Genomic DNA, 288,358 nt, shown 5'->3' with positions numbered 1-288,358 from the left:
TCCTGGTGGAAATTAGTTGCCTAGATTAGAAAAATCTTTGCCATTCTCCTTCTTTTCTGGATCATGACATTTCAGCCTACCCAGTACCTCCTACTCAGTGATCTCTGGACATAGCTGCTAGATCCCCTTTGCTTCTAGTTCAACCACACCATACTGAGGGCAGCCGCTTCGCATGCAGCATGGAATGCCATCTCATGCATGTGAATGGCTGCATGTAAGATAAGACAAACTCTTCATCTCACCATGAAGTAATCCCTTTTTACACTGATACTCTTCTGCAGTCTTTGCACAAGATGAACTTTACCAACATGACCGGCTCAGAGAAGAATGGCCTTTGGCAGACAAGAAGGTGAGAAAAACCAGGCTAACCTGATGAACACAAGTTTGCTGATGTGAATTTCACACCTAAACGTTACTAAATGAAGGCACAGTGGGACTATCCAGTCTTAGCCCCCACTTTCTCTGTGTCTGTATATGGTGAGGAGGACCTTTTCTCCACCCTCTCTATTTATTCTTTTGCTCCATTTTTGTTTTTCAATTATCTGGCATAGTCTATGCTAATTATGCTCAGTTGCCTTTCCTTTCTTTGAGGACTGTTCCAGATAGAAGGGAGAAAAATGATGCTGTCGTTAGTGAAATGTTTTTGGCATGATCCTCTTTCTTTTCAAAGAATGGGTTTGAATGTCCCATTTCTCTGAGCAGAGCTATAAATACAAATAGAGAAATAATAAAAAACAAAACAAAACAAAAAAAACCCCACAACTTTCTTTGCTCAGAAGGACTCCATGAAATTGCTTCTGTTTCTCCTCAGCATAACTTTACAGCCAGTTCTCCTTTTGTCCTTACACAAGACAGATTTTGCAGAGCAGAGCCTTTAGCTCCAGTGGGGCATACCAGGAAAGGTCTTGAAGCAGGGGCATCTCTCTGACATTGCCATGGGGCCCAGTGACTTGGGCAGCAGATTGCACTGTTCTGGATTACTCCAGACAACAGCTTAGTTGATACTTCTGTGAACTGGAGAAGAGTGACCGGAAAGTAAATTTTTGTGAGCTCTTGGTCTGGCTCCCAAAAATCAAGGACAAGAACCATAGGAATAGGTTGCAGGATGCTTTTAAGTGAAGAATCTTGCTGTCAGGCAGAAACCTTCACAGTATAAATGTGAAAAGTCAAGTACACAAAGCAGCATATGAAAGGGGACAGGGAGGTCATTTTCTACAGAAAAATAGCCTTGAGCTTTGCAATCTCATGCACAGCTTAAGGAGTCCCACATATAACATCCCCTTCCAGACCTAGAAACTCACATCACCTTCTTCTCAACATGAAGTGTAAGTTTGCCAGAGACAGAGGAAAGTCTGTGAATGCATTACTGTTAAGATTCACAATCTTTAATGCCAGCAACTCAGCAGCTATAATCCCATTTACCAACTGGAAAATCCCAGGGTGTTTCCAGGATTAATAACTGCAGAGGAAAGCATGGAAATGTGTCCCCTGGGAACTTGAAAATAACAAAATAATAGTTTCAAAACTCATGTAAAACCAGTGATTGCCTGGTGTTTTGGTTCTCCCCATGAGCAGAGTTCTAAACCCAGTTTTTAAGGCTATCCGTGAAGTTTTGCAATTTTTATTTGTGTATAATCTCCACCCATACATATGCCAGAGGGAATGAGGCTCCTGTTCCCTCTTGTTCTTCCCATGGAACAATTCTCAGTTTCACAGCCAAGGATGAAAAGTGAGTTAACAGGATATTCAATGATTTGCTGTGAAAAAGGCAGTGTGGTGATATCTGAAGCTCAGCAGGCCCTCCTTGTTCTTCACAGAGATGCTAGTTGGGGCATCTCAGAAAGCACAGGGTGGTAATTGTGGAGAAAAGTTAACTTGCTAATAGCAGTCACTTTATCTTGTTTGTCAGTGATTAGTTATGTAAATTTGTTCTCCCTTTCAATTCCATACCAGTGCATCAAGGTGACATGCCACATGTGCATAATTACTGCCAGTGTTATTTCCAGACCTTGATCTAGAAAATGCAAAATGCCACTTATTAGAAAGTCCACACAATCAAAGAGGCTTCTTTCATTTCTCTGCATATGTTTGCTGTTCTCTTTTGATAGGCACAGCATGTAAGAAGCCAGTGGGAAGCAAACACTGCGTGCACAACGTGGCTTCTCCTTTGTTAATTAGCTAAATCAGGTGCATAATGTTGTCTGTGTAACTCCTAGAGCGTCTGTGATATTACTGCTCTTACAACAGAGGGAAATGCTGCTTTATCCAAGTCTGCAAGACAATAAATAAAAATTAAGAAGGAAGATGAAAAATTACATTTATTTATTGTTTATACAGCATGATGGCACTTCACAGGCAAATGATATAATACTCTCAACCCCAGAGGAATTCATAATTTACAGACTAGATTTCCAGCTGTGCCACTATTTATTCCCTGTGTTACCCCTCTAACTCTAGGTCAATTCAACAGAAGTAACAGCATCAGGATCTGGCTTTCATTAAGCAAAACTTCAGGGACTCATAACTAGGATTAAATGAAACTGATGTTGCCTTAGCCCTAACTCATTTAAACTGGAATGGAAAAAAAAAAAAAGCCCACAAAAATCCCTTGTAGCTGCAGCCATGTTTCACTCCTTGGTATCCAGACTAGCAATGTCTGGAACCATCTTGCAGAATGAGCCTATCAGTTTGGTGCCCACTATGTCTAGCTATAATAAAACTGAGCTATTAATAACTTAAAATCTCCAGTTAGCATAGACTTCTCAAGAAACACATGCTGTTGATGATAATCAGTAACAGGAATGAGAGTCTCAGCCATTTCACAAAAAGAGATAGCCCTCACCCTAACCCATTCCTGTGCTCGCTCTCCAGCCCTTTGTCTCATCATCTCACCAGGTTCTTCTGGTAGGAACACAGTTGCTCTGACACACAGTGCGATGAGGTTCCATGCATCTGCTTGTACAAGTCAAGCAAGAATAGGGAGTTGAACCAGTAGATCTGAGGATATTTCCTTTGGACTGAGACCAAATACTCATACAAGCTAGAATGAACCTCTTTGGAAAAGTTATCAAATAGTAGGATGATACAATTGAAGCCACAGGTCACAATAGTATTATTTGTGGCAGAGAGGAACAGCTTCTTGGAAAGTCCATTCTAACTTAAGAAATGGTGAATGCACAGAGAATGAGATCAGCACTGCATCATATTACAACACTAGAAGGCAAGAGGCAGGAAACATTGTGGTAGCATTTAATAATGTTGAATTAATCTCAAAAATAAAGTGACCTTGAAAGAAAAAAGAAAAAAAAAAAAAAAAAAAAAGGCTAAATGAGATGGGGCAGAGCCAAGGAAGGGGTTATAGGCTGCTTTATGAAGGCACATAGTGTGCTCAGACCCAACCAGCCATTCTGATGATTCCCTTAGTGCTGTTATTTGCCAGAAAACTCCAAAGAGCCTTTTGCTTTTGTGATCCCTACTATCTAGTCCATAAATAGAGTGCCAAGCTCCCCATATTCCCCCTTTCCCTTGGGGTACAGTTGGGTGATGGCAGCAGGGAGTGCTTTTTTCCTGCCATTCCCCAGCAGCTCTGCAGCAGCCCCAGTGCATCGCCAGCTCTATTCTGGGCTCCAGCAACCGGCTGCTCGGGGCCCAGCCCAGGCAGCGCCTGGACACGTGCCCTCCCCACAGAATCTATTTCTGGGGACTGCCATAATAGTTGGCTTTACCTACTTCTTGCTGTCTGTGGTGAGCCTCATGCTGAGGGGTTTTGTCAGCCCTAAAGGATCAAGCTGTTCCCTGTTTCCTCTGGAGTCAAAAGGATGGATAATCTGGCCCAGCCTTTGTGCTGCAGCTCTTAAATGTGCACTAACCTCACCCGTCCTCAAAATCACATGGGCCCCAGGGTCTTGATTCTGCTTTCAGGCAAAGCTGCCTTCTCAATGCCACTCCTTTGTAGTCAATGCACAGGCTCTACATTTGCATTGTGTACAAGGCATCTGGGTACAAACAAAGGGAAGGTGCTGCAAGATGCTCTTATATAACATGCTTTTCATGAGAGTCCCAGTGATAAGAAATCCCATGCTGGACGAGATCCAGCAACGCCAAGGGAAAACACACAGCTCCCCATTAGCTCTGCCCTGCTGAGCTGGCAGTTCCCAAAAGTAGCAACTTGCTCCGTAATCTAACACTGATGGAGAAAAAAGTGCCACTCTCCCTCTTCCTCCTTAGCTGCTCTGCCAGGAGGAACTCCTCTGCAGATCAGGGAGCTGGGGGACCAAACTGTCCTGTCTGTCCTGTGCTCCCCCCTACCTGATGTGCATGGCAGCAGAGCAGGGCACTGCAGAGGCACCTATTGACCCCACTGTGCTGCCTCTCTCCCTGAGCAGAGGGAGCAGGGGCAATTGAGGGCATGCAGAAAATGAGGCTGAGGCCAATGGCTTCAGTGAAGGAGTTGTCTTCCTCTTACAGAGCACTTCAATTAGGAACATCATAATGGAGCCCCAGTCAGCAACTCCCACTCCGCCAGGCAAAACTAAAGGGACATATGCAACTTGCTGCCCTATTACATGTTAGGAGGCTTCACCCTGGCTCCCAGCAGGTCTACAGTCAAAAGCAAAAGCAAATCAAAAAATGAATAAATGAACTGCTGCTAAAGGGCTGGTTTAATAGCTGATCCGGTGAGACTGCAAACCTTTGCTCCGACCTGGTACACCTTCTAACCCCAACTCCACTCTTTCTACTTACAGAGCTAATTGAAACACCAGGAGACGATTGGAGCTCTGAAGGGTAACAGCAAAAACACCTCTGCTTTTAGATGTTACTTTCCCCTGTCCTTCTCCTCTGTGCATCACAGGGGAAATACATAAATGTTTGTTAGCTTTAGTGAGTAGATGCATTTCCCTGCTTAAAGCTCTACAAAAATCCTCCAGCCAAGATAAAAAATTGTCTCAGAGAAACAAGATTTTTTGCCTATTGATTATGTTTTTCCCAAAGACTTGTATTAGGTCATAAAATATAAAAGAAAATAAACCAGCACTAAGCCTCTTAAATGGTTTGCTAGCAAGCAAAGTCATATCAGAGCTGAGCAAACTATCTTGTCCAAACTTTATTCACACTTCTCCAGTTGAATGGTTTTCTTGTTCTCTGCAATGTGCTTGCAGACAAAGTTACAGTGAAGCTGGGAAGTATTATTAGCAAGTTTTATTATAGCATCTCGCATTGAATGGCTGCAGTGAAGGAATCCCCACTGGGTGACCCAGGGTGCAGATGAGTATAGAAGCTGTGTGATTCATTGTGCACAGCACAGCATGAAGTACTTGGAGCAAACCATTTGTCTGAGGGAGAAATGGGACTCATTCTGTCTTCAGGGACCTGTGATACAGCTGACATTTCCTTGAGTTTGTTACTTGAATTATGTTTCGTGACCCTGTTTCCTAAGCATGTTCTTATCTTATAAAAGTGTGTGCATGGTGATGCTACCTAACATCCCAGGTTCATGCCTTTAAGCAGAACTGCTTGATTGCAATAGGGAAGGTAGGTCAGGTAGTGCTATTTCTGATCTTCAAATAGGCAAACAAGTAATTCTAGGGCATGCAGTACATATAGACCATTCATTCATTCATAAAAATGAGTTTTCAAATAGTTTTCTGAGAATGTTTAAATTTTTCCCTTTATTGTGTCTTCAGGAGTAAATTCAAATTGGGTTGACAGTGTCCCTTATTTTAAGGCCTCGCAGAGAAAATGCTTATTCCAAACCTGCTGTATTCACTCAGAGATAAACCCAATAACTTAAAATGTCAGGCCCATTGTGGTATAGCACAAGGAAGAGGTTTTGGCACCTTTGGTTTTGCCAAACCAGCAGTGCCTTTGGAAAACAGGTATCTTCAGAGATAAGCGGCAAGGAAGAAGGATTTTCAAGACTGTTTTGAACTTAGAGACATCAGTTTCAGTGCTAGCATCTCAGCATGCCTCTGAACATGGCCACAAAGGCCCTTCAAGTGAATTTTGTGTGCTTTAGAGCTACCCTAAAATACATCTGAAGCAATAAGAGTGAGTAGGAATTGCCAGAGATTAGAGAAAAAGGAAGTGAGTTTAACAAAAAGATGTGCAAAGGATAAAATTATCCTGGAAAGGAAGGTCTTTCCAACATCCTGCCTCTTTCAAAGCTTATCTAGGTAAGGTTACCAGAGGTTGGAGGAAAGCAGGTGACTGAGAGGTATGTACACATGTGCTTCAGTAGGTCTGTTCTCATGCTGGGAATGGTCCCTAAGGAGCTGTCAAGTTCTGAGGAGGAAAAAAAATGTCCCCAGTGCTTCTTTTTTTTATTGCAGTTATGGAGTCTGTCCATGAGCTCACAATCTGGCTGGAAAAAGAAGGGAAGAAAGAATACCTCCTTTATGTAAATGGAACAAGGTGTTGGTAGTATGAGGTAGTATCTGTCCATTGAGCATTCCGTGTGGCAATAATTATTTCACTTTTTGGAGTGAAAAAGTGAAGACAATTTTTACTTAGCACAGGACTTCTGTCTTAGCAAGGGCTGTTGCTTAAGTGACACAGAGCTAGATCAGGTGCCTGCCACTCACAACAGGAAGGGACAAATTAAGGTCTGAAAAGTAATGCTCTCCCACTCTACGACACACTAAAGGCAACTCCAGGTGCATCGATGGCTGAGAAATATACCCCTCAAATCCCAGAATATACAATCTGCTGTCAGTACCTTCAGCAACATCCTGAAAACAACAGCACAGTCAAAGGCACCCTGGAAACACTGAGTCAATGGAAGGATCCTTCTCCTAAGATGATCCTAGCAAACTACCAACTTGTATGACCCAAGAAGTGCTCTTGAGCAGGTCCTGCATTTCTTTCTGACCATAATGCATTCAAAATGCATGGACCAGATTCATCTTTCTCCAAAGGAATAAAGAGCAGGATTAGTGCCACTCCCATCAAGTTTCTTTTGTGGAGGAACAGAAGCCAAAAGTTTTTCATAATTTCCATATCATTGCAGTGGTTGTATTCCTCCACTATCAGGTAAAAAGCACATAAAATTGGTTACAAATGACTCTGTCTTTCCCAGTACTATTAGAGAAAAGGACCAAGGCAAGAGTGACATGGTGAACAAATGGCAGAACAGAATGCCCAGCTAGTATGTTTCTCTTCTCTGTGACCTCCCTGTCTGCTCCTAAGCTTTAATGCAAATATTGCTCTCAGGTTGAAGTGCTCCATTTCCTACCGAAAACCTCTCTCCTGTGCTAGTAATCAGGGCAATATAAAATGTTCCTTTTAGACCATCTGGAAGCCACAGGAAACATCAATTAACTGCATATATTTGAATCATAAGTACGTTAGGCTAGAACTTTCTACATATTCTAAAAATTAAATCCTATAAAGATTTTAAGCTGTGCAATATGTAATTAAATGGTGGCTAGCACACGGGGATCAGAATCACATCCCCAGACCATGTTGTAGGATTTGCCACACACCTACACAAGCCGTTCCCCACCAGAAGGGCTGCTATAAAGTTTTTTCACTGAGCTCCCTGACTATCTGGCACAACCACATCATGAGCATTTCATTTATAGCCTCCTTTGAAATGCAGAGGATTTTTTTGGTTATGTCCAGCACAGCTGCTGAAAAATAAAGGAAGTATGCTCCCTACTGTCTGGAAAACCCCAAAGCAGAACCTGCTAGTTTGATTCAAGCACACTGGTCTAGAATACCAGCAACACTTTAAAATCCAAATCTATTCTTTTCTTTCCATGCGTGCAACACACTAGGCTGTGTGTGCAGTCTTATCAGAGCTCAGCTCTCAGGTGGAGTACCTCAGCAGCACTTAATCCCCATGCTTCTCATTGAGGCCCTTGGTTGTCTGCACTGGAAAGGTGAAGGAGAAGGAAATGTGCTGTTCCCACCCTTTCTGTTGGGAGCATTGGTGCTAGTGGTGTTGATTCTTGCTTCTGCATGATGACCTCGAATAAATCACTGGGCCTCATTTTCCCAAGGTGATCAAAGCAGGACTTGAATGTTGTTACTTGTACATGATACTGCAGCAAGTCCTGGAGCTCTATGAGCTGACTGTGCAGCAGCAAGGAGATTTCCCTTCCACTGAAGGCAGTGCGTGGCACAGCACGTTCGTTTGTGTCAGCTGCATTGTCCTGTTGGTTGGCTGCAGTGTCCTGCTTTCCATAGGGCACCAAATTCCCTGGAGGAATGGAGCTGGATGGGAAGGGCTGATTTCTAACCACTGCTTCATAGGCAAAGCTTTAATCTGTGCCACTTGGAGGGTAACCGTACCAAAAGGAAAAAAATGCAAAGAAAGCAAAATGGTTTCCTGGAGTAGGAATGCCTTAAGCTGTCATCAGACCACCACTCCGTGGGGCTTCTAGCAGGTATTACTACCTCCCCACAGCCAAAGCTGCCAGTGTACCAAGCTGTGACATAGAAGCAGTCCTGCAGCAGCACAGAAGCTACCAGTGCACCTCAGCACAGCTGCTCATTTTCCATCTACCCTATTAGGGAGCTCCAAATAAATGAGAAAAAATCTAACAGTGTGGTTGAGGGCCAGCTTTGGGTCCAGAGCATTCTCTTCTCTGAGTGATAGCAGGGAGCACCCATTTTTTACCATCAACCCCAAAACAGCACGGGGGCAACTTCACTCACTGGTTTCTTTCTTCTGTGGCAACTCCCTTGGGAAATGTTAGCCAAGACCTCCCAGTGTATGATTCTTCTTCTGTTTTGAATAAATGGATACCTAAGGGCAGTGGATACAGAGCTGGCTAAGGAGATGTGGTAATGACTGATGTTAAGGTGAGAAATTTCATCTTAGAGGACAATTATTAATGGCGATCATCAGAGGTGGTCTTACCAATTAAATGATTAATCATGGCATTAATGATCTGAAGTAATTATTAAGAGCAGTCTTAATGTCAATGTCAATGACACCTAGTTAGGAGACATCAGCCATACAGAAAAGAATTAGGGATGCAGTTTGAGAACTGAGTGAACTTGAGGACTGAATATAAATAAAAATACGATGAAATTCAGTGGTATGACATTCAGGCTGTTGTGAGAAGTAACTGACTACAAAACCTTTTTTGTAAGCTGGGAACTCATCTGCTAGAATTGAGTGAAGCAGAGAAAGACCTGCGCCTATGAGGTGATTATGAGATGATTACATGCTGCCAGTGTGATGCAGCTGTATAAAAAGAAAATGTGGTCTTAGATGGTGTCAGGAGAGATATTAACTATTGTACCAAATGACGGTAAAACATCACTCATGCGGTGTACCACAGTCCCTGCTGATGACAAATAAACAGGGAAAGATGGAGCAATCAAGAAGGAAAATCTGCCTTCTGTGATGGAAAGCTCTGAGCATTCTGGCACAGTCAATAGAACTTGGTACAAAATACTGTAGCCCCATACCAAAGAGGGAGAAGAGCTATTCAGGCCTATGCACAATATTGTTCCAAGAGAGATGGATGGAAAACGGTGATTCACAAAGTGAAACGGCAAGTCAGTAGATCAGAGGCCGGAGAACAAGCTGAACCTGCAACCCTGAGCCTAAAGCAGCATGAGGAAGGGCGATGTTGGAGCGCCATCGTCTGTCCCTGCACAGCACTGCACGACGAAGGAGGAGTGCTTATGTAAGCGGATAAAAAAGAAAATTCACATGTGCTCTGTGTTTTGCAACAAACGAGTGTAACAAGTCCTGACTCTTCCCTGGCTGCCCAGCTGGGAGTGCAGACCGCCCAGGCAGACACGCTAATACATGCTAAAGTCACGCAGGCACAGTGTACACAGCCACTTGGAGAAGTCCATACAACAGCCTGAAGACAGCAGAGAGAAATTATAGCAAAATATCTACCACGTCCCCATGTAGAAATCTAGGAAAAGGGGCTAAATAAACAAACTCATTTCCTAAGTCTAATATCACCTTAAAAGTATGTGGTGTCTGAGTTGGTTAGATTGCAGTAGATCATCACCACATTTTATTGTATTACCTTTTGTTGTGATAGTGGGGACAGCACAGGACCTGCTTCCTGAATCTTGAATGAAAGTTTTCTTCCATTCATCCTTTTCTTGGCCAACTTACATGAGACTCTGTGACACATTAAAGAAAAACTGCAAACATTTTCACTTGAACTACAGGCTTTGGCTCATCAGTCCTTGGTATTGATTTTCTGTCTTGTTCTCTCTGTTAATTGTTCCAAAAGGAGAGGGGCTGCCAAGGCTGTAGTGCTGATGCAATATCCCTCTATTTCCACACCTCACTTGAGGATGGAAGATTTCAAGCTACAAAGCACAGCTGTGGCACAAGTGAAAAACAGAACTTTCTGGTTTGCATTTGCAAACATTTTGCAATACAGGTTGGTGTTGGGGCCTGCCAGCATCTGTAGTGATTCTTTCAGCTGGGTTATTAACTGACCAATTGTCTATTCAGTGGTGGTGTCATATCCTATATTAACACTAGAGCATAGATGGCTCTGCCATCCATTTTCAACACCCTTTGCATATATTTATATTTTCTTGTCATAAAGTGCCCTGGTACCCTTCTGTTATATGTGTTATATGTTGCATCAGCATCATCAGTTTGCTGGAAGAAAGCACTGAGAATAACAAAACTGCCAGTCAGTATCACATTTCTGAAAGTAAATCTGTATGTGATTGATTTTTACTGAGCTCTATGGGATGTGCCAGCTTCCGTAGAACAAATCACCCCCAGGCCCCAGGTACTGGAAATGAATGCTCTTGTATGGCATACAGAGCGGACAGCCCTGCAGAAGAGAAAGTGGAGGGATAAGGGAATACATCCACTTCATGCATGGGAGCTCTGAGATGTTAAAGAGCTCACAGGAGCATGCAGGCCTATGCCAGGAGAAGGCAGTTGTGTGAGATTCTCCTCCAGCAGGAGGCCAGCTGGCAGGAGCACTGCATGCAATGGCAGCAATCAGAGACATCAGCATGCTTCTGGCAGCTCTCACCAAACGGTACCTCAGAGTGCCTGGGCCTCACTGCAGCTGGCAAATGCACACTGTTTTTCAGAGCAGCAGTGCTGTTGAGCGGATCTGAAGGAGAAAGGCTTGAGCATTTGTTAAATTTCCTCTGAATTCATGGGCAGGGTTTGGTTTGCAGTGCAGAGCATGTCTGAGCATGGGCAGGGCTCTGCTCCTGCCTTTCAACCACCCCTGCAGGCTTCTCCTCACCTCCACAGCCTCTCCTGCCCTGATCACCTGGAGAAGTGCCGCTGCACACACAGCTGGGCAGGTGACCCTGTCAGAAAGTGCAGTCTAACATAAACACACCCCATGAAGTGTCTGCCTTACCTCAGAAGCACATAAACTCTGAGCACCTCTCATTTTGACTCTAAATATAAATCTCTGTAAGCACATAGCCCAGAATGGTCCTAGCTGAGAACCACAGAATCACAGAACTTAAGCTGAGGAGTGCTCCTATCACAGCCCCTCCGCTCCCAGGTCCTTCTCTCCCACAAGGAAAGTCTGTCTCCAGAAGCACATGTCTCTCTTAGAAACTAATTGACTCCTGCACCACACACCATGGATAATTGCCCTTAATCGTATGTGTTTATGCAAAAGGGAAGTAATAACGCTGAATTTTTTTTTTTTTTTTTTGTTACCTGCCAAGAGTCTCATTACTGCAAAGGGCGGTGGTTCCATGTGCTTGCTGGTGGGCCGGTGGTGAGGCGTGAGAGGAGGCATGGTGGTACGCCCCCAAGGCTTTCCTGAGCAGACAAGATGGTGGCCACCCCCTGCACACTCCCTTCTCCTCACCCCTGGGGCCTTGGGCACTGAATTGCTCTCTCACAGCCCTAAGGTTTCCCCCAGTGGTTGCACTGGCAAGGAGGCCCACCATCCTCTGCCAGCAGCCAGCAGTGGCCATGCTTTCAGTAAGCAAGAGGAAGACTTTGTCTCCAGAGTGCCAAAACTGAAGTTTTTGCAGAAATGTTCACACATCATTTCTGAGTCACACAGCTCAGGTTTGGCTCTGCAGGTCAGGGTGCCTGAGGAGACGTTCGGGGGCTGTGGCTTCACACTGGCAAAGAAGGGCAGTGTGGTTGGAGGCCTCATACACTCACAGGCAATTTCAGGACATGTCAGACCACGAGCAAAATGTGTGAACTTGAATTATGCTCTGGCCATGAGAATGGACCAACAAACAGAAAGCCAGAGCTGTTTCACAGGTACTTTTCTCTAGCTTAGTTTCTCTGACAGGGCCAGAACACCAGACATTACTGTTTTCCTGGCTGACCTGAGTGGTACTTAAAATATGCAAAGTCAACACAGACTCACATGTTGCTTTCCTGTGACCTCACCCTACCCAAAGCTTCCCCAGCCCACAAGAAAACAATTTGTGGTGGATAAAATATACTGAACAACACAGAATATGTTTTCTGATGGTCACCACCAACAGCCCATCGTGTTACAGAGTATGTTGAGTTTACCCACATTTTAGTGACTAATTTTGCTGTGATCACTGAAGAAGTGGGTGGAAAACAGTAATTTTCCAGCTTAAATTTCTGTACTTCATACTTGATGAATTCATGGAAATAAATATTTACAGGACTTTACAGTTCTTTTTTCTTGCTTCTTGGCTCTTACAAGACATCTGTCTCTAGACTAATTGAAATAACTATACCAGAAAAAAACATAAATACAGTCTTTCTGTGCCCAGGCAAATCTCTCTTGCTTGGCGTCCTCCTCCTATAGCAGTCAACAGACCATGGCTAGGGAAGGATGTAGAACAGAGCAATCAGGATCCTTCTCTGCAGAATGTCCCAGTCCCCTCTTGTCTGTGGTGAGCAACTCTGTGAACCAGAAGCGGATTCGTGGGGCTCAGCTATCAAGAAGGTAGTTGTACTTAGGTGCATTTCTCATAATAATTACTCTGTACTTCGAGAACAACAGGCACTTCATCTCAATTTTATTTTTTTAACCATTTTCTGAGAAAATGTTCATTTCAATAAGTAAATGTTTTCTGTGATTTTTCCTCTGTACTTGATCTCATTTCCAGTTGTAGGTATACTTCTTTTTTTGAGAAATGTAACTTTAGATCCCCTGGAGCAGTTAGCAAATTTGCATCGAATGAATTTAGTCATTTTATTAAAAAAATAAAATCTGATGCATATAGGCAGTCTCTAGGTGAGGCTGATAGAGGTTGGTCTGCATGGAACAAATATAGCTTCATACAGCTGAGAACTATAAACTACACTCGATCAGGACTAACAGGTAATGAGCATCACAAATGTGATGGTATATCTAGGTCTACCAAGTCTGTCCTGTAGTACTATCTACAGAAACCACAGTATGATACCATGCACGGGCATGTAACTATCCATGTCATGTGTGAGCGCTGCCTTATGTTTGAGGCTTGATAACCCCACACAATAATTTCAAACAACTAAGATTAATTCTCATTGCTAATGCTTCCTAACAGTATAACTGATTAAAAAGAAAGCCTGGCAACAGGTGGATCAGCCTAAGTAATGTGGTGTCGTGCATGAGACTATGTTTTTACTCTATTGGATGACTTGTTTTTTCTCCTTGTTCGTGGTTGTTAGTGATGTTACTCTCTGGACTTAATTTTTGCAATCCATATAGTGAGATATCTATTTAAGGAGGGGTATCTGTGGTTCTTTATCTAAATGCTCCAGTGTTAAAATAGTTTTTTCACAAGTTGAAAGGTGATATTTTCTACAAGCTGGCTGAAAAAGAATGCTTGCTGAAAGGACATTTCAAAGTTTCCAGGTAATCTTCCAAAATTATTTGTGTACTGTGGTGTATGGTCTGCACTTAGAGGACTTAACAGTCCTTTTCAGGGTCTTTTCATTCCCAATGTTGGTTCTGGATGAGACCACATTTAAACTGAGGAGAATGGTTCTCTCTTGTCTTTGACAACCTTAATACTATTTCTGGTAATATGTGAAAAATGTATGCTGTTTTTTTCGTTTTTTTGTTTTGTTTTTTTGTAAGCTCAATATCTTGTCACATATTAAAAATAGGCTGTGAGAGAGTAGCCAAAGAAGAATAGAAAGTACTCTTTAATATGATTTTTTAATTATCTTTTGTCTGTGTAATGTGTATTAGGAGATAATCAGGTCTTACATGCCATAAATAACAGCATAAAACTCAAACACAATGTGAAACAATACAAATTAGTGAAATTGGCAACCAGACATGCACACTGTACATGGAACCCAGTGTTGCAATATTTTGATGAAGAGTAGGAATCAGCGTAGTCCATGTTTATGGCTCAGACCATTAAAGTTGCTGAGATCTGTGGCTCTGGTCCAGGAAAGCACATTTAACTCTGAGCATGAAGTGAATAATCCCATTCACTTCATTTGTACTACTTACACACTTCAAGATAAACAAATACTTGTGTGACTTGCTGGGTGAGGCTCATATTGAACCAGGAGGAAAAAAAAGAAACATAGGTGATTATGCAGTTCCATGGGGAAGAATGTTTTAAGATCTTTTTTCTCATGTTTCTTCCAAAGGGTGCTGTATGAAAGGCAATCCCAGCGAATGCTCACTTCACTCAGTGCTTGTGGTTACTGTCACTGATTCTCTTCTGATAGTGACAGGAAGTTCTTGAGATGGTCACATTTTTGTTCATGTTAGCAGGGTTGTGTTTCCTTTAGTGTAACAGGTATTGAAATTGGAAGAATTTTTCACATGAACATTTTATGTTGCCCAGTCAGCCTTGTGATTAAATAATCCCCTTGTGCCTTGTTAGAATATGTTAAGCTGGTCTTCATAAAATACAAGGGCTGGTTTGAAAGTAATGCCTCCTATTTTATTATGTTGGCCTATGACACCAGGGGCAGATGGTGGTGTGACAGTAGAGGTTGAACCTTCCCACCAGTATTCCATTAATTTTTTTTGCCGTGCGACAGATGGCAGCAGAGGGGCAGTCTGACAAAATGGCATCTGACATGGAAGTGCATATGAAGCAAAGGTGTGTCACTGAATTCCTCCATGTGGAAAAAATTGCACCCACTTGCTGAATGCTTATGGAGACCAAACAGTGCATGTCAGCATAGTGAGGTGGTGGATGATGTGTTTCAGCAACAACACTATCGTAACAGCTGTGAAACAGTGGGACACCTCCACTGGTGCAGATATTTACAAGCATGGTATGCAGGCTCTTATTCATCACTGGTAAAAATGCACAGCTAATGGTGGTGACTACGTTGAAAAATAGAGTTTCGTAGCTGAGAATTTGCTCTATCAAATAGTGTTATTGTGCTCTTTGTGTCTGTTGTAGTTTCCATGGAAATAAATAAGAGGCATTACTTTCAGAGCAATCTATGTATTTTCCTATTAATAGAGATGCCTGTTCCTCTATGCAAAACAGCTGTATCTAGCATGTATGAATGTCTTAATGCACATAAGTATTCTGAAGCAGAATGCACACTTGATCTGCCAGCTGAAATGAATGACGAGAGTTACTGTAAACCACATCACTGCCATTCTTGCAGCAGGCTGAGCTTGCCAGCATTCACATTAAAGGGATACCACTTGACCCATCTCCACTTACAACGTTCATACAAAATCTATTTCATGACTTTACTACAGAGTGTATGATTTCCTCCATGGGTCAACCTATCATCTTTGATGAACTCCAGAAAGAACACCATCTTCTGGGCAGTAGCAAAAGTAATCTGACATTTGTTTCATGTTTATATCAGGAGGAGTCTAGCACTGACAGACGTACTATCCTTTCACTGAAGATTCTTACTCTGGGGTATATATGATCAGTGTATATATATATGTGATATATATACTCCAAGCAAAGCAGTGCAAACTCGTAGAAGAAAATGAAATTACAACATCCTGAAATACAAAGCATTATTAGAAATCTTCTGCAATTGAACTCTCTGCTTAAAACTGAAGATTTATGTGTTTTTTTCATATGAAAAAGAAACAAAAACATATAGAAACATATTTAAAAATAACTTGTATCCACTGCTATGGGGCAGTGCATCAGACAGGCTTGTTGAGTTCTTATGACTTCTCTGTTTCTTGTGGCAAGGGTCTTTACAATTTGCTTTAGTATTTACATTAAGGAAGAGTGTAAGTCAGCTATGTACTGCTAATAACTTTACTGTCTGTTACAGTTGCTGCTGACGTCCTAAGAAGGGATGTCTGTTGTGATAGATAACTTTTCTCCAAGAGTACAGTGATGTACAATTAAACTCTGGTTTAATGAGACAGAGAAAGTGTTAAGAAAATTCAGATCATACCCATGGATTAGAAAGGTGTAAGGCCAATTGGCCAATAGGCCAAGTGAAACTTACTGAATTTTAAATTATCTGCCATTTTACTGCTAAATTTATCATGGATTGTTCTTCGAAGACCTGTTATAACTTATTTTTAAAAGATAAAATCAATGTTACATGCTTAGTTTTAAGACACAAGAAGGCCTCCTATGATGTGTGTAATTAGGCATATAAGCCACCATTCGGACAAGTGAAATGCAAAAAATTTCAACTGGAAACTTGACTTCTGTACTTGTAAGAAAACTCCCATTTTAATAATAAATTTTCTTCATTTCATCATGGTCCAGTCTAACTCCTTCATATAACCTTGACTGTTCTCTTATTCAAACATGCTAATTTCCTTAATCATGCCAAGTTCTTGACTCAGGAATGTCTGGGACAGTACCACAGGCCAATCATACAACACATGAAAAATGTTTTTACCAACATGAAAGATTTGATCAAATGAAATTTTGCTTATAAAATCTTTTCTATGTTCATTTTAAAATGTTGGACTCTCTTTACAAAACACATAATTGACATGTTAACTGCCAAAGTGGGTAAGAAGAATGGTCATAACGGGGTTTTTTGTTATTTCATAGAAATTTGTTTGCATTACTCATACTTCAATTTCCTTTTCATTTCTTCTAACAACTCTATTAATCTATTGTTAGTCTTCAGATCTCCTAAACACTCTTTGTAAATGCTTTTGTTCAAAGGGAGCCCTGCATTAGTCAGTGTAATTCAGCTCACCCTAACCATTACCAACTACTCTGTGGACAATAGTAACTTCTACCTCTTTTCATAGCTGCACAGATATTATCATCATCTCACAGATGGGAGAACTAAGTATTTGATATTTCTCTTTGTCTGTTTTCCTTTGCTTTAATCTACTCTATTTTCATGTGTACAATCTGGACTTTAGATGCCAAAACCCTTACAATTTCAGGAAAAGTGAGGGCTAAATAGTGAGCATTATAAGGGCAAATTTAACATAGGGCTCCATTGCCTGACTTCCCATCGGTCTCTGAGTCTCACGTGTACTGCTGCTTCTCTCCTGCAATCCCAGGATTGCAGACATTGCTCATGTCTGACCTGTTCCCCACCCCAGACTCCTTCTGTAGGTAGTTTCCACCACGATCTGAGGAGTTTGTGGGCTATGAAACCATCCCATGAAGGAGATTGTGAGTCAGTCAAGAACCATCTGAGGGAAAATTCATTTTCAAGATATGGTACTTTTAAAAGGATAGATATGGGTTATCTACATCGTAGGTTATACATATAAAATATGTCATCAAAGACGCTCCCTTAACAAACATGCTTTCCACCTCTGCTTGCATCTTTTATCTAAGAAGTAAATTAAGCTGTAACAGCAGGAACAAGCAAGAGATCTGTTAATACAACACTGAGCACCTCTGAATCCTGATGAGCTGAAACCTCCAAGAATCCCCACAGTGTGAATGCTTGACAACAACAGCAAGAATCCCAGATCAAATATGCTGTGCTTTTCTTTCTACAAAGTCTACAGAGAAGAACCTCAGCAGTCTCTAAAGATCTTTGCACTAACAAATTCCCTGGACCAGATCTGTAGTTGGTGTAATATAGATCAGCTTTCCTGACATTAATAGAGATTAGGCACATAGGAATAATGAGGGCCTCCTGGTTTGCTTATTCAATTTCCCCACCACTGCTGGTGACCTTACATCCAATCACCTGCATAAGCTTATCACAATCCATTTTAAAAGCACTTAGTTCATTTGGGAGCATATTCCAGTACTTTAAAGGACTTTGGAGTTCTTTTTTTTCTTTCATAAATACTCACTTTCTCGATTATTCTTTTCCAAGAGATCTCATACATTCAGATTACAGTTTCTTAAACTGTTTCCCAACTACTTTTATTTATTTATTTATTTAAGAAATATTATCCCTAGCTCCTTAATTAACCACACTGCCCATCTGCTCTGAGCTCTCATCAAATAACACCGTTCTCACGGCTGTGTTCTTCAGCTAGTGTTCAGAGCTATCACACTATCTGGCCTCCACGATAGCCAACCTTCTGTTCCAGGCCAAGGAATCATCTCTGCTTCCATTCCCATGACTACATAGCTCACAGGCATTTTGCAATTAAGAGCATGCTTTCTATATCGAATCATTATTTTGATCATGAATACAGTCAGGATGCTGCCTGGCTCTGAGGACTGAAGAAACAGAGGCAACTGATATCAGTGTAATAATATCTGAGAGTCGGTAGATGGCTCTGTTACAAGCCATAAGGAAAGTTTTCAGGATCTGTCTTGTGGGTGAGACCTTGCTGCCACGCATTTTCCTTTTTAAAAATTGGGTTCATACTCAAATCGGTTTCTGCTTTGCATGTGTTGGCTGGAGATTAATTTTCCAAAGAACAGAGCCCATCAAATTCATAACAAACATGTCAAAATATGACAGCCTCCATATACTTTTAAGCCAAAAACTAGAAGAAAGGTCTATGGTACTTTTGATTAGAGGTAACGTACACCATCAACCATCTTGGAATGACAACATTAAAAATGACTTATCTCCATTTTTCCTCAGTTTGTGTTTGCTGATGTTGCCGAGAGTTGTTGCCAGCTTTCTGGCTTGAACCTGGAGCCACTGATCTTTCTTTGATGCATAATAATGTTTAATTGCATTAGAATGGCCATACTGGATCAGGTCCATTGTTGTCACTTGTGATAATGGATAGAATCATAGAATCATCATTTATAATTCTGTAATGATTCCACTGTGCATATAGTCTAGTACACTCTTCTCAAAAATAACCAACAAGCCTAAGGAGGACTTCAGGGACATGTCAAGTAAATATGAGAACCCTTGGGTATCCCAGCTCTCAGTCACTCATAGTTCATGGATATCATAAATTGGGAAGGGATAATCTTTGCATATTCAATAATCTCAACATATTTCGCCTGCATAACCTCATGCAGCTTTATCTTGCATCCATTTAAGGCTTTTACCAGCGACATCATCAACAAGCTCTACAGCTTGTCTGCACACTTTGAGATTTACCTACTTTCAGGTTTTATGAATCCTACCATTTGGGTTACATCCCCAGGACTCGGATTAGAAGAGCGAGTGAACAGGCAGCTCTGCTCCCCTTCTTTGTGTAACTCATCATTTAAGAGATGGATTTTCTTCACTGCATGTACTCATGTCTTCCTTCAGGTGCAGTATTAAGGCTACAAATACACTGTAGCCAAGCAGTTCACATCCCATGTGCCTAGCTCACCTCACAGCACAATGACTGGGACGTGGTACGGCTTTGCCTAGAGGCTAAAAGGAGGCATGGTACAGCTCATGAACCCATTTCTGCCAGCATGACTGCACTGTGTAGCACTGCTGAGGGGTTATTTGCACATTCTGTCTTCAGCACCTATTTCATTTAATTTTGATCCATCAGCAAGAGTATCTGGAATCACAGTTTAGACTATTTTCTTCTTAGGCCTAAATTCAGTGCCATTGAAAGGCAGTGGGAATTCAGGTAGCATGTACTGAGTAATCATGAAGATCAGGTACTTAGCTGTCACTTTTACCTTTGGAAAAGGCTCTTCAATCATAACAGAGAGAGGGAAGTAAGAGTGTTCCCTGTTGACTCTGAAGCTTCACTAATTCAACTATGATTACCTCTGTCTGTCTGTCCAAGCCCTGCTTCCTGCACCATGACCTCCTCGCTGTCTGCTTCCATTCTTCAGGTTTGTGTCTGACTCTGCTCCTGTCTGTTGTTCTGTCCTTTGAGGCATACACACATCTTCCCTACTGCAAGCCCTCTGGATTTCTCTTCCTGGTGTGTAGATAAATCGTCCACCCACTACCCTAGATCTGCCTTCAGCAAGAGAAATAGTGAGGTCCCCAGAGAACAATAAAAATGATTCCCAGAGAGATAAAATGACTTCAAAATGACTCCCTGAAGTGGTCAGACTTACACTGAAATATCTGGGAGGAGGGGACACGGGCAATGGGCACATTGTAGGTGTTTCAGTTCTTGTCACCGCTGTTGGAAACATGCAGAAGCTGGCAAGACACCTTCACTAAAAACTGTTTCGTCTCCTCGGGCTGTTTTGTGATGTGGACTGGAGACCTGCAATGCTTTGTGCCGAACTGTAATAAACAGGAAGCGTTAACAATAGCTCTGAGACAAGGAGACTCCCCTGAAAGTCTGCAGCCTACATCTCAGGCTGGCACTAATCAGAGTCATTCAGTGGGCTGTCAGGGAACTGTGCTCATGACATCAAAACCAGGCCCAGCTCACACATCTCTAGTGGAAAGAACGATTGACAGCAATAGAAGATGGCTGTGGAAAGATGTTTTTTTGGTGTGTCTGGATGAATGTTCCTCACGGGTCAGGTATTACCTGGCTTTCTAAACCTTTCCAGTTCATCTAGTAAATATTCGCCGCTTTGCTGGCATTTTTGGATCACTCAGTGAAGGATTTCGCCTGGTGCATCCTCTAAAAGGCTGGCTCACCTAATTAATCATTTCCCCATAGGGAAGTGATTCTCTTCCGTGTAGTTCCCTAGCAAACAAATAAAAGAAGCCTGGCACCAGTGAACAGCTGATGGGCAGGAACACAAGTGCAGAAGGTGTAAGGCAGAAAAAAACCATATTATTATTAAAGTAAGAGCAGTAAGCATACATTTTCAGTTCCTGTGTGGCACCTGACTCATCACTTCACCCCCAATCTTTGTTTTATCCTCCATTTACTTGTTTTAGAGGGAAGGTTTGTTTTTTTTTTTCCTTCGGTAAATGCTAGTACCTAGCACACACTGACTCAGGCTCTTGGCTGCCCTTAGGTGCCGCTATAGCACAGAAATATCTGTCTGGTTTTAAGTTGTTCTTCTGTGTGTGTGAGAGCTGGCCATTTCGTGTGCTGTCTCGTGTGTTAGAGTTATGGACAGAAAGGACTGAGTTCATCACACATACACCACACAACAGTTATAAAACTCTCACAGTTCCCCATGCAATAAGCTGCTGTTTTGGGGTTCCAAATTGTTAAATTCAAGTGACTGTTCCTGAATCTGGTGGTTCCCAAGCTGTTCCTTCACTACATGTTTCTTCCATATTTAATGTACTTGGATCAGTTCTTCTTCCTAGAAATGGGACCACATAGTTCATCATTTTTGTTCCTTGTGCAGAAAACTTCCTAGACATCCAGGTGCTCACTCAAACACTTCTCTACCTCCAGCCTTGCAGGCACTGTTGGTTTCATCTTACTCCTTACTGCCAAAGTGCAGAATACTCCAGACTTTACAGATTGTGCTAGAAGTAGTTGTTCTTTCATTCTCAGCAGCACAAGAAGCTCACAGATATAGGCAAAACAGTAAAAGAGCAGTGTGGTGCTCCATGCCAAGGTTTATCACTTTTCAGCATTCTGTAGGTTTTGGTCAGCAGTCCTGAGATTGCGATGAAGACCTGAGACCCTCATTGCAGCTCATGACATATTGCACCATAGAGATTTCACTTTCTCCATTCTGTGCCGCCCCCTTCTCTTTTCCTCAGGTGTGAAAATAGCTGTAACAGCATGCTCTCCTGTTTCTCTCTTCTGCCAAAGTTTCCTCTTCCTCCTTGTATCTTTGAGGGTGAAAATATCCAGATTTCTTTGTTTTCCTATCTGAGGATTCTCCCTTTTTCATCAGACTGCATACTTTCAGATCCCAGGCCAGATTCATCCTCAGAAACCAGAGTTCAAGCAGAACATAAAATAGCAACTTATTTTCTTTACTGTGTAGCACTTTGCAGAGATATTGGCAGGAAGAGCAAAAGTGTTTCAAAGATTCTTTCAGACTACAACAGGCACAACTACAATGTGTAGTGATGCAGTGAAAATAACCCAAAATCATCAGCTACGCAGAGCATCTCCACAGCACTCCAGTGACTAAATTAACAAGGTTAAACCAGAACAGAACTCAGTCCCTGGGATAGGCAGTGACTTGCCCACAGCACCGGAAAGAACAGAGGTGCATTTGTTTCATGCCCAAGGATATGTAATTTCTGCCCTTGAAATCATTTCCTAGAAGGAAAGAGATAAATGAGAGGCCCTGCTTCCCTCTCACTATGGGAAAAATTCTGGTTGTGGTTTGCTAAGGTACACAGCGTGTTCAGTCCTCTGGATTTATCCTATGCAAGCAATGTCAGAGCTAAGGCAGTGGGGCCTAGAAGTGTGGAGGTGCCTCTCTAGGCATGAAGTCTCGGTGCATAATGTTGTACACCCAATTCTGTAAACTGTGGCCAAAGTATTTTAACTAGGCTGGGTAAGGTCTTGCTTCTCATATTGCTTCCTGTGCTTTTGTGCATTGTTACTTCTAAAGTTATTCAAAACATCTAAAGGAGGCTGAAGCAATTACATTGCAACTAAAATAAAGTCCTAATTTTATAATCCACTTCCCCCCTCACCCACACAGAAAAAAAAAAATCCACAATGAAATACAGTGCTTGAGAAAATACAGAATATTCTACCCACCCTTCAACAGTGCATGTATGAGCACAGCCCTGTCGTAGCCAGCACCAGGCTGGAGAGCTTTCCATTAACTCAGAATATATATAGGCAGAAGCTTGATAAGCAAATAGCAGTGTTCCCAGCACACCAGCCAAGCCCTATGAAAACCAAAAACAATAAATTTATTGAAAGCTTTTTTAAAATAGGAGGAAATTATTACTCATTTGAATTCTGTTCATGTTAAGGTCAATGGTCTTTTTTTTCAGATTCTGATTGTTAATATTAGATGAAAGGACATTTCCTTTACATTGTATTTATGAACTCTAATGGCACAAGGATAACAGCCACATACGTTGCACACCAGAAGCATTTCTGAATTTTGTATTGTTTGTGAATTAGTTCATTACTCATTTTCCTTTGACCTTTAAGTTAAAGCCACGGTTATTTAAATACACTGGGCCTGGTTCTGGTTTGGGATGCACGGAGAAATGATACTTTACCTTTCAGAAGCACACAGTATGAGGGAATGCATGGTTTGCATTCATGCATCTTTAGACTATTCACATGAACAGGTCTATGGTTTGAAAAACATTGATCTGAAGGGATTCAGTTCCCTCATAGTCTGTATTAGGGAGATAAAAATTTCCAAGAGGCAGTAGGATTAAGCCAGAGCCTTGTATTGTGTCAGAGCAATCCTTCTTTATGCCACTGAGGTTGAGCATTGAGCACCACAGCATGCAGCTAAATGTGCCTACCCCTGCATGCTGAAAAATACCTGCATTACAGAACTTTCTGGGTATTCAGAAATGATCTTGTGATTGCTCAGGTGAGACCACTAAGTTGCATGAGCAAAAAATGATGGTCTTCGACGTGCTGTGGCTTTTTCATAACAGCAAATATAATTTGTGTACTGAAGATACCCAAGAGCTTTTTGTGTGGTCTGTATTATGGAAAAATATCCACAAAACCCCCTTCTCCTGGAGACTTTTCCACTGTCCAAAAAATGACCACCTTTCACTCTGATAGTGTTACTGTCTTGTCATACCCTCATTAATGACAGCCAAAAGCTTTCTGTTCACATGGAGAATAAAACAAAACCCTCAGATTTCCCAGTGTCTAGGTACTGGAAAATGCTCAAAATACATAATTGCTAAGAGAGACCAAAAGGTTTTCAACCATGTCAAACCTTCACCCAGCTGTGGAGTCATTTCAGATCTACCTATTCGTGTTTGAGAGACTAGGGCTTGTCTCTGAGTATTCCCAAATGCTGCCTCCTTTTGCACCAGCTGCCAAGGCTTTATCTTTGTCAGTGAGATAATCCAGTCGTGTGCTTCGCTCCAACACTGCCGTCAGCTCTGTGACTTCCACAAAACACCTGTGAGCTGGTAGCTTCCTACGCAAGGTTGTGCCCATCTCTGCTCGGGAGTGCAGCTCTCCGTCAGTGCCTTTGCTGCTTTGATGAAAATGGAGACAGTATTTTGACTTTTGTGCGTGGTTTGGAAAGACTTAGAAGTTTCAGAGTCATACTATAGGGTAGCTGATGTCAACACAGAAGCAGTTTGGTCTGTGTCCTCCTACAGTGCTTGTAAAAGGCTTCTAGAAAGCACATCAAATTTGTAAAGGCATTTTCTGGCCTGATTCAGAAACTTCTTCAGTTCTGAGATTCAGAGTTCAGCAGTAAATTCTATGTTTGCATACCACCAAGAACTTTCAAGACACATGAATTTATCAACACTTTCACAGTATGGAACTAAGTGCCTTCTCCTTTCTTTTTCTAATCCCTTCTGCTCATACATGATATACAGCAGTAAAGCCACAGAGCAGTTTTTCAAACAACTACAGTTCTTCAAGATCTCCCATTAGAGTTTTATTCTCAAGAAAAGATTTAAGACCTCATTGGGATTTCAGTGCATTTTGGCCTATAGAAGCATGGTCTGATGCAGTGTTAGCAGTGCCCTGGGCACACACAGCTCATTTAAAATCAGCAGCAGTATATGCTTTGTGGCAGACAATCACAGATTTTGTTTATGTTCAAATTTGGAGAAAAGGCATTTGAGGAATATTTTGCAGGATTCTGAAGCAGGGCAAATAACATTATTTTTCCTCTTAGCCTTCAAAATTACACATCTGTGGGCAGCTTGATGTGAAAGACATAGTGAGGATGTCATAGGCCTGACCCCACTCTAAAATAACAGTAATACACAAATAGCTCTGCTATTGAATAGTATTGGGTAATCCTTTGTACTTTTAGTATTTCACCATCTGCCATGTCTAAAAAGAAGTACACGTAGCCAGAAGCAATGTGAAGAATAGGCAGGCGAGGGATCATAACCTCTGCTTTTGACCTTGATACTGAGAACTCACATCTCAACAAAGGGATCTAGGACTGCAAACCTGTCACTGGTCCTGCCCTTCAGATGCAGAAAATTGGCATGGCACAGATTCATCTCTGTAAAAATGAGAAACTGCCATGAGGGTACAAGGGGGTGCGCCGCAGAACAACAACTGCATTTCAAAGCACCCAACTTATTCCTCTCAACCCTCCTATCAACGTTTCCCTTCTCTCATTTCCATACTGAAGGCAGATGTAAAGCTGTGAAAGATGTTCAAGATGTGGCATCCATTTGGAAACTTCCCAGGCTGTTGTACTAACATGTTTTTAAAGACTGCCTGTAGGTCTTTCATCTGGATTAGTTGCACATTCTTTTCTTGACTCTTTTTTTTTTTTTTTTGTACTGAAGAGCTCACTTGCTTTTATCCACTGCAGGACAAAGTTCCCCCTAAATCCCCACCTTAGAACTAACTAATTTGCACAATAGAAGAGTCTTGCTTACCATGGCCTTTGTATCTGTATTTACACACTCAGGGCACTTGGATCCAAGTGGAGCTTCTTCTGGGGACTGACTTCTCTTTAGCCAATTGGGAGTACATTCCAGAGCTTCACTCACATCAAGTTCACAGCAAATATGCAAGTTGAGCTGTCTTATTCATGTCTTGTTCATGGGAATGAGGCAAGAAAGAGCTGGCCTCCTACTTGATTTCATATATGAAATTGTATTTTCTTTTCAAGTGCTAGAGCATTTAAGCAGAGGTTTCTGCTTTCAAAGGAAGGACTGGTAGATGCATCACACCAATCGTGTTGTCCCTTCTACTGCTCTTTTTTTGGGTTGTTTTATGGCTGAAGAGGAAAATAATATAGATGGAAAAAATTCAGAAAGATCTATGCCAGACACATAAAACTGAGGTGTTCATGTTTTGCAAATTGTTTCTTCTCCTGTCTGCTTGTTGATAATGGAGTTTTTGACTCTGAGCCACAGGAGAAAAAGAAATGTTGCCTGCCTTGGCCAGCCTATTGAAACACATCACCTCCTCTTTCCAATCTGTTTCTAGTCCCCTCATTAATCCTTCTTTCCTGCCCAGCTTAACTCTCCCATCCTGTTATCTTTCCTCCACGATGAGAAGTGTAATGCTTACCATACTAGATTCCTCCAAGAAACCTGGCAGAAGGAGAACATGACAAGAATCTGCAGGTAGACAGAAACCTGAATGACTAGCCTTAAGCTATATTGATATTTCTGTAGTTACATATAAAGGAACTGCAATAAAAGAACAGACCTGTGGCTCACTAAGGCCAGTAACTTGCTTTTAGATGTGGCTGCTAATTAATCTTTCAAAGGAAGATGAAAACTCCCTGTATTACATCTGAGCTACAGTGTAATGCTACACAAAGGAAATTTTTCCTTGACCTTACAAAATCAGCAAGATATGTCATGATTATCATGGTATTGTCTTCAACCAAATAGCTACAAATGTTATCAATCAATATCAAATATCTGAGTCCTACTCAAAATCCAGGTCATCAAATTTGTGTATCAGACTATGTAATTGTGTCATTGGTCACGATATGCTGCCCCTTAAAAATTTTAATTTCCATTCTTTTTGGAAAGGTTGAAAAAAATGACCTGAGTCTTTGACCCAGCAAAGGGAAATGAAATAAGAACAGCTGGGTAGGTCAAGGAGATGAGTCATACTACAGTCTACTCATCAAGAAGGGCCAGAGAGCTAGACTACAGGAATTAGGACAGCTGAGTGGGAGTAAAGCAATTTCAAGTGCATTAGACTCTTATCCAAATCCCTTAAAATGGGCTTTGGTTCTTGCAAAGGCAGGGCCAAATAGAAGTCAACAGAAAACTGGTGTTATTTTCTTGGAAATATTTTATTAAAGTGGAAAATAAATTGCTTTTAGCAAAATATTCAGTGGAAAATGTTGGTCCTTCATTTGAAGATATGGGCTGCTGTCTGAAAGCCTGAAATGTTTCAGCAGAAAAATTGCAGCAAAATTCAAACTAATTTTGGTGAAACCAACAGCTTATCAGAAATGGTTTCAAAAGATTTCTTAGCCTGCCTGCTTCGGTGCAAACTTTTTAGGTTGTTTTTCCTGAAATATATTATACAGACCTGAAATACTGGCAAGCATTACAAATAATACATATGTTTTCATTTAACTATTAATGGCATTAATGCTAGAAAGAGCAAAATGTGCTCTTTAACATATATCTGATTACTTCCACTTATAAATCTGGATTTGCTTTAATACTTATCTTCTAGAACAGGACACACCCTTGAATACTTCACACTTTTTCCTCTATAAATCATACATAAACTCCTTCCCTTGGCCTAAAACATCTGTCTGCAACAGTGTTCCTGCTCTCTTCCACCATTTTTGCTGCTTGCTACATACTATGGTGTCCACAGTAGTGTCAGAGTGATATCTAAAACCCAAACAACGTAATTGTGGATGAGAGGAAAGAGCTCTTGAGTCCACAGGACCTAAGGTAATGCCAGAAACACAGCAGTGCAGCATGCCAGCGGGATAGCTGGAAACTCTCTTCAGGTCAATGGAGATCAGGTAAAATTGGAGGCAAGCAAAGGCAGGCAAACAGTCTTTGGATTAAACACACGTTTTTTTGCTCCATGATTTTGCCTCAGGTTCATTTTCTAGTTTATAAGGTTTTTTAATTATAGCTTCAGTGTTTGAGGTTTTATTGGGGCTTTTTGTGTTTCTTTTTTGGGGGGGGATGGAAGGTTGGTAAAAAAAATATCAAAATATGATAAATGCTCAGACAATTTGGCAGGAAATATTTCTCTAAAATCAAGAGAAACAAAGATGAAGAAGAAAGAAGCAGCAACTTATACTGTCTTTATTAGCCATTCCAGTGTCTATGATAATTGTGTTTTCATGAGGAACAAGAGGTAACGCATGCATAGCAAAAACATACCCAAAGAACCAAGAAATATCTTTGCATCAACCAGTACATGAACTCCCATTAGCCCACCAAACAGCTGCACGATAGGCTGTATTTAAGTATTACACAACTTCAAGAGAGCAGTAAGAGATTCAGATCATTGACTGTTGTGGAGTCTCCATCCTTGGAGCTCAAGACTCGTCTGAATGTGACCCTGAGCAACCCAATCTAACTTTGAAGATGCATCTGACTTTGAAGTTGGCTCTGCTTTGAGCTGATATCAGACCAGGTGGCACTGAGAGGTCCCATACAACATTATTTTTTCTATCATTGTCTTCAAAGCTGCTGAAATTAGTCACTTGTATAACTAGAATAACTAAAAAGCGTAGTGATAACACGTCAGTACAGCAGCTATAGGTAGCAACATGTGTACTCTCTGTTACCAAGGATGAGGACAAGATAAGAGACCTGCTAAAGTCATGATGATCTAAGGATATAAACAAGGCAGTTGATTGGAAGGTGAGACAGTATCTTTTTATTAAGCCAACTGATAAGGGTGGAAAAACAAAGATAAGATTTGGGGCATGTTAGCCTTTTTCAGGTCTGCTTTTTTCATGTCAGGTCATCTTCAGTTGATCTTGTAAATAATCATAATTACTGCAGTGCTAAATTATGGAGAGACAGTGACTCTATGCATATAATTACTCAAGAAAATGAAGAATGTGAGTTTAAGCTTCAAAATATGCATTAAGAAGATGTACAGCCTGGAGCAAAAGGAGCACTGAGTTCATTCTAAAAGAAAATACAGCGTAAAGGTAAATTCTACTCGTTGGATTTTGAGTCATTTTAATTTACAGCTTCAAGTTTAATTTCCTCGGGATACTGCATTTTGCACAGACTGCAAAAGTGCTTCTCAGTTCATCAGAAACAGTGTTGTCTGTTAAGAGAGGCTCTGGTCTGGGACAGCAGAAGACATATCAGGTCAAAAACAACAACAAAAAAATATTCACTAGCAGTGACGAGGTGCATTCACAGAGTCTTTCAGAGAGGCACCTACCTTGTGCCAGCCCTGTGAGTAGCTTGATTACACAAGCAATAGATTTATCCAGGCTGTATACTTAAAGAAAGAAACCAGGCTTTATAATTTGGTTTCGTTTCTTCTCTTTTTTAAAATTATGTCCTATTTCTGTAACTGTTCAACAGCAGGACATCACCAAAGATACCCCTGTGTATATGCTGCATTCAGAGAGCTGTCTGACAGCATCAGGGCTACTTGTAATCTGAAAAATACAATCCTCCCATACTTCTGCCATCATGACCACCCTTAAATTATTCATTGAAACATCTCTGAATTGCAGCAGCAGGGTGAGTTACTTGCTTAGACTCTGAGGAGACCTGCACAGCCTCTTCTCCTGGTACTTGAATGTCTCCAACTCATCAGAACCCCTCTCTACTGCTCCAACTCTGTGGGTTAGCCAGAGGTGAAGTTATCTTGGTCTATCTTAGACATGTTTTTAGCTATGGCATTTTTAAGAACCAAAGGTTTTATAAGCAGTGTCCAAAATAAGTCAGCAATTCTGAAAAATGTCACAATGTGGAAGCTAGAAAAGGCACAGAGGACCCAAAACCCATTGGATCAATGGAAGGATGTGCAAGAACCTGATCTGATGAAGCACGGAGCAATGAGACTCTCAGAAGCTGAAGCCTTTGATGCATGAGCCCTGTAGCAAAGATTCCCTGGATGCCATCAAGGTGAACTGAGGTTAGCAAGGGAGCAGGTAAACACAGGAGGGTGCAGACTTCCATCCACCTGACAAAGGAACACGGTTTGCTTTCATCTAAGCGGGGCCCTGTGTTTTCACAACATTTCAGATGCTGCATTCTTGTTTTGATTTGGTTTTCATTATTTAAAAATGCAGCAAATGAAACCCCAAGAAAAGAAGCAGGACGGAGAGCTGCTCCCACATTTTCACCTCTAGATGGATTGCTTGACCCTGCCCACAGCCCCACCTCGAGTGACTAACAACAACATATCCCTGTGGGACATGGGAAGATGCTGTTTTTATGTACCAACAGAGCATGCCTCAGGAAAATGGGTGAAATCATTGCCAAGGAACCTCAGTATCTGTATATACAGCTCTGAAATAATCTCAGTTTTCTTTTTGTTGCCCAGGTAAACTCCTTTATTTCTTGGGTGCTGCATAGTTGAGTTCCTACTGAGTGCAGACACAACAGACGTTCTGTTCTTGCAGCTGCATCCTGTGCACTCAGAGGTTCCCCATGCTGTCTAAGATTTTCCTCTCTATTCTCTTTATTGGCATCATTTTCTTCACTGAAGGACTATAGCAACATTTTGTTTGCACAGGAAACAATGACATGTACCAGAGCCACCGTGAATATCCTGTTATCTGTAAGCAGTGCTCCCTATGCATATTTTTCACAATGAATAGTTTAAAATTTCCAGACAAAAGTGGATTGAATACTCATTAGTTAACACAAATATATTCCATCTTTATCAAATCTTCTATTTCTTTGAGACCAATAAGCCCCCAAAATCCATTGTCAGCGAATCAATATGGGGCATCAGGGACTCCACTGCAGGGAGGAAAGTTCTCCATGCTGTGCAGCTTATGATTTAGGCATGGACATTTGTACCAGGTGCACAGAGAGCAGAGACAAGTCAAGTAGCGTAAAGCACTCAATTCCCTGTGTCTATCTATTACATATGCAGTCTTTTTCAGTGATGCATCAGGTCAGCACATTTTCTGCAAGGCAACAGCTGGTGGAGAACATCCTTGTGGCACTCACACAGTCTCCAAATATTCAATGCTCTTCTCAGTGCGAGGTGATAAACAGTGTTTCAGATGGCATTTGACTTGTGGGTAGCTCTTGTGACTCCCAGTGCTTACGTACCAAGGCAAGAAGCATGCAGGTTAGGAAGCTGTGGCCATCACACTGCAGACACTCTCAGTCCAGGCAATGGCAGATTAAATGAGCTGAAGACATTAAAGGGAGAGTATTTGTTCCGGGGAGCTACCCAGGGTAGTCCTGAGCAGCAGTTAGCATAAAGCACAATCAGCCTGGGGGATTTATTCTCACCACAGGCAGGTTTTGTCCCAGACAGTACTTTAAACATCTTGGTTCCATCTTTGCAGCTATTGTATCCCAAGCAGCTTAGCTATGGTCCACACATAGGCACACCACTGTCATGACTTAAGCTGTCCCAGAAGCCTGTTGATGAATTGCTGCATGCCAGGTAATAGCAAGCCACCAGCTGGGTGCAGGTAATGGGTGCTCTTGCTCAAGTGAGAGCATTCACTCACCTTTAGTACTGTGTTCAGTGTTGGGTCCCTCACTACAAGAAAGATGTTGAGGCCCTGGAGTATATTCAAAGAAGGGCAACAAAGCCATGGAGGGTCTGGAGCACAACTCTTATGGGGACCAGCTGAGGGAGCTGGGGTGGTTCAGTCTTGAGAAGACGAGGCTCAGGGAAGATCTTATTGCTCTCTACGACTCCCTGACAGGAGAGGTGGGGGTTGACCTCTGCTCCCAGGTAGCAGTGATGCATGAGAGGGAATGGCCTTAAGTTGCACCAGGGGAGACTCAGGTTGGATTTTAGGAAAAACTTCTTCTCCAAAAATGTTATCAGACACTAAACCAGGCTGCCCAGGGAGGTGATGGAGTCACCGTCCCTGGAGGTGTTCAAGAAACATGTAGATGTCGTACTAAGGAACAGTTGTACAGTTGGACTAAATGATCTTGAGGTCTTTTCCAATTCTATGATTCCATGATTCACAGCATGACTCACATCACCATTTTAGCAATGCAATGGGAATATGGTAAAAACATTTTGGCTACTATGAGTGCACACAGTGGGAATGTTGTGGCCCCCACATGTGCTGTGGATCTCTGTGACTAGCCAGAGTTCTAAGACTTCAGTAAGATTGTAGCATGTCCCTAGGAAATGTGAGAAAATCAACCCTGATCTCAGGGTGAACTGAGATCTGCATCAGTATTAACCCTAAGTAATTATTCTATAAGATTTTTCTATGGGACATACAGAGGTGTGGTACTTGAGTTCCCTTAGGGCTAAGGAGCTAGATTTTGTGTCCAGTCTTCCACAGAATCTGTCCCACGGGTCATGAAGACAAGCTGAGGACTGCTGCATGGTAGACACCATCTCTCCTGTGGTTATATCCCAGGAGAATGTCAGGAATAACACAGCATCCCCTGCCTGCCTGGCCCCTCCATCCTCCAGTGCAGCCCACTGCTTGCTTCCAGCAGCCAACAGCCCCAGGAACCATGACAAAGCCTTCATGCTTCATGGCTGTGCTTCTAGAAATGCTCCTTTCTTTAGGTGACATGGCTGCAAAATGCTGCTCTACCAAATGCCCATCACTTCAGTCTCTCTCTTTGCCTTTTCCAAAGCAAAGGAATTAAAAAAAATCACACCTTTTGCCTTGTGCTGGGAAATCTGTGGGTGTTGGATATATATCTGTATATCTATACACACATGTGCGTGTGTATGTATGTATATATGTTCTGAATATCTATGCATATATACATATCTATATCTACTTACATATGTGTGCATATTCATAGCCTAAGTCTGTTGTGTAGAAGCAGCCTAATATCCCCCCCCCTTTTTTTTTTGAAAAACAAACATTTATTGCTGACTTGTCAGGCATATTCCTTTTTGTTGTTTTTTTAACTTGGCCAGTTCTTTGAGTACAATAGTACATTGGCCATCTGTGCAGAGGAGAAGAGGGTTTTAATGAATAGACAAAGCAGGGAATGATTGACTGATTGGGACTGCTTCCCAGTCTCATTCATACCAGCCATACAATGGAATCACTCCCCATTTACACCGCCAGAAGTGAAAGGAGAATCATGTCTGTTTTGAGTTCATTCCTCAGAAGCTCAGATCATCCTCCTGGGCAAAAGACTTTAAAGCACGTGCTGCTGAAGCCAGCCTATCTAGTTTATTCAGTACATACCCAAGCCTTTTATACTTGCTAGTAAAATTAGCTTCTCCTCGGCCCCTCTGATGGTGTCACGCAGCAGACGTGGCCTTTGTATAGGGCTAGGACAGTTTGTGTCCGGACAAACTTGTTTATGCAACCCAGTATGCCCCTTCCTTTTTTTGTCCCCATGTATAATGACAAAGTTCTAGGCACGTGGGCAGATCACTTTCTTTCCCCTTTTGTCAGAGTACAAATTTACAACAGCCTGTTTGCATACCGTGCGCTGGATTTTAATCAAGTTCACTGTAAGGAGAGATAATAAAAATGAGAACCATGATTACTTCACAGTTGATTTCATTTGAATAAAGAGCTGCTCAATGACAGATGGTTTCTAGAGCTGCTCTATATGTGAGCTGCCATGATGTTGAATAGTAAGAAGCACAAGAAAGTGTGCTGCTGTGGTCTTTGGATCCTTACTTTGTCTTATCTATATTCATGTTTTATTCAGGGAGGAAATTAGATTCCACACCATTTTTTATTCAGAAGAGAAGGTTGGAAAGGGATAATACACAGTATGCAAACCTGCCAGCCACTCTGGGATCAGGCCCACAACCCTCTACTCTGCCAATGCGGCTTTAATAGTATTCTCCAGCAGCAAAGCACCTTGTTGTAAATATAGCCCATATCAGAACTGTGCTTTTACCATCATGATTTGTTTCACCTCCACCCTCAGCCCAGAAGCAAACGTCTTATCCCCAAAAGCAAAGTACATGTTTGCATCTATAAGATCTGTGTGAGGACCTGACATCTCTATATGCTTACTGATGTGCAAATCTTTGCAGCTCAGACATGAGCTGTGTGTCCGTATCCACTGCCTTTGCATTTGGTTACTTCTTTTGGTTTCTTTGGCTGTATCTATATGCTCCAGTAATACACAAAATTCCTGAGGACTTTGTATTTGGAGTTTCATTCTGTGGCAAAAATGCCTCTGTGGCATATGTTCATAGCTTTTATTAGGCTACCTCTTGTACTTGGAAAGGTTAGAGAGAAGATTTCTGAGTGCACCACCGATCTTCTATTCAGAAAGCATCAATCTCCAAAAATAAATTCAGACTGAAAGCCATTGCTCTGAGTTCAGTTAATAGAACAGGAAGACCACTTGAGATAAATGTAGTTTGTGTCAGAAGGGCTTGCTAGTAAATACCGAATCCAGAAAGGCATTAGCTAATGGGGTTCAGAGAGAGCAAGGTGATTTAGCACTGAGGAACATAGGGGGGTTGCTGAGAACAGTTAGTACAGTCTTAACTATATCCACACATTTTGCATCCAATACTGATTAAATTCAAGAGGTAAATAGTTCAGCTCCTGAAGCCTCATCAATGTGCATTTCTAGTGTTTTTAAAATGCTTTGAATTGTGCCCATGTAAAGCACATTTATCTTGTAGGCTTTTGGACTAAACTTTTTTGGCTGTTGAGTCATGGGTTCAGCCAGTGACCACCTGTGACCCTTGAGATCACTATGATTATTAGCTTAGGCAAATGCACTTGTCTTCCACTCCTCCTTCCTGTCTCCATTTATCCTACCGGGGCATTCACCTGTTGTATATTGTCTAAATCCTTGATTAGGAGGTCTCCGGGTCAGAGCCTGTCTTTGTGTCCTTTGTTAGATCTCTTCAATATTAATCCCTTTCACACTGGCACTATATGAAAGGTAGATTCCTCACAAATTCTTATTAAGCACCCAATTAATAAGCGCAAGAGTGTGTTAAGAGCACAGCACAGAGACAATGCTTCATTCAGGTGCTGCTTGAAATCTTGCTGCTGATACTGTCATTTGAGTAAATCTGTCTTGATCTGGGGGTGAATCCCATGGTGAGCTTTAGGGGAGGATTATTAACAAAACTGGAATTCTATTTTTTTTTTAATTTGGAATTTGAGGTTTGTGTGTGTGTGCAACGAAATAAAAATAACAAAGGATTCCTTTATTTTTCTCTGATTAACATTCATATCAATTTTAGAAATTTTGATAGAATTTTATCTTGGAGGAAAAAAAATTAAAATGACCTAAACATTAGCACCTAAACCTGAACATAACCTGAACAAATCTGCTTTGCACCCTCTTCAGAAATGAATAACAACTCAGAGCCTTTCCTGGTCACTCATGACTATTTGGGGGAACAAGCCCATCTAGCATCCTGTCCTGAGACATCTCTGTTTTTCAAGCAAGTTCATAATTTCCCTTGTGCCAAAGGATTAATGTAGCTCAGTGTCAGACTCAAAATTTGGGTAGAGAAGGATCTTTAGGGTCATCAGTGAGGAACTGTGTGGCAGATAGGTGCTGGTAAGCAGGAAGTTTCATCTCACACAAGGGCATTTAGGGTCTGTGGCAGTTGGGGACTGATGAAGACCAGATGATCATGAGGGCCAGCAAGATGAAGGAAAATATTCTTATAGGCTTGGCTGGGACTTCACATTGAGTGAAAACCCTAGGTTTTACCTGAAACAACAAACTAATATGGCAAGTGAATTTTGGATTGTCCTGTGTGGAGCCAGGAGTTGGACTTGATGATCCTTGAGGGTCCCTTCCAACTCAGGATATTCTCTGATTCTGTGACTTGTTTCATTATAGATAGCTCCACATTTCTGGAAGGAACCTCATATCTTGGGGTCTGTACAGAGAGATGCCAATCTGTGAAACCTGGGACTGCTTGCAGGCTCCCTCCCTTTGCAAGGTTTCACCCTTCTTCTTCCCTCACTCCAACTCCCCACCAACACAAACGTCAGAAGGCACGGGCATGCACGGAGTGCCTGGAGTTTCTGACCCTACCACAGCAGTGCATGGAAAATGTATTCCCACGATGCGCCTCCGGCCATGGATGCAAGAAGATAAAGGCAGGTTTCTGTGCGCTCCTAAAGATGCGGGGTGCTCATTTTGCCATTCATTCCCCTATAGAGCAGCATTTAGGCTGCTCTGAATGGTAACAGGTGCTTCTGGCCCCATTGTGCTGTCCCAGCTGTCAGGGATTTCTGGGGACCAGAGAGTGAGATTGTGTAGGAGTTGCTTTAGTGGCTCTTTGCCATTCAGGAATTCTTTTGCGCCAAGGGAATCCTTCAACAGCTGTTTGGGCTGGCTTGGTGACAGCTTTGTGCTGCCGGAGCTGGGCAAAGTGGCCCCAGCTGGGCCAAGGATCTGGCTCCTTGCATGCAACTTGCTTATTTAGGCCTGTCGCCCTGTTTTGGAGGTAATCTCTGCTACTGTTATTGAATGCAGTGAGCTGCTGAAATTGGTGGCCTTTGCCAAACAGCAAAATACCAACTGATGTAATTGGAATGTGAGATCTGCAACGCTTGAAAATTCTGCCAGAAAGTTGTTAAATGGAGATGACATCTCGTTAAAGGGAAGAATGGGGTCTCTGTGCATGTTTTCCGTCCTTAGTCCGGACATTGGATCTCCAGCAAGTTTCCTCTGCAAAAGATAAGCATTTGAAAAAGGAGAAGAGATGGATCTATGGGTGAAATGTGTAGGAGCAATCCTACTTTACTCAAAGATGTGACATCCCAGTGCAGCAAATGAAGACATGGCTGAAAGGTACGTGTTCCCTGCAAACAAAGCCATGCTTTGCCATGCCATACTTTATACTTGTTCACGTGCCCTGAATGTCTTTCCTCATCCCTTTGTGCTGCTGCCTATTCAGGAGCCACCAGGAACTTATCATAAGGCCAGCTAGCAACAGTGTCTCCATATCTACTGAGTCAGGATTGGCCATGCAGTCTTCAAGGATCAGCTGTTTGATTATGCAGAGAGCATGTGGCTTTACTCAGCTGCTCCAGGCAAAAAAAGCCAAGAAAGACAACTGATTGATTGTCGAGAAGTGTGGACAATGAGGCAGGAGGGGGAATCCATGTGACTGGTTTGTGAGTGTGGTCCTTCAGTACCCAATCAAAATAGAATTTGCTGGAGCTGTGTGATGTCTTGCTTATGTAAAAATATTTGTCCTTATTTGAAAGGAAGTAAGACACCATAAATTGTGAATGGAACAATGCATGCAAGTGCATGGAAATCCAAGAAGTGCCTTGTAGCTAATTCATACAAAATGGTGTATCTCCCCCAGTGCACTGTTGATGGGCAAAACCCGTGATACTGAGCAAGTCCATTATTTTCCTGATGTTAAATATGTAAACTGAAACAGGTTAAGAAACTGAAGCTTAAAATAAGGTATTTTTTATTGTTCTTGCCTGTACTTTGTAGCCTAATGGATTTAAGTGCAGAACTGATAGGCTGTTTTAATGAGATGTTCCCTGTGAGACATTAAGAAGTCTTTATGTATTTCACCAGACAAAACAGCCGACTCCCTGTCTTTGCTCTGGGCAAAAATGGGGCTGCTTTTTATATTCAGTGCTACTAAAGGATGTGCTTTATTTTGGTAACCGGATGGAGGAAGGATACGCAGTAGATAGGCATCATCTAGAAATTACAGTATTTGCTGTTATTTGAAGTACATCTCCCTCAGGAGGATGGTAAGCACTCACTTCCCTCACCTCTGTTATAAATGGGTACAGAATTATGTGGCCTGGACTTATCCCCAAAATTAATGCCTTGAGGGTATCTTCCCAAGGGAAGAGAGGTAAACATGATCCTGTGGTTTCCATCCGTTTCCTCTTGGGCCTTTGAGAAGACACTGCCTGCAGATGGTGCCCCTATGGGATGCCAGGCTGGATGGGCCAGGGCTGTCCCCCTGAAAACCACTTCGATGTCAGCTGCTCTGCCTTTTCTGCAGCCTCAACACATGAAATTTCACCACTGGACTGGGACTACTCCCATCACCCGCAGTTTTGGCATCCCCATTTGCTCTGTAGAGGAAGTGAGTGCCCACACCTGGGCAGCTGAGCTGCTGAGCAGTTTCCCACCAGAGACTGGATGGGCTTGGAGCCAGAGCTCACAGCTATTTGAATGCAGAGGCAAACTTCATTATCTCCCACAGCCAGAGCGTGGGGAGCTGAAGGGAGAGATGGCCTCTCCCTGGGGGTATATCCTCCCTGCGAGGGACTCTCCAGGGTTTTTTGAGCGTAGGCTGCAGAAATCTCTTTGATTCATAGGTACATGTTGCTCTTCTTTAAAAGAAAACAATTATTTTTTTCCCCCCTCCTCAGTCTAATTTAAAATCTTCTTCTCCCATGAGGACTTTATCCAAAGTCGTTTCCTTATTGCACTAAAGAGAAGCCTGTTGAGTGTGAGTTGTTGCATCAAACTCAAAATAAAGCTGGAAAATATTGCCAAAAATTATAATATTCTTTAAAAAACTGTCTACACGCTATGAGAAAATATGTTGGAAGCAAATTAAAATAAGAAAGCAAGGGAAAGCTTTCCTGAAGTAGAGCTCAGAGGATCTTTCAGGGCAAGGCCTGAGAAATGCTGACCCAGTGCAAATTAGGGAAGAAAATCTCCAAGCTCCCCACAAGCCTCAGTTAATGCAGGAAGAGGACCAGCTGAGACTTCATGCAGCACTACTTTGTCTGCTTGAGCATGAATCATAGAATCAGAGAACTATTAAGGTTGGAAAATACCACTAAGACCATCTAGTCCAACCATCAACCCTTCACCACCATCAGCTCACTGATATTTTTCATGCTTCATTAAAATGCAACAAACATTTTTAGGGCAGTGTGCCTCAGTCTTAACTGCCTTAAAAATCAGCAGTACAAAATGTGATGCAGTCACTAGGACTGACTTAGAATCACTGGTGATGGTGGACCAGATAACAAATTCTTTTCTCAATGCTTTTATCTCATACTTTAAACCCCCGTCAAATAATTTCTTACATATTTCCCAACATAATGCAACTTGTTGTAGGGGCTGGCTTTGGATACTCTTTTTAGTTAATTGCTACTTCTCTTTCTTTTTTACATACTAGTTCTAAGAAGCTCTGCTAGGAGAACACTGTCTTATGCTTGTACAAAAGTCAGTTATGTTTTCATTTGCTCCTTTATTTCCTTTTTTTGTTGGGCTTTTCCTCCAGGCCATTCCCCTTTCTAATTCAGTCCTCAGCCTCTAGTTTCCAGCTGAGCATCCTACTCTTGTTAGTGATGTCATTCCAGAATGCACACATCTCTTAGGGCTGAGATAAGAATCTTTGGGGTTTTCTTTGGGCAGCATCTCTTCCTTTGGCCTCATGTAAAAATGTTGTTATTGACTGTTGCAGCAAATCTGCACCACTTCGATTCACAAATTCATCCCTTGTGTCCCTGTGGAGATAATCCTGTAATTGGATCCAGGCACAGAAGCCACATGCACACTGGTAAATTAAACATGCCAGCAGTGCTGCTGGACACTGCGGCCAGTTGGCATGGAACAGAGAGCATCTGTGCTAGTGATCTGCCAAATTTAAGGTGTTTACATGGTGATCACTTACTGGAAAAGGTCCCTGGACTGGTTGAAGTGCCGTTCCTAGGATCATTTTAAGATGGGATAAACTCATGCCAGGGATGTTTGACCTTGCTGAGCTTCTTTTGGTTCATGTGGGGCCGTTTCTCAAGCTTGCCCAGATCAACTCTACCACTCATCTTGGTGTCATCAGTAAACTTGCTGAGAGTACACTTGATTCCACTGTCTATGTTCAAATAGATAAGAATGTGGTTCGGGACCACATCAAAGACCTTGCACAAGTCCAGGTAGATGATATCAATTGCCCTTTCTTTGTCTGTGGATGCTGTTCATCACAAAAGTCCACCAGACTGGTCAGGCACAATCTACCCTTGGTGAAGCCATGCTCTCTTTCTCAGATCAACCTCTCATCTGGCATGTGCTCTAACATCTCTTTCAGGAGGATCCGCCCCATGATCTTTCCACAGAGGTGAGGCTCACTGGCCTGTAATTCCCCAGGTCTTTCTTTCTCCCTTTCCCAAAAATGGGAGTGATAAGCCCCTTTTTCCAGTCACTGGAGACTTTGCCTGACAGTCACAACTTTATGACAGGGAGTGGCATAGCAACCATGCAGCCAGTTCCTTTAGGACCCTGGGATGCATGTTGTCCGGCCCTGTAGATCTGTACACATTCAGCCTCATGAGATAGCCTTGGTCTTCCTCTGCTCTTAGTGTGAGGGATTTTGTTCCCCTGATCCCCATTCAGGGACACAAGAAGTACAGGAAGCCTGACTGGCAGTGAAGACTATAACAAAGAACTTGTTGAGCACCACAACCTTTTCAATGTTTGTTGAAGCCAGTTCTCCCTTCTCATTTATCAAAGGAGTATGCTCTCTTTTGCCTGTATTCTATGATCAATGTACCAATAGAATCCTTTTATTTTTTATTTTTTTATTTTTCACATCCCTCTCCAAGTTTAGTTCTATGTATGTCTTAGCTTTCCTGATCCCATCCCTGCACATCCAGACAGCATCCCTGTATTCTTCCCATGCCACTCATCTCTGCTTCCACTGCCTGCATTTTTCTTTCTTTTCCCTCATTTTGAACAGAAGGTCCTTCCTCAGCCTCGCTGGTTTCCTGCTGAATGACAGACATTGTTGGATAGATAAGTAGGTAGTGGGGAAGTAGGTGATAGATACATAGATAGGCAGATAAACATACAGACATAGCTCAGGATTTTTCATCCTTTGGCTCATTTCAAATGCCTAATTGGAGAAGATGAGATGGAAGGGACCTCAAAGAGATCTCACTGCAGAACACTGACATAAAAATGTGTATATGAGGGCAGCCCATGAATGCTGCTGCCCCAGAACCTATCTCTGACAGTGACCTATACCAGGTTTGCAGAGAGTCCAAAGCTGGGCATTACAGTCACTCTCCTGTGAGCATTGCCTCCTCCCAGCTTTTAGCAGTCTATGACTTCCTAAGCCTCTGCATTCAATAGACACTAAAGGCATTTTTCCTCTATGTGTCTGTTCCTTTTCTGAAAACAATTATAGTGTTGGCCTCCGTAACACCCTGGGCAAGGAGTTCCACAACTCCATTAGATGTGGTATGAAATCATATTTCTTTTTGTCTGAAAGAGCTTACTGCTTGATCATTTCTCTGCATGTCTCCCAGTTCCATTGTAAGAGCAGCTGTCTTTATTTACCTTTTCCATGCTGTTTAGGATGTAAAAGGTTTATCTCAGATGTTGCCTTTCATCTTTTTTTTTTTTTCCCCCATAAGGAAGATTCTAGTTTGCTGTTCAGTCTTCACAAAGAATTTTTTCCTCCATAGCTATCATACCATATTCTATCACAGTACCTGATCACTGATCTAGTCTAGTGCTGTTCTGTGCTTTAAGAAGGGGGGCAGGGAGGGAGGGGACAGGTTTGTTTGAATGTATTTGGATTTAAGGAATGGCTTAATAATCTTGTCTACTTTTTCCTGTTTTCCTGTTGGTTCCTGCCCCCCTCACCGCCTAATAATTATTAACATTCAATTTCCTTTTTGACCTCTATAGAGCATTGATGTGATATTTCCATATTTCCATAGGGCTGTCCCTAGTGTCTTCAGCTTCCTTTTCCTGAGTGGTAATAATTAGATGAGAAGCCCTCATTACATACATAATATTCAAATCTTTTCTCTCTGAAGTGCATTACTTTCCATTCCCCAACACTGAATCCCTTTGCTGCTTTATTGTCCTGTAACTTGGTAAAGCCAACCTCTCTTACAACTCTTTTTCTATCAGCTGTAGTTTTGGCAGCCAGGTCCTAGCAGATTTAGTGGAATCCCTTGTGTTCACCCTTTATTTCATTTTGATTCCTCTCTGTTAACAGAAATCAGCTTACAAAAGAGCCCATCCACCCCTTTGCAGATTCTCTGCAAACCTACACACTATTGCTTGTCATCCAAACAGAAGTCTTATCAAGGACTTGCCATTCTTCTCCAGTTGATGTTGAACTAATGAGTTAAATCTCCTATGCATGTTGTGGGAATGAGATTGGACTTCTACTCTATACGCAATATACTGTGCTCCCTTGGCCCCTTGTAGCAGTTTTCATTTCCACATATCAAAGTACTTGCAAAGATGGGGGAGTATCAATGTCTCCAGGTGACAGCCAGGGAAACTGATACCCCTTTTAGCAGTAACAGTATGCAATGTTCTAGAGTGGCTTGAATGCTATTTGTTGAATAAATTAGTTAATGAGTAACAGCAATAGTTGCTAATTAACATACTCAATGAATATTTATACTGGAATCTAGCCAGTTGTACATCTTATACAATGTGTCTTTCACTCTCACTTTCCCCTTATTTATTTCATACCATGGGCTCCCATCGGAAGCGACCTATCCTGGCTCTCCCTCCACAGCATCTGTCAGAAGGAAAACTGACTTCTTCTTCCCACCCTGCAGTGGCCACTCACAATCCAGTATAAACTTAAAAAGTAATTCCTGGCCTCATTGTGTCCCTGCTTCCTAATGTAGCAGTCAATCATTGGGCCCCACAAAGCACCCCTCGCATTTACAGAGTCAAACCACACATGGAAAAGGACATCCCAGCCTATTAGGACGAGACTGAACAAAAAGACTGACATTGGAAGAAGTCTGTCTTCGAAACGTGAATGTAGTGGAACATTTAAAGCTTCACAGAGAAAATCAATAGCTTAATTTCAACCTGGAATCCAATCTGCAGCCAATGTAGCTCCAAGCTCATCACTGTACCCCTCCATCTGGACTAGCTCCAGTGCCTGGAATAGCCCCAGGCGTGTGCATTACACTCATCTCACTAATCAGGCATCTCAACTCAGTGCTCTCTGTAGAATGGTGAGGTAGCAATTGGTGTTTGTAATTCAAGAGAAGAAGGAATCTGTCAGTATCATCTCTTGTTTTGAGATGTCCAACACAGCTTTGGTTCAGGGAAGAGCATCGTACCAGCATAAAACTCAAAGCCTTATGGCTTGTGTCCAATGGTAACCTTAATGACAGGACTCTAAGCATTCAGCTCTACTAATCATGCACAGGTTTGTCAAAAGCTAATGATGAATGTGAAGAATAAAAATCGTAATACTGATGTGAAGAATTCCAGAAATCCCACACTGCCAGTGACATTCACATTAATGAATGATAAATTAACAAATAAAAGTTTCATGTCAACAAATGCAAAGTCATGCTTATAGGGCAAAAAAAGGAAAAAGAAAAAAAACAATCATCCACACCCCGACAATGTCTGTACAGTAATGGATATTACATTAGTTGCTACTGCTCAGGAAAGACACTGCAATCACTGTGGATAGTGCTAAAAGTACTTAACTCAGGAACCAGCAGCTCTTAGAAATAAAAGCTGGACATACGGAACTATTAGAAAAGAAATTGAGAAAAAAAAATAACCTTCTTCTCTCCATCCTTTTTGTCATAGACATGATGTTCGCAAGGTGATGTTGAACTAGTGAACTAAATGTCTTATGTATGTTGATGGGATGCAACTGGACTTCCTTTACTCTATAAGCAATATACTGTGCCCTTTGCACCACCGCAGGCAGGGCTGCTAGCTGTGCCCTGAGAAAACAGAGTAGAACTAGGAAGGTTCACAGGAGATCAGCAGGGTTGATCAAAGCTTCAGAAAGCCTTCAAAATAAAGAAGTATATCATATGGGCTGGGACTGTTCAGCTGGAAAAGAGACCACTGGGACAGTAGATGAGAGAGGTATGTGAAGCCAGGAATGGCCTGGAGCACATGATAAAAATGTCTCTCTCTCAGAGCAAGAACTGGGGAGCCTTTACATAAGATTAAGTGTCAGATTCAAAGCAAAACACACCCAACACAAAACCACATTGTGACTCTTATTGCCACAGGATGTGGTGGAGGCCAGAAGTAGAAATGGGTTCAAAAATCAATTAGAAAATTCTTGAAAGGAAAGTCCATCAAAGGCTTGTAGACCGCAGAGATGAAGATACAGCCCTGGCTCAGGAAGTCCCTAAACTTCAGATTGCCAGAAACTGGGAGGATGAAGTGGAGGAAATACCACTGTACTTGTCCCGCTCTTGTACTCCTTTGCTGAGCATCCGCTGGTGGCTGGCCAGAGGCAGGATATGGTCTGGGTGAGCCTCGGTCTGACTCAGCACCGCTGCTCCTGTAGCCTGGCTCTCTTCCAACTGGGCTAATTCACATGATGGCTGCTTGGAGGATGTATTTCTCCACGGCCGGCTGTTCAGATTGTCCAGGAAGAAAGATTGTCTCTAGCCGTGAGGGAAGAGCCAGTGAAGCCAGAGGAGGGTCACAAAAATGATCCAAGGGATGGAACACCTCCCCTGCGAGGACAGGCTGAAAGCGCTGAGGCTGTTAAGCCTGCAGAAGGGAAGGCTCTCAGGTGACCTGATAGGAACCTTTCAGTATCTAAAAGGGAGCTACAGGAAAGATGGGGATGACTCCTTAGCAGGGTCTATGGTGAAAGAACAAGGGGAAATGGTTTCAGGCTTAAAGAGAGTAGATTTAGGTTGGATATAAGGAAAGTCTTTTACAGTGAAGGTGGGGAGGCACTGGCACAGGTTGCACAGGGAGGTGGTGGGTGCCCTGTCACTGGAGACAACCAAGGTCAGGCTGGATGGGGCTGCGAGCACCATGGAGTTGAGGGTGTCCCTGTTCACTGCAGGGGGATTGGACTGGATAGCCTTTAAGACTCCCATCCAGCTCAAACAATTCTATGATTCTGTAATTCTAAGTCAAAGGTGCATAAGCCTTTGGACACAATGACCAGAGCTGCAGAACTTGGTACAGTGAGATCCTGATATGTAACTACAAAGGAAAAGTGATGACAAGGGCAAGAAAGAAATTGGGCCTTGGATCTGCCACTGCCAAACCAGCACCAGCAACCACATCTCTCTAGCAGGATACCACTAGGGTACAGAAAATGGCATACCATGTATTCTACAACAGTCCCTATTTCCAAGCCGTGCAGCACAGCATGGGAACACAGCTTATAAGGGGTTTTGGATCTGCACCGTACCCAGCACTTAAAGGCTTTCTTCCAACTTTGACTTCCATTGGGGTGTAGCAGCTCTGTGCTTTGCACTGCAGCCCTCCACCAACGAGGGGGGGAGGGTTGCTCCAGGCTCCTGCCAGCCCCTGCTCCCAGACATCCCATGGCAGATGCACAGAGCTGCAGGAGGTTCAGATAAGGCCTCACTCCAAAAACACCATCAACAAAACAACAAACCACGGGAGCACCCAGGTAATGAGTAGCACCTGTGCACCTCTAGGCGCACGCTGCTTCCCAGAGGAGCCCATAGAGCTGCTCCACGTGCTGAAAATTATGGCTGCACTTCAGGATTGTGCTTTATAGGGGCATAAAACTGGGCAGAAAAGCCCTCCTTTGCCTCACTTCGAAAAGCTGGAGTATTTGTGAACGTCTTGCTGCAGATAAGCACTATAAGTACATTGTAGCACCGTGGCTGTTTTTGAATTACTGAAATCCCAACACTACATGCTTTGTCTGTGATAAGCCTAATCTCCTCTTCTCAGCATTATCATGCTAGAAATCATGCTGGAGGCCTTTGTAATCTGACTTCATCTTGCATTAACCATAATTGTGAGAACTTGCTTTCTGCATGCGTGTTTGGGCAGAGATTGTTTGCCAAGGACTTATACAATTATTTTACTCTCAGAAGTATGCCAGAATCAACTTTTTTTGGCTTGATTTATAAAATTAAAAAATATATATTATCCCAAGGGGAAAAAAAAAAAAAAAAAGGAAAAGCAGCAGAAGAGAAATTCTGTGCTATATACAGCATTTATGAAGTCAGAGGTACGGAGAAGCCAGGCTTGGGTGTGCTTTACTTCTGTGAATGCTGCTGTGAAGGATGAAGTCCTGAAACAACAGCCCTTGATGAGGGCAATGTGTTATGGCAAGGACTGCAGATGTACCATTGTTGTTGCTACTCTCTAATTAATACAGATGCAGCACTGGGTTTGTACCTCCTATTTTCCCCCTTCCATTCTTATGAAAATTCACATTTTCCGTTCACTCATTTCTTTTTCCCTTTCTTTACAGACTCTCAGGAGTTTTCCTTTCCTACAGGAGCCGATCCTATTCCTGCTAACCAACAGGAGACCTGCTAAGCAACAGGTCATGGATGGACAGGAGTGGGGATGGAGGAAGCTTTGGCTGCGGTGTGAGGACGGAACAGAGGCCAGCAGCTCTCCGGAGTCAATCGGGAGCTACAGAGTTCAAAGAGCAGAGCCAATGTTTGCAGATGCAAAGCAGACCTGATGTTGATCCCAACCCTTATAGATCCTGGTCTGATATGAGAAAGAAAATGATTTTGTAGTCTTCCAATTAAACATCTTATCAGCAATTTCAAAGCATCTGCAGCAACTGAGTGCTAAGGAGGAGAAATTCACTCTGCATGAGCGGTTTGTAAAGAGGAACACCTAAAAACATGAAACCAAACGTTTTATTATGGCTAATGAAACAAAGGTATTTGATTAATTACTGACACTGCAGCTGAAGGAATACATTTTTAAAAGTGATTACTATAACTAGAGATGTCGAGGGCGATAACATGCACTAAACAACACACGGTAGGGCTGTAGAAGATTTATGAGGTTCCCCTGCACCTTGGCTGTAACAGGGTAAGCTGAGTCTCAGGAGTTCACAGGAAGAGACCTGCAGAGCTCTGAGTCTCTGAGAAAGGAGTCTTCCATGCTCCAATTTCCCGTCCAGGACATCTTGCAAAGGTGGTCAGCTTACATTATAAATATGAGTGTTGGTAAATGTGTAACTTTCCATTGATATCTTACACATTACCAGGTGCTACACCTGGATCAGATAGTCACCTATGGCCAGCACAGCAGTCTGAGAATTACCACTGCTGCTCTGCTCTTATCTTTCTCCTCAGCCACCAACATACAGCCCAAACTCAGCTTACAAGTGACATATGTAATCTGCAAACTAATTTTCTCTCATCACTCTGTTTGTGCTCTGGCTTTGAGCTCCTGTTCACAGCCAGAACTAGCCATGCATATTTAGACGATGACAGTGAGATGGAGAGCCAAGGGTTTAACATTGCCACCTGCATCTGAATTGAGGATGGCCCCTAGAAACACTGCTGCTCTCTGCACTCTGTATGGAAGTACAGCCTTATTGATTACAGGTAGAGCTACAAACAGAGCAATTCTGACACGACAAATGATGATTGTGGAAAGAAAATCAAATTATGTATATAAATATGTATGTATATACATATATGAAGAGATATAAAAAGGCAAGTTGCAACAGTGAGCACTGGGGGTTTGTCTAAGGGCTAAGAAATAGCCCGCTGTTCGTAGGTGCTCTTGGACAACTGCAATACAAAGACTTGGAACCAGGTTCATTGGCAGAATAAGCAAGAAATGAAGTAAATTGCACTGATCTGATTTATAGCAGCAGAGACTCTCTGCCATTAAAAGCTTAGATCCCTCCAGAAGAGCAATGGGTATCTTTTATGAGTTGCTGCATGACAGCAATTCCTTGCATGCTGAAGAAACAGCTCAATGACTTCACTGGCAAACATGCCTGTAAGGATGTTTCAAAAGGTGAAAAAATAACAATATCCTTAAGCTACCTGCAGCAATTGCTAATTTCCAGCTACCTTCTTTTTAATCAGTGAGACTGGCGTATGTTGACATTCCTTTATCACTGTTGTTAATCAGATCTGACTATCTGTGTTTAACTACCACCTTCATATGCCTCGTGGCATTTCTTTTTTTGTGCATTTGTATGACAGCTCCATAACCTTACCTGCGTGGCCCTACACTAATGACACAATGTAATGTGATAGGTTCAGATAAAGACGCTAATAAATATGCTTGCAGATGCCCTTAACATAAGGGCGTGTGTAGAACATTATGGGTCCTGCCCTTGCCAGTAGAGGTCACTGCAGAATGGATGTGAGAACATTAACCCAGAAACCATCTTAAGTCCAGTCCACAAAGGGATTTTCTTCTCTTTCTCAGACACACACATGCAAACTCAAGCATAGAAGTTCCTTTGCTTTTTTTAAAAATTATTTTTATTTTTTAATTTAAACTTATAGAGACCTGTGTACAAAGACTGCCAGAGCCTACATGTAGTGCAGCAGATGCCCACGGTGCTCAGGTGACCAGACACAACAACTCACCTCTACGCCTCTTCTGCACAGCAGGCTGTATGGTATTGGATCATATTGGTTCTAGGTGACTGGACCCATTGAGACAATACATTTTCTCACAATAGAAGTATAATTTAATACAATTTCTAACAGATCAGAGATCAATTACTTGTGATAGCAGACCTATTGTGTAGTTAAAAAAAAATAGTCTATTTTAGTTATTATTGCTCTTCATCTCAGCTTTTGAAGCCCTATGTTGAATGCTGTAATCTCAGTGAGATTCAATTCTGATTACCCAGCATGGAAACGTTTTTCTCACTGCTTTCTCTGCTGTATATAAATACAGTGTAAATATGGACCATATGGATTTCCTGTGAACCCAGGATCATGAGAGGGTTGTCAGAGCAGGCCAGGGGATCAGCATGGGAGATCTCCTCTGCTAGAAATATAGCTGTGGATCATGATGATGATTTATCTGACCTGCTGTATAATCACAATATAAAACTCTCTTCAATGAGCTCTTCTTCATCTTCAGATCTTGCGGAGGAGCTTTTGGGAAGTCATCTGCCCTTGGCTCAAAGAGAAACAGAGAATCCAACTTTACTCCAGTAAGTAATGGTTAATTGCCTATAATTTTTACCTTACTTCTGAGCTGGATGCGTCTAGCATCAACAACCAACCACTGGATTTTATTACAGGTTTATTTTCTGCTTGAAACATCTGTTGCATTTTCCCCATGCTCATACTTGTAGACCACAATCAAGTCACCCCTTCGCCTCGTTTCAAACCGACAAATTCCACCAACTTTTTAGCCTCCTACCATAAACTTTTTCAGATCTCGGATTGCTCATGTACCTTTCCAACCTGCCAGCACCTTTCTGAAGTGCGGATATGAAATCAGAACAGAGAGTTCCTGTGGAAGCCCCACACTTTTGCACACAAAAATCGATCCAGGTCATGGCTCCTCCTGTGCATGCTTGGGACGTTCTGCACAGCAGCATCGTGTGAGGGGCTGACCTTTTCTGGTTATTTCCCATTGCCCCTGCATCTTTCCAGCTGCCCTGTGGAGCAGAGAATGGAGTCTTCCTCTTCTCAGAGGGATTTTTGACCAACCATCTCTGTACACTGGAATGAAAGGAAGAAAATGGCTGCCCTGCTCCTTGGACCACTTGGCTGGGGACCAGCCCCAGGTTTAAGTTAGAGCCTCCAGGGAGGCTCCCCAGCTGCAACAGCAAAAAAAGGATGGAGCTGGGAGCAAGGGTGGAGCCTGCATTCCTCAGTCTAAAAGGAGACTTTTAGTCTCTTCCTCACCTTTTTTTCTTTGAAATGTCTCTCAAGAGATGGTTAGAGAACAAAGGAAAGGAACGAATAAAACACATTATCAGCAGCTTGCATAAGTCTTGCAGGGAAAGGTGGAAGTTCTCTCATTATTCTCTTTCTCCCTTTCTTGTTCCTCCCTTCCCGCAGTGACTCCCAGGGTTCTGGCTGGCTCAGTTCTCTCCCCTTGCAATCCTTTGCAGATCTGCCCTCATTGCTGCACGAGATGCTGACTCCCTTCTCTGTGGGCCTTGCTGCTCAATGGCTGACATTTATTAGCATAATCCCCTTACAAATGCCTTGATGGCAGTGACACAAATGGTAGCAGTGGAGGGAAACGCACAAGAATGGGAACAAAATGCAGCACAATGATAAAGGTTAAATAAAAAGCCTTAAATACTGTGAGGTTGTGCATGCCACTAACTCACAGTCAGGAAATACTGGACAGACTAATGTTACAGCCTAGAACTACGACACTGCTAAAATAAATAGAATCCTCCTTTTCTGACTCTCAAAGCATACCTTTAAGAACAAAATCGTCCTGTGCTGCACCATACTTCTTTTTATTTCCACGCAGGATTTTAACTCAAATGATTCCTTTCCAATCCACAGAGATTTACACACAGTTTCTCCAAGTGTAAGTCCATTAGTGTCATGCAATGGAAAACCAAACCCTACATCTTGTCCTAATTGCTCATAGTTATTTGTATAGGCCAGAAAATCTTTTGCATGCATTCTTTTATTGGTTAATAAAGGTTTTGTTCATTTTCCAAGCAAGTCCTGCAGAAGACAAGCATTTGCTAGCCTGGAATATGTCAGCATAGCTCCATGAACAATGTAAAGCCAAATCTAATAACCATTTGTATTAATTTGCATGATCACTTAATGTAATCACAGGAAAGATGGATAGGGATGGATTGTCCAGGTTTTCTGTTTTATTTTTTGTTATACTGTCGGTTTAAAACAAACAAGAGGTGGTAGTTTTGCATGGAATAGATAGTAGATCTATGAAATTGCTTGCCAAAGGATTTTGTGGGTGATAAAAGTTTATGAGGGTTCAAGCAACGACTGGACAAGTTTACTGTACAGAAATGCACTGAAGTTACTAAACGTATAGAAACCACACCTAGCTCAGGGAGTCCCTGAACTGAGAATAGCTGAATGCTGGAAGAGTGTCAGGGAAAATATCTTACAGGTTTGCCCATTCCTTACTCTTCACAATGCATCTGCTAATGATTAAAGTCCAGAACTAGATGCTGAGCTGGATGGACCTTGCTCTGACCTGGTATGGTTACTTGTCTGTTCTTAAGTGTGGTACAGATAGCTGTGAGCAGGTGGATAAAGTTGTGCTTGTATTTCGTGAAGAGTTTAGTTCTTATAAGGAAAATAACCTAGATATTTGTATTTATTTCTGCCATTGCTGTGAGTTTGGGCTTATGCATGCCTTCAAGAAGCACTGCTGCTTAGTGGCAATGTTACTTAAATTTTCTGAGGTTGAGCTGTGTCTTCTTTCTTCTCGGTCTCAGAGGAAAATCAGGACAGCAAAATAAATAAATAAATAAAAAGAAAAAAGAAAGAAGTGTAGTACACGTGTTATTCTGACCCCAAACAAGTCCATGACAGCTTAACACACACAGACATTTCAACAGGCATGTTGGCTTTATAATCCATTTTTGGCGTCAGCCTAAGTGATGAAAGGTAGCCATGTGTCCAGATAACTCCATATGAATGATTTGAAAACCTGGTCATTTTTCCAGTGCCACAGGCCCCTACCTGCCTTTTTAAAGATAGGCTTAAACCAAATGCTTGATGAATGCCAGCTCGTTGCAGTATTATCAGAAATGTCATATAGATACCTGTGAACATGTAGCCCAGCCCTGCAAGAAGCTTGTGCCAGGGAAGAAGATGAAAAACAGCCCCTGAAAGCTTGAATGCTCCAGATGGGCAGACTGTCCCCGGGGAAGAGCTCTCCTCTTGTTTCTATCAGCAAGCAGAGGGAAACAGTTAAAAGAGACAGGCCTTGTTTGCATTAATATTTGGAGTGTTTTGGCCAAAATGTAGCTAAATAATTAATCTGAAGGTACTAAACACTGTTGTGTGAAGCTGGAGCTCAGACCAGACAGAGAAAGAAGGGTGGAGGAAGGCATCTTGGGGAAGCAGAGACACTGCTTAGTCCCAGGTGCCATCACGGTCTCTCTGGACAATCCCAGCTCTGAGATCACAACAAACCGAGCAGATCCCAAGGGGAAACATTGGTGCTGGTAAAGAACTTTTGCTGAGGAAGCTAAGGACTGCAGCTGAGCTGAGAAGATCTGATGAGGGCTCACCTAAACAGAAACTTTGTCTGGATTAACCAACAAAGCTTTGAAAGCAGCCCTGAAGGGTTGGGGATTGCCTGAATTTCCCTAATGCCAGTCAAAAGAAGTGATGAAGGAGGGACAGGCACTGAATCAACATTGGTATATGAGATTTACAAACTACAGGTGGAGAATCAAGCTCAAAAACTACTGCCAAGATGCTGCCGGGAGTGGGAAATGGTGAACCTTACTTGGCAGATGCAGATTAGATCTAGATGCAGACACAGATATTGTTGGTTTATTAATGTACCTATTCTCAAACTGGGTGGCCTGTCCCCTGGGGGGGGGCTGGAATGCAGAAGGTTGAATAGTTTATATTTGTGAGGTAGAGAGTGTGTCTGAAACTGATCCCCCACCCCGCTTCCCTCCACTGGAAGGAGGATCCCCAGGCTCATCCTCCAGGCCTCCCCGTCCAGCTGTGCTGAGCCAGGCCTCAGGCCTACCCTCATTTGTGTCTATATGCTATAGTGAAAATTTGGAGGAAAGGAACAAAATCCCAGAGAGGTCTGCATCTGACTGATGCCCAAAGTGAGTAGCTTTTTTTCTGGAGGGAAATCAATGCATACACGTGGGCAAAAGATGACTTTGTAGCTAAAATCCTCACCAAGGACCTGGAAGAACGGGATTTAGTTCTCTTCTACGTCGTGACACTTCTGTGCCTCTGAACATTATTTCCCCACCTTTCAGTTCCTTTCCCGAGTAATGGGGAGTTTCATCTTTGTTCTCCCATCCTTTGCTGCTCCTGTGCTTAAACTGCAAGTTGGTTAAGCAAGAGCTGTTTGCCCATACCGTGTGCATACAGCATGTATGCCTTGGAAGTCACAATGGGAATTTAGGACTCCATTAAAATGACAAATCCCAACAGGAAACTTGCTCATCCTGCAGGCTGCATCTATCAGGCATCCGCATATGTGGTCAGTGCTTTGAGAGGCATTACTCTGATATTTCCTTGCACCCTCTGCCGTTGACCCACGTGCTGTCAGACATACATGGCTACGGTGTGTGTCCCTCATTGCTGGCTGCTGGCAAATAGTCAGCCACCAGCCACTTCTGACGTGTGCCAGACACGTAACTGGGACATGTGCTCCCCTCAACCCATCTGCACAACAGTCTACAGATGCCAGCTGCCTTGCTTGGAATAATGTGGAAGACAGATTAAAAAGGGAAAAGGAGAAAATAGTAACTGAAAACCATATTCTCCACACTTTTTTTAACTAATTTGCCTCTTGCCTGCATGCTATTGTCTTGCTGTTGGCCACTTCTTATCTCCTTTTCATATTTCCATTGATTAATTAGGCTACTGAGTTAATAAGTTTATTGAGTTTTTATTCCACAACAATAAAATATGACCTGTTCCTCAAATGTCTCCATACCTATCTTTCAACACACAGGATTTTTATTCAACATGTCCACTATTTCCATGATTAGTTAATTTGAATACACCAGTGAGAGTCCACAGTTCTGGTACTGCTGTTTTCCTTGGGAATATTCCTGATTCATGAAAGGGTAAGATGCAAAAGAGCATTGGAGATAATAAGCCTAACCTTGTTCTCCTTTATACTCTGACTCTGACTCCACTGACTGTGACAAAGATTGATTCTGGCCAGCAGCAGCTGCAATGGAAGATGGGCAGACTGAAATGAAATGCAGCTGGCCTATAGTTGGTGCATAAGAAAATGCCAACGTGCAGGTTCTAAGGCATGCTGGTACAGCAAATCTGTGCACAGGTCTGCTCAGTAAGTAACTGCTCAACAGGACGAAATCTACCAAAGGGGAAATGGTGTCACCATGATTTTCATGCAAAATCATAAATATTTTCTGCCAGCATTTAAGAAAGAAAACTAACTTATTACATTTTTTATCTGCCTGGTACAAGCCTCCACACAAATCCTCTTAGTTTATAATAAATGGAACTGGATACGGTTTCACGCACAAAAGCACACGAACACAGCTATATCGCTTGAATAAATTCCACTTCAATGCAACTGAACTGGTAATGCAAAACAAAGTGCAGTGGACCAGTCAGGTGTAGGAAAAAAGAGCAAAGAGATCCTCACTGTGTGCAATTTTTCCTTTTGAAAACAAAATGAATGAAAGCAAGCAGAGGTTAATCATTCCACACACCCTCAGACGAAAGGTGATATAGGTGAAGGCGAGAAGTCCTTCTGGGAGCTTTCGGGTTTTTTTAGCACACAAGTTTTTGTGGAATTCTGAATTCAGTCAGCATCTCCAACATCCCAGATTATCGGGGAACCCTACAGACCCTCCCTGCATGTGTAATGAATAAATAAATATTGTGAACAGCAGAAGCCACATTTTTTCTGAGTGAAGTCTGTCTGCACAGACACACCATATGAATGAAACCATTTTCAATTCACAGCTCTTATTAATTTGGTGACAGAGGGGGAGAACACAAGCCTGATGGGTACAATGAGCTAATTGGATAAAAGGCATGTGAAAACACTATACCTATAATGTACCTTGTTAGCATATGCAAATGAGATAATTATCCAGGCTGATAACAGTCAGGCACAGTAATACGCAGTCCCTGTGAACTGTCCACAAATGCTTCTGAGATCAAGAAATGAAAGTAAATTCTTTAAACATCCTAATTGGTTGCCAAAAGGAAATTCATTCCAGCTAGAACTTAATTCAGGGTAAAGCAATGTATCTCATTTGATCTCAATGAAGATCAAAAAAAGACAGCCATATCCAGACAATCTTGGATTAAGGCGCTTTGTTTGTATATATTTACCACATAAAGTTGTTATGCAAAAACAACCTAAATGAGATGAAGGCTCTCTGAAATCATCCATTCCCATTTCTCATGAGTTATTAGTGAGCTCCAAGCTGTTCTGTTTGTGCAAGGAGGCTCCTAAAACCTTCCTAAAATCTGGGTTCACACACAAGTCAAACGGATAGTCAGATATTTCTCATTCCCTCAATTGCACTCGGTGATTTTACACTTCAGATGCTTTTTGTTTATACACATTTGAGCCAGCCTCTCACCTCTCAAACTACTAATGTACCTCAGAGACATTTTCTAGGGAATTATTCAGGTAGACAACATTTTTTCTACTTGATTTGCTATGAAATGACAGGCACTGTTAAACCAAAGGTTAATCATTGATTAAGTTTAATGACACTAAAAGAAAAAGGTCATGTGAGAAAGCAATTGCACTTTCATTTTTGCTGTCCCAGGTCATTTATAGCTTTTGATTCAAATTCCACCCCACACAAAGAGTTGCTAACAACATCCTACTTCAAATTCTAATGTACTACAACTGCAGAACAAGCATGTGAGCAGGCAGTAATCAGGCCATTTGTAAAGCAGACACAGATTCTTTCATTCATCCTGGCCATTAAACTGTTTGAAAAGATTATTTTATTGTTCTGCATTAAGAGGCAGTGCTTTTGACAAGTTGTTTAACAGAGAAGTGTCCCATTCTATTTGTACACAACGCTGTTCTGCCATTTTGTTGCATTTGCGAACCTCAAAATCATCACCTCTTGCAATTCTTCCTACTTTGGCAGGTATTTATTTATGTTCTCTGTGACCAATAACTCTTATGCTCCAAAATCAATGAGGAGATTAAAAGTCAACTGTAATTCTCTATGATTCTTTCAAGGATGGCTACATCAGCTGGAGCTGCTTTTCCCAGTAAGAGAGCTCGCATCTGGTCTCATCCTCCTTAGTATCATGGTTTCCATTTGGTTCCAGGACATGGCTCTTTCTTTACACTAGCACCAAGCTATTCGGAATCAAACCTTCCACCTGCTGGGGGACAGTTAATGGGCACTGCTAATCCAATATGCATCTATGCTTTGGCCTACTAGTCAAAATAATTAGTCTGCTAACAAAGAGAGGAGCCTTTGAAAACTTAGATGAAGGCAGGAAATAAGCAATAGAAGTAGATAGTAAAGCTTACAAGGCAATATAAAGCCTCTGTAAGCTTTCTTTCCTTCCTTTTCATCCACATAATATGAAAAAGAAGGGTCTGTGCTCTAAGCTTCTGGGCACACATCACATATCTTATGCACAAATGTCAAAAAAATTTCAAAAGTGACTTTGTTTAGAAGAACAGATGTAAAACCAGAAATATCAGCTTGTTTTAGTGAAAACACTTCACAAAAGTTAGAGTTTCTATTGCAAAGAGCACCTATATGCAACTAGACCATTGAGCAGATGCAAAGTTCCTGTGACAGACTTGTCTCTGAAGCATAGCAATGAATCTGATGAAAATAGGTTTTTGGGATAGATCTATTTCAGCATATCACCAAAGCTGGCATCAAAAAATCTACTTTTAGAATGGTAGTACAACAGATTCAACAAAAGGAAGGCCCCAAAATAATGAGATATTTCTTTCTCCAAGAGTGCAGCAAGAATTATTCAAATGCATAAAACAAAAAAAGCTCTAATTTGAGAATATTGGCATGATTTTTTCCCTTTAAATCTAATTCAGTGTCATTAATAAAATCTGCATTAAAAAATCTTGTTTTCAGTGCTTTAGTGTTAGAGTATTGCCATAGTCTTTTTGAAGAGCCACTCTGTATATTTCCACCCTTACAAACCAATTCTTTATTGTTACTGCTGAGAAGTGGATCTGTCTTTGAAAACATGCTAAGTAGGTGATTTTTCAATTGTGTGAAGCCATGTTTGGCTTTAGGTATTTGAATTCATGGGAATAGCCTTTCCAAGAGTCTGGTCCAAAGCACAGTGAAGTCAATGGAAAATCTCCAGGTGACTTCACTGGGCCTTGGATTCAGTCCAGACTCTGGAGCCTCAAAGTCTAGAAGTTTAAACTGGGCACAAATTAGTCTTAATTGTTCAAAAACAGAACAAGAATTTTGCAAGGTCAACCTCCTCCTCACACGCTGTGCCTGATTTTGCAATTAGTGGAGTATCTTCTAGAAGGCTGCAGGCATTCAACACCTTGCTAAGTGGAGTCTCATCTCAAGATATAAATTCTTAGGAAAGTCACAGCAGTAGATGTGCTGTAAACACATCACACTGTCTCATCCCTTCTCTGCCAAAATGCATTCAGTCATCTTAGACACAGGTTATGGTTGTTGCTCATCTGCTGAATCTAGAAAGCTGCATGGAAATTTACTCCTAGGAGACCATTCCCACAAGGAGCCAGCCACGAGAGGCACATAAAAACAAAAAATGCAAAAATTAAAATTAAAAATGTGATCCGATCTCCCAAACAATTCTTTACCCATAAAGTTCCCACCCAAGGAACCAGTTACATTCGTATTTCAAGGAACTATATTGTTTAAAGAAACGGTAAATGTCACACAGTTAAAAGAGAAGCAGCTAGATTTAGTTGAACAATCGACTAATAACTCAGTCAACAATATTCTTATCCTAGGTAGTAGTTATCAGCTTAGACAGCTGTTACAATCTTTCACTGTAATACTTAAAAGGCAAACCACCAAATTCAATACCATATTGTTTGTGTAGTAGTGTTTGTTTAAAGGTAAATCACTCATAAAAGTGTAATTTCCTGCTGATACATAATGGCGGACAGTGACAGGAAGTCGGTCTGAGCCAACTGAAACCCTGAGATATGCAGCTCAGATCGCCGGCAGTACTTTGCCCTAGCTTTAAAATGATTGTGTTTTTATACCCAGTCACACCTAAATTAGCCCCAGCCTATTAGGCCTTCTTGCAGATGCCTCTTTTCATTTGTGCAATAGCACAAGATAAGAAAAAGTGCTACAATTGGCACAATGAAATCATATTTCTCCAAATAAAGATTCCCTTCCTGCCAGGAGCCCCTGCTGGGCAAAATTCCCTGCTCAGTCTGCTTTTCTTATTGATTTTTTATAGAATCATCCTCGTATTTTGGTTTTTCTACTATATGCATTCACTACCTCTTAGGACTTCACCAGTTTAGGAACTGCTCATTGAAGCTCCCATACTCACAGTGTTTCTGTTTCCTTCACTAAATGTCATGTCACTAAGTTTCATTTCTAAGTGTCAACAACAAAAGAGAAGTTCTTGTTGGCACTGGAAGAGTTACTCTATAGTGATGTCAGTGTAAATGAGAACCGAGATAACTTGTAGGCATGTTCTAATTCTTTACCCAATGGCCCCTCAACTTGTATGGGACTTGACAGTACAAAGGTGATCAAGATGCTTCCAGGAATTAGCCCTGGGATACTGACTTTACACCAGGAATATGATGAAACATGCCCCAAGAGGAGTCATCTATTGTTCTCATCTTGGTCTTCTGAGTGCAACTCCTTTTGCCCATTTTTTTCTGCCTAGATCTCAGGTTGCTGAGTCCAAGCCAGATCTCTAAGTAGTCAATGGAAGCAAAAGGCAATTCACTCTATGAACTCTATACTTTTTTTGGGGTTGGAATGAATCCATCTCTCACTTGTTCCCCAGTGCCTATGTGGGTGGTGGAGATGTATTTTACTTTCCTGTTTTCTTTAAGGAGATATCCTGGGATGCCATCAATATGTATTTTACTTTCCTGTATTTCTTTAAGTAGATATCCAGGGATGCCATCAATATGCCTTGATGGCCTGGTGCCAGAGCACTCCCCATAAGAATGCCATAAGAATGTGCTGGGTAATATCTTATAACCTACATCTCAACTATACGCAGAATGGGGAAGAAAGAGCTCACGCTTACTTTCTTCTCTGCCAAGAGCCTACTCGTTCAGTCAGGAGATGGTTAACATCAGGAAAGAGGTTAAGAAAGGAAGAACTACTTGCATCCTCTGCTCTCGCTCACCCATGAGTGCTTGAAGAGCCAGACTCAGCCAGACCTGAATCTAAGCCACAGTGCTCAGAGGATGTTTTGACAGAGCGAGGATGTTCAGGCTTGTTTGGTAGGAAGGGCAGCTGCCATGAAATTTGCACCAGACTCTCTTGTTCTTTTGGACAAAAGACAATTCTGATAACCTGTATATGTAGCTATATGATACGTAGTTTTTTTTTACAGAATCCCTTTTATTAGTCCTCAGAAAGGAAAGTCTTGCAAAGACCACAGAAAAGTGACCTACTCTGCTAAATTTAAGAACCATAAAACATTAAATGACTAAATTGGAAATCAGTTCTATCTTTCTCCATCTGCTAAGCTCTGCTTTCTCAGCAGCAAAGCACGTAGCTCAGGGAAATTCTCCCATCTCTCTACATTAGGCTTTGATGCTAACAGCTTTTTCCTGTCACAAATAAAAATTACCTGTAATTAGCTCAGTTTACAGTTCTACTACACTACTTTGGAAACTTCCTTTGGGATCTGAGAATCCAGTTGTCTTCAAATGTGTCTTATGACTCATCAGCAGCCATAAATAAACACATCAAGGTCCTTCAGCTCAGGAGGGCTCTCTCGCCATAACTGGGTCTAGCTCCATTGAACATGCCATTTCTCATGCACAGTACTGTATCCAGTCCAGTTCAGTTATCGTAGGCCCTAGGCTATCTCAGCACTAAGTTTACTTTGGTTTTAATACAAATGCATTTAGGAACAAAATACTGAGCACTGTGTGAGCTGCTTCCATTCGCTGAAGTTCATGTTGCTAGAAGTGAAGGGGGATTCATTTCCTGATCAGTTGGATGAAATCCTTTTGCAGGTTGTGTAGTTCACAACTAAATATAGCACTTGTCAATGCTTTCCTTGCCTGAAGGAAGAGAAGATCGTCTAATGGTTTCCTCTTCATTACACAGTTCCTAAAATAAAATGCCTTTGTTGAATTGAATGCCTCTGCAGTCCCAGTCAGGTGCAACTCCTCTATCTTCAAACAAAAGGATAACAAAGGAAACATGCAACTGCCATGTGACCTTGTCACTCGCTTTGAGGAGAGGAAGAGCCACAAGCCAGTCATATGTTTCCCTTCGTGCTTCAAGGACAGGAGGAGCAGCTGTCAGTCCGGGGGCAGAAGGATGGAGAGGATCACACACTGTATAAAAGTGGAATAGGAACCGGAGTTAAGCTGCAATCAACAGGGGAACAGCATCGAAAATGGTGCAAGGGACTTTCCCGTTAGTGCCCGGTTCTGTCACGGCAATTTTCACTTTGCTGGACTGTGGGGTTTCTGCTGTGGTTGGTGGCTTTTCATCGAAGTCTCATGAAACTGAGTGAGATTTTAACATGACCACGATGTCAGTGAAGATGTATTCCTTGCAGAAATTGACTTCTTTGGTATGAGGACTGAGTTATCAGTCTGAGTAAAGGTCTCAATAATTGTAATTCCTTTTATGAATGTTATTTTGCATTATTGTTTTCACTGTAAACTTGACTGAGAACAAGATCTCATTGTATCAGACATGGAGCATGCCCACGGAGGCAGGCTCTGCTCCTCTGGACTTGCATTTGAAATTGGTGATAAATATGTGGTGTGGCAAGGGAATGGAATGGAAAAAGAATGGAAGGGAAAGGAATGAATTAGGTGCTCAAAATTTGCACATTGTTAGCGGCAGTGTCTGAATGCCAGATTTAGGATGCTAATAATAAACAATAGGAAGATGGGGAAGAGCTCCTCATTCTGAACTGTGGCTGCTCGTGCACTCACTGCTTCCTAAACCTGAATGCCCTCTCCTGTGGTAGAAAAGTGAGTCTAGGCAATGACTGCATCTCCCACGTTTGTTATCCTACAGGTGGGAAGGCCAGAGAAGCCGTCATGATCTTGTGATCTGATAATCTGACCTCTGGTGTAACCCAGGGCAGAAGAAATTCATGCAGGAGCTCCTGCACACCACTGTGGTCTCAATTTGTGGTTGATGGCGGGTTGGAAACTATGGCTTGGTGCAATCTCCTGAAGATGGATCACCACATCCTGGGTCAGGCATTGCAGCAGTTTGCATTCAGTGAGTCACTGCAGCACGCACGCCATTGAGCCTCGCCATCCTCCTGTGGTTCCCTCCTGGGAACGAATACATTTTGCAGACTCTTTCAGTACAAAACAAATAAAAGTCTCATGTTGGGTCTATTGCTCAGCCTCAAGTATCTGACAGAAAACAGAGCTAGGGCTCTGAATGTGCGCAGACTGTCAATAAAGTGTCGCTGATGAGAGGAAAAGCTACTTTCTACCTACGTCACAAATTTACAAGCTGGGGTATTATCTAACCCAGACATTGTTATTTAAGCCAGTAGTCTTGGCCTTAGGGAGATGGTCTGGCTTTGCCAAGAGGCTCCTAAGGACATTGAAACTAAGTTTCTCTTCCTATTTGAAAACATCTCTCACTGAAACACTCTTCAAGGGAAATCACAAACGCAGGAAACAGCAGTTACAGTGAAGTGTGTTTGTCCATATAGAGGAATGCGATGATATCATTTTGGAATGTGCTTTCTTTCTCGGGTTTTTGTTTTGGTGGTAAGAATGTCACTTTCTTAAAAAGTAAAGCACATTCTTAGCCATTGTCTCCCTCCTTCCCCTCCAAATGTTGCCTACAAATCAACATTCCCACCTCCTGCCATGTGTTTTTCCAAACTGTCAGATAGTGTTCTAATACTACCAGTACAACCATCTGATGTCAGGTACCCCTATAGGCAATTATAAATAGTCATTTGCTGTGAGCTAGATAACTAATTTCTAACATATAAGTTTCAAGATGTTCTTCATATTTTATCTTGAAGATGCCATTTTGTTTGCATTTGGGATAGAAAATTTGACCATTCAAAAGCATGTCAGTTTCCATCGTGGCCTTGTAAAACCCCAGACTTTGGTCCTCTGAAATGCACTATAAATACTTCAGACTGAGAATTTCTGGAGGAACACAAAGGCATTTGATGTCCCATTCTCCATAAATCTGTGTGGACATACTCCCAGCCAAGTAATATTTTTCAGTGCAGATGAAGTTTGCCACAACATGCAGATATTCTCTGCTATGATTTTCTGTGGAACTGTGCCTTTTTTTCCCCATTTTACTCTAATCCATGTTTTATGCACCTCTACCACATCCCCTGTGACATAATGCTTTCAGGTTACCACTGTCAGTTGTTGTTAAACCTAACTTAGGGCTAAGTGATAACCAAAACCAGTTCAAGACCTCAAAGACCAGTGTTCCAAAGGGACCAAGATCTGAGGTATACATCTGCCTTTCCAAGAGGCAAACCCTGTCTTCCCATGCTAGGTTGTTCTCTGTGGGAGCATTTTCCATCTCATGGAGGAGTGAAAATCCAAATTTGCCCAGAAGATAAGCCTGCAACTGATTGGGATAGAAACAAATTCCCTATCAGGGAAGAGCAAGAGGGAAGTTCTGCGTGGTAGGAAGGTTCTGTTGTGTGCATGGGGAAGATGAGTGTCACTTCCACAAGGACAACACTTCTCTTTCAGGAGCTTGTCCTGCAGTCTGCAACCTTTTCAAACGGAAAAGTGGATCTCAGCTGGCTGAGAAAAAATGAGCTTCTTGCCCACCCTATCTGCCAGATTCAACATTGAAATTTCGATATTGAGAAAGGCTGAATTGTTGTTGTTGTTCTAAAAGTATTTGCTTTCACTGAGCAATGTTTAAAATGCTACAGATCTGTGACTGGATAGAGAATCAAAATGATTGAGGACACTTCAAGATCAAACATTAACTTTGCTCTATCAGAGCCATTGCTAGAAAAGTATGATTCATACTGGGCTGGGTGGACATAATACTACTAGCATAAATGAGTATATTCTCTTATGTCTTTTATTCTGGCTACAGAATGATTATACAAAAGCAAAGGGTTTCTACTGACTTAAGTCAGGATCGTGTGGGGGTGTAAGGGTGTGCCTTCACTGGCACAGTTTACAGGACAGTGGACAGAAAACCAACTCAACACTTCTCTGTATTCTTTAACAATTAGATAAACCAGTAATAAGTTTCATAATTGCAATTCCACATGGTAATTTCACGTGCCTAGGAGATGACAATATGTGTGCAATTAAAAGAAGAAAGTTTTTCATCCCTGCAAACTTTATCACCAAATGCTCTGTCATCTATTTGCAGCACGCAAGCAGAAGGGAGGGCAGGGGTCACCCTGAGCTCTGTGGAGGTACCAAGAGGGGAAGCAGAAATCCTGCTGTAAATTCACCGAGTTCAGCTCAACAGAAAATACGGAAACGCAGCTCCCTGACCTGTCAAGCAATTATCAGCTTTTCGGTAATATGCAAGTGGAAATATCTTGGGATAAGGTTCTTAGGCCTTGTATAACAAATAGGGTATAAAAATCCCTTTATCCTGACCATCTTTGAAATTAAAAAAGCAGCTCAATTTCTGAATTATTACACTTAAGCTGTCTTTCAACTTTCTTTTTTCCCCCGACAGTTTTAAATCTCTTTGTGGGTGGAGGTCTAATGTCGGCACATGCAATCCTATACTTTAATCATTTTTTAACTACAAGATCAAAGTAAGTAGGTTTTTATTACTCCAGTGTCCAATGTTTCATAACTTAACTATTGAATGCCAGGCAGTAAGTCTCAATGCACTGCTTTAAATCATTCCAGATGCACACAATTTCCACCAAGAGATGTATTAAAGGAAAAAAAAAATAGTATCCTAATAATCATTAGATATGAAAATTATTAGCAATATGAACAAAATATCACAACCTTGTTCCTACACCGACTCTGGGGCTGTGAGAGCAGTGTACTATCCAAGAAGAAACCTAGTGGCAGACTGTGTTAGCATCTTCATCTCATTTTCTTTTCCAACTCTCCTTCTCTTTCTCTACTCCCACACAGGAACTCAGAGAAATTAATACCTGGCTCTCAGCCAGATTGTGAGCAATCCCCTATGGTGTGACCTCTCTGGCCGTAGCACAAGAAGAACGAAGGCATCTTTCACCCCTGTTGTCTATCCATCCCTAAATGTGCTGAATCCTGTCTATGCTACCGGTCTCACCCCATTGCTCTGTCTGTGGGAATTCCTCCCATGCTTGAGATGCTGCCTCACTCTCATGGATGGGTATCATGGGAATAAGGTTTTCCAGGATAACTGCACACTGCTTTCATTAACACCACTGCCTTCAAATTTGGAATAGTAAGTGCAAGCCAGAGCAACATTGTGATTGCTCCTTTATACTTTTGGAGAAAAGATTTCACTTAAAATACATTCTGATATATTAACATGGTCAGTGCTCACAGAAATGTGACACAACATTGCCTAGCAGCCCAGAAAAATTGCAGTGGCACTTTCTAGTGACCATATCTTAAGAAATATTATTTGAAATTTGGGGAATCATATGTGAGGAATTGGATTTGATGACTCTTGTGGGTTCCTTTTAGTTTGGCATATTCTGTGACTCTCTGATGCTAAGCCCAGAGCTACAAATTTCTGTACACAAACCACTCTGGATGGATGTGCCATCCTGCTGATGCTCGCCATTCGGCTGCTCCGTGCGCACATGGGTTCATTGGGCTGTGCTTCCACATGAGCAGAACACGCTTGAAATCCTCCCAAATACTTCTCTGTCACAAGCTGTTCCAATTAAGAAAGTATGCAATAATACCCCTAATTACATTTTACTTTGATGAGAGATCTAGGCTTTTTTTTTTTTTTTTTTTTTTCTTTTCTTTTCTTTTCTTTTCTTAAATGTATGTTGTATAGGGTTAGGAGAACCTTCATTTCCATTCTTTGCATACTTTGGCATCAGCCATGTCTCAGCCCGACGGCAGGCTCAGGGCCCTGCAGGGACACGTGCACCTCTCAGCTCTGGGTTTGGGGTGCCAGGCACTGGCAGAGCAATGCAGGCTGCGCTCTGCTGACTCAGCCCTGCTTCAGCATTTCCAGCATAAGAAGAACCCTGTGCTCTCAAGGGGTTGGGGTCTTGCTGCAAAATTCCTCCCTTGGCACCATCAGGATCCAGTGAGTGCTGAGTGGGAGATTTATATTTTGTTGATTACAATGGTAATCAGCCACAAACACAAATTCAAAGAGCAAGATTCAACCAAACACATGTTCTCTTTGAGAGAGATAAAATCTCTGCCTTTTACACGCCTATCTATTGATGTGTTCCTGGATAAAATGTGTAATTTTAATTAACTGAAAGTACAGGCTTTTTCATATTGAACTCAATATGATTTTGCTCAAACCAAAATCATACAGCAAAAACCCCATCCTAGCTGAGTGCATGAGAGATCTTACTTTGTGCTGAGGAATTGGTATGTGTGCCATTCTCCTCTCAATCAATATGCATTAGTGTGCAACTGGTGACTACGGAAACATCCACACCACTTGGCTCATTCTCTTGCCAAGCATTGATGTGTTCAGCTTCTTAGATGCAAGTTACACAGAGAAATTTCAGCTATGGGGAATGCAATTATTGCTAAGAAAGAGAAAAGCTGAAAATAAATTCGTCAGTACAATACTGAAGTTAAGCACAAGGAATTAGATTCTTCATTGTAACTGTTCAATATTATTCTAGTGCAAAACATTTTTCTGTTATATAAATTACCACATCAAAACTATCTCCCTCCTTTTAACCCTTGTGTAGGTAAGTATGGATGAAGGTGCAGTTATTGTATTTATCATGTATGTCTCAAGAATGCTGTGCTTTTGTTGGCTCTCAGGATTATTTAGTCAGTAGAGATCACTTGATCGTATCAAAGAAGAATTTTAGGTGAGGAATTTACAGTTACACAGAACCTAAACCCTGAGCCAATGGCATTATATTAGTGCTAACTTCTCATCTCCATCCAGCCCCAGGTCTCGGGCGGCCCTTCCTGGATATCCTCTGTTGTCCCTGCCCAAGGCTTTTGCCATCTCACTCTCTCTTTTGACACCACCCTGTTGTTTGGCTACTGAGCCCTGTTGTTTCTCTAATGAGATCAAGGATTTTGCCAAGTCCTGTTTCTTCCACTTCTGTAGCATATTTCAAATTCCTCCAGCCCTCTCTATCTCAAAATTCTTGGCTCTGTACAACTGTTTTATTTTGGCTGCTGGAATCCCATACTAACCTAACCAGATTTATGCTGGCAACACACATCTTTGTTACCACTTCTGTTTTTCCCTGGGCACATCTTTGTTTACCAAGTCTGGTGGTGATGGAACCAGTACAGTAAAACTCAGTGTATAGACACTTAAGAAAATCCATGACTGAGTCTTTAAAATATACAGAAGTGCCACAAATCAGAGCTGAGGACATAGCTTAACCCAGAACTCTGGTTTTCTTTGTGTTTTGTTTCTTTCTTTCATGCCCACTTTGCACACAGGTGAATGCCCACGAGCAACTGTCTCTTGATAATGGCAAACATGATGCAGAGACTCTCAGATTCTTCCATTAAAGCTGATTGAATTAGGCTATTGCAGCTAATAATGCCTGTTAATTACATCACTGGATCGCTAGTTTAATGTACACTGGTAGATAAATGTAGATGCTGATATTGGTGATGGCAGTGATAAAAATACAACAACAACACAAATGCATTCTCTTCTGCTGCAAATCACTTCTTCCTCTATAACTTTCCCAGTGTTTTGAGTAAAATTCACCTTCAAATTTAGTTAGCAAACCTTTAAGTAAAGCTCAGATAACATTCATCCCATGACCATTTCTATCAGTATCATCTTCCTGCACTGGCAGATCACCCAGAACACTGTCTACAACAGCTTTCCCATACACAAAATGCACTAGATTGCTTTCATTTCAGAGTTTCTTCAGTGTCTTACTAAAAGACAAAGTTCATCTTATTTTTAAAGCTTTTTATAAGACCCATTTTGGCTGAACTTGGAAAATGTGACTAAACAATGGGAAAGGGCAGACCCTCTTTCTTTTTTTTTTGTATGAACACAATGGCAGGATAAGGGAGGCACCGCGCATTGCAAGGAATACACTTTAATCAAGTTGCCCAGCACCAAATATTCATCTCCTACCACTCTAGATGCCAATGTTTGTTTTCTGTCTGGGAGAAGAAACAGACAGCACTTTTCACTTTAATAAAAATCTTTCACAATGAAGCAAACAGATGACCTAATTTGGAGGATCTGCTCCTTTCCTTGGTTTGCACGTGACTTAGGAGGTAAGGATGACTGCAGTGTCTCTTCTTGCAGCCTTGCTAGAGGAGATTTAACACTTTCCTGCTCTGTTAGCTGCTGAGACACGGGAGAACAAACTTGACAGCATTGGGTTCGACACTCCCTTCAGCAAGGGACCTACTCCCTTCTACAACTCCTACCAACAACATCCCTGTTACTAACCCATACCGACTGCATGGAGTGGGAGCTGCAAAACATGCTGCTATGACTAAAACTGCAGGAAGGAAGGTGGAAATCTAGCTTTATTAAACACACGCAGGTATTGGTGGCTGACAGTGGATGTGAACAACACTACAGAGCTGCAAGCATCTTGTCTTGTATGCACATAGCATCTGGAACAGCAGAGATGACTTTGTGATCTGCGACCAGGTAGAAACAAGAGCCTGAAGAGTTCTGCTCTTTTCGCGGATTCATCTCCTTTAAAGCCAGATCTCCTATCCTTTTCTTCCAACAGAACTTAATACCCCAAAACCAAGGGAAGGAGGGGTAAGAAGAATAGTGAAGAGGAAGAAACATGAAACCTAAGTCCTCCATCTCCTACATCATACCCTGTTGCATGCTGGAAGAACATTCCTGTTGTCACTGAGCTGCAGGTAGAACAGACACCAGTGCTGCGTGCTGTCCTGAGATCCTGTGCTAGGAGTAGAGGAAGGGGAGAAGGAAGGCAGTGGTATTCTGGAACCAATGTGTTTTCTCCCCATGTAAATCCTTATCCGTTGTGCCTTACGCAGCCCCACACAGCCACGACTTGGTGGAATTTGCAGTTGTCCACAAACTTCCAAAAAATATCTCATCAACTATCAGCCAAAAGGAGATGGTTTCTCTTGGTGCTTGTGCTCTATTGTGAATCATACCCATTGGTGGAAATACATGTTTTATTTCTCATATAAGCTTGGACACTATGCCACTGTTTTTTGCTACTGCGATGTAGTATAGCGTCTCCCTGTAAAAATGCATTAGGCAAAAAACATGCATACACAGGTAATACTGCAATAATTTTGTAAGCAGAAGCTGATACCTGCTCTTACACCTGCACAGGAGACTACAGCAGGTACTGCTGCCAGCATGGATCTGTTACTGAAGTCCAGGTACAAGGTAGCTGATATGAAAATAGGTGGCTTGTTTTAAGTATCTTGAAGTAATATATGGCAGTACATATGGGTTTCCATCTTTGTTCCAGAGCCACGTATGAATGGATCAGAATTCATTTTCATAAAATCCTGGCTTATTCTGCTGGCTTACTGGTTATTAATATTAAAGCAAATGGTACCACTTGTGGTCCTGCACATGTATGATTAAAAGCACCAGCAGCCTAGGACTACCAAGAACCCAGGTATGGTTTACTTCTGCTGTGTCTTATGACAATTCCTCTGCATGGGCTTTATCCATTCTGGTACCAGCTGCCTACCTGTCGTAGCCATTAGTTGTCACCAGTTCTCATATTCAACTGGGAGAGGTTTCTCTATGAGCAAGTTATTACAATTATGAAATTTTCCTGTGTTAGAAAGGAGAGGAGTGAAGATGCTTTCACATACTCTAAGCCCACATCATCTCTGTTGCCCACGTAATATACCATCCCCTGAAGCCTCATCCCCTACTCACTGCTCAATACATTGAGTATTCATCCAGATTTGAAGCTGCAAGACATAATTTAGCACGTAGTTTTGCATCCAGGCATTGTAAACTGACTTTTCTCTCATCACTACGCCTAAAGCAGCCACTTGCTTACCAACTCCAACACAAGTTTTTCACTCAAATTGAAACAGTTGAAATCAAACATATATTCACTTAATACTCATGATCTGTTGTTGGGAGAAAATGCTTTTCTTCTGCCCAGAACTTCTAATGCCTGTTGTTCCTGCTTGGGAATTGCAGAAAACAAGCAGAGAAATACAAAGTTATTTTCTATAGATGCAAACCTTTTTTTCCAGTCAGTTCCATTATTGAGTCAGCTATCTGTATGCACTGCCAAAGGAAGTAACGGGAACTGTCTATGTAGAACAAAGAGAGCACAGGAGAGAAAATTGAGTCTCTTTTGAGCCACAGTCAAAATCAAAGCCATCAATGATGTATAATGTGACAGGGCTCACTGCAGATTTGCCTATTCCCCATACCGTATAGACGGTGTCTACGTTGCATGACTGCTTTGCAGCTCTTTTTCCTTTGATAGTGTCAGCCTTCAGCCTGCTTATCAGGGTATCTGTCCGCCTGCAGAAACTACTGCATTGACTCCCATCTGGTGCATGTTTTAAAAGTTTTCTACACAACCTTAAGGATTAACTGCCTTCCCCCCTCACCCCCCCCTCCCCACAGAACTTTAGATTCTGAAGCCCACTGAAGAAAACAATCACTGCAAAGAAATACCAAATCTCTTGCAAACTCTCCCCTGATCACTGCATTCAAAGATCTACCAGCAGCTGTTGATGTAACGTTATGGATGTTTAGCAGGACTTCCTGTATCTAATGAACATAGCTCTTTCAGCGAGGAGACAAAGTGCAATGCTGTCCCAGGAAAATAAAAACGATGTAACATTCAGTCAGGAATGCACTTACTACACGGCCTGGAATCAGGAATTGATCTCATGCCTCTATAACAAAGATCCCATCTGTAGTCCCATGCGGGGAGGGCACTGACACTGCTTCAGAAGGGACGTGGTTATCCTGCTCCCAAAAGGAACTGATTAGGGGAGATGTTCCAGAAGCTATTCGATACAGACTGCACAATTCAGGATGCCATTTATACAGCGAGTCAAAAAACTACACAGTATTCTCAAATATTTTTTATATCTAAGAGTGCCAACAGCTTTGTCAACTGACAGTGAAAATTAAACTTTAAGAGAAACGAGGCATGTAAGTGCTTTTAAAACCTTGCTCCTTATTTATGCCTTTTTGCATGAAGGATGTGCCCAGGGATATGGGAAGCAAAATACAAAGTTGTGAGGTGGTGTTGGAAACAAGGATGAGGCAACACAGGCAGCTTGTAAGAAAGGCTTTCAGTATCTTTTGTCAAATATCCAACTTGTGAAAACTGTGCAAGCAAGGGAGTTTTGCTTCATCAATACTATAAAATAAACTGAAGTTAAAATGGGTGCTGCCCAATCCAATTGTCAAACATTGCTGCTGCAATACAAAGACAAATGTTTATTGGCTTAACTTTGAAACTGCAGTAAATGCTCTTCTATTCAATTAGATAAACAAATAAAGTACTGAGTATATAATGGGGTTCTTTCAAGTAAATTATGCTTCCTAACTCATGTGTAAAAGAAAAATGACTTTTAATGTTTATATTCCTGTAAAATAAGAAACCATCAAGGCTCTCCTTCTGTTACATTCCAAATGTATATTAAAAAAAAAAAAAAGGAGGTTTAAATGATGTCCATTTTATGACGTGAGCAAAGGAATAAAATAAAGCCAGGCTGACATTGCAGCTTTACTTCTCACTGTTACCAGAGAGAGAGGAAAAAAAAAAAAAATCTCCGTTCTGTTCTCATTTCCAGTAGCACAAATCTCCAGGAACAGCACTGACTTCAGTTGGTTATTTTGGATTTATGGCATACTGAGAGAGATTAGAATTTGGTCACACATGAACGAAGAACAGAACATCCACATTTGCTGTGAATGTATTTTCCTTTCTTAGGTACACAAAAGAGCAACGCTGTCCTGAGCTCATGTGCTCTTGGTTTACCTGACAACTGAGAGATATTTATCCTGATACTGAGTGGGATGCTGCAGGGAACTACATACTTTGTCACCTTCGCCAGCAAATACTTCTATTTTATGGCCATAAAGAACCACATTCTCTGCAGGATAAGGGCGTTAGGCAAAAGGCTAAATGCATACATACAGCATTATGCGTCCAGTGATGAGAACCACCTGTTTGTGAATCTGTTCTATTGTTTCTGCCAAAGATTGGCTCTAAGTCACAGCAATCTCTCATACAGATATATTTGCATACATGGACTGCGTGTCTTTAAAATACCAAGCAAAAATCTGTAGTAGTTATTGTCGAGCACTCTAGTTAAAATCATATATAATCCCTGATTTTGATGAAGGAGGGCATTTTATTCATTCAGTTTATCCAGTTATGAGAGTCTAACATCTAAACTCAGCAACTAAAAAATATAGCAAACAGCTCTCTATAGATTTAGAACCAATGATATCCCCTGCATAGCTCCAGATCTCAGTGCCCCCAGTGACTTATTCAGCAGGTAGCCAAACAGTGACTTTTCATTGTCTTGACACCTCTCAGTTTGCAATACTCATGCCTCCTTCCATTCTGCAGACCTTCTAATGAATAGTCTACAGGCAAGGAAGAGGCATTAAGAGAGGGAGCATGGCAAAAGGAAGGTGAAAATAGACTGCGTCAGGAGATCAGCAGAGATTAGGGATGGATATCTGTGGGCTTGCTTTTGCTGTGAGCATGCTAATGCCCAAATCTCCAATTGAAATGCACTGGTTATGTTTTCTGTGGCCTCTAAGGCCATACTACAAAATAACAAATCCAAATGATCCACAAATTAAAAATGTGGAGCTCTTCTTCAATTTTTGTGCATTTGCTTTTGGTTGTTTTTGTGCTGAATTAGAACTAAAGAATTGCTATTGTCTAGATGCACAACACTTATTACAAAAAAACTCTGCCAGGATTTCAAAGTCAAGCACTCAAAAGCTAGGAAATGTCAATGCCAACAGTTTTGAGGGACCAATTTAAAATGTCTCGGACTTAATTTTTCAGAACCTTGTTTCTTACACAGCCCTTCATATGACCAGTGGACCGGTATCCAACTTCTCAGTGAGCTCTCAACAACAGCTGAGAGTTCAGCTCAGCTAACAGTTTATTGCTAAGCCACCCGAACTCAATCAACTTGACCCCTGTTTGTTTCCTGACTTTACGTTGTGCACCTAAATCCTGCTTCCCACCTCCTCCACTACTGCGGTGCTCTCCTTTCTGTGCCATCCTTGATGCACTCACTCTCCTTGATGAAAGCTACTCTCCCTTGAATTGGGTTGTGCAGAGCTTAGCCCATCCTTCCTCAGAGCCCTCCTCCAACTTGCTTCTAACCACAAGAATCTCTTAAAAGCATTCAGGCTGTTTTGTTCTGTTTTGATACTGATGAGTACAATAAACTTGTGGATTCCTAAGCACTACTGCAATACAAATAAATATGAAAATAATATTGCATGCTTAATGAAGAAGAGGCAGGAAAATGGCCAGTTGTGGCTTCTTACCATTCTATCTCATAAATCAGATATATACTTATATTGAAATACGTCAAAATAAAAGCCAGGTACTTGCTTCTTACATCTGGTAGAAAACAATTCTCCAACTATATTTTTCTCCTTTGGAACATCTGAATTTACTGGACAGAAATGTTTCATAGAGACAAGTATTCAATTAAATTCCTCTGGAAAACATGCAAGCTTCCCTTGGAGCTGCGCCAGCCCCCGGCTTCTGAGCAGCCCAGCTGGTAGTCTCCTGAGGAGCAGGGCTTCCAGCTCCCACAGCTTCAGCAAATCTTGCTAGGCAAACTGCCTGAAGATAAAGACCCACAGGCTTTTACTGCCTGCAGTCCAAAGCAGGCTACCAGGCTCAGTGTCACGGGGATTGGAGAGCTCTGAGATACCCGGGTCATGGCTGGAGCCATGGCCAACACTCAAGCATTCAGCCAGTCGGGCTCCAGTCCTTTTTACAGACAATTTCAAACAACTGGAACATCAAGATTCCCTGAGAAATCAAAATACTTTTCTCCTTTCAGCTCTATTGCATACGTATTGGCCAAAGAAAAGCAGATTTCTTATTCTTTTGCCCTTCTTCAGCTGTTCCTTATTACTCTGGGTTAGTCTTGTTTGTTTCTTTGTATAAACCAGTTTGTAGCTCTTTAGGGAAATTCACTGTTTTTCTACCTTTATTTCTAGCATAATGAGACCCAGATTGTAGCTGTGCATGGTACTGCAACACAAACAACAAGGTGTTATCATTTTCTTTTTTTCCCTCATTAGAGAGGAGCTTATTGAAAAATCAAAGTCTTCCCTGTAATCATTTTCACTCTGCTAGCTGTAGGCAACATTTGTTGGATAGTAATTAAAATAATTAAAAAGCATCTGAATTTTGCATACATATTGTTTCTTATTTTTTCCACAGGCGATGTGTTTGTTCTTCCCCTATCTGCAAAGCTAGAAATCAGAATTTACTTCCAATGTTCTCACCTCCTTCTATTTTGTACCATATTGCAACCTGTCATGTTTTGTTATGAATACCTTTTGAACTGCCTCATTGACATACTAGCTACATATTTATGTGAAGAGTTTTTTTTTTCTCCACTATTTTTAGAGATCAATACAACATGTCATGATACCTGTATCTGTAATCATATTGATATTTCAATTATATATTGTTTACAGTATTTAGTACAACCCAAGGCATTGTTTGAGCCCTTCATTCCCCTGGGTAGATGGCTAAATTCCAGCTCTTCTGAAAAATGACACTATTCTAGTTGAAACAGGTGAGCTTCTCACTATACCCACAAGACAGTACTTGGCTTTGCAAAGTAAAGATGGTCATTTCTCACTCAAAGAGACTCAGTTTGATTTTCTCAAAACAAGCAGGAGCCAATGAAAAGATCTAAGGGAAACAAACCAAAATATTCCCATAACCCAGAGTGGTGCACACCAGCAATACCACACACCGTTCCTGTCTTGCTCATGCTGTCAGTCCTTATGAACCAAATTCTGCAAACCCATACATGAGTAATTACTCTGAGTCCTTCTGACTGAGGCTATTCATGTGATTAAAGCAACTCTGAACCAACTGATGGTAAATAAAATCGTTGGAACACACTGTTACATACCATAGTGTGGACCTCTGATTTTATATTTAGTAATGTAAATGTAAATCATTTAAAACAACACCACCAAAAATAAGTCCCTCAGATAAGTTACTACTAAAATAAAATAAAAATTTCTCTAGGGCTCCATTTAAAATGCCAGAAGAATTGCATAAGCACGATCCTGACTTTCATGAATGTAACCAGGGTGGTTATGCCCCAGAACTGAGTAATAATTAAAAGCGAGATATTGGCAGCTTCAGGCTTGCTTTTCTGCAGGAGCCCAGGGGGTAAACTTTAAAGGCAAACATCAGAACAGCCACTTCATTATAGAAAGAACCTGCACCTTATCCCCAGAGAGGCACTCACAACATCTCTGTGGCAATGCAAGGATGGCCCATGTGCAGAGGACGTGCTTTCATGCTGCCACCCACATGGATTTCTAACATGAAATTACAAATTATACTGGATTTTGGATCTTTTACCCATCTTTTGGCAGCTCTGCTGGCTTCCTTCTTTCTGCCCATTGCTGGGGACTTAGGTTATGTGTTCCGCTGACATCAAAGCCTTGCTACTAAATTGGTGGCATCTCCTCGGCACAGGACCTGTGCTTAGCAGCTCACAAATGATAGCTTTGGTGTAGTTTACATTTCCTCACTTTTTTCCTGTAATTGTGATGGTTAGAAATAACTTTTAAAAATGAAAGCTGAGAATGGCAAGTCAGTGAGCCTTTAATTGCTGAGGCTTTCATACTTGCAGTATCTTAATAACTAGAGTACTCACACACATCAAAAGAAACACGAGCGAATAATGATATCCTGCAATAGCTGGAGATAAGGAAAGCTCTGGACTCAGTGATTTTGTCATGAGCAATGGTATGCCAAGGAGCAAGGTAAGCCTGGTGAAGACAGATTGAATTTAAAAGCATACACACATGTACAGAAATCACTGCAGGAAATGCGCTGCTAACTGTGCATGAACGCACACAGCAGCTCAGGCACTTTGCTAAGCTTCAGCAGGGACATTCCCCTCTGCACATGGTAAACAGTGGGGCTGCAGCAGCAAACTTGTTGAGGAAACATTCCCAGTTGTGTCCTAAAGTAAACAGCATAAAACAAGCTAATAGGGATACAACTCAACCCTCTGCAAAGTACATACCCACGGAGCATGCGTCTATGTGTGTTTCAGGGGAAGAAAAGGTCTGTGTCTGCAAAGCAAATTGAAGCTCAAGGAAATTTTTTTAAAACAACATCAAAAAATTGTTTGGAAATTTTGCTGGTAATAAGAGTTACACAAAACATCTATATTTTAGTAACTTATAACAGGATACAAGCAGGTCCAGGTCACCACTCATGGTAACATCACATATGGTATTTAGAATCATAGAACCCTTAGAGTTGAAGGGACCTTTAATAGTCATCTAGTCCAACTCCCCTGCAATGAACAGGGACATGCACAGCTAGATCAGGTTGCCCAGGGCCTGATCCAGCCTTGCCTTGAAAGTCTCCAAAAAGACATAACACAGAAATCCTTTTTGAGGAAGAAAAAGCAATACATGTGCTGCCATGAAAGGCAACCTGTCATTCTGACAGATTTTCTGGGAGTCCAATTAATAGTAACACTTAGGAAGGAAGATGTGATGGAACAAGGCAATTGGTTTTGGAAGCATATTATCTGTATCTATTTCAATTAGGAGGGTAGTGGTAAAAATGGATAGTGATCTGCAAAGAAACTGTGATAGCAAAGAGTCATCCAGGATGTAAGAAGTGTGGGAACTGATAATCTAGTGACAATATCATATAAATGTAAATGATATTTACGGAGAATTGCTAATTGAAACCAAAGGACTTTGCAAGCAGTTAAACATCTGCTTAAGTATCAGAACCATCTCTGTAAGTAATAGACACGAACACAGCACTTGATTACCTTGGAATTATGAATGCCCATTTTCATGTTTCTGGAGGAATGAAACCACCTTAAAATAGGAACTGCTTTGAAACAGGAACAGACATGTGGACATGTCTAGTAACACACAACAAGGTACAGAGATCTGCAAGCTGATAGCAATCTGCAGCAATAAATCCATATGGGGCAGCACTGAGCAAATGCCTCCCAATGTTCTTTGGAATCAAGTTACTCCAGCAAAAGTGGTGAGGACATGGTGGGCACGTCTGCTCTGGCGGAACTTTGTGTGCACTGTGTGAACAGGGCTCTCCTAACCCCAGAGCCAAGCTGCCATGTAGCATCTCTGCATTTGCTGGGTGTTGTGAAGTCAGTGCAGTTACATCCAAGTCACAGTCACTGTGCTGCAGGCAAGCTACAAAAGTAGTGCAAAGAAACAAGAAAGCAGAAGTACACCTCGCCCATTCAATGATAAGCTATTCCCCTTTGTCCATGGGAGCAGGTGGGAGCAGAGGGGCATTTCCTTCCTAGGATTGTTCTTGGACTTGCTGCAAGCGGTATCTAGACATTAATTGTAACAAAATTCCTATCCAGTTGCTCAATACTAGTTTCACCACATATTTTCCTGTTTATTTTCTCACTCAGATTCCACCTGTAAAACAGTAGCACTAAGCTAGCTCCTCAAACTTACTGTTACGTCCTTAGTTCAGCTGCCTGCTCACAACACCATCTGATACAGAAGTCTACTTCCAATTACAACTGCAGGTACATTAGCAAGACCAGGTCTGTGACACGCACAACCCCAAAAGCTTCCCACCTAAGAATAAGAATGGAATATGCAATTCATCACATGCTATGACATGTTCCCAAAAACATACGCACACTCAAAACCTCAAAGTGGTGTCAGAATGTTTATTGAAGAGGGCAATCTAACTGGCTGAGCCGACCTGGGTACCCGGTAACTTTTAACATAAGCAAACAGAGATACTGTAAACTTGCTGTGCACGGAAACTGTGTTTATACTTAAATTGGTCTTGGAAGACTTAAAATAATTTAATAGCAAAATATAGCTTAAGTTCCCAGGAGCTCTGAATGACCTCAAGATCACTGTGAGAAAAACAGAAATACAGGGATACATCCAGCGATGCAAACAGTCACACCAATACTTTCAAATAGTCAGCTAATAAAATACGTTCAGCTGCCTACTTGTCATGAAAGTTTTACAAATATTTCTCTTAAAAGACACTACTTTTTGGTTCCACAAAACACACTATTTTGTCACTTGCATTATCAGAGCTGACAACAGGCAATCTGCAGTGTAACGCTGCCTCACTTATTTCTCACTGAGCTTTGTAATTGCTAGCTATCTTCTTTTTAGCCATATTGTTAAGACTCTCACCACCACATTAAGGGATAATAAACTTATTAATGATGCAGTGGGAAGAGATTAGAAAAGAAAAAATAAAGGGATGGGAAGAATTGCAGGTTATTCTCAGCGTAGCTAATGTATTCATAAAATAATTTGATTTATATGGGAGCTAAAGCAGCTGTACACTGGAAGGGAGGTGATGGGGTCACCACCCCTGGAGGTATTCAAGAACTGTGGAGGTGTAGCACTGAGTGACATGGCAGTGGGCATGGCGGGGGTGGGATGGGGCTGGACTGGATGATCTTAGTGGTCTTTTCCAACCTTAATGATTCTGTGAGTCACCCCTGGTGCAACTCGATGTCATTACCTCTCATCCGATCAGTTACCTGGGAAGAGGGGCTGACTCCCACCTCACTACACTCCTTTCACAGAGCTGTTCAGAGCCATCAGGTCTCTCCCAAGGCACGCAGGCAGATGGGACTGTCCTTTAACACCCAGCTCCTCATCTGGCAGAGCCGAACACGCAGCCAGGATCAGGATGAAACTGAGACAAAACTCAGCACTGACGTCACACCTCTGGTTTCTGTTTAGAACTGGAGCACAGCACTGACGTTAGCATAACATGCAGAAATAGCTAACAGGCAGCAAACGTTCGCCTTTGAGAAAGCGGCCTCACACATAGGTACTTCTGCACAGGGTAAGCCTAAAAAGGCCCCTCCGTGCCGCCGCCTCGCCCCCTTTTTGGGGAGAAAGCCGGCATTTCAGCTCCTGTCAGAGAAGGCAGGCGCCGTGTCCCCGCGTCACGGCTGCCCAACGGACGGAGCTGCGGCCCCGCGCTGTGCCCGCACCCAGGCCCTGCCTCGCCCGGCCTGCAGCGGCTGCGCGCGCCTCTGCCCTTCCTCCTCTTCCTCTTCCTCCCGGCGGCTGCCGCCCTCAGCGGGATGGACGCCATTGAGGAGCTGGCGCTCCAACCCTGCACGTCCTCTCTCTACCTGCGGCCTTTCCGCCTCACCTACCGGCAGGTGAGCGAGCGAGGGAGCAAATACCGGCGGCTAGCGGCTCGCCCGCCCAGCGTCTTCCCCCACGTCCCTCCGCCCCTTCCCTCCGCCGAGGCCGGCGGCTGACGAAAGGGGCGGGAGGGCGGCGGGGAAGGGCAGGCGGGCGGCGGGTCCGTGCGCTGCCCCGCACCCCTCGCAGCGCCGCCCCCGCCATCTTGGTGGCGTCGCCGTGCGAGGGAGGCTGCGCTGCGGGTAGGAGAGCCGGCAGCCGGCCTGATTTCAGGGTTGTTTTTTTATATGTGGTTTTGCTAAAGAATCACAGAATCAGAGGTGTTGGAAGAGACCTCTGTGGGTCATCTAACGCAGGTTCCCCGCAGCAGGTTGCTCTGCTCGTTGGTTGGGAAAATTAAATTGATTTGCAAACAGCTGTGAGTTCGACACTGAATTAGTTATTTCTTTTTAGGTTATCAGAAGGAAACTTGAAGAACGTTCTTTCATACTCTGAATTTTTGCTGGGTTGGTGTGTAAATGGCACTTATTAGTTCTATTTTCATTTCTGAGTCATGCTGTATTTACTTAGAAAATGGGATTCAATTAAAATGTATGAAACTATTACAAAATTACATTTAATTGAGTACAAGTGCCTCCGACGGGTTGAGCACGTTGAGAAACAACGATGTGTTTGTTCACATGCTGTGGTTTGACAAGGGATGGCACTGCTGCCAAAAGAAGTACACTTGCATTTTCTGCTGTCTTGCTGCTTCACTTCCTTTCTCCTCCTTGTACGAGGGTCTGTGCAGCTGGGTCAGGGGTCTGCTCCAAGTCAGGCCTAATTGGTCAAAAAAGAAATAATTTTTGACCTAAACCAGATCTCCAGTTCAAGTGTTTACGCTAGCAAAGGAGAGGTGATAATCTGGTGGTTAGGGATGGATGTTTGGGGGCTGATTGAGGGTAGAGATTGTTTCTGTTGGCCTCAGCGCTATCCTAAAATGAAGGTGGATGATGGAGGTTTATATGGCGTTTGTACAAGATCTTGCTTGGGCCCAGCATAAGAGTATATGCACACAGAACAGCACACAACTGCCCGCACCTGACCTGGGAGACAGGCCCTAAGTTTATGAAAAGCACTTTTTTTCATGTAAAAACTGACTTACTAACCAAAGAAAAATGCTGGATATTTTTAGTCATTTGACTAATTGTTTAAAAGGTGTTTAGGCCTGCTGAAAACCTCAGGAAATGCGTAAACACTTAAGTGTCTAAAATCTGAGAAGTCTTTTTGAACAAGTGGAATCATCTAAATGAGGAAAGTTTAAATAATAACATTTGTTACGCTGGGAAAACTGAAACCAGTTTGCATACTTAGTTAATGAAATGCATGGGATCTTGATGTAATTTGAAGGCTTGAAGTGGTCTTTCAGATATTGTTTCACAAAATGTGATGTGTCCCCTAAAATTCATTGTAGTCTGAAGAAGATTTACTGATGCATAATTTTGTGTTTGTTTAATTCTGATGAAGGATACTTTTGTCCTTATAGATTGTCATTTTGTGGATGCCCCAGCCCTGGAGGCATTTCAGAGCCAGGCTGGATGTGGCTCTGGGCAGCCTGGTCTAGTGGTTGCTGACCCTGCCCATAGCAGGGGGGTTGAAACCAGATGGTCTTTGAGGTCCTTTTCAACCCAGGCCTTTCTATGATTCTGTGATTTTAAAATCTATTAAGAATTGTTGCAAACAATATGTCACTTCAAGATTATTTCCAAACATTCAAGAACAATTAAGTCATAGCATGGATTCTTACATATTTCATCTACAAATTGCACTACTTACGTGGAGATAATTTTGATCCCATCACTATGGCTAAAACAATGAGCTCTTCAGCGGTTAAATATAAATTTAGATACGGATGATTTATATCACAGTTTATCCTCCAAGTCTGTTTATATCCATTAAACCTGCATCCTGCTGAGCTGTAAACTACCATTGCTCCAGCGAGTTTGTGGACTGCCAGAAATGTGCAGAGTACCAGAAGGTGATCCATAGGGGGGTTAAATAAGAAATGCTGAGGGGGTAAGGCTGTTAGCTTCTATAGGTTACCAAGGCTGAAGGTGATTGTGTCAAACCTCATCAAGTGGAACCAAAGACTTGGAGGCTTCTGTATGTGCAAAGCGCTCCTGACCAGCAGGCAGAACTGTAGGCCAGAAGATTGGGTATTTCATCCAGCTCAATGTTTTGCTGAGTATCGGGGTGTTCAGACAAGGATCTGTGGACGCATGCAGGAATGGAGTTGTGTGTACTTTGAATCAAGTCTGGTGGGTTCCTTTCATGTTAAACACAGCTTGTTAGGTTTGTGCTCAGGTCTTAAGTTTGCCTGCGTTGTGAAAGCTTGGATTTGATCCATGTTTATATAATGCAAAAGTAGAAACAGAAGAGCAGCAAAGGAGTCATAGAAATCAGCAAACTGTAGGCAGATCTGGATAGGCCCAATGCAGAGGGCTGTGTTTAAAACCGTGTTTCAAAATAAAAATCTACCAGCGCCTTGGAATGGACTTCACTTTCTAGTTGGGATTTTCAGCCATAAACTCTGTCCTCACTCACATATAGGATAGCATCTGGCTGTTATTAGTGTGTACTTGCCCCCACAATGCAAACTGATGTGTTGTCTAAAATGGCTCCTTTTTAAAGCATATATCACCTACAGAATTTGCTTCTCTACCAGGAACTCCATGGTAAATCTCTTTTCACTTTTTCCTATTGAAGTCTTTTTTTGCTTTTCATAAATAATTTATTCAAGAGACCAGAGGGATGGCTAATGAGAGATTAACTCTATGCCCAAGGGCTAGGGCATTTCCCTGGGATGTGGTAGAGTCAGGCTGCAAGATCTTGCTTCAATTAATATTGCTTCCCACATCACAGGAGAGTGCTCTCACTGCTGGGAAACACATTTGAGTGTAAATCTTCAGCTCTCTTTTGTGTATGTTAGCCAGGCACTGGCCTGTCTGCTAGACAGACAAAAAATAAAAAATAATAATAGAAAATGAAGGTTACAAAGCCTGCTGAGGCTGGGCAGAGTTGTGAAGATTTGGGACAGCTTTAGGAACCTAAATGGGAATCTACATTCTCTGTGTTCTTCTTAATAACAGTTGTATGGGATTTCAGTGGTTCTTAATTTTGGGTTTGGACCGTAACATAGGGTTTTGACAGGCAGAGCTCTAGTGAATCTTCCTGTAGTAATATGTTAGTGCATGCATTTGTTTGTCTGCAGTACTGGTAATTACCCTGTGAGAATTAGCAGAAGCAAAAGTATTTTTGCTCCAGCTCTCACTCTGCTGTTCCAGTTCAAACCTACCTTTGTTAGCCCTTCAACTAAATTAGCTCCACACGGGAGTAAGTGACTTTGCATGTTCTTTTTGGTGACCTCTGAGCTGGGCAGTGTCCTTCCATGGGAGGCAGAGCATGAGAAGCGTTTAGATGGAGGAGTAATACCTTGGGTACCTATGGGAACTTTTGCCCAGAGCTCACATAAAAAGGTTTTGTGGATCTAGCCCAGACTTCTATGGCTTTGTTTTTGAAGGTTGTTCTGGCAAGGGAGTTCTTGCCACGGTTTCCTTCCATTGTATAAACATATGCATTCATTCTGCCCAGGAACTTTAAGAAGTTTGTTACTAGACTAATATCAACTGTCATTAATTTTCCCAGGATGCATGTGAGTGAGGCTGTATTCCAAAACTGTGGAATGGTGAATGGGCATCTATTTCCATTATGTAGATGGGCATCTATTTCCATTATGTGGAATAAACCTGAAAAACTGTGCATCTCAACTTAAGAATGTGATCAGTAATGGTAAACTGGAACTCTTTGCTCTTCTGTGAGCTTCACAACCCTTTCACAGTTCAGAGTACTAGTGCTCATGTTTTCTTCTGATTTAATGTTTAAAATAGTTTATTTTGAAGTTAGATCAGTGAAAAATGCTCCCTTTAATAGAATTTTTAGGTGTGATGCTTTCATTCAGTGTTAAGGGATTATAATCTCTTAAAGTTTTACAGTCATTCTAAAGTAATTTCCAATACTACTGTGGATTTTAACACACAATGAACTTTATAATGGATGGAAAACATACCTGAGGGGTAGCATACAATTCACTAATGAATAAGGCATTTCTTATTTCTAATCCTAGGTTTGATATTGCTTTCTTTTGGGGCTATGAGCTACCACTCTGCTTCTGTGTCTTTACAATTTAACTGCTTCAGAGATGTCAAGAAGATTAAGACCCTGATTCTATGATAAGCTGTGTGCATGCAGAGCAGAAGCTAGGCCTGTATCATTTATGTCATGAAAACTTTGAAGATGAAAAGAGCAAAGCTGTGCAGTGTTAAAATAATAATAAGAGTCTGGTTTTACATTTAAAAAAAAAAAAAAGGTTTATATGGTAATAGCAACATAAATGTGCCCAGCTGCCTGAAATGTTCTCTGGAACTTCCGTCTGCTTTTTTATAAACAGAAAACATTCTTTTTGTATTTTGACAGTTAAAAATGATGCTGTTGAGGGAGTAAACAGATTTTTAAGTTACCTGTTCAAACAAGTAAGTCTTCTCTTGAATCTTCAAAAGGCTCCAAGCAGTAGGAGATGTGCTAGTCAGTAATACATTTATTTTGCACTTCATTTTTTTCATAAAAATGGTGCAATAAAAGGAGATGCTGTTTTCACTGCAAAATTTGTTTTGTTTTCTTCAATTTGACGAGTCTGTTATTTCAGTCCATAACATCAATCTTAAAAGCAAGTGTGTTGCTTCTAGCTGAGGAAGTCTCTGAGCTGCAAATTGCAGAAAGCTGGGAGTGTGTTAACAATATATTCTTCTTCAGGCATCTAGGATCCTGGATGAGATTTTTGATCTGACTGATATGGCTGCTGCTGTGTTGACTGGGGAATTATGGTTGAAGTGCAACATGATTCTTTTGTAAGGGTGGAAGAATGGAAGCATGAAAGTTTCACAAGAACAATGTTAGGGAGTTAAGCATGGAGGGAACACAGTTTCCTTTGAAAGGAACAGTATTCTTTGTAACTAGAGCACAGGTTTAAGAAAAGAAATCACGGAATCTAAGTGTATCTGCTTCTGAGTCAGCTATACAGACTTGAATTCAGTTCTGGAAGTCTATGCAAGATATATTTGTATGAGATATTTATGAATTACCACAGCAGGAAATGAGAAGCGTTACTAAATAAGAGCAGGAGTTGAAAAGAAAGCAAATTCTCATTTTTGTTTCAGTGAACGTTAAGCTGTGTAAGTGTGAATCCAGCGTATTTTCAGAAGAGAATATGGAGTTGTTTGAAGTAAACACATGAAAATTAATTGGCAGCAACAAAACTTCACATTTTTAGGTCAGTCATTTGGTGAGTCAGTAAAGTTACGACAACAAATGTCACTCACTGGAAAGAATAAGATTCTGTTGTGCATCATCTGTAGCATCCTTGCAATGGGCTGAGATGTGCCTACCCTTAGGTAAGTGAGCATTAAAATAGACTAGACTAGTTCATTTGGAAGGGATTTAGGAAGATCATGACATCCAACTGCTATGAGTTTAATATATCATTAATGTCATCACTAGCTACACAGCTTGGTTGACTTCGGAATATCTGTGAAGTTGAGACCAAGCACTAGGAGGAAATATGTGTGTTGTCTTTACCTTAAGCCAGTACTTTGCAGGTTCTCGTGCACTGTTCTGTGAGGGCTGTTGGACTACGTGCAGACGGTCCATCAGCTGGCTAGGATAACCAGGCTATTTAGCAGGTTTTAATGTGTTACCAAAGGTCTGCAGCTTCCGTGGAAGATGTTTCCAGGTCTGGAGGTAAAGAGGCTGCAAACCATTGCCTTTGACAGCACTACTCCAGTAGCCCGATATGTGAGGGCTTGTCTACACAGGACTTTCCTGATTGACTCCAAGTCTCATTCAACAACAAAGAGTCTGGTGCTGTTTACGTTAAACCACTTTCAAAGTACCATTGCACTTTGAATTCATACCCTACCTTAATCCACACTAACTTTCCTGTTCATGCCCTAGGGGAGCAGTAAACTCAACAGAATGACTTTGTCCACACAGGGGTTTAATGGAGTTTAACTAGCAGAATTCAGGTTCATCAAGGTACTTACTGCAGATGCGTTTTCTTGATGTCCTGGTATAGACAGCCATTAGAATGAAAGTGGTTTAGTTCCATGTGATTGAACCATGTTATAAAAGCCATCATCAAGATTTTTATTATGGGTTTTTTTGTTTTTTTGTTTTTTTTTTTTGTACTGGAGTGTAAAGTGGCTTTTTTGACTCGTTTGGTATTGTCTCCTTAGTAGTAATTGCAGTTAGATCTGAGAAATAAAATAGTGTTCGTGTACTTCAACAACGAAATGCTGTATTTATTTTTCAGTTTGGATCAAAATACATATGTTTGCTTAAATAGCAGATACTTCTTTTTCCCAGCACAAAAAATCTGTCATCTGAGTCTACTTCAGCTATGACATTATGTGTATTCTGTATGTTTTAAGCAGATGAACGCTGTAACATTTTGAGTGTTTACAGCAAATCTGAGTATTATGGAAATGAGACCTTCTCTGTCAGTGGGAATATTCTTTAAAATGTCAAGTTTTGATGGTCTGTATGGGATGAAAATATGCCTTCTGATATTCCTGAAAATACAAGTGCATTTTCAATAAGTATTTTACCTCAACTCCTGCTGTATTTAAAACACATTTGTATCTTCGTCTTTAGCTTACAGAAGGTCAGCTCCTGTGCTTTGAAAACTCTGACTGCGAGCTCAGGCTGCACAAATATGCTTTACGCAGCAGGCATATGAAGTTTGTTGCCTCTCTGCCTTGCACTGGGATTCCTTCTCCATAACTTCGTAACAAGTTTTTGCATCTCAGAACTCAGCCTCTCGGCGCTGGCCCCCAGACATCGATCAAAGGCTTGTTAGCACAGTAATGCTAAAGTTTACTGAAGTTTAAACAAAGTAAAGCTCGGTTTTTCTTAGTGGTCAGCTCATGTCATACTAAAGCCGCGATCGCTGTTCAAAACAGCATTAATTATTTGTTTCACGTCGTGGTTGCTGTGTCAAAATCCTTTAAATACCACATGGAGCTGAGAGGGAATCTTAGGGCCTGTGACAGAGCAGCTGGTCTGGACATGGGCTGATGCCCCGGTTGACAGGTTGTTGGATTAGAAAGAATATCAAAGGCAGTGAGCAAGATTAGGGATAAGTGAACATCTGACAGCAGTTTGCAGCAGGGGAGAACAGATGATAAACAATGGGAGCGGGGCGTGTGGGGGGGGAGAGGTGAGAAGGCCATGGGAAAAGTGTGGCGGCAATCACTGAAGCTCCAGGTTGCTGAGCCTCATGAATGGGACAGGAAATGGGATTTGCTGGGACAGATGTGCTGAGTGGTGATGAATACATTATAGGGAAATGAGGCTAAACTCCTGAAGGTGAGAGATGTGCTTTCTCTGAAAATACAAAATATGGGAAAAGAAGAATTTATCCTCCTGGAGAAGTAATCATGGATACTTGAGAACGAATGTGGAAAGAGTAATGCTAGTGGTAATTTTAATTAAATGGTGATTCTGTAGTGTGACAAACTCTAGGTTGTGTATTGCTGGCATAACAATGCTACAGCAATACTACATGTATAGTATTGCAAGTGTTTATTTTAAACCTAAAATTGCCAGAATGATTGAGTAGCTTGAGCAATAGAACAGCCTGAACAGAAGCTTTGAGTGCATAACGCTCAGATGCTTATTCTGTATCTGGCATGCATTATACAGCACTCACATAACATATGTTTGATCCTGCCACCATTGAAAGAGATGTGCTGGGGATCTTGTGAGGTCCTTCCAGCCTTACATTTTTCTAATTTGGTAAATTATTGCATGCTTGTAGGAAATTATACATAACTGTTACTGCTGCTCAGAATATTGCTTCTGTACTTAGTGAACTTCTTTGTTTTCAGGTCTTGCTGGATCTTTTTCCTATATTTATGATACAATTATCTCAGAAAGCCAACAGAGACTTTCTGTGTGTTTACTGATAGGGCTCTGTGCCAGTTCACAGACTTAGAATTTCTCCAGTGATTTTTTTGTTTTGTTTTGTTTTTGATTTCAATTTTCAAGCAAAGCTCACTAAAAAAGCATTTCACTTCAGTGGTTGCACAGTGTGTTACTTTAGCAGGAGGAGAGGCAAAAGGTATGCTTGTTGATGTTCATCTCAGACATGAAAGAGGTTATTTCATAATGTATTCTTATACAGAAAAGGGAGTATGAGCTTGCCAAAATAAAGTAGAAACACAAATTGTGAGAGCCAGCAACTGTAAAACATAAAGCTCAGTGTTACAAGGAGAAGAGGTGACTTAGCTATAATGGCAGTGCCCACCATCTGCCTTCTTGACCTCAGATCTCTCCCACATGCTGCCTCTGTCCTAAAGATGAGGATATATGTCTGGCCTCCTTCAGTCCCTGTTTGCTCATAAGCCATGTGTACTGTGAAGTAGCTTAATTTTTAAAAGAACAGGGACCTGTAACTAGAGTCTGGGATGAGTGATTGTGTCCCAAAGCCTGAATTAATTAAAGTAGAAATGCATTTTGACCACAGTGGTGTCACTCGAGTGCAGCAGTTGTGGTATAAGTAGAGTGCTGAAGGTCCAGAAGTTCCCCCAAATCAGTGATCAACAAAGATTGTACTTCAAGTGGCCATAATAATTGAGAAATAAAATGTTGGTCTGCATGGCAAAGCATGGATCAAAACAGTATGCTCTACTGATTCTGGCTGACGTAAATACTATCCTAATAGTTCTGTTTTCCATTAAACTCTGATTTCTATATTTGCATGGAGCCATCAGCAGACAACTTGGCCATTTGTTACAAGCAGTTCCCATTTTTAAAGAGTGATTAAAGGTAATTTTCCGTTGGCTTGCACAGTTCTTTAGGTTAAACCTCTTTAAACTGTTCCAGCACCTCTGTCATTATGAAGCCTTCAGAAATACTGAGCTAAAATGCAGAACAGCATATAAATCACTAATCAATTCAGTTAATCACTAATTAATTTGGTTAATTGAATGTCAGTTGTATTTTCTGTTAAGCAACAGGTCCGTTTCTCTGTACCAGCTCTCCCTTCAGAATAGGTGAGAGTTTAGGAGATGTTTTGGAGTTGCTTCTTGAATCCTTCCATGCGTTACTTCTTTCCCAGTGGAAAGATGAGAAGGAGGTGGCTGCTGCTTTTGGAATCACATTTCAGTGGAGTCTTTCACAATTGGAAGGTAAAAGCAAAATGAAGAAAACAGCAGAACCTGGAGCTGGTTGCATCTGTCACTTTGAACTGCGTTGGGGGGGGGGGTTGGGGAGAAAGGAGAGGATGAAAAGCCCTGAGGATCTTTGTGAGGAGGGTCTGTGAGAAAGTCTTAGGAGAAAAATCTAAAGATTGTTACTAAGCCTTGGCTTCTATTAGCCCCCTGCTGCTGTTCTTCATCAAGTTATTTTAATGGCTTTCAAAGCAAGTGAGTGGAAAATGGTTTCTCTGGAACTTTAAGGAGCCTCAACTGAAAACTGCCATTGCTTTATAAGTAAAACACATCAAAGATTGATGGAAGAATTGCTTGTTAAACACACTGAAGATTTGAATTAAAAAAAAATGGGAGATATCATAAAAGACACATCAAATAATCATAACTGCCTAAAGGTGAAAGTTTAATGGCTTGTCATCTGCTCAGGAACCTCCGTTAAGTATCTCTTTCATAGCTTTTGTGACCCTCTGTGTGTGTGCATGTGTGCAAAATTGCCATGGCAGTTGTTTTTTTTTAAGGGTTTTTTTTTTTTCTTGTGTAGATGAGAAGCACACACGTATAAAGTTGCATGTTGCTGTGCTTTCTAGTTTTCATTTCCCCGTGTATAGGGATGTCTTCTAGTATTTTCAATATCAAGTGCTTCAAATCCTTATTATCTTTCTAAGAGTTATTTTTCTTTGTGCTGTAGTATCTAAAATATGTTGTATGCGCTCACTGTGTGAAAAGTACATTTGTGCATCACATGGGAATGGCACGAGTGTCTCTTCTGGAGCCTCTCACCTGCCTCTCCTTTCCCACGTTCCTTTCCCTCCACACAGTGCAGTCCTTCCAGTCAGTAAGTGCTGTGTGCTTTTTAGAGCTGTACAGACCAGACCTTCTGCTGTACGAGAGGAAAAGAAGTGAGTACACACAGAAAGCATTGAGACACAGCAGTCCCACTGCAACTTGAACATTACATTTTTTAGCCAAAACCTTCTTCTGGTGTGTCATGCTGCATATGATCGAGGTGTGCATTTAGTAAGCAAAACAAACAATAACTTTAAAAGACTAAAGAAGCAGCTCAGCAAGCTGATAGGGCACATGAAGTGCTATTTACAGGTCCATCTGAAAATTTCAGTTTAATTCATTAGTTCTTTCTGGAGTTAAAACAGCTGCATCTATACATAATTTGGACGCTAGATCAGATTCTTAATGAAGAAAATTGTTTTTTCCAAGAGTTTGACACGTGACTACTGCAGTCACTTGATGTTCTGTATGAAATAGTTGGAAATGGAGCGCACAAGATTTTTTAAATTAGGATTATTGACTGTGCAATCAACTGCATAGAATTTGATAATGTTGTTATTTTAGTGATTCGTTTGAACGATTTTAGCTGGTTTTTTAGTTAGCCATAGTAGTTACTGTTATTTGTAAAATTGAAATGTACATAACACCATGTTTTGCCGTTTAATGCTCTCAACTTTAAAACATTCCAGGCTCTGAAAGACCAGGTGCTGAGAACCTTAGTATATGCTTCTATAAACTTGTGAAAATCTGACCTCGTTGAACACAACGGTGTATTTTTGCTCCTTATCAATATATTGATGAGATCAGGGTTCTGTTTGCATAGTTTCTACTTGATCCTTATTTAGGGCAAATATAAAGCAGTTTGTTTATCATCATCTTTACTTGGAAAATAAGAAGATTGCAGCTGTAGTGATGTGGCCACCAGCTCATTTCTCCTGCAAAACTTGGGCTGCTCTTTCAAATGGCATTTCATAGCAGTGCAGTGTGTGTACAGCATAAAACTCAATCAGTAACTCGTCTGCTTTGTACTACTCCGTTCAAGAATAATGTGAGAGCATTTGCCTTCCATTCACTGTAACCAGTCAGTAATCATTGGTACAGAACTGACTGCTACAGTACAGTTCAGGATAGTTCCTCCAGAAACCTGACTGTTTCCATAAGTAGATCCTTGCTGAGGATGGCTGGCTGACCTGTCAACCTGCAGAACTTTATTTCTTTTCATCCAGTTTGTCTCCTTGCTTTCTCTTTGATCTATGTGAAGCTTCACTGCTCTCACATGAACCAGCAGAACATATGAGCCTCCCTGGAGCACCATGATACCCTCCATAGAGAAGAATTAATTTGTAAAAGTAACAATATAAATGATGAGATTTAAATGTAAGGATTACATTTGGAAGTAGGGAGAAGAAGTTTAACCACCTCCTGAAAACAAGCAATGAAGGAAACTTTCTCACTGAATGGAAAAAATGTTGGAATTCTTTGTTGTTGTTGTTTTTTAATAGAAATAAATCAAAAGAACAGGTGAATGGCAGTTGGTGTTGTGTCTTTCCTCCACTCTGCCTGTAGGTTCTCCTCTAGCCCTTGTGATAGAACAGCTGGTTGTGCCTTGGCAGGGGATTGCTGCAGTGGTACGTTTTGTATGTTCTTTTAGTCCTAAGAATGCACCTTGCTCTTGCAGTGGCAGATTTGCAATTGTCTGCAGTATTTGTGGAACTTAATTCTTTGTTCTCAGTCCAGCCCTCCTAAATCTGTGGAGCAAATCTTTGAATTTCATTCTTTGTTTGAGAGTTGAGTCACTCTTACAGTTTTGGGTAAGGACTTACAGCTTGCAATGTCTTAATATTCTGTTGAAGGAATCAGCAAAAATTATATTTATAAAGCTGACTGTATTCAAAGTACTGAGCAGACATGGTAAAACTGCCCAGACCTTGTCTATAAAAACACCTGCAGTAAGTGGTAACCTTGAGTTCCAATGGGAATAGAGTGTGTCAGAGGCGTCCCTTCCTACCTCTGCCTTTCCATGGAGACACCACGGTGCTGCACCTGGCTTTGTTCCCAACCTCGTTGGAACTTAAGCTCTCCCGAATGCTAACCTTGGTTAATCTTGTTAATGCTGGTTCTTTGTTGGCACGTACCAGATTGGTGTGTGATGCAAGGTGTACTGCTCACTGAGCTATATTGTTCCTGCACTGATTTGACTCCTGCATCAGAAATATTTTGTCCTTCGTAAGTTATAAATCAATGGATTTCTAAATTACTTTTAAAAATCATACTTACGTGATATACATTATTGCTTTACAGATGCATTTGTAAAACTTTGAAGTTATGTACAATTAATTTTGTGCCTTTTAAAAGAAGTCTAATTTTTATGATATGACAGTTTAATATATACACAGCCTTTTTCTTATCTTCAGCTGACAGTGTCAGTAGTTTTAATTTGGTTTTGAAATTGCAATGACAGTTATCTAGTGTATGGGTTTTAATGTAGCTTTATTAGCAGTCTGGAAATGCAGTAGTCCAGGGCTGCAGTAGCAGAGGGCTAGGTTCTTTTTCTGCTGGCTCTTTGTCAGCCAGAGATTTTAATCAGATCATGTATAAGTTGCAGTAGAATTTGTTAGAATGACTAAAGAGGTAATGAGAAGTATTAGACAATTGATGGTGGTGGTTAATGTTTGGCTGAACTACCAGTGGTAACGTACACTGTGGTTTTATAGGGTTGTCAGTGTTGTTTTCCTTGAGTGGCATAGCAAAATTAATGATGAAAGGACACTTTCCTTCCTCTTCTGGGTGAGGGTCATGACCTAGGGTAGCAAAGGAGAAATTACACTTGTAGGCGTAGTGGTTGCCTTGAGACTGATGATTTTAAGATTCATTTTCTCCCTCCACTGACTGCACTTGTGTTTGCTTCTCTCTGCACTGTGCCTGCAGAGATGGGCTGAGAAGCTTGAATCCTGGCAGTCAGTGGTGTGAATGTCTTCTTCGGGATTGGATATTCTAAACTGGTTGTCCTGAGCAGTCCGGAATTCTTTGGGATTGCTGTATCTGTAAGCTGTCAGGGGAATAGGAGTTACAGGAACATGATGAGTGCACTGTATGAGTACAGGAAGGGTTCGAGAATATCAAGTGAGATGTCATATTATGTAGACATGCAATGAATATCGTGTGCTGAATGTTACTGTGTTCTGAAATAGCAAGCACAGACATAACCAACCCAGGTAGGTTATGTCAAGCGCGGACTGTTTTCCTCTGACTGTCATTGATTAGCACTACTCTGATAGAAGTTAGGCCTCTTATCTTGGTAACTGCGGCCAAAATGTCAGCTGCCAATGGACCAGAAAAGATGAAAACAGAGGCTTCCTGGAGATGTTTTCCATTTAAAACAAGGGTATTTTTATTTTATTTTATTTTATTTCTTTATAGTTAGTTACGTGTCAGTAAAGTTGAGTAGTTCAAAAAATGTACTAATTTATACAAATGAGGAAAAGTCTGGAAAAAGAAATGAAATACAGAGCATGTAGGAGTTCTCAGCAGCCCTGCATTTGGGTGTTTCCCTGCCTGTTGGGCTCTGGGCTGGAGCCAGCAGCCGTGTCTCCTGTAGCACCAGAGTCTGTAAGCACCTGACTGCTCACAGTGATGAGCTGGGGGTTGCATGGCTTTTAATAGCAGTGCTACTCTGATTCCAGAAAGAAGACTTTTGATGAAACTTAACATTCTCCTTTTGTGAAATAAGAACAAAAGGGGCGGTGGGCTGGGGTGTAATTTTGATTATTTTCCTTTTTTAAACTGTCTAGTTAAAAATCTGAAGTATGCTAGTTACCTTAACACCAAATTAATTTTGAAAAATTGAATCTGTGTTTCTTACCTCCGAGATTGTTTGGGGAATTTTATTTTTAATTTCCCTTAATGTTCACTGGATGTGGGAGGCATACAATAATCTAATCAAAGACCCATATTCCTTCTCCTTAGGGATGTGCTCTTAATGTTATAAGCACATTCGCTTGTTCTGACACAGGATTGAGGCGATGAAGCATTACGAATTTCTGATCATGGTATACCCAGGACAGTTGTGTCAGTTGCTTCTAGCATCAGCTCCTCTTCTAAGATATGTGTATTAATCCCACTGAACTTCATAAAGTCTTGCACATCCATCATTATTTGGAGATCAAGACTGAAGAACTTGAGAGATACAATCATGGTTATGCTGGTCCCACGTGGCACATACATTGGTGCAATGGCAGCAGGCTTGGCAGTGGAGAAGCTTTTTTTGTCTAGGTCCTTTATCCATCTTCCATCTGTAGTGTGATTCAGTGTGTGGCTGGAGAAGTATTTGTGCTGTTTGCAGGGCAGGAGACCATGCAGGAAGCGGGGAAAGGGAGGTGGTCCTATTTTGATGGAAGTGCTGACCTGGGTCAGACTGGGCAAAAGAAATGGTTGTGGCTGACATTTCCTGAGCTTTTCCTTTTGTCTCTTCGATAGCAAATTTGCAAAAATAAATAAACAAAATCAGAAATCTGCTGCTTTAAAAACAACAACACAACAACAACGTAGAACAAAGGAAAAAGATGGTAAAGATGCTAGGTGAATTTGTTTGCTGTGGATACAATGGGCTGTAGGAATTTAGGTAAAAGAGCACTGGAATATTCATTTACAGCTTGTTTCTGAAACCTGCTTATTAGCAATTGGTTCTTTACAACAGAATTCATTGGAATCAACTTGGTATCAGAAAAACCCCATCTGCATCTCAAGTTATAACATTACCAGCTCAGTATATAATTTAAAATGATGTTAGTGATCATTATGCATATCATGTTTCTTCATGCAAGCACGACATCCTTACACTTTGTAGTATAGATTTCAGTATGGTACTACATATTTGTCTTTGAATAAAGCACATGTAATGTATGTATGTGACCTCTCTTAATACTAAAGTATTTTAAAAGCATAAGAAAACAAGGACAGAAAGGAGGTTTGACTTAATGTATTCATATATGCTTAATTGTCATGTTTTATAAATTTCATTCAAAGGTAAGTGATCTTACTGATAGCTGAATGCCAAACTAAACTGCAACAATTCCATTGTTGAAAAATACACACAAAAAAACAAACTGTGACCTGAAAAGTAAACTTCCAGAGGATTATATGAGAAAGTTTACTTACACATCAGGTATCTTAGTTGTAATTGTTCTGGCATTTGATGTACATAAAACGAACAAAGTGGCTTGGCCCAGTATTGCGTTAACAGTTGAATAAATTAGTGTGTTCTCCATTGTTTATTTTACCTCCTAAAGTGTGAAAAAATTGCACCTTTGAACAGCAAACTCCATTGCCATAACCATCTGTTTGCAGTTTCATTACAAACTCCTACCAGAATAACCCTCACTTTGAAGAGAAAATTGATATGGGTTGTAAAAATTATAGTCTATGACCTTAGGTTTCACGTCCTTTTAGGTAACCCTGGTGTGGTCTCTACTGGTGTCTATTAATGTTTCTTCAAGGAACTTTGTCTTCCTGCTAATTTCAGATAAGAAGTCAAGTCCATGCCTCAGAGAATTTGCTTTTGCACAGAGCTGAGCACCTTTATCACTCAAGATCCTCATAGAAGAAATGAGCACAGTGGTGACCACAGCAGTCTTGCCCTGCTCTGCACTGCCCAGAAGTGCTGTGTCAGCTGGTGGTGGCACAGAGTTCTGTAGTGAGTAGGGTCATTTGTCCCTATGAATTTTGCTGGTCTTAGTCTTACTTACAGAATTGTTAATTTAGTCAGTTAGAGACAACAAGCAGCAGTATTTTTGTATTTTAGATACAGCATTTATTTTTAAAGTGTTTGAAAAGTCATCCATTTGTATATTTTAGCATGCACATTCCACAAAGGCACAATTGACTGAACCAGTCTTTTCTAACTGAAGCATTGGAATGCTGGTAAGTTAAAAACTGCAAAATACCATTATTAGCAATCATGATGCTTTTAAAATAAACATTCAGAATAGTTTAGGAATGAAATCTTAAAGCCTTTGTTTAAAAAACAAACACTCCCCCCTTCACCCCCCTTCCCTCTTGAGCTTAAACAGTGGCTTGTTTAAAAAACAGTAAAATTCCATAACACTTAAACTCTTTTGAAGTAGTTCTTCAACATCAGCAAGTAATTCTGCAAATTGCTTTTGAAGATGAGGCTTCATTTACTCCAGCATGTGCAGTCTGATGGAGTGGATTAGTGGGTGTGAACTGAAATAGTAATTTAGGCTTTTTTTGTGTGCATGTGTCTTTCTCTCCAACAGTTCTTATCAGATACATCTCAATATTCTTGCAATGATTTTGAAGAGGCCAAGACTATTCTGTTTAATAGTCATTGGTGAAAACGTGGTATGTATATAATGGCATTTACATTCATGTCAGTTACTAAAATGCATTTTTTTCTTTTTCTTTTTTTTTTTTTTTGTGGAGCCCATTTTTTTAGATCATGATCCAGAACCAGCTTGCAGCATAGTTGCACAATTGCAAGAGTAGGGGTAAGGAAGAGATGTGCAGCTGGGGTAGAAAAATAGGCAGTCTGAGTTAGATTGACTTTACAGTGTTAAGAAACTGTACCCTCAGATTGACTTTAATAGAAACAATTCACATTTAAATGAATAGTTCTGTCATATGCTAGCCAGGCATAAGACAGTTTACTAATATTGATACATACCTTCAGTAGGAAAAGAAAGAGGGCCAGACACTCAATTAATGAAGATTAGAATGATTTTATTGATAACTTTCTTTTTTTTAAGTTGCATGTTTTTATGCCAGCTAAAAGTGCTCCTTTTCTTCTTGGAAAATATGTAATATTTTCATAAAATCTGCCAGTATTTCCCCAGTGAGGCTGTGAATGTCCCCTCCATGGAGGCATTCAAGGCCAGGCTGGATGGGGCTGTGAGCAACCTGCTCTGCAGGGAGGTGTCCCTGTCTATAGCAGGGGGTTGGAACTGGATGGTCTTAATGGTCCCTTCCAACCCAAACCATTCCATGATTCTGTTAAAAGGTGACAGCCATCTCCCTGCTTCTCACAGATCAAACCTTTGAAGTAGACCAGGAAAAAACTCTACAACTGCAATAAGCCATTACTTCAAACAGATTTTATATGCAAAATAGTTTGATCAAGATGTTCTATTAACATGAAAACATTGAATATGAATTATCTGTTAATTTTTGACTGTTTACACCATTATTTTTTTTTGTTAATGAAAACAATATTTCAGGACAGCACAACAGCTCCCTACCTCCTATAAACAAAAAAAAGACAGATGTTAAGCACCCCGTAATTTACTGATCTAACAGAAACACTCAGCAGGAAGCAACAAAAGTTCTAAAGCATGTGAAGCAGCTATTTTATTTTATTCTTATTTGGAAAACTGCACCAGCCCAAACCTGTTTCAGCTGTTTTTTCCCATATAATTTCTGTTATTCAAATGGGTTTCTCAGTATCATGTTGATGATTAATGCTGTATTTCTTTAAAACAATCCCAAACTCTGGGGAACGGGGATTTTCTGGCATCAAAGCTAACATGTTTGTTTGTTTGTTTGTTTGTTTAGATAGCTTTTCTGTGTTTGGCATAGTGTTGAAAGTGCTGTGAAATATTCAGATAGTGCAAGGTAATTTGATCACTAATTGATTGGAAAGTGAAAATGTGAAGTATTAGCATTAATAATTCAGCTAACAAGAAATGGTCTATACTAGTTTATAAATCCTGATAGATTTCCACTGAATATTACTGAATATTACAGGTGTGACATCAGATTCCATTAAGCTGAACAAAGAAATGTAACAAGGAAATTTCAACTGATAGGAGCACTTCTGTACTGAGGGAAGAAAGGAAGGGAAGGGTTCATGTACAGAAGGCCAAGGCCTTCAGTTGTAGCATCCAGTGTCTCCTGTCTTGTTGGGTTTATAGCAGGGGAAGTCCACTTTGTAATCCAAGAGCTGTGACTGCTTGATAAAGAAGCAACAGTTGATGCACATCTTCAGGGCATAATTTCCTATTATAGGAACATATATTTTATAAACCAGGGACTACTGAATTACTGAGTTAGTGTTACTGTAGATGTACCTTTTGGCAGATTGTATTGATCGTAAAAAGGTGAATTTGAGTGAAAAGCATTAAGCTAAGACCACTTAAGAAAATAAAGCAGCAAGAGGCTGCAGGAATTGCCTGAATTGGTACAGATTGTTGTCTGTCTCCCGGAATCAGTTACTTGATTCCCAAGGCATGCATTTCATGTGGATTAACCTGAAAAGACCCAGCTAATAATGTGATGAGTTTGGCATTCTCTTGCCAGGTGGTTCTGGGCAACAAGTAGGTTCTTCAACAAGGAAATGTAAATTTCCACATGGATAGAGGCAGCATCATGGACACTGGTACCAAATTGTATAAATACATTTATAGAAGATTACTTGGATTCCACGGCTTGGATTTGATGATCCTCATGGGTCCCGTCCAACTCAGTATATTCTATGACTCTAGTTGAATATGGAAAGTGTGCAACAGAAAATAATTTTGCATTTAATGAGAAAAATACACAAATACTTCTGAGAGTATTTCTCTGAGAAGACAGCAAAATCAGATTTTTTCTGTAGGGAGTTTTACTGCTTTGTGATGTGTAAATGATTAAACAGGGACTGCACACTTGCTTGGCACTGCTGGCTCTTGTTAAAGACCATTATTTGCCAACTAATTTTCTTACCTGTTTTTCTTTACCTACAGAGTAACTTTTATTGCTTAAAGAATGGTCATAACCCTTGGATTAAGGACATCAGCTGTTCTTTTGTCTTAGAACTGTGAAACTGGAGAAATGGAGTAGCAGAATTATTTTTATGTTATAATTATGTCAACTTCAGGAGTTTTATTTTTTTCACACACGTGGAACATTCACTTCTTGGGTAACCGCTTTAAACCCAGTCCAACTGGTAGAATCGAAGGGACCATTACTGTTCTTTGTCATTTTACCCCTCATAACATCTCCATGTGGCTTATCTATACCATGTATACTATGTATCTGCCTTTCTTCCTTAACTGCCTCTGTTTGTTTACACCAACTTTGTCTGGGCTCTAACTGAATTGTAAGATCATTCAACAGGAACTGTTCCCATTACCTATTTTTAATGCCTATCACAATAGGTCACCAAACGTCTTGTTGTCTCTCCTGTAATGTAAACAGTAAGAAGTTAATCATTGTCAAGGACAGATATATACTTTTTTTCCCTCTTTTTAGTGGCATATGTGAAGTTTGCTTATTTTGGACACAAATCTGCTGCATTTTAAGTGATCAGCTTGCTTAGCCTGCTATTAGTTTCCTGAAAAGTCTGGAAAAGTCTAATAAGGTACTGGCCCTTTACTGGGGTGACTTTGGTGATACTGTGCAGTCCTTGGAAACTTTGTCCAAGCAGCAGCTTTCCTTGGATAAACACAGGAGATGCTCCTGGCCAACATTTTCAATTCAGTAGCTGTTTAAATTGTCAAGTGCTTTAAAGAAGCAAATAAAAGAGGAGCTTTAAGTAGGACCTAGGCAAATACATTCTCTGCTCCCATCACACCTTGTCCATACAGAGTTCATTACAAGAAGGATCACTGTCATTTAAATAGGTGCAATTCTAACTAAATTTGTTTGTTTTTTTTTAAGTGGTCTAGCCTCCCTGTAGAGGCACTGCAGGAAATGTGTTACTGTAAACCTGCATGCTGAGGAGTTGTTTTAGACACCCTCATCCTAACCATCATGTAGCAATTGTTTCCTACTGTTAAAGAAAGCATTTAAAGAGATTTTTGGAGCGTTCTCATGTCTGTTATAGTGGCGTGTTTTTAGTTTACTCTTAGGAGTAGAATTCCATAAAAGTGAGGCCATGAAGTCTAAACCTTAAATTAGAAAGTTTTAAAACCTGTGTGTAATGCAGTTTGCATCTGGGTGTTTCAGAAACTATCAGTTAATCGTTTTGTACATAGAGAAAGGAAGGGAGACTGCTGGCCTTGTGCTGCTTCCTTGAGCGGAGCCAGTTCAGCATCCAGGTAGGCCTTGGCCCTTCTCTTCAGGAAGCCAGCTATGACAAAGTGCTTTTCACTTTTGGGAACAAGTGAACAGTTGTTTCATATCCACCATCTTCATATCGTTTGTAATTTTGAAGACTTCTGCTTTGTCAGAAGATCCCATTCTTTAATGGGAGTGCGGTGGTCCTTGGGAAAGCTCCATCATCTGTCTCTCACATGGGGAGCACGCCCTGTAAGATCAGAGGCAGTGAATGTTTCATGTCTTTATTCTACTCTTTCTTGGCTAGGCTGGGCTAAGTCTTCAGTGGATTCCTTTAGTGACCAAAAGTGATCCTCTGTGTTTGCTAGCCTGACAGTGTGACTGCATCATTCAGACATTATATGACATAAAGTAGTGGAGAAAGGCAGAGGACAGCTATATCCCTGGTGCAGTGTGTCTCCAGGCATTTTAGCCAGACGGTGTAGGTGGGTAAAAGAATGGTATTCTGATCAGAGGCTGTAGTCAAGTCTAACTTGTCTGTCATAGATGGTGTGAACAGACTCCTGTCTGTAAGTATGGCAATGAGCAGTTGCAGGAAGGGTCTTCATTTCCTGGAGAATGTGGAGATCAGGTATGGGTGGCATCATAAACAGCTCTCTGCTGGTAGGGGTCACATCTGCTGAACTTAAATCTACTGTCAACACTTAACCAAGTAGAGAGTGCTTTCCAGTGCATGGTTGTCCTGCAATCACATGAGCCAAAAGAGATCAAGTTCTTCTTATGTTGACTGGGAAGCTTGTAGTATAGTGTTGATTGTAAGTTGTCAATGACATTATCAAGTCAAACTTGTGACAAACTATTGTGCGTGCAAGTAGAATAGAAATTGCTATTCCTGCTTGCTTTTCTGGGTTGGAAAAGGAGAGAGGACTGTGTTTAATTTGGATGCCTTGTGGCAGGATTGTCTTCTGACATCTTTCAACTACCTTTTGTCAGAGGTCAGAAAGAGTGTCCTGGGGAAGCACTGCAGTATGCTTTCTCTATCCCTAAACTTTCCTTTCACTGTCAAAGGTGGTGTATCAGGCAAGGTGGACATCTCATCTGACCTGATATAGCTTTCTTATGCAATTTGTTCTTATGTAAGTAATCTGGCTTCTGAGTAACCTGGAACGAAGTTGTCTCATATGCTACCTCTCCTGTAATACAGCTTCATTAATTTACACGTACTATGTGCAGTAAGTAGTTCAGCACTGCAGCATCCCAGAACCTGATCACTGAGCACAGAACTAGAGCGTGATTACATTATAATTAAAGACTTACCAATCAGCTATGTCTTATACAGTGCTGTTGAAAGTATCAAAACTGCTATTCGGAACAAATAAAAACTAATACAAACGACTGTTGACATGACTTTATAAAACGTAAAAGGATGCATTTCCCATTTGAAGGATAACAACAAAATCTGTTTTAAATGTGAAGTACTAAGTGTCAATGTTAAGACCTCACAGGGATGTATTATGCTTACTTCTCACACTTCATTGAGAGATACTTTGATTGTTCCTTAGCAGACATTGGAGAATGGACTACTTACAGTAAAACAAATGTATCTGTATTAAAATGGACAACATTAAGTGTTTGAGAGAGCCTTTACATTTCACAAAGACACTGCTGTTTCCTGAGAGTATGTTGATCACTTGCATTTTTAATTCTTTGCAGTTGGGATCTGTAATTGGGATGTTAAGAGAAGTGCTGTCAAAGGCAGAAGACAGAATATACAGAATGGGGCAGTTTAATATAACAAATAGTCATGGCTACCCAGTTTTTGAAAGCATGAATTTTGATCAGTTCTGCAAATAAAATTTTTGTCTTACAGCTAAGATAGAGATATTACATACAGCTTCACATAGGTGGTTAGAAACTGGTTGGAATTAATGTTCTGTAAAGTATGTAAAGCAGCATAAGAACCATTGGTAACTGTTTACATGCTATTAATAATTAGCAACCTTCATACTAGTCTGTTAGGAATGAACCACACATTGGGTACAATAGGAACTCAACTCCATACGGTTGGGTTCAAATTACATTTGACTTGGACAGTAGGGCATGACTGGTGCTCATTTGAGTTTCTGCCATTGTAAACAATGAGATGTTGGAATGTTTCATTTGTTTATTGATTTCTTTATTTGGACAGGTGCAGGTTGATCATATAAAATATTTTTTTTATTCAAATATGGGCAGACAAGAGCTTAATAACATTGTCCAGTCAGAGTGTATCATCATAACCAGCTTCTTGAATGGACAGATTGAAATTAATTTAGCCTGTGACTTGTTTTGAGTTTGAGTCTTAAACTAACTGAATTATGTTCTAGTGAAAGTTCTTTATGCGCTGTCCAACCACTTACAAACTACAAGAAGAAGAGCTATCTTGTATGATTCTGATTCATTTCTGTTTTTACGTACTAAGTTTCTTTTACCTTTTTTGTTAAAAATTGCATGCACACCTATGAGGTAGATTCTGCTAATGTTAATGGGACTCACCTGTGAGAAGATGGTATTCAGATCTCATGGATTCCATCTGGTTAAGGCCCATTCTCCAGGGTTTAATTTTCTTCAGCTGTATGAAACCCTTCCTTAAGTACTCCAAAGCAGTATTATTCCCATAATAAATGATGGGAAGAGGAAAAAGCCAGGAGGATTGTTGTTGGGATCATACTGTAGGAAGTAATATCACAGTAATATCACAGTTAATCTAGGATAGCCTTGATGTAGGCGTGTCTGTCATCTCCATCAGTTAGACACCCATATTTTTGTCAAGGGAAGGAGAAACTACAACAGGAGAATGGATGGGCAGGTATCTTACCTGTGGTGGCAGGAGGAGGTTGAAGCTGATGAACTGATATGAAGGTACATACAGAAGGTGTTATCTCTACTTCACAGTTCCTCAAATTACTCACGTCAAACAGCAGATTGCACTGCAGTCTGCAAGCAAGAAAAAATACCAGACATTCATTCATCTCACATGCAGAAATAAATCTCCGAGAGGATTGAGCAGAATTTATGGATGTAATGCCTTAAATTACCTTATCACACAGCACTGGCCTGTGCTTTTAAGTTGTAAATATGTGTTGTGTCATAGTCTTTTCAGAGTTGTTCTTCTGTCTGTCACCAGGTGGAACAGATTGGGTATACTCAGCTTGATGGCCAAGGGTTTTAGCATTTCAGTTCATGCTGAGAATTTGCTGTCGTTATTTCTCTTTCAACATTGTTGCATTTAAGCACTGACATGGCTTCTTTTCTGATGCATACATTTGATTCCTGACAGTGCTACAGAAGTTATGCACAGGCATTGATGGAAGAGTAGACTAGAGTTTCTCTTGAGGTGGACAACTGTTTATAATTAGAGCTGTGGGAATGAAGGAAAACCCAGCTAGCAAGCAAACCGTCACTCTTCCAAAAAGCTTGGTAAACTCATAAAGCTCAGGAGCTTAATCTCTGAACCAGAGTGCTTGTTATCTAATCCCCACCAGCTGTTGTGTACTTGGTAGTCATGACATCTGTAATAGAGCTGAAGAGCCTTTCTATATTGGTTGGCACCTTTACCAACCAACCGAACTTGTTTCTTCTTTCATTGCTTGCATTTACCTGCTTTAAATCATTAACAAGTTGCTTAGGGTTTGATCATCTGCTTAAGTATACATTATAACAGAGAGCTTGTGCTGCTCTTCACATGAAGCATATTTAAGGTTTGTATGTCTTCAGCTGGTCTGGTTTTTGTTTGCTAATACAAAAAAGGTATCAACTGAATGAATTTCCTTGAGTCCTATTCTGTAACACAGACTTAATCCTGACTTAGGAGGGAAGTCCTTTGAGTTGTACAGCTGAAAAATATTGCCACATGTCTAATAGACTTAAATTATATACATGTCTCTTTTAATTAGTATGTATGGACTGATGTAGGTTATTACAGAACATAGATAAGTGTGCAAGTAAGTGTGTACGTGGTCACTGTGGAAAAGTGCTTTTAGTAGTTGCTTTCAGCTGTGGTAGGTGTCATTCATTTCAAGAGAGTGGAAGACAAGATGACTTACAAGTGGTAGGCAGTGGCATGGAGGCTACTTTGTAGGATATGAAGTCAGAGAAATAACTCTGCAAACATTTTCAGTGGTTTGGTTTGGTTTGGTTTGGTTTTGTCAGTGTATGTGCTAATGGTGGACAGCAGAAACCAAAGTATGAAACATTAGGTAGGTGGGCTTCAACCTTCTTAGCCTGGATCCTAAATTAGTTCAGCTGGTGGTAACTGCTGAGCTGTCCTGAAAAGATAAACTATTCTTCTGCACAGCTACCATGGGAGAACATAGATCTGTGGGTTATTTTACTGTTAAAAATTAGCTGCATATAGCTTCCTGGTACATGGTGATTAAATTGGGGGTTGATGCTGTGGCCAGAGTTGGACCCAAAGACTGTGTTGTACATTAGCAGTCAGCATGGCATTGTGTATTTAAGGTTTGGAATGCCCTGAGATAGTTCCCAGCATCTGTAATACATACTGTCAAAATCCAGAATAATCTCATCAATAAAATCATCTCTACCAAGTTTTTAAAACTGTTAAATTTTTTTGCTCAATTTCATTATAATCAGTTCTCACTTGGAATTAATTTTACTGACACATTTATTATTTTTTTTCCCCAGAATGGCGCTAAGAAGTTTTGGGACTTTATGAGGACACATGACAGGTAACAGATGGAATAACATTACTTCCTTTTGTCTTCAAGTTGTATTTCATACTGTGTTCTTCCAATGGCCAAACCTTAATGTTTTAAATATCCCGTTTTTCACAGAGTCACAGAATGGTCAGGGTTGGAAGGGACCTCAAGGATCATGAATCTCCAACCCCCCTGCCACATGCAGGGCCACCAACCTCCCCATTTAATGCTAAACCAGGCTGCCCAGGGCCCCATCCAATCTGGCCTTGAACACCTCCAGGGACGGGGCATCCACAGCCTCTCTGGGCAGCTGTTCCAGCACCTCACCACTCTCATAGTAAAGAACTTCCTCCTGAAATCCAATCTAAATCTTCCCTCCCTCAACTTAAAACCATTTCCCCTCGTCCTGCAATTATCTACCCTTTCAAAGAGTTGATTCCCCTCCTGTTTGTAGGCTCCCTTTAGGTACTGAAAGGCTGCAGTGAGGTCACCCTGCAGCCTTCTTTTCTCCAGGCTGAACAAGCCCAGCTCCCTCAGCCTGTCTTCGTAGGGGAGGTGCTCCAGTCCCCTGATCATCTTTGTGGCCCTCCTCTGGACCCTCTCCAACAGCTCTCTGTCTTTCTTTTCCTTTAGCTTCCTCTTCAATTCTCATTTCTTGTGTAATGCAGATGCTTCTCCATTGCTTTAAACAGAATCAGCAGAAATTTTCAAATCTTCTCATGGTTTATGTCTTTCAGTATGATTTATCTGTGCCTGACTTGTCAGATATTAGAGTTCTCGTACATGTTGTATTGCGCGTGATGTAACGATGGAATGGAAGATGGAATTAAAAGCTTGAATTCTATGAAATTCTTTTCTCTTCCTTGAGTGTGAAAATATCAACTGAAGGAAGGGCTCTGCTCCCATGCATTTACGTGTATATACATATATCTGGTGCGTATATATGCATATATATGCAGTTGTGTTATTCATGAAGATGGATGATATAGACTTGAGTATATGAGCATATTCCCTCACCTGTGAAAATACAAGCCCACATTGTACTAATGTAAAGTTAAAAAACAATCTTAAGTTGTGGTCATAGTGTTTGATTCTGTCACTGGCAGTTACTTGAAATGAGACATAGATTCTGTTTCATGTTTAATTGTATCCTAGTATTGTGCTAACATTTTTATTTCACCGGCTCCATTACTGGCCATGTAATGATATTTCAAGCAAGGCACAGTAGCTTTGCAAATATTTCAGACTTTTCAGATTATTCATTCTGTACAACAAAATGCTCTTCTAAGCACACAAAGAAATGGATGGCCTTTGGCTTTCTTCTGTCTTTCCAATTTTATTTCTCCTATTAAGAAAAAAAAGAAATTAATTTCTGACTTTAAAGATCAGTTAATGCAAAATAATAGCAAATAGAGTATATATGAGAGAGACTCATTCTCAGAGTTACTTTATAATAAAATATTTGACTTTTCACATTGTACAAATGTATGATCTAGTCACTAAAAATTCAAGTATTGAAAAATAGAAAAATAAAAAGCAAAAGTAGCAACTTTTCCCTGGAAAAAGCCTTTCTGAATTTATTCATGTAAAAATGGAGCAAAGCACATATGGTAGCTGAAACAATCAGAGTAATCTTGAGGGATGTATTCTTCTGTAGGAGGTAAGTAAAATCATTTGTATTTTCTGAAATTTTTCTGTCAGAACCCTCTCAGTCCTTAGAGTGAATATATTTTTTGTGTAGGTTCTTGAGGTGGATATTTGCATCACTTTGCTGATAGTGACACTTTCTATCAGTATAAAGATTATGAACATAATGCTTTCAGGATGTCTATGAAAATATTAAATTGAGGAAAATTTAAAAAAAACTTCCACTGCTTGAGGTTAAAAACAGAAAAGAGTGATATTTCATTACTGAACTTTACACTTGCTTTTGGAATTTGCCTGGAAGACTGTTCTGTTTTTGCACTTTGTCTGTCCATATGGGCATGTGCTGGGATTTATGATCACAGATACAAAGGCTGAAATGATAATTGATTGCTGGAAATTTAATATATGCCTTGTACTTTCAAGCAAGTGAATCCAGCTTCTAGTCACAGTGCTAAGGAGGGCATGACTTCCAGAAAAATAATTTGTCATTACTTTTGTATCACTGTGTGATAATGTGTGAGCATATGCAACTAACTGAGCGGGGTAAATATTAAAGGCTTGTTTTTCCATGAACTTCTTGAGAATGGTATTTCTGAAGGACTTTTGTGAACATTTTTAAAATAGTTCAGTACATAACTGTATAAAAAGGCTACAGACACATGTCGTGCCAGTCATCTCTGGCCACATAACATTTGTTAGCTTCAGATGTACAACAGCTGCCATCCAAACTTATTAGTGATCACTGTTGAACTGCAGAATGCCTAATGCTCTTCCACAAGTAAATTCATGGCAACTTCTGAAATCAAAGGTAATAACGTGAACTTTCTGCATAGGAAATCCATGCTTTTGCATAATCTTTCTTTGTGAATGGAAAGTCAATTCTTCTCAAATGGGTTAGTCAAGAATTCCTTGTCAGCTTTGGCTACACTATGTTTTACTGTATCTTTGTAAGATAGCTGTGATACTAGTAGTAAGGAAAAGTCATTTCCATATGCTGAAGTGTAGGGGAATATACGCTTAGAGAGCCCTTACCAGGTTTAAGGGTCTTAATGAAGGATAAGATACTGGAGAAGAAGAGAAGTTTCCGTGACACACGTGCTGTTGATCATGATTGCATAAAGTTAGGAAATGATGGTTTCATTCAGGAAGATTGTAGGAGTTTCCCATATTTAAGACACCTTTTTCAAAAGTACTTTTTTATTTCTGAAAATGCTGTAATACCATTAAATGCTTCATTAAAAAAAAAAAAAAAATCCTGTTTATCTAAATTGAACTACAGATTAGAATGCCAGATCTGCAAAATACACTTATAAAGGCATTATACATTTCCGTACAATTGATACGTGCTGTATGACAGTAAACTGAGAGCTTGTGCTCTGAGCTCCTCTGGGACCTCAGTGTTTTTTCTTGTTTTGGATGAGGTCAGCGTAAGCCAATATTCAGTAGATTTTTATCAGAATATATATTTGATACAGGAAAATGTTTAGCAAGAGAGTTATTTCCGTATAAATGTATCCTTTCCAACTGTTCAGATGAACAGCTGATTGAATTTAACAAAGCGGAAAACACGAGGACTGCAGCAGTCATTTCACTTGCCTTAGGTGTGAGTCACCTATTTTAAAAATCTTAAACATATATCAGGAGGGCTCATTATCAGTATCATTTATGCATCCAGAAGCTGGCGTAACACTGGTGCAAGTTGAAATGCTACATTTTTATTTGACTTTCTTTTTTTTTCCCCCTTCTTTCTTAGTTACTGCATATCTGAATTTGAGCCCGTAGTGCTTTATTTAGGTTGTAATTTATGCTGAACAATTTATGCTCACTCTCAATCCCACTACACTATTTAAAGAGTTGATTTTTTTTTTTTTCCTTCCAAAATTATTGCTAGTCACACAATCAACGGTTACCAAGGCAGACTTTCAAAAACGATATTGTTAAAAACTAAGTTGCATCATGGGAGGTTCAGGTTGGATATTAGGAAAGGTTTCTTCTCAGAAGAAGTGGTCTGTCACTGGCACAGCTGCCCAGGGAGGTGGTGGAGTCACCATCCCTGGATGTGTTCAAGAGCCAGGGAGATGTGGCACTGAAGGATGTGGGCAGTGGGCATGTTGGGATGGGTTGGCACTTGAACTAGATTATCTTTTCCAGCCTTGATGATTCTATGATTCTATGAAAAGTCAGTTGAGTATTGCTTAACCAGACCTACCTCTGAAGTTAGCTCTAGGATGAGGAGGAGATGGACTCAGTTGATCCCCCAAAGTCTCTTAGGACCTGAACATTCCTATGATTTTTTTTTTTTTTTGTAAGTAAATTAAATATACTTAAATACATGCTACATTTCTCATCTGATGACTGTCAAAAAACTGTAAACTTGTCAAGAAATCTATCAAGTCGAAAGCCACTACTCTGCCTGTAAGTAATGCATTCATTATTATTCACTATAATGGTCCCATGGACTTGCATTTCAGTTCATGTTTCTTTGGCACATGCGTATGGACTGGTACTTTTCCTCCACATACTCAACTGATTTGTCTCCACATTATTAAATGCATCTTGAAGAGAATCACGCAGAGTGCAAGAGATGAAAATCTAAATGCAGGGTGCTTCTTACACTTGGGTCTTTCAGAAGTACTTAGCAGTTCGTGGTCTTTAGGGGGAGAGTTTTTTTGTTTTGTTTTGTTTTTTGTTTTTTTTTTTAAGATCACTGCTATTCAAAACAAATCTCTTGATTGGGAGGACGTTTTACTTCTGCCCATTTACAGTGATATTCTGTCAGAAACATAAATAGACCAAGTATTACAAAATAGTCATCGATGTCTGTAACAAGAATCTTGTCTCTAAAACCAGACTCGCTCTCTGGTTATATTCCCCCGCATCCTAATTCTGCTATATTTAGTACAGTAAGAGCCTGAAATGTAATACTTCAGTTTTACATTCATCTACTCTATAAAGCAATAGACTTAGTTCGTTTCAGGTTTCAGCAGCTCCCCTTAAGTGGATTCAAGGCTTTTAAAAGACACAATTTGGGAACAGATGAAGGTCAGTACGGAGTCATATGCTTGCTTTTGTGCTTGGAGTAGTAATGTTCAAGAGCAGGAAACTTTGTAATTGACAACTAGAAGGACACCTTTCAGATTGGATATAAAGCAAAATTATGGCTACGTCTCTATTTAGAACTACCAAAGTGTCACTCTAAAGTACATTACATTTAAAAGGGAAAGGAAAATTGAGGAGGTTGATCTCCATTGTTTAGGTGAGTTCCTCCTGATCCTGACAATGTCATGTGACAAGAAAAATGCATTAGGACCCAAAAGCTTACAGCAAAGGTCCGATGCACGTGCACAGTTATACTTTGGGTTAGACTACAAAAACATGTCACAGTGTCATAGGAATAGTTCCTGACTTAAAAATTGCCTTTTTTTTCTTGTTTCTCTAAAAGGGAGGGGGAGAAATAATATTGCTGCCTTATGAGATTGGCTTCTTTGAAGGTAAGAGACAATTCGTTTCTCATTAAAAGCAACTTCATTCTTATTTGAAGTGTTTGCTCAGTGAGGACGCTACAGGCTGTATGTACTGCAGAGACAGCTGACAAGTAGAGCTTCCCATCAGTTTGCAGGTAAAAGGGAACAGAGGAAATCTGTGTGGTCTCCCACAGGTTCTTGAGACCCACAGAACACCTGGCAGCACAGCGTGGGAGGAGAAAGCTGCTCTTGGGGGTGGGTGCCCACAGCCCCACTGAACACCCCATGGCTGTAGACCGGGTTGCTGGAGCCAGAGGCAGCCGGCTGCTATTCCAGCACGGTGGCTGCAGCAGCAGTGCTGGAGATATGGTGGAAGTCATGTGCCCTGAGCATGTTATAGGAGTAGTATAGTTCCTTCTCCTGTTTCATATGCCGGATCGGTTGGGCTTTATGGAAATTTAATCCCGCATGTATTTTTCTGGTTTATGTCCTGGTGTATCGTAAGATGCCGTGAAATTTAACTCAGATGCTTCCTTTGCACAAGAATTATCACAGTAGCTTTAGAATGGGTAAAATACAGCTTTTTAGCATCTTTGCAGCTTAAGAAAAAATTAATCTTTCTTGGGTGGCATGTGTGCAGTGATACGTTGTGCTGTAAAGCTCCTCCTGTCTTTGTAACATCTCCAGGGTGTCAGTGCTGTGGAGTTCTCATCGTTATCTTCAAAGACAGTAGAGGAGATAATGTACCAGATGTAGTTCAACAAACAACAGAAATGATGAAAAGCTTAGGGAAATAATAGCTGAGGGAAAAAGTAATGATGGCTGGGCATGTTTGTGCAGAGGATGATGCGACTGGAGAGAAAAATTACTGCTTATCAGGAAAATGGAAGGGAATGTTAGCAAGCGGACCAGAACCATTTCGTTTTGTCAGCAACCAATGACAGAACAAGAAAGAATGGCATTGTGCAGAAAATATTTCAGAATTGAAATGCTAAGAAACTTTCTTTTTTTAACAATTGGCATTAAGAAAATCTGGGAAGGCATGTTCTGTAATCCCTGTCACTGGAAGTGCTCAGGTCTAGAGCCAGTATCTATTTATCAAGGATTCTATCAAGATAATGGTATGGTGAGGCAAAAGTAAATGCATTTCATGCTGTAAAATTATCAGAGAAAAACACAGAATCAGAAGCCAGATTTTCGAGTTTTGATTTCACCTTTTTAAGCATTGAGCATAATCTGCCATTAAGTCACCATCCAGTTTATAAACTCTACCAAATAGGGTAGATGGCGATAAAGTACTTACTTCTTCGGAGCATTGATTCACTGGAAAATTACATGAGTAAACAAAAATACTTAAATGTAAGGACGTACATAAGAGTTTTGGTTGATGAGTCATACATTTCTAAATAGAGGTCTTTGGTGGCCCAATTAGAGACATCTAGTTTTTACAACTTCAGAAATTTCTCTTTTAAGTATTTTTCAATATTATGCAAAAGAAGTGGCTATGTTTGTTTTCTTCTAGTCACTGAGATCTAAGGTCTTTGCTTTGCTTCTGAATGGGTTTGACTTTAACATGCTCTGTCTGAAAGGAGTGCCAGAAGTGTTTACATCATCTAGAGACAGTAACATGGGCATCACCCACATCTGGGATTGGTAAAAGTAATCTCATGAAAATCTTATGAAGAGGAAGTATTCTCTAATTAGAGTACCTCTATTTTGTGAATTTTATCTGGAAATATCTCTCGGAAAGGAAGGAGCTATTAAACTGATTATTCTAGAAATAGGGAAAGTAGGTAAAATGTGATTCTCTATTTGTTTCTCAGTAATTGTGATGAGACTCACCATCTACTCCTGAAAATGTGTTGCTGTTCACTTCATACTTGATTTTTGATAGATACGAAACGAGGTTGCTGGTTTATCTCTTTCTAGCTTCAGCAGAATGCTTGGCATGTTTATTGTGTGCTGTCCTTGAATTCTCAAATTGTTTTAAATCCTTGGCTTTTGCCTTTATGGAATGAAGTCATACCTCTGCCTTTTAGATAGATCATTTAGTGGTCTTATTATGTGATAACATTTATAAACAGTGGTTTCACAAATAATTAAGAATTGGAACAGAAGCCCATCAGACTCTGACTTGCTCTATGCTTAATGCCCACAAAGATTTATTTAATTAACCAAGTTAGAATAAAACCTGAATTTATTTATTAAAATATTTTGTTGAAAGAATCCCATTGAGATGCAGTTTTTCATTTTCAAGGGTATCCTGGGATACAGGCCAAGATACGACTCTTGAAGAATGTTATTGAGAGCAATGTGCTTTGATGTCTCATTTATTTTGCAGTTGAATTTACTTTCTATTTTTTCCTTTGTTAGATGAAAACAGCCTGCTGGGAGGATTGTTTATTCCAAACAAGTTGTCCTGTGCCTTATTCTTTGCCTGGGTACTAATTGCTACTTTACAATTAGATAGAGATTGTTTTAGAAGTGCACATATATGGATTTATTAGCACTTCTTAAGTCATTCTTCTGCAAGCCTGATGATTAATCAAACATACATGTCTTGCTTTATGGTGCCATGAACAACTTCCTGCTGCACTTCAATTTACTGAAACCTGCCTTCCTTTTGATTTTTTTCAATGTAACATTAATTTTCTTAAGCACAAGCATCTTGCCACTTTAATCCCGGTTGCACTTAGTAATAAATATTTAAATTGTATTGAAGTAAGCATTCAAATTTTATTTGAATACAGAAGTCTTCTAGACATCTCTAATTATCTTTTGCTAAATCCACTTTATCTGTGATTAGTATGAAAGGGTGGATGTTTTTGTCAGGAGCTTATAGCTTTGCTTTTGTAATAGGCTGCATTTTAAGTAGCCAATTGGATTGGTGTTGGCCTTTGAAAAATGTAAAATGCTTTGAAGGAAGACTTAAATAGACCAATAAAGATTGTACGAGCACACACGTTTAATCTCAGGACTCTCTGCATTATAGTTCAAGCTCTGGGAAACTGAAGGAATTGCACTGGAGAATAATCAAAGGGTACAGCTTTATTACTTGTCTGCTCTGAAAATGGGCTGTTTCCTCTGGCTTAAGACACTGGATGCTCTAGATTTTCTGATAAAAGAAAGAACACAGCACTTTAGATACTATATATTGTAAATTTTAGGCATGTGCAGCTGTGAAGGTGATGGCTCATCTGATTACAGAAGGAACACAGGATGCATGCAATTGTTTCTCGTGGTCCCTCAAAATAATTCTGAAATAACTTGGGATGACAAAGGCCTCCCTGAAGGATGAATCCTCCATTATAATTATTTTTGATCGGAATCATAAATTGACACAGAAAGTGATGGGAAAGATCAGTTTGTCAACTTTGTGTTCAGAAAACTTAATCCACATAACTTTAAGAATAAAAATAAATGTATGCTTTAAACAATGGTATCACATCTAAATGATTTTTTTTTCTTACTACCATTCTGTCTTGAACAATTCATGAATCTTCCTATTTGCTCCAGTATGAGGCCATATAAGGACAAAGTGCTACGTGTATGTTTCATATTCACTTGCTGTCCAGCTGAGATGAATACATTTTTTCTAAATATTTCTGTGATTGCACACTACATTTATTTTCTTTTGATTGTATCAGGGGGATCTGAAATACCAAATATGCTGATAATCGATGGGGAGGGACAGATTAAATCAATTAGTTACTTTTATTCCTGCATGCCATTCTTGTATTTTTTTTTTTATGGATCTTATTTTCATTGTCTATTCTGTTTTCATTGTTTTTGAGAATATCAGTTGAATTAGCACGGGCTCTGACAGTGTTGTGAGGGTTTGTCTTCTTTATCTTTTCCTTTCTTTTTCCCATTAATCAAATATCATTATTTTCTGCAGTCTCCACCGTGGAACATTATCATTTCCAAGCAGCACAAAGATCATTATAGGTTTTCAACTAATTATGAGATTTTTAGCCTTTAGAAGTAGGTGGAAGTGGCTGGTTAATAGTTGGGAAAACTCTGGCTTTCAATGTTAATGCCAGTCTTTTTTTTAAGTGCTTCATCTTCCTTTATTCAGTTTTGATTAGAATTATTTGTGTGACACATTCATACACACATACCCTGTTCCCATCTGCACAAGGAGGGTCCTGAGTTCCTCTTAGGATGATTAAAGAAAGGTCAATTTCTTTGCCCTTATTACCCCATCAATTACTTAGCGTACTGTAGTATTAGTACAAGATTATCTTTTAAAAAGCCTCATCTCCAGCCTTGAGAGTCTCATTTCATTCAGAGAAACACAAGAGAATCTTGTCCTCTTCTTTGCTATTATTTAACTGGGGTTTATTTATGCATTTACTTATTTATTTGTTCTGTGGATAAGCGTTTGTAAAGTAGGCGATAAAGTCACATGTAAGAATAATGAAAGGCTGAATGAATCTTTGTTTATTAAAGCATTCTAAAAGTTTGTCTCATGAAAAGTAATTAGTAAGTGCTAGTAGTTGCTTGTGGATTAGCAGTAGCCCAGGTCAACAACTGAAATCATCAAGATAGAAATTACAAAGCCAACGATTACAAGCTGAAATTCTCTTCCTATCCCCAAAAAGCAACAACAAGAAGGAAAGCCCATAACCTCAGCAAAATCAGAGGAAAAAAAGCGTGCTTTTAGTATTGGATCTCAAGACGTACTGGTTCTTGTAGCTTTGGCAAAGCTCGTTTGCTGATCTTAATGGCTGGGATGTGTTTCAAAAGATTTAACTTCCTGCCCCTCCATCTGTGTGTGCGCATTTTAGAAAGATGTTGGTTATCATCAGTTCCCTACCTCAGCACTGCTGCTGTCAGACCCCATGTTTTTTTACATTGCTTCTAGAAGCACCACCTGCCTTTCTCAGCTGTGAGCACGTGAAGCTGTAATGTCTTTTCTCTATCAATGTCTGCTCTGCTGAAATGCCATGAAGCATCATTACCGTAAGCTCAATAAATACAGAGCTGTACTAGGCTCACGGAAGGAAGAACCTGGAGTTGTTGTTTAGGTCAGTGGCATACCACAGAGGCATCTTCTAAATTCTTGTAAGGGGTATTTTGAGATATAAAGGAAGTATTTAAGTGGATATCACTCTTTTAATGGTAGAAGAGGAATCAGTCACTCCAAAAGTATTGCCTCCTATTTCTTTCCATGGGAAATACAGTAGATACAATGAGCGCAATAATACTATTTGATAGAGCAAATTTTCAGCTATAAAATGCTATTTTTCAACAGTCGCCACCATTAGATACACATTTTTGCCTGTGATGAACAAGAGCTGTGCTCGTAAATATCTGTACCAGTGGAGGTGGCCCACTGTTGCTGTTACCAGTGCTGAAACACACCGCCCACTGCCTCACCATGTTCACATCCACTGTTTGGTCTCTGTAAATGTTCAGCAAGCACTGATGAATGTCAGTGGGTGCCATTGGGTGCCATTTTTTCTGCACAGAGGAATTCAATTCACCTTTGCTCCATACGCACCTCCGTGTCAGACGCCATTCTGTCAGGCTGCCCCTCTGCTGCCATCTGTCGCATGTCAACAAGAAGGAATATTGGTGGGAAGGTTCATCCTCTGCCATACTACCAACATCTGCCTCTGGTGTTGTGGGCTGACATAATAGAATAGGAAGCATTACTTTTGGAGCAGTCCATGTGCTTTTTTAATCTTGCAGGCCAGACCAAATGACTGAAACTTATTAGGGAAATCAATGAAAGCAGTGGTCATGGGAATCTTCTGTTTAGATCAGTGGAACAGTCTCGTCCTAGCTTTCTGCCATACTCAGATAACTGTCCTGAATACTTCAAGTGGCTTCTCTTAAGTTATACACAGGGTAACCTGTGGAAATATTTCATGTTTTATTGTTTCTTGTGGAATAAAAAATACCAAATGGCATTTATAGAGTGACACTCATCTTGAAGTATTTAATTTTGAACTTTCTCCTCTGTGGCTCTTCAACTGACAAGAAATATTAGAACTTGTACGTTGCAGTTTGTTAAAAAATGTAAATTTATGTTCAGAATTGTTTGTCAGTCTCTCAGAAAATTGAAAGTAATTAAATAGAAAGTTCTACAGATTTGTGCCATCTCTGTACCCTCTCATCTCAAGATGGTGTGAGAAGCAGACAATTGTAATAACTTGCTGCTACTCCTTTCCAGCTTAATTTGATCTTGTTCCTTAATTCTGACAGATTGTTTTTAATTTTCCCATCTGTTCCATAAAAATCTCAAGTGATTGACTCTTAGGAAAAAAGTAATGTCTAATAGCTGAGCCACTTTTAATGAGTTGGTACGATTTATTTAATGAGACGTGCTGAAGAAGGAAAGCCAAAGGAAAAATTGGGCTCGGGGTGGTGGGAGTGAAGAAAGGGAAAGGACAACTGCATCCTTCAGAAGTTCCCACTACTCCCTTTCCCCTTAGCTCTGGGCTGCTGCTGTCTCCACGTTCAGGCAATGCACTCTGTCTTGGAATTACAGTCAAGTATATATATATATATATATATTCAACAGAAACAATACCTTTTTGCTTTTTGCTCGCTATTTGCTTCCAACAGCTCCAAAGACTAAAACAATTGCTTAAAAATTGCCTACTAATGGCATCTCACCATCGATGTGCAGTACGAATCTTTAAGAATAACAGGTGTGAATATAAATGTTCTCATCTGGACTTCCCTCTTCTGTTTTGCTCTTTAAATATTATTATTATAAGGTTTAACAAATATTCTTAATAATTATCAAATAGCAGTTACTCTGTCAGCTCTACTTCAATATGAAATCAAATAATGAGAATAAATGCACAGCTTTCTTACAGGGAAAGCTGAAAGTTTGACTAAATGCTACATATCTGCCATTGTTAGTATAATCTTTTGTAGAATTCATAGGATAATGAATTAACTTTCCAATTGCATATGGTTGGGCACAACAAATGAGAGAGTGCTGCAATGGTAAGAAGCACAACATACACTTGTTCTGCAGGTTTTGATCAGCTACCAACTTTTTTAACTAGTAAAATGTAGGAGTAATTTGACTGGGGATCAGAGCAGGGAAGATCAATTCTCCACACTTTCTGGGCATCTCAGAATCAGTTTCCCTATGGCAGGGATTTCAAGCAGCCTGGAGGACAGGGGAAAGGTTAAAATCTGACTTTTGAACCATAGAAAGTTGTAGCAGTTAAAAGTGCTCCAGATTTAAGTCTGGACAAAGTTGGTGGTGTCTCTTTTTTTAAGGTCCAGCTGAGCAAATGGCCACAGATCAGGTGTCTTCTGTGCTTATACAAAGTCTGGTTTTAGATAGGGCTGAAAGGTGCTTAAAAATTAGATTATTCTAATATGGGCCTTATAGGAGGGAATAAAATGATCTTGGTTTTATGGAATTTTTGACTTACTGCTATCAAATGGATATTTTACTAGGTTGGGTCTTTTTGTTGTTGGGAAGAAGGAATCGATTGGTAGATTGTTTTATCTGCACGACAGAAGGCAAAAGTGACTTAATTTGGGCTTTGGGAACATGACCCATTATCTGTGCCTCTTGATGGATCTCAGTCAAGGCTCTTTTTGCATTGTGGTTTAATAATTCTTCTATGTATTTATGTAAAATGAAATTCACAAGATGTAAGTTTAATAGTGCTGCATGTGTCCTTCATAAAGCATTGATCTTGTGTTTTTTATCTTCTCCCTAGCGTGTCAATCCTGATCTTCAATACTTCTCGGCAGTGCTTTGTAGTGGTGAAGCAGTTCCGCCCAGGTAATCCTCTTTTTTTAGATTTACTTTTGCTCTCTAGCGAAGCAAGCTTTTAAGGGTTTAGCAGTTAAAAGTTGGTGCATCTGTGGTGATAAAATCTTTGTTCTATATTCCGTTCTTTGTGCAGCAGCCCACCCTTTTCAGCAAGTTGGAATTTCTAACCAAGGAAATTTCCATTACAGATGAAACGAGTGATGAGGGTAGCCTCACACCCTGCTTTTGGGAATGCCATTGTCCTCTTCTGGGGACATTTCAAACAGCTCGTGCAATGAGTTACTTTTATTTGAAGCTGATTCTTGACCTATCTAGCTGGCAGCTTTTGTTCAGAATTGCAATGGTCCTTATTTTTTTTTAAAGTAGCTTGTGTTTTTTTTATGTGTTATACACTTGGAAACTGAAAATATGAGAAAATCAGGACTGTTTATGCTATCATTTGATTCATACAATGACCGTTTCGTTTAATGGGACATTATTAGGAATATAAGTTAATATACTGTATTTTCTGACTTTTGAATCAGTTATTTTTATGCAAAGCAGTATTTACTTTTTGGAAGTTAAAAATGAAATGCATATTGTCTGCATCTTAAATTAAAAAATTCACAAGATATTTCACTGACTGTTGCTAAGAAACCATTTCAAGATTGTTTGTGATAGACTTCACTGGAAACTTTCTGAGGTGGTGTCATGCTGTCCTTACTTACCAACAGTGATTGACAGGCTCAGTTTTGTGCCACGCGGTTGTAATAATAGTGTTTACTTCTCATGAAGCACTATATTGATTATTATAAGGAATTTGTTTATCTGTTTATTAGTAATTCGGTGCCTTTTACTTGCCAGCTGAGTAAAATCACTCATGTAGCTGTTGCTCTCTTTGAGGCAATCTTAAGCAGAAGCTGGCATAGATATATGTTTAGTAATGTCCATTATATCATCTCCGTGGGGATGTCAAACCTGGCCTCGGGGGCCAGTGGTCAGTCCAACACCTTGTAGCAGCTCAGTCAATACAACCATGTCCCCCTGTTACTCACAACACTGTAATTTTATTTCCATCAGCTGGTTACTGTCTGCATTGATGCCTGGTTCTCCGAGCAGAAATTAAAGCGAAGGCTTCTCATTGCCTCTCTCAGGATCCCACGGAAGATGATAATACAGCTTTCTTCTTGCAAGCAAACAGCTGCAGCTCAGGCAGCAGGCTCGTCCCCTGCATGTGTGGTGGATGACATATGTGCTTGCCTTGCCTTGGGGTGTGGTGTGCTGATCAGGTTTTCCCATTTAAGTCCGTGCTGTTTCTGAAGGCAGTTGTCCATCTTTGTACATACATCCCCACCACATTCCCTTATGCAGCACTAGCAGAGGTCTGATGTGGCTGCAAACAGATCATTTTGCAACCTACTGTAGGGAACCTGCTTTTAGCAGGGGGTTGGATTTGATCATTCACATAGGTCCGTTTCAGCCCCTACAATTCTGTGATTTTGAGGGTTAAGCAGCTTACCTGACTGGCCTGAGAGAGGTCAAGGATGGAGGAAGCTTCACGATGGTAATGAAGTGGCTGTTTCTGACCAAAGTAGTGTAAGCCATCAGAAGATGAGGAAGCAATAGGACACAGCATTAGTGAGTGAGTGACTGCTGGATTCTAGTTTCTGCTCTCTGAACTCTTCATGCCCCTGCAGTAAGCAAACAGCCTGCAATGAGGAAGAGGAATGTCTCAGGCTTCCATCCTTCCTGGCACCTAAGCCAGTAGACCACAAGCTGATGTTTGATCCGTTACCTTAGGACCTTCAGTGCATCACTTGTGCAGTCAGTTCTCTTCCTTCAAGAGAGGTCTGAGGGACTGGTCCCTGGTACTAGGGTTTTGCTTCTGTATGAGAGAGAAATTCAGTCCAAATCTTTCCAAGCCTGGTGGTAACTAGTCCATGCTTGATTGAACACTGATTTTTGGACTCTTTAAAGAAGTGATTAGTACAGCTTGTTTTCTTCCTTATTGACAGAGAAAAGCTGCTGGTGTGCTAGCATGTTGGCATATCCCAGGGTTTTTCTCTGAGGAGGACTGCTGGATTGGGTCCTTCTAGGAACATAACTTTGATCTACATGGAGCCCAGTTGTGCTGGGGGAGAAGGAGGATGGCAGGTGCCTGCTGGAATGACAGAAGGGGTTTCAGGGATTCAGCAGCCTTACAACAGAGAGTTACTGTAATCACAGTTTCGTATTTCCATTCCCACACTCTTACCTATATCCTGGTTTGGTGCCTAAGTCCTTTATTGGAATGTATGCTTTGCTCCACTTTGTATATACTGATAAAGATATGTCCATACTGACAAAGCAACACAATCTTAAAAACATTGGGTTCATCTCAGAGAGATCCTGAAAGTAGTTGTCATTTATGGTAATTCATAGCTTTTAAAAGTTTGTGTATTAACAACAGTATGCACACTTCAAGGATTTTTTTTCCTCCTCCTTACTACGTTTTAAGAAGAAAACAGCTCTACTTGTGTCTATCAAAAATGAAGGCTTCTTTTCCTTAAATATTTGTATCTCAAGGGCCTTAATGTACCTACTGCAAACAGCTTTGGGTATTTTGAGTTCTGGACAAAGATGAATTTTGGGCACACTTCTGCACCTCTTGTTTCTATCCAGACCAATCTGAACAACACCCACAAAGTGCTGATCTCTTGTACAACCCTTCTGAGTTGTCACAAGAAACCTGATGGAACTCTAGGCACCAATTTCTGGGGTTTAGAAAGTGCTTGAAAAGTCGTTACTGTGGTACCAAAGTGATAGGGGTCTGGATTTGTCAACAGTGATTTTTTGTGTTTACATCCATTCCTGCAGTTTTCACTTGGGCAAAATTTCAGTTGACATTGGTGAGAGGTTTTGCTTAAATGAGGACTAAAATTTGGCACTTTCTTTAGGAGTGCATTACAGTGGCAGCTGTTTGTAGATTAATTCAAGAAGTCTTTTTCAAACTCCGCACAGGAATCTGTGCAAAGAACTATATGTTCAAAAGGGGATTTTTTTTTTCCAAACAAACATACATGCTTTTCATACCCTTTCTAAATAACAGCTGAGTTGACAGGCTGAAAGACTCATCACTGTGCACATGGTACATTATGTGCAACCCAACTTTCCTGCAAAATAACTGCAGAGTTTAAATTAAATCCTGATAGCCACATTGCTTAACGAAGGGAAGCTGTTAGGAGCTTCTGGGGTGTAGACTTCTTGGACGAGCTAGCTTCCTTTTTAATGTGCATGGCCTCATCCCAAGTGATAAATGCACAAATAGAGCTCAAAGAATAAATTTACAGAAGTTGGAGGAGATCCTTTGCTCTCTGAAGTTGTATTTTCTCTGTGTCATAATTTTAATAGCTAGCACAACCAGATACTTGCTGCTTTCACATGCTCTCGTGATAAGAACTTTCTGCTTCAAATTTGTGTAGTCTATATATTTTTTCTTTTGAATACGAATAAACTCAAAGAATCCTCTTGTTTCTTTTTCTTATGTGATTGTTTGTTTGTTTTAAGCTGTTTACATGTGTGAAGTAGAAAGGCAACATCCTCAGCTCTTCCAGAACCAGGACAAGGAGAGTTTCTCCCGCCTGGAGGATCCCTTACCTGCAGTGGTAGGAGTGACTTACGAACTCTGTGCTGGCATCGTAGACAAGCCACATCTTTCTTTAGAAGAAATTGCCTGTGAGGAGATCTTGGAAGAGTGTGGCTATCGTGTGCCCGTTACAAACCTAAAGAAGATCACTTCTTACAGGTAAAGAGCAGCAAGTAAAGCACCATGTTTTCTTGTGTCACAGATTTCTGAAGTAGCTTGAATGTGAATTAATGCACCCTGTTCTTGTATTTAAGCAATGTGTTGGAGCTGTCAATGAGCTTCTAAAAGCAGTTTGTTACAGTGCTTTACTGGGTCAGTCTTTTTCCACTTCAGGTTCTTACTATTCTGATTCAAGCTGCACACAGTGGGCTCTGGTTTTCAGTTCATATGACTTTGTGGAAGCATGAGAACTTTTGCCATTATATTTAGGGCGTAATTAATGCATCTTTGAATGGAATGATAATTAATGTCATCTGTGAAGATTTTGATGATTTAATGGTGAAGGTTTTTACATGTCATTTGTTGCAGCATTTTAAATGACTATTGAAATAGATTCTAATGTGTAAGAAGAAAATAATGTTTAGGAAGAAAAATACAAAATGTGAGTTGTTTCAAGAAAAAGAAAAGAAAAACTCAGGAGAAACTCTGCACACTGCTCTAATCCCATTGTATTTCTTTCCCAGCTTTTAGTATCCAAATGTATGTATGTTTGTATTTTACAGAGAATGCTGCAGGTTTTTTCTTCATTTTACTTGACATCTCCATTGAACCAGGCCTTGTCGTTGGTTTTTAATTTGGGAATTGAATACAAATCCACAGCTGTCAATCCTGGCAAATGTTATTTCCTGCTGGATTAAGAAGCAGTGCTTCTGTTGAGGGGAGGGGTTGAATCACAGGAGCTGCCCCCTACAGCTCCTTGACACTAAACCAAGGGGTGTTCTGCTGGAAGAAACAGTGCCTTCCAGATATATGAGAAAAAACTGTCCTACTGCATTTCCAATGTTGGCTTACACTGGTGGGCTGCACCATACAGATATATCCACTTGTATACACACCCACAAAGTAGGAAGAATGGAGTATAATTTCTTTCGTCATCAGTGTAGAAGTTTGGCTCAGTAACAATTGTCATCCCACTAAAATGGCATATATTTTTGGTTGTTAAATGTCTTTTTCATTTACATGTTGTTGTGAGGTTTTTCTGTTTGTTTTTAATTGCAGTCTGACTTACAAAGAGAATTTACGATGGGAGTTTTCTGTGTTGAGTCTAAGCAAAGCATGCTTGCTTAATCCCCCAGTCTTGCTTTGTGTATGTGGACACAGCTTTCTGCCCATGGAGATCCATGCTGAAGTCAAAAGATGCTGTATAGTATTGACTTTTTCAGTTTCATATAACAGGCTGAAGCATCAAAGATGATATTTTTACAGTTTCTTTGTTCAACTTACTGTATTATGTATTAAAATTTGATTCTAAATGTTACAATCTTGCTGTTAGCAGTGTCCTGTTACTTTTCCTTTAGCCAGCCTGGTGTATCTCTTTGATCCTTCAGCATTTGATGCAAAGACAAGAAATAATTGGTCCCTCTAGGCTCTGCTAAGGACATTTTTTTTCCATAATAGCTATATTATGTACTAGAATTTCAGGGCTTTTTCTAAGTGCAACAGATTTTTCCAAATGGTTTATGCTGTTTTATGCTGCAACTGTCAACATAAAGAGATTAACATAAAGTGTTACATGAATGTACATGCATGCCATTAATAGTTATGTCATACAATTCTTTTATTATTTGTCATCCCAAAGATCCGTGTAATAGCTGCTCTATATTATTAATTGATCCATTGCAGCAGTTCAGAGAGAAGCCTGACAAATGGAATCGGAAGGAATTTTGGGAGGATCTCCTGTTCCAAAGAAGAGGCTCAGCTGGATTTATGTCATTTCTAACAAGCATGCATCTGTGCTTTCCCTAAAATGACATCATTTCATAGCCTTTCCAAGCATTCAGTCTGAAGCGTCCTTACTATAAGCAAGGTTTTCCTGATATCTGGTCTCATTTTCCTGTTCTTCATTTCCAGGCTGTGATTTATTACCCTCTTCCCAGTAGACATGACATACATCTGCACCTTCCATGTATTTGCTTGAACAAGTCTCCTCTTGATTTTATTTTTGTCTATGCAAAGCTGTCTTCGTTGATTTTCTCTTCAGACAGTGCTTTCTCAATGTCTGATCATTCTTTCTGCTGTCCTCTGCCTTCTTTTCATCTGATCTGCATCTTTCTTAAGTGAAGCCTGAAGTGGAGCACAGTACTTGAATATGGAAGTCCTAAAACAAAATATTGAACTAGATTAAATGGAGGACCAGCAGAATCCTATTTAGTATACCTTTAATTTGACAGTGATGTTCACTCACACATGAGTGCCATGTTCATACTGGTTTTGCACCAAATTCAATTTCTTCAATTTCCTACTGCATTCTGATTTCCTAACTTCTTAATAAACTAGTCATATTAGAGAAGTTTTAATAAATTGAATTTACATTGGTTTTGCTGCTGTTCCTATTCTTATTATCCTATTATGGCTGAAATTGTTTGTGTGTGACACATTCTTTACAAATCTGTTAGCTGTTGGTTCTTTCCTTGATGCAAACATTAAAAATATTTATAGAAATAATTCAGAATTACTAAGCATGCTATATTTTTGTAGATGAAAGCTCAGAATTCCATGCACAGTGAGAGGGCTTCCATACAAGCAAGGGCTTATGTGATCCATCCTTTGGTCTGAAGGGAAGGAGTTGTCTTGTATGCTTCATGTCACCCATTACTAGTATCATGGTAATGAGAATGAAATTGCCTAACTTGAATAAAGGCACATCTGACAGAAGAATATGGAAAGCAGAAGATGCAACAAATGTAAAGGGAGAAGCAGTTTTTGCTAGAGAGGTAAATACAGTTCTGTGGCTGATGGGTTGAGAAGGGGAGGGACTCAGCCTTTCAGTACCTAAAGGGAGCCTACAAACAGGAGGGAAATCAACTCTTTGGAAGGGTAGATAACTGCAGGACAAGGGGAAATGGTTTTAAGTTGAGGGAGGGAAGATTTGGGTTGGATGTCAGGGGGAAATTCTTTACAGAGAGAGCGGTGAAGTGCTGGAACAGGCTGCCCAGAGAGGTTGTGGATGCCCTGTCCCTGGAGGTGTTCAAGGCCAGATTGGATGGGGCCCTGGGCAGCCTGGTCTAGTATTAAATGTGGAGGTTGGTGGCCTTGCATGTGGCAGGGGGGTTGGAGATTCATGATCCTTAAGTTCCGTTCCAACCCTGGCCATTCTGTGACTCTGTAACTCAGACTAGGGGTTGAAGTGGAATAGAAGTAGCCTCATTTCACCATTACAGCAAGTTTGTTTTCTGTTCCATCAGCAGCTAATCCACTCTTGCAGGCTTCATTTTCCATTCTGAATGTTTTGACACGTAGTATTGTGCTGAGTTCTAGGCAGCTGTGTCTATGGCCTCGGTCGAAAATGGCATGGATGCAATGAGTGTAAAGGAACTATTTAGACCAACAGTAAAATGCAGATCATACAGCAGCAGTGGGATTATAAACTGGGGCTTCTTGTAAACGTTGTTAATCTGTGAGATTTCTTCCCACTTTGTTTTCCTAAATGCAAGATTTCAAAGGGGGGAATGAGCCTTTCTCATATATTAGATTATTATTATTCTTTCTGTCATTGAATCCCAGCAGCTCTCAGTTTGAATCCCATGTGGAATTAAGCTTCTAGTTAGTTTCAGAGCTTGAGATACTATCTTTCTTGAGACTTGTTTCGTTACAAGACTGGGGCAAGAAATGTTACTAAATATGTTGTCATGAATATTGTCATTGCATCTTGTAATATTTTCTTCAAGTTCTTGAAATGTTTGGTTGTCTTGAAGAATATTTATAAACTTCAGTAATATGTGATCCCATCCGGAGAAAGGCTACTTAGAGCTTCTCATTCAACTTCTTTTTCCTTTATTCCATCTTTAGTTACTTTCAGAAGTTAGAGAGAATATAAATTGGGTACAATAGGTCCTGCAGGTTCTCAGCCCTCTAAAACGCTCGGATGGATTAGTTTAAGGGCTTACCTATATTAATAATGGTACTTGCTTTAATCTTTCTACGTTTGAAACTTTTCCAAAAGTATACAACAAAGAAGAGTATTCATAGAATTAATATTGGATGTTCCAATTGCTGTGCCATGGCTATTAGTTGCTGTGCAGTGAGGTAAAAATGGTCTGTATTCACAGATTATTATGTAGAAACAGTAACAGCCTCGAAAATGTTGGAGTGCATTATAATTAGAAAGATCACCTGCTAGTACACCTGTTGGGTGATGGCATAATGTAATATAATTTTATGTTAATTACTTCTCTGCTTTTCTCCTGCACCTGCTGCTTATAAAGTCAGAATTGTGCAAAGGTCTTAAGAAGTGACAATAGGAGCTGCTTGTCGCTGTTCATCAGTGTACGTCTTGTGTGCCTAAGCAGATCTTGATTTCAGCATGGATAACTGAAGTTTCTGTCATTTATTTGTAAACTTGAGTTACGTATTCATTGTATATCCAAATTCTGCATCCAGGTTACTTCCATTTTAGAAAGGTTTATATTGCATTTAGAGATTTCACATTAGCTATGCCACATAAAACAAAAATTTCTGTGCTAATATAAACAGATAAGTGTTGTTTTTTCATATAATTATATTATTAAATACTAAAAGATGGGAGAGTTAGCTATTAATTACCATCTTTCAGAAATCTGAGTTTAACTAGAAAGTTAATTAGTTAATAGTAAGTTAGTTAATAAATTAATCCCAATTAAGTTATTTGTTCCTCACATTTCAACAGAGGAGCACGGTATCAAATGCTGTCTGTATTCTGCTTGTCTGTTCCTTTAAATTAAAATATTGAATGTAAAAATGGATTTGAATAGATGAGTACCTGGTCATGAGAAAAGGAGAAAGCTAATGTTAAGTGTGTGCTTTGAATTTTGACCTGCTTACAAATGTTGACACGTGCATATGTGTACACGCTTGAAGCAGAAGCTCCCTATTCCTGCACATAGGCGCTCACACGAGGTGGGTTCAATCACATTTGTAGCTTTTAGGAACTACTTAACCTTTTTTTTTCAAAGTAGTAAGATTCTACCAGCCAATTGCAATCAAAATACATTCCCTATCTGCATGCTTATGAACTCGGTGAGTGAGAAGTTCTGCTTTGTGAGCTCGCTTTCATGTGCTGTGTATTTCCTGATACATCTGATAGAAGGGAAGAGCTAAAGAAAGGCTTTGTGGGAGCTGCTGTTGCAGTGCTTCAGAAACAGCTTAGAGTGGCAGTCTCTGTATTGCAGGCTTGTGCCACCCCTGTGCAGGAGGGTAGGGGAAGCACTTTGCAATAATGCTGCAGAAGCTGCATCTCTGCTGTGCTGATGCTGCCAAGTGTTGCTCACAGGTCTGAAGGAATAGCATGGTTTGTATACAATGTTTGGGAAAGTGAAATGTGGGACAGCAGTGTGCAGTCTTGTTTTGATGTAGTCAACTGAAGCTGAAGTCATTGTTATGATGAGAACCATACCACTTTGGTATCCTTAGTTTGACGTGCTTACATTCTTAGACTTGCTGTTGACAAAGGTGTTGGGGCTTTCTAATCATCTCTGAAGCAATGCTTAAGGTTTAGTGCTGAGAACCTTTTAAAAGTCTCTTGAAGGTAGAGTTTGTGAGCTTAAGCCCTAATGATCTGCCAGAGACTTTGTCAGCCATGTAGCTGCTAATTGAAGTAACTATAAACTCAGAATATCCTTCTGAGAAAGAGACCAGGGAACCATTTTGTATAGATCTTTTGCATTTGTCCCACATTAGTAAATGGGAGTCAGGCACCATGCAGACGCATCAAAATCCATCTGAACAGTGAGCTAGGTCAAGCCAGGCGTAATAGGTCTGGGTCAGTATGAGCCATGCCATGCCTGGTCTGAGCAGCTCGGGGTAAACCTACAGAGTGAGGCTGAAGCTTGAAGGACCAATGCTGTGAGTTCAGACCCTGCTTGCCCTCCCCCAAAACTGCATCTCACTAGTGTTAGAAAGGGAGACACCTTTGTCAGGGGGGTGGTTTTCCCATCACTGGCAGTTCGGGTGTGCTGACCCCTGTGATTTTCACAGATGCAAAGCTAATGAATGTAGTTGTAATCTGTTAATAGGTAACTTATTTTAGACCAAAAGCATTTTATTTGTAGCGTGAAATAGTACAGAAAGGAAAAACATATGTTGCAGACTCAGGATAGAGAAGGAAGGTAGCAGAAAAGGGAATATGACCACAAACAAAGGCACACCACAGTTCCTTGAACAAAGTGCTCAGAAAATAACTGTGGGAAAGGATAAGAAGTTTCTACTGACAGATAAACCTGAAAGCACACTGAAAGCAAAATTATAGCCCCTTTAACAGTCACTTGCCTTCTGCCTCTCCCCTCTTTTCCTCCCTCTGTCCCCAAATCAGTGAAATGTGTACACATTTTCCAAGGTATATGTACTTTATTACTTCGTCCAGGTGGAGGCTTGGGTTGGCTTCAAAGCAACAGACCTGCAGAATTTTCATTTGTATAAAAAAACAGAGGCACTAAAAAATGGATTGGTATTAGCACTGATATTTTTACAGTTTTCTAAGGAGAAGCACAATACAGGAATACCTGAGAGTCTGGAAATATGAAAGTAGTAGGCAATACTGGAGAATGTTTAATTTAGTAAAGGGCATTCTACATATCTATTACCTGCCTTTATGAATTACATACAATATCTTGCATGTGTTCCTGTGTCTTAATGAAGACACTGAAATAGCAATGGAGTTAGGCAGTAAGTCAGTGAATGTGTACATAAATAACACAATGTGCTTAATCACCAAAGTCACCCAGCTAAATAGTGAGGGGATCTTAAGCAGACTTCACGTGTCTATTATACTACTGCAGAACAAGTGTCACTGTACAGAGAGAGCAGTAGACCTGGCTCTCTAGTTGATTAGGGAAAATCCTTTCTGCTTCCTCATGTTTCATCATTACATGACCGAAATCACATAGCTGCCTTCATTCTGAGTCCTTGGAAGGGTGAAAGATGCTTAAGTATCTCTATCAATTCTTAGGGATGGAGGAATGATTCTGCAGGGGTGAAATGCCTTACCCAAAGACACAGAGTACTTCTTAGTACTACTTAGGAAAATAATACACTTTTTCTCTCCTGTGTTTAGAAAAGTAGATGTGTATTGATGTAAGAAACCAGTTTCAATAAACAGTGTTAATTGTCTAAAGAAGATAATTGTCACTGTTCTTAGAAAACTGAGATAGCTGATGGATTCCTGCTATAGGGTGTCATTTCTGTTGGGTTAGCTCGCAGACTGCCTGGACCAGTGACTGAGGTATGGATACACACTCTAGGATTGTAGCACTGCTATAAATCTTGGCATCCTTTGTGTGTATAATAAAACAGAGGCTAATTTTTCAGCTTTCCCTAAGTCCCGATTCATAGCTTCAGTGAACTCTGGATCCATCTTCGGTCTGAGAAGTCGCTTGTAATCATATGAAATGACGAAGTTGCAATTACAATGTGAATATTTTCTTGGAAGGACTAAATGAGTGGATTATGTACTAATCCCTTATTTAAAAATATCTAAATGGAATAGTCTCAAGGAAATAGACGATTAACAAATAAGAAGTATAATGCACAGCAAGTGGTCTAGCTGAAGAAAGATGATATAATCTAAAATATCCTAAACTAAATCCACTGTAACAAATTTAGTGGAAGACTGAATTACTTAAGATACATGTGGTCCATTTGGGTCAAGGCTAAAATTCAGGATAGAGAAAGATTTTCAAACTGCCTTTCTATTGTACTTCTCCAGTCCATGAACAGAGGATTCCAGCTGTGAATGGACCTAATCTTCTTAAGAGTAAAAAATCTAAATATTTGTGTAAAAACAAGTAAGCAAATGTAGCAATAATAGCATACAGATACACTGAGGAGCTTCACTCTGTTGTTTGTAGATCTCTGTGAGTCATGGTGCAGCCCTGTTCTCACCAAGATTAATTGAAAGAACTTCTGTTGACTTCAGTATATGTAGAACAACTGTTCACCAATTAAGAAAATGTTTTTTATCTTCCCTCACACTAACATTTCCCTAAAGTTTCAGAGTATATTTGAAGACGGAATTATTTAACATGCAGCTGTATTCAAAACTGATGATGTTTTGACATGAAAGTTGTATTCATATTATACCATATTAACAAATTGCTTTTGAAAGCTCTAAATGACATTAATAGAGAGTCAGGACCCAAGTTAAGGATTCAGGTTTCTAGATACCATTTTTTGTCTAAACTTCACTCTGCTTTTTTCCAGGTCTGGAGTAGGTGTGACAGGTTCCAGGCAGACGTTGTTTTATGCAGAAGTAACAGACCAGATGAGAACGAGTGAAGGAGGTGGCCAACCTGAGGAAGGAGAGCTGATTGAAGTTGTAGAAATACCTTTAGAAGACTCCATGAAGTTTGCTTATGATGAGACTTTTCCCAAGACGATGGGTGTCATCTTCAGCTTCACATGGTTCCAGAATAACATAGCACCCAAGCTACCAAAAAAATAATATAAAAGCACCCTGATTTCAAGAGAAGATCTCCTGCTGGTTCTGTGGGCACAGAAAACCACAAGTCTGCCTGCCTTCATCAACTCACCTTGCTGCAGTTTTCAAATCATTCTCAGTTTAATTTGGAATTAAAATCCGAAGTAAAATCTGAAGTAATCCATCATTAGCAAAAATCTGATGAGCTGCACTGGGGCCAGTATTTGTCTCTGGGAGTCAAGTATTAATTCTCAGTCAAAGGCTAAGGAGATGTGCCTGGTTCTCCTTTTTCATGGCACTGCTCTACCACTGTTTTGAAGAGATGCTCAGGGCCGCGATGCAGCTGCTATGCCAGCCTGTTGCTGTTGGCTGTACATACTGGCAGCTGTGTATTCACTGAAGCTCTCAGAGCTGTTTGTCCTAATATTTTGGGGAAGGCAGCACAGCTTCGTAGTGACAGATATCCTAACTATGTTGTTGAGTTCTGCACAGTTTTCAGGGAACAGCTTTCTGTGTAGCTCCTGTACCAGAGAAAATGCTTGCGTTTCTGAACATGCAGACCTTTATTTCATAAGCAAACATGTCTGTAAATCCTTTTGCTAACATGTCATTCTGACAATAGACCAGCTGTAAGGCTGCGTACTTCTGTTTGCTCCCAGCAGAACGCTGAGCAGCAGTGGTGGGGGTGAGTGATGGGGGGTTTCTACGGGAACACATGCTTCTTTGTTTGTTTTATGGATAGTACTTGCTTAATTAGATCAAACTTTGTCCTCTAGAGCAGGACCTGAGAGGCCAAATTCTTCTCATTTGACTCCAAGGTGACTAACACAAGTGATTTCTCAGATTCCTTATCACCAAAATGTGAAGAGTGGGACTTTCCCCTCCAATAACGCTCCTTTGAAACCCAGCAGTCAGAAGTACTTTAATGAGAGACTTTATCATCATTTGTGCAGTTTACACTGAAGGCCATGCAGCTTGCACAGACATACTGAGCAGCACAATTTGATTTAATAAAGTGGTCTAATTGAAATGTATATTATTCTGCCAGCATGATTTAGATGTGGACTGTTTGTCACGTGAAACTGTTAATAGCATGAATGAGAGAGAATCAAGTCAGGACATTTAATTACAGAGTTGTTTATGTTATTCACTGAGTGAGTGTTAATTAAGATGTCTGCATTATCTGTACTTGTAGGGCTGTGGAGGTATGAAATATTTTTAGAAGACGAGTAGAGGGAATGTGCAAACTTTCACATAGCAGCTGGAATAATGCGGTAGGGAAGTGATTTGAAGTAGCTGCAGATCTAAAGAGGTGCTTAATAAATTAATATAAATAAGAAGCCTTTAAAACTGGTGCTCTCCTCTTGTGCTGACAGGAGGAAAGCTCATTGAAAAGCAACTGGAGAGAGCAGTGGCAGCCTGTGGAGTCGGACGCCCCTCATGAGAGTTCAGCACAGTTGCATTGAGTTGTGCCTGTGGACAGTCGGGGGCTGAATAATCATGAAAAGTAAATAAATTTTGTCTGTCTGATGTCTGATGTATTTACATTGGAAGATGTTTTAGGGCATGGTCTCCATTGTTGTGCAGCGTTACAGTGCTCAGTAACAGTATGTGTCCTATTGCTGCTGTGGCCTTCAAAACTGAATAAAATATGAGTTATTAATAGTGCCTTGCCTGCCCAGGAGTGTCGGTGTTGGGAGAGGACTGAGGGCAGTGCCAGACTTCCCAAATCTCACCCACACTGCTGCTGCTGTGAGCAGGAGGCTGCTTAGTCCGTCCCTCTCCTGGACGCGGTCCATTGGACAGAGTTTAAAGTACGTTCATCCTTTTCCTTCTTCCCTGTTAATTTTGGTGGTGATCTTTATGAGTAATTAGGACGGTTTGAAAATGCAGGAGAAAGGGTTTGAACTTTTTTCCAAATGGTAGATGATTCATATATACAAAAATACGACGAGAGCAATTCAGATCCCACTTTTTTTCATCGGGGCTCATTTCAGAGATCATAATTAGAGCAAATCTGATATACATCGGCCAAGCCCAGGCAGGAGAAAAGTGCTTCTAATGGGATCTTGAAATCATGTCTGCATTTCAGACCCATCCTTCGGACGTGCCACCACACATATGGCCATGGAGAGCCCGCACTTGGAATAAAACAGAGTCCCCATTTGCTGGTAATGAATACTGACTCCGGCTTACAAAAACCTTATCTGATCTCATCCCCATGAGATCAGCGTCTCCCTTTTATTGAGCACAATCGATCAGACCACACTTAAAAAACAAACCTTAGTGTCTCTAATCTTCCTGATGTGGCTGTGGGATATGGAGATAATCCAATGATACCAAAATGATCAAACGAGCTTTGTTAGAAATTATACAGTAGTGGATATGAAGTCACCATCAGGTTTACTACGCGCTGGCAGAAACGACATGGCCAGTACTTTGCAAGCACGCGGATATTGTTTAGTTTTGTTCTTTCCTGCCATATTTGTATAGCACCTACCAGCATGATTCCCAAATGATGAATCCTGGGCCGGGTGCCCTGGCTGCAGGGCTGCTCCCCACCGGCGGCCGCTCGCCTTTTTGCCCGCTGCCTCATTTCCATCCCTCCCCGCCGCGGAAAAAGGCAGCGTGCCCCAACTCCCTGCAGGGCTGGGGCCAGCCCAAGGGCAACCGATATAATTGCTCCTCAAACGCGCGCGGACCGCGCAGGGCGGCTCACCGGCCGAATAGGATTTTTGCTAAATTAGGACAATTGCCGAGCAGGCTTCATCCCCTGGCCGTAGCTCTATAGATAGATGAAAGGCACGCCCAGTTGTGAAATCTGTTGAAATGGCACACCTGGTGCTGTCTGCAAGTCTATTCACAACCATCAGCAGGTGCGACTTGGCCTTTGTGGCCATAAAAGTCTGTGTGTGCGGCTCCTGCTGTGCTGCCCGCTCCTTCGGTCCCCCTCTGCAGGCTCCGCAGATTAGCGCTTATTTGAAGCCGCTCGGAGCCAGGGCCTGGAGCATGCAGCAGTTATGGAGGAATTGGGATAAGGCCCTTGTGGTTGCCAAGAAGGGACATGGGGTGGGATGGGCTCACCTCCGCTACGGTGCTGAGTTCAGCCCCTCTCTGCGCTCAGCCTCTCCGAAGAGGATTTGCGCTCACTCTGCTGCACGCAGGGGTGCACAGCCCCCGCTCACACTTGGTTTAAAGAAGGGTGCAGCTGCCTGCCCTAGAGTTTGCAGCAGGTTTCCAGTGGTAGTTTTCCTTTGCGCTGGATTACGTGGGATTTTGCTTGATATAAACCAAAACGATGTTCATATAAATCCTGCAAAAGTTACTCCTCAACTCCTGGAACTGTATAATTCTTGAGAGCCTGTCTCATTCTGTAATCAGGAACACATTTTTACAAGGGCTTTAACTGCTCTCCAGATAAATTACAAGGCAGCAGCAGCAGTCAGTCCATAGCTAAACGGCCTGGATTTGTGGTGCTCAGAGCTCTCTGGCCTGCCTCAGACCTGGAAATACAGCCGCGCACTTATAAACCCTGCCCTGCATTGCTTTGCTGCTGGACAATGCAATATCCTGTGCTGGCCAATAAAACATTCAAAAGCAGTGGTGCTCTGAAAACCCTTTTGGACACTGTGCAATGAAGAAAATGGGCTGTCATGGAAGGTTTGCCTCTTCTCCCAGGTAACAGAGATAGCACAAGAGGTAACGGCCTTAAGCTGCTCCAGAGGAGGTTCGGGTTGCGTAAAAATTCCTTCTCAGAAAGAGCCGTAATGCATTGGCACAGCCTGCCTAGGGAGGTGATAGGGTCACCATCACTGTAGATGTTCAAGAACTGTGAAGATGTGGCACTGAGAGACGTGGCATGGAGGGGGTGGGTTGGTGTCAGATTAGATGATCTTAGTGGGCTTTTCCAACCTTTATGATTTTATGATGCAGGGACAGCAAGGAACAGCTTCCCTCATGCCCTGACTCCACTAAAATAAAAGTGCCTGTGCTCCTCTTATGTCCCCTGGGGTTGAGTGCTGGGTGGGGGTGTGAGGAGTAGAGCATTTAACAGCAACTTGATTAGATCATTTTACAAGAGAGGAACGTTGCTGTAATCATGATGGCGGCCACCTCCAAAGTGCTTTCGCTCATGCAGTAATCAGTAAAATAAGCAGACAAGGCACAACCAAGCACTCCAAAGTGCTAGAAACAATTTAAGAAATGTTCTTGGGACAAGCAGTGGGTGCTGTGCAAACACCTCCTGGGCTTTCTGAAAGCGGCCCTGGCTGCCCTGCCCCGCAGGAATGCACTCGCTCCGATAACCCACAGCTCCTTTCGTAACCTCTCTTCCTTCGGGCTCCCCAATCCCACCCTGCACTTTCGGGGTGTTTCTTTGGCAATGGGATCAGGAAAACCAAACACAAGGTATCTCAAACCCTCCTTTCCTATTCAGCATGCAGGTGAGGGACAGCACTGTATGCTGCCTCTAAGGAGCAGGGAGTGGCTGTGATGGCCTCCCAGCCAGGTGAAAGCAGTTAGAATCATTAAGGCTGGAAAAGACCACTAAGATGACCCAGTCCAACCCCAGCTTACCCACCATGCCCACTGACACGTCCCTCAGTGCCACATCTGCATGCATTCTATAACACCTCCAGGGATGGTGACTCTACCACTTCCCTGGGCAGCTGTGCCACTGCATCATCACTATCTGAGAAGAAAGTCAGTTTGGGGGAATGAGGGCTGGAGGAGGCCCTGCTGCTTTTGCTTGGCTTTGTGCCTTCTACTGCTCTGATCCCAGTGTCCCCACTGAGCACAGACAAAATAATACTGATATAACCAAGGAATAAGGGCTGATTCCAGTGGCTTTTCAGGCACTGGGCAACATTAGTGGTTCTATCTGTCAGAGCAGTGACAGCTCCTCCAACAGAGGATTTAGCTCCTGGATGGACACTAATGGGCAGATTTTTTTTCTTGCTGGCAAAAGCGATGTGTAAATACCCTGCAGTTACTAATATAGCTCAGCTTCCAGACGGATTAATGGGAGGTGTCAGCAAGCACAAAAAGAAGCAAAAAAATGGAGGGGACAGTCCTGCTTCCTGCAGCCCTGTGGCTGATCCTAATGCCCCGTCCTTTTTCTATCAATCAAAGCTGATTGGCAAAGCTTTTTAATTCAAGTCTCTAAGCAGGATGATCAGCCTTTACTTAGCCAGTGTTGATTTCCACTTGACCAGACTGCCTTGCAGCAAGGTATCGTCTTATGGCACAAACCTTCTTACAGGAGATAAAGAAACTGAGACCTCCCCGATCCTCCTCGTTACCGCCCCGGCCCTAACGAAGGTGCCCATCCCGCTGCCCTCATGTTGTGGGCTGGAGTCCCAACGCTGCTGCAACGTGAAACAAGCCTGGCTCCGGCAGCACACAGCCCATGGCACAGCTCCCTGCCTATTTTTAGCTACTTTTTCAGAGAAACGGGGCTGATGCAAGGCTGCCCAGCACAGGGCTCCAGCCATCACCCACCGCATGGACGGCGGAAGGTCGGGACAGCTCCAGGCAGCTCCAGGACGGACTTAAGGATGTTGTTGGAGATCCTGACCCCGCCGAGCAGAGATACGAGCACATCGCACAGCCCCGTCACGCTCAGCACTATTTATTATCACATAGAGTATCCTGAGCTGGAAGGGACCCACAAGGATCATCGAGTCCAACTCCTGGCCTCCCTTCCCTTGGCTTGGGGGCACGCAGCAGCATCCACACTGAGTGGCAGTGCTGTTTAAAAAAACGTAAATGCCAAAAGATAGAATATTAGATGATTCCTCTAAGCCTCTCTGTACATTAATATTCCTATTACTGAACACTGAAAGACCATTGCACTAATGCCCCTTATAAAACCAGCCTGAGTTTTAGTGCTCAGAAAGCTGCTTATCTGCTCCTCTGGACTAAGGAGACTCAAATGCCTTTTAATTATTAAAAGGGCTGAATTATGTCTCGGTTTAAACCTGGAACTCAGAGGGCCCACAGACCTCTAAAGGAGGCAAAGTCCTTTCAAACCCCAAGCTCAACTTACCAGAAAGGGCACGTGTCTTCAGGAGACATCTCTTGGTAATTTATTTCCTTGTCTGCTTTCAGCATATTTCTGAGTGGCTTCCATTTAACTGACTTGATGAACTTGGGCTTTCCAGTCCTCAAGGAATGCCCCAGCACTGAGTGATGGGGCAATAGCAGGGAGGGGCCCAGCACCCGACCCTGGTTTGTGGGTCCCACTCTTTCCTAAAATAATAAAATCCTGCAATCATAGAACCATTAAGGTTGGAAAAGACCTTTAAAATCACCAAGTCTAACTATCAGCTCATCAGCACCGTGCCCATTAAACCAAGTCCCCAAATGCCACATCTCCACATCGTGTCACAAATGAACCTTTATAAGGGACATCATTTCAAATGGGATGGGGACCAGGGGCAGCACTGTCATCTGTGCTGGAATGGCAATACCAGAGCAGTGGGATGGGATAGGGCAGGACAAGCATCTGCCTCCCCTCGTCACCCCCTGCTCCCCCCTCAAATTTGGAGACTGAGAGTTTAAATTAACAAAGCTCAATCTGCTTACTTGTACAACCTAATACAGCCCAGTAATCCTGGGAGAGCTCAGCATCAAAGGCTATCGTTTCACTTGCAAGCTGTTAGAGCTTTGAAAATGGAGTTCTGCTTTATGGAACGGCAGCCCTGCATAAGCACCAAGCTCCTCCAGGCCCAAGGATGATAGACAAAAGCAGCAGACCTCCGGGGGCACTGGGTGTATACTCTGCTTGCAGATTTATGGGTCTGTCCTGGCTTTTGTCACTTGTGTGCGGCACAAGTGCTGTATTTGACACTTTAAATCAAAGAACAAAGAACGTCAGCGGCAGAGGGGACGAACCTGAGCTGAACTGATTTGTTTATCCTGCAAATCAGCGTCTGCTAAGACCTATTTCTTTCAGCTCTCAAGTTGTCATCATGGAATATTTTGCCTTCTGTGCAGCCTAATTACAGGCACGGGAGGCGAAAGCTCTCATTTTGCTCACAGCCATCAGCAGGGCTGTACTCTGAACGAGCACAGTTAAGCCCAGCTGTGCTGCAAGGCTTTAGGCCCTTCCCCATCTTCATAGCCCTCCTTTGGACAATCTCTTCTCTCTTGTGGATGCCCCATCCCTGGAGGCATTCAAGGCCAGGGTGGATGTGGCTCTGGGCAGCCTGGTCTGGTGGTTGGCGACCCTGCCTGTGGCAGGGATGTTGAAACTCGATGATCTTTAAAGTTCTTTTTAATCCAGGCCATTCTATGATTCCCTTCAGGAACACACTCACCTCTGCTCTCCCCCAGAACCCTTATTCTGTCCAAGAGTGCATCTCCAGTTCTGTTGGTGACTGCCTGTAGTGAGATGTTGTCTTCCTGCCCTAACCCTGCTTCTTATCAGCAGCCCTGGGGCTACCCCAGTTGTCCTGGTTGCAATGCATGGCCATTGTTTCCTCTTCAGAGCTGCAGAATTAGGTAAAACAACCAGCTTCCCCCCACGTTTCATATTCGCAGCTGCAGGTTGCAAACTAATTAGCTCCCCTATCTGCAGTCATCTCCAGCATGCCCACTGGGTCTTCTTTAAGAAAGGGTCATTTAAAGAAGAGCAGTACAGAGCCTCAAGCACTTAGGGTTTTCTTGGAGACATGAAGAGTTTTTATCCTTAAGTCACTACATTCAGATAATAGCACTTTGCTCCCCTTTCCTGATAAAGAGCTGCTGAAAACAATCCCTGTACATGGTGTTGGTGTCTGCATGGGAGGGCCCAGAAGTTGTTTCACTTCTATGGCACCTCCCTGGATGCTCTCAGAGCAGTGGCCTCAAACATCCCATGGCTTTCAGCCTGGATGCGACACACAGGAGCAGAGCTTATGGCAAAGCAATACTGCCATTTATGTATAGAGAGGATATTGGAAACACATCCTCTGAAGGTCAGCCCAGGAGAACCAAAGAGGCGAAGAGCTGAATACAACTGCTGTGTCCCACACATCTGCCAGGGCTGGAAGGGAAAAGGGAGAGAGAAAACAAAGGCAGTACATAAGCAAAGTCCTCTCCTGGAGTCCATGCAGGAATTTGGAGCACTTGAATCATCCATCTGCTCGGAATCATTTCCAGGTCTGACCCTGATCCCGGTGCATGCTGAGGCAGGACTACGGGAATTTGTAATCAGTGCTGCAGACATGATTTAAGACCCTATAATATGTATCTCATCTATCACATCACAGCCCTTTGCATCGAGGAGCTCCAAGTATTGTACTTTCATGCATATAGCCAGCATCTCAGATAACTCACACCACTGTCCTTTGCAAACAAGAACTTTGTCAATCTGCATCCTGAGATAACCCAGGGGTCACATCAGAGGATCAGTTATGGACACGGTCGGGGTGCAGGGCAGTGAGTGGTTACCCCTCCTTCATTGCAGCTCCCCCCTCCATCCCTGCTCCCACCTCCCCGTTCTGCAGCCCTCAGCTCCCCCCAGCCCACAGCAGTGGGCTCAGTCACCGGGGCCAGCAGCACCTCATGCACCTCATCCCGACCCTCTGCCTGCAGGTTGGGGCTTCAAGTTGTCTCTACGTATTCCCAGCACATGGACCTCTGCGGGTTCAACCCCAAAGTTGTGCTGAGAAGCAAATCACTGATTCTGGATTTTTGCTTGTGTTGCCTTCACAGAGGCTGCTCTATCCAGATCATCTTTCTGCATCTGTCTGTGTGCACACAGCGAAACCTCCCCGATGCAAATTTCCCTGCCAGCCTGCAGAAGCTGGGCAGAGCTGAGCATGTACTGGGATGCTTTCAGAAGCCGTGAGCCTAAAATTAGACTTCTAATGCCACATTTGGCACCTGAGAGCTGACCTGATTTTCAGAAGTGAAAATTCACAACCTGGTGCGTGTATGGCTGCAAACTGCATCGCAGCAGTGAGCCTGCAGCAGTTGTGGATCAGCTTCCCAAATCCTGCTTTGCACAGCTCAGGCAGGGCTGCAGCACAGCAGGGTGCCATGCATGTACAACCCAGCTGCCCTCATTAGGGGACTCACCTGCAGAGCTAATGCATCAAATCTATGCCTCCACTTTGCCTTTTGCAACCCCTTCCCACCTGCAGAAATGTCTGCTCTTCCCTTTCAGGTGCTGTGCTCTAGCAAATTTGCACATGCATTTATTCAGTGATAACGACACAATGCATTTGCAAACATCAGCTCAGTGCAGAGCAATTGGCCAAGAAAGAGTTTATTTAAAAGCACTGATATATTTTATGGTTTTAATATGAGCTGCACGAGGCCAGCAGTTTCTGCAGGACAGTGACACACTACAACTTCATTTTAGCAAAACTCGTGGGTATCTGAGCTCCTTTGCACACGCTGTACCTTGGGTCCAATGTTTGTTTTCCACCAAATGAATTATATCCTCATTGCAGGGTTTGGTAGAAAGGGTTTTGAAAGCAAATGGGATTGTGAAAGACTTTCACTGCACCTAATGCACTGCAAATAACAGTGAAAAAAAAAAAATACAGCACTCTGGAATGCTGAGAAAATTGCTTTGATAAACCAAAGTGTTTAAAATAAACTTTAATGTTATTGATTTTAACCCGTGTCGGGAAGCTGAAGCAATACTAATTCCTGTTGGAGTTTATGAGTCCAGCCTGAAGCCTCTGTGAAACTGGAAAAAAAAAAAAAAAGCAACAGCACAGGGAGCAAGAATTAATCAGTGATAAATTAGAGAGGCTTGTGTCATCTCAGAAGACAAAGCACACCAGCTTATATCCTTTAACATCCTCTGGATGTATTGTTTTCTTTCAGAGTGGAAGATGGCATCCCAGGCAGCACCTCGGGAAGGCACTGGATGGAGCGTGCAGATGGATGAGTCCTCAGGACCCTCTGGGTCAGGACCCTCCATGGTTCAGCCCCTGACCCTGAGCCGTGCTGAGCAGTGCCTGGTTTGTAAGGCAGGAGTGCACTGGCTGCACACTGCTTTTTCCTGGAAATCTCCCAGCCAGCTGCTGCTGTGGCCTCATCTTGTTTGGCTCATGGGGTCTGATAGGATCAGAACCTGAGATAGTGCAACTGGAGGCCAAAAGGAGCGCTGTCACCTGCTCCTCACTTGCTGCAATGAGCCCCCTAGGACCCGATGGTGATGGCCTGTAGGGTCTCTCTTTTGGGCCCTCCTGTTTGCAGCCCTCTTCTCTGCAGAGCGGATGACAATTTAAGTCCCTCCTTTCAAAGAAGCACAACATAACCCTGCTTTTGTCTCCAGGTTTCCATAGACGTGGTTACGTAGAGCTACTTCTTAACCCCTGTGGGCTCTGTGCTATCCTTCTTGCTCTGCCCCAGGCTGTAGAAATGTGGAAAAGATGACAATAATGAAAAAAAAAAAATCTTGATGAAGTAGCGCTGCTGTACCGGGGGCTGGGCACTCACAACAGGAGTGCAGGAGCCCCAGGTCCAGCCCCAGCTCCCCAGCAGCATCACCCAGGTATGGTTCTTTGCTCCTCAAGGCCAAGCCTTGCTCTTCCTCTGACATAACCCATCCTGCTTCCCTACATCAGCTGAGGCAATTTGCTTTGCTTTTCACACATACCAACAGCACCCCTCTGAGTATTACATTCCAGAAGTCCAAGCTTTTAAACATATATATCAATATGTACCATTTCTGAAAGTCTGTTAGCACTGGCAGAGCCCTTGGTGTTGTGTTACTAGAGGGGCAGACAGTAACAGCCCTCAGTCTCATAGGCACAGGTTTAGGACCAGCACAGCCCTTTGGGTGGCCAGTGCTGGCCCTATTGGCCACATCCCCCCACGGGCTGATGGCCACAGCTCTGCCTACACTTGGGGACCGGGGAGCCAATTGTGGGCCTGAAATGGCAGAGCCTGGCAGTAGAATGAGGGTGTGATTTGGTTCTGCCAATGTATTTTTAGACTTTCTATTTCAGACTACTCCTCTCCAGCAGAACATCTGTTGGATCATTTTATAGCCGTGATTGTTTACTGGAGACCGGCTGACACCAACACCGCAGGGATATGATAATAGTATTTTTGTTGCGTAGTTGTAGATCTGTACCACTGGAAGGGACGGGTAAAGGAGCTGTATTTAAACACCATGGAGAGGGGAATACATTTTTAAAGCAATCATTTTCTCCCTATTTGTGGGATCATTGAGGCCGTAAAGGACAAAAGCAATCTCTTTGGCTAATGTTTGCTATTCAGAGATTACCTTGAATTTGACCCTTCTGCTCAATTTACTCTGTCTAAGCTGCCGATATGGTCATATCCAAATGCCACATGAAGTCAATTAATCTGGGCTTTACAGTGGCAACTCTGCCCAGGGACTCCATGGTTTCTGCACTGTCAGTTCCTCCGAGCGGCTTATCTGCAGGGCACGTCAGATAACGGAGAGCAAGGGGTTTGAAATGATAAAGTCATGGTTTATTCCAACAAAAAAGAAAAAAAGGAGAAAGAAGAGGGAGGGAGGCAGACAGGGCACGCAGTTTCCAGAGGAAGAGAATCAATCCAGGCAGAATTTCCAGCAAGGCACATTTAGACGCGGCGCGTAATGGAGCTTACATTGATTTTCCTCCATTTACTGTAAGGTAACTGCGAGTGAAACTGTAACAGGAAACTTAGAAATGCTCTTCACAGAAGCTATATTTAGGCAGACACACTGACATGATACCACTGAATAAAATAAACATGCAGGAGACAACCAGTCCTGGGAGACTTTCGGCTGCATTCGCATGACATGCAGTGAGTGGGGTGAGCTGTTCTCAAGCCATCTATGCGACCTTTACTGCAGAAGCCTGCAGTAAAAAAAAAGCCAGAAAGCCAGCGTGCTGCTGGGTAAACCGGGGGCACCTGCCTTCAATGCAGGATTTTGCCCCTCCTAGATGAAGCAAGCCCCCTGCTCACTGGCCTGGTCGCAGCTCTGCGGGCTGCCAGTCCCTTTTATATAACAGGGTAATTTATGGCTTGTTGTCAACAGAAAGAGCAATGATTTGTTTGCCACGCCAGTGGGAAGAGATGAGTTTTCTCAGAAGTCCAGGTCATTTCTGGAGTTAGGGGCAGCTGCTGCTTCTTCAAACGCTCTGGCACCAAATTCCGCATGAAATTAAGCCATGCAACTCTGTGATGCCCCCACACACTTTTCCCAAATTGAGCTCTCTATTGCTCCTTTCTCACTGCCAAGGGGTACCTTTCCCTAAAACGACAGCTCCCAAATCCCCAAGGAAGAGCTCATTCTGTGCCCAGGGCTCTGCTCACTTGTGGGTCCTGCTTGGGGTCTTTGCAGAGCAGCCACGGACAAGTCACTTAACTCCCTTGTAAGTGGGAGCGATGATGCTTTCCCTCCTCACAGCCTGCACGTGACACACACTATGTAAATATTTAGTATTTGAGCCAACTAATGCTTGCCGGAGCGGCACAAGTGAATATCAGATCTGCAAACATTACGTCCAGGAATGCAGCAGAGAACACTATTTATTTTTATGAGCTAAGTGCACACCTTCTCCCCTTAGCTGGAAAGGCTGCTCTGCCACCGGAGGGGAGGGCATAAATGTCTCAGCACTGCCCCAGATTCGAGTTTATTCTTCTTGAAGTTGGCTTTGCAAGCATTAAGGCTGATGTGGTCAGAGATGTGAAAGGATATGGGTTGATGGCTGGACTAGATGGTCTTACTGGGTTTCCCAACATTAATGTTTTTGTGATTCTATGATTCCCACCAGGCTGGCAGATCTCAGGGTGCCACCACCATTCCCCAGCATTTGGGGAAGACAGAGAGTTTTGGTGAAAACTCTGCCTGGCCTTTGAATAAATGGATATGGAGTGCAAAAGCCCCGAGTGCAAATTCAGAGGGTGGTGAGGGGTGGAAAGGTGTGCAAGGAGGCACAGGGAGCTATGCTGATGGGGAATTAAGGCACTCCACAAAGGCAGAGGTGTATTTCAGCCTGAGAAGGTGACCTATGTAATCTACTCTTTGTTATCAAGCACACCCATTGTTTTCAATCTTCTGGTTTATACCAAGTGCCAAAATGATGGATTCATCTGTAGGAATCTGCCACGTGAAATCAACCCCTTGTTTTTGCGTACCTGGAGTTAAGTCACTTCTCTGTGCATTAAAGCACATTTTGCCCACCAGAAAATAAATCATCTCTCCTGACCCAGACCGACCGCTGGGTTGATGGGTTTGCACGAGCAAGGAATTGTCCCATTTTTTGCCCGCACTTAACACTTGGTTGCATTAATCACACAGAGGCGATTGCCAGGCTGTTACTTCTGCCAGGAAGAGGCGAAAACCCCTCTCTGTGCTTACAGACTGCAGAACACGCTAAGTGCTGAAGCCGCAGGCTAAGATAAATATGTTGCGTAGATATTTCAAACTCTTGCAATGGCTCAAAATCCCAGCTCCCAGAATGAGTATGGAATACACTTGTTACAGATGAATGTCTGTAAGGTGACATGCTTTCCTGTTCATGCTCTATCTTTCCAATGACTACCGTGGTATATTTGCATGAGACTTGTCCTGCAGAAGGCCACTACATGACAATGAGTTGTGCTTGCTAGTGCCTCGCTCACTCACCTTCATCATATTTAGCACCACAAGCATGAGGTGAGGATGGTTTCACTCCAGCACAGCCCAAAGGCATGGGAGAGAGGAGGAGGCTTCAGCAGAGGCCAAAGTGAATCAAGTAATTTGCTGGTCATTCTGCTGCCTGTTTTAGAGTTTGGTCACAGGGAGGCTGCTAGGCAAGGGGATGGTTGGGAACCATTTCTTTACAGCACCAGTAGCTTGTTCCAAGTGGTACCTGCTCCTTTGGAGCCCAAGCAACCAGCTATCTCCAAACACAAGACAAGGCATGTTCCAGCAGTGGCACCCAGAAGGGATGGGGTGGTGCGGCGCAATGTTAGGTGAAGGAATTGAAGCCTGGAGAAGGGCAATGCATGCACAAGGCGTCCCGGACACAACACAAGCCGTCGAGTGCCATCTGCTGCTATCTGGAGATCATGTTAGCTCTGCGAAGGGCACGACACTTAGGGGTCTGCCTAATATGGAAGGAAAAGCAGGAATGAGCTCAGTGGTGCTGCATCTGCTCTCCAAGGCTAAGGACAAGCAAGGCACGGGTCTGGAAATTGTATAGATCTGTCAGCTGGCTCAGCACAGCCGTGATGCAGATGTAGCTGTGCCCCTGTTCTGGGGAGGAAAGTCTTTCCCAGTGATGTTTTTCTTGCCACAAAACGTTAATAACGTGGTGTGAGGTCCTTGCAGACAGGTGATTGCTCTTCCAGCTGCAGAGCTCTCTGCATCGATGTTTTGTGCTGCTGGAAGGACGACTGGGAGGGCACAGCAGAGCTGGCAAAGAGCTGGGGCATGGGCTGCAAAGCAACTGTAGCTTCTGAGCAGCAGCATCCCATGGGAAGCAGCTGGGTTGGTACATCTCAACCCCAGCAACTCACGTCCAGCATCCAGGTAGAGCCAGCAGGAATCTGTTTGGGTGATGTTTGCTGCTTCTACAACCCTTCCTCGTCTTCTGCAGAGATGGACAGAACTGCCACACTGAGATGTGGCTTGTGGGCCACCAAGGGAAGGAGGTGGAAAAAAGGATGGTCACCTACCACAGCCCATGGCTACCCAAACCACATGTCAGGGCTTCACCAGAAGGGGGAGAGGATCCACCCAGAAACAGCACTGCAGCCAAGAACCCCTTAACCATTCCATACCTGAGGAAATGCTACTCCCTTCCTTGGTATTCTCCTTGACCTCTCCCTCAATACAAAACAAGGTTCTGCTCTGAAGCCCATGCCTCGTCTTGGTACATGAACTCAGCTGCATACACAGAGCTGAGGCTGCCAAATTTCTCTGCTCTCAGCTCATGCAAGACCTGCAATTTTGGAACGAGTGTTCTGGAGACTATTGCACTGCAGCACCATGTGAGCTTGGCCCCTTGCCTCGCTTCCTTCAGGAAGGCTGACTTGGTGAAGAAGGAAGATTCATCTGTCAGAACCGTAACAGCTGCAGTGCAGTTCAGTTCTCTGCCGGTCCCGCAGCTGACAGCTTTCTCACAGGCCCTGCCCTGGTAACACGCAGAGCTCCACACTGGAAGCGGTGATGTCTTTAGAATCGGATGAAGCAGCTTCTGGATGCGAGTGCTGTGTTTGTGAGAACCCAAAGGCAGAGGCCGGCGGTGAGCTCCCACACTGTGGATAAGGAGATGCACCGAGACTGTGGGCCCAGCAGGAGCAGAACCAGGCCCATGTTTTGAGTGCCAGCAGCACCTGCTCGCTGTGAGTCAGCCCAAGGGCAGGAGCCTCTCGAGAGAACATAAGAAGGAAAGCAGATATTTAAGTAATTAGTCACAAGCATAATGGCTTAATCGAGAGCATGCTGGAGGCCATTGGGCTCTGCTGTACCAGAAGCTGCACAGGGGTGAGGTGTTTTGCCCAGGAGCACTGCAAGCCCTCAGCTCATCCCTTGCTGGTGCCATGGCCACCAGCAGACAACATGTTGTTGGCCTCTCCTCCTTGTCGCTGCTCCGTTAGCTGCTGCTGCTTACCCCAGCACTGTCAGACAGACGCCTACAGTGATGACCTGGGTATCGCTGCAACCCAATCCAAGGGAGCAGAGGGGTGAGATGCTGAGAGGCGGTGACGCGTTAACGCTGCTCACAGCTGGTGACTGATCGGGTCTTCAGTGCAAAAAGGACGCTGAGGGTAAACTGAGTGCCTCCCTGAAGTGAACAAATCCGCGAGCAAAGAGAATTCAAATGGAATGATCTGAACACAGAAATCCAGGCTGAAACTTGTATTAATAGATGTCCATTTCATTTCAAGTACTGACTAGAATATATGCTATTAATAGATAGGAATAAAAAGCACACTGCTATTAGTAAATTTGGTTGAAACCTTTCTGCTTAGACATTTTTGCTAGCAGAAACAGTATCTAACACATATAAAAGCCTTTCTGTATTCCGCAAAAGAAATTCAGGTTTTCCTGAGAAATGCCAAAGTGCTTCAATGCCACTAAAACTTCACCTTGACAAAAATATCTCGGCAGGAAAAGGAGCGGAAGAGATAAGGAGAGGATTTTCTTGGTCCGCTTTAGCCATTAGCTAAAGTGATATCTTGATTTCATGACCTCTAATAAAATGTTAAGCTGCAAGACAGGGAATAGTCTCTGCACTATGAAGTTCTTTTCTGTCTCTACTGAATGTCTCTATAAACATTTTGGCACAGTGCAAGAAGTTCTGATAAGAGATATTGCTGACAAATTCCCAGCTGCATTAGAATATAAACATAAAAGACAGAAAAAAGAGAGAGAAGAGAAGAGAAGAGAAGAGAAGAGAAGAGAAGAGAAGAGAAGAGAAGAGAAGAGAAGAGAAGAGAAGAGAAGAGAAGAGAAGAGAAGAGAAGAGAAGAGAAGAGAAGAGAAGAGAAGAGAAGAGAAGAGAAGAGAAGAGAGAAAAGAAAAGAAAAGAAAAGAAAAGAAAAGAAAAGAAAAGAAAAGAAAAGAAAAGAAAAGAAAAGAAAAGAAAAGAAAAGAAAAGAAAAGAAAAGAAAAGAAAAGAAAAGAAAAGAAAAGAAAAGAAAAGAAAAGAAAAGAAAAGAAAAGAAAAGAAAAGAAAAGAAAAAAAAGAAAAGAAAAGAAAAGAAAAAAAAGAAAAGAAAAGAAAAGAAAAGAAAAGAAAAGAAAAGAAAAGAAAAGAAAAGAAAAGAAAAGAAAAGAAAAGAAAAGAAAAGAAAAGAAAAGAAAAGAAAAGAAAAGAAAAGAAAAGAAAAGAAAAGAAAAGAAAAGAAAAGAAAAGAAAAGAAAAGAAAAGAAAAATAACCCCCAAACCCAAAAAGGGAACAATTTATGTTAAGAAAAAGAAAATCAATTGCTATAAACAAAGAAAGATGTTTGTATTAGACCTTTCTTTTGTGTAGCCCACCTACTCCAATCTGACTCAGCAACTGAAGGCAGAAATTTTTTTTCAGTGTGTATTTGCCATTTGCTTATCAGGTCTATGAAAATACACTATCAAATTTAAATTGTTACTTCTTGTCTGTTGCCTGGAGGCAAATCCTCTGCACAAAGAAGTAGGACTGTGGCCACATCTTTCCTTATAGTAAAATAAATGAGAGCAAGGAGGGAATAAAAGCCACCAGCAAAACCCACTCCTTCTGTTTAAAATTATAGATGTAAGCAAAGAGCCCAGGGAGCAGCCCATATTAGGCAAAGTGCACTCTTTTCTTGTAAAAAGTTTGAAGAATTGAAGGCCTGCTGTCCACACTTAGAATCGTCAGCACACTTGTGTATTGCAAATGAAAACAAGAGGAGATGCGAGGACACTGGAGCAAAAGGAGGGATTTCAGCAGGGTAAGAGGTGGATGGATGGGGTGAGCGCACAAAGCACAGCGCTGCCTCTGATTGCAAACCCAAAGCTTGTTTTAGCCCTGAGACCCTCACCATGTGTGACAGTGCTGGATAACCCAGCGAGGACACTGCGAGGAATCCAACCTGGCACTGAGACACAATGAGAGGCCGTACCTGGGTCAGGATTCCAGGTATGATTCCTGCCAGCCCCGCAGCTGGAAATGTGCTCATTGGTATCTGGTCTCTCTCAAGCCTCAGGGATCAGATTGGTTTATGAACCTGCTTATACTAAGAGCAAACAATTTATCACTGCGGATTTTCCGTGGAGTTGCCTCGCTGTTGTTCCTCTGGCCTCGCAGCTACCTGCCTGCACCCGCTGCTTTGGGAGCCCTGCAGCCCTAACAGGAACCTCTCCTTCCTCCTGCTTCACAACACACCACAAACTTGATGTTTTGAGCCCTTTTTCTTGCTTTTCCCATCATTCTTCCTGCAAGGTGGCAGTGATCACGGCTATTGCGTAGACGGCACTGGTGCGTAACATGAGCAGGAATGGTGCACTCTGCATCACATGCAGGCAGCTTTCTTCCTTACATGCCGTAGCTTTTGGGCTGATTGCACCACAATCAAAAAGGTGTGGTTTTTGGTTTTGGTTTTTTTTTCCAGATTGACTCCACATACCATATAGTGTGTTTAAAATTGCTGCATCAACAAATCAAAGTAAACAGCCTTCTCTCCTCTGTGAGATGATGAAAAACATAAATTATGTAGTCTTTAAACAAATGGTAAAGGGTTTCCTTATTAGGCTTCAGGGTCCTCTGTGTGTATATGCCCCTTGTAAAATCCTTGTCATTCCTGGGTCCGTAGGTCTGTATAATGTTCTTCACAGATTCAATTGAGTGGTCAGCATACTGTGCCTGGGCTGGGGGATTTGACATAGGCAGACACACACCCAAGGAGACATATATAAACTACAGTGAAAGTTGAAATCTCTGCTGACTCTTTGGCAGAAGTTTTCTTGAAGGTGAAAGCATGTCTTGTTTCTAGTAGACTTCCTTCTCCTTTTCCCTTCCATAACATTCTCTTCATCTCTTGGCTAGCGTAGAAATCACAGCATGGAATCAGAATTGTTTGACTTGGAAAGGACCTCTACAGGTCATCTAGTCCAATTCCCCTACAATGACCTCTTGCTTTACTGGGTAAGAAAGACCAAGAGGAGTGTCTACTTCCTGTCTGGGGACATGATTTCATTCTTCTCATACTTCCATAGTCCACCTCCATGTTCCCAAACCAAGGACCCATTGCATTCTCATCTACTGCCTTTTCCTTACTACCACCTTTTCTCAGGGCATAACACTGAAGAACCTGAAAACCAGAAGAAACTTTGCTTGAAAAGAAGACACTAAGGACACCAAAGCTTTGCTCAGCTTCTTCATGTTGGACTGGAACCAACATACGCATGGGATTTCAGGGTCCATGTGTGGGAAGAGTTATAGGGCATCATGCTCACCGCCCACAGGTAGGGATGGGGGATGCCCAGCACAGCCCTGCAAGGAACAGCCTATCTGCAAAAGGACATTGCTGTGGCTATCTGCTACCCAAGAGCACCTGCAACTGTCTGAATCAGGGCCAGCCATTCTTTACAAAAATAATTTTGCTTAAACAAATAGAATCTAGTTCATTGTACTTGTTATAGGAAATATCTTGTATAAGGCAAATACTGAGGTTATCAGAGCAGATATGTCTTATCTAAGGCAAAGGGAAATTTTTAGGAGGGTCATCACTGTTGACTGATTAAACACGACTCTGATGGGATGCCTGGCATGTACTTATCCATGGAAATGCCCTACTTCTTCTGGGAAGCTTTTGAGAGCAAAGCCTAAGGGCTGGTCTCCTTCCCAGCTTCTATTTCCCATGCAATCACCTGTTATCTCAAAGCAAATGTAAAACAAGGGAGGAGAACCAACAAGAACTTTGCAAAATGGGGTGCTGGACAACAACTAGGCCTCCAAGGACTACAGCAACACAAATACAGAATCACAGAATGGCCAGGGTTGGGAGGGACTCAAGGATCATGAATCTTAAACCCCTGCCACATGCAGCGCCACCAACCTCCCCATTTAATACTAGACCAGGCTGCCCAGGGCTCCATCCAACCTGGCCTTGAACACCTCCAGGGACGGGGCATCCACAACCTCAAGGTAATGAGCAATTTGAAGGTTATTTTTGGCTTCGACATCTTAGTACGTATTGCAGTTGGCTTCTTTAAATCATCATGTTTTAAAACCCTCAAGGTAAGACTATCTACGGTTTCTTGTTCTCTTTCAGCACTATCAGTCCCTCATAATACCATATAATTTTATCTGATTACTGCTAATTTCACTTGTCCCACATGCTGAGACTCCCCTGGAGTAGCAGTACCATCAGCTCTCAGGCAGAAAGGTTCAACATTTGGAAAAATAAGTGAAGACTTACTGGGGGGCAAAAAAAGAAAAAAGAATCTTATGCAAAGAAATTTGGTGATGAGCATCTAAAAAAAAACACCCGCTGTTTCACCTTTGTTGAAACTTTCTGCCATGGGTAATTCAAGGCAATTTAATGTAACACCAGGGACCTAACTCTTGCTTCAATTACCTCACTGAAGAAAAAAAAAAAAAAGAAAAAAAATCTGAGGAATTATATTCTGAGGAACTAAACTACTGCAAAAGGGATTGGAGGTCACCAGTAGGCGTATGAAATCTAGGCAAATTTACATGATGTAGGAGTCCCCAGCTTTTCAGCCACTGTGTAGCTATTAAGTGAACGATCAGCGGTTCATTATATCAGTGTTGGCACGCTGTACAAAGCAGCAGATGACTGGGTAACACATTTCATGCGATTACCATGAATCAGATTTAGCTCCTGCTTTCATTGAGGGCTGCTCACCATTATCTCCTGCAGAGACTGTTTCACACATCAGCTTCAGGGAAGTGCACCAGAATGCCTCTCCCAGTAGATCCATGGGCGCAGAGAGGATGCAGAAGGAGGTTGATGGGTTGCATCTCCTCCTTCTTACTCTATCTTGGGTCTATCTTGCTCTCGTGCACAGAGGTTGTGAGGTGCTTCCTGCTCTTCCTGCTCTCGTCTTTTCCCATGTGTGCACTGATGGCGTGGATGCTGCCTTATCTTTATTCCCACTAAGCCTTGTTATCTGGACTCTGCTGCTTATTGCTTTATAGATCCCCATGTAGACATCTGGTGGCTGCACACGTGGCCTGTGATAGGAAAAAACAAAATGGAAGGGCAGTTCCCACAGACCCACAGACTTACTGCAGTGATTCCTGCCAGACCCTATATAGCCAAGACATCAAACAGTATTCCAAAACTACCAACACCTGCACATCCAAGTGGCTCTCCGGCACCAGGAGAAAGGACCAAACATAAAGCCCTGCTGCCTGCTCCGGGAGGAAGAGTAGCACCAGTGACACAGCACTCTGCTGCCCAGGAGAGCTGCTAATGGCCTTCTTTATCTCCTGGCAGAAATTGCTGGGGATTGCCATCTCCATTTTCACCCATCCTCATCTCCCATTAGTTCAATCTGCAGCGAAGGAGAAAAATAAAACATTTGCAGCACTGATAAAGATGCGCAATGCAACTTATCAAGGGTTGAAAGGCAAAATTAGGACATTGCTTGGATTTAAACATTCTCAGGCTGTCTTTGCTCAGGCTGACACCTGCACAGCTCCCACAGCAGTGTGCACCACTTGGACAGAAGGAATCATAGAATCATAGAATGGCTTTGGTTGGAAGGGACCTCAAGGATCATGAATCTCCAACTCAAATGCTGCAGGCAGGGCCACCAACCTCCATATCTAACCTAGACCAGGCTGCCCAGGGCCCCATCCAACCTGGCCTTGAACACCTGCAGAGATGAGGCATCCACAACCTCTCTGGGCAGCCTGTTCCAGCATCTCACCACTCTCACAGTAAAGAATTTCCCCCGACATCCAACCTAAATCTTCTCTCCTTCAACTTCAAGCCATTTTCCCTTGTCTTGCCGTTAATGTCATTCCTTCTCAAGCATGAAGGGAATAATCTTCCCCATCTGTTTTCCTCCCATTGCACAGCACCCCCTGAAGATCACTACACCTTTCACTTTGTTTAGATATAATGGTGACAGGAACATCGAAAAGTCCTTAGAAAAATAAATTTGCTTTGACTGTTGTAACCTAATTGCAGCCTGGAGCCCCAGTTTTCGGGTTGGATGAATAGCATGCAGGGACCCAATGTTCAACCTGGGCTTTGAGCAGCATCCCACAAAGCATTTACTTTGCTCAGACCCCAATATGATGGCGAGCGACCAACAAGTGAATCAGTGCAGTGCTGTGAATCTGTTTATCAGATAGCAACAATCATTTGTGGAAACGTCTTTTGTAGCAACAGAAGAGCCTATTTGCTGGTAGCACTGACTAATGTAAATGAGGATTAATTAATGTTTTCCTGCAGTGATGTTGGCACCGATAGTGCCTTATTCATGTAATTTAATTTCTATTGACAGGCTGCTAATGGAAACGGATAGCGATGGGTGTCTCTCCCATCAGGCACGCTCTGCCACACAAATAATTCTCCGAACTGGCAGTTGGTCTCGTTCATTGCTGGAAATGTGAGGCAGTGGAGGGGGACGACTCAGAAATGAGAAAACAAAGGGATCGTTGTTCAACCCGCAGCAATCGCTGCCCAGGTGATTGAACCAGGGTGAATTTGGGGGCTTGGGTCCAGATGGGGTCCCAAATGGTGGCTGCACACCTTTCCAGCTGGCAGGAGCACATGTAGAGAGAGTGGTGCGTAGGCAGCCCCATAGCTGCTGCCTCCATCTAAGCGTCCTTTCATCCCTGGGAACTTGTGCCTTTCCAAGGGACCTTGACTTTCTCCCAGATGTAGCCAGTCCCACACAAGGCTGACCCAACATCCTTCAGTGAGCAATGAATGACCCTATGAGGAGGCTGGAGGCCAACATGCATCGCCACTCTCCTAATGTAACTGAATGGCAGGAAAGCATCTTTCAGCATCTCTGTGTCTTCACACACCACCAAATGTCTGACACTGCAAAGCTTTTAGCTGTGAAAATCTTTCCTCAAGGTGCTCAAGGCCGTGTTTTGGGACATACTCCTGCTCATATGATGGCCAGCAGAAAAATACCTCCAACTGTGAAATGTGCCTGGTCACAAGGACTGGGTGGGGTGGAACAGGAGGTACTGACCTGCCACAACCAAGCTGCACCTCTCTGACAGACGTGAGCAGCACAAAGCAAGAGCCCCACAGCCCATAGCTGCCCCGGATAACTCTGCTTGTCCCCACATGTCACAGCCTGCAGCTCTCCCTCTAATCTGATCACCCTCTACATGCTCACTGCTGGCATTTGCTTAATCTTCATTCCTTCACGACCCTCCATCCTTGTCCTTTCAAAGGGAGAGCAATCACCTCTGCCCTCCAGGTATGCAGATACCCCACTACAACCAAACTGCAGGCTTCTGCTGTGCTTTGTCCTGATTTCAGCAAAAACAAGGCGAGCCTGGCAGCTCAGAAAATGAAATCCTTGCCATCTCAACTCACGCGCCCAGAAATGGAGAACACAGATGTCACAGTGGGCAGTGGTGTCCAAGTGGACCAGAATGCTTCCCCACGCACTGACATGTGGGGCTTGGTGCCCCATGCTCTGGCTGATGTCAGCAAAGCCATGGCAGCCTTCTCAATGTCCTGGTAGTTGAAAACATTGTTCTGCAGAAATTTATTCCCTGCTGCCATGTGGGGTATCTCCTTGTTCTGTGAGTTTAGCTATGGAGACCAGACCTCCTTGGCTGCCACCAAATGGCAGAAATGATGCTCTCAGGGTAGTTCAAGGTAAAATGTTAATAAAAGCTGTTTGAGACCTTGGCTTTTTGCAGCCAGCAATGTGATGAACTCCAGTTCCCAGGCTCATGCTCATCACAGAGGCATTTCTGTCCTTTACCATACCTTCCTGCAAGCACCTGCCTGCATGAAATCCCAAGCATCCCATCAGTGCTGGACACACAGCCCTGCCTCCTTTTCAAGAGGATGCCAGTGTGTGCTGCAGTGCAGCTCCTTGCTCCTTTAGCACACTGTGATCTGGATTGGGCCACCCTTGATGATGATCCTAAGCCTCCAAGCAGTAGGCAGGCAATGCAGCCAGCAGCACGACAGCAAGCTGAAATCCCTGCTGGGGCATGTAGGAGCACGCAGAACATTTGGTTGCTGGACAGAAAGTGCAGCTGTGTGTTTGGGATGCTCAGTACTCCTGGTCTGGGGTGTGCTCTGGCTGTGGCTCCATGTACCCCTTTTCTGGGAGCCTCATTTGGTGAAGCATTGGCACTGGTTGTCCAGGGAGGTGGTGGAGTCACTGTCTCTGGAGGTGTTCAAGAACTGAAGACGTGGCACAGAGGGACGTGATCAGTGGGCACAATGGGGGTGGGTTGGGGTTGGACTGGGTGATCTTAGTAGTCTTTTCCCACCTTAATGATTCTATGATTCTACATGATGCTATGTGAACCAACACCACCTACCATCTTCTGGGGAGCGTGCCTGCTGATCTTCCTTTCATAACAGCACTAATAGCAGTGTGCCACCCCACATCTTCACTGCCACCCCACGCAGACTTCCCATATCCATTTCACTTACAGAAGGCAATAATTACATGTTTTACATGGGAAGACACCTGTGGCATTGTTCAGCTCGGAGGTTCTGTGCCACTCTCACAGCCTGAGAGGTACACAAATAGCCTCTTTAATAAGCCCCACGTTCTGTTGGGGCGGGCAGTTGCTATGGTGAGAATTCATGGTGTGGTCAAAGCACGTGGGCAACTCAGCTCACCAGCCTGCATGTACCCAGGTAAGAATGAAACGCATTGCAGGGCAGGGGCGGAGGATGCACAGCATAGCACAGCAGGCAGCGAAGGCACTGAGCAGAGCTGCAGATGGGACCTATCTGCTCCTGCAGCCCTCAGGGCAGACTGATAGCGCATCGCTTTCTCTGCCTGCTGCATCCTCACCACGCAATGAAGGCTCCGGGGCTGTCAAACCATCAGCTCGGTTTGACAACAAACTCATTTCACATAGATGGTTACATTTAAAGAAAATAAGAGGAGGGAAAAAAGAAAGCTGTCGAAGCAGGAGAAGTCCACAGATGCTTCCTAGAAGTGAAGCGTTATTTTGCGATCTGGCACCCGTGTTTTAGCAGCCTATAAAAGGTAAAGTTGGTACTACAGCCAGCTACTTGCACCGCACAAATAGGAGCTGTGAATGTATTCTGGAAGTAATGTCACAGAGGACCAGATGGGAAATGAGCAGCACTCCTTCTAATTTAACAAAGACAGCTAACCCAGAGCGTGCATTAACATGGAGCATTTTTCGTCTGCCTCCATTCAGAACAGATTCTCGGTTCCGTTTCAAAGCGAAGGAAATTGAAGAAATACTCGTTCCATTGTGAATTACTGCTCTTTCAGAACTGAAAAGCTTTGGCATCAGGAACTAGGTGTAACATGCTTTGTCTGGAAATACATGCAAAGACACAATACACCCCATAGGTGAGAGTGCAGCCAGCTCCTGGGTGGTCAGAGAATCACAGAATCATAGAATGGTGTAGGCTGGAAAGAACCTGAAAGATCATAGAGTTCCAACCCCCTGTAGTGGACTGGTGTCAGGATTTGGGGCTCTGGGGAATGCTGCTGGCCTGCAGGGAGGGACTGCATATGGGGAACAGTGAGGGGGCTGCAAAGGACCAAAAAATGCAGTCTGCACCCAAGGCAAGAGCAGGTCCCATCCCTATCTCCATGCGCACACATGTAGGCAATGGCTTGTGCACAATCTGTGCTCTGAACTGCACTTCAAGGACTGAACACGAAGCTTGTTTGGAGGCTATCAGATCTTTGGTGTGTGCATTTTTGGCTCCTCATGGACTTCATCAAGTGGATCAAGCTCATTTGAGGGGAGGGACTTGAGTGCACAGGAATCATTGGGATTTCTTTATGTGTTTAGTAGAGCTTAGATCCTATTTTTAAACAAAGCACCATTTCCCTTCCCTCTGTTTTTTCCCCTTAAATATTTAGAAGGGATTAACTACAGAAAACAACCCACATCCTGAGCTGTTTTTCCAACTTGAATTCAGTCTTTCTGTTCATTCGTTCATTATCAGATCCTCTCTCAACTTCCAACCTCCTTCGTGCAATTCAAATAAATCCCCATTCTACCCCACTACAAACCCGAATTTTAATAACATTCTGCTTGGCAGAGCTCTGCATTTTAAACATAGCCCTTATCAGAGATGGCTGCACAGCTTCAGCTCCTTGCTGACGGGTATCTGCCCCTCTCCAGAGCACTCTTTGTCTATGGGAAAGGCACAGAGAAACCTGCACCCATTCCTAATGCAGTTCTGTCACTAATCTGGGGATCCGTGCTCCATAACAAGCAGCCAGGGTCACACTACATAACTGTCGTGTTTCCATTTGACCTTGAAAATCTGATCAAAATGCACAGCTCTGGCTGCAGAGTTGACACTGTACACAAAATGCTTTTTGCACGACCAAAGCACCTGGTTTTATGGGTCCATTCTGTTCCCCGCACTTTGCTTTGTAGAATCACTCAGCACTGTAAGTCTCTGCACTGCTCCTATGGGGTCCCTGCATTGCACCCCATAGGGTCACTCACTGCACTAACACCTTTTTTTAGTGTAGTTCACCATGGTTAAGATATATCTGGGCCTGCTGAAGGTGCTGGCAGCCTGTCTGTGAGTGAAGCAAGGTGCGTGCTTTGAGGCTTGCTCATTCGTGGCTTTGAGAGTTTATAAAGCAATACCATACAATGTGAGAGTGCTGCTGTGTGAATGTGTGGGGGATCACCAGGGCCAGGAACAAAAAGGCAGGCTGTAAAAGCCTTAACCTGCAATTATGTGTAGTTTGGTGCACCAAATTCCTCACACCCCGCACTGGTTGTTCCCTGCTCTCAGCCCCTGCAAAGCTAAGGTGCAGGTTGTGCCCCATTCATTAGGACTGGAGTGATGATTTAAAATGGTCCCTGAAATAGCCACCCTTGCTGGCTAGGGCAAAGAAAGCAGCATGAATCTTTATACGAAAGTAAGACTGATCATCTCCATCCCTCTAAAATCCTCCCTCACCCCTCCTCTCCTGGAACAAACACACTTTTTAAAAGGCTTTTAAATAATCTCATGTTCCTTAACAAAATTACAGGAGCAGTTTCCTCCTTTAATAGCACTCTTCTTCTTGGTAATCTTGTTTTAGCTACAGTTTTTGATGGGAAAGCATTGGCAGATGAATCATCTGTCACCCCTCTTAGTGTTTTGCCTGGCTCCAGGAAGGAAGATTCTCGTTTGGAGCACTGTCCCTTGTTCAGAAGAGGAAGCTCTCATTTATGCCTGCTTTTAACTAGGGGTGATAAAATTTTTATTTTAATGGCTAATCAGGGCATAAACAGATGAATTGTGACTGTGGACTCTGATCCAGCACAATGGATGGTGTGGCCCTGGCCTTGGGTCACTTCTTTCAAATGAATTGAGCTGTCTTCTGCAAGCAAGAGCATCTGCTGAGCTCCTGAGCACCTCCTTACAGACAGCACTGGAAAGCACCAGCTGAAAGAAAGGCCGAAAGCTGACCAAGATTCAGGTATTAATAGAGACACGTTATGGAAGGGTTATAAGTGTTTTGGTTCAGGAGATGGATGCCAGGTCCCCATCTTCTGAGAGCAGATTATCCAAGATAACACCGATGTCAGTAGCTTAGTCTGAACCCAAACTGAGTTTCAAGAAGGGAAACTTCTCACTGCATCTTGGATAATTCCCCTAAGAATTTCCCTTGGGAATTAGCATTGTATTGGCCGTTGGCTAGAACCAAGATACCCAGAGTGGGTTTTCTTATCATCAGTCAGACCAGTTCTGGACAGGAAGCAGGAAGGGAAAATTCTTTCAATGAATTAGACACTAGCTACTTAGGTCACAAGTGGCATCATTTACTTCATACTTTTTTTCCTGGGAATGAATGCATGGCTGGGCAGATGGTATCATCAGGAAGGTTTTGACTTGGGTGAGTATTCCAAGGAAAAGGACTGGTGATCAGAGCTAGCTTTCAATGCACACAGCAGTAGGAGCATCTCTGGGATACAAATTAATGCAGTTAGGATCTGCAAGGACTGGTTTCAAATGCAAACAGGTAAATACAAGCATCAAACACTTGGATAGAGGCATATAAACTAGGGGAAATACCATTACTCACAGGATAATCATTGGAGGGATGCTGAAGAGGACAGTGGATCACCTGATGAAATAACACACACCAGATAAAGAATGCAGTAGAAGAGATTAAAATCTTGATACATAATCAAAATGAGAATTGAATTTGACTGTAACCAAAGAGAATGAACCACTTATAACATGCAAGAGGAATGCAGCTTGGGTGAGAACGGCCACGAAACAACAGAGTTCACGAGTTGTCAGAAAGGAAGGAAGGAGAACAGCAAAATAAACACAATGGACTTCCAGAAAGCATATTTCAAAAACCTCATAGAACTGATAATCATGAGAAACAAGTCTCAGAGAAAAGGGAATTCAGGAAAGTTGGCAGCAGCTAAAAGAAACAATGGTGGTAAGGACATCAATTCAAACAATCCCAACAGAGGAGGGAAAGCAACTGTCACAAGATGATGTGCCTAAATCATCACCACTTCACTGATCCCTAACACATGAAACAGTGTCTTCGGAAAATAGAAACTAGATTCACATGCCAATGAATGTAAATGCACAGCCTGAAGGTGTGGGGACCAAATCAGGAAAGTCAAGAGAGAAAAAGAGAATCAACCAGCAGGATCAATGGGACATCAAGAAAACTTCAAATACATTAGCAGTGACATGAAGGCTGTGGGAGGAACAAAAGGGGAGGTGGTAGTGAATGATGTGAAGACAGTGGAAGTATTTACCTGCTTCAGCTTTCAGTAAAATAATCCCTTATGACAAAATGGTTACCACAGTTAGTGCTGAATGATAACAGGGAAAGAACTCAGTCTAGAAAGAAGTGAAGAGTATTTATTCGGATTAAATATTATACTCTTGTACTGCCTGTTGAAACAATCCCGTGATGGTTAGCAGCTCTCTGAGACCTCAGAGAACCACCACTGTACCAGAAGACCAGAAAAGGGAGTTGCAAACCCTTTTAAAAAGGAAGGAGCTGAAGAAAGATGCACGAAACAGCTTGGTTTGAATTGCCAGAGAAAACTGGAAAATAAATATTCTATAAATGTCTGAAAAATAACAAGGGGCTGTGTAACAGCAAAGATTTGTGAACTCAACAGCATTTTTTTTTTCCATTGGGGCAGTAGGGTATGCAAGAACTTGCAGATAAACCCATCCTTTATTGGATCATTCTGTGATTCTATGATTTTGACTCTCACATTTTATTATCATAACAAGAAGACATAATCTGAAGATCCAAGGGTAAAAACCTCTTTAGAGGATGGCAAACCAAACTGAAATCAACAGTACTGGACTTCAACAAACAAAACTGGACTTCAGCAGTATTTGGACTAGATGACCTTTTAAGGTCCCTTCCAACTCAAATGATTCTATGATCCTACAATAATATAATGCCAAAACAAACAAACAAACAAACAAACAAAAAACTTCCAAACCCAAGTCCTCCCTTCCTCTAAAAAAATACATTGAAGCAAGCACTGTGCTTGCACACACTGCCAGGAGTAATTCCTGCCTGCTGTGTGACATATGTCTTTCACCTCACTCAGACTACTGAGGTCTTACTGGAACTCTGCACACTGGACTTAAGGAAATTGAGGAACAATTGTGAAAAAACCAAAGCAGGGCCATAGGAACAATCAAGGGTGAAGAAAATATGATCTACCAAAAGACCAAAGAATAATATTTTCCATGCAAACACGAGGCATCAGGAGAAGGCACAGTGGTGGTCTTCAACTACATAAAGAGCAGCAGTAGATAGGAAGGGAACATGATGTGCTCTGCATCCATTGCAAATAGGTCAAGAAGTGGGATCAAAGAGCAGCAGTACATACAGCACCATGCATTTCCTGATGGTTTACTGCTAGAACAAGTGATCTCAGCTGAGAATTTCTGTCTGGGGATGCTTTTAAGAAAAGGTCGGATACCCATCTGTTATGCAAGAAGCAGGCACTGTTTGTTCTGCTCTGTGGAATGGGATAAACTAGATAATCTCTGGATATCCCTTCTGACCTTATTTTCTGTGATTCACACACCAGGAAAGCCATAGGTAGAGATTTCTGGCTTTTTTTGAGGATGACTGCAATGAACTCTGAGAGTGAAGGCCAGCTGCGGGTACAGCATGGCCCAGTCCATCTGAGAACTCTCAAACTTAACTGTTTTCCTGAGAATCCACAAAGACAAGGACTAGAAGAGCCGGAGCACACTGAGCCTCAGAAGTCAGACCAGCTGAGCTGGCTTTCTGCACTTTTTCCTCAGCGACCTGTTAACAGCTCACGCCCACCCACATCTTAAAACCTTTGAGCAGGGCTCTGAAATGTGGGAGGTGATCAGCTGGGAGTAACTCAGCAAGTCTGTGCCTTTGCTACGTTTCTCCCATTTCATTAATATTGTTGGCCTTCAGAACCAGCCTCTACAGACTGAAACCAACCAGCTTCAGGGGCGAGATATCACATACGCTTCTGCTGGCAGAAGACCAGGCACCAGAGCAGAAAGCTGGCCAGGCAGCAAGATTGAGATGTTGGGAAGCCACCTTCCTTCTGCTCCAGAGCCCTCAGAAACCAGTGCCAGCCCAGAGCTGGAGATAGGAAAGGGTGCTGCCAAGACCTCAGCTCCTTTCTGGCACAGCTTCCGTCAGGCATAGCTTTGCTTGCGAAGCTGGAGCCTGGAAGGCAGACAGATGCAAGCAGCACCTTGTGCCTTCTCCAGCTCGTCTTCTCTTGGACTGTGCAAGCAGCTCAACCTAAGGATACTTGCGAGTCTCCACTGGAAGGTGACTTATGACAATGTCCTTGCAGTTCAAGCCTGCTTGCTTCCATGAAGAGCATGCATATGTGTGTACACACAAGTTAAACACAATACATGAACCATCCAAATCCAGCAGGACTCTCTTCAGTCAAAGGAGAAGACACATCTTTGCCCTGCCACGTCCACAGCAAAGCTCAAAATACCTCACTCCAGCCAAGTTCCGCAAAAAGAGAGAGAAATCCTCCTCTGGTTACCCTCTACCTTCCTTCCTCAGAAGCTCTCTCCATTTGTACCATTAGCCCCAGCCCTCCACACAAAGGAGGAAAGAGAGAAATTAATTCTTCACAGCTGGTTCTGTCCTGTAATGCCTTGCTCTCAGGACAGGCAGCTGTAGCCTCTCCGGCCAGAAAGGGAGGGTTAACTCCTACCCTGCCAAGTTTCAGATGGAGAAAATCCAAAATGATCTTCTTGCCTTTAAGTTTCCCAAGCGGATGCATTCTGGCCTGGATAAATGAGGTATATGTCCACATCCACGCACATGCTGACAAACTACATCCCTGTACCTCTGAAGTCTCAAAGGCAAGTGGAGAAACCCTGCCCCTTTCTAGCTCCTACTATCCTCCAGGGAGATTTTATGCAAATGATTTAATGAGCATACTTGCAAAGGATTTGCATACAGGCATAAACTTAGCAGAGCGTGAAAGCCAAAATCCTGGGCCAGAAAGCTGGGACGAGGAGGCATGGGATGCAGGAATCCCACCCTGCCTGGGGCCATGGTGAGCGGGTCCTCCCCAGCCTTTGGGACTGATGTTCTCCAGCCACATCCTTGGTGCATAATTGCAGGCTTGAGCTTAAAGTCAGGCATGAGCTTCCTCAGCCCTTCTTCAACTTTTTCCCTGTGCACAGCCCCTATTCACTAAGCGACTTACGATGGAAGGGACCTTAAAGATCACTGAGCTCCAGCTGCCTGCTGTGGGCTGGTTGCTACCCACTAGTTCCCATTTGCAGTCTAAAGGAGGAAGAGAGCAATGGGAGGGGATCTACGGGTTTTTGAGCTCAATAACCCTCGTTTTGGTGGGAAGGGAGAAAGAAAACTGCCTCAAACTTGTGCTGGACATGGGGAAATCCTGTTGACCTGCACAGAGCAGTACACAGGTGGGATGCTGCCCCAGGTGTGGTGCAAGGGATGGATCACCCAGCTCCTTCCCAGTTCATCTCATGGTCCAGCACCTGGACTCGTCGTAAAGCTCAAAGTTCATTTAATGAGAAATATTTTTGCTGTTTTTCCTTCAAATCATCTCTGTGCATAACTACAATGAAGCAGCTTTGTGTGCCTGCAGAAGAGTGAAAGTCCATAGCACCTGAACAACGGAGTTGGACTCAATGGTCCTCATGGGTCCCTTCCAGCTTGGCTTTTCTATGATTCTCTGTCAATGTTAATAAGCGCTGTGAGAGAACAGGCTGAAAATGGGGCTGCAGTACCAAAAAGAATGAACATTTCCCTAAACAGAAAGAGAGAATGCCTGGAAATAGCTGCTCCCTGCTCCTGTGACATCAGGTTACAGCAAGAAAAGGCATTTTAAATGGCACCGGAGTTTTTGAGTACCGTAGAATATTTACAAAAGCAAAAGCAAAGCACAAAAAGACCACGCGGTGTGCTCGAGGTAACAAAGCAATCGTGCGATGCAGCAGGTAACCGAGCTGGGTCTGCAGAGCCCGAGCATCTGCTCTAACTCCTGGATCATCTTTCTTCTGTATTGCATTTGCTCAGCGTGGTGATAAAAATATGTCTTCCTCCAGAGGCAGATTGACCGCGTAATGCTGAGCGCAGATGATGAGGTTTTGCGTTTGTTTATGATGATACACACAAACAAAATACCTGTCTTGCAAAATAGTTTGGCTGCCGTCCACGGTAAAATAACCATTAGGCAGAAAGCAAGCCTAAGGAGCTCCTTCCCTTCAGCCACCAGAACAAAGTAATTAAAAGCCACATGGCATCCGCCTGTCCACTTGGCAGCGGTGCTATGGGCAGGGCTATGGACCCAGCAGAGCTGATCAGCAAAAGGTGGCAACTTGGAAACATCCCATCAAACCTACATGTCCCCAACCCCCTCCCCCCCCCACCTCCTTCTACAGGCAGTTATCCCAGGGGGGAATCTTCACCAGAACGCAGTTTCAAAGAGAGGACGCACGACATAAAAGCAGTATTTGCTGCTCCACTTCAGAGAGCTACTGTTTGAGTTCAGGAGGGATAAGAGGGAAAGTCGGGGCCGCTGCCGGGGAGCAGGCGAGGTGAGCGCGGGCGGCAGCGGGGTGGGCTCAGGACGGGGGGTGAGAGCAACCAGCAGCAGCACACTGAGCCGTGGGTGGGAAAGGAGAATCAGGTCCGTAGGTGGGGAGCAGGAAGGCGAGGGGAGCGGGCGAACAAGAGGATTGGGGCTCGTGGCTCGCCAGCTGGCACGCAGCGAGCAGCTGCTGCTGTGTCAGCCCGGCCGAGGACTGCAGCTGCACGCTGGCCTTGAATAGCGGAGCAGCAGCGTGCCGGCTGGCTGCTGAAGGGACAGGAGCTCAATGGGCAGGGGGGTCTGTGAAAGGTTTGGGAGCAGGGGAACACGACAGCGCTTTGATTTCAGAGCTGTTTGTTCTGCGATTGTCCACTCTGGTGGATGAGCGGTGCTCCAGAGTTAAAATGGGGAAAGGGGGAGGGAGAGAAGCAGAAGGGAAAGTGAGGTCTTCAGTGTAGAACTGGGCTTTGAGAGCGGATCTGCAGCATGCAGATGTCTGGATGTACGGCTTTCATAGTTGTCAGCAGGGATCAGAGTCACAGGGTGCTTAAAGCAGAGGGGAAATCTCTGCGTGCTCACCGAGTGCCTCAGCCACCGCTGGAGGAGGGCAGGAGCCCAGCATCAGCCATCTGCTCCCGCACCGTGTGTTGCAATGCTGCCAGTGAGTCCAAGGCTCCCAGCAGCCCGGGGGCTTGACATGAATGTGAGCACTACAGCACAGCCAGGGTGCTCCCACCCCACGCACTGCTCCACTGCTGTCACCAATCTCATTCCGTGTGCACGCAGCATCCTTACACCTCCACAGCCGCGGGTGATCCCACTCTGTGCAGTCTTCTGCAGTTATGCACCAGCTCCTGCAGTTGTGTGGGTGCACCCACCCCGAGCACTCCACCATCAGTGCGCGTGTGTGCACCCTACGCTCTCCTACATGAGTGCGGGCACGCATTTCCCATGTGTTCTCCTACGGCCGAAGGCATACCCACCCTAAGTGCTCTCTCACAGCCACGCAGAGCCGCCCAGCTGTTTTCACACAAGCATCAGTGCACGGACCTGACATATCCCATGCGGGATGCACAAAGGGCTCCTTCACGTTCTCCATGGCTATGCGGGCAGGTGGGGTGCGTGTAAGTGTCGCTGCTCGCGCTGTGCACGCTCCTCCACGGCCACGCTTTCACCCTACACGAGCGTGGAACACCCTGCCCACTGCTCCACACACCCCACCTGCTTGCACAGGAGCGCGGGCGCTCGCGCTGTGCGTGCAGCCCCACGGCCGGGACAGAAGCAGATCACGGCGCACAGCGGGAGGAGCCCCGTCCACCTCCCCCCCCCCCCCCGCCCCCCGGTCTCCCTCCCTTTAAGAGCCGCCGCGGGCCCGGCGCTGGCCCCACCCGCTGTGCCGCGGGGCCGGGCCGTCCCCCTCATTAATATGAAGGCGGCGGCCGCGGCGGCGAATGGGTAATGAAGCTGTCACTCCGGCACCTACTTGTTGGCCGTCCGCGGAGCCGAGGCGCATAGAGGGCGAGCGGAGCCCGCGGGAGGGGAGCGGCGGCGGAGGAGCGCTCCGGGCGGCCCCGCCGGCAGCCCATGCCCTGCGGCCCCCCCGCCGCCCATGCCGCCAGCTGCGGGCTCGGCGGGCTGCTCTGAGGCGGCCGCGCGGAGCTGCAGCCATGCGGCCCCCGGCCCCCCTCGGCCCCGCGCTGCTGCTGCTGCTGCTCTTGGCCGCCCGCGTGCAGGTAGGGGGGCTCTGCCCCGTTTTTCCAGCCTCCCCCCCCGCCCCCCACCCTGCAACCCGCAACCCCACGCCTTCGCCCCGGCGCTGTGCTGCCGAGCCCCGTTCTCCCTTCGGCTCTTTTATTTTTAGGTGTCCCGCGGCACGGGCTATTTCGAGCTGCAGCTTAACTCGGTGCGGAATGTCAACGGGGAGCTGTTCAACGGGGAATGCTGCGACGGCGCGCGGAACCCCCCGGAGCGGGACTGCGGCCGGGACGAGTGCGACACGTACGTGAAGGTGTGCCTCAAGGAGTACCAGGCCAAGATCTCCCCGGGGGGACCCTGCAGCTACGGCTCCGGCTCCACCCCGGTGCTCGGAGGGAATATTTTCTATCTGAACGGCGACAAATACCATCCCCGCGGCAGGAGCCCCGAGACGGGGCGGATCGTCATCCCGTTCCAGTACGCCTGGCCGGTAGGTGCCCGCCCGGCTCTGCCGTCCGCCGGCGTTATTTTTCATCGTGCCGGTTTTTTCTTTTTAATTGCGTTTCTTTAATCGCGAGGCGGGCGGGGGCCGTGCAACAGGTCGCGGTGCACGGAAAGCGGTCGCGGGGCTGCGCGCTTGCCGGAGCTCACAGCGTGCCGCGGGTGTTGCTCAGGGCCGCCTTAGCGCGGAAACGTTTGGGGAAAAAAAAAAAAAAAGATTAAACTCCTTGCTTTAATTTCTCCGTATTAATTATGCGGAGAAGTCGTGGAGCGCGGCGGCGCGCGCTGCTCCCAGCAGGGGGCGCCATAACGCGCGGCGCAGGTGGGGGCGCGGCGCGGGGCGCGTGCCGCGGCTCGCGAAGGGCGCGAGCTGCCGCCCCTCCTGGGGCGCGGGCGGGGCCGCCGTGGGGGGGGGGGAGGGGAGTGGTGGTGGTGGCGGCGGCGCGCGCGCGCCCCCGCGGCGACCGTTGGAGCGGGGGTGGGAGGGGCGCCGCCGTTGGGTGCGCGGAGGGAGGAGGGCGGCGCCCCTCACTCAGCCCCGCACCTGTGTGGGGACGGAGGCCGAGCTGCCGCCCCGCAATGAGCAGGGGAGGATATCCGAAGGCCGGCGTTGAAACCTGACCCGCGGCTCGGCTGCGCGCTACCGGGGCCGCGTGTGAGGCGTTGGTGCCGCTCGTGTGCCTCCTCTCCCCTCCTCCCCGTTGCGGCGGTGGCACAGCTGAGGGCGACGAGGTCGGAGCGGCACCTGCGGCGGTCGCCTGCAGAGCAGCGTCTGAGGGACGCGCGCCGCACGCGGCAGCTCGCGGGGTCCCCATCTCCGCCGCTGAGTGCGGAGGGGCGCAGCTGCTCGTTTGCGCTGAGGGAAACCTCCCCAGCGGCCCTGCCAAGGTCCCGTGCTGTTGCGGATCCGCTGTCCCGGTGCTCACACAGCCCTGCTTGGAGCCTGGGGCTTCGTTCGAGTTAGGCTGAATAAATGTGGGTGGATGGTTAATGTCTCTGCGTGGTCACTCGTGTTCTGATCGCTGGGCTCTCTGAGCACCTTTGTTTCAATGCCGGTTGAAATCAGGGTGCTGTTAATGGGTACAGTCAGCCCTGTGCAAACAGGGCGTTTGGAGCCGTGCTCTGAAGTGAAGATCGAGAGAAAAATGAGTATTATTCCTCCTCTTGTTGACCATCTATTACATTTGTGAAATCGTAGACTTCAGTGGGAGATTTCAGTGACGTTAGTACCTCAGACTTTATCTGCACGTGGCAGTAAAGGTGGCTGAAGTCACACTTCTAATTTGCCAGTTCCTGCTGTGTGAAAACAGGAGGAGGGCTGGGTAATCCCTGTGGTCCCAAAGCCCAGCTGCCTTTGTTTGGCTCTGTGTTGGCATAAGCACATCCCCACCTTGCAGCTGTGGAATACAGTTCTGTGCTTACCTAGTCCTGAGAGCACAAGCCTACCTGTTCTTGCCCCACATCTCACAGGTAGTGTCTCACTGCTGTGTCTCTAAGCGTATGATGCCATGTCTGCTGTTACTTCTTGTATCATTGCCCCCTCAGCGTTGTACAGGAGTTGAAGACTTTGATGCCTGTAGCTCCGCTGCTTTCTTGCAGCTGTTGCAGAGCAGCCTGTCGTTTATTTAAACAGTGCCACTGCAGTCTGGTGGGTGGCTGGCTGATTTCTGGAAGGTTTACTGAACCCTCTCCCTGCCCACCATTGATGCTAAAAATAAGCTGTGGAGTAGTTGTATGTCTTAAAACAGTCTGTATCGCTGTCTGCAGATGCGCTTAGGGAAAGAAGTCCCTCTTCTATGTTGTAGTTTCATCTTGAATTATGGGTGCTCACTTGGATGGGGAGCACAGCATCTGTCACAACTGTACATAAACCATATAGACTGTGCAAATAGATTAAGCATTAAGGCAATGCTCTTTTTAACAACTTTTTTTTGCAGTGGATTGGTTCCTGGGTGAAGTTTCAACTTCTGAGGCAATTTCAAGATTATTCTTATCTCTGTACCCAAACAAGAGGGGAAAAAAAAAAAAACAGTATAGACACAGTCTTTTCATTTGTGAAACAAGTTAGCTTTAGTGCATGGAAGAACTCGGTATAGTTCTAGACTGGATTTGTAAGGCTGGGAAATTCAGTTTTGATGGAAGCCAGCATTAGTCTGTGTGGATTTCTTACTGAAACTCATCTGGATGATAGCTGCAAGGATACTGATATATGAATGTATAAATCACTTGAGGGAGGATTTTTTGACATCTGCTTGATATTGCAGTTCCTCAAGCTGACAGCAGCTGTAATGCAAGTATAGTCATGAAAGCTATTTTTGCCTTTGTTACGCTGTTTTGTTTTGTTTTTTTTTTTAAATTTGATATTGTGAAAGTTTACCATTAAAGGAAAAATTTTGCTCTTAAAGAACACTTCTGTAAAGCTGCAGTACCAGACTTCAGTGACTTCTACTGTTTAGTACAGAGAAGGTTATCCTGCTTATTCTGATTTCCCGTCTTCTTTAATATCATTAGTCTGATCTCTGATTTGCAAGAGGAGCTTGGGATATTGCCAAAAAGTTCTTAAAATTGCTACCTTGGGATACATCATCCCCAGAAATCTGGCAGTGGGAGAGGCTGAGGAACAGCTAGAACAATACAGCTGTCTTCTTCACCCACCTACCTCACATTTCTTTTGCCTCCTGCTGTAAAATGTGCAGCTTAATGCTCTTTTGAGGTCGTTAACAAACAGATGATGCAATTGCAGTTTGTGTGTATTTTAAAAAAGAAAAGAAGGTTCCAAATAGCTTTGAGGAATAAATTCTGGTCACTTGCACAGCTTAGGTTTGCTAAGCATTTTTATAGCACAGAGCTGTTTGTTCAGACACTGAGGCATCGAGTGCCTTGTCCTGTTTGAGTCAGGAAAAGCTTACAGAGCAGTAGTTAACAGGATAGTAGCAGGATTTTAGCTTTTTGGTTTGGTAATAGAGGGGTTACTTGGAATGCTGTTTTTTGAAGATGTTTTAAGGGTAAAGACATTCTCTTGGATGTATCATGCAGAACAATTTTTCATAATCTTTGCAAGATGGCGTGAAGTAGAGTTTGTGTGGTTTTTCTCTCCACCCTGTTCCTTCCCTCAGGGAATTTGCAGCTTTTCCTGCACTGTAAGTGTTGGTATGGCATTCATTACTTCAGTTAATTAGTCATATAGAGGAATTGTTCTGACTAGTCGTGGCTGTTGAAATCATAGATAACAGCATGCATAAGTATGTCCTCTCAGCCCCTCTGTTGATGCTCTGGTGTGACTGACAGTGCAGTGTATGCATGAGTACTCTGTGCTCTCAACTCTGCAGGTGAACTACAAAGTTCGGGGACTTGGAAATAAGTACCAGGAAGAAAGCCATCAATTTCACTTCTTTCTCCTTACCACTTAACCAGCTCTTTAACTTTTGGGTTTTGTCTGAGTCTGAGGAAGGGTTCCTCAATGTTAAGGAGGTCTTTGCTGCTTGCTCTGTAAGCATGCCTTCCCCACTAGAATGTAGGCAGCTCATTTGTTGTGTTTATATTCTTGGATCTCAAATTTTTTGATACTGTGATTATAGTACTTATCTCTAAAGTTCAGAAGTGCTGTTAACTTTCAGGTAGTTGAAAATAAGTGAAATGATGTACATTTAATATCCAGACTGTGAATTTCATCTGCATGCAGTCCACATGTGGGTCTCATCCAAATGCCTGGAAGTGTTCAGCCTTGAGGTAAAACATAAACCAGCATATGAACCATCGAGGACATAAAGCTGTTGAAAGGATAACTTGGCTGCAGCAGTAAATGCTGGGTTTCTTAGAAAGCAACTATACCCCCTCTCCTGCCAAGACCTGAGCAGGAATACTTGACCTTAGAGCTTTTATTACCTAATGGGTGCAGTGCTCTGGTATTTTCAGATGGTGTCTACTTCAGTGTAGTCCTCTGCATCAAGTTCTCTCCATCATTCCAATTTGCAAACTTGTGTATGTTGTGAAGGCAGCTAGGCCCTCAAAGGCATTTAGCCTTGAAGTAAGTTCTCTTGATCCTTGGTGCCTGCAGGGAACTAGATAGATGGCATACTTCCTACAGTCAGGTATTTTTGTTTGGCTGCTAGAGCTACAACTGGTCTACCTTCTGTCTTAACACATCACTTTTCTTAAGATCAGGATCTTGAAGCTTCGTAATGAAAACATCCTGGATTAGGTTGCTGCTTGCTCCCTGGTAGGGTAAATGTGCCTTCTGTCACCTTGGATGGTGATCTGTCATGTCAGATGTGCTCAAATCAGGCAGGTTAAAGCTAAACCACTGAGCATTCAAAAAGGTTCTTGTATGCAGTTGTACCAGTGAAACATAATGGACACATCATGAAGATCAGAAGTTCACAAGTGAAGCATCAAGTGATACTCAGTGTGCCTCTAAATAATTGTACTTTGCTCTACTGAAACATTAAAAAAAAAAAAATACAGCTACTGTGAACCCAGTCTTAAAGAATATCTGAGGGCAGGAAATAAGCAAGAGCATCACCTTACAGCAAATGTAAAAATCTGTAAAAATAGTGTGCAATTCATGTGCTGTATAACCTCTTGTTAGCAGAGGAAGTCAGCTTGGAAAAATAATGTAGAAGGTAGTGGTGTATGTTGATGGACTGCATAAGTGTTTGATGTTTTATTTGCCAACAGCCTACCTCTTTTCCCACATGGAAGTCTGAGCTGAAAGCATTTATCTTTCTAATATTCAACTCCTTTTCTATCCCTGAGCTTGTTGGTTATTGACTGCCAGATTAGCTTGTTGGTAGATGTGGGACTGCCCTGGTAACTGGCATGGCAAACTGTTTCTTGTGTTTACAAAAGCACCTGCAGCCCTTGCACACAAAGTCATTCCCTGCCTGTTGTGTGGTTCAGGGGCAAACAACACACTGGATTGGAGAACATGGACTTTCTCAATCTGTATGTCCTCAGTCTTGGAGAAGCAGGTCAAAGAACAACAAGCTTTCACCTGCCTAGTATTCTATTTGCCTTAAAGCCTTTTTGATCAGAAAGAGTATGTTGAAGGGATGATTTATTACATGAAATATCCTTTCAATTTTGGGTTATGCAAATGCAGAGTAGCTTACAGGTTTTGCCATGTTCCATTTTAAATGAAGATTATCTGGTTATGTTTTAGAGACTAGCTTTAGCAGTGCTGAGCAGAAGCAACTCCATTTGATTTCAGTAGCAGCTGCAGGTGTCACCTCTAAAAAAGAATCAAGGCCTTAATGATGGGCACTTCAGAACCACTCTTTGAAAAAGGGATTTATTATTGGCATGCTGTCTGTGCCAGCAACTATTTGCAGCTTGCCTGAAATAGAAAGCCTAAAGACTTAAGTTTCATGTAACTGTAGAAAATCTTATCTTCTAATTTGAAGCAGAAATGTTCTTTGCACTCTTAATCCTTCATACACTGCTGTTATTGAATCTAGAATTTCTTATGTCTTTGGAATAAATGTGCCTTAGAGAACAGTGTTTTTATTAACTATTTAAACCTTTGTACCTTAACCTTTAGGGGTGTGTGGGGGGGTTTTGAACATCATGGAGATGACCAAAAAGGAAAGAACACTTCTATTTATACTCCTTGAAATCTTCAATAGGTAAACACTTATTTATTAGAGAAACTGAGGCTAATCTTAAAACTTGCAGGCAGGTAACTTTCCCTCCAGGACACTGAATGGTATGCTTATACCTTTTGCTAACTTTCTAATCTTTATTCCAGAAGCTACTTCAGCCAGCTTCAGTGATTCCATGTGCTCTTAGGCACACAGCTGGTGTGGGCATCACATCTCTGAAAATGACGAAGGTGTTAAAGCAGTTGGGATTACCTTTTGCTAGAGCATGTGAGGTGGAGAACGAGGTGAGGTAGAAACCAAGCGTGTTCCATTCACCACAACATGATGGAAGCTTTGTAGCACTGCTTTGGGCTGTTTGAAGATGTTCCAACTACTGTTTTCTTAAGGGGGAAAAAAAAAAAAAAAAGCCCAAAAAACAACCCACCAGCCTGCATATGAAAGATCTGCGATAGACATGAGAGCATGTAGCTTTCATCTTAAATGATGTGGTTCATCTTTAACATGGTGGTTGGGGTAAAACCATAATTGGATGTGTTTATATCAGGCTTGTGATATTTGGCCTATTTGAGCCGTGGTCCCATTGTACTGTAGGCTGAGAGATCCTGTGAAGTTCAAGGAAATCTGTTGGTCTAGATGTTGAGAAGCCTTGTACTGTTGAATTTAACTTTTGAGTTTGGTGCTACTGCTTTTGTATTCCCTGCACAAATCCAGCTCACAAATCATGAGTTTCAGTTGCTATTAAGAGTTCACTGGCTGCCAGCACAGAAGCTATGAAAAATTAATCTTCTGTCAAGCCATAAATGATGTGAAACAATTACTTTTTGTGGATGTAGGAAGTGCCAAAAAATGGTTTAGTGCAGTTTTAAGCTGTTTGTCATCAATGAGTTGCCACACATTTTTTTTCTCCTGTGTGAGAGATTGTATTTAAGGCAGGTGGTGTGCAAAGTAAACAGTGATTTATTTTTTTGCCTTTCAAAATGACTTTCATTTCTTGGTGTCTGGCTGACCCCCCCTGCTGAGCAACACCATGTAGCTGAGAGTCACCATGCAGGTGAGATGGATGGAATTTACCTGTTCTGTGTAATCTCACTCCTTCACTTGTTTTTCCTGTATGCATTCATTTGTGTAAGCGTGGGCTTTGAAATACATGCTATGAACATACTTCAGAAACTAAGTTCATAAAGCAGCTATGATCACATCATATACTTAGTCATCTGCAGAAGCTTTAAATTACTCCATGCCTAAAAGCTTCCCTCCCTTTTCTGAAAACAAGACCAATGTTTTGTCAACTCTGTGTGGGTCCTATTTGCATTGCTTGCTGTAGTTAGAGCTGCTCAACCTACTGAGGAGAGGGAGGGTCATGTTACTGCTGGCACACCAGTTGACTTTCCTTTGGGTTGTTCCAGTTCCATATGCTGGAAGAAGCTGTGAGTACTGGCTTGAAAGCAGAGTGACAAGCTGAAAGAATGAATAGGGGTGTATTAGTAGTGCTTCTGCCTGTTAATGCTATGTGAGATACTGAAGGATGGTTGCTGCTGCTCCTTGGCAGTAGTTCTACTGTTCTCTTCCTCCTCAGCACTCAGATGGTCTTTGTCAGGTTTGTGGCCAGAAAGCTGCTCTGGCTCCTGGTTAGTAGGTATCTATTTGGTTGGCCTTTGGCCACTGTTGGCTGCTGTTATCGACTTGGTGGCTTTGGGATTGTGTGTTTAGCCATCCTGTGAGTGGGAGGTGACACATGTTATGGCCACCTCCCATGTGCTCTGTGCTGTCACTGAGGCTGGGTAGCGGGCCAGTGAGCGAGTGGATGGCTGGGATCACCTGTGCTGCATCATGCTGTGTTCTGGGCTGCATTAAAAAAGGGGTGACCAGCAGGGAGAGGGAAGTGATTGTCTCCCTCTACTTGGCTCTTGTGAGGCCCCATCTGCAGTACTGCATCCAGCTTTGGGGCCCCCAGTACAGGAAGGATGTGGAGCTCTTGGAGTGGGTCTGGAGGAGGGCACTAAAATGATCAGAGGGCTGGAGCAGCTCTCCTATGAGGAGAGGTTGAGGGAACTGGGCTTGTTTCTCTTGGAGAAGAGAAGGCTCTGGGGAGACCTCGTTGTGGCCTTCCAGTACTTGAAGGGAGCATATAGACAGGAGAGGAATGGGACTGTCCTTCAGCTAATGCCTTCCTCTCCTGTATGCCTAGGGACAGAGCTGCAGGAGCGCATAGGGCTGTGTGGGTGTCTTTTCTAGGTCATCTAAGTCAGAGGAATGGCCAAGTTGGGCTTTTGGTGCCTTTGCTTGCTATGTAAGAGAGAAAACAACCTGTATATGAAACTTAGCAAGCAGTCTTAATTGGTGACTATCATGCATTGATATGGAAAAGCAATGAAGCTAGTCTAGGGCTGAACAATTAAGTCTACTATTTTTTTAAATTACTCAGATGCCTTTGGCTCTGGTGGCCTGGGTTCAGTTCAGTGATGTGCAAAACAATAGGTGCATCTTATCTCCAAAGACTTAGATAGAAACTCGCACTGAGATGAACGCTTGCTGTTAATCTGTCTGCTGTTGCTTTAGATGTTGAACTTATTCTCTGAAGATAGTTATAAGAAATGGTTTACTGTTACAAAACATTGTGTAATAGCTGAGCTATAGCTTGTGCTTATTTACTAAACTCTATCTCCAAGGTGATTTTTGAAGAATGGTAATTAGCTGTTACTGTGTATGAAGAGGAGGAAAACTGACTTCTACAGACTCACGTTTTGGATATTGACTAAAAGTTTATAAAATATATCTTATGTGAAAATCTTCTGCTAGCTAAGTGCTAAGAGGAACTTGGCTAAAACCATAGTACGTGTGGATTTTATCTGTGGTTGAAATTAGAAATTAGCTCCTCAGCAGCAGTTAGAATGCTGTGTTAGATGGAAGGGGCATGGCATTTCAAGGCTGAATGGCAATCTTAGTCTTACTTGATTAGAGCCTGCAGAGGTTGCTAAGAAACAGCCTAATAGTCCTTGAGTAACCAATTATATGCCCCTTGGACAGATGCACAGGTGCTCATTCTCTAAAGTTTTTTTTAAATCTGAGATAAGACTGGAGTATTAGTACATAAACTGCAATCTGTTTACATCCTGCTTCAGGCTTGAAAGTCCTGATTGTATATATCTTGTTCCCAGCAGGATGTGTTCTGGTGGCTTTTATTCAGCACAGTATTATTTTATTATTATTATTCTAAAATGTTTCTTGCAGTGCGTCTTCAATTTCTAAGTAGTCTGGTAGCTTTCTAATCTCTTGTGCTTTCTAGTTCTCTGTACATACAGCTTAAGTATCTGAGCATCTGATACTTGAATTGGATGAATTTCACACTTCCAGGCTTTTAATAAGGTGATGGTATTGATGCTGATGCAGTTATCAGTGTTATCTTGTTATCAGTAGAAGATGCTGTGTCAGACTGAGCAACTTTCAGTGCTCATGGAGCAGTACATGTCAATGGCAGTGAAATACTGCGTGAGCTGGCTGTTAACTTAAAACACAGTGATATTTTGGTCTCTTCTGGGTGTGTAGTTCTATTATTGATGTTTCAACTAAACAAATTTTAAGTTGTTAATGTAAAGCAGCCTATGTTAAAGCTTAATGTCCTGGATTCTAGCTGGAGAACTTAAGCTCTATTCAGGGAGCTGGTTGATCTTGGAAGGCTTGACTGACATGTGCTTTAGGCAGTGAGCTGAGGAATACATGAGCAGCTTAGTTATTGATCTACTCCAGTAAAGACTGCAGTAGAAGTTTAGCAGGATGTGCAGCTCTGGGTTCCATTTGCTATTCTTTTTGTTGGCTGAAGACAGTTCTAACAGTACAGGTCAAGTAACTTGTGCTGCTGCCTTACAGATTTTTGGGAGGTGGTTCCTTGCTCTTGTGCTGTGCATAAAGACTTTCTTTTTGTGTGTGGTTTTGATACTTCTACTTCTCTATGATGTTAAAAACCAGTATGACTTCTCTTATATTGTAACATAGAGTCTTCACTGTAACTGGCTGCGTGCTATTGAAGTCTAGAAGTCACACCATGTTTACTTGATGGATGTTGAAGGACAAGTATAGCCCTTGTTTATGGTTGTTTGTCTATACAACAATGAAGTGATAACATCTCCTGTATTGTTTGTAAACTGCTCTTTAAACTGTATATTTATATATAGGCACAAAGCATTGTAGTATTGTATTCATCTGTTGAAGACCTTTCTAGAACTGAGTATTGTTCCCTGGTTGATCCATATAGACCAATGCTTTCTTCTATTAAAAAGTGGGAAGGGGATGGAAGTAGAGAAATCAACTTAGATTTGTGTACTGAATACTTCAAATACACTAGTGCAGTGTTTTCTGATGTTTATCATTAAGCTGGGGTGACGTTGGGGTTGCACAGCTTGTAGATGCTTTGCATTTCTCTCTGTAGGAGAAAATGTGAAGTGGTTGCTCAAATTTAGCTGGTGGCAATTCTTAAGAGGTTCATTTTCAGAAATTCTTTCTTTTTTTTGCACTGTGTTACTGTGGACTGCCATAATGAACTGTCATAGGGCTTTTACAGAACAAGCTCTTGAATATCAATAACTTCATATCTACTCCTTGATCACTGCAAATGATCTGTAAATAAAATGAACTGGCAGGAGGAGTTTGTCTGACTTACGACAGCCTTATACCAGTGGTAATTTGTATGCCTCTAAGTCCTTAGGATGAACTCTAAAATTGTAATGGTCTGCAGGAGTTCTGTTTGCCAAGGAATCTGGAGAAGGTAGAAGAGCAGCAGTGTTAAAGAGATTGAGAAGTATTCACTTATGGGTCATCCTGACTTATGGATCCTATTTTGGGCTGTCAAAACTATTCTTGGAACAGTTTTTTTAATGTTAATTGGCTTTTCATGGCTTCTTTTTTCTTTATTCTTCCTTAAGAAGAAAACTGTGACATTGATACTTCTGGGAAGTAACTTGTAGTTAACAATGAAATCAGTTTGAGAACTTGCTGTGAGGTCTCTCTTCTGTAGCTTCCAGATCTCTATCAGTGTGGGGAAGAAAAAATAAAGAAGCACTCTTAATTCACAAGTGCCTGCTTTCACTTTCTGGTCCATGTACTCTGCTCTACCTGTTACAAAGGAGTTCTGATGCTGCTTTGTTACACTGAAGTCAAGACTTAAGGTTAGCATATATTCAGATAGAATCTTGGAATTGTAGACTTCATATACTGGTATGCTGTATCAATTTGCTGCAGTTAATTTAATAGTAATTAAATACAGCATCGTGATTGGTGCTGGAAATGTGATTAAGATTTACTGTAGCTACAAAGTACTGTTCAGAAGATTCCATGTTGCTACTAAAATAAGAACCAGGCATTTGTTTTGGGAGCGTGTTTATATGAACTTTTCTGGACACGGGTGCTGCCATGTATTCATAACTGTGCTTGTCTGTGTGCAGCATACCTGTTAAATCCTTTGTTCAAATCTGTTGTGTGTGTGTTGATCCCTGAAAGCTTTTTTCTTGTAGTGGTAGCTTTTCTGGTCAGCTTATTTCCATATGTTCATGAGAGCAGTGAGATACAGGCGGAGTGTTGGTCATGTCTGCAGCATTCTGGTGCTGAGGTGGTTGTAAGGTAAGGTGAGCAACTACCTATGAAATCGAAATTAAGGTCTTTCAATTTAGCTGTGGCTAGCAAAATCTTTGCTTATGTGTCTTCTTTCATACATGTCTGGTATTGCTCACTTAGCTTTAGCTTTAATGGGACTCAGTTGGGTAGAACTGGTGAGAAAGTTGAGGAGGACTTAGAAAAACACTGCTTTTAGCTCAGTGCTTCTGTAGGAGCGGAGGTTGAGTATGGGCCTCTCTGCATCCTCGGGCAAGACATCAATGCTCATTAGGTTGACCTAGTTTCGTGGGCACCTGCCTCTTCAGAAACAAAGGAAAAGACTGAGGTGCTACCACCAGCTAATGTTATTTAAAAGGGTTCCAATTAAAATACTCTTTATTCTGAGGAACTTTACATGTATAGAACTTAGGGGCATATCTATCTTTTCTATATTTGCCTACCTTCTTGGTATGTGTATTTGCAATACAAAAGAGTGCATGCAGGTGTTCTGTGTTTAGAACAATAATTAAAGTATGTTATTATATAGTTACTTTAATTCGCTCTTGACTTCAAGTTGCAATTATAATGATGTACGGTTTGAAGTGCCCAGAGGACACTAATATCCATGCCGCATGGAGCGCAGAGGAGAGGGAAGAGCAGTATTAATTACTAGTTCATCTTTTGAATTCGAAGTGTTAGTGTAAAGCAAGGCTTGCATCAACCTTTAATTGGTCTTCGTGGTTGTTACATAGACATCAAAAGAGATGATCTAGGTACATTTTCATTAGTGCAACAAAGTGTACCTATAATGGACTTAATTTATCTTGGACTTGTTCCAAAACTTTAGGAAAGGAGTGGGGCATGGATACTTGGTTAGTATCAAGTTTGCCACCTTCAAAGGTGGTAGCAAGGCTGAAAGCTTCATTTTGAATCTAATAAAATATTATGATGCCTATCTGACTGCAGTGTACTGCATTTGTATGTGTCTTCCTAAAAGGCTTTCTGTTCTCTTATGTCATTGATACTTTCTTCTGTTATTTGCTATTGGATTAACTTAGTGGATTTCTGGAAATTCCCAGTGCTGGCTTCAGATGTGGTAGAGAAGAGAATATCTTAATAGCCTTGAAGTTGTGAGACTATTTGAGGTGTAAATAGCTTTCATGTAAAAGGCAAATATACATTGAAACTTAATCCCATGACTCTGTTTCTGAAAGTGTTTTTTAGCCAGGCCAAATGCTGTCCACTGAAATTAGGCACTGGTAGAGAAACATCTGCTGGAGTTGTTACTCTTCTGTATGTAATTTCTGATTTAATCTGTTTCTAATCTCAATTTAAAAGCACCCTGTGTTTTCCCTAAATGGGATAGAAGGAAAGGCTGTGGTTGAGGCTCCAGCAGGTTTACAAGGTTGTTTCCCACTGAAATTGTTTTAACTTTCCTTCTTGCTCTTTTCTACTCTAGAACTGTCACAGAGAAACAAAATGTCCAGTGTTCAAGAGGTGTCTGGACGAGGAGCTGCGAGATATGGTTTAGTAGCTTGTGGTAGCAGTGGCAGTGTGAAGACGGTTGGACTAGATGATCTCATAGGTCGTTTCCAACCTTGTGATTCTATGGTTCTATGAAAAGTTTGGGGAGTTTGTACTGGGATCTCTGTGAGAGGCAGGTGCAGTGCAAATTGTGTGCTTGTATGACTACCCTCAGGTAAACCAGTTAGGTTGTTGTTGCTTCTCTTGGTATGGCTGTAGTACAGCATGCCAAATTGTATTGTTTTGGTAGCTGTTACATTTTAAATAGCTTTAAATTTCAAATAGTTGGCTTTCCTTTGTCTGATTTCTTTTCAGGCAGAGAGAGAAAGTGTGCTGATGCCATTTTATACCCATTCATTGTAGTGTGGATGGAAGAGATGTGACAGTTGGTAGAAGCTATTTTTCATAATGAGGCCCTGCTTTCCTCACTTCTAAACATTTTGTGTGCCACTGGTACTCTGTCAGCAGATCTAGGGATCTACCTCCTTTGAAGGTAATAGATGAGTGTGGGCAAGAACCTGCCATGCTTTTCGTTGCAGACTACAAAGTGTGGGTTTCCTTCATGTGGAAGAAAAGCAGCTTTAGTGAGCTGTTGAATGGTACTCATTTTTTGGTAGTATTTTCTGTCGTCTTCAGAGGCCAAGAGGAGGGGCCTTCTGTGGGTACTTAGTAAATACTGTCTTTCAAGGTACTTTTCCCTACTGGACAGTGTGTAAAAAGTTTGCAAATTTCTTCAAATAGGCTCATCTCTATAGGTGTAACTTTGAAAGGCTGGTGATATCTTAACTTGTGCTTTTCCATCCCTGTTCCTTTTGGATTGTTTGCTTCCTGAGGTTGCTGAGGATTCTGCTTCAGGCTCAGATTGTGAAGCTGTGCTGTCCAAGCTCTGAACTGAGCTTAATGCTGACTCGGGTATTGCTGAGGCAGATCTGAAGGGCCATCAAAATTTGTCTTGTGGTTAGCTTTACTGGGGCTGCTCAGAGTAACCATGTAAAATATGGAGGAAAATCCTTTAGAAATGCAGGCTCTTAATTGCTTTGGAGAGACTGATAGTCCTGTAGTTTGTATTCTGGAATAACAACAGCAAATTCCTTCAATTATTAGAAGGTAGGCATTATGGATAGTAGTGGAATATTTGAGGTGGCTTCCTCAAATTAGGCAAATTTCAACAGTCTGTGACTTTTCTTTCCCAGCTGTCAAGTTTTAACATTTCTCCAGTTAGCTGGTATTTCCAGTCTGCCACAGGTGCTTTTGCCTTCATAACAGTCTTACCAGTCATGCTAACATTACCCTTTGTACTGTGCCCCTAACTCCCCTCAAATAAATGCAGACAGTATTCTGAAGGCAGTGCTACCTCTCTAGGTTGGTTCTTAGAATCATAGAATGCTAGAGGCCCAGTTTTTAGTGGGGGAAGTGGTACCTTGTGCTGCTCCTGTTTGTGTAGAACTGTGATGCTTAGCTCAGCAATGCACACAGATGGTATCAAATCAATTTCTTGTGGAGTAAGTAGCCAGAGCTGACACTCTTATGAGTTATGAGTCTTATGTGTTACACAGAAGCCAGGAAAGATTGTTTTTGACCATGACAGACACAGTAGTTGAATCCTGAAGGTGAGTTGCTTAGTAATACAAGTTGTTTCTCAGTTGAGCCTTCACCAAGAAACAGTGGGTTTCTCATAGTTAAAACAGGGATTTTAATACATGTGCTGACAATTCTGTGTGGGGAAAAAATTGCTATGAGATCAGTAAACTTAATATTTTACCTGGCACTTGTCAATCTTCAGCAAGTTACTAAAGAGCAAGTGCTTGTTTTGTTTGTGCATTTCTTACCTTTCCTTGGATGACAGCATGTTCTGCTTTGTACCACCCAGCCTGGAGTTAATCGCTCTTAAAGACCACCTAGGCTACCACTTTCCCAGGAGAAGTTTCAAAAGCCTTTAGGCCTCTAAATCTTTATTCTAGTTAGTAACATCTCCTAATTAATAGCTCCAGCTCAGTTTGTCTTTTTATAAATAGCATTTATTTTGTGCTGCAACAAGTACAAGGCTCTGTATGGATGTGTTACATGCATGATTTGGTGCTTTTTGGAATTGGCTAACTTCAGGTGACGTTTCAGTTCTGCAGAAAGGACAGTCTTAATTCAATTTTTTTCAATTAGAATTTCTCAGATGTTACAGCTTTCAAAGAGGAGTTCCAAGATATAATTATGTAATAGAATTCTGTTTTTTGTGACCAACCAATGTTTGAGGGATAATTTGGGTTACCCCAAGATAGGTACTGATGACTTGAGCAGACCTGCAAGAGCACATGCAGTGAATGCTTCTTAGCGGTCTCTTGTTTTAATGCTAGCTATCAGAAAAAGTGGAATACTTCATCACCTGTCTGCTTAAAGATGGAGTTGAGGGAATGTGAACAAATCCTTATGGATAAGGCAAGAATATGTAAGAACTTATTTTTTTTTTCAAACAAGAACCTTCATTTAGTTGTGATTGGTGTCAAATGCTTGTGTTAGTCTGCTCATGGATTGCCAAGCTTTGTCTGAAGTACCTCCTTGTCTTGTTTGTTTTCTGTGTGGGTTTTTTATCCCTGAGCATGGCTCCTGTTGGCTTAATTTAATGACCTGGAGTTCTTGTCAAGGATAGAAACTGTTTTTCTTAAGCATCTCTGGCCTTTTGTAATAGAAATCTACAAAGCTGCGTACTTCAGTTCTTTCCCTTCCATGCTGAAGAGTTTTGACCCATTGTTTTCATTCTTTGTAGAAAAGTCATTCCTTACTTGGTCATGGCATGCTGAAGCCATGTTGCTTCCCAGCACCTTCTGTTATAGAATTGCCCAGTGACAAGACACAGTCTGTGGTTTTTGTGTTCCCCCTCTTTGGCTAGAGCCAAAGTGTCCAGCTGTTCTCAGTCTTAAGTAGCCAAGACATGGATGAGAGTTGGGGACCTGATCTCTTGCTGTACATGAAAAACTTTTGTTGAGCTTGTGAATGCAGCTTGCTTGCATAGAATGAATGGCTGTAATGTATTGAATGAGTGGAGGTGGTCATGGAATCAACTTGAAGATGTATTTTGTGAAGCCTTGCTTGTCAAAACAAATCTTCACAGAAGGAAGAACAGTCACAGGTGTCATTAATTGAGATTTAATTCACTTCAGCAATATTGGAAGCTTATGACAAGATTTGAGGTTGTTTCTTCCATGTCACTTTTGATATACTTAGTTTTATGAACTTGTTTTATTGAGGTGTATACAGAGAAGGTGTCTAGAGGTAGCACAGACTGAAGGCTGCTGTGAAATAGATGTGTTTCCACAAAACTGAGTGGAATAGCTGCTAGCTTGGGTTGATATTTAAACACTGCTTTTTTTAATCTCAGCAATAGAATGGTATTGCAGGACCCTTCACACTTGAGGCAACAAAGTATTTTCTGCTTTTTTTTCTTAATTCTAGAGCTGTAAGAAAGAGGTTTGGAAACTAATCCTGGGTGGTTTGTACAGTTCAGGCTTCAGAGGTGGAACTTGATCTCCCTGAATACAGCAGAAATGTGTGTATGCTGGATTTGGAGAAGGGAAGATGGTCCGGGGTGGGGATGTAGCAGATTGCTAAAAAAAAAAAAAAAAGCGGGAGTTGCTTATATTCAGCAAGACTAGCAGTAATGCTATGCATGCAGTGGTGAAAGGAACTGTTAAAATAGGGATGGGCTCTTCTAGAACCTTTACAGTTTCCTGTAAGTGGAATAGTAGCTAGCAGCTTTTCTTCAGATAAGCATTGGCAAGACTACTGCCTGGGCAGATTTCCTGCAGCTTTTCTAAATGAGAAGCTAATTACTTGCTTTTGGTGCTGGAAAACCTGGTGAGGTATGTGCTCCCTGCTTACTGGATGAAGAGACTGGTTGGTCTGCAGCAGCTGTTTGGCAGAGGCTGCTGTCAAAGTTCACAGCCACTGCTGAGGTTTTTAGGAACCAATGATACTTCTGAGTTGTCATTTGTTATAATGTTAAACTAGCTTAGGTTTGCTTTGGGTGCTGAACTGCAGGCTGGTGGGATATTCTGGTGGTTTATCTTATATATAGGTGAGAGCTGTCTGTCTTGTAAGTGGTGTGAAGTGACTGTTAATGTCTTCCTTTGGAGATCTTTAATTACAGACACTGACTGTATTTTATCCTCTTGTGAGCTACCTGAAAATGGGTCCTGTTTCTACAGGTATTAGGTAAGGCTAGTACACAATTTCAGATAACTTTAGAACTCTGCAGCTGAAAGTTTTCCTGTGAAATCTGAAGGCCTCTCAGGTTGTGTTCTAGTATATCAATAGGATGCATGTATCTTCAGGCCTTCCTTTGAAGGTCTTCCTCCAGCTGTACTATTGAGTAACATAATTACATCTAATAATTTGATTACGTTGATGAGAAGCCCACTGTGCTCCTTTTTTAACAAAGACCTGTGTGCTGTCAGATGCTATAATACCCTTTTGAGCTCCTTTTTGGAACTGTGTTCGTTTAGATACCTGCAGCCAGTTGTTAGTAGAATTCCTTCACCCAGTTGCTGGGTTATTTTTGTTAGCTGAATGTGAGTCTCTACCTGGGTGTTAAGTATTATCTCTGATTCTGACTTATTCACCTGTTTTTATTTGTGCTCCTTTCCTAGTGAAATGACTCTTAATAGTCTAGACATCTTGATTTTTCCCTTGCCACCCCCATATGCACACATACACACCCCTCTATTTTTGAGCTTGCTTTGTTTGGGGGAGGAATGAGGTGTTCAAGCTCATGTAGGTGGAGATTCGAGCCTGCTGGCTGCTAACAGTGTCAAAAGTACCTTTTCTCCCTTTCTCACCTCCCAGGTTTTGTAGGCTTCCTAAAAGAGGGTCAGGTGGGGCTCATCTGTAAACAGCTCCCCTCTAAGAGCAGCAAGGCTCCAAAGCTTGTAAACATTGCCCTGCTTTTGTGACTTGGCCAAGAGGAGTGTAACCTCAGTAATTGCTCTCAAATGGATGACTTAAAGTTGCTCAACATCTTTCTGTTCTCTACTGCCCATGTTTGCAGTACTCCAAACCAGCCTTCCGCAACGCTCCTGACAGAACGTGATTGTTTGGCCCTGGTTTCCTAAGGGAAGGCTTTTTGTTTAGGCCTCACCATGGTACTTCTCAAATGAAAAATGAGGGTTTATGAGAGAGGTCCTTTTATAATTTTGTGTTGGAATGATCTTTGCTTTCAGCAGACAAGTTCTTGCATGCAAGTATGTCTGAAATTTCCGTGAAGCTTAGAAAATGAGCTTCATTCTCTCTTTCCCCTGTATCCCTTGCCTGGAAAACAGAGCCTGGGGAGCGAGGAATGCTTACTCCTTCTGCAGGGGTCTGTTATGTCTTTGTCACAACTGCTTTGAAAAGTGCAACTTGCAAACTTGTTCTATATGTCTGCCCTTAAAACTATGCTGAAGATGGACCTTCTCTGAATCCTTCTCTTCTCCCTGCCCTTGAAATCTGGTTTATTTATGAGGAAGTTGTAAGGGCTTACAGAGCTGCTGGGGAAGGAAATGGAATATGCTTGCCTTTTAAGTCAGCTTTTTCCATGGCAGGCAGGCTGCTTGGGGGAGGGGGGCGGGTAATTTAAAGAGGAAAAAAAGGCTTTCAGTTTTTTTCCTTTGTTTTTACTGTGTTTGCTTTACTCCTGTATGAAGTCTTTTCTTTTTAAATGAAGAAAATCTGGGAATTGGCTGTGCTGATCAAGAATTTAGAAACTTAGAAACTTGATCTGAAGAACTATTAGTGATGGCTTAGCCTAACTTCTTTAACCTCAGGAGTTAAGTATGAGGCTGTTTTGACCTATTTTTACTGTCAAAGTATTCAAATGCTTTAAGTTGCTTATTTGTGAGTGAGGTTTGAAAGGAAATGGAACTGATTGGTGGTGAGAGCCTGTGCTTACAGTGTAACAGTCTGCTGGACAGGAAGGTGATGTGGGCTCCAGATTTGTGTAGGAGCAGTACTTATTTTCTGATCCGTAGCAGGTTACTGATCTCTAGGGGTGTTGTCTATCTATAGAAACTCACAGGCAAATGTATTTAATTGGAAATTTTAATTGAAATCAAGAATGTTAGAGTAAATATGTTAATACAGTTAATATGTTAATTATTAATGACTTGTATCACTTTCCTGTTGTTTTCAGCTCAATATTTTGTGGCTTCTGGGAAGATTTTGTTTAAAAATAGAAATTCTCATCCTGATTGAGAGTACTGTCAGAAGATTGGTCATCTTTGTTTAGATTAGAAATCTGACACGTCTATCCAAAGAACATCTTTGAATGTTGATTTGCAAATGCCAAGGTAATAGTTTTCGAAAAGACAGTATAACCAAATAACCAATATTACAGGTTTTGTTTTCCTCCCCTCTCCAGAGAAGAGGTCATTGGGATAGTATGGGGAGTGTTTTGTTTAGTGTAAGCAGTGGAATAGTGCTTTGAAGTTGTTTTCCTAGGTAAAAAAACAACTAAAGCAGCACTGTCAGGATGGTAGAACAGGCTGAAGTTGTATCTTTCCAAAGGGGTTAGCTTGTCTATTTAATTAACTCCTGTGAAATAGTTCTTTTGTAAATCCATGTATTTCTACAGAAATGTGCTGATGTTCTTCTCTGGTAGCCCCCAACATACTGTGTTTCAATTTAGAGAGCAACAGCGCTGCATTGTGTTGAATTCTTTCTGGAGGTGAACCTCTCAGTGCAGTAATGCTCACCCCACATCATTCCTTTCCAATCTGTGCCATAGTCATCTGCAAAATATCTTCTAAATTGTACTAGTTGTTGAAATGGACAACAAACACCACAAAGCTTTCTTTGTGTAGGAACAGACTAGAATGTTTTGGTCCTACTGGTGAGGTGCTGATCAAATGAGTCCAAAGCATTAGTGCACACGTTAGAAACATGTGTATCATGTATGAAGTATTTGTGAGTTTGGAGTGTTCTTAGGGTACTTGCTAGAAAACTAGAATTTTTTTGCTGAATTTATGTAGGAAGTTTACACTTGTATAATTAGATCAATAGATTCTGGGGAGAACTTCACTTTTAAGACAGCCTTTTTTTCCTAATGATACTTTAAAGAGAGGGGATCACGTCCCACAGTTTAAGGTCTACCTCTATTTAGAACCTAAACTCCTGACAATTGCTAGATTAATGTTCTTCAGTGGCTTCCTATAAGAACAGCTTAAGAAAAGCATAGGCTTGTGTCAGTGCCTCGTGCTACAGAAAAGTTGCTTGCCCTGTGCTGGACTTTCTATTGGAGAATGCAGATATGGCTAATGCAAGCCAGTGGTGGAGCTCTTACAAAGTGAATGTCTGTTCAAGCTAAAAATGCCATAAATATTTATATCTAGTAGCTTTACTAAGCCTATAGCTCTTAACTCTGGTTATCAAGTAGGGTTACAACATGGGTGAGTGTGTGGATATTGGTTTCCCCTAGTAAATGTTTTTGATAGCTGAGCTGTAACTGGAAAGCTCTCAGTGCAGTGTATCATGAGCATATTCAGTGCTTCTTTTCATACTTTCAGCTGTTTTAAAGTGAAAGTTTGAAGGAATTAAACCAGGTCTTGTGTGATACTCAATGCATTATGGGGGGAGGGAAAGGAAGGAGGGAGAAGTGTTTTGAGCTGGAGGAGCAGGGTTCAGTTTCTTGTTTTGAGGAACAATAACTGCAATGCAACAACCATTGCTCTACTGCAAATCATAGGTTGGGTTGGTAACCTCACTGTCTCCTCTGCAGAGAGAATAGCTTCGTAATCAGCTGATTTTCTGGATGTGTTCTTATGTCTGTTGGGGATGTTTGGAGGGTGGCTGAACTGTCTTGGCTGAAACTGATTTTCAAGTAAATGTGCATTTCAAGTAAATTAGTCTGTAAGTACTCTTTGCTGTGACTTGACTAACATCTGCACTCTGAAGTGTGATTAAAAGCCCTCCTACAATGTTGAGGCTCTGTATGCTCAATCTTAACAGTGGAATGTGTGTAAGTGACCCAGATGGAGACAGAGGGAAGTCAAGGATACAGGATGCCAGTATTTGAAAGGATATATTGCTGTGTCTTCATTGTATATGTTCCTTTTAGGCCTTGTATAGATGGCCTCCTGATTCCTGATCATCCCCTGCTGGAAGAGGAGCGTTTGAACTCAGGTTCATGGGACCAATGGCTTGCAGAGCGTCTTAGAACCTGTGTACAGTCCCTTTATTCACACCTTCCTGTGCACATTGGCACTCAATTTGTCACAAACACTCTACCACTTTACCTAAAAATTAAAGTCTACTTTCAGGTGGAATGATGGGAAGACATAGTTGATCAAAGCAGCAAGTCCAGCATAGGTTTTTACTGCCTTAGCCTGTGTGGGCAGTTGGATGCGATGGCTGAGTTGCAGCAGGAAAGACCAGTCCTTACGTAAGATGAATAAGTGGACATCTGGAAGCACTTGAGCACTTTCCTTCCTATGCTCCACTTCTTTTTATTAGAAGAAGGCTGAGGGGTGTGTTATGAAATCAGTTGTTAAATACAGGAGAGGTAGATATAGGACTTTGAGTCATGCATAAATCTCTGCAGGATTGTACTTAGAATACACTTTGGATTTCATACCCAAGGTAAGCAGACTGCCGGAGGACAACATTAGGGTAGTACTGTGTAGTTGTTACTTTCTGATACTATTCACTTTACATTTATTTCTCAGGCAGCAATTTTGAAGAAGGTAATTAGTAGTATTTTCAAACTACAGTAGGATCCTATTCCGCTTCCCTAAATGCTGAGTTGGGGGTATAATGTGGGGGGTGAAAGAAGGCAGCTACTGAAATGCTACATTAACATTTCTTTAAAAAAAGAAAGTGGAATTGTCTCTTATCAACTGCTCTTTCAGCTGTCTTCTTTCAAAGGTGGCTGTAGTTCCAGCATGTCTCTGTCCAGTGTAGTTGCTGCTGAGCTTCCTTGAGTGCACTGTGACTATTCATCGCTACGGCATTCTGCATTCCAGTGATTCCTTTCCTAATGCCTGAAGCTAAAAGTCCAGAAGAAACACTTTCTAAAGGGCATGGTTTATGATCTGTGTGTTAAAGTGATAAAAGAATAGATGCTCATTTCAGGACACTATGAAAAGGATCACTGTTGTGGTTGCAGAGGACCTCTAGTGAAGAGCCCTCCTGAAGGTGCTGCATGTGCATCTCTTGATAAAACAGCACAAATCCTAAACACCTATGAAAAACTGCTGAACTCTTACCTTATGCTCTTAAGAAAGTGTTCTTTATTTCTCAGCTGGCTGTTCCCAGGACCATATGAGTTCATAAATTGCTTTTTGTCCCTAAGTTCTCCACACATGAACACTTGGCTCTGCTGGATTTAATGAGTTTCAGTTTTTTTGTGTGGCTTGCCTCTAGCTTCCAATCACCAAGAGATTTATAGGAGGGTTTTAAGACAGTGGAGCAGTAACTGTTATTGTTACTGGTTTTGAATGTATGTGAGAAACTTGATTTTTAACTTGGATGAGTTGGAAACTCTCAGAGCTGAAGTGCCTCACAGCTGCTCTTGTTAAACATAAAACATATAAACATTGCATCTGTGTGTCAGGTAATTTTTTCCTAAATCTTAGTATCTAAATGTCAACATGTATGCTGCATAGTTTGTCATAAAACTGAGGAAGAATTACTGAAGCCTTGCTTTGGTGAGGTAAAGCTATTTAGGTTTAAAACTGTCTGAAGTGATTCTTTCCATCTTTTTCCTGGGGAAAGTCTACTACTGTGTCTTTCGCTTATTTCTTTGCTTTTGGTTCTGAGTTGTTAGTCTTAAATTTCCTAGCTATTTCCCAAAGTTCAGAACCCTCCACTTTGTTCAAACCCCTTAGGGACTCTTCTAAAAAGATTTCTGTGGCTAAACAAAGCTGAGAATTAAGTGCAGTGGGAGGAGAAAAATAACTTGCCTGTTGGTGTGTGGGGTAAGATGTTTTTGTTTTTCTGCTAGCTTGCTTTGCCCCACAGTTTTTAATGCTTTTTATATTTCAGCTTTTTGGGAAGATGCCTTCAAGGACTTTCACATGATGTAGAAGTAGTGAAATTTCAAACTACTTTCAGTTGGCTTTCTTACAGTAATATCTGCTTATTCCAAATCACTGTTTGCTTGAGGCATGTAATAGTGTTTTTTATCTAATTGGTATCTTATTTCTTTTCAGAGATCGTTCACACTAATACTAGAAGCATGGGATTGGGATAATGATACAAAATCTGGTGAGTATTTATATAAACTTTCAGTTTTCACTTATTTTGTGTTCTGTGTAGACAGATTAGTGAAGGAGAATGGTAGGTTGTTGCCATCAGACATCATCCCAAATCAATCTGAATCCGAGCATCCAATCTAAGTAGAGGGTACACGCAAATCACAGCAGAGAAGCTTATTGTAGCATCTTTGAAAAGTTACTGCTGATAAGAAAAGGAATGGACCCTGGTAAATGGAGGATACATGATTTTCAATTTCAAAAACAGTCTAAATGTTTTGGTAAGCCCTTCTTTCCTTAAGGGAGGCAATCTGTGCTGTAGAACCTCTCTTTAAATTCTCTTTAGTTCATCCATCACTGCTTTCTGTTGTAACTGGTGATCAGATAAACATAGGCATTTTTGTTCAACATAAGGAAAATATTCTGGATGTTTTTGAAAGTGTTGTAAATTATTATGTGATTTCTTCTCTAGTACTGAAAGTTACCTTCTTTCTGGTTTGTAAATACTAATCCTCAGTGTCAGAGCAGGGGTACCATTTTGAAGGAAAAAACAGGGTTACTGCCTAAATGCTATAAAATAATTTGGAGGTGTTAGTTGCTGTAATACTGCTAAAGTAGGATTTCAGATTGAACCTGCTCATTGGTAATGGCTTAAACTTGTCTCAAAATAATGTGTAGCTGCAAGTTAGCCTCAGATTTTTCTGTTAATGGCTATTTAATCTTGACAGGACTAACACAGAAAAAGCGAAGTGTTTGGACATGGATATAGCAAAGATGTCATTTTCTATATTCTGTTCTCAGCTGCTTCACTGACCATCCTTGTCAAGATGTATCAGGCATAACATTCTAGTTTTGCCCCCTTTTAAGGCTGTGTTAGCATTTCAAGGTCCCTTTCCTTGAAGTCTGGGATCAGTCCCACTTGAATTTCCCTGACAGACTTCTCAAACTTACAGATTTTCCTAATGTACTGTGTCTGAGTGAAGTGATGTTTCTTCCTCAATCCTCCCTCTGCTAGAATTAACCCACTTGTCTTGTTCTGTAGTTTCAATCTTTTCTAATAAATATTTTCTTTAGATCTCTGGTAATTCATGTTGCTACAACCCTTTATTGATCCATAACTTACTTCAATGGCAGTTCCCAAAGCTGGGATTGGTATTCAGAATGAGATCTTGTGTGCTGAGCAGAGTAAACCAAAATCTTGAATAAGTGTAAATATCCTACATAGCAGCAGTTCAGGGACATTCAATTGATTGCTTTTTCAAAAAGTACTGCATAAAATTCATTAGTTTCAAAAGTTTCCAGCTTGGGAATAATTTGCCTAAGGCAGCTGTACAGTGCATATGGGAATATCCATCCAGATATACCATCTAGATGGTATATGAACTCAGATGGTATGGAGGGGGTGAACATGAAAAGGCTATTTTGCAGAAAAGGAGATGCATATGTACTTCAATGTATATTTTATTTTTAACTGGTATCCTTTCACTGATGTCAGTTTTTTCCTCAGCTTCAGAATAACAATGTAGGATGTCTTTGTAGTTTCGGTGGAAGTTCTCCTTCAAAAAAAGACTTCTGTAAATAAGTCAATCTCAAATTACAGTTTAGGTTTCTGAGAAACTGCTAATGAAAGATGTAGTAGCCTTTTATGTAGGTTGCCAGAAAGGTGCTATTAACGTGTGCTGCATCTGGAGCTTAGTGAGGCTCATGTAAATTTTTGTAGGCCTGTAATTTGACAGAGGTCTAGCTAAGTAAGTGATGTGAGGTTAAGTGTTTCACTAGTCTGTTCACCACTTCTGTGAGATTTCTCTCTCTAAGAAGCAGCCTGGTCAGAGTTGCAAGGGAAAACCTACTGGATGACTTCAGTAGGACAGATTAATCAGAATACACATGTAAGGGAGTAGAAAAGCGATGTAGTGTCTTTACCAGAGAAGAGACAGTCTTTCTGCATTCTAGAGCCATGAAGAGACTATGGAAGGCTGAACTCCCTATTGTATACTGAATGCTGAGCTGATCTGTGGCTCATGTTGTGTCTTTTGTAAGGAGGCTTAAAATGTTTGCCAGTCTCTTTATGGACTCATGAATGGTTCCAAAGTCAGGTTGTAATTTCCTGTAAGGAGGGTTAGCATAAGGCTGGCAGTTAAAGTGCTTGCATTTGGACTTTTGAGTAGGTAGAAAAAAGAAACAAAGAAATGTGTTCTGGAGGACAGCTATGAAGGTTTCAGAACAGTTATGCTTCCCTCCCTGTATGTGCTGGCATCTCATTTTTTTTGTGCTCATGAAAAGCAAGCTGAGAGTGCTTATGGCAGATCTATGAAATAGCCATCTCAAGGAAAAAGTCTGTCAGTAAACTTATTCCCCGATATTCATCATAAATTGCAAACCATAAAAAGGGCTTAAAAACATGGATTTGCAAACTGCTCCTGTGCTTTTCTCCTCTGTGCAGCAGCATTGGCAGAACTGCACGGAGCCATGGGCTGGAGGGAGCTTGTGGCAGTGTAGTGTTACTGCTTGTTTGCTTTGGGAGTGTGGAGGAGGGGGAGAGGAAACTGGCCTAGATACAGAGTCAATGTGAAGGGCCTGCTCTCTGTCATCTGTCACAGAGGTGCTTGCTACTTTCCAGGTAAGTCATTTGATTTGGCAGACTTGTAGTTATATAGCAGAGGTCTTGGCAGTGCCTCACCCATGCTGCCATTACGAAGCAGGCTGGCATCTTCACTGTGAAGTAACTTTCCATTTGAGTACTTGTCTACTGTGGGGATGCAGTGATTCCCTTCCTCTTTCATCTTAGTCTATAAAAGACTGATCTGCCCTTGCAGCTTTAAAGTGATTGCTTGAAAGAGGCTGAAGGCTCTCGAGATGGGCACTGCCTGTTCACTTGGGCATGCTGTAGTAGCTGTGTTTGTCTCTTTGCAAACAGCTGCCAGCAGCATTTATGTTGCCTTGGAAGTGGCTTGTGAGTGTATGGCTGCTGCTAACAGTTATTGTGTTAGAGTGAGGCTCTTAAATATAGCCTAAGATAAGGATTCCTCTTAAACCGAGTGCTCTGGGAGTGGTAATTAGAGGGAATTTGAGTCATTGTTGCCTCTTATGTAAGTTTTGGTGTTGCTCTCTGCTTTTCTAGAGATGCTTCTAGAATACTTTTTCAGTCAAGGAAGAGAAGCCTATTTCCTCTGAGGTGTATGATCAAGAGGTTAGAGTACTGTGTGCTGCTCTTTAACCAGTAATCAAATTCAGTTATATGGCCTGTTGCCTTTACCAAGGGCTAAACATGCTGTGTGTGTTGTGGGGGTGGGGTGGGAGCTTAAGCTGAATTTTATAGGAAAACCAAATGCAGGGAGCAAACCTGGCTCATAAACCTGTCTCTTACATTTCACAACTGTGATAAAATATCTTCAGAATCACTTCAGCATTGTTGAGGAGGAGGGAGAAACCTTGACAAACGTGTTTCCCAGTGGTTATATGATAGCTTTGGGAAATGCACTCATTTGGGATGAGTATTAAATCTGAAGAAAAGCAGAATCTTTTATTCTCGTGCTTACTGTGGTAATCATGAATCTAACATTAGAAACTAGATGGCTTGGAGCTGATTTTCTGTGCACCTTTGTGGTTCAGGGTGATTTTGGAGTGTATAGCAGGAGCTGTTGCAGCCATTTTAATGAGCCTGTGTTGCTGCTAACTGGAGAATAGGTCTGTAATACATACTTGTTGTTGTTCCTGTTCCTTGGCCATCAAGTGACTTTGCATTTTTTGTCAAGGTCTTCAGATCAATAGTCATTAGAGAATGAGATTATGGAAGGATGTTGAATCTAGAATCTAATCATCAGGCTTTTAAAAGTGGCTAGTGGGATGATTCAGGCACAGACAGAAGGCGGGCAGCTTCCTCTAGCTTGTGGGTTTGTTGTCTGCTCTACTGCTGATTATGCTGCTGGATGACAGAGGACTTGTAGGAATTTAGAGTTAAAGAACTGCAGCTGATTTCAGTGTGTCTGTATAGGCATGAAATGCTTTATACAGACTAGTCTGGACAAGCATGAATTGTAGTCTGTAGGTAACTTTCTCTTCTTAATTAGAGAACCATTCAATGCTTAATCAAATGTAGCTTTTACTTTTTGTTTCAATATCCTTTCTAAGAGGAAAGATTTGTATTAGAGAAGCAAGCTTGAAAAAAATGTCAAGGAACAGTGCGTGCAGTGCCCATTACTTTTATAGCTTTCCTTTAGTAACTGAAAAGTTGTCACTTGAATTCTCTTATGCTGGGGGGAAGTGCAACTTTGGTAACAGATGCATAGGCTACTTCTGTGCTGTCAGCAACTTCCTTGGGACTTGGTTTGCTTCCTAAACCTGTTAGATTAATGAGTATTATGTATGTAGAGTCACTTGCTGAAAGTGATGGGTTCAGTATTGCTTGCCTGAAACTGGCTTGGTCTGTTTCACATTATGATGCTTTCTCAGTAATCTTGCAGTCTTTTCCTTTATGCAGGCTCTTGGTTTTTCATTTCTTTTTATATGCATTATAAAGAATCTTATTTTTAAAAAAGTTCTGAGCTAGCAATATTACAGCTGTTCTGTAAGTGGGTATGAAATCGATGTACACAACTAGACCTTCTGCACCCTTCCCTTACCCTAACTAGTGCTTGGAGTACCAGCTGCAGCCTGCAGGGTTACCTAGAAAAACTTGCAGTGGATGTTATCAGATTGGGATAGAAGCTTGAGTTCTCATTCAAAAGCTGTTATTGCTGAGGTCGCTCACTGCCTGTGCTTACCCTCACTGTGCTTGCATTGTGCTCACTGTAACTGCCCCTCAGCTCCTAGTACTAAAGCCTCTGTACCAAAATTACCTATTTTGCATTTTTATTCATCAAAATATTCTTTTTTTAAAAACAAATTAGAATCGGCAGTTCCATAATCTTGTACTAGAGAATCCCCCTGTCCTGTAAGTATTTCATGCACGTTTCATCTCAGTGAACTGAGGCTGGAAGAGGGAGTGCTGCTGCTTTCTGTGAGGGCAGTGCAGGATGCTTGTGTGTGTTGCAGCAGTGGTCAGATTTATCTGTAGTTCCACAAAGGATAAGGATAAACATGATGCAGAGTACAGAACAGTCTCTTGATGGTCCTTTGTTCCAGACTGTGTCTTCTCAAAGAGCTAAATATCAACTGGACAGAATATTCTATGAAATTGCTAGATGCTTTGTCCTCTGTATAGAAAACAAGGAGATGGAAACGATGTATATCATAAAAGCCTACCAGAGCATTTACCATTACTTAGTAAATCTGCAGTGTATTAAGAGTGTACTGTAAGGATGTACTGTCTTGTTTTATTTTTAAAATTAATCTTATACCAGGGAACTGTTCCACAAGTATCTCAGCTACTAGATTAGGCATATTTTGTGATGTTATAAGTAAAAAAGGAAGCAAAAAGAGCCTCAGATCAAGATAACTGCTGTCAGCATGTGGGTGTGGTATGTTTGGCTGCCTTGAGAAATAAGCTATTTCCTAAGGATTATGTTCCAGGGTTTTTTTAATATTTCCTTTAGGACACTTTTTTTTAAATTGGCCTTCCTGTATTGAAGTTTGCAAGGCAAAGGAAAATTCACAGTAGATTTTTATCACTTAACAATTTCTTTACTAGGCTTTCTCTTAACTAGCTAAATACATTTGATTACATGTTCATATGCTATCAGAACATCACCTGTTGAATTTACTGTTTTTTATAAAATAGGTGAAGACTTGTTAATAGAACGAGTAGCACATGCAGGCATGATCAACCCAGAAGATCGATGGAAGACACTACAGTTCAATGGTCCTGTTGCCAATTTTGAAGTACAAATAAGGGTGAAGTGTGATGAAAATTACTACAGTGCTCTGTGCAATAAATTTTGTGGCCCTCGAGATGATTTTGTTGGTCACTACACATGTGATCAAAATGGAAACAAAGCCTGCATGGAAGGTTGGATGGGAGAAGAATGTAAACAAGGTACTATGTTTACTTCATTTTCAATTATACGAACAACAGAACTAAACTGCTGTAGGGATTTCTCTAGTCTCAGTTATGCAGCCTGTTAATTTTAACTGATACAGCTTTATCCTTTGCATGAATGTTTTTGTCAAAGTGTAACAACTTTTGCCTGTTGTTTCATCTTGAAATAAATTTGAAAAATGGTTTTCAAACAAGAAAAAATTCTTCCTTTATAGTGAAGCCTAGGACAGGGTGCACTCTTCATGGTGTGTGTTATAGGAGATGCACAAGAAATTCAGAATTTGAAGCAATGCAATATAATTTCTCTCATTGGCATTATTCAGAGGGAATGTTTCTTCAAAGGAATATGATGCACTGTCTATAAATGTGAGGTTTTATTGAACAATAACAGTAATACTGTAGGTTTCTAATCCTTTAAAAATCCCCTGTAACACTTTCAGGATTTAAGAACTTTAAAAATTTAATGTATGCAAAGCTGAAAGCTTTTTGATAGCTCCTAGTGTGAACAGAAATTCAAGTATAGTCATCTTTTTTAATGCAGTGCTAATCTGCTATCAAATCTCTTTGTGTTTTGCCTCTAGTCTCTCTGTGAATAATTAGTGCTGAAATAACTTGACATACTCCCTTTCTGTTGAAGGCTTTTTGTTTTTGTTTTGTTCCTTTTCCTCTTCAATAAAATGCTATTAATGAGAGGGAAGACTATCTTTAGGGCTTAGTCAAGGGCTTGTGTATCTTATGGTGTAACATCAGTCTAATTGGTTTAAAAAAATACAAGTACACTTATAAATATTCCAGTACTGGCACTGCATACCTGTTTATTTTGCTATCAACTTTCTTGATGAGCTCCCCGAGTTATTTTTCACAAACAATTGCAATAGTGTTGCCTTGTGGATTCTCTGACCAGAAGCAAGGACTATTAGAACATGCCCAGAGATGGTCAGCTTTGCACAAGCATCAAACAGGTTGCAACACAAAACCTGTAGCTGAACAGTTGAGATTGCTGCTGTACTGGGGATGTCTAGCTGCTCTAACTGAAGCCTAATCCCTTGCTTTTTTTTATTTGCAGCTGTATGTAAACAAGGATGTAATTTGCTCCATGGGGGTTGCAGTGTACCTGGGGAATGCAAGTAAGTCTGCATGCTTGAATATTTGAGTACTAATATTTCTAGCCATTCTTGTGTATGTTACTACTTTGCAAGGGCTTACTTTAAAAAGGAAGATCTGTACAAATGCATGGGTGTCATTAGATAGTAAGCAGACTTTTGCAGATCTATGGTGTTCTTGTGTATAGGATGGAATATGTTTTGCCTCATGTAACCTTAAACTATGTATTTATTAAATAAGGAATATCCTTTTTTTTAAAGTCCTGAGGAGCTTTCATCTCTATGTACTGTTTTCTCTCCTTAAATAAGAAGGGAAACTTGAGAGACTAGTATGAATAGGGAATGTTCACTGTACTAGAACACTGAATGAGTATATATTATGAAAACACAAAACTTTTCCTCAGAGAAGCTTTTTTGATAGTAATGATGATAACAATAGCAACCTCAACCTAAATATTCTACCCCATGTGAATATTCTTGGTCCCTAGATATGAAATAACAGCCTGAAATGTTTTTGTTACTTTGTGATTAAGCAAATTTTGAGTGGATTGTTCTTGTTTGAGTTCATGCATTCAGTGTGGTGTGTTGGGGGGAACAGGTCCTGCTTGTATGCTGACCAGTGAAGAAATGAAACTGGTCTACTCGCAAGCGTGATCCTTCAAGTTCTTTCCTTTATTTGTGATTGGTTTTAAGCTATATAGAATATTTTTGCTTGGGATGGGTGAAACAACTGGCTGTCTGAATACCGGGGGGCTGTCAAATACCATTTGAGTTAAACTCTGACAGTTTAAGGCAATTCTGCTTCATCCGCCTACCCGCAGCTCCTACTAGCAAATAGTATGGCCATCACAGAAGTGGCAGAAGAAAGATGCAGGTAGCCTAGCTCTGCTGGCTTTGAAGTTCTGTGAGCGAGCTCTGGGAAGCAGATATGTGAACTAGTCCCATTCTGCTGGAGAGCTGGAAGTTTCTGTTATATGCCATACTGTACTGTCAGAAAATCTTAAATAATTGCATCTTAGTTTCATGTTGCCTTAACTTTTTCAGATGCTCCTGACTTGTAGAAGATTGTTATAGTTCTCAAATCTGACTGAAAATTCTGTGCTAGTTCAGTGCACGAAGTACAGCGTGGTGCTGTGCATACGAAGCTTTGCTTCTGAAGAACTAAAAATTTCCCTAAGAAGATTCTTTGAGGCAGATGTTTATCTAATACCCGATTTCCTTTGTGAAAAAGCATTTTTAATGGTTTTTAGGATCTTACTGTTAGAAATTTTCCTGGTGTTGTTGTCTTGTGTGTATTCTTGTTGCTGTTAATCTTTACTGAGCAAGAGATGCTCCTTTTCTTGAGCCTTTCAAGAACCTTGGGAACCTATTCTGCTGAATTCTGCTTTATCTAAAGGTTTCTTGAGTTCTTTATTTATCTAAAGAGTGCCCTAGGAGCCTGTGAATGTTTGCTTTTGGAATGCAAGAGTCTTTGAATAATAATGAAAGCAATTAGCTTAAGGCAAATGAGAAACTCTGGGAGGAAAGGAGTTATTTAGTTATTTTCACTGAGCTTTTATTTCTCTGTAATGCTTCCTGTATTGGGAGGGACAGAAATTGGAGAGTGGGAGAAATACTTTGAGGAGGGAATACAGAGCCACTGAAGATGAGGTTCAGGTTCTTAGGATACCTTTTCTTAAAGGTGTCTGTCAGTAATTTGTGTCATGAACAAAGCCTTCCTGCACATCGTGTCAAGGACATGAAGATGCATCTAGGTGCCCCTTCCATTCTGCCCACCTTAACAAACCTTGCCGAAGTAACACTGAGGCTACTGAAGGACTCTGACCAGAAATCTCACTACTTTGGATGGATTCAGTCACCTAAGAAGTGTACAGGAGGAAGGAGAAGGGGGCTTAATGTTCCAGATGGATTGAATGCAGTTTGTCTTAATTCTTCATACCTGTCTACTCAAGTGACAGTTGATCAACAGGTTGAAGGAAGTTAGTCTATTCTGTGTATGGCCACTATTTCTACTGTTGCAAAAGGCTCTCAGCTCTCTGAAAGTGACTTGTTTGCTTGAGCTCAGTCATGCAGATATCTCCTAGTTTCTATTCCATGATGGTTACCAGGCTATGTTAGAGGTGGACCTTCTAATCCAAAAGGATAATCCTTTCTATAGAAAAACGGTGCTGAACTAAAAATAAGGCTTGGAGATGTGACCTTTATCTTCAGCAGTTACACAAAGGAAGCTGTTACTTAAAAAAAAAAAAATCTGTTTGGTGCTATTGAATTATAATCTAGATTCCTTCTTCCTGGTCTTTGGATGGTTGCCGCTGTCATTTAACAGGTGAAAACAATGTCCTTTTTTTAATTCAAAAGGAAAATGAAAATGTGAGAAAAACATGGGTGTGAGATGCATGGAAATCTACTGGTGCCAGTTGCTACTTCGTTGCCAACGTGTGCAATGGTATTTATAAATAAAGATGGAAAGGAGTTTCCATCTTCAACTTGCATGAACATGCAGATAACTTAAGCAGTGGCTCTGAATTCATCCCCGTGCTTTGATATTTTCCAGAGTAATTTAGGGTTGTTCTTGGATTAAATGTTCCAGCAAAACCAAGTCTTTGCTGCAGCTGAATGGCTGCAGACTGCTCATAACTTACAGGTTGCTAGGTGAAGCCAAATCTCATCAGCTGAGCAAATACGGATGCTTCTTTGGAGGAGCTAATAGTGGTGTGAAGTTTGCTATTTTCTTGGATTTTTTCCAAATAAATGAAAAATAAGTAGCAAACTTCAAGACACCTTGATGTAAGAAGTTATTTTTGTGGTATCCCTGAGTCTGACTGGTAGGTTTTTCCTTATTCAGAAGACAATTCAGAAGTAATGTTCAATATTTACTACAAAATGACATCCTTGAGGAAAGCAACTTAATTGAATTGTACTAAGATGGGAAAAATGTTTGCATTTTTGTTTTTTGATCCATGTCTCTTCTTTTTATCCATATCCAGGTTCAGTGTTTGCTGGACTCTTTAGCCTGCAGTGGCAGACCAAGTGGTCTTGTTAATGGATTGACTTTACCAGACCACAGTACTAGGAAGGACTGTCAAGAAACAATGCTGTTGAGCCAGAACAATTGATGCTTTTTGTGTTTGCGTCACTTGAATTGTTTCAGTATATACCACTAAACTGTCTAGAGAAGAATTAAGTTTTATCTAATGGCTTATAAGTGGGTGAGGCTCAATCACCTTAGGAAATTATTAGGGTGAACACGAAGGAACCACAAATGACAATCTCCTTCCTTGATTAAAACTGCTGACTGTTTGGTACCATCCTTAGTTGCCAGTAGACTACTTAACAGCTTAATCTTTCACCGTCTTGTGATCCAGAGTGGTTTGGTCTGGCAGAAGTTCAGTTATGCCTTGTCTAGTTTACATCGTCATAGTTACAGAATCACAGAAACACCAAGGTTGGAAAAGGCCTACAAGATCATCCAGTCCAACCATCCACCTTTCACTTTTTAGTTCTCACTAAACCATATCCTTCAACACAAAATCCAAACGTTCCTTGAACACCTCCAGGGTCAGTGACTCCACCACCTCCCTGGGCAGCCCATTCCACTGCCTGACCACTCTTTCAGAGTTGTTGTTCTGCCAGGCTGATAGTATTTTTGGAAGTCTTTCTCCTTTTACCTTTGCTTGAATTTCTCTTCCAAAGCAAAAAGGGATCAAAGTCTCTTGATACTGCTCAGCTTATATTTGACTGCATCTCTGTGGAACTGTGGTGGAGTGTAGGCCAAGTCCTGGGAAATGCAGGTGTTACTTCACACACACACACACACACACACACACAAAAAAAAAAGCATGGAATGTATCCTAACAAGTAGTAATTCCCAGGAGAATGTGAGAGCACAGGAAATAAAATTGTAGCATCTTAACCTATCTACCTTAGTTGGTAGTACAGACAGATTAGAACAGTAGATCAAAAGATGTAGTGTTGAAGTGTTTTTACCATGGATATCAAGTTCTCACTGTTGCTTTTAACTCTGGTCTGTTCCTGTGGCCTGAATGTCTGCTTGCAGCTGGAAGGCATTAGGTGTGCTCCTGATATACTTTGTCTTCTGTTACCTTCTTTTTAGGTTAAACTAATCCAGTCCCTTTGTTCCAAAGCAGCTCTGATGTGAACCAGCACACCAGCAGGAAAGATCAGGCAGTTCACTGAGAAAGCATGTTCCTGATGTGAAGTAGTTGCACCCTAAGAACCACTTACTGCAAGCAACCCTTATGTTCTGGGTAAACCATGTTGAACCATCCCCTCTATCATCTTCACAAAAACAAATAAGGCACTGGAGCATGAATGTTAACTTCCAGTAACTTTATTGTAGGAGAAACAGGTTTGTAGGAAAGCTTTGTGGTGTTTGGTCTAGTAAGAGCTGTAGGATTGAGAGAAGTGGAGGAGTAATTGAAGGGTTTGAATACACTAATGAGCATCTTATTGACAAAACTGACTATCATGCCTGTTACAAAGGCAGGAAGGTAGAGAATGCATTTCTGTGACTTCAGCAGTTCTTAGTGGATACCATACTGCCCATAATTCTGAATTTGAATGCCTAGAATTGTAGGATCAATTAAGACCACATTGCTCCCTGCTATGCAACAATCTTGTGAAGGATTAAACAGGCTTTCTTATAGTTATTTTAAGTAAATAACTATAATAAAGCCATTGTTTTGGTCTGTGTGACACCATCCTGTTCACGTCATCAGAAAACTCGGTTTTCTATTTAAGAAGGTTGTTTTTCCCCCAACCTCTGAATGATGCATTTTGCTTCTGTTCTTAATGTCACTGCTTTGCTTTGTTTTCCTGTGTTCAGTATTTTGGCCACACTTCCTAATTGAAATCTGAGTGGGAGAAGCTCCCTCCAAAAATCCTGCTTAAAAAAAAAAAATCTGTATATCTCTGATCACGCTGATCTTTCCTCCTACATTCATAGAATGTACGAGATAGTAGGAAGATGATAATTAGAAGCATATATTGCTCTGGGGAATGTCCTCCTTGTTTCTTTATTTTTGAGCTCCATGCTTTAACCTAAACTTCATACATGGTTTTTATTTTCTTTGTGCTGTTGGTGGTTTAGGTATTTGTACACATTAGTTGCACAAACTTCAGTGAATAGGTGCAGAACAGGAGGGAATACTTAAGTCAACTCTAAGCTTGCAATATGCCATTTCTCAATGAACTTTGCACTGACAGTTTAAGATCTGCAAATAACTAGAAGTGTTTGAAGCAGGAGAATAAACCACGTGAGAAGGTGGCATAAAACAGCTGAATGAATAAAGTGAGCCGTAGAGAGCACTGTACCTTCTTGGTGCATGACAGAATTCTTCCTTTTCAATCAATCATACCAACTACTGAGGGACAATGTTTTTCAGACTGTTAGGGTCTGAATACATCTCCTCACCTTTCCACATCACTTCTTTTGCTGTTTTTGGAATATTGCCATAAATCATGGAACAGAAAGATATCCATAGTCATCTAGTTCTGCTATCCACCCAAAGTAGGTCAGATAAAGTTCACAATGACTTACTTGTGACAATATGGAATCTTTTGAACACCTTGTGCTGTCTTGATGGTCCATTTTAATCTAGATTTAATTGTATGGTTACTGCAAACATGCTCAGGGAAAACAAGAACTGCTGTCAGCTTTTTTCTTATTTAGAACTATTCCAGAGGACTATAGGAAAAGCATAGCTCTCTAAGAACAATTTCTCCTTCACAAAGCTGGAACTATTGAAAAAAGCTTTTTCCCTTCTCTGAGTACTTCTGTATTGTCAAATTCTGCATGATGGTGGGTGCTTGTGTAGAGTTTCTTAATGAATTTGTGGCTTTGAATACACTGTAGAAGATCATCTTCATCTTTATCTTGGAATTTACCTGCTTGAAGCCTCACTCTCTTATTCTTGAGTATACACCGAGTTGAATTATTGTGGTTTTATCTGCTTGTCTTCAAGAACCATTTTTCTTGCATGGTTGCAGTTTCTTTAGTCACAGAACTGAGAAGTTATCTCAAAGTTTTGCTAATGTTAACTCCTGCCACCTCCTCTGCTCTGGCCTTGTACTTAAATTCTCATTTTCTATTGCCCCCCGACTCTCATCCAAGAAAAATGAAAGCTGTGAAGCATGTCTGTAGAGTTATCAGGATCTTCTCTACAAATTCTCAGTTCCAAAACGACCAGCAATTGTTCTTCTATTCCTTTTGCACTCTTTGTTTTAATCCTGACCAGCAGGGAGGCTTTGGTCTGGGAGCAGATGCCTGAGCTTCAGCCTTCCATCAGGAAGTTACTAAACTGTAACGATCTATTTATGGTAGCTTCTTTTGTACTGCTAATAACCCAGCAAAGACTGAGATTAAGCCATCTCTGATTTTGTTTTGCGGTTGGTTGTAAAGAGGAGTTAGAGCTGATATGAAGTCAGCAGAGGGGAAGGACAAAGGAAGTAGAATCTTGATTCCAGTAAGAATTTTCTTTGTCCATTGAACAATGGGGATCTTTATTAATTCTCTAAATTTGGCTTTCTTATTTATTCAGATGTTAAAAACTTAGGTTTCTCAGGTTTACAAAAACTTCCTAGCTATCCTCAGTAGGGAGATGGGAAAGAAGAAATTTCAGCCCACCACTAGCAGCACTGACACTTTTCCTTTGCTTCAAAAAGTGACCATTATTTGAAAAGGAATTCTGTTCTTATAGATGTTGTTCCTCTATCTTCTGAGCTTTTTCCCCTTGGGTTTTGACTTGATTTTTTTTTAAACATCAAATTGCAATGTGCCCATTTCTAAGTTGGTTTCACTTTATCGATCATATTTTGTTCTCAGTGAGCTGAAATCTATTAAACGTTATCATTTTAGAAGGAAGTGGGATTAAGGCTGTCCTAGCACCTGCTAATATAGGATGGGACCAGACTTCCTGTTTAAGAGGAAATCCTAATTTATTCTTCCTTGTAAACTGCAGGCTGATCAGCTTACCACATAGTAACCTTTTGACTTGTAAACACTGTGTTCCTTTGATTAGGCTGCCCTAAACCTGTAGAAATGATTTCCCTGCAGCTTGGTGGTATGTTTAACAGTAAAGTTTGTGTTGAATATAATGAAAAAGCAATAACCCTTTTCTGTTAAACTGATCTTAATGCAGAGTTGAGCATACCTACAAATTCAGGTAGGTGCTTAAAATGCTTTCAAATTCTAGGAAGGCGGCAGTATTTTTATTTTCACACTTAATTATCAATGCAGTGTTAAAGAAACTTGGTCTCTAGGTATGGAAAACAGATTTACTGTGATGTCTGTGTTGTGATGCGGACTTTCAGCCCTTGAAAATGCCTGTATGTGGGTGGGGAGCTGGCTCAGGCTGGGATAGTCATGGTGAATCACTGGCAGCAGTGCCAGGTTTGGCATGGACGCTGGCTTGGGCCAGGGCCAGTAAAATGAGTTAGTGCTTTTTTTATTGTTTATTATCAGCTTCTGAAAATTTTTTTCTGTCCCTGAGAAGGAAGGAAAAGATCAAATTTAGCAGGGACAGTATTTGTTTTCTCTTACTGCTAATGCAGCAAAAGCAAACCACTTCTGAAGTGTGCATGTTCTCTGGGTATGTTCTTCTGACAGCCTCACATTCATTTAAAAAAAAAAAGGTGGTTGAAGGCCTTTGGACTACTCAAACAACTGAGGCTGACATATACAGATCCTGCAGCTCTGAGGCTTTCAACTGAGAGGGGATGCTGAGGCTGAGAATTCAAAGTGGTTCTAGAGCTTTGTGTAAGAAAACAGCTGCCTTGTGAAGATCTGCATCAGAATTCTTTCTGCCTATGTATGTAGAAATATAAAATGCCTACTGCCAGCATAACCTGGTCTATACCTCTGGGGATCAGTAATGTTCACTTAAATGGTGGGAATGAATTGATTCCCAAGGAATCAGTTTTTCCTCAACTTTTCTGACACCCAGAAGTGTTAAGATTTCTTTAATGGTATTCAAAACATTCTGGTAGTAGACAAGTAATGGATTTAAAAACAGAAGTACAGTTTTCCTGTGTCCCCTCCTCCCCCCCAGGTGTTGGAGTTCAGGTCTCCTCTGGCCTGCCTGTGCCTAGACCTCATTCAATGTCATTTTATGCATCTTTGTTGTTAACATGGCTCTTAAATAGTCTGTAAGAAATACTCAAGAACAGACTAATGTTTTCAGCCTACCAGAGTAAGCTAATTACTTCTGTTTGATTAAAATGTATGTTAAATGCACTTAAAAAAAAAAAAAAAGAAATAAGCAGAGGCTAATACCTTTAATACTTGTCCTGTAGCATAAATAGTACCTTGCTAGCATAACTTTGGGCATGTTACAGATGATGTAATCTAAAGACAGTTGTCTCTGAAGAAATCTTGTGGTAAAATATGAACTACTTAAATGGGTTACTAATGGCTTTTATTTCTGTTCTCCTTTTACCAAAGAGTACTGTTTTTGTTAATGTTGTTAAAGATATAATAGAAATTCTTTAAATAACTCTTGAGAAAACTGAAAACAAAGTAGCTCATCTCCTGAAAGCATTCTCCTTCTCAAAGTATCATTAACACTTTATACATCAATCACTTTTATCTTACTATGTGATGATTGGATTCCTTATGAAGGGATACCTGATTTCACATATGACTCTCATAACACAGTGCTTAGCTTGTGCCATTGTGTGTAATGGGGTTGAGCAAGGTGAGTTCAGGGAAGATGTTCAACAGGACTAGTGTGTGCCTTTTAAATGGCAGAAATAAAACTGTTACCTGTTGCACATTGAACAGCTGTCCCCATTCTTGAGAATGGTAAGTGTAGCATTCAAAATACCTGTAATGCTGATCATTAAGCATCATGTTGCTAACTTTTAATGTGTGAACTTACATCTTAGGTGTCATTATGGTTGGCAAGGACAATACTGTGATGAGTGTGTCCGCTACCCAGGCTGTGCTCATGGGAGCTGTAATGAACCATGGCAGTGTAATTGTGAAACCAACTGGGGTGGCCTGCTCTGTAACAAAGGTACTTAACATTAATTTACAGGAAAAAATAAGTAAAGCTGCATGATTAACTGATAATTCATTAACCACTTCTTTCCTGGTAGTGTACAACAAACAGTATTTCTGCCTCTAATCCTTTCATGGCAGGTGCTAACACTGTAAGTATAGGAAGCTTAAGACAAAAGTCTTGGAATGATCCTGCCTCCTCTAAGTCATCCAGTTCTTTTGTTCATCCTTTCCTGTTTTGTGGGTAATAATGAGCTTAAAGCCTAGCTAATGGAATATGGGGATGATATGGGTGAATGATGTTCCAGCCAGAAATGCGTCTGTATGTCTGACTAGGGATTAAAATATAGTAATACTGAAATTATTTCCTACTGATCAGCATTTTTCTTTGTCCAGATTTGAATTACTGTGGAAATCATCATCCCTGCCTGAATGGTGGAACCTGTATGAATACTGAACCAGATGAATATCGCTGTGCTTGTCCGGATGGCTACTCTGGAAAGAACTGTGAAATTGGTACTTGTGGATATTGCATGTGTATCCTGAAACGGATTTAAGCAGAGCTGTGCTCTAGTTAGCCTTATTTGCAGGTGTAGTTAGGAAGAACTTGCTTTTTCTTCCTCTTAACATGTTTTGGGCTTTGAGGTCATCAAATTGTATTTTCATCAGAATGCTTTCGTGTTTATCAAGATGTGTGTTTTATTTTTACTTCTGTAAACTGCTGTGTTGATATCAGAATATACTGTGAATTTTTGGAAAAATGGATGAAATATTCCTAGCTTGCCTTGAAAGTTGTAGTAAAGCAACAAGGGGAAGTGGCTTTAAACTGGAAGAGTAGATCTAGACTAGATATTAGGAAGAAATTTCTCACTGTGAGAGTGGTGAGACACTGGAACAGGTTGCTCAGTGAGGTTGTGGGTGTCCCCTCCCTGGAGGTGTTCAAGGCCAGGCTGGATGGGTCTGTGAACATCTTGGTCTAGAGGGATGTGTCCCTTCCTATAGCAGGGGGTTGGACTAGGTGGTCTTTTAAAGGCTTCTTCCAACCCAAACCATTCTGTGAACTTGGTTCTCTGAATGAGGAGGTGGAATAAAGTAGGAAATACATTTGTCAAGTTCTAGACTGATTATTAGTGGAAGATATGTATTAGTGCCTAAAACAGCTCATAAACAAAGCTTCCAAGACAAAGTAAATTGATTCTACAAGCTAGATAACTTACCTGAAGAAGAAGTCCCAAAGGATAAATGCTAGCAGCATTCCCTTTGTCTTGTAAAGGGATTGCTTTTCTGTTTCGCAGAGCTGCCTTGGCTTCTGAGAGAGGAGGTACCTCAAGTGATTGTTACTTTGCAGCTCCTGCAAGTGTTACAACCCTACATGGAATGACACCAGGCAGTGCTGCCTATAATTGCAAGTAGCTCTGCTCGTTGTTGTTTCCAAGGAACAGTATTAGAATGAAGTTAAACAGACCTTTGATACTTAAGCTGTTAGTGGTTTTCAGATGTCTGCGTATATCTCACCTGCTTTGTGTCACTGAAGTTCTTTTAAAAAAAAAAAAAAAGCTGGAGCAGTCTGGAGGTGAAAGTGTGGGGCTGACGCAGTGTATTAATGGGAAACTTTATCTAGCTGCTGTTTGTAGACATAGGATGGTCTGTCTACCCTTATGCTTTTAATGTTAGTAGGTATAAAACATGATGCGGTTTTTGTAGTCACTTTTAATCAAAACATGCTTTCTAAGTATGTGAGTTCTCTTTATTTGATATTGGTAGAGTATTTAGCAAGAGTATTTCCTTCTTTCTTCCAGCGGAGCATGCTTGTGTATCTAATCCCTGTGCTAATGGTGGGACTTGTCATGAAATTTCATCAAGCTTCAAGTGTCACTGCCCATCAGGGTGGAGCGGACCAACATGTGCTATTGGTGGGTATGCCTTTACTGATGGCTGACCTCTTGGGCTGGAAGATTTAAAGCACAAAACAAACAACTAATAATCATGCTCTGCGGGTATGGAATTTAGAAGTAGCCATTTTACTTTACCTGGCATTTAACAGCTTCGTTTTGGGAAACTGAAAAGATTAATGGTACTGCATGACCTGTGGTGTGTTAAAATCAATGTGTATGTGATGCAGTTTCAGACTTACAAGTAGTCAAAAGCAAAGGTAGATCACATTACCTACAGAGCTTTTAAAGGTAACTGTGAAGAAATGCTGTTTCTGGGAGAATTTTAAGCTATTTAGCCAAACTGAAGGAAAAATAAGGTGGAATCACTTTAAGAAACAAACATGAAAGATTCTCCCTTGAAGTAGTTGGAAGAATAGATGTCTCAGTTAAGAATTGAAATCTTTAGTTTGGAGGACGGAAGAGGCAGTTGACATCCTTTTGTAAGGATATGTAACAGTTGATTTCATAGTGGATAGCTGGGTTTGATTTGCACATTCCCTGGTTTTGAAAGACTCTCAGTGTTTTTCAACAGCAGCTGTATTGAAAAATATTGGTTCAGCCTGTGTTAGGTTTGTGATGTGTAAGTTGACAGATCAGTTCTTCTCAGTTTGTGGGTATAAAACTGCAGTGTTTCTCCTTCCCTAATCTCAAAAATGTGAGAAATCTAAGTAGAGAAAAAGCTAGGTTAGAATGGTAAGCTTCTTTGTAAGCTGTTATATGCCAACCCCACTTTCTCCTTGCGAAGTAACTTTAAACAAACCCAGGTTTTTAAACCTTGTAATGGAAGGCACGCTCTGACTTCACAGATATTGACGAATGCGCATCTAACCCTTGTGCTCAAGGAGGGACCTGTATTGATCATATTAACTCATTTGAGTGTATATGTCCACAGCAGTGGATTGGAGCAACGTGTCAGCTTGGTAAGTAATTACATTCTCTAACTTGGAAAGCCAGTGAAAAGAATTTTCAAGTAATGAGTATTGAATAAGAACTGAAGTTGTGTATAGCTATTGGTATTTTAGCTTAGTTTTTGAATAGATGTTTCAAGTGAACTTGTGACCATGAGTGTGCCAGCTTAAGTTCATTTAAATAGTTCTTCTAGAATGCCCAGTAACTGCTCTGTCTCAAAATACAGCACTGGTGATGGTAGCTCCTAATTAATGGTGGCAGAAAGTGACTTATCCTAGGCAAGAAAGGGGTTTGCCCTAACTAACATGTTACCCTTTTTGAATTCTAGCAGATGGGAGAAGTAAAATAACATGCATGTGCTACTGTAGATCAGTGTGCTTTGAAAACCTGTTGTATGTAAATGGTTTTATTGCCCTACCAATCTGTGTAAGACAAGCTTCTGATGCTTGGATTGCATGGGTACTTTGCTTGGTGCTGCGGTAATCTGTTTCTGGGTTTGTTCTTTATTCTCTTCTTTCTTTTATCTTCTTTCACAGATGCTAATGAGTGTGAGGGGAAACCTTGTGTTAATGCTTACTCTTGCAAAAATCTCATTGGTGGATATTACTGTGACTGCATTCCAGGATGGAAAGGAGTAAATTGTCATATCAGTTAGTATTTCTTTAGTATATATTTTAACCATAGGATGTTTTACTCTTTTCTTAAAGGGTTAATAATCAATAATAGTGTAGATACTTGTATAAGAAAAAATTCTTGCTGTCAGGACTTTAACTTCTAGCAAACTAAGTTGAAATTAGCATTTGAAAGTTTAGAAATGTAATTGGTGTTAAAATCAATTTAAGTAACTCCTAATACATCTCCCTAGAAAAAGACTGTCCCTGATTCTGACTGTCACACATTGGTTCAGTTTTGAATAATTTTACCTGGAAATTAAATGTGAAATTAGGTGATGCTATTTAATTTCTGTCGTTGAGTTCCCAATTCTTTAAAAATATCTAAAGATTTCAAGCAGCCTTGCTTCCCATTCAAACATCTGGAAAATAAAAGTCCTTCGCTCTGCTTTTTTGTTCTAGACATGTATTTTAGAGCTTAGTCTTCTATGAATTCTAATTCTTGTGTATTTTATCCGCAGATATTAATGATTGTCATGGACAATGTCAACACGGAGGTACTTGTAAGGTAACTCTTGTCAGTTATTATACCATGTTGAAAATTTTTCTAACTAGTTACAAGTTGTGTAGTTTAAACTGTTGGTGGTCTAAGTGAGACTGCAGGCTAAGATATCTAAAAATCTTAGTTTCTCTTGTGCAGATTCTGTTCACAAGATCTTAATGATTTTGTGGTGCTACTGCTGTTCAAAAAGCCAGGGTAGAAAAATGGCTTGAAGTATTTTGTACAAGTTTTATCAAATAAACAAGCCTTCCTACAGTTCTGTTCTTCTCCTTTCCTTGAAGGATGAAGTGAATGATTACCATTGCATATGCCCTCGTGGTTTCACGGGCAAAAATTGTGAGATAGAGACAAATGAGTGTGAAAGCAATCCATGCCAAAATGGAGGCCGCTGCAAAGACCTGGTGAATGGATTTGCTTGCCTGTGTGCACAGGGCTTCTCAGGGGTCTTCTGTGAGGTGAGTGCAGTGGTTAAGTTAACTACAGTTGTTTTCATGGATTAAGTTCTTAAGAATTATCTAGAATTGTATCTTGAGCGTTCTGCTCCTGGATGGTTCATGCTGTAATATGTAATTAAAGTTTCAGCAAGTCTGTTTGAATAATAGAGGGAAAATTGGCTGCTTGCCGTGTGTGTTGCAGGAAATATCTACCATTCATTCCAGATGCTGAAGTCCCAGCTACTGAACTTGCATTGGGAAGGGGAAATTTAAACTAATGGAAGGAAACAAATGGAAGCATCTGATAGAAGAGATCTGAGGAGTCTGTCTTGGACTTTAACTGTTTTCTGTAGTCTACTTTATATGTTTTGTGTGAGAATAGCTTGCTGAAAATCTCTCTTGCAGCTGGAATTGTACATGTTCTGGTGAATTAAATGCTTAGAGTACTGAGGTTCCTTCTGTTCTGATTAGCTTTTTTCCTCTCTTTAGCTACATAATTATTTAAAAAAAAAAGTAAAATCCAGTGTTGGACTGGAGGCTAATACTCTAGAGAATAAAATTCTGTAAGGTTCTGTGCTTTTTAAGAGTCTTGCAGAGGCAAGTTAAGTGCACTGGTATTTAGCTTGTTATAGCACTCTAGTCTGTGCTTAAAGGATAGAAAAGAGACTGATAGTGTTCCACAGTGATCATGATATACATCTCATGTCTCATTCTTTGCTAAGTTGTTGTGTTTATTCAGCCTCCTGCAAGGAAGAGGTATCTTTATCACAGTATCAGAAGTCCTCTATATCAGAAATGACTTAAGTAATCTGAAGTTTCCCTCTGTTGCATGATGAAATGCAGTATAGAAAAACCTTGAATGTTAAAGCTTGAGGTTTCTTGTAAATTAGCTTCCTTAGTCTCTGGCAACACAGAGCTATTTACTCCTCAGAAATGAAGCTGCTGCTGCTAACCGTGATCTCTCTTACAGATGGATATTGATTTCTGTGAACCTAACCCTTGCCAGAATGGGGCTAAATGCTATGATCTGGGAGGAGATTATTACTGTGCCTGCCCTGATGACTATGATGGAAAGAACTGTTCTCATCTCAAGGACCACTGCAAGAACAATTCCTGTAAAGGTACCTGCTGTTGTCCTGCTACTTGTCTTTCTGTATTGATGGCATATAGAAAGGTAGTCTTCCTGAGAACAGTGTAATAAAAAAACATGTCCTAGAATCTTACAAAATAGGGATAAGGAAGTGCTTGTGACAGTCTTTTTAAAGAGGTAGTGTCTTAATTTTTGAGAACTCTTTCAATGATTAAAAAGAGGTGATACAGATTGTGGTCTGATGGTTTATTTTTCATTCTTAGTAATAGACAGCTGCACAATAGAAGTCTTCAGCAATACTACCCAAGAAGGAATTCGTTTCATTTCATCTAATGTTTGTGGGCCTCATGGTCGGTGTATCAGTCAGCCAGGAGGGAATTTCACCTGTGCCTGTGACAGAGGCTTTACTGGAATATACTGTCATGAAAGTAAGTAGGAGTTTATTCTAAATGACTTCTGTAATCCAACCCCCCTTAAAGTCTTTGTTTTTACACTCTACTATGTGATGCATTGGGATTCTAAGAGTTGCATTAGAGCATAGTGAATTCATACTGCTTGAAGTCCAATTTCTTCTGGCAACTGCTGTCTTGCTGTAGTTCTTCACTCTGTGAAAGAAAACTGGAGTTAGTCCAACTTCGATACAAATGTCTGTACCCACTAACTTTCTGTACAGTCTAATAAAAAGCCATGGCCTCCTCTAGTGTAGGTGTAGTAGAGAGAGACTGACAAACATAGCTTAAGCTGTGCATTGCTATTCTGGGTATTTCTTGAACATCCGGCTTTTTGTATACCAGGTGAACTTAATGCTCTGGTTTGTCTTGATATGAGAGTGCTTTTGGAACCCTTACGAAGCTTGTTTTGGGCTGTTCTTGTGTATTTGAAAATGGAGAATGGCTTTGCTTTTTTCTAGAGACCTAGAAGTCACTCTAGATTCTTGATTATAGTAGGTGAGGACAGCCTTGAGCAATAATTGCTGACTTTTTGTCATAGATATCAATGATTGTCTTGGGAAACCTTGTAAGAATGGTGGGACGTGCATTGATGAAGTTGATTCATTTAAATGTTTCTGCTCAAGTGGCTGGGAAGGAGAATTGTGTGACACAAGTAAGTACTATGCATTGCATGTTAATATTACAACTTTATTATAAAAGTCATGATGGTGTATGGCTAATAGTGTTTCTCTGTTCTTTAGCAAATAAACTGAGTAGACTGTTACTGAAGTATTTTTAATACACCTTTTGGGCAGCAGCTTCAAAGGACTGTTCTTTTTAATGGGACTATCATCTGGTGCTTTGGTGTTCTTTGGGCTATATCTTGGGAGGAGGACTTCTCCTTAGGAAAGGCAGAAGTGAAAGACTGCTCAAAAAACTCATTTGTTTTATTGCTATAAGCACATAGTACTTTTTGTACTTAGTGCTCAGTGACTGTCCTTTACCAGATTTACTAATCCAGGTTTGTTTCCGAATTTGAAAAGCTTTTTGACTTTATAGCTTGCACAGATCTAATGTGCTTCTGCTTTACTGCAGGAATTAGAAATGATTAGAAATTAGGAATTAGAAACATTCTATTCCTTGGTTAAGACAACTGCTGCAGTTGAATGATTATTGAATGGATATTGCAAGTTAGTGTTCTGTATTCTGGACTCAATGGGAGCAAGCCTTTATTCTTAATACCTTGGCTGAGACTTGTTGAGCCTTGGTTAAGAAAGAAGTGTACTAGATCAGATTTGTGGTTAAGTTACTTCAGAGCAAACTGCAGTTTCTGTGCTGAATGTGGCTATCTACTCTCAATGAAGCTTATTACAGGATGTACATCAACTTAAATGTGAAAGAAATGCTGAGAAGCCTTTGGTAAATATCACTGTCAAGAGTTTTTTTGTGTAGTCTAAATTAAGCTGGTCCAGAATAATTGCTTTAACTATTGAAACTTGTGTCTTGAGAGAAAAGAATTCTCTAGAACTATTATGCATGCATGTATTCACACATGCATGGTAAGAACAGCTATGCTTTGTGTTTTGCAACATAAAGCAGGAGAGAGAGCTTCATCTCATGTGGCAGACCTGAGTTTGAGTTCATATTTTGGTCCCTTCCTGTAAGTTGCATGTAAGAAAATTCACAAGGTTCAAAACAGACGTTTGCTGGAATAAGCAAGTGACTGTCTCTCTAATTATTTGGCAGTCAGCAGTATTATTACTGAAACTTTTCTCTTAAGTTCTTAGTCTTCCATAATGTGTGTTGCTCAGTATTAAAAATTGAAAATTTCCTTTATATAAATATATCTCCTTAATAATTAAAAGCACTGTTTTATTACAGAACCTATTTTATAAACAAGTACTGTTTCTTTCTCATGGTCTTGGCTAGACTGGATTGGCTCATTTAATAACTTTTTCTAGATTTCAACGATTGTTCTCCTAATCCATGTCATAATGGTGGCCGATGCATTGATTTGGTAAATGACTTCTATTGTGAATGTAAGAATGACTGGAAAGGAAAAACTTGCCATTCACGTAAGTGTTTTTCATTTTTTCTTTGCATGAGTCTAGGGTTCCTGAAATTTAAAGTGAATCAGTCATAATAAAGTCATTTTGATTACCTCTGCTAGTTTCACAGCAACTTTTAAATAATTTTTCACAACCCATAGTAGAATTGTGCCTTTTAGATTCCACTATTTTTGGTTTATTATAAAGCATCAACTTGGAACCACATGTTTCTTGTACTATTAAATTTAAATACAGTTTCTAAAAAAAAAGTTGTGATTTAAAAACTACCCAGTCTTTCCATTTCCACTGGCTTCAACTTGCTAAAATTTAACTTCTTATTCAATGTGTAGGTGAATACCAGTGTGATGCAAATACTTGTAGCAATGGTGGAACGTGTTACGATGATGGAGATACATTCCGCTGTTCATGTCCTCCAGAGTGGATTGGAAGTACTTGCAATATTGGTAAGCTTTTTAACTGTGTACTGATGCTATAGTAGTAGTACAGAGGAAATAACACCTGTTTAGTAAATGGGCAAACTTGTATTTTAGTTAAATGGTGTATGAGTTCAGAGTGCTTTCTTTTGTGTAGAAGAATGTCCAGTCATAAGCAGTCAGCATTCGTGTCTTGGTCAGGCTGTTCATGTCACTTGACATGAGATACTGAATTTTGAAAACTCATCTCTTTTGATGGCTTTACGTGGTCTTTTCTGTAGCTCCTCAGCAGATTTGGAACACTTGGACTCATGTCTTTAGAGACTCTAAATAAAAAGTCAAAAAACTTTAGGGAACTTAGTCCTCGGCTTTGCCTGAAGTTCATAATGCAGACCTTCTAGTGAACAAGAGAAAACTATATACAGGCCCATGTACAGGAAAAATAAAATGGAAGGAGTTCTTCCTAGGTGATTTGCACGGTTGTTGCATACTGTAGGGCGTTACTGTCAATATTTTTGATGGGAATAAAAATTTGGTCTGCGTGGTACATTTCATTTCATAAACCTTGATATTTCAATCAAGCAGTTGGTCATGGAGATAGGTGACAGATACATGGCACTGGCATCTGCTGGTGCTGATTCAAATACTATTCAGGTATCTTGACATATCCATATGATCAGTATCTTACATTTGTTGTGCTGAATAGATACCTTTTCTGTTTTCAAAGCTAAAAACAGCAGCTGTATACCAAACCCTTGCATGAATGGTGGAACATGCGTTGGCAGTGGAGACTCCTTTTCTTGCATCTGCAAAGAAGGATGGGAAGGACGTACGTGCACACAGAGTAAGGCTTCTCTCCTTTATTCCCCTGAGCTACTAGGAGTGTCTAGCATAGAGCTGTTAATTGAAACAAAGCAAGCTTATAGTGTTCAAGTGCCAAAAATCTGAATCATTCAGGGTGGGAAGTAGATGGGAAGATGATGCCTTGACTACTGAATGAAGAACTTGTCATGTTTCTTTTTGTCTCAGCTCTCTGCCAAAGTCAGTCTTTCAGCCTCTTGCAGAAAAATAATTTTCAGGAATATGTATCTTTGGGGACTGTTTTGCTCTGCATATTAATTTAAATAATGAAAAGTATGTGGGGAAAATAAGATGGTAGTGCTTATTCCAGAATTTGCAGCTATTTCTCTGAGGCTAGCAGTTAACTATTTCAGTGTACCTACACAATGAATTGGTTAGGTGGAGTAAGGTCTGCAACTGACCTGCAAATTCTTCATGATGTAAAAGATACGCTTAAGAGGTCTGGCATACTTTGCACATATACATATGAAGTACTGAAGTTGCAGTCATCCTTCAGAAAGCATTTACAGGATATTTGATTTTGGCACTACCAATACAACCAATACTCACATTTTATTATGTTGACATTATGCTGCATATCAGTCTATTGCTGATACATCAGGATTACTAAGTTATAAGACAATCCATTATCACTATTTTCAGTATTCTGAAAGTATTTCTTCAGCCATATAAGTTTAACTAAATTTCCTCTACAAGTGTGTGAGGGGGGGAAAACGTCTTAGCTTTCTTTCTCTTAAGCTATAATGTTGTACCCTCCAAATAAATACACCAGAGAAGTTACACTGGTCTCTTTTTTTATAGATACCAATGACTGCAACCCTCATCCATGGTAAGTAGCAGGATTCCACTTCTGTGCTTATTGTGAAAATAAGTCTAAATACGTGAATACAGATTTCAACTTCAGATGAGAACTATTTCTAATCTAAAAAACTGAAATCAACCTTTGTGCAAATCCAAAAAGAACTTTTTGTCATATTTTCTTCTATTCCTTGACAGTAGCAAAGCCTACAGAATGATGCTGTGTTGACTTGTATATGAACAGAAAATATTTTGTTGTACTTTCCATGCCAGAACTGACTGGTGACTGACTTACTATAATATGAAATGAGTCAGATTTGATAACACTTCAAGTATTTACGATTGAGTTCAGAGTGAGAAATAATCAAAACCTGTTAGTTTACAATAAATAGTTCTAGAGGAATGTAGAAACATCCAGTTAAATTGAATCTTCTATATATATTTCTAAGGCTTTTTTTGAGGAGGTATACTGGGGGTATTTTACAAAAGTTTATATATATTTTTGAAAAGGGAAAAATATTGATGTAGATTAAGTAAGCTGTCTACATTGTTTTCCACTTCTGCAATAAGCTTTTCTTCATGTATTGTAAACTGTAAAAGCTCAGGCTTCCTCTGTATTAGACTTGTAATGCTGCTTTACCTCACTGAGTTCTATTGATGAACTTCTACACAATGCTTTGTGAATACCGAGCAGTATTTATCTAAAAGTATGCTCCATCTACTGATGGAATAGGTTTGTCCCCCTGCAGAAGGCTTAATTAACAAAGCTTTAATTACAGGCCAATGAAACAGTGCGGTTCAATGAATTTTAAGGCTAGTATTATACATTAGGAAGGACTTAATTTTGTTGAATAGTGAGAAAGTACCATAAATTGGGCCAATTAGAAGAATTTGTTTGAACAGGCTGTGTAAGGAACCTATGATTGTTCATCTTTAGAGTTGAGTGAACTCTGAGAATACTTCTGCAATGATTATTTTTACAGTTACAACGGAGGTATCTGTGTTGATGGTGTGAATTGGTTTCGATGTGAATGTGCACCTGGATTTGCAGGTCCTGACTGCAGAATTAGTAAGTAGAGCACCTATATGGGTAAAGATTTGAAAGGTGATACCATTCTGGCTCACAAGTCAGAAAGAAGACTTTGACTCTTTTGCATTTGGTCAGCTGAATTCTAAATAACAGAAGCAGAAGCTGAGTCAGTCAGGCACTGGTACTCACCTTGCAAGCAATGGCAGTTTCTGTTCCTTTCTTTACTCCATTTAATGGAATAGAAGTGACTTGACTTAAATTATACTCAAGACTCAGTTGCTGCTTTTTGTCATGCATTTCTGAAGGGTCTAAGGTACTAGCTTCATAGAAAGTATAATAAGTTGCTTATCAAAAGAACTACTTAATGCATTATCTTTTAAGTGTACTATTTGATGTTAGAAACTAAAATCCACTGGGATATCACAAACGAAAAGATGAGGGGTGTAGTGGTGGCACATGAATAACGTGCAGGTAATAGAGCACAACATTTTGCAAGAAATAAGATCTTTTGAAGTTATAAAATAAAACTAGCTATTAATCTGAAGGACAGAAACTTGAAAAGGGAAAAACAAAAAAGACTGTACTTAATTATTGTGGACAAATGTTTTTTAATTGAATACTACCATTTTGACCTAATTGTCATACACATATGTACAGATTTACCTCTTTGGAAGATCAAATTTTGATGCTCTTTGTCTTGGTCCTGCCTCTCAAGCAGTGCAATGTTGTGTTTAGAGATTACATCTTCATTCTGCCAGACAGTACATGAGCTGATACCTCTAGTCAGCAGATAATTATAGCACTTATGGCAGTAGATTTGACTTGCTGATCTCTGGATAAAGAACCAGATATGGCTCTTAATCGCATGTGTATCTTCATCCAGATGCCCATTGAGAGATATTGATCTGTCTGTCCTCAGGCATGGAATGGAGAGGACTACTCAAAGACAAATACTGTGTATTTGTAATGGGATTTCTGACTTTTTCCCTTCTTTGGTATATAGATGAAAGGAGTAAATCTGACAAAAATGCCTTTTGCAGTGTGCTGGTAAGACTAACAGAACTAACAGCTGTTTAGATGGCCCTAAACCAATATAGCTTGAAGAGAAAAAGCTTCTGTAGATTATGAGGAAGAATTTCTTCTTGGAAAGTGTGGTTAGGCATTAAAGTAGTTTTCCTAAGGAAGCGGAGTCCTTATCCCTGGAAATACATGAGATGTGGATGTGATGCCTAAGGAATGTTGTTTTGTTTGGGTTGATGGTTGGACTTGATGATCCTAAGGTTCTTTTCCGACCTAAATGATTCTGTGGAACATTTAGAAGGTGCTTTGGGAGGAATTGGTAATGATCAGAAATGAAATAGCTGGGCCCTATGGATCAGAGCTTGACAGGTTTGTTTGTTACCTTTGTTGTTAGATGTTTGCATAAATTAGTTTTGCTCAATTCCCCAGTGTTGTGCATCTGGAAGAACAGTGCTTCCCTCACCTTTTTCAGTAGATTTTCAGGTCTAAGCCTCTGAATCTTTGAATGATAGTCTGTATGTAAAAATAAATGTCTATTAACTATTTCGTACTTAAGACATTGTGTGAAATGTCCATCACAAACTAAGCTCTACATTCTTCTTTCTTACAGTGGATTAGGGTTATTAGGGCACTTTCAAGCCAACTCATTGTTCAGTTCTTGCTCTGTAACTTGCTGAAAGCGTGTGGTTTTTTGTGAAGTCTAAATTGCAGCCTCTAGGGCTTAAGTACCACATTCTGTTCTGACACAGGCTGAACATAGAGAAGATATTTGCACCTTCAGTTGTCCAGTACTCCTAATCTGAGTTAAGTCAGTGGATGACTGCTGTTTTGTTCAGCAGGGCTTCAGTTAGGATGGAAATAAAATAAATCTGTTAGAGGCTGTTAAGAGGTTACAGCTGAAGTGGTAGTGTTGCCCAATTAGGACAGCCAAGCTGTCTTTTGCATGTTGGAAGACCCAGTGTTGTCAGATTACATCTCAGTAAACATCTAATTACAATCATTTAATTACAGTGTTCGATGTTCTTATCTATTTTCTATCTAGATATTGATGAATGCCAATCTTCGCCTTGTGGATATGGTGCCACTTGTATAGATGAAATCAATGGATACCGATGCACTTGTCCCCCTGGAAGAGTTGGTCCTAGGTGTCAAGAAGGTATTCCTATATCTACTATCAACCTTTACCCAAAAAACAATTGTATACAATGCAGTTAGTTTATGTGCAGTAGTCTGTATAAGGAACAGCAGCAAAAGTAGGTTTTCTTAAAATGTGTAAAGCTTCAGTAACTCTGAAGTGTCTGTATACTTTTTATTTAGTGATTGGAATTGGAAAGCCTTGCTGGCTTAAAGGAATGACCTTTCCTCATGGCAGCAGGTGGGATCAAGAATGCAACAGCTGCCACTGTTTGGATGGCCGTATTGACTGCACCAAGGTAGGTATTTTGACCTATTTTTTTAAAGTCATTCTGGCTGAAACATACTTAATTTTCATACATAGTCTGGTCTCTTTTTCTGTCTAGGTTCTTGCATGGGTCACCCTCAAAACAGCCTTTTCTTTGAATGTCCAGTGACTTCTTGTAGAAACACTTACGGGATTGCCTTTATAATGGCAAGCTTTTATTCTGTTCTCTGCCTGCCATAAATTCTCAAGAAGCAGACAGGCTCCTTGCAGAAAAATAATTAGGAATTGTAAAGGAATAATGATCCTTGAGATGATAAACCTCTCTGCCAAATATTTGAAAATGGTGTTAGAGCTCCTAATCCTGTGAAATGTTAATGCCAAAGTAAAGGACAGTTTCCTTAGTGGATGATACTTGCCTTTGTGAATTGACAGATTGCAGTGTTTGTGTATTATGGACAATATGTTGGAAGAAATATGGTTAGCCTAGATGCAGATACATGCTAACACATTCTATATTTAAGGACTTTCAGCTGTGCTGTGATAGTGTATCTTAGTGGATTTGTGGTTGCTGTGCAGCTTTACATCACAGCTGAAGAGAGACAAGACTTGTGCTGCTTTACAAGTTGTAAGGCTAGGTGGGTGGCTCAAGATAAGAACTAATAGTACTTGATGTCATTGCCTCAACTGGATGTCTCCCACGTTTCACTGGAAGCACTAGTTTGAAAACTTCTGGCTCTCACAGATCTGCTCTGCCTTCATATTAGTTTAAGTAGGTATGCCCTGTAGGCAAAGAAATAACTTGACTTATTTCAGCGTGCATTTTTAGACTCTTCATGATATTGTGAGTTTGAAGCTTTCTTCTAAAGAGAACAGTACATGGCTATAACTGTAATTACAGAAATACTGATATGAAGGGAGTCTTGAAGATGTGTACCAGAAGGCAGCATGCAGCTTTGAGGAATAAATAGAAGTGGTGTAGTGAGTGCAACTTCCTTGGTTCAAAAAAACTGTATTAGAAGTTCAAAGTGATGGATTAATCTTCAAGTCCTTCAGTGTCAGTGTCTTGGGTAACCTTTGCTCAGTTTACACTTCAGTCAATACAAGGTGTTCATATTGAAGAGTAGTTCTGTCTGCTGCTAAGACTGTAACATTGTAGAAAAGTGTTTTTTTACAATCAGCAGTAAGTCATGATCTTTTCATGCGAATTGCTTGTTTTGATTTGATGCATAAGAGCAATTAACTGTAACAGTACTTTTTGTTCTTTATTTTCAGGTGTGGTGTGGGACAAAACCTTGTCTGTTACACAAACTTTGGGATAATTCAAATTACCAGTGTCCCATGGGTCAGGAATGCCAGGAGAAATACATGAAATGTTTTCAGCCACCATGCACTGAATGGGGAGAATGCAGTGCCTCTGAACCTCTGCCTGCTAATATCAAGTGTCTACCTAATTCTGGGTACTTGGACAATGACTGTGCTAGGATTACTTTAATTTTTAATGGAAACAAAGTCCCCCAGGTGAGAACAGAATTATTAATGAAGAATGGCAATATATGTGGAGATATATTCCATGTTAAGACATAGAAAATTAATGTTTCTAACACAACTCCTTGCAGTTACTTGCAAATTTTATTTTTAGACTCTTCTGTTGATACAAACTGTTTGTTTAAAGAGCAAGGAAAAGTTGGGGTTTATACCGAATATTTTGTTTGTCTTAAGTTTCAAAGAAGTTGATTGTTTCTTACAGTCTGAGCCTGTCTTGGTCTTTACTAGGGTAGTCATTACAAGCTCAACTTCTTACCCTTCATTCCAGGACTGTTTCATACTTTGCTGCTCTCTTTTCTTTCATCAGATCTCAGTAACTGCAAAAACTCTGCAGATGCTTGCTTTTATGTACTACCTGTTCTTGAACTGAACTCATACAGTCTATTTCTTTTAACAGGGCACTACAACTGAAAATATCTGTTCAGAAATTCGGTATTTACCAGTTACTAGATCTGTTTCCAGAGACAGAACTCTGATAATATTATGTGATCTGTCATATTCCACAGAGAATGCAGTAGAAGTTGCTATTGTAAGTATGAGGTGTGTGTGTTCGCGTGTGTGCATGTACACAAATGTTTTCATGTTAGTTTGAGCCACAGAAGAGGTTACTGCTTTCACTTCAATGAGGATACTGCAATTTTTGGCTTAGGCTGACTGTACTGTGACTTTGTGATCTCATAGGAATCTCCTGTACTGCTAGATAGACAAAGGGCAAGCTTCATGAATGACAGAAGTCTACTCTAGTATCTGTGCAACTGTCTTAGACTAATTCAGTGTGTATTAGTGAACAGGTTTCTACCTGTTCTATCAAATCTTGGGCTATTGACATCAGTTGCAGGTAGCTGGTTGGATCTTGTCAGTTGGTGCTATGCATCTAGTATGGGTACTTTAGAATATTCATTAAATGCTTTAAGCTTAAAAAAAGGTGCAAGCTAGATATGTGAAAGTGATTGTTGCCCTACTGAGCTAAATGCTTGCTTTAAAGGCATTTCTAGCCCAGTCTCGTAGTGCTTGCTTATGCCTTATTTTCCAAGTAAATAATTAGTTTTCATGGTAGTGCTTATCCAGGCAGAAGGTGGAGTGTGTCTCTACCAGTGCTGTAAGGAATATGCTGAGTGATGATGCAAGAAGTAAACTGCATGGTATAAATAGAGCAGACTGTTATTAGCCGGGCTTCTATCTAGATAATCCACATGTCTTGAAGTGCTTTGAGTTATGACTAAATTTAGCTGAGCAGTGTAAGGAACATGGAAGTCAGCTGCCTTTTGAGGGATGGTAGATACTAGCAACCAACAGGGTGTGTTACCTGTCAAGCCTGATACTGCCTCTGCAGCCCGTATCAAACCATCCGTGCTGTTGCTACAGAATGCTTTAAGGTTATTCTTTGTAACTTCTGTCAGGTAAACTCAACCCACAGATATCAACTAAGATGTAGCTGAATTTAAAAATTAGAATTCTGTGCCTAAATAATTGCAGTAACTCTATTTTTCACCTTTTCTCTACTTCCTTTTAGTCTTTCGTCCCACATCGAGATGAACAAGATAATAGTCTCATACAGAATGCTGCTAATATAATAGTAAATGCAATCACCAAGCGGCAGAACAGCACTGTTATGTTGGCAGTAACTGAAGTCAAAGTGGAGACGATAGTTGTTGGGAATTCATCATCAGGTAAGGTTCCCAATGCATTCATCTTGTGTGTTTTTAAAATGTTTTCTATTCCCTGCTGTCGGCATCTAGTCCGTCTTTGTATGGAGAAATGGTATTCTAAGTTCTGTCTTTAATTGCTATTATTAGCAAGGGAAGGTGTTAAGTTTCTGTGCTTGTACGTTAGGCTAAACTTAATCTAATCTGTCATAATGTTACTTACCCACTGCTGCCACTGTTTAGGCTCTGACTTCAAACTCCTTTCTGTAGTTTAAGCATATTTTTCACAAGATCAAGAGTTCCCTTGTGTTCATATCCGTTCTGATTTCCCAGTGTTAACCAAACCTTAGCTCTTAGTGCTGCTGCACTATAGAAACTGGGGCTGTGAGGTATTTAAAAATAAGATGAGGATGGAAATACCACTGCTGAAATGTACCACCTAATGCCTTGCTATACTCGCTGTGACTGGAGGAAACAAAGAGGACCCCTGGTGGGCAGCAGTTCAGTTAAGGTGCCCCACATGGAAGTCTTGGATCAGTAGGAGACCTTCCCAACTCTTTCCTAGATCTCCTCAGCATAATCTTCTGGAAGATCTTCCATTCATAGTTAAAACAATGTGTAAATTGCCTGGTTCCATTTTCTGTTACCCCTCTAGGGGAATTCCTTTATCTGTTAAAGCCTTGGTAAATGTAATATTTCCTCACCTCCACTAAATGAGAGAACAAGTTTTGATCTTTTCTTGAACAGGAATTATATAGATAATAAAGAATGGAGCTGTGATTCTGACATACTTTAGCATCTCAGAGTTTTCTGATTATGCATGAAATCCTGGGAAAAAAAGAGATGGATTACTTTGCTACCAGCATAAAAGGAATTCAAAGATCTTGAAGAAAGTGGAAAGACGTTGACTTCATTCTTAAGCACTAGCTGTGAGAGTTTCCAAGACTCTTAATTTCACTCTATGCTCAGTATTGACCGACTGTCCCTAATTTTTAATTGGAATAGTTGTGAAGAGGTTGACTGTAACCTGATCTCTTGTGGTCTTTTGGTATTTTACCTTTAGGTTTAAAAAGAAGTGTGGTAGAAGTATAGCTAAAGTATCGATGCAAAGCTCTCTGTCCTTGTGTATGACTTCTGGGGGATGCTGAAATGTCTAGATGGAGATGATTATTTAGACACTTAAGGAAAATGTTTACATAGAATCTCTGGGGAAGCTATCCATTGTATAAGAATCTTTTTAAACTTCATTTCTAAGAGGCAAGGAAGAACTCCTTTCCTTAATTCCTCTTCATCTTGCCACGTTCAGTTTAATATTGAATTGTGTAGGAAAAATGAGCAGAGACTAGCAGTTACTGCTAAGAGTACAATCCTTGTCCCAGTATGATAGAGTATGATTTTAGATCTCCTGAGGCCAGCTGTTTTCCTGGTTAACTCATGGTTTGGGAATATCAGATCCTGCATACCATAACCATCACACAAGAGCATGTTCTGAAGACATTTTAATGTGTGTGTGACTGTGGTATTGAAGAGTTGACTGGTTTTGTACAGCCATTTGAAGATTATTCTGTAAGCAGTTGTTTTAAAAATGCTGACAGTTTACAGTTGGAGTTGAGGTTGGAGTGGTAGTTTAGTCAATTCTGTTTACAAAAAGCAAAGCATGTGATGTCTTGGTACTACTTACAATATGTGAATCCTTGCTTATGAAAAAAACTATTGTCCTAGTAGCAAAGTTCAAGTAAGAAAAAAATGCCCAACATGCATCTTCAGAAATTTTCCCAGAGAAACAATGTGGATCTTTTTTTTTTTTGGACAACATTAATGGGATCTGTGATAGGAAACTTGGAGGACAATGTCTGTGGACTTGATCTCTTATCTGATAGTAAAAATGTGGCATGTATTTCTGATACAAATGCTGGTGCTCCTTCTGAAACAAATTAGAGAGATAATACTCTTCAGTCTACCTCTTATGAAGAGGGACTTGTTTTCCTTTAGTTATTTACTGAGATTCTGGGCTAGCTTGGCTTAGGTACTTGAAGATACTACTTACATAACCATTTTTCCCATTAAGAGGGGGAATAAGCATTTCAAATGTAGTGTTTTTCCCTTATTATTAAGCAGGATGGAGTCCAGTTTTTAAAAAAAAAGTAAAGAGCACTTCTAGAGGAACTGTTGCCTTTGAACATCTACTGTTGTGCGGTAATGACATCTTCATTGTAAGACTTCCTTGGACTAACCTAGAGTAGACCTTCACTATCAGACTTAAACTAATCTTCTCTTGCAGCTGCTGAGTGCTGTCTATCCAGCTATATTAACTCAATACTTTTTCTCATTTGCCCTCTAGACTATTTGGTTCCAATTCTTTGTGCCGTATTTAGCGTTGTATGGCTGACTTGTATAATCATCTGTGTGTGGTGGACTCGGAAGAGAAGAAAAGAGAGGGAAAGAAGTCATCCTCCCAGAGAAGAGGGGGCCAATAACCAGTGGGCACCTTTGAATCCCATCAGAAATCCTATAGACAGATCTTACAGTAACAAAGACATTCGTTACGAATGCAAAAACTTCATATCTCCTCAAAAGAGAACTTGTGATGCAGTAGAGGAGTATGTAGAGTATGAGGAAGAGGAAGATGAAGAGGAGGAAAGAGATGAGGAAATGGACAAGTTCCTCTCTCACAAACTCACAAAGCCTTTGCCCACAAAGGCATCTGACGCATCAGAGAGCAGTCCAGTAAAGAAGTCCCTTCAAATAGGCAAAATGGACAACAGATCTGTAAAAAATGTGAATGCATCAAACTTTGAAGGTAGTAGAGACTAATCTGTATTTGGAATGTAGGCAGACTGCGCCTACCCTCACCGGGGAGGGGAGAAATTGACATCTCTGCTTTGCATCAAGGACTAAAAATATCTGGAGTCAAATGTTCATAGTTTCTTTATTTTGCGTAAAAAAAAAAATAAATAAAAATAATAATAAATAAAATTTATTTTGTTTCTTTAGCCTTGTATAAATTATTCAATGACTGTCAGATGAAAAAATGAGTAATCTTTGATAGTTGCTATTTTTGTAAAGTTTACTTATAATACACTCGCTGTGTGGCAGAGGAGAGGTTGTATTTTCAATATGTGTAAAGTTTATTACAAAAGACTGTACACTGTTTACAGAATGTATTTCTTTTTATTACTTGCTCTAATTTAATGGTGGCTTTAAAACCTCCTGGTTGAGGAAATTGTGTGAACTTTAAACTGCTTTCTTGACTTTGAATCTCTATTAATGGCAGCTCACTGCACTTGTTACGTTAGTAGCTTCTGTAAGATTTTTTCCAAATTTGCCTTACACACTTTGTAATAGGAACAAAAAGAAATTATAGAGATCTTTCAACTGTGGTTTAAAAGTGGCCTTTTAATTTCTGTTTAATTACTTTAGAATTGCAGTATTGAAGCATGTGACAAGTGCCTTGAGATGAAACTTTTTCTATAGCAACTGTCAAAGACTGCCATATCGATAGTAAAATTGTGAGAACTCTAGGTTCCCCAACTGACACAGTTTATTTTCTAATAGTGAAAGTGCTTTTTTGTAAATATGTACATATTAAATGAATCACTCTGTATATTTGATTTAATAACTTAAAATATTTTGGTCTTTTTTTTACATGTCATTCCTTTTAATTTATGTTGCAGAAAAGGAGGTTTTATGGCAGTTTATAAGACTCTTTTTTTGGTATTATGTCCAGATTAGAAAATGATGTTAATACAATCAATGTTAGGAATCTGTTGGTCATTTGTATTTACATAGGAGCATAACCACTTACGTGTAAATAGATCCAGAAATGTTTGTTTATCCCCATGTTCAGCCCATCTCAAGAACACTAACAGGTGCATCTACTGTACAGTACCAACATAGCGAGGCATTGTTTTTTCTTTTGTGAATATGTTAATTACATGTGGTATTACTTTTTTTTTGCGTTTAAATACAGGCCTAATGAAGGGAACAATATTTTCCTCAATCTTGTTTCTGTTGTGCTTTATTCATCTTTCGCTCTAAAGGAAAAAGGCTGGCAAGCTCAGAAGGTGGGAGTACCTCATTGGAAATGGTTACATGTAAGGGAAGACTTAAGATTTTTTTTTTTAAGGCTTTATTATTGCTATTAACTGTGCAAAACTACGATTATTTTAATCACTGAAGAAGCATAACACTACATATCCTAGTTACCCTGCCAGTGAGAGGAGCGGATGCTTGAGAGTATCAACTCTGGCCCATGAACAATATAAACACCAATGTTTTGAAACCAGTTATTTTATACAGGAACACAGGATTTGCTTTGCAGGATCTTCTGTTTTAGTATGTTTTTGTTTGACATGTTCTTAAAAAAAAAATAACAAAAAAACCTTTCAGAAAAGAAACTATTTATTAAAGCATTTTATAATGATGTTTGTTGTAACTTTTTTACTTGTGCTGAATATTCAGAACTTATTTTGATAACCTGGTTAGGAGTTTAGAAAAGGGTACTATCCTTCTCATGTTCCCCAGTATAATCCTAAGTATTTAAACCAAAAACACTTTTTTTTCTGCTACTCTTGTAACTTTTTGTACTGTAATGCTGCTGTCTTCCATAATCTAATAAAATGATTCCCTCATTGTGTGTAAGATACTTCACATTGTGTTTGCTTTGAGTGACTGAAGTTCTAATGTGATGATGCATAGTGAACAGGGAGAGAGCCCTGATATAACGTGTGGTGCTTCCTGTAACCTTAGCTCTCAGCCTTTCCGTGTCGATACTTCCTGAGCCTACTTGGCAGTGTTGTGCTGTGCCCACGACTGCATGTCAGTGTAGGAGGTGGTGTCCCACGTGTTGTCTAGAGCCGTAGACACTTTCAGTGCCTGAATTGTGACACTTCTCTGTGCTGCCTCTTGCATTACCTTGCAGTGAAGTCTCTTTCTGCTGACAGTTATTGACTCTGTGCCTTTTGAAATGGCTCTTCTCCCAGCTGCTGAGCAGAGGCTTGTCTAGTAGCACTGTGGTGCTTCCTTGGGAAATAAGAGAGCAGTCAGTCTCTTGAAGTACTCTTCAAGGGCTTGAAGTACTCTTACCAAAGTGATTTTTTTTTCTTTTAAGTGAAATTTAAAAGGCTTGAAGAGTTGCAGAAAATTCTTGTCATGCTCCAGTTTCAGCTGAGTAGGTAGGTTTATGCTTGTTTCTTATGATGACTTAAATAGCTTATGTATGGAATTTCTTCAGTTAAAGGTGAACTCTCCTATTAAGAAATACAGGAGATAAATGCTTAATTTTTCTAGTAGCTGTCAATGTCTGAAGCAGATCTTAGCTCTTAGCAGTCAAAGTGTTTGTTCTTGTCACCGTACAGTTATTCCATCATTTTCTTTGGGGTATTAGGGTTGGCTTGTCTCTGTCTTGATGAATGAGAGCTTTTTAAGTCAATTCTCAAGCTCAAATTCTGTTACCTTTGATTTCCAATTTTCAGATATCTGTCTCTCTTCCTAGGAGAAGGGCTCATGGAGGAGTGGAAATGCAAGGATGAGACAAAGAACTGACACTCTTGACTTTTTAGAAAGTTCTAAAATCAACTCCCATGGTTCCTTGGACTAAGGACCAACCTAGGTGGCTCCCATAGCTCCCTAGCGACAGTGGAAACAACACTAGCAATTCAAGACAGTGCCAGATTGGAAAGCTGTTGTCTTCAATGAGACTAACTATTTTGAGTCTGCAGTATTTGCAAATTCCTGCTACAGAGAGAAATTTCTGATATCTTACGCTTAATATAGTGAAGGGAGAGAATGCTGCTTGTTTGGGAGGTTTTATGTGAGTATAGCTAAATGTAGTGGCTCTTACTGCTATAAAGAAAAGGAGAAATAATAGATTTTTATATATAGTAAGGCTGTTGCTGTTGCACAGGAGTGAGCTGCCTCACTGGCCCTGAGGACTCTAGATGCTTCTTCGTATTACCAAAATAGTATGTAAAGTTAAGTGGGTGAAAACCTGCAGTTCAGTCATCACTAGCTGCCCAAACCCGTGGGTCTGGGTATTGTGTTGTGACTGGCATCAGCCCTCAGATGTCCAACTTTGTCAAAAAGCTGCTCTGATGTGGCTTTGTGAAACCAAGGTGTTGAATTTGGTAGCACTGCTCACCTGCAAGCACAAGCTATTTAGCCTGTAGCACTTAAAGTATTTTAAAGGATGAAAAAAAAGTAAATCATGACTTCTAGTTCACTGGAGCTTTGTGTATGGATTTTATTTCTATGCTGCTCTTACAATAATTGCATGCCTTCTCCACTTATCTCACATGATTTCACTTTGTAGCTTTGTGTCCTTTTGACTTTTTACAGCAAATGTTAAACGTGTGCATCACAACTGGCTGATGGTGCAGGTACTGGTAGGTGTGTTAAGCACCACTTAACTTCTGAAAGAACTGTTACCTGAACTAAGTAATGAGTAAAACAAGTAAACAGGCTGAGTGTTTTTAAACATCTTAGTGTTTCCAGGCCAACTTCTTCAATGCTGTTATCAAGATCTGATGTGAACCCGAAACGCTTGGTAAGCTTGATCCTTTTGGCCATTTTCTGTTTTGTTCTCCAGCAGACAATCTAATTAGTACTGCTGAGACCCAGCTGCAGAGAAATATTAGTTGTAATGCTGGCTGTGAGATGGCTTAGGTAAGGAATTAGGGGCAGCATGAAGTTCACTTGCACATTGATTCAGTGCATTTGGATGTACAGTCTCTCGTTTTTCAGTGCTGGTTGGCTATTGTAGTCCTTGGGATGCAATGGAGATCATATGAGCCCAAACAAGAGTTCTCAGACATAGTAATTTGATAGCCTGGTGTTGGTTGTGACCTTCATGAGTTTTATTGGAAGGGAGGGAGTTGGTGACTGGCTTTGCTGTTTCTTAACAGTGAAGTATGTGTTGGGGTTGTTCCTGGGAGAATCTTGTTTTGGAAAAAAACTGGATCTCAAACTTGTTCTGTTCTGTGCTTGAAAAGCAGTCCCTTCCTAATTAGCCTCCTGTATTCAGTATTTAATAAGTCTTGGAATAAAGAATGGGCTTGTAAAACACAAAAGGAACAAAAGGTTCCCTTCAGAGTGAGGTAACACTGAATACTTTCTATGTTTCTGTGTTCTGTAACACCCATTCTTAATGCATGGAGCATTTCGATACAATCCTATAGAGATGCAAGACCACAGCTAGGGAGTCACTCTGTTTTCTGGGCACCTAAAAGACTATTGCTTTCAAATGTTCTGTCCAAAGAAATCAAATCCACAAAAGCAACCCAAATGCAAATCCTTTCGCACTGTTGGGTGGGGAAAGACTTCTTGACTTGTATGTCTGTCTCACTGCTCTGCTATCTTTTTTCCCATCTGTCTGAAGGAGCCTTGGGTTGGAGGGGACTTCCCTGTGGCAGATTTGCTGTGCTGATAGGCTGTGTATTAAAGAAGGTTGAACCAGGGAATGGTGGAGCAGGTTTGGAAACTGCTACGGTAGCGGCACACGTAAGGCCCTTTGAAGGCCAGGCCACCTGGCTGGAAGCGTATCTATGGGTGTAACCCTACCTGCTAGTTAACAGAGCCCTACCTGTGAGTGGAAGTTTACTCAGTGAACAGCTGTAGAGGCTCAGATCAAAGGTCCATCCAATCTAGCAGCCTGTTTCCTACAGTAGCCAGCAGAAGATGCATCGGGGAAGCACAAGAAAGGAGCAAAAAGAACATGAGACCTCTTTTTTTACCCAGCTTCTCGAAGTCAGTAGTTTATGGGCTTCCTAGGCCAGAAGGTTTGCGAGGAACCTGTTCTCTATTACATGATCATCTACACTGAACAGGACCAGAAGTGTGCGTGTCCCCCAGACAGCACTGTTCTCCACTTTAGCCCACTGGTGGTTGTAAGAAAGATTTGGATATTTACCATTTGGCTTTCACTGGTATTCATGTTATGCTCTGTTCAGATACTGCTTAAAATCAGAGTTCTTTATATTTAGCAGCTATCATTTTATGTAGTTATGTATGTTATATAATTTTTAAATAGTATCTGATAGCTCTTGTAGACAGGATTGGAGAGGGAGGGGGTTGTCCATCCTTTAGTACCTTCATGGGACACAGTCCCAAAAATGACCTCTCCAGTTATTGGAAAATAGAGGTCCAACTTGTGGCCATTCCTCCTTTTGCCACACGGCTCATCTAGCTTTTCCCCCTTCTATGGTCCTTTTGCTGATGTATGTCAGCTGCGCTGTAGTTTGGACCATGTTCCAAAACTCTCTGTATATTGCTAATGAGGGAGTTTAAAGGGCTGTGAGGAAGGGCTGGTCAGTGCTGAAACCCCAACCAGCCTGCACAGGAGATGCACCCTGGCTAAAGCAATGTCCCTGACCTGGTCAGCATTCCTGGCTCTGAGAAACCCTCAAGCTATCCTGGGTAGGGCTAACCCTGCTGCAGTAGTTCAGTGGTGTGGCACTACCCAACCCCTACTTTCCAAATGAGAAACATAGCAGCCCTGAGGCACAGGGACACCAGGAGGTGCTTTGACAGCTGCTGACATCACTTTCAGTGCTGATAAACCAGCAGGTTATCTCAAGTGCTGCAATATCCTCCAGAAAAGCCAGGAGGAGAACCTACTTTGCACTGTGTCACCTGCTAACCAGCAGCTGTGGAGGGAGCAGAGACTCAGCACCTTCTAGGGGCATCTGGTGGGAGCAGCCTGCATGCATGGGTCCCACGGTGAAATGCAGCAGAGGGACAACTTGGCCAACATTTTCCAGCCTGGGTGTTTAAATTTTGCTCTATATTTAGTGTCCTAATTGTGCGCTTTGATTTGCAGTGTTTCCAAGCACCTGCTGCTACCATTGACTCTGGTGGTCTATATGGGTCCCAGCAATCCTTGGAGCTAAGCTGCTCCATCCACATGCCTAAATTTGGGTACTCAGCCTAGGAGCTATATTCTGCTTGGGCTTGCATTTCTTCTGCTCAGGGGGATGGTGTTGAACGGGGGTTTGTGGGCAAAATGTTTTCAGAACTTGGGCTGCTTTGATTTGCTAGCTTCTGTTTCAGCTCATCTGAGTGATTAACTATTTGTTGGGGGAGAGAGCAATGCAAACTTCTGGAAATAAAAACCAAACGAGGAGAGACTGCTGCTTCCCAGCTGCAGGTGTTTGCACACACAGGTTTGATGCAGCCAGGGGGATGCTCTTTCTGAGCCAGCCCCTGCATGCTCAGGGTCAGTGGAAAGCACTGCAGCTGCCAAGCTCTAGGTCTGAGTCCACTCACCCAGCTGGCTATGCCACAGGGCACAGCCATTTAAGGACCCTAGTCTGGGACAAGGCGTAAACACTTTCCTGCTCCTTTCCAGGGCAGATAATTTATGAATTTAGGTAAGCACTGGCAAGCTGGTCCATATTTCCACCCCTTTGTAATATCCTGCTTTCCAGAGAAAAATACCAGCAGATGCTCAAGGTTACTTCCTTGGCATGGTCTATGTGTTTTCAGCCTGATGGTATCTACACTAGGACATTCCCTGACAAGCTCTATCTCCTCTGCTCTTGCATCAGAGGTTGAGCATTAACCTGCATGCTTTGCTGCAGCAGACCTTTCTGTCCCAGCTGTGGCCCCGACTATCTCTCAGAGGCTTCTTTCCAGCCACACGCAATCCTTTCTGCTACTCCCACTTGTCTGTATAGATCACTGCTCAGATATCTCTTCATAGTGCTCGACAGAGGCTGGCTGTTGGGACATGTCTTCACCCAGAGCAGGAGATGAAGGGTGACAAGGATGATGATGTGCCCACACAAAGACAGGAGTTGGAGGGGCCCTCAGCTTTCTTGCTTCAGGGCAGATGACATCTCTTGGAGGTGGTTTGATGAAGCCACTCTCTCATCACAGGTTGACTGCTAGAAAGCTGCCTCTGGACCATGTTGGCCTGGTTCTCTGGGCAAGATGGAACAAACCTGGGGTCCTTGTGTACCTGTCTCCCATATTTCGTACAGACCCTCCAAAGTGTGGATCTGTTTGCTTTCCCTCCTTGCTCCAGGATGCTTCTGCCGTGTGGTTCATTAAGGAGATAAGAGCTCCCACTCATCTCCATCCCCAGGTTCAGCAGCAGGTTCCAGCCCCAGCACAGCATGCATACTGCACATGATGCTGCTGATGAAAGCTGCTGCTTGTTTACAAGCTTTCATCAATTAGAGCCCATTTACTGCTCACACACTATATCTAAAAGCTCGTGTTTAAGTCAGCACTGGTGACTTAGGAGGTCCTGCTTTGTTTCTTTCCTAGATACATACAACAATTTCCCCACCTGTTAAAAATCTGTTGCTAATGTTTGCTGTCAGGTTTCTAATTTTTTTTTCTTCTACCAGAAGCCCTCAAGTGTTTATTTAAACTGTAGCTGTTTATTCTTGGTAGTTTGGAAAATGCGTTGCAATAGAGCTGGGATTGATCAAAGTAGATAGAAAGTTTCAGTTTCTGCTCCAGGGAACCCACACACCGGAGTTAGGCACCTTCCAGCCTGAACTGATGCTCAGATGAGTGGGGAAAAATCTGATTACTTTTTGGTGTGTTTTTGTTTCTTAGAGAAACTGTTTTCACCACTTTCCCAATGTTTTCTTTCCGTTCTGCTTTCTCTTCATTACTCTCTTTTGCTTATTCATTACAAGCCTTCCATAGGCAACTGACCTGATCTTCTGTAAGAATGTACATATAGCATCAAGCTATGGAAGGCGAAATTTGGCCTTTCAGAAGTTTTGCTGAAATTGCAAAATCCTTCCCTTTAAAAACGTCATGCATTTGTCTGCACTTATTTCATTCCTTTCCATGGTAGGAACTTAAAGTTAGGAAATGCCAGGTGAGCCCGCCATGACCAAACCTCCTTGCAGTGGAGATGAACTGACCTGGCAGACTTCCAGAGAGGAGGAGGAGCACAGCCCTCCCCCTCTATTTTTCTTAATTAAGAGCATCCTGCCACTATCTTGTAGTATTTTCCATTTTAATATTTGTCTATCTGCTGAATTTTATTGACATTGAATGTTTGCAGAGATTAAGATGTTTGTGGCTGTGAGCTGGAATGCTGACAGAAGTGTTCCCACGTGGGTGTCTATTTGGGAGGTAGCAATCCTTTCTTCCGTGCTGCTCGATAGGGAGTGATCTACATGGTCTGATAATGGTAGGACAAGGGGGGATGACTCTAAAATGAAGAGGTGAGATTTAGGTTAGATACTAGGAAGAAATTCTTTACTCAGAGAGCAGTGAGGCCCTGGCACTGCTGCCCAGAGAGCTGTGGGTGCCCTATTCCTGAAAGTGCCCAACACCATGAATGGGAACCTCGGAAGCCTGAGCAGGGGGATGGCAACCAGCCCTTGGCAGGGGGTTGGAAGCAGCTAATCTTTAAGGTCCATTCCAAAGCCATTCCATTCCTAAGCCATTCTATTAACTTTCCCTGTATTTCATGATTTAGCCGAGGGCCAAACACTGAGCTTGTTTCCTTCTTCTATGCTCTGGAAGTCACCAGAACCATTCAGGATTTTTTGCAACACGCATAAAAGGGTTTTTTTGTTCCTTTTGTAATTTTTAGAACAACCTGAATGAGTTTGGGATGCAGTCAGGAAATGTAATCTTGAGTGAGATATAAGCAAGAAAGTCGAGTCCTTGTTGTATCTTCCACACTCTTTCCATCACCAGTGTATTTCCTCTCAAATTGCCTCTCTCCTGAGTCACGCTCTGCCAGAGATAACTAGGTGGCGGTGAGTGAAGAAAGGAATGGCATTGTCTACAGCTTTGAACCATGAATAGCCCTTGGAAAAACAGCACCAGAGAGAGATACAAGTTCACGCTGATAAAGCAAGTTGCCAAGTGACAGAAGGCTTGATCCCATTTCAGTGAAGTCAGCGGAGAACTCTTACAGACGTCTCTTTTATCACTGCTCCCAGCCCATCTTGGGCAGCGTCCATTGCTGCCAACAGAGCCTGGGCTGGCTGAGCAGCACAATATCAGAAGGACGTAAAACTATTAGAAAGTGTCCAGGGGGAGGCAACAAAGAGGGGGAGGGGTCTGAAGGACAAGACATGTAAGGAGCCCCTGGGTTTGTTGGGCCCAGAGCAGAGGAGGCTGAGGGGATGCCTCATGGTAACCTGCAGCTCCTCACAGGCATAGTGTCACTGCATCAATGGACAAGGGAAGAGCCACTGATGTCATCTGTCTGGACTTCAGTAAGGCTTTTGACACAGTACCCCACCACATCCTTCTCTCCAAATTGGAAAGATATGGATTTGATGGGTGAATTGCTCAATAGATGAAGAACTGGCTGCAGGAGTGAGTGCAGAATGGTGGTCGGCAGCTCAATGTCTGGATGGAGATCAGTGACAAGTGGTGTCCCACAGGGGTCGGTGCTGGGACTGATACTCTTTAATATCTTCATTAATGACATCAGCAGTGGGGTAGAGTGCACCTTCAGCAAATTTGCCACCAAGCTGTGGGGTGCAATACAACAGAAGGATGGGATTCCATTCAGAGGGTCCTAGACAGGCTGAGCACTGGGCCCAGGTGAACTTCATGAGGTTCAACAAATCCAAATGAAAGGTCTTGAACCTGAGTCGAGACAACTCTCACTACCAATACAAGCTGAAGGAGGGAAGGTCGGAGTGTAGATACCCCAAAGAAGACCTAGGGGTTCTGGTGGATGGGAAGCTGGATATGAGGCAGCAGTGTGTCCTTGCAGCCAGAAAACCAACCATATCCAAAAGAAGCATGGCCAGGAGAGAGAGGGAGGTGATCCTGCACCTCTGTTCTGTGCTGGTGAGGCTCCACCTGGAGTACTGTGTCCAGATTTGAAGTCCTTGGTACGGGAGAGATGTAGACCTGGTGGAGCACATCCAGAGAAGGGCCACAAAAATGATTCAAGGGATGGAACACCTCTCCTATGAGGACGTACTGAAAGAGCTGGGGCTGTTCAGCCTGGAGAAGAGAAGGCTGCAAGGTGACCTGATAGTGGCCTTTTAATATCTAAAGGGAAGCTACAGGAAAGAAGGGGAGACTCTTTAGTAGGTTGCGATAGAACAAGGAAAAATGGCTTCAACCTTAAAGAGAGTAGATAGAGGTTGGATATAAGCAAAGTCTTTTACAGGGAGGATGGTGAGGTACTGGCACAGGTTGCCCAGAGAGGTGGTGGATGCCCCATCCCTGGAGACTTTCAAGGCAAGACTAGATCAGGCCCTGGGCAACCTGACCTGTGCATGTCCCTGTTCATTGCAGGAGAGTTGGAATAGGGGACCCTTAAGTGTCCCTCCCAACTCTAAAGATTCTATGATCCTTACAACTTAGGAGGAATAGGAAGATATTCTGTGATTTTATGAGCATGGGTAGAGCATGGTTAAGGGGACCTCTGTGGGCATGGGACTGGCTCTGCCCACAGCCTGGCCCAGGTGAGTCTGTGCCAGCACATGGCCAAGCATTGTTCTGCCAGGTGGCAGCTGCCCATGGGAAGTGAGCTGACTGAGGTGCTCTGTGCTGTTAAGGAGTCATGTACACATGTATGCATTGTATTAATGGATACCACCATTCTCTAAGCAAAAGCCTCAGCAGAAAGCATCTGGGCAGCCTGGTCTAGCATTAGGTGGAATGGTTGGTGGCCCTGCGTGTGGCATGGGGGTTGGAGATTCATGATCCTTGAGGTCCCTTCCAACCCTGGCAATTCTGTGATTCTGTGATGCCAATGAATGGTCCCTGGTGGAGAAAACAGGTTTCTCCTAGCTCCATCTCTAAAACAGTGCTGATAGCAAAACCCTCCCTGGACTTTTTTCAACCTGTGGTGCGCTCATCAGACAGCACAAGCAATGGCCTTACCTCCCTGTGCCTCAACCAGCCCTGCTGCTGTGCCCTCTGGGTGACGAGAGGGGACAAAGCAGATTGAAGCCATCCTGATCTCCCCGTTTCCCCACCAGGCCTTTCTGCCTCCTCACTGCATGTGACACACGGCACTCAGCTGCCCCACAGCACGGTCACTCACTGCTGTCACCAAGACCATTTGTCAGAGCTCTCTGTGCAATATCAGCCAACAACGGGAAACCGCTGTATTTTGGTGCCTCTGAGGAGGCTCGATGAATAGCTTCGCTGCAGTGGCCTAATGGATCTGGGGGGGGGAAAGTGGGAAATGGGAAGGGACACAGCAACAATTCACTGGGAGGCGTTTGGGGAAATGTTGTTGCAGAGACGAGGAGCGCGAGATGGAGCAACAATGGCTGCAGTTTACACTGCGCTGCACCGATGCTGTGATCTGCTGCCAAGATCAACCCAGCTGAGAGGAACTGAGGAATAACACAAATGGTGTGGCAAGAGAGATACCCTTCAGCATATCCTGCTCACTGCCTTCGCCTTTGAGTCAGGAGTGAAATATTGGAGCTATTGTGGTGAAGCAAGGCTTAAAAATAGAAGGAAAAATCACTGTGGTTTTCATTGTTGTTCCAAGGGGGACATTAATTGTTTTTAAGTTGCACTACTTCTAATCTGGGCTAAGAAGAGAAGAAAAAAACTTCAAGGCTTTGAAAGGACCAGAAAACATTTCACATCAGCTGCAGTGTGGGGGCTGCTCCTTATCCCTGCTGCCACAGCAATAGAGCTGTTCTCCCATACTGGGGGCTGTGCTCAGGGTCTTTTCATAGCAAACTGTTTTGGGCCACAAGCCCTGTGAGAAGCCAGTTCCCAAGCTCAGTGAGATTGACTGGTAAAGCTCACATGTCTCTGGGCATTCAGAAAGCTGTATTTACTTGAAGGTGGGATGAAGCAGACCATCGTCACAGCAGCTCACAGTGACGTGGTGCTGCCCTGCATGGCTGTGCAATGGCTTCCAGCCTGTCTCAGACCTGCTGCTGCCCCTCAGTGAGCGAATGATGCCCCACAGGACAGGGCTGCTCCCTACAAGGCGAACTGCTGATTCGTATAAATATAGCATGCCACATTCTTGTCTGAGTTTACCAAATTCAGCCCTTTCCCACTGGCAGACTGTGAGAACCAGGAGTGTCATAGCTTTTGTGGCCAGAAGGAATTACTAAATCTGGATTAGCCCAGATATTGGATCACTCATCTCAATTACTCGAGCTCAGTAACTTTTTACTAGGGCTCAAATTGCATTGCAGACAGGGAGACGAGAAGCTGCTTCTTTTTGCCCAGATAATCAGATGCCGCCATTGTTCGGATTTATGCTTTCCCTCTGGTTCATGTAGACGTGACCCAAAGACTCAGACCACTTAAGCCTTTGTTAATGTTTAAGATCCTATTGGTACAATGTATATGGCACAGTCAAGTGGTGTCTCAGTCCTCCTCACCGAAATTAAGTAGAGAATCACCTTCTTAAGAGGCTGCCTCTGAGGTGCACTGTCCTCCCCATCCTTGCACTACTGCTGTGCCTCTTACATCCATGCTGGGCACTCAGCATCAGGAACCATTTAGAAGTTGAACAAACAGCCTCCTATTGACATGAAGCCTGACAAAATATCCGAGTGCTGTTCAGAGATGGCATGATATGATAAAGGTGATGAAAGCACAGCATGAGGGCAGAGAAACACTTCAGCACCCGGTCATCCACAGGCAGAGGGGTTGGCATCCCAACCAGCATCCCAACCAGCTGGGACGTGTCTGATGGTAGTGCTCTGAGGGGCCTTCAGGGACACTTGGACTGTGTCATGCTGAAGGAGCATGCTGACTTGAATGCAGGCTCAGGTCATTAGCACAGAGACTTTTCAAATGTCCTTAGAAAAGGAGAAAAACACCCACAACAGACCCAAACGTTGATGGAAAAATGGGACACCATCTGAAATCTGGAGTATTTTTGCTGCATACTGGCAATGCTTTTTGATTCCAAAGCATGTGGAGAGCTGCTCAGACCCATCTTTACTTGAAATTATGAAGCCTGGTGGGCTCTGTTCTCTTTGTGGTGTTCAAGCAAGAGCCTATTGTGCTTATTAGGTCTGCTTTTTCCTTTATCTCCAAGGAATCCAATGGCACAACTCCATGTTTCCTTGGACTTGAGAATGGTTGTCAGCAGTAGTGTGGACACGCCAATGTCCCAGAGCAATGCCATGCTCATCTGCTTGTGGAATAACACATCAGTGTCCTAGACTAACGATGTGCCAATGTCCTGGGGCCAGAAGTAAGAACCGAATCTTCACTTGAGAAATGGTTGTATTTTGCCAGAAGACTGTGAATTACATGAAACTCATTGCTTGTCAGCTTTGGCACTTGACAGTGACTCCATACAAATATGCAAATATATTGGAGAAGTTATGCCCACTGCTTTATTTATATCCTTATTTTTCTCTCATTTTATTCTTCTGCATGGGCTCCAAGAAGCTCAGTTTCTACTCCATTTCTATCCCCTGGGCACAATTACTGATCCTTCCTGAATTATTCATTCTGTTCCAGAAAGTCCTCTCTAAATGAGGAGGCTTATTTTGTTTGTCAGGGGACAGAAACAAGTGCCACATCCTGCATTTCCCATCAAAATTCACCCAAAATTCCAATCTCAAGACGAACCTTCCCACCCTTGAAAAACTCATTAACAACGTGCTAAAAGAAACCAGAGGCCAAAAAGCCAAAGACCATAGTCAGTAATTCCAAGGAATTCACAAGCCACTCATGAAGACCTTGCTCACTTTCACCAAGCAAATTCCTTGTTGGGAATTATTAGCTCAGCTGGAACTGAGTGTTTTCTTGCCCTGTGTACAGTTTTGCAACTCTGATAATTTAAGAATCATTTGCCCACAGCTGGCTGACCACAGAGATGAGCAGTTTACTATTTCGTTCACCTATCCACATCTTTCTACTGCCCTTCTGTAAATCATTCAGTCCTTGGAAGAAGGAATATTTGGTATTTATTGCTCTGGATATGAACAGGAGGCCAAGTGATGCAGCCTTCTCCTTCAAGGCTAAGTGAATAACACAGAGCAGTCCACAACTTACAAATGGGAGAAACTTGTCTTCCTTAGGATCAATAATTAATAAAAAAGAGCCATCCCAGGCAGAAAGTGCAGTGATTCAGCAAAGGCTGCAATAATGGCCTAGATGGCATTAATCAGCTTCTGTGTCAGAGATGATGTGTGTGGTTGTCTTACAAACCAAGTTCATTGCAGCAGCCTCTGCACAACTCTGAGTCAGCTCCCATTTTGTAACCTTTAGATGCCAAATTGCCCAGGTGATCTGAAGGTAGTTTCCCAAACAGGGAGTTGAGTGCAGAGTGTCTGGAGCCCACACATCTGCAATGAGATCGGGGCATCATCCAGTTGTAAATCTATCAAGTAAACCAACCTGAAGGGTTCTTTGTTCAGGATCTCACCTGAAAGGAAGGAAAACATACAAAATATCAACAGTATGGGGCCATTCTGTAGCATAGCTTCTTTCTCTGGGCTGCACCCAGATGAGATACCTGCTGGAGAATCAACAAGATTTCTGAGAGCACCTGTTGGGTTGCTTCCAAACTTGCTCCTTGCACCTGAGTCGTGTTTTTGACTGAAAGCAGCCATGAGGAGGGATGCCCAATCTACCTTTGACCACAGACCATGAGCTCATTTGCTGTGGGACCAGCCCCTGGCACGAGACGTGACCATGTAGTGCTGCTTTCCAAAAGCACCCACAGCATCCACAGGAGCCCTCCAATTTTGGTGGTGCAGGTTGAGAGAACCTGTTTGGCGTGTGCTCCACAGCTCAGGAATTTGGGTCCCTTACAATCTGATCACTGCTGCATGCCTGCTCTGGCCTTGGGCTGCTCTGCCCACTCCAAGAGCCTCCTGCCCCTTGTTCCTGTGCAGGGCAGTCTGTGATGAGGCATTTTGGGGCCAAAATAGTCCTTACTGTGCTGCAGCATCCCTGCAGCCGGTATTGCTAACAGGGCCATTGCACTCTGCTGATTTTTGACTTGAGGAAGTCCATGATTGGAGTTGTTCAATGCACAGCATATGAGTGGATGCCCAACAGCTTGGCTGCTCCCTTGCCCTGTCACCTGGCACAGTGCTGGTGGTGAGACGTTTCATAGGCCTTCAGGAGAAATGAGTAAATCTGCACAAGATGTGAATTTCCTTTGGATGGGGGGCTTATGGGATTCTGAAACTTCTCAGATTTTGAAATACTGTTTCCAAAGAAATTTTTAAAAGTTTGACATCTCCTTCCAAAGGGACAACTGGAAGGCTAGAAGTCAAAAGAATACCCTTCATCAGTAAAATCAATGCTCCTCATTCCAGCCTCTTCTAAACTGCGCTTCTCTTTGTAATAGAATATGGATTAAAAATTAATGAAATGTTATTTTGGAAAAAAAAAAAAAGGAAAAAAAAAAAAAAGGTATAGAGGCTGTTGGAAAAGGTCAAGAAAATATCTTGCCCTTAGCAGGAAAATGCCAGTGTAACCTCTGCAACGTGGTTTTTGGCTAAAAGCTCTATGTTCCCATAGAGAGTTTCTTTCTTTTTTCTTTTTCTTTTTCTCTCTCTTTTTTTTAAGAATTAGCACATTTTCATGTCCATTTTCCAACAGGAACAGGAAAGGGCTCAACCTGAATATTTGCAAGCAGCTGTCTAAATAAGCTATGTTAAAAATGTCTTCTAGTGACACTGAAGAATGAGCAGAAGTATTTTTGGTCATTGAAATGACTGTATTTCTATCACACATTTTCCCTCTACACTTCTTCCAGCATCTTTCAAAAGCTGCTGGGCAGTGTACATCAGTGCTTGTGAATTTCGTCCTGGAGCTTTTACTTCCCATCTCAGACCCATCTGCTGCAGTTGCAGCAGAATCACAGAATGATTTGGGTTGGAAGGGACCTTAAAGCCCACCCAGCTCCAACCCCTGCCATGGGCTGGTTGCCCCCACCAGCTCAGGCTGCCCAGGGCCCCATCCAGCCTGGCCTTGGGCACCTCCAGGGATGGGGCAGCCACAGCTCTCTGGGCAGCAGTGCCAGGGCATCACTGCCCTCTGAGTGAAGAATTTCTTCATGACATCTAACCCCTCTTTTCCTCTCTTTTACTTTAAAGCCATTCCCAAATTGTTTTCACAAAGTGTGTGTCAATGCCCCCTGGCAAATTTTATGTCCCTAAATCCCCTCTTAGAGACATCAGTGGTGCACTAAACCTGGTTCAGCAGCCTTGCAGCAGACCCTCAGTGACAGCCAGAGGATGGAACACATCCCTTTCTTTCCACTGCAGTTTGCCCTCTATGATGAGCAGGAGCATCCCAGCTTGCAGCTGATTATTTTTTAACTCTGAGATTTCGGCGTGGAAAAAGGCCCACATTCACACATTTCTTTTTCTCCACATCCCCATGCTTGTCATTTGTTCACTGCATCTACCAGCTTGCTCGTGCTGGCATGGCTCTGTGGTTACCATCTCTGCACGACTGACTGATGCTTGCACACATATGACAAAGAAACTTTGTAAAAGTGGGAGCAGAAATGGTGTTTGCCTCCCTGACCTTTGACCCTCAAACAATTTGGTTAATGATTGCAGTGATCAGATACACCAGCTCAGCAGTGCATCCATCACTGGGCTGACACGGTTCAATCCCACATAGGCAGGGAATGTGCAAATAAATTCAGTCTCAGCTTCTCCGGCCCCTGGCTTGCCTCCCTTTGAATCCAAGAACAAACAGAGTGTTTCCATAGGGGTGAGATGCACCCTGATGTGTAAAAACATATACAAGAAGGGCCTGTAGCTGCTGGCACTGCTCCACAAATGGCTCGAGCCAGTGAGATATTGCTTGGCTGCTAATGCTCCTTGCACTGGCAAAAAGAGTGGGAATGCAGTGGCACAGCTGCCCAGGGAGGTGGGGGAGTCACCATCCCTGGAGGTGTCTAAGAAGTGTGTGGATGTGGCACTGAAGGACGTGGTCAGTGGGCATGGTGGGGGTGGGCTGGGGTTGGACTGGATGGTGTTATTTGGCCTTTTCCAACCTTAGTTCTTCTATGATTCTATGAAGAACAAGCAAGTAGTTGTGCTGTCTTTTCCGTGATTGCCTTTGTCCCTGTCTCTAACATATTTTGGTTGCATGGGTTTAAATCCTGAAGCACAAATACCTCCCTGAAGTCAACAGCTGTGTTGAAGTGTACACCTTGTCTGTTTCTCTGTCCTGGCTCTATGCTCTCTTGTCACTGTGACCCCCCCACCACTCCCATTCCTCCTCCCATCCGTACATTATTCTGCAATAAATCACAGCAGCCTCTGCATGCTGGAAAAGCTCTATTTGCTCTCACATTTGGAGGAAATTGGCAAAAATGCTATCGGCCAAAGCAGCCCCAGGAACTGAAGTGAGGAGGAGAACACTGCTTCTGTGGCAGCAACAGCCCAGGGTTCACCTGCCCAGACTCAATCTGAAGCCTTCACAGGTTTGCCACCACTTTCTCACCGATGTATTTTGGGGTCACCAGATTAACAGACTTGGGCAGCAGAGAGGCACAGGGCACAGGGTGCGCATTTCACAGCTCCCCCATATTGAAGAAAACTCTTGGAGGAGGGCTGCATCTGACCCCAGCCATTTGGGAGCACTGAGGAAGCTGCTGCTGCTTGGTCTTGGGGTACAGCTGTGGTGGGGAAGCTGTGCTGCAGCACTACATGATAAAGGCAGATAAGAGCTCTGGCTGTGATCACGGCATGACCAAACAAGTTTCCTGATCCTGCCAGCCGCTCCTTGAGACAATACTCTTATCCCTGGCAGGAATGCACGGACAAGCAGGAGCAAACCACACCGCAAGCACTGCTGCCCTGGGGAAACAAACAGCGCCGTGTGCCCTGCAAGGGGCTGGCTCAGGGACTCAAGTTGGGAGATTTCCATAGGAAACTGCTTATAGTTCAGTGGGAAAGAACCTTCTACAATCATCGAGTCCGACTGCCTGACTGCTTTGGGGCTAACCAAAAGTATTGAGGGCATTATCCAAATGTCCCTCGGATACTGGCAGTTATGGAGCACCAACTACCTCTCCAGGAAGCCTGCTCAGTTTCAGACAGCCCCATTTATGCCATGTGCTGACCCACGTCCTACTACATGGACATGTATGATTCTTACTCCGTTTATACTGCCGTGGGGCTACATGCAAAAAGGGTGCAACAAAAGCAAGGCTCATGCCTGCGTGCTTTGGTGTGAAGCTGACAGTGGTTTTTGAACCTCTTGTTTTCGCAAGCTCAGTGTGCCTGTGCTCATTTAATTTTAGTGCTTAACCCTACAGTCTGGACAAACAGCATAACGTCATGGCAGGGTGTGCATGCAGCATGTACAGTCAGCACCAAGGAGCACATAACGGCCCGTTCGACCACGGTATTTAGCAAAGCCCACAAAAAAGAGCTTTCCAGCTATCTCAGAGGGCTCATTTACATTGAGAGAGCCAGCTCACTTCTCCAAACACTTCTCAGCCTGCCTGAACAGTGCCAGCCCAACGGCTCCCAGAGACGTAATAGGCACCGCTGGCTGGGAATGTAGCTGCTACTCAGAGAGGTCACCTGAAAACAATGGTTCTTCATCCAATTAAGAAATAATTTGCATAAACCAAATGGGATCACTAGGAGGTCATGCTATAAGGCTGGTTTCTGACACAAAGGGCAATCCATGCCCTCCCCACCAGCAGTAGAGGAATTGCCCTGGTCAATTCCTCTGTAGTGGTCCTGAGGTGCAATGGATGGACGAAGCCTCTTTCATGGTCCTTTGAAGGCCTGCTGGGCGAGTTCCCTCCTTTCGCCCCAGGTTTCGGTCAGTGGCTGTGGTAGAACACAGCTGGCATTTTGCACCTTGGGAGCTAGTGTGCCTGTGGGCTGGGAGCTCAGAAGGAAGGAAAACACTGTGTGTCATTTGGCCAGCTCAGATGTCCCTTCCAACCCCTATGATTCTGTGATCCTGTGAACCCACTAATGACACACTTCAGAACTGGCACTGATTTCTGCTTTACAAAGGAATCAGCTCCCATGTCTCCTGATCCTTCCCACTGCCCAGCAGATGGGCAGCTCTAATGCCAGGTGGATAGCAATGGTAACATGCCATGACTGAAGATTCAGTGGGTCTAGATGTAATCAGGTGCTCTCTAAAATGAAGGCATTGAAGCTAAGACTTGCAGACATGTTTATCTGACTGCAGAGGGCCCTCATCAGGACATCCAGTGCTAATATATTATCACTAATGATGACAACCAACAATTTCTTCTCCATTACGCACTCCTACTTGGCTGCAGATTCCCATTTTCACAAGAAAATATTTTTGCCCATACAAGACAATGAAGATCTACAGGTTGGTTCCTACATTTCTGTTTTGGACTCTCTTTTCCTCTGCTACTTTGATTCAAATTTTTAGTAGGTTGGTATGAATGGTCGTCCACTTTGCTTTTTTAGCAGCCCAGTGTATCTCTAGATGCTCTGCATTTTTACAACTAGAGCAGTGTTCAGTCTCTTAAACCAGCCATCACAAGAGCATTTGCAAACATCTATTTCACCACCAAGCACTTTTTTCCATCAGGTATTTCACATCTGAGCTGAATGTTCTTCTTACCTCAAGTTCACCTTTGCCAGTGTTCTTTCTCTGACAAGCATTATTTTAAGGGCCACGGCTCCCCATGTGCTGTGCTGTGCCATACACTTAACAAATTGCTCTAAAGATCATAGAAGGCTGAAGCAGCTTTGGAAGAAACCACCTATCTCAATGAGACCCAGAGGCAATGGGAAAGCTGGAGATTCTCTGAGGAGGAAAGTCATGGTCATTTCTGCATCCTCTGGCAGGCCAGCACAGTGCTCAGACATCCCGAGGTGTTGTGATAGATGGGAGGTGTTGCATTATCTGGGCTGGAACCACTTCCCCAGCTCTGGGGAAGTCCAGCGCCTCTGAATCACATCTGAAGTGCACAGATGAGAGGCTGGCAGTGCCTGTGGCTTCATCCCTTTGCCTGGCTGGCTGGCTAGATTCGCCTGCAGCAGGACAGGGGTCAAACACACAGCAGCACCCAGCCAGTAGCCAACATCACTGTCTCTGTTAAGGAAATTCCTTCTGAACAAGACTTGTCTCCCTGTATCTGTAAGACAGCCTCCAGGCGTAGCAGGCTTGCTCTGAGGCACTGCTCCATCACACATCCATTCCCTGAGATAGGAAGACTTGAGGCTTTCTGCCTGTCCAAAATTACTCCACAATGCAAATGTTACAGCTCAGGTTTACTCTCAGCAGTAAGGCAGCTCTCAGGCTTATCAACTGTTTGTGGATGCTAATTCCAGGCCTCTTTCAGTGAGACTTTTGGTGGACTAGATAATCTGAGGGGTCTTTTCCAACCTTAATGATTCTATGATTTATTTCTGTCCTTCCCACCATCCTTGAATGTTTACTTGGCCAAAAAGCTGCTTAATTCTAAAAAAAGAGGTAGGTGTACCAATGAGCTTGGGAAATGCTTTGAAATATCCTGAGCAATGACACTTCTCCAGACTCTGAGTTGCACACCAGAAAGACAAGAAGTTGCTTACAATGGCCAAGGTACTTAGCAAGGGGATCTAAGACCTCGTTCTGCCACTTGTGCCACTTGCTGGCTGCTTCCTGCTGTCACTCACAGCCACTTTACTCCACTGAAACCTTCCAGCCTGGCAGCTGGATCCGACCTTCAGAAATCACAGTGCTGCAGTCAGCGTGTTTTGCTGCCTGTGAAGCAGAGCTGGATGCCACCCATGTTTTCTTGGAGTCCTCGCTTGGCTCAAAGGTCCTACTCAGCTCCCGTGAGGCTCGCCCTGCAGAGCAGTGCCCTCCTTCTCGCCCGGACGGGACGCAGCACACTGGAATCCCATTCATGCATCTGCTGTTGCACCACTGCTGCCAATCCAGTCTGGGCTTTAGGGTAGGAGAACATGATCGCTTCGCAGGGCATTGGTGGAGTCACCACACAAGCGGAGAAGACCATCTAATCCTCACATTCCTGCAGGAAAGAAAGTCCCCAGCAAGCTATACATAAATGGCCAATGGTGAGTGTTATTTTTAAGCTGGAAAGCCTGAAGGCAAGGTTTAAAGGCAAGCCTAATGGCATTTTTTTGTGTGAGCTAAGTCCCCTTGTCTCTTCCCTGGATCGCATTAGCCAAGCAGGGACAAAGTATGTCTCCTTCACTATTCTCGTGGAGCAGGCAAACTGAGACAGGGAGCAAATGCTGGCTTCCATCTCTGCACCTCGTCATCTGGCACTGACACAGCCTGCAGAGCAGCCTCACCAAGGGGTGAAGTCACATACAGCACCTGCCCAATGCTCAGCTGCACCGCACCACTCCTGCACAGAACTCGTTCCTGTGGCGATGGCCCTGATGATACAGTGTGTTATTACCTAATGGGTTCCTATTTCATGTTTTCTCCATAGGAAGCAACTTTAGAGACACGAGAGTGGTCCCCAAAATTCCACAGTATCCACCAGACCTATATTTTCATGTTCTAGGCAATCACTTCTGTCAATAATGCCATTTTTTACAAGACTCACCCAACCTGCTCCACTGTAACTGCAAAACATAGCCAGCTTTGGCTTCTGCAGGGCTTCATACTATAAAATTATGAAAAATGAGTGCTTTTGCTACAGATGGCTTTTGCTGAAACAAGCACCTGTTTGATCCAGAGTGAAATCTGGAAGAGACGTGGTCTTTTTTTAAAAGGAAAGATAAATCCTAGGAGTAAAGAAGCCCAGGCTTCTTTATTGGGGCCAAACTCAGAGAACATCACCCACCACCCACTCCCACTGAAAGCTCCAGTTTCTGAAAGCATGAGGATTAGTGCACCCTACAAGAAGCCCACATGGTTGGGCTGTCCCAGGGCTCTGTGTCCCTCTGTCCCCTGTGGGGGCCTGGCCCCACACCACAACATTGCTGAATGAGAGATATGATAGCCCCAGGGCTGGATGTGGATTTCAGTGCATCTTCTGTCATCTGAAGAAGTCAGCTCTCACAGACAGCAGCGAACTCAGACATACACCTAACAACACATCTGGCTTACTTTCCCTTTATCTACAAGACCAGTTTGCAAAATTCTCTTTGCTTTTCTGCTGCACCATGTGAGCATCTGCTGGGCTTCTGAGACTCATGGGACTGACCTGCAAGCAAAGTCCCCCTGAGGAGTAGAAAAGGGCCAGATGTGCCAGTCCCTTCCAGGGAGAAAAGTAGAAAGCCCAGTGGGGTAGAACAGAAAGCCAAGCACAGCAGTCTGCCCAAGCATCCCTCTGTGAACACCATTCAGTCTTTCCAAAAAGTGCTAGTGTTTGCACATGGACCCAGCTGCACACGAGGAGGGTGCTCCATCCCCACATCTCTGTCATAGAATCATAGAATGGCCTGGGTTGAAAAGGACCACAATGATCTAGTTTCAACCCCCCTGCTGTGTGCAGGATCACCAACCACCAGACCAGGCTGCTCAGAGCCACATCCAGCCTGGCCTTGAATGCCTCCAGGGATGGGGCATCCACAACCTCCTTGGTCAACCAGATCCAGTGCTTCACCACCCCTTGTGTGAAAAACTCCCTCCTAATGTCTAACCTAAACCTCCCCTGTCCCCATTGGATTGCGGGGGTCTGGACAGCCCCAGTGTCTGGGCATCTCCTGATGCCCTCAAAGCAGAGTGCTTGTAACTCAATGCAGAAAAAAGGAGAGGAAACACCAGCATCAGATGGGGTGAGAGGACCACACTTCTCACAATTCTTGCTGCATTTCTCTTAATAGCACTGGAGAGGACAGAGGATACTTCATGAGAAACTGCTCTGTTTCTCTGTAATTATACGAGTGAAAATGAAATCAGATTAAAGAAGCAAACCCTATTCCTATTACAATCGATCCAATTAGAAATGCCGTGCCTTCCCATCTTCTCATCCCCAATAGTTCCATCAAAATACTGACTTCTACCACCATCCCCCCACCCTCTCCACAGGTCCTGCTCTCCCATGCTGGTGGCTGTGCTGGGATGTGCCCCCGATAATCTTCTGCTATCCTGAGAGCCCGAGGAGGCAGGGGGCCATGGAAAGAATCCCAGCGCTCCCATCTGTCGAATTCCCGGGCGGCAGAAACCTGAGCCCAGCCCATGGAGAAGCTGCCTTACAGCCTGGGTGGCAGAGCCAGCAGCCGTGCTCCTTGTCATGCATTATTAAGTGAGCTCGGAGAGAGGGAAAGGCACCAGAGAGAGGAGAGTGAGCCCGAAAAATGGAAAAGGCAAAAATCCAACCCTGAGCAGCTCCAGTTCTGGTTTTGGGAGCAGAGCTGATCGGACAGGAGACAAAGACTTCACAGCAATGCTGATGGCTTAGTACAGTAATGTGTGCGTGAGGGGAGTTTCCATAATTCTAGCAATTTCCTAAAAAGGGAATGATCCTGTGCCAAAAATGAGCTGGTAAATGTTAAAGTTTGCAGTGCACTTGTCTCAATCCTAAGACTCAAGGGAAATTTTAACAATATCTATAAATACCTGAAGGAATGGAAAAGGATGGAGCCAGGCTCTTTCCACCGATGCCCAGTGCCAGAACTGGAGTCAGTGGGCACAACTGGAGCACAGGAGGTTCCTCTTTAACATCAGGAAGAAGTGCTGTGCTGTGTGAGTGGCTGAGCAGTGCTGCAAATTACTCAGAGAGGTTGTTGAGTCCCTCCTTGGGGACCTTCCAAAGTCATCTGAGTGTGGTCCTGGGCACCCTGCTCTTGGTGAGCAGGGGCTGGACCAGATGGACCCAGAGGTCCCTTCTAACCTCAACCATCCTGTGATACTGTTATTAGCTCAGATCTAAGGGAGTAGGAATAATCTGCCACTGTGTGGCAGATCCAAACCCATACCCAGGTGGAACCATCACCATAGGCACAACACTCCTAAGCCATCAGCTCAGGCTATCCTGTGCCCCATATCTGGGGATGCTTTCTGCTAATTTTCCAGCACAGCAGCAACTATTCTTCATATTTAAAAACAAGAGTGTAAAGAAACTTAATGTATTTCCAGCTGATTTTATTAAAAAGTAGCATAATTTTGGTAAAAAAGAAGCAGTCCAGTGGGGACTAAAAAAATCCTTTGTGAACTGAGAGCCTGTAACCTGAAAGCCTGGTCCAGGCACAGCAAAAATGGGCACTCCTGTTATTTGCAGAAGAGGCAAAATTGCAAAGGGCCAAATATTGCAAAACCCCTACAGAAGGCTTTGCAGGGTGATTTATAGTTACCTGCAAAGATGTGACTCAGGAGCTCAGGAATCCCGAGCTGAACAAGAGCCCATTGATAAGCTCTGTGAATCTGCCGGCCAAACAGTTGGCTCCCCCCCAGCTGACCCCTGGCAGTGTCCTGGGCTCGCCCCAGAGGTGAATGTGCAGGAAGAGGAACCCAGGAGCACAACAGGCTCTGCTTCAGGCCAGGGCTCCACGTACATCTGATTTCATCAGTGGTGGCTGGACCACATTCATCCCTGGAGGCAAGCGACTTCTTCACTGATCAAAGAGCCAGGGGTCAGTCCTCGTTCTTCCTTTCCTTCTACTTGAGCTCCTGGAGATGCAGAAGAACACAAACAGAAAAAGACAAACCAACAGGCATTTATGAGCTCTTTTTGCAGCTGGGATGATTCATTTTGCTGCTCTCTGCCTTAGACGTAAGCAGAAACAAACGGGAATACTTTCCAAATTCATCAAGGGCACACTGTTTTCCTCAGCATTAGTATGATTTTCTCCAGGAAGCTCAAATAGTTCTCTGAATATGCCAACTCCTGACCGTGCCTGGTTTGCTGCAGCACCGCTTGGCACACGAGCTGTGTTCCCTGCCCATCGATACATGCTTGACAGACAGCTCATTTCCTCGCGTGCCAAAAATCTCCTAAGGTCCTCTGTGCACAGCTTTTGCTGTCACTATAGCCAGGGGCTGCAGTGAGAACAGGAGCCTGTTCCATGCTGCAAACCCAAGCATATCACCCTATGCTGCCTTCTCTCCCCATCCTCCTCTCGCCCCTATCTGCTTCATCAAAAAGAGGGAGCTGAGCGTGGCAGCCACGCTTGCTGCTTGCACAAAGGCAGTAATTCAAGCCCCGGCGTGAGCTGTTTTGGCAGCGTAGCCTAGGCACTGCTTGTTGTTCCAGCTGACCTCTTCCTGTACCGTGCCCCAGCCTCGCTGGCTGCTGGCGGTTCTTATTGCCACCTTCCCTGTGCGGCATTTATTTCTTTAAAACCATTTTCCACTTGGGGATGGAGCATCTCCTGTCCTTAGGGGATGGCCAAGAAGCTCCAAAGATGCTTCCCATGGCCAGTTTGTACTCAGGTTGATTTGTAAAACCCTGTATAGCCAAGGGTTGCTGGGCAACAATGGGGATTGTGCCGCATGCAGGAGTGCATCCATCGCGGCTATTGGTCCTCCGACACTGAGAATGGGCACCATGGTTCAGGGAAATCTTTACTTTCTTTCACTAATCAATGCCATCATAGGTGAATCCTTGCCTGCCTATGCTCTCCATGCCCCATGCAGACACTCTCCAACTCCTCCTTTCTAGAGACTTTATTCCAAAGCTTCTGCCATCAGCCAAAGCCCTTGCAGGGAGGTTGCTGGGCCCCCAGTGGGTTTAGGGAAAGTGCAGGGTGAAATTCCCTTTTGCTGCATGCCTGAGTTCAGTCTCCCCACTGCGAGAAATTCCAGGTTGGAGTGCAGTCAGATCAAAGGCAGACGATCCCAGCTGAAACATGCACCATTTGCATATTCCATTAAAAAAAATCAAAGGGGAGGGTGTGTAAAATATTTGCGCCCTGGAGCATATACAGTGTATGCCCCAACAAGATGCTCCATGTAGGGCTTATGCTTATTTACTCTCATGCCTAATAACAAAAAAAAAAAAAAAGAAAAAAAAGAAAAAGAAAAAAAAGACGCTGTTGTAATTTTCACATCCCAAAAGATCCTGGCTCATCTGATACGCAGACCATCACCTTGAAAGAAACACAGATACCCCTAAAAAGCTTGGGCTGACATTTGGCAAATTGCTTACTTCTGAAGGTCAAACTAAATACGTTCCTTGTGCAGTGGGAGGTCCCCCATTGATAGAAATCTTTATTGCTCTCGTTCTGCTGTCGCATTTACATGTGATAGGCCCCAAACCCTGGGGAGGTGAGTGGAGGATAGATGTGCCTTCCTTTGCCAGATTTTAGAATGGCGCTGTGAAAAGCCAAAACGGCAAAGCTGAGTTTATTTTAGGCTGATTAAAACACATGTCGTGAATTTAATTCTGCTTCTGGCTCCACCGCCAGCCAGCTGGATGGCGGTGACAAGGTCACGGCTCTGTGCCACGGTTCTTCATCTATATAAAGTGCTATTGATCCCCTTTTGGAGTGTTTTGAGATTGACAGGTGGAAAAAGAGCTGCCTGAACAATGTATCATTATTGCTAGCATTAATACTCTTTTTGCTTTTTATTACTGCTGTGGTGGCCATTAATACCGCTGACTCGTATTGTGCCATGCTGGTATTTGAACGCATTGTATTTGCCATTCCCAGCTCCAGCGCAAGACGAAAGATAAAGCACGGCCAATCTGCATTCCCCATGGGCCATGGGGAGATTCTGCTGACCCACTCTCTGAAGATGTTCTTCCAGCCCTACGAATGACTCCACCTTCCTCCCGCTGCATTTCCCCCTCTGCAGCAGAGCTGTATTGATCTGCTTAAATGAACGGCTGAGTCGCTCATCATTTATTGAAAACCAGCCGGGAGGTTTTTGCTGACTCCCACTCCTTATGAGGCTCACATTAATAATGATCGAGTGCCAGCAACGAAACATTTTTGAGAATACAATCCCTCTACAGAGCATCTTCCAAGAAAAAAAAATAATGCACAGGAAGAGTGCACCTTGAGACATCAAGTGATTTAGCTTTGGTTTATTTGCTTTTTCCTAACAGCCTGCCTTTAAGGTACATCATTTCTGGCATCAGGTTTCCTCACGTAGAGACCATTTAAGTACTTAAGGTGCTCTCTATGTACTCAGCCAAATGTTTTGCCAAGAAACCTAGAATTTCTTTGCTTTAAAGGCATAAAGTCTTCCACCTAAGTCTTAATTATAGGGTTGAATACACAATGAAACTGCAGCTAAGCCCCTACATGCATGGAATGTAACACCACTTCACTGCGCCTCACCTGAAAGACAACTTGTAAAAAAGCCATGAGTGAATAATAAACTGGAAGGACACTAATAAGAAAAGGGAAAAGATTTTTTTTTCAATAATAATCCAACCCTTCAGTAAATAATTAGCCTTTTTCAGATTACACTCCTCCTGATAAAAAAAAAAATCTCTGTCAGGAAGTGACTCCCTCTGGGAAGACTACTTCCAGAAAGTGTGGTTTCAGTGGTCTAGACCATCTGCTTGTAGCTGCAGGAAGGGTGATTCTGAATCTGTCTACCTTTGGAACGCTCCAACATGAGCAGCAGTCTCAAAGCATGTCCCACCTGGCCCTGGTGCACATCCCTCAGGAGGAGGAAACCCAGAAGCCATCATGGCTGGGGCACATCCCTGGTGCTGTGAAGAACCTGAGCTGCTGGAGGTGGTGGGAAGTTTGCCCAGGATTCTTGAAGATATGAGGTCAAACCTTTAGGGACATGATTAGTGGGCATGATGGGGATGGGTTGGCAGTTGGACTAGATGATGTTAGTGGTCTTTCCCAACCTTTATGATTCTATGATTTTATGATGCTATTTGCAAGGCAGCATCTAAGCAGGGGCCGTGGTGGCTCTGGGGACACAGTAAAGTTGGTAGATCCTGCAGGGCTGCTCTGGAGCACAGCAGAGCCCTGGGCAGCACTCTTATGTCCATGTTTTGGCACATGTCAGGAGCACAGTGACGCCATACCCACCCAGACCCCAGCTCCCTGCTGCCAGGGCTGTGCCATGGGATCTTGGTGGGATAAGGCAGTGAGGGTGAAAAAGATTGCTCTGCTCCAGAGAAGACGACAGGGTGTCTGTGCTCTACTTCCTGGGGTGGAAAGCCTTCGAGACATAGGGCTGCCCTCCAAAACTTGTCCACAACAGCCAGATTTGGATTTCCTATCTGATGGAAATCAAATATTGATAGGTGCAAAGAGCCTATCAGCACAGCTGACATCCCTCAATGAGCCCCTGCCACGACTGGGTCATCATGGACAGAGGCAGGAGGACGACAATGAGATCAAGCTAGTGTTGCTGTTATTTCAAGAGAAATGTGCACTGCATTGCCAGGCAAAGAAGAAGCCTCATCAAAGCATACCTGAAAGGAGGGAGCATTCTTCACCCAGAGTGTATAATCTTCATTTTCAACCTGTAATTCTTTTTTTCCATTGGGAGATCAAATTATCTGCTTTAGTTCCATCTCTAATTAAACGTTTTTCTTTTTTCCTTTTTCCAAATGGCAAATTCCTGCGAATTCAAACAAGTTGTATCACCTGGCAGAATTAATTTTTAGTCAGGACATGCCTGTCATTCCAAACAAATTAGGTATCCGAAAGGGTGAGTTTAGCCACATTTCTGTGCACCAACAAAACCGAGCCGTAATGATCTGCACAGGGCCAAAATTGGTGCTCTCAGGTGACAGCAGCCCCAGTGCATACCAGCATCTCGCTGAATCAAAGAGTAAACATCCATTGTACCAGGGCCTGGGCATCTGCTGCCACGGGTCTCTGAACTGATGTTTAACGACCTTGTCAGGGAATGTGTGTGCTGTACTCTTACATTTTTAAGAAAGCATAATAGTGCTTTTGTCTTCTGTTTTTTCCTGTGCAGCAAGTTGCAGCTAGCCTTCAAACTGAGCTTAAAAGCTTTACTTATTACCTCTGGATAGTTCCTTTGCCAGCTCTCTGCTGTTATTACTCTTTTTTTTCCTCTTCAGCTGGGTGTATCAGCAGATATTGAGCTTTTTTTAATTGCAGTAATTGATAGTTTGCAAACCAGTTGTGTGCATGAGTGTGTAGCAGACGTACAGTCTCCAGTTCATTGAACAACCACATGTATTACCTTATTCTAGACCTAGAAAGAATTGCAATGCTCCTTTCAAACCTCCCTAGTGTTTAGCATCTCCTTATTCAGCTGGGAAGTTCACCAGGTGGCTGCCTTTTGTTGTGTGCCAAAATCCTGCTAATAGGAACTATTCATTTGGAACAGTTAGAAAGAAGTCAAGGTTTTCAGATGACTTTCTGGAGCAGATTTTTCATATGCCATTCTTCTTTTTAACCACTTCTAAAAGACTGGAAAACAGTGGAGCACAAGAGTAGGATTCATCTCACCATGCTTTAAACTTTCACATGGCTGCTGTGTTACAGCCTCACAGACGTGTAGTGCATTTTATAGAAGGATGCATCTAATTGGCTTTAGGCATCTATTTTTCCATGAGATTAATTCTGTTTGAAGCCACTGACACAAAAGAGACAGCAGCATGCTAAATGGCAACCAGGTAGATGGAGGTGTCTGGAGCTAGGGAGATGAATTTCACACTAGGTGCCATTCAGGTGTTGAGTAGGTTTACCAGCCAACTGCTTTTGCTGTAAAGTTTGTAGGAAAATTAGTCAGAGAGCTGGAGGAATCTAGCTCCAGGCAAGAAACATTATCGTCTCCTGGCAGTAAGAAAAGTCTCTGGGAAGTGAACAATTAGGAAGCTGTATGAATATTAAAATCCTAATGGCTCCTAAGGTGCCTCTTCGCTCTGCTAATACCTGAATGGACTGGAAGATATGCAATGGGCCTTCCTGAAGGAGATGAACATAAGGACTTAGGGAGTCCCTGATAAGCTGATTTTACTTGCCTCTAAAATCTGTCAAGAGCCATCATCCTGCTGTGGAGCTGCAGGAAGGGTAGGTCCAGAGCTTTTGGTCTTCCAAAACCACTCGAGTGCATCTTCACAGCACTGACACGGAGAGGAACCAGGAAAGTGGGCTGAAGGACTCTTTCCTCTCCCCTTTGCTCCACTGCATACCATAAACGTGAAACAATTCCAAACTTTGCAGGGTGGACACTGAAAGAGGTGAGATGAAGGATGAGAAGACACAGATGGGAGTGTGGGAATGAGCTCCTGACTGGGTAACTTACCCTACAGTTTGCTGGGAATGGGACTGAATTTCATCAATCAAGTCTCAGTTGGGTGCTTTGCCCCCCAAACTCCTCCACTGCCCACTGGACAGGGATTTGCTGACCTCAGACACCACATCCTTCTGTTCCCACATGCTGCCAGCACTCTGTGATCCTATGCAGGGACACCATGCTGTGCCCCAGGGATGGATGCCTAGCTGAGCCCCAGATAACCAGCACCACAAGAGCCCATTGCACATTACATCACAACACTAAGGCCAGCAGCTTGGGCCCTGCACAAGTGCTCCCTGTGAAGATAACCCTTCCTATCCCACAGCACTTACAATTGAAACATAAGAGCAGGGGCAACAGGTGGACACAGACAGCCAGGCTGGAGGGAAGCACACAGCAAAAAAGGAAACCAAGAAATGCATGTAGCACTGATGAAGCTGTACAACTCTTTTCTTTTAAAGTATTGCATCAAAACATGTACATGCTCCACGCATTGTGAAAGAAACACTGCAGGCAAAAATAGATCAGCTCTAACCATTGATTCTGGTGTGGATGAACACTGGTAACTCATAAGGACTTGTGTCCCATACAGGAGATCCCAAATCAGATATTTTTGTTTAAATGACACTTCTGCCCTTACAGCTTTTCTCACCAGCTGTCCCACGGAGGACTCAGTTCTATATCCGTTTGTTTACCTACTCTGCTGTAGGAACCGTTCCTATGACAGCTCCTGTTGGAGAGCACACCTGCACTCCTGAAACCCAGAGCTCCTGGGTTCAGAACTCAATCGCTCATCCTGATGGGCTGAGACCTGACTCATTAATAAAAAAGACAAGCAAGAGCCTCCAGAGAGCAGTTAGAGCAGCCCATGGGGAGCTGCATCTAGAAGATGGCAGCTATGGAAAGCAATTTCCAAATTTCCCATCTGCAAGTTTGCAGTGCAATGGATTTGAAATGAAAGTCTGCAGCTGCCTCCCTTTGTTACCTGCCTGTCTGATGGGAAGTCTGTAGGACCCCTGGGCTTGCTGCAGCAGGTACTGTACAAAAAAGACAGGAGGCAGTCCAGGGTTTACAGTAACATCACAGGCTGAGTTTTTATTCTACATTTTATAAAGGCATGTAGCAACAGGATGAGGGGAAATGGCTTTAAACTGGAAGAGGGCAGATTTAAACAAGATACTAGGAAGAAATTCTTTACTCTGAGGGTGGTGAGACACTGGAACAGGTTGCCCAGAGAAGTTGTGGATGACCCCTCCCTGGAAGCATTCAAGGTCAGACTGGATGGGGCTGTGAGCAACCTTCTCCAACGGGAGGTGTCCCTGCCCATAGCATGGGGTTGGAACTAGATAATCTTAAAGGCCTCTTCCAACCCAAACCATTCTATGATTTTCTTGACTGTTCATGAGTAAGAGCTGGGAAAACATTGCTTTCAGCTTCTTACAACTCAGAATCAAAGAGCAGGTTCAAATCTACGAAAACAAATCTCCGACTTGGATACTCTTTTTGCATTGCTGTAATGAAGCTGGGATCCAATATGAAGTTCAAGTTTTGGCAGATATCGTGAAGTCAATGAAAGACTGCTGCACAAGAAAATGCTCCAGCAGTGGGATCTAATGCTAGTGTAACTTTGGCTAACAAATAAATGCTATGGGGCTACACCGTGGTCATCACCTGGGCTGCAGCACCGAGACTGGAAAGTTCTGCTTAGCCCATCTCTAGCAAGCAGATAAATTTGCTAGAAGCTGTCTTAGTATCTAGCAAGGTTGTTGTTCCTATTCTTCACTGAAGAGACATTCCCATAACTTCGTGCAGTAGCAGATCAGAAAAAGTTATTTTAATGAATTAAGGTGTTTTGTCTTAGCTGTGTATCTTTCCATGCAGCAGGATGAAGCACGGCTGCTGCATGTTAGCACACTGCTACTGCATCCCCAACAAAGGTGCCATGACATGAGCTTTATCAAGCACAGGAAACTGGATAACAAACCCAGTGGGGATCTGCAGCTCCCCTCCAGCCTCTTCCTTGCCATTCCCTGTCACTTGTGAGTCCCGTGGCAGGTGTAAGTGTCAAAAAAACCCCACCAATTGTCTAAAAGTCCACTTTCTGTTTTTTGGCTCCTCCCTGGTAGGATTCATGATGCATCTCCTTTAATCTTGTCTGCAGCTGAGCAGCCATGTCCAGGGCTGGTCTTGCACACTTCGTGCAGGCAGTTGTTAGCAGGCTGAAGAGCAAATGCCACCTCTGCAAACAGGAAAATCTGAGCAGAATAATTAGAAGAGCAAATTTATGTACCTCACTTAATATTTTGGCTGCATACATCTGCATCTCAAAAACATAAGACACTTTGATAGGCGCTTGGTACTGGAGTCCTTATTTCAGGAGTGACACAACCCCTATAAAAACCACCTTGGGAAAATGATACTCATGTATCAGCATCAAAACTGCACATCTGCATGCATATGGTGGCCAAGCAAGCTGCTAAAGCAAACAGTGGCAGCGTAACTCAATACAGCACTACTCTTAGGATGTATGCTTTGCAGTGCTGTCACCACAGGAACCACCAGGCTCTGCTGGAAAACTAATCCTGAGGGTGAGACCTTGGGCAAAGGGGAGAGGGGCTCTCTGCAAAGAACACCCCTATCTCCTTTAAAAATTAAACACTGTGTTCCTCTGCACTGACACTGGGTTTGCACCCCAGAGAACCATACACCTCATGGTCCCAAACGGGACAAACTCCATCCCAGTGTGCTCCAGCGATGGAGGGACATCCAAAACCATATCCATATGGATATTTGGATAGGTCCATGTTTTCAATTTGTAATATTTTATTGGCTCCCACTCCTTGAGAGACGCTTGCAAGTCTGTGCAGCAAAGTCTTGGAGATCCTACAGCCTGGGGATGATCGCCAGGGCTCCATGGGAGCGGTGCAGTATGTATGTTGTGGGTAGCTGCCCCTCTGCAGCCTCTCAGAGGCTGCCACCTCACTGGGGTTATATTTAGTGAGGCATCTGCGGTGACAGTCATTTTTTCAGTATTTAGGAAATGCTTGTGCTCTCCTCTGGTTGGCTGCCAGGTGCTACTGGGAAACATTTGTTGGGATTATTTTCGGCACTCCCACCACCAGGGCACCCATCAATCATGCCCGTGGAGCTGCTTCATGGCCGCCTTGACCACAGCAGCTTTGCAGAGCCCTCTCCTCTCTGGGAACAGAGTGAGAAGGCTCAAGGCAGGAATGCACAGCATATTTTAAATAAATTCCAGGCTCGGCTGAGCCCACCCGATCCTGCTGCAAAGCCTGGGGAGAGGGGTGACGTTTGAAAGGAACGAGCCCAGGCTGCAGCTTTGTGATGAAGGCTTCTCCCAAAATGGTTCCCAGGAGGGAAGCAGGTGGGAGATGGAAGCGCTCCCCTTCCTCCCAGCAGAGGTTTTAGTGAGATGGTCATTGCTTCCATTCAGATTGGCTTTTTCCAAGAAGCAGCTCCCAGTTGGCTTCTTGTTGGGGAAAGCAAAATGCATAAATAATTGCTTGTAATTATGCAAGGCACTGGTGGCCAGCAGAGAGTGGAGAGTTCTACTTTGTTATGAACGAATGGATTTATGCTGCTAAAACCATTATTTGGTAACAACTCAAGTACTGTGTTCAGTCACTACAAGAAAGATATCAAGGCCCTGAAGCATGTCCAGAGAAGGACAATGAAACTGTGAAGGGTCTGGAGCACGTGTCTTATGGGGGGCGGATGAGGGAACTGAGATTATTCAGTATGGAGAAAAAGAGACTCAGGAGAGACCATATCTCTGTCTACAACTCCCTGAAAGGAGGTTGTGGTGAAGTGAGGGTCAGCCTCTTCTCCCAGGTGAGAGCATTAGGATGAGAAGGAATGGCCTTATGTTGCACCAGGGGAGGTTCAGGTTGGATTTTAGGAAGAATTGCTTCTCAGAAAGAGTGGTGATGCATTAGAATGGGCTGCCTAGGGAGATGGGAGAGTCACTGTCCCTGGAGGTGCTCAAGTACCGTGGAGATGTGGCACTGAGCGATGGTCAGTGGCATGCTGGGGTTGGGGTGGGGTTGGAATAGATGAGGGGGCAACTTTAATGATTCTATGATTCTATGATTCTTTCAAAAGACATTTTTTTCAATTAGTTATTTTGGCTGTGGCAAAAGCATGGCTTGAGCAAACCCTCCTGCCAGCTCTGGATTCACTTGCTTCCAGATTACATTACCTCTCCTCTCCTGTGTTTGCAGCAAGGTCAGCCTGGGAATGCACCTGTATGGAAGCTTCCTGCCCTCGCTGCTAGGCTCAGTGCCAATGACAAGCCCCAGGAGGTCTCAATCTTGGGCAGCCCATCTGGGGGATGGGAGGGCTACTGTGTCCTTACTACCACTGTATCTGGGCTCTCACCTCCCATGCAACCTCCTGGGTACAGGCTGTTGGGATGAGAGGGTTGTCAGGAAAATCCATGCTTGAAGAATTGGGGAGGGTTTCCTGGATGTCCAAAACCAGAGAATCATAGAATCATTAAGGTTGGAAAAGACCACTAAGATCATCTAGTCCAACCATCCACCTACCACCAATATTGCCTACTGACCATATCCTTCACTGCCACATCTCCACAGTTCTTGAACACCTTCAGGGACAGTGACTCCTCCACCTCCCTGTCCACAGGACAATCCAAAGCAATTGCTGAGGATTTCTCTCTCAACCAGGCTTTCTTCCTTCCTACCACTGTGCCTCAATATTCTTAAAACTGCATTTTAATCTCCACGCTTCTGTTTGCTGCTCAGTTATTTTTTTCACAGGGATATATGCATATTTATCAAAGTGCTGGTGACTGTAATGATATCTTGTGAATAATGTCGTTAACACTTACAAAGCTATGGCAGCACATTAAAAATGATTTACAGAGGATATCTGGACTCTGTTTTGAAGAACTGATAAGATATAGAGTTTTGCAATTGGTGTTTGAGGCAGAAAAAGACCTGAAATTTCCCAGCTACAGAGCTGGTGATGGTTAGCACTCCCCTGTGTTGTATCTCCAGTTTCAGCTTCTGCCCTGTGTGGGCTCAGAGGACATCTTTCTATGAAATTACTCACAGAATTTTTTAGATTTCCTTGATGGTGATGATTTGTTGATCTCCAGCATTATGCCTTATAGCAGAAGCAGACAGGGAGCAGTCAGTTTAGTTTCCTTGCTTGTGCCAAGAAAGACTTTAGATGCAAATCCCTTGCAGCTGATGTGTTTACGATTCAAGTGGGTTTGCAGATGTCCTTTAGCTGCATGTGGCCATTGTCACACGCCAATCACTGTGCTACTCCTGATTGAAATCGCTGAATCAGCCAGTCACTCTCTGTAAAACACCCATGCAAGTGTCCAAGCAGTATCCACGTCACCTTTCCAAACCTGGTACCATCTCCATCATCTCCTTTTTACTTTGTTCTCAAGAGGGAGGAAGGAAGGAAGACGAAACAAGTTGTCTCCACTGTCCTGAGCCCAGACAGTAGGAGGAGTATTAAGAAGTGGAAATGTTCTTGCTGAGCCATATCCCCTTACCAAGTTTTAAACTGCCCCTCCCTGGTTATCATGCTGCCTGGGATTTTTGCTGAACTGGTAAGAAAATAGTTCTTATCAGTCTCTCTCTGCCCCTCGAATGCAGGGTTATGGACATAGCCAGGTTTCTTCCTCGAGTTTCCAGAAATAAGGGATCTGCAGCTCATGTGTACTCTCATGCAAGGGTGTCTCAGATGGCAGCTGAGGCCCATCTGTATTTGGGCACTTCATGCTGCTCCTAAATGAGAATTTTTCCTTGGGAAACCTTGAAGCTCTGCAGCCAGAAACTTTACTGGATTGAGTTTTCCATGGCCTAGGGGATAGGAAGTGTCACTGGGGTATCTCTATTGGTGTGAGCACTGCCTCCCTGCTCTCTGCAGCATCTAACCTATTCCCAGCAACAGTTTTAGTGGGCATACAAGGCAAATCAGCTTCAAGAAACCATAGTTTTAGGATTATTAAAGGGTTACAGCCTTTTCTCCTAGGGGAAGGCTCCTGAGGTTGCATAGCTTCTCTTGAGTGCTGTCTGCAGTTTGGGTGTACACTGATAGATCATCCACTATCAAATTCACTCCCTAGAACCACTCCTGGTGGGTTGAATTCAAGAATGGCATCCCTTCTTCCTGGAATGATGAGTCTATTCTTTACATTTGAAGCAAAGCGCTCTGTGGCTTTTCAGAAGTCCTGCTTCAGCTGCTCACCCAGTTCTCATGCATTCTTAGGGGAAGCAGCAGGGACACGGGCACATGGCAACCTCTAAACCCTCTTCTCTCAGCCACAAAGACAGCATTGCCCCTTACATCACTCCTGTGTGATGAGTACGTGGGACATGTGAGAGCCCGTACTGAGCAACAGCATCATGAATTTTCCCTAAGCGGATTTTTACACCGCTGACAAGTCCCCCATCATAAAGTCTATTACTGAAAATATTCAGCTAAAACATACCGGTATGAGGGAGAAATTCTATGCCTTCCTGCATGTGAACTCTTCTGCAGAATGGCTGCTCGGTGAAGACAAGATGTGTGGGTTTGAACAAGTTTCTGTATTCAAGGGAATCTCCTCATGGATTTCAGAGGGACTTTTATGTGTGTGAAATTCCAATTTTCATCAATGGTGAAAGACATCATTCTTGTCTTTAGTTCTCCATGTTTCATAAGGAATCAATATATATACTTTCTTCACGTTAAATATTTTTTTTATTTCAGATCTACTGAGCTAACTTCATAAAAAATTGTGTGTACGTGTGCATGTGTGTGTATGGGTGTGTGTTGTGTGTAACCCTGGTGACTGACCACTCTGGAGCCTATACATAGGAAGACTTCAATCAAGATTAGTTAAAATGTAATAAATCTAAGTAGGCAGACATGGTCTGCCCCTGCTATTAATAGCAGCAGTGGGGAACTCAACAACTGCTGGTTGCTCAAAGGGCTTAAATGGATAAAATGAAACAGAAGGTATACGTTTTATTATAGGGTGTCACAGTGTTATCAGATGCATGGAAATCATCCTTGCAATGCTACTGCACCACTAAATCTTGCATGCGGGCTGAATGAAGAGGATTATTTCCAATATCCTTTTGCTCATGCTGCTGTCACAGCTTTTCCATATTTGACTTTGGGAAAAGAAGAAAGGTTTGCAAAATGAAGAGTCATGGCAACACTGACTGCTAGCACCAAGTCAGATAAGTCGTGAGATGCTTTTGTTGGTATGTCAGAAGAAGTAACCAAGCCAGCAGAGATGGCATAAGATCCTTTGCAGGGGTCCACTGGTATTTGGTTTTCTATCCATTTCAAAGAGAAAAAGTAGATAAAGATCCTTCTGGCAGACAAGCTTATAGCACTTACAAATATGAGAGAAGAGGCAAATTGATCAAGTGCATTTAGACCTGGATTTTATTTTCATTTCTTTATACTGCCTGACTCCAAACTGGATGCTTTTCTACTTAATCTCTGCCCAGCTTTTGTCTCCCTTGGGTGCAGGTTGTGTGGCACAGAGATAGCTTCTCCACATACATTTATTCAAGGGCTACCCCAATGTACCAAATCTGCAGATACTTCTGGAGCTGGGACAAACAATGGAAAACAAAACCTAATTTTCATTGCTTTCTCCTTTCTCTTCCAGAAAAATGACAAAATACATCAGAACATCAAAACCAGGCCACATTTGTTTGACTGCAGCTATACCGCTTCCTTTAAAAGCTATTAGAGGTTTCCAAGTTCCCTATTTATCTTCCAGTTTCCAGATTCATTGCATTATGAAAGATGGCAAGTCATAATGCTGTCGGGAGGTTTTCCTTTTTTTTTGGCACAGTGTTAAATCACGTCCATCTCACTTACGTTTGTCACATGTACCTATAAGTCTGATTTCTTACTCTTCCAGCCTTGAATATGGGTCTACATGTTGAACCCTTGGTACAATACTTTTTCAGATGGTGCAACTCCCTGATGATCTACAGCAATCACAGGGAAACCCACCACTGGGAACTAATATAACAGTGAAAACCCATTAAAGTTACCTTGGGAGGACAAAGGCTCCTCTTGAAAGGCTATTTGTTCACTTGATGGGCCCCATCAGACATAATGGAGCACGTCTGGACTATCCCAAGAGACTACCCAAAAGTAAGAAGTAACTTCTCCCTACCTACTCTGTCCCCTTGCAAACAGAGGGAGTTTTCACCATAAAGTCTTTGGTGTCCTCCCTCCAGCCATGACTACTGTCCAGAGCTGCCAGCTCTCCAAGGATTAGCTGTCGGTTACCCTTGACCCTCCCATCACACAGCAGTCTGAATGATACCAGAAAGGGAAAAACTGATTGTCTTTCTGGATTGATGGGGAAGTCCTGTAGTGCCCATCGACTGGTGGCTGAATGCCTTCTCTCCAGCCATCTGGCCTCGCAGTGTGTGAAGGCAGGCGATAACAGCTGAAGCTGGAAAACAGACGCAGAAAAAGGCAGAGGAAGACATTTGTGCTAACAGAAAGTGTTCTGCTGGATACAGGTGTTGTATTTCTTTGGCAACAAATGTCAGACACTTGCCGAATGATAGAACATTTGTAGAGTGATAGAAGTAAAAATGAACCTCAATATGATGAAGATAGATGCATGAGAAATACTGAATTTTACTGTAAAAAAAAACCAATCATGTCAAATATAGTACTGAAATTAAAATGTTTGAAACATTGTTTTCTTCCTTATTTTTTTCCCTTTTATTCATTACTTCAAGTCGCTTTGTTCCTCACCTGTCACTCAATGTCACATAGATTTTATGATAGCCAAGGCTGCGCTTTCTTTTTTCCTTTCTTACAATCCTCTGTTCACCTGACTCGTTTTTCTTCTGGTCGCTATGGGTGCAAATCTCTGACGCAATTTCAGCCATCTGAGAGTTATCTACTTACTCTCTCTAGTCCTCTGTGCTCATTTTACAGTGGGCAGAGAGAGACCCAGCTGGCGATTTATCCTGTGCTCTCTAGGAAGAGGCAAAAGACTGAGCTTAGCTTTCACTAGACATCAGTGCTAAGGCAGAAAAGAAAGAGGGTGATGAGCGCTGTCATCTGTGACTTTGAATAACAGCCCGTTACTAGACTTGAAAGGGGAAATGGAAGAATAAAATAAAAGCATGTCGTGATTCCAAAGAAACAAAAATGAAACCAAATTTCTGCCAAAAAAGGAGGGATTTTTTGAGAGACACTGTACTTTGAAATACTCAAGAATTTTCCCTGGAGTTTAGGGGAAAAAGAGCATTTTAAGCAAAAAAGATAAATCAGATTTGGTACAATTCTATATATTTTCTTTCTAAAACTCCTCGAAATGCAGCTGAATGCTTTATGAAAAGCCTGAAGTAAGAACAACCTGGCAATGAGTGCAAAAACTTCTCAGTAAAATGCAATTAAGACTGAATTTCTGATAGACCACAAAGCAGTCACATCTATAGCAAAGTAGAAACTGTCTCAAGCTGCAATGGCTGCAATGACAGCAGGGGAACGTGATACATGGATCAAAACATATTTTATCTAGAAGCCCAGTGCACTGGTTACAAGAAAAACCAAACCAGTTCAGGTATTAAACTTAAATTAAGCACACTTAAGGATGTCCCAGTGACTTCCTTTTTCAAAGAAAAGCAAATCTGTATAATTCACCATGTGATTAAAGCATCCCTATTTTCACCTCCCCGTCAGTCCCACACCATCATTTAGCACCTCTTCATTTCTACCTCTTTGCCAATCAAATGTGATCTTCCCACTGTTTTTCCTCCTGAAACTTTAATTCTCTTTTTTTCCAGCATCATCTTTTTGTCAGTGATTTGTTGGTAACGCCATGGAAAGGCTTCTAAAATCACTAGCCTGGGAAGCACCTGGGACATGATTATTGCAGGCTCATTTCCCTGTGCATTTCTTTGAGAATTAATAGAGATGCTCAAATCTAGCTTGGGAGAAGGAACCCTGTTACTGAGGTTCTGCAGATGGGAACTGAGTCACAAAGTGGCAGCATGATGACCAAACCCAGACTGTGACCCAAGTCAAAGTCTGCCAAGAGGGATTTTCCTTTGGTTGTGCTGCTCTGACATCAGAGTTTGCCTGAACTGGCAATAAAACAGCTGCTGTGACTCCCAGGCCATACTTCCATGATCCTTTCTCCTGCAAAGGGATTCCCTTGTGCTGACTCCAGAGCTGAGGATTGCATGCAGGTGGCCAGCAGGCCAGGTGGCAATTAGGCAAAGCATGCTGGATTGGATCTTCCAGGACTTTGTTGGGATTCTCAACTGCATCCAATCAACTTCTCCCTCCCTGCTATCTATCTCAGGTCCTTTTCCTCACCTGTAGCGTGTAGGCTGATAAATCAAGCTGTTTTTCTCACCTCTGAGCTGGCTTCTGTCTCAAAAAGTGCCTTCATGCTAAATTCACAGCCATTTCTAAACCCAGGAGGGTTTTCTGCAAAAGTGCAGAATATGAAGATACGCTAAGGTTAGAAAAGCAGGAAATGGAGAAAAGAAAGCAATTATTTATCTCTGTAAAAGAATAATTCAAGCAACACTACCAAACATAGCTTTAAGACATGGCCAATGACACTTTTTCAGGTCTTCACCACCATACTGAACTGCTCATAAATGATGTATGCTTTCATCCTTACGTACTTCTCAAGCTGCAAATAATCTACATCAGTGATTCTGGTGTCATTTACTTGCACTAGTGTGATTTTTATTTTTCAGTTTCAGGCACAGTGCAATGCAATTTGCCTACAGCTGGAATAACAAGCAAGATTTTAGCCCTTAAATCCACCCAAAAGGAGCAGTTTAAGATAAATTGACATTAGCCTAGAGCATACATCACTGTATGACAGAGCCCCTTGAAAATGAGAATAAAAAATACAAATCTGCCCTCTGTGTCATCTGTTACATCATGTCACCAGCTGAGTCCAGCCTCTAGTGTTTAAATGTGAGGAAAGCAGCCTTGTGTGATTTTTGCTCCCAGGCTGGCTCTTTAGCTCAGTGAACAGATATTATTCTGTCAAATAACTCCTGTGTAATTTGAACTTCACTGCCAGATTAATCCTCTCTTTTTTTTCTTCTTCTTCTTCTTCTTCTTTTTTTTTTTTTTTAGAGGACAACCTGATGGAAAGAGCTGCAGTCAGCAGGTGGGCTTGTGGCAAAGAAAAGAAAGAGCAAGGCTCAATTATAGCCTTGAACATGGCAGCTCAACTGTGTATCAGATAACCTCCAATTCCCTTAAAATCTGTCACTACCCCACAGTTGCTATGCAAGGGTGAGTGAGAGGCTGCTCAGTTCATGTCCATGGCTGGGCCAGGTGGGTGATGCCTTTTAAGGAGAAGTGGGAGCAGGAATGCACTGGGAATGAGGATGAGCAGCTCTATCATTTCTGACATAACAAAATGTACCTGGTGGTCCTGCAGCTCTGGTTTTGTCTGCAAATGCTGTGACATGTCAACAAGGGAATCTTTTCTTCTCTTTTAAATTTGCCTTTAGAAGCTGGTCTGGTTCAAAGACCCAGTGGCACTGATATCTGGAGGGCAAAGAATGCATCTGATCTGGGAAGAGCTTGCTTTCTGCTGGATCCAGCTCCCTTCTGAATATTGCCCTCATCATGCGGTTTCTGAGCACTGTATGTTTATGTGCAATTCTAAGAAGCAGGGCTGACTTCTCCCCCACACTGGCTGCATGAATATCTTCGTTTCAGTGCAGCCCCTAGTGGAGGGCACAGAAAGCTTAGGGCTGATTTAAGTGCTCAGGCAGAAGTGTTGCAGGGAAATACTTAAGACTGCCCTCATTCATGGGGTACATTAAGGTCTTTTTGATGAGAGAATAAACATAATGGTTCCTCATCTCATCTCCACAAAGGATCCCCTGAATCTCATAGCAATATGGCTGATCTGACCATTGCTGTTATCTCACCAGATCACTGTGTTCACCAAAGCAAACCAACCTCACTTCTCTACATCGCCTCCTGCCATCTCACCTGACAGCAATTTGAGTTGCGCTCCCAAGCCAGCCAATGGAAAAAGAGACCAGCCAACATCACCGAGTATGGAAACAACACTTGGCCACCTCGAACTCACAGCTGAGTTGTACATACATGGTCTTTCCAGATCCAACTTCTTGTACTGTACATTTGTCAGGATTGCACAAGAATTTTCACTGGGCTGACAACAGCATCATCCAGCAGCCAAAGGTGCAGGGGTGGAAGGGCTGGGAAGAGAGGGGCAACCCTCAGCAGAATGAACTCTTCTCTGTGTGGGGCAGGAACACTGAGCCTGGTGTCACTGTATCAGCCAAAACTCCTCTGCGGTATTGCAGAACCAGATTACCCTATAAAAAACTAAAGAGAAAGCAGCAGAAAACTGAATGAATGAAGAAAAGTTTAGAAACACAAGAAGAAAGAAAAGAGTAATTGGGTACATCTCTTATGAGGCATTCACAGACAAAGCTGTCCGCATGCTGGGTGCTTTCCAAGTGCCCTGCAGACCAAAGCTGATTCATAGCTGTTCTTCAACAAACCTTTTTAAAAGATTGTAAAGAAGACAAAGTCCAGCTCAGAGACCAGTGAATAACACAGGCAAAACAAACACAACAAGATAAATACTTTTTAATGCCAAGAGACCACTAAATTCTTCAGTGCCAAGAATTGAAGCTGTGTTCAGAAGTCATTCAAAAGCTTGAGATATTGAGACATAAATGACTTATGTCTGCCACTATATAATGGGACAGCTGAAGTCAATGATGGCTGCCAGCTGTCCTCTTCATGTTCCCCATCCTTGTGAGGCACTGCTGCAGAGGAAGCTGAACAGGACATCTGCCTGTGTCAGGCATTGTGTTTTTAACTCCATATGAGTCAAGAGTCTTAGGTTCCTTCTTTTGAAGATGAGGTGTAAGTACTTGCACCTCATAGCTGTGTATAAAAATACTTACCAAGAGCCAGACATGGAGTTACAAGGCAGTGACTCACAATTGCCTATTATTTACTAAATATTTTGATGTTATACTAAGCACTTACTTTGTTCTCCAGTGCCCTCCAAGGAGAATTACTAACACATTTTGAGAGATGGTGTCTGTCCCAAAGCAGCTGGAGTCTGGGCAGACAAGACAAAGTGTGTGGTGTCATAAACAGGGGCAGAGAGGTAATTTGCCCAGGGTCATAGCATTAAAACTGATATTGGCCCTCCTGATGTCCCATTCCCTATCTTTGGCCACTCAGTTCAGATGCACTCTTATCCCTAGCCATGGAAAAAGTTACTCAAAAAACGAATGTTGGAGGCTTGTACTTGGTATTTATTTACAGGAATAGTTATTTTAGAGTCAGCAATTCTCAGAGTTCTCTGCTCCAAGAAAATAGGTTGGCAGTCTTTGATCCCATTTTCATTTCTTCTCTTCTTCCATCAAGAAATAATAGTTTACCTGCATAGGAGAAGAGATTCACTGTGACAGTACTCAAGGTAGATCCTACTGTGTTGGCACGATGGATTTGAAAGATAGGTAACGGCATCAGAAGTCAGCATAAATTGAAACATGAACAAAGATAACTTCAACAGCTGCTGTTTCTGGAGGTACTACCATATTAATATTGTTGTGCATTCTCTTGGGTAGGGGATAATCTTTCAAGAAAATATCCCACCCTTTTCACTTCAATATCGTGTCTTCAATACAAGTTTTCTGTGTTAAGTGTCAAAATTATACAAGCTGGGTACTAAACAGCTCAGTAAAAGAGATCAGTTTTAGTGTGCTGGGTATAACGTTACATACGTGCCACTGATCTCCAGGTGATGAGATTCTGCATTGCATTCTGCAGTCCATGTTGGGATGCTGACGCCATGGATACTCCTGATCTGTCACTCATAGGCCAGAGCTGTCCCATGGGCACAAGACCACAGCCTTTAAAAGCAGAGGGGGTGAAGTGAAAACCCCTGGCTGCTCTCCCCAACTTTATAATAGCTTTGTAATGCTATTCTTAGTTCAACCAGTGCCTGATTTTGGGGGCACACTCATGACGTCCTGTGAACGTCCATTCCCATTCTCATGTTGCAGAGGTTTCTTGTGTTCTATGTTTCCCATTTTACCAGGAGGTGACCATACTCCCTGCTCACAGAGCACTGTGAGACATGCAGACAGAAAGTGAAGAGGAGAGGATTACATCTGCTGCCTAGAAACCTTGAAAGAGGCACTGAAAACAGTGGAGCTATAAGTTAGAATTTAACACCTGCCTCCAAGAGCTCTCTATTTTATCTATAATTGGAATATTTGTCCTTGAACAGCTCAGCTATGTCCCTGAAGAGGAAGAGCACTGAAAATAGCTGAGGGCATTCTAATAGCCATTGAGCTCCAGAAAACAGAAAAAAAAAGTGTCTTAGGCTTTAGTAGTCCTTCTGACATTAAAATAACTGTCCAGATGTTGGAAAGATAAACAAGTTTTAGGCACACCAAAGGGTCCAGACACAAGATGACTATGTATTTGTGCATAAGCCAACTGGGAATTTAAGAGAGCCATCAAACTCCAGAGGAGCTGTTCCAGGCTCAGGAGGCTATGGGTGGAAAATGGTTCTTTCCCAGGGAGAGGACTGTGTCAGGTAGGACCTCTGTGTAGTTAGCAGGTGGGTTCAGTTGAAAGGAAGCAGTGGATCTTGAGTCTTTTCTAAACCAAGGGGAAATGGATTGAATCCCTCAAAGACCATGTCAACTGGTGGTGGCCATCTGTTGTGAGATGGAGGGCAAACAGTGCAGGAGCAAAAGACTTGAATCTCACTCTTCATAATCTCTCTGCTTGAACAAATTAACTTCCTCAGTCCCTCAGGCTGGGCAAGGAGGGGCCTTGCCACTTCCTTTTTCCCCGGAAGGTAACTCCTGTCTCAAATGCCTCCACAACAAAGGCCTGAACATGCAACATCAACTGCTGGCCACCGCTTGGGTGAAAAGAAAACATCAGTGGAGTCCCTCAGTGCAGACCTCAGTGGATCTCCTCAGGAGGTGTGCATGTGTCTTAGCAAATAGCCATGTACAGACATGAAGAGAAACTTGCTGTAGTTGTTTACCCAAGATCTGTGCATTCTGGGGACCCAAGTACCAGTTGAAGCCCTCTCTGCTTCGCACAGGATCCCACTGAAGCCAGCTGATCCCGTGGCCCTGTTGCTGCTGCCAGTCGCATGCCAGCGGGCCTGCCTGGCCTTGCAGCTGTTTTATCATTTTAATTAAGCTCTGCAAACACGGAGATGTTAGGGCAGGATTCATACCTCTGGTATTTGCTCTTGGCACTGGCAAGGATGGGCTTTCTGAGTGCCAGGAAGGGGCACCATGGTGCTGGCAGGGACTAGGAACACACCAGCATCCCTAGGCCTGACTCCTGCTGGTGGAGGAACAAATGAAAAATTGAATCTTGTGAACCAGCACAGCACTGTTCAAAGCTGTTAACTGTCCCCCCTCCAAAGGGATGTGGGGGTTGAACGCAGGGCTGCTTTGCTCTAGCCTAGTGGGTTTCTCCACCAGCCTCCATGGTCCGGTGAGGCTCTGCCCAACAGGGAAACAGCAGGGCCAAGTGCAGCCCTGCTCTACAGCCCCTTCCATGGGGGTCGTGTCTGTCCCTCCAGCCTGTCCACGCAGTCTGAAGTGCTTCTTCTGGCACCATGGAGCCAAGCGGAAGGAACAATCATCTGGAGCCCTGGCATGTCCGTGGGGGGCCTTGGGGAAACACATCCCAGGGCAGCCTTTCCTTCAGAGGATTTCTATGTGGCTGTCTCATACAAGCTGTGGTGCTGGGCTAACTCTGCTTCATCCCAGGACAACATGGAGTCTGACAACTGCTAGCATCAGTCACCACTTCAGCACAGAGTGGGAAGGAATTGTGCTCTGTGTCACCTCATGTAATCATAGAATCATTAAGGTTGGAAAAGACCATCGAGTTCATCTAGTCCAACCATCAACCCATTAACTTCCATCAGTGATCCATTTCTGCATTTCATATAGAGTTGTACATCATAAAAACACTCACCACTTGGTTGTATGTATCATCATAAATAACACACCAAACTCTCACCATCCCAATGCATGACAAATTTTGGAGGATCATCTTTGGCTGAAGTTAGAAGAACTGCTCCAACTCTGTGCCATTGCAGCTGAAACTGCAGTTTAGATCAGCTAGTTTCTGGGCAACCCCAGTACACCTCAGTACCGTGAGAAGATGACGCATGGCAAGTGTACCTTCCTTCATGTGTCATCTTCGTCCCTGCACAGCTCTGTTTAGCCTCCCGGGGTTTTCTAGATATTTTTGATTGATTTTTATTGCTGATGAAGGATTTACATTGTACTTACTGTCATGATTTGGCTTTTAATTGTTTTCTTTTCTAGGAAAACACTTCAAACTTTTCATTGTTGTTGTTTGAAAAGCTAGAACAGTTTATTTCCCATTGGTTTCCTAACTTCCTCAAAAGAAATGTCATTGATGGGACACTAGTTCTGCCTCCAAAATTTTAATGGCTTGTACAAACTTGTCTATATGTTTCAGCTGTTTTATACCAGAATCAGAAGTGTATTTAAAGAAAAGAAAAAAAAAAGAAAGATGAAAGAAAATGAAGAGTAATAAAAAGTATAGCTAAAGGGTTTTGAGTGGTATCTCCATATCAAGAGAAGTTACATCACCAGGGAAAGCATCAGATGCACTCTTACAGCGCTGCAGTCATTATCCTTATTAGCAGCGTTGTTACAGCATCAGAGCAGCAGCAGCTCAGGGCCATGGAAGAAGAAGGGCTCAGGGGCAACATGCATGGTGGGGGGCCTGGCCTAGGCTAGAGGAAGGAAACAAACTAGAATAGTACAAACAGCTGTGGTTTTGGGAAGGAGTGTTTTAGAAAACCCTTTTCTTGTTTCTCTCATGTCTTCACATGTTCTTCTCACTATCACCAGGCACATTCTGCCCATTTATCTCAGAAATGACCCCAAACATAGCAGATGCTTGTAGCTTGCTAACCCACTGTAGAGAGACACACTGAGTCCAACTTGGCCTTCAGACACGGGCAACACTCCCTTCCTGCTCTCCCAGGGACCACGAAAAATGTAAGTGCTTAGATAAGGGAGTTGCTTAGGTCCAGTCTGTGGCAAAGAGGAGAGAAGTGGCCTCCTCCAGGAGTGTATCATACCCTAATGGATTGTACTGACAAGGAAGTCCCACTTCTCTTTGGAGACTCATCCACCAGTGACAGACAAAGACTGGTCTGACTCAACATGTTCCCTTTAAAATGGGTTACTCCAGGCAGGTTGGCAGAGCTAAATCTGACCATCGGTAGATATTTTTGTAAACAAATTATGAAGAAGAAAAAAAACAACCACCAACCCCCTTTTCTAGGAAGCCACCCACTTTTTGCATGCCAGCTGCTCTATTGCCTGGAAGCTTTCCAGACAAAGTGCAAAAAAGTTTCTGGATGAGCTGCAAATTAATTCAGCAGCAGTTCATTTGTTTTCTTTAGGTGCGTGTACCAATTCCAATAAAGTTAGCACATGATATTTGCTACTAAGAATAGTTTATAAAACGCTACAGGAATTTATAGCCTCCATATTCTGCATGCATAGAGGTCTGATTTGAGTTTCAAGAAATCAAATACTCCAGCACAGTTTAAACCCAGTCTTATGAAAGTTTCATGCATTTACCATCAAGGGAGCACATAGTGCAGCCTTACTTATACCACCCCAGCTGGTACCCTGGAAGATGGCTTTGCCACTTCTCAGAGGGAGGAATCACACCAGCGTTCACACAGAAACAAGAAAACAGGGAGGGGTTGATGTTCATATTGTTTTGCATGGGTTGGATCCTCAGCGGATCCGTGCTGTTGGAGCTCCACTGCAATCAGCAGTGCCACTACAATGTGCCCTGAGTGGAAGATACACTTTAAGAAAAACAAGAAGGGAACTCACTTAGATTAAATGTTAGTATTCTACAAATAAGTTTCCAGATAAAATCCCTGCACTTCACTGCCTTTTTTTTAGATAGATATAGATATTTTAGATAGATCCAACATCTAATATACAGACCAATTAGGAGATTAGGAGACCAATTTATATATTTATTTGTAAGGAAGTGTATGGATGTAGATAAAGATCTATAAAAGGCTAATGTTGACAGGAGTATCATGGAACCAGACTGCATTACTGGCAAACTTTTGGGCTTCACCAACTCACCACCAGAAACATCTCTTCTCCATATCTGCCATATCCTATTAAAGCATATTTAACCACTCACACTTCACGGTTCTGGGACAGTGTTGGGACTGGATCACTCTCACTTAGCAGCTGATTAGATATGAATATAAATAGTCTTTCTGCATGTATATCTACCTATTTTGCATTCAAAATAAGATGAACTTATTATCTGTCAGAATGGTCCTGAGGTTTACCTACAGCACCTCAAGAGATTCACTGGTGACCCACTTTTCTGAGTTAATCTTGCAGATGGCAGGTGAGATGACCATGAAGCCTTCAGATAATAGGCTGGAGATGGCTGCCAGCATTGCCAAAGGCATAAGCATCATCAAGCAGGGAGGTCTGCACAGGGAGCAGTGAGTACAAGTCATCCAGTACATGTAAGTGCCAGGAAGTGCCTGGCATTTGAAGAATTTGTGTACTTATTGTTCACACGAACATCGAGTCCCTAGGAGCCTGAACACCCAGAAACAAGGGAAGCACTGCAGGGGTTTGCAGACCAGCCATATTCTCATGCTGACTCTGTCAGCATGAACTGACGGTCTCTTCAGCTTGCAGACATAATCATAGCTTTTCTTTTCCTTAAACATTCTCTAGATTTTGACCATGCTGATGAATTGGAAGAGTCAAGTAGAAGTTAGCTACGTGGCTCCTGATGTCTTACAGAGTCAGACAAAACTGCTGACTTCTTGGTATTCCTTCAGGGATCTCCTGTCTCACAGGAGGAGTACTTAAGTGTACTAGGAGACCAGCCAGTCTAGTGGTCTTGTTCATAAGGAGCCCCTGGGATACTATTCTTATTTCAAAGACCGAATGCACACTTTGTCCTTTGTCCTTGTACTTTGTGCAGGTGAAGGGCTTGACATGAATAGAGTGGAGGGAGGTGCAGCGGGCACTTCTCATAGGGTAAGTCTGTCTCTGTCCAGGGGTCAGTAGCAAGCAATGGCAGTGCCTTGCCATAAAATGGCCAAAACATCAACACCTTGCTAGCTGTGGTTCATGCTTTGTAGTCCTGGTGCAGGGCTGCCTCGAACATTGCAGACTGAGGATCAGAAGTGAGACCCCAAATAATTTTGAAAAATAAATGTTGTTTTCCATCACAAACGGTCTAAATTCCTTCCAGGACATCTTTTCACACCCCAATCTCTCTTTCTCTCCCAGTACTCTGCCATTCAATGGTCACCAGCCTCACTCCTAGAGTACATGAGGACTGTGCTGTGACCCCTGCCCTGCTTCTGTGAGCCACGTGTTCTGCACCTTTTCTATTAAAATTATGATCACCATCCCTTCCCTTTTTCTGTGCAACACCACTGGCCTCCAGAAGCTGTTTAAGTCTTAGTCTTAGTGATGAAAGACGAGGTGAGCCAGGGCATCCTGGTTGTCTCAGCTTTTCTTGTCAAAGCTCTTTTCTGTGGTTCTCTACCATTCACTGAGGTATAGACATCTCTTATCCTTTTCCATCCCTTTCATCTATAGTCTGATGTCACCACAGTTCTTCCAGAGCACAGCTGACTGGGGGCTATGGAACTCATGAAACATAAATCATATTGAATGAGGATTTTGACCAAACATGACATTAATTGGTGACTGATAGCATCAAATTTCTGAAGGAAAATTCTCTGGGTAGGAATGCATAGAATCATAGAAAGGCTTAGGCTGGCTGGAAGGGAACTTAAAGCACACCACCACAACCCCTGACATGGGCTGGTTATCCCCACCAGCTCAGGCTGCCCAAGGCCCCGTCCAACCTGGCCTTGGGCACCTCCAGGGATGGGGCACCCACAGCTCTCTGGGCAGCAGTGCCAGGGCCTCAGCACCCTGGAGATGGTGCTAACACATCCCCTTGAATAGCTTCCTTTTGGTTAGAGCAGAAGTTGTGCAGACTGGATGCTCTCCAGACAAAGGCTGCACAACGCCCAGATTTTGAAGACTGCTGATGGCTTCTAGAAGGGACTGAAAACATCATCAGTGCAGCATAATTATTTGTAACATAGGCCAATTTCAACGCTCAGCACAATACAATTTCAAACAATACGTGGTGAAAATTAATTTCCAAGTCTGCTGAGAGGCTGATAACATTCCTGGTTACATTGTTAGTCCCACTGGTGTGCTCATTTTCAAGTAATCATATTAGAGGCAGATGTCGCACAAGAATGTGACTCCGCTAACCATTAAGAGACACTGAGCTCCTTTGTCTCCTGAAGCAAGTTTCCATGGGATTATACTGAGCAGAATAATTTAAGACTCAAAAAAAAAAAAAAAAAAAAAAAAAAAAAAAAAAAAAAAAACACAATAACAATCTTGAAATGATTTAATGGGATATTTCTTTAATCTTCCTTGTATGGAAGAATCCAAACTAATCAGGAGTGAAGGGACACATCTCCCCAGAAGTGCATAGTCATGAAGAGCTAACTCACAACCATTTTCTGTGAGATTGGGACATTTGGTATTTTTGCAAATCTCCCTCCCAGGTGAAATTGCACTCTCCCATCCTCCTGCCAAAAAGCAGTAGTCATTTTTTGGTTTTAGGGGGGATTTCTTTTTCTGTGTATTCTCATCCCTTTAGAGATGCTTTCAAAACCCAGGTGCAGAGCTTTGGCATCAGCAACTTCCCCAAAGCACTTTATAGCACATAAATCTTGCTCCTGGTTAATCAAATGCTGCTGGGGCTTGCCAAGAAACCATGTGGATGGAACACACCCTCCATCCCTTCCCACTTATCAAGGGTTGCTGCTGCTTCCTCAGAGGCAGATTGGGGCTTTTTGATTTCAACTTGACTTCAAGTTGATTAGGATTGTTGACTTATTGGACATGGGCATTTTCTGCACAAAGCAGTTTTGGTTTTTCCAGAATTTCCAGAATTGTCTTTAATGGGCCTTCTCTGGAGCAGAGACCCTCTTGTTCTCACCTTTACAGTGATATACATGGCTCTAATCCCAGCTTCAGCCCTCAGCAAGGCTGGAGCTGCACCTAATATCAAGCACTTTTGAATTACTAGGGGTAGAAATGATTCCTGCCCTTGCTGTCAGATCTAGGTTTTCATTAGCTCTGTTCCCACCCTGCTGGCTCCAAGGTCAGCCTGCTGCACTCCTGCTTTGCTCTGTTTTAATTCTGGTCTCTGAGCGCTGATTTCTGTGTGCAAGACATGGAAGCCACACCCCGGTGTATGCTACTCCCAGGCATTAACAGCCTTGTGCTAAATAAACACACAAAGATACTTCTGCATCTGGTTTTACTGGCAGCAGAAAGAGACATTATATGTCTCTGGAAATCTGATAAAGCACTGACATATAAATCCAGGATTGCAAGCATTGCCAATTTAACTCCATTGGTCTGAATTTGCTGCACTGCTTAAGGCTGAGAATAAGATTTCTTACTTTTCCTAAGCACTGTAAAACAGACAATTTTAAAATTAGTATTTGGCAGTATCTACAAATTTCTACCCTGAGGGAATAACCCCTCAAATTCAGGTTCTGCAGTCTGACATGCTACCATAGGGCGATGACTTTCCATTTGCTCTGCCTTATTTGTGGATTTTGCACAAGCCTGTCTGCTCTGTGCTTATTTTAAAAAGCTGGATGGTTGCTTGGTGCCTGTGCATTCTGCAGTCTATACCTTATTGTATAATCTCCCTGAGGGACAGTGATAAGTGCCATCATTACTCCCACTTTTCAATTTCCTATCGTTGCAGAATGCATTTCCTTTTTTCTACACTTTGGACAACCAATATCCCTCTCAGTATGCATCAAGGGTTTGCTGCAGATCATGCTTGAGTCTTGAGATGCTAGAAGAGATATGATTAAATTTTAAAAAATAGTCTCTATTGTAGGTTTAGTCAGGGGAATATCTGACATTATTTGATATGTATTTGCTTAGCTCCATTTTGCAAGAAGTGTTCAGATAGCATCAGAGAAAAAAAGCAGAATGAACCAGTGCTTGCACAGAGAGGACACTGCTGAGATGGGTGAAGAGGAGCTCAAATCCCTTGCAAGTGAGATTTAATACTTGGAACAGGAGATGCATGCTAAAGAAGAAGACTGTCGGACCACGTCTCTGTTACAAGCTGTGCACCCTGACACAGCTGTGCACTAACATGTGATGCCATTCCCCACTTCCTGGCCCACTTCCTTGCCTTCCAGGCAACCTCTTATGGCTAAGTACACCCCAGTTCCACTGCCATCAAACCCTATGAGTGTTGTTCCTATGCTCTCCCTGCCTTCTCCCTCTGCTCCCAACCAGCTCCACATTACTTTTTGAATGGAGGAGGCCAGAAGGGTGTCAGGGAGGAGGTGGTAATATTTTTTGCATTGATTTGGGGAATTTGCTTGGTTTGGGGAAAGTTGGGGCAGGGATGGGCTTGAAGGATGAATTTACCCAAAAGAAAGCAGCGGAGTTGGGACCTTAAGTGAAATGGGAAAGGAAATGTAAGTAGAGCATTAAGGCTGGAGAGATGGAGACCTTGCCAAGGAGGAAGATGGAAAAAGAATGGAGTAGGAGTGAAAACAGAGAGTTTAACTTTAGTCATGTCTGACAGTTCTCATGAAGAAAACCATGAGCAACCAGGACATGAGAATTCCCCTCCCTCAGGACCTTGCTGGCCTGGAGAACCCAGAAAGATCTAGTTATTTTAATGGGGACAGGAAATTTGCATCTGTTTAAAATTGATTTTTTTTCCTTTATAGAATTGCCCTTTTTAAGAACTGCTAGTGTTCTGGCAGAAAACTTGCTTCCCTGCTACCAACTTCTCAGCAGCCAGGGCAGTCTAGTGCAAATGTGGTGGAGAAAACCATTGCTGAACTACTCCATTTAATGTGTTTAAAGAGGCTTCATAAAACAAAAGCAGAGAAAAGAATCCTGCAAAGGATGACCTTTTTATTTCAATGCACAAAATTTCATTATGAGTGGTATAGTCACTCACAATGCATGTACATTGGCTCCATTTAGGGAATGCATTATCTGTACATTAAAAAATCACTCAAAGTGTTATGGAAAAAGAATGTCTACTGATAACATTGACACAAGCAAAGCTGTGAGTACTTAACTGCTTATCTTTGCTTAAGTGTCCTCTTAGAAACATACATCTTCATATACTACTTAATTTACAGACCTTAGGTATGAAGGAAATTTGCCCCCCAGCTCTTTCTTCCACTTGATTATTGTGGATACTGGTCTGGATTTTTTTCTTAGCTCTTTGATTGAAATGAATGTGTCTATCTGTCTGGACCTCTTCTGAAGAAATGTTGCTAGCATCCTTGCCCATATTTTGTTGTAATTAAATAGTTTCAGTGTTTTGCCTTGATGAAAGTGTAGAATTTGTCCTTTGGGGTCAATGTTGTGTCTAAATGGGCCTTTGTAGTTAAATCCTAGAGATCAAATCCATTGCAGAGCAATGGTACACAACGAGGCTTTGTTAAATTAGAAAATATGTGTTATATGTGTGCACAACAAGAATTTGAGGGCAAAATTCCTCTGTCTGGGCCACACAGTGAGGGCAGAAGAGGCGCTGGAGATGTACCATGGCCAGCGGCTTGGATGTAATTATGAGATGTGTTAGCTTTGATGATAAAGCTAGCTTCAGATGTTCCAGAGAAAGAGATGCATTGCAACCATCATGTTTAATAATTTGTTTTTCCACTATAAGTCATATGTCCTTCAAAAAGGTGTTCTTGTTGAAATAATCAGTGACAGATACTGTGACACAACATAGATCTCCCACGCGCTCTGTGGCCCAGGGGAAGATTTTGCCAGGCTGAGGGGCATGGTGTATTCACAAGAGGAAGATGAAAATAGCTGTGATGTGTCACTGTCATCCCTAAGCTTGGCTGGTTTGACACTTTACACAAGCACCACTTGAGAACCAGGGAGGGTCACCGGAGCGGAGTGTGAAGTACACGAACCTGAGCAGCGTAAATGTCACAGAAATAAGAGCAGTTTGGGAACCCCTGCTTTTTCATAAATGAGCCTCCTGTCTTTGTTTATAGATACGATTGAAGTGCATCTACCAGCACATTCAAGTATGACCTTTTTCCCCTTTCTTTTTCCCTTCTCTTAAGATAAGAACAGAGCACAGGTTATTCTAAGCTTGCAGGAAATGACAGTGATATTAATCACCGATTAATCAGGATCTCTAACAAAGCCCTACTGTGTTGGATATTGACATCACCATGGCGTTACAAATGTCAGAACTGCCATTGTTCTGCTAACAGTGACACGTCCTCCTGCTTTCCACTTGGCATCTCTGGGCTCCAACAAAAGCAAGCCATGCTGCTGCTGCTTCTGCTTCTGCCTCCTGGACAGGAGGTACAAGCACAGAGACATGAAATGACTTGGTCGGATCACATGGAATCCCAGAGAGAGCCAGGAACACAGGTCTCCTCAGTCCTGGCACGGGGAGGGAACTCTGTTTCTTATAAACAAAATAACTCACATACCTGACACGAAAGGATGTATCATGATGATGAATGTGTGCGCGTGTACGTGTGCATGTAGATATATAATATATATACATATGAGATATATAACGCGAGGTGTGCAACTCATTAAGTCTTGGCCAGAAAGAGCTATTGTAGTGCTGGCTGAACAAATTTATGGAAATCAGTCACTAGTGAAATTAATAAGCTTTATAGTATTCTTCAGGCAAATCAAATACTTGTAGAACTCTTAGCCCTGGGGCCCCGACCTGGAAAATAGGTTATTATGGAAAAATGGGTTTTATGGAGCATGAAGGTGTATAAAGAGAGATTATATTTTGCTTATCTTCCTGCCACCACTCCCCAAGGCTGTCCTTGTCCTAGACCACCAGCATTAACCTGTGAGGCAGGACCTTGCCAGCACAGCTGGCAGTGGGAGGAGATTGCTGTTTTAGAAGTCTGTGGAGGCAGAGAGTGTCAGCAGGGCCAATGAGGATTAGACAAACTCATAAACAAATGGAGCAAGCAGGTATTTGACCTCCGATGTCTCAAGTTGGAACATGGAAAATTCCAGTTAGATATAAAACAAAATATTTTTAGTATGAGAGTGATCATACAGAACAAGTTGCCCAAAGAGCCTGTGGGATTTCCAGTTCTTGGAGGTATTCAAGATTGGGCTGCAAAAGTTCCTGAGCAAGCTGATCAGAATAGACCCACATTATGTTGGACTGTGTGGCCTCCAGAGGTGCCTCCCAGGCTAAATTTTCCTTTGATTTTATGCCTGCAGATGTGGGGACCATAAGGAAATCAGACTGTAGAAAGTGGTCAGGCTGTGCATGAAAAGGCACATCATGAGCAGCAGGAGCACCTCTACTTGGTTGTGCAGAACCTCTTCAAGTCAACCTATGGAGTAGATGGCACTAATTTAGACAGGAGGATTCTCCAGCTCCCCAATCAGGTGCCCACCCTTTGTCTCCCCAGGAACATTTGTGATGCCCAGCAGGACAGCCCAGTAATGAGAATTGCTTCATCAGGAGTGGCAGGGGAATGGCAGGCGTGCACGGGCTGAGGACATACACGGCGAGATGCTGGCACTGGCTCATATGAAATACTTCGCTTCTGCTGCAACTTGCTCCTGAGGTGCTTCCTGCTCTTTACGGGAATCCCATGCCATGGGCATAGCAAGTATCATGCACAGCAGGTGTGGGGTGAGCATGGTCCCAAAGCCTCTTTGTCCTCAGCAGAGATGTGTGCTGTCCTTCTGAGCAACTACACCTCATTTATAAGAAATATGGGTTTTTATTTCTTTTCACTGCTTTATGCCTATCTCATGTAAGACTTTTGACATGAGACCTTTGACCCATCCCTTCTCCATTCCCTATTTTCAAGGTGACCAAGGGGACCTCTTGTTGAAATACAACACTCCCATGTCACCCATCAATCACAGCTCCCTGGGCCGCTGCATTCTCAACTAGTTGAGTCTACCATCACCTTCCTGCATCCCTTTTCCTGCCTGGCCTCAACCCACATCTTGACTTCAGTGCTCAGCTCCATGATCCGTGTTCAACTTTTGTGTGAGATTTCCTCTCCTGGTTACCTTACTAGCTCTTCCTTTTACTTCTCACTCTCTTCCTTCTCCTCCCAATCTGGCTTATTATCTCCCTGCTTGGCTGGTCTTGCAGGAGAATACATTTGCTCTATACTCTTGCCCATCCCCACTCAGATTTTTGCCTTCAGGACTCCCATGATACTCTCAAGCCTTGTGATTTTTACTGCTGATTTCTTCCGCTCTTCTCTTTGGAGAGTTTCCAGCCCCAGCTCCTTGAAACAGAAATGCTGTCAGGGTGCTTTCCTTGGGCACATATCCATGGGAACCCCCAAGGTTTAACTGGAGTTGGCCCAACCCTGCCACCAAATGGTGGTTTCCACAGTTGTGGGGCATCAGTTTCCAAATATTAATCACACATTTTAACTGGATGGAGTGCCCACATTGTCAGCCCTAGTGAGGGAAATCAAGAAAGATCTGGCAGATATTTTGGCTGGGCATCAAGTAAACATGTAACAAGCTTGGCCCATCACTTACAAGAGTGGAGGAAGTACTCAAATTGCTTTTGGTCTCTGCACCTCAAATGCCTTGCGTATGTCAATGTTCATTTATGCTCATATGCAGAGGTAACGACAACATGAGATGCATTGATGGGAAAGAAGACACTGAGTTTCGAGTGTCTGTGCTAGAAGAGACTTTTTAAATGTTTTGTACGTCTTCCTGCCTTGAAGTATTTCAAACACTCATGTCTTGTTTGCTGAACACTCTGAACAATACACAGGTAGTTACAGATTGATTTCATAAATCACCTAAAGAACAAGACGATCTTTCAGAGCAGAAAGGACAATTTTGAGGAAGTTTATTTTTGAAACGGCAATATTTATCTGCTCAGTACTTTAGACAGAATAAACCTCAACTGTTGGGCCTGAAAACAACCTGGAAAACATTAGAAAAGGCCTGTGTTCAGTCTGTGATGCTGTATGTGTATGTGTATAGTGAATGCTCATATATAGACATATCCATGTGTATCAAAACTGAATAGAATGAAAATGTACAGCCCCAAATTTCACAAGCCAAGTAAACTCCAAAGCTCAAGTTTAATTTTGGATTGATGCATATTTTTGAGACAGCATAGAGATACGAAGCTAACCAGGACCAGGTGGCAGAGGACAAGTTACTCCTGCAGAGGATCTGCTGGAATGGCTGCACTGACAGAGCCCCCCAGTGTGGATTGTATGCACTAATAATGGTAACTCCATATCTGGTACAGTAACACTGTGCCTCCAGGTAATGAAGCTGAGTCAGCAAAAGAAATCTTAGAAGGTCATACCTACTGCTTATGTTACGTCTCAGAAAGTATTCCAGGGTTTTCCTTTGTTCTCAGTGGGTTGAAAACCCAAATTTTCAAACTACGGTAAGGGAAAAAAAAATGGAACAAGCAAACAAAGATGAGCTATAGTTGGTTGATTTAAATTCATTCTGCTGATCTGATTAATTTTGATTTTTCAGTGTTTCCATTTTCCAGTGTATGACATGAAGCTTTTCTTACAGTGCAATCCATGTTGTAACAGAATATCAAGATGAAAAACTGTTCTATGGTGAACAATGCAATGAATGAAGCAATTCACTCTCAAAACAAAAAGTAGAATAGATTCTTTCAAAACTGCCTATAACTTTTCTACTGGATTTCACAACTCTTTCAGATTCTAATAGAACCAATTACTCTAACTTCCATTGAAATTTCTTTGCCTAGCCCAATATTTAAACATTAAATGATAGACAGTAAAGGACATACCTGATAAACAGCAGCTCTATGTAGACAAGTCCTCCTTGTAAGTCAGGTACAACTTTTCTCTTTATCAGAAAAGGCAACGTACCATTGTAGGGACTTGCCAACAGATGTGACAGACAACCTAACATTTGTATTCTGCAAATCAAGGTCAGATAATTTTTGAAAGGCATTCTTTGTGCCAAGAAATTATGAGGGCAGCAGAGGAATGGTGAAGTCAAATTCCACAACTTGTGCAAATGATCAGAAAGATCTTTCTTGCCTTATCTCAAGCTATGATTTTCTGATTCAGTGCTAAATTCAGTAAAAGGGAAAATGTGCAGTGATTTGTCATAACCATTGCTCTATTTGACAAACAGCTTTCTGGTTCAACCCAAGTCTCTGCCTGCCTGCCATACTTATGCAGGTGTGTTATTTGTATAAATTTATACGGGATCAAGTCAACTACTCATAGTGTGATAACTCCGAGTTTTGCAACCTGGTCCACTAACCACAGGAAGGGTTCAGCAACTGGACTATGAAGTGAGTTCAGCTTAAAGAAGTCCATATCAGGTCATGTTGTCCCCATTGGTTGTCCTGGTCAAGGTGACATCCTCCCACTCACATTGGCCTCTACGTTCATTTTCTGTCATGAAGTGAACAGAGGAAGTGATTATCATCAGTGCTCTCTTGTAAATAATAATGAAAGGATTCCCTTCATTTTCAATTTACTCTTTAGTGTTTGATCCCTGCTTCACTTGAGTGAAGTGTCTCTTGCCATTGATGCATCACGGGACCCGCTGGCCACACTGAGAATACAGCTTGGCTCCATCCAGCTCTTCTGTGTGCAGGGATGAGTATCATGGTGCTATGAAGAAGTCCTGACTTGTGACATCTCTGCTCTGAAAATATTTGTTGTAAAATACTCATCCAGCAATCCCTTTGACACAAAGGAGAAATTATGCTGCTTGATGTCCCACTTGGATCACCAGAATTCAGATTAGGAGCAAAAAAAAAATTTAAAATCAATGAAGCTGCTGACTTTCCTAATAAAGAAAATAAGAGAGAGAAGTAACATTTGTCCAATTTTAGGCAGTCACAGTTGTCTTCAGCTCTTTCCAGCCATTGTTAGTGGTCAGTGACATTCTGAGCTCTTAAACTGGATCCAGATGTGGTCCTCCTTCAGGCTGTTGTAGTTCAGTATACAAAGACATGCATGGCTTGGACAGAATTTTGTATTGCACTCGGTGTTTTCTCCAACCCTTTCTACAAACCCCTGCATGATGTCTGATCACAATAGACAAGCAGACAAACAAGGCAGAAACTGAGGGCAGGGGACAGGAGAGGAGACTTCACACTCCTTGCCAAAACTAACAGACCTCCCCTAAATTATAGTTTCCTTCCCATTTTTGTACAAAGGATGCACAAAGCCATGCTTTAGAGTGTGTGGTTAAAGCACTTCTATATTTGTTTGCAGCACTGTAGGGTCCATCTCTGCCTTTTGTGCACTTTTCAAGCACCGTATGTCATAACTCAGGTGCAGCGATGCTGTTTGGTAGCATGCACTTTGGAAGAGGACAATTCAAGAGACTTCAGGAAAGGAGAAACTGTGATGCAAAAAGATCTGTGCTGCCCTCAATCCTCCACTGCAGGCAGAACCCTGGACCTAGCTTGTCTGCTCGTAGCACACTGTTGGAGCCCACAGACACTGGTGGTTCCTATCAAAGGCAGAAGCTGTGTCTCCAGCAATTTCCTGATTCTCTCCTTGGCCTTGGCTCCTTCTACTGAGCACTGGCACAGGTTGTGCAGAGAGGTTGTGCAGTCTCCTTCGCTTGAGATATTTGAAAGCCAACTGGATGTGGTTCTGGGCAACCTGCTCTAGGTGGACCTGCTTGAACAGGACCGGATAACCTCCAGAGGTCCCTTCTCACCTCAACCATTTTGTGATTCTGGGATTCTGTCATAATTCCCCAGAGATCAGTGCCAGGAGCAAACTGACATCTGCCACCACCTTAGCTGCCCTGTCGAGTGGGGGTGGATGGGAGAGGAGCCTGGCCCTTCAAACCACTCCCTGTCCCTCTTACTGCTCCTGCCCTCACCAAAGGGACACGTTCTGCTCCTCAGAGCTTCCCAGAGGAGCGTGCATGTGTGTCCCATTGCAACGCAGGACCGAGAAAATGTGAGAGGAGGCAAAGAACAATTGGAACGAAGAGGAATGAGAAGAGGGCAAAGAGCCACTAAACAAACAGATCTGCGGCATCCAGGCATGCAGCTCTCGTGTTGTTCCAGCCCTGTGGCCAAACAGCTTCAGCTCTCCCAGGCCTTGGCCATCGTGAGGTGGGGGGAGAGAGGGAGGGGACAGGCAATAGTTTCACAAGGACGTACTGTTCTTGAGCAACTTCTGTGCAGGTATAAACATGATTTCATGTGGCACTGATTGGGACGTAAGTCTTCTCGTGCAAATAGGGCCGAATACATTTGTTTACTCTGCTTGATGTGAGGAAAATCACAGATAATCACAGATAAAAAAAATAAAAATCACAGAGGAAAACTACTAACATTTTATTTATGAGGTGAAGTGATGCTTTTTGTGTGCACAAAGTAGGGAAGGAATTGGATGTCTCTCCTGGGCCCCTAATTTGAGTGGCTGAGGACTGGATTTGTGGATGGGTGTGGAGGAATGGCTTCAAAGCTATACTGACCTTGGCTGTGTATGATGATAAGTCGAAGTAAAGGCAAGTGCCTACTGTTGTGTACATTCCCAGAGCCTACACCTTTCTCCAGGGCTTAACTGCTTCTTTAGAGATGCCTAAAAGAAAGCAAAGTTGATCCTGAAACAAGGAAGATAAAGTCTGAAAGATCTCAATCGTTCTGCTGAAGGAATTTACAGAAATAAAGATCAACAGGAGGGAAAATATCAGAAACCTTCTAAACTGGGAGCATGATGCCAGGAAGAGCAGCATAGACAGGACAGCATGGTGCCCATACCAGTGCTTGGGACAGAAGAGGATGCCTGCCAAGGATACTTCTGGGTAGGGGGGGTCCAGAACTATAGGTTGGAAATCAGGAAAAATCTTTTCTCAGAAAGAATGGTTGGGCATTGATCAGGCTGCCCATGGAGGTGGTGGAGTCACTGTGGACTGGGTTAGGAAATAATTGAAAAGTCAAGGAGAAAGAATGAGGAGCTGCAGAAGAGCAGCTGAGGATATTTGGCCCAAAGTAAAGAGAAGAGGTGGAGACAGTGGGATGAACTTTGAAAAATAGCATGCACAGAGCAATGTACTGCTCCAAACTGAGTCATTTAAAGACATCTTGGGTGCATCTGCCCTGCAGTTACTTATGTGAATACGGCAAATGATTAGATTTGCTGGCATGGGCCATTCTGCACAGGGCAGGTTACTATAGCAGTGTTTACTTTTATGGCAAACAAACGTATCCAGTGTGAGTTACCTTGGGGACAAGCCTCACACTGAGCAATAACGATGTCACAGCTCAGCCCAGTTTGAGACTTCCTTTGGGCCCTACTCCCAGAAGGATTTGACAGAAATAACTTTAGGAAAGAAAAACGCACCTAGCCTCCTGCTGGCCTGTGTTAGGGACAGATGGAGTTCCCATGCAAACCAGTTCATTCAAACACAGGACTGTGGAGACGTAGATGATAATGATGAAGATAGGTGGAATATGCCAGAAGTTTTGACCAAGCAGAAGACAAACATGTTCTGTACAGGGGAAGGAAGAGGGAGGAGATGTAAGTAATTGAGGAAGGCAATGAAAAGGCCAAAAAGGACTTCAACATTTTGAGATCTTCCTCCTTTTAACATTTTGTTTGGAAACGCCATTTTTTTTTTTCATTCCAACCTCATCCTGCTTTTGTGGTTTCTTCTTACAAGTTTTCCTTAAGGGCTTAGACAGCTTGTGAAGACATCACTTTATTTTCAGTAGGTCTAAATGATCTGAGGTTTCCAAAATTACTTTCTCTTCCATCTCACAAAGAACATGGAATATACTACCCAGTGTAAGCTGTGGAAATGAAGCCTGGGGCATGGCAGCCAGGCTGAAGCTGAGCACTTGAGGAGCGCTGCCTAGAGGTGGAAGTGGTTGTGCTCTGTAAGGGAGGGAAGAAGCAGTGCATATGCATGATGCTACTGTGACAGTGTGGGGAAGGAAGCGTCAGAGGATCTCGTCCCTCCTTTGGTCACACAGACCCATTGTATTACAACTCTTGCGTGTCTGTGTGTAACATCCACCCTGACCTGCTGATGCATGTGTAGTGAGACATCTAGACACACTAGCATGAAGCACTGGTCTATATATACTTGCCTGCAGGAAGCATCATATTCACTTCCCCAGCAGAGTTTCTTCACCAGTGTAACTGGGTAAACGTCAGTGATGACTCTGAAAAGTGTCTGGCTGCCACTGCTGTGCCAAATGCAGGATACCCGGGCTCCCTCACAGCAAGGGCTAATTGCATCAGCTTCCTTATTGCAGAGAACTTCTTTCTCCTGGCAGGCAAACAGCCTGGTTTCATTTCCCCCCTTGAAGAATCCCATTCTCTGAATCATCCTATCCACAGAATTCAAGGCACAATTTAGCCCATCATATCCTGCTTTTTATTTGAAGGAAGAAATGAGCCTTGCTGCCAACAGGGTTCTAACACTCTGAGTGAAGTCTGAGGGGATGTGGCCAACTCCATTCTAGCAAACAAGAAGGCTTCTTCGGCCCATGCATCTGAATTTATCAGAGTACACCAAGAAATGCTTGGGTATCTGGTCCCCTGTTTGTAGCAGAACCATTAATGGTAGGGGATTTCACAAACATTTTGCAACCAGTTCAGGGCATGACGATTCCTTCAGACTTCAGACTAGGCTGCACAACAGCTTGCTTTTGGCTTCCATTTCTTGGATATTGACTTCCATCTCTTGGACATTGGCTTCCAACTGGTGGATTTAATTTGTTTGGAAGATGCTCTTTGTCCCTCAAGTTTTGTTCTATTATTCTTCAGTGACTGATATAAAATCATTGTACATTTCTTTGTTTATTTTTTCTTTAAAGTTAGTGTTAATAGCAATAGTGTGGTGGGGAGTAGGAAACTTGCTGCACAAGATGTTTCTATATCCTGAATTCTCTTGAAGGTTTGCTGACATCTTAGTGTCCAGGTACAAGTGTGGCGTGATCTCTGTTGGCCACTGCACTGTGTGTCCACTTTGTCCCAGCCACAGGGATAAAAAGAAATTTGCTCTCCATCATCATCAGAATGTCCTGCAAACTCTTTCAAGATGCGACATCTTGTGAGAAGAACAAATGTCTCTTCTTTAGAATGAACCATGAAACATATTCTCTTTTGACATTGATTGAATAAGTCACATACACAAAGTGCAAGATAAGGCTGTTTTTCTGGGGTTTTTTTGTTGATTGTTTTTTTTGTTGGTGGCAGTGCTGGTTGGTTGGTTGGTTGGTTGGTTGTTTGGTTTCCCCAAAGTTCAGTTTAAGTCCTAAGGAGTGTGTAAGCTGTAGCTAAAATCTCTTTGAGTTTAGTAGTGCAGACTGTGGCTCCAGTAGCTGCACAGGGATTTTGCAGCTGTTCTCCAGTATGGATGTGCAATAACTGTGCACAGCGATGTACACATATTTTCTTTCATAGTAGATGTTAATTTATGAGCTTGCTTATAATGTTAACACTTGGCTGCTTTGCGCTGCACCTTTTTTTGTTGCATGTAGACAGCGTTTTCTGAACCAGGATAGCAACTGGATATGGGATTGCCTCAAATCCCCAGTGAAGCCTGCTGCTCAGAAATTCCACCCTATCCTCAGTCAGGTCTTTTGTCACAGAATATTATTAGTACCCTCTGAAAGGCCTTGAGAGTAACCTAAGATTTAAATTATTATTATTATTAATCATCATCATCATCATCATAATTATCATCTCAAATGGGAAGAAGAAAAGAGAAAAGGTAATGGGAAGTTTATTTCCACTGAAATGATGCAGACATTTTTCTCCAGTGCTCAAATAACATATGATACATCTCTAGGTGTGAAAAGAAATCCTCTTCCCATTCTATCAGGCTCAGTATTGCTAACATAAGAAGCCATTAATTTGTTTCAGAGTGGAGGTCACATTGCATGGCTTTCCTCCTGCAATCTATAAGCTTCTGAGAGGGACCCTCAGGTTTTGTGCCACCAGCAGTTGCAGGTGGGCACTCAGGGCACCCATCCAGAGGGAAGGAAGGATCACAGGAGATTTACAAGGCTGTCCCAGCGCAGCAAAAGGGGATTCCCATGCAGTAGGTGGGATTGCATGTGCTACACGCTGGGCTGTGCCAAAGGTAGCATCCAGTCCATGCTTCCTTGGCCAACAAACTGCCACCCTGTGTGTGACCCTGGCCCCTTCCCCTCAGAGTATTCTTTTGCTTCCCTGTGAGAGAAGTGTTCAAGTCTCATGTAAAATGAATTACTGGGGTTGAAAGAAATGTTTATCTGCTTTTTGAAACATTTACTGGTATTCTGAAATGCCTAGCAAACCAGAGTTATCAAGTAATTTCAGTGTGGATTGAGCATTTGTAGCTTCTGGTTTATTAAGATACTTTCTAGAATACTTGGAAATAAGCACATGACCAAATACTTCACTGAATAAATCCCTCGTTTCTTTTAACACAGGGATCAGACAACCACGATATCACAGCAATGCAGAGACATGCAAAAGGATCTGTTCTTGGGCTTCAATTTAGGGGAGCCTTCCAGAGCTTCATTTCTAAAACCAGACAAATCTCTGGAAAGTGTTCTGACATGTATTATAACAATAAATAAATAATTACATGGCATTTTATTGCACCATCAGAACTCTCCTTACATGGGATACCAACGGCTCTGGATGAAGCCAATTCTAATTACAGATAAAAGGTTTGATGCATGAAAAGAAGCTGGTATTTACACCCAATTATCTGAGGGAGGAGAGATAGGGATGTGTTTCCTTTTATCATTTGCATTAAATTCCTTTTGAAATTAAAAGACTCCTTGAGTTTCTGAAGATGCAACAGTCTTTTCAACTTGCCGTCAGTGAGTTATATGTTGTTCCCCAAGCGGACATGTGTAAGTGCAGACACTGGGGTTTCTCCCCTCTCCCTCGACTCCAGCAGAGCATTGCATGGTTCTTGCTCATCTAGCTGCTTTCTTACCATCCCTTCACTGAGGTTTAATCTCCTGGATTTGCATTTCATGTATTTCAGGCCAGGCACCTTGTATTTGCAAATGGGCTCTGCCTTCATATCGCCTGACATAAATCACTCTGAATGAATGAAATCTCCATAACTTTGGGCCTGGTCGCAACGGGTTCAGCAGCCTCTGGGTAGTTAGGGAGGGGCAATGCAGGCTCAGTGCATGCTAGCAGAAGGCACTTGGGCCTACAAATAACAAATTACCCCCAGAGGACCCTCTATATTTGTTCAGAACGAGAGTATATGGAGACAGGATAGGAAACAGCCAGGTGGAGATGTTATCCCAAAGAGAACAGCTGTCACGGATGGGGAAAAGCAGGACCTTATCAGCTGAGTGTGATGCTTGCAGTACAGAAGACCTAGATTTGGCCATTCCTCTCCTTCCTTTCTTTTGAGCACTCTGTGCCCACCACTTTCCTTGATCTCTGAATAGATTTTTCTTCTTCTCTTCTTCGCCTGTCCATCTGCAAATTGGGACTGATGTGCATGAAGCTCTCTGAAATCCTCTGCAGGGAGGTGCCACAGAAGTGGAAAGTATTAGCTATCAGTATCCTTGTTAATATTCTGCTCGACTCTGAGTGAAGTCACATAATCCTATGTTTGGGTCATCACTGTTTGTTGCTATGGAAATGTGTGTTATCAGATATTACAAATTCAGTGTCTGAGGACATCTGAGGAGGGGGAAAATCCTTTGTTTGAATAGACGCTTGTGTAGGTGGCAAAAAACTCTGCCAGAAGAAAGAGAATTCACCTTTTTGTCTTCCATTCTCTGAAATTTGCTGGAATGAGTCAATGTAAGCTCCCCCCACTCACCCTGCAAAAGCTGGTATCTCTTACATGATGCACTATTCCGAAATGACTGCACATGCTGGGTGAATTTCCTGCAGTCATATGTGAGTGCATCTGGTAGGATCATTAACACTGGAGCAGAAGACAAATGCAAAGTATGTGCTTGACCATATGGGTGAACGTGAGCTGCTTAAGAGTGTGCACCGTAATGGAGATGGAAAGTCTTACGAGAGAAGATAAGTATCCCCCCATCTCTTTGGTAAGGGATTAAGGCAGTTGGTCTTGCTGGAGTATTCATAGAGCTTAAGGCCAAAGGGGACGATTAGGTCACCTAGGCTGACCTTCTGCATGTTACAGGTCATGGTATTTCATCCAGTGACCCCTCAGCTGAGCCCTGTAATTCACGCTGAGGCTTCAGCAAAGCTTCCAGCCAAAGAGGGAAATGCTACCAACACCTTTGCCTGTTTGTTTCAGTGGGTAAGCACTCTCACCGGCAAAGCACAACTGGGAACGGTGGTGAAGGCCAAACCAAACTTGCTGGAATGGGGTCAGGCCCAGAAATGGATAAGCTGGTTGCTTTACATCCCCCTACAGCTCAGTCTGTCTTTTGTTCAGACCTCTGCACAGTTCGATGTTTCACATCATACTTGAATGCACGTTTATGCTGAGATGTGTTTCCTCATCAAGTGACTGCTTGTTTTCCTTGAGGGAAAAAGAACAAGCTCTTTGGGCAGCTTGCTGTTCGTTTCCACATTTCTCTCTTACACCTTCCCAAATTCTGTCATTATCTGTAAATCACTAGATACCCAGCACCTGTATTTAATTCACTGTTTGTCCCTTACATTGATTCTACAGATACAAACATCCCCTCCTCATACATATTCAGCATTGCTCTGATTTCCAGACCTTGCAGATTCCATGAACAAAGGCTGCTGAAAGAGAAAACATGGTTCAGGTTTTGATAGTGGTGTCTCTATTTGAGGTCTTGCATGGCCACCCTCTCATCTCTTGCTTAAAGATGAAACACAAGACACACCTTTATTTTCCCTTTGGATCTCTGCAATCAGTGCATTCCTCATCCTTTAGCAAATTCTCACTGAGATTTTCCCTCTATGCTTCATAAAAAACTGATGTCAGATGGAAAAGTGCATGTAATGTGCCTAAAACCAACCTGACCAGATTGAGTTTTCTTTATTCTGTCTCTATTTCCAGCTATGCAGGCAGATCATAAAGACTTGGTACTTCCAGGGGGTTGCAG

At 42.3% G+C, this 288,358-nt stretch overlaps 2 protein-coding genes and 2 long non-coding RNA genes across 8 annotated transcripts; 3 read left to right on the top strand and 1 right to left on the bottom strand.

The window, feature by feature from the left end:
- Positions 1–77,038: 77,038 nt before the first annotated feature.
- Positions 77,039–77,925, bottom strand: LOC149917928 (uncharacterized). Its single transcript, XR_016467087.1, has 2 exons — positions 77,726–77,925; positions 77,039–77,302 (listed from the first exon to the last, which is right to left on the bottom strand). It is a non-coding gene; the product is annotated as an uncharacterized LOC149917928 (long non-coding RNA).
- On the top strand, positions 77,309–128,607 carry NUDT14 (nudix hydrolase 14). 4 transcript variants are annotated; one of them, XM_031605570.2, is made up of 5 exons: positions 77,309–77,406; positions 102,485–102,528; positions 115,310–115,374; positions 118,891–119,128; positions 127,361–128,607. In XM_031605570.2, exons 2-5 carry the CDS (start codon positions 102,512–102,514, stop codon positions 127,599–127,601), a joined length of 561 nt encoding a protein of 186 aa, XP_031461430.1. In that variant the 5' UTR covers positions 77,309–77,406; positions 102,485–102,511; the 3' UTR covers positions 127,602–128,607. The 4 variants fall into 4 exon arrangements, with proteins under 4 accessions (XP_031461430.1, XP_031461431.1, XP_031461429.1 ...); XM_031605571.2 differs by having other exon boundaries at positions 77,370–77,391; XM_031605569.2 differs by lacking the exon at positions 77,309–77,406 and adding an exon at positions 77,427–77,731.
- A 23,125-nt stretch (positions 128,608–151,732) lies between these two features.
- Positions 151,733–156,561, top strand: LOC116236811 (uncharacterized). The gene is made up of 3 exons (XR_016467086.1): positions 151,733–151,821; positions 154,408–154,606; positions 155,215–156,561. It is a non-coding gene; the product is annotated as an uncharacterized LOC116236811 (long non-coding RNA).
- A 5,089-nt stretch (positions 156,562–161,650) lies between these two features.
- Positions 161,651–222,826, top strand: JAG2 (jagged canonical Notch ligand 2). Of its 2 annotated transcripts, XM_031605568.2 has the most exons (26): positions 161,651–161,947; positions 162,076–162,399; positions 185,290–185,344; positions 191,051–191,305; positions 192,375–192,435; positions 201,316–201,446; positions 201,827–201,946; positions 203,230–203,343; positions 204,171–204,284; positions 204,810–204,923; positions 205,406–205,452; positions 205,728–205,901; positions 206,851–207,001; positions 207,234–207,398; positions 207,961–208,074; positions 209,363–209,476; positions 209,800–209,913; positions 210,611–210,727; positions 211,546–211,573; positions 212,526–212,611; positions 214,635–214,748; positions 214,910–215,025; positions 216,267–216,512; positions 216,937–217,068; positions 218,053–218,209; positions 220,527–222,826. In XM_031605568.2, exons 1-26 carry the CDS (start codon positions 161,666–161,668, stop codon positions 220,997–220,999), a joined length of 3,918 nt encoding a protein of 1,305 aa, XP_031461428.1. In that variant the 5' UTR covers positions 161,651–161,665; the 3' UTR covers positions 221,000–222,826. The 2 variants fall into 2 exon arrangements, with proteins under 2 accessions (XP_031461428.1, XP_089997887.1); XM_090141761.1 differs by lacking the exons at positions 161,651–161,947; positions 162,076–162,399 and adding an exon at positions 181,348–181,431.
- The last annotated feature ends 65,532 nt before the right edge of the window (positions 222,827–288,358 follow it).

This window comes from Phasianus colchicus, chromosome 5 (genome assembly GCF_987193195.1).
Source record: "Phasianus colchicus chromosome 5, bPhaCol1.hap1.1, whole genome shotgun sequence".
Lineage (NCBI taxonomy): Eukaryota > Metazoa > Chordata > Aves > Galliformes > Phasianidae > Phasianus > Phasianus colchicus.
Note: the sequence above shows the minus strand (reverse complement) of the source record. Positions and strands in the feature narration are given on the sequence as shown.

Bases quoted from the DNA above. Each gene is read 5' to 3' on its own strand.
- NUDT14 (XM_031605569.2), top strand. From the start codon at position 77,651: ATGGACGCCATTGAGGAGCTGGCGCTCCAACCCTGCACGTCCTCTCTC. The intron at 102,529-115,309 runs GTAACAGATGGA...TCTTCTCCCTAG, and splicing joins TTTATGAGGACACATGACAG to CGTGTCAATCCTGATCTTCA. The intron at 115,375-118,890 runs GTAATCCTCTTT...GTTTGTTTTAAG, and splicing joins GGTGAAGCAGTTCCGCCCAG to CTGTTTACATGTGTGAAGTA.
- JAG2 (XM_031605568.2), top strand. From the start codon at position 161,666: ATGGGTAATGAAGCTGTCACTCCGGCACCTACTTGTTGGCCGTCCGCG. The intron at 207,399-207,960 runs GTAAGTAGGAGT...TTTTTGTCATAG, and splicing joins TGGAATATACTGTCATGAAA to ATATCAATGATTGTCTTGGG. The intron at 210,728-211,545 runs GTAAGGCTTCTC...CTTTTTTTATAG, and splicing joins AGGACGTACGTGCACACAGA to ATACCAATGACTGCAACCCT.